Source organism: Diceros bicornis, chromosome 8 (assembly GCF_020826845.1).
Source record: "Diceros bicornis minor isolate mBicDic1 chromosome 8, mDicBic1.mat.cur, whole genome shotgun sequence".
Taxonomy (NCBI): Eukaryota; Metazoa; Chordata; class Mammalia; order Perissodactyla; family Rhinocerotidae; genus Diceros; species Diceros bicornis.
This window is the reverse complement of record NC_080747.1, coordinates 71,758,915-72,019,936: the sequence shown is the minus strand read 5'-3', so window position 1 is coordinate 72,019,936 and position 261,022 is coordinate 71,758,915. Positions and strand designations below refer to the sequence as shown.

Genomic DNA, 261,022 nt, shown 5'->3' with positions numbered 1-261,022 from the left:
CTAGTGTTATCAGATGTAGATATGATATTTATTATCTATATCTTTATTCAAGTTCAAAAGAATTTTGAATAATGTAGGACCAAGAATAGAGCACTTTGAAATAGTGTGAGGCTTTTTTCTTCACCAACTCAAATTTGTTCAGTAATAGCATTTGCATGTAGTTGGTCAAAAACTTTGAATCCAACTGTGCTTTCATTGGCCCAGATTTTCCAAAAGGATATCAGAATATTTTTCAAATGCCTTTTGATGCCAACGTGAATGAGGCTTACAGCATCCCCAGATCTATCAGACTTTATAGAATACCTGTTTTATGTCCATCTAGCACAATATTAGATATAATTAGGGTACAAAAGAAGTTGTCCTTTCCTGCCAGAAACTTGTAATTAGCTTGTGAACACAAGCTATACACAGATAAAGCAATTATTGCAATAAGCTCTGTATGGAGTTGTATGGAACTCATCTGGGAAAGGTTGTTTGTTGTTGTTGTTTTTTAAGAGTCTGAGGTCTAACTCCTAGGGATTCTGATTCATTGTGTCTTAGGTGGGTCCTAGGAGATGGAGAAAGACCAGGGTCTGATGACATCACCTGAGCCCCTGAGCCAGCACTAATTGAAGTTAGATCTACCCCTGGACTTCATTAGCCAAAGAATTTCTTTTTTGATTTATTTATTTTAGGTTAGGGTTTCTGTCCCTTGCAACTGAAATAGGACTAACTAATGGATTTGAGTAGAAGTGGATCATGCAGACTGGTAAGAGTTGTGTTAGTGATATGCGTAAGACGCTATGTGAACACATGATTGAGTCCCTTTGTTGAGGTAAGTAGGCTAAGTTGGACATATAGGGTGGCTGGCTCGGCCTCCCACTCTGCAAGGGTTAGGAGATTTGGAGACTTTGGGGATGCTGAATCCCACTTTCCTTTTTAATTTCATTAAATTACAACTTTGAAATCTTTGCTGTAAGTAATATTCTAAAGGGCCTTTTAAAAATGTCTTTTCATTGTCTTATTATTTTTTAATAGCTGAAGTTCATAGTTTTGATAAAGTCTGGTTTATGAATTTTTCCTTTTATGGATTGTGCTTTTAATATTATATATTTTTTTCTTTTTTGATGAGGAAGATTAGCCCTGAGCTAAGCTCCGTTGCCAATCCTCCTCTTCTTGCTGAGGAAGATTGGCCCTGGGCTAACATCCATGCCCATCTTCCTCTACTTTATCTATGGGACTCCTGCCACAGCATGGCTTGATAAGCAATGTGTAGGTCCGCACCCAGGATCCGAACCTGCATACCCTGGGCCACTGAAGCAGAATGTGCGAACTTAACCACTGCGCCACTGGGCTGGCCCCCTTAATAGCATATTTAAGAAATCTTTGCTTCACCCAAGGCCACAAACCCTTTCTCCTATATTTTCTTCTAGAAGTTTTATAATTTCAAGTTTTACTTTTAGGCATATAATCCATTTTGAGGTAATTTTTGTATATGGTGTGAGGTATGGATAGGGGCTTTTTTTTTTTTTTTTTCATATGGATATCCAATTGTTCCAGCACCATTTGTTGAAAAGACTATCCCTTCTCTATTAAATCATCTTTGCACCATTGTTGAAAATCAATTGACCACGTGTGTGTGAGTTTATTTCTGGATGCTCTGTTCTGTTCCTTTGATTTGTGTGTTTAACCTGTTACTAATACCATCCTATTTTGGTTATAGTTCCTCCCACTCTTGCTCACTGGCCACATAAGATATTTTACATTTGTAAATTTTAATGGTTTGGTTTTGTTTAATGACTCTTTCTGGTCACAGTCCTTACTTTGGTCTGACTCATAAAGGCCTCCCCATCAGTTTATCAGAGAGCATTGGTGAGCCATGTTGGATTTGTGTCTAAATGATATTTAGAAATCATTTACAAATGTAAATTTTAATATCAGCCATCAGTTTTTTAAATGAAGCAAGTTGTGATTTATCAATTTTTTCAGTAGTCTTTGACTCTTCTTCCGAAATATAAGGATATTAGCACATGTATACTCTCTACCAGTAAGCACTTTCTAAAATTAATAATAACTTTTACACTGCCAAAGTCTATAAACTTTCATTTTTTTCTAAAATAATAAATATAATATTTCATCTTATATATTTGAATATATTCCGTACTCATTACCAGTACTTTTAAAACATGGGTTCCCCTTCTCTTAGTTCTTTTTCTTGATTCAATCCTTTTGGGATAGATTTTTTTATTAAAGAAGTTTTTTTTTTTTTTTTAAAGGACTCATTAATGCCTCATTTTTCCCAGAATCTGAACAAAATTGAGAATGCCTTTCTGTTGCCATAAACATAAAACAAATGGGCTGGGCATAATATTCTTGGCTCAATCTTTTTTTCCTTGTTCTCAGGATTCTGGAAACATTCCTTCACCTTCCCTGTCATTAAGTGTTGCTATGGGGAAGGTCAGATTAACCCACCCTTTTTGTCTCAGCCCTAGCAGATGGCTTGATTTTTATGCCCAAAAGTTACCTGCTTAATGTTTTTTTTTATTATCCTGTTCCAGAATACAACTTTGTGTTGATCATTCTGCATAATTATTTTTCTGGGAAACATTGTGTAGGTTTAATCAGCAAATTCAATTTTTCATTTATTTGGGGAAAGTTTTCTTTTTTTATAATTTTGAAATATTCTGTTTATTATTTATTTATTTATTTATTTATTTATTTTTATGAGGAAGATCAGCCCTGAGCTAACATCCATGCTAATCCTCCTCTTTTTGCTGTGGAAGACCAGCTCTGAGCTAACATCTATTGCCAATCCTCCTCCTTTTTTTCTTCCCCAAAGCCCCAGTAGATAGTTGTATGTCATAGTTGCACATCCTTCTAGTTGCTGCATGTGGGACGCGGCCTCAGCATGGCTGGAGACGCGGTGCGTCGGTGCGCGCCTGGGATCCGAACCCAGGCCGCCAGTAGCGGCGCGCGCGCACTCAACCGCTAAGCCACCGGGCCAGCCCTTTATTTTGTTTTGTTCTCTTAATTCAGGAATACCAATTATGCATATGTGGGAGCTACTGTGTTTGATTTCTGTATTATCTTCTTCCTAATGATTTCTCTTTTTGTCATTTTTCTATTTTTTAATAGGATTTTTAAAAATCCTCCCTTCCGTGTTACTGTACCTTTCATGTTTTTGTAGTTTCAAATGTGGCTTTTATTTCTCTAATTATTTATTCTAAATTCTTTTTTTTTTTAAATACTATGTTCTTTTTTTTAATTTTATTTATTTATTTTTTCCCCCTAACCCCAGTAGATAGTTGTATGTCATAGATGCACATCCTTCTAGTTGCTGTACGTGGGACGCGGCCTCAGCATGGCCGGAGAAGCGGTGCGTCAGTGCGTGCCCGGATCCGAACCCGGGCCGCCAGCAGCGGAGCACGCGCACTTAACCACTAAGCCACAGGGCCGGCCCTATTCTAAATTCTTAATTCCTCTTGTGAATTCTACCAGCTCACTTTTCATTTCTCCATGGTCATGTGTTTTATTTGATCTTTTCCATTCTTTTTTTTAAGTTAAAATTATTTTTAAAGGATTTCTGTTTCTGGCCCTGATGGAGTAATAAGGACAGATTTGCCCAATTACCTTAAACAAATATAAAAGCCAGTCAAAGTTTACAAAGAGTGGTTTTCAAACTTTGGACAACAGGCAGTTACGAATAGTAATTATTGAAAGAAGACAAACGAGCGAAGTGAGCCTGATAGTTTCCCCAGCAATTCCCTGGAGAGGGCTCCCAGGCTGCAGCGCAGACCCTCTCGGTTGAGAAGACAGAGTAAGCCGAGAATCTGGGGAGGCCAAGGCCGATAGAATTCGCAGAGTACCAGAAAGGAGAGAGCTGCACAAAGACTCCAGACATCTCCAGAGTTGCCCTTGAGTCTTGGAGCATGCATTCGAGGAAGCTGCCTGAGGCAGAGGAAAGGAGCAGGTAGGAAGATTCCTGAGGCTCTCACAGAGACAGGAACTTTTCAAGTTCTCAACACCCATAGCAGAGAAGCCTTGTGATATGTGGGGCATTGAACAGAATACTCAGAAGGGTGATGCCTCAGTAGCGGGGCCAGATTAGCCTAGAATAAAAGCTGGTCTGTTCTGTATAACTCCTGGTCAAATTAGCCTGCTGACTATGCCTTCTATTTCTTATGTGATTCTAAGTGATTCTAAGTCATGTGTTAAAATTCTTCACTACTATTATGCCCCTCCCTGTTTTTAAAGATTTTATTTTTTAGAACAGTTTTAGGTTCACAACAAAATTGAGAAGAAGGAACAGAGAGTTCCCATATAACCCCTGCCCCCACACATGCATAGCTTCCCCTATTATCAACATCCTGATCAGAGTGCAACATTTGTTACAATTGATGAACCTACATTAACACAACATTATCACTCAAAATCTATAGTTTACATTAAGGGTCACTCGTGGTGTTGTGTGTTCTCTGGGTTTGGACAAATGTATAATGACGTATATTTATTATTATAGTATATAGAGAATAGTTTCTCTGCCCTAAAAATCCTCTGTGCTCTGCTTATTCATCCTCCCTTCCCCCAACCCTTAGCAACCATTGATCTTTTTTACTGTCTTCATAGTTTTGCCTTTTCTAAAATGTCATATAATTGGAATCACACAGTATGTAGCCTTTTCAGATTGGCTTCTTTCACTTAGTAATATGCATTTAAGTGTTCTCCATGTCTTTTTATGGCCTGATAGCTCATTTCTTTTTAGTGCTGAATAATATTCTGTTGTCTGGATGTACCACAGTTTGTTTATCCTCTCACCTATTGAAGGACATCTTGGTTGTTTCCAAGTTTTGGCAATTATGAATAAAGCTGCTATAAACATCTGTGTGCAGGTTTTTGTGTGGATGTTAGTTTTCAAATTCTTTGGGTAAATACCAAGGAGTGAGATTGTTGGGTCATACAGTAAAAGTATGTTTAGTTTTGTAAGAAATCATTGAACTATTTTCCAAAGTGACTGTACCATTTTGCATTCCCATCAGCAATGAATGACAGGTTCAGTTTCTCCACTTTCTTGCCAACATTTGGTGTTTTCAGTGTTCCAGATTTTGGCCATTCCAATAGGTGTGTAGTGATATTTCATCGTTGTTTTAGTTGGCATTTCCCTGATGACATATCATGTGGAATATCTTTTCATGTGCTTTTTTGTCACCTCCATATCTTCTTTGATAAAGTGTCAGTTAAGATGTTTGGCCCATGTTTAAATCAAGTTGTTTATTTTCTTACTGTTGGGTTTTAAGAGTTCCTTGTATATTTTGGATAACAGTCCTTTATTAGATGTCTTTTGAAAATATTTTCTCTTAGTCTATAGCTTGACTTCTTATTCTCTTGACATTGTCTTTTACAGAGCAAAAGTTTTTAATTTTAATGAAGCCCAGCTTACAAATTCTTTCTTTCATGGATCATACCTTCCCTTGGTGTTATATCTAAAAAGTCATCACCATACCCAAGGTCATCTAGGTTTTCCTACTATTGTGTTTTCATCAATTATTTATTGTGGTTATAATCGTTTTTGCTGTGTAATATTTTGTCATCCTGTTATCTGAAGCATGATGGTTCATAATAGTTATATCTTTATTGGTCCATTAGCAGTATAGAATAAACTCTTTTTTTCATTGCATGCTATTTGCTTTTTAATTCTACTTCTTTATTTGGCTGTAATATTGCAATTCTTCAAAAATAATTTAACCTGTTCATAAGGGAAATACATAAAACAAAGAGAAACAAAAGATGATGCAGGATTTATTATTATTTTTTACCACTATATGAATCTGTCTTTGAACAGAGGGGCTTCATCCATTTACATTCATTTTTTTCCCCAGCTTTATTGTGGTATGATTTACAAATAAAAATTGTATATAATTAGGTTGTATGATATGATTTTTTAAAAAGTTATACAATGCGATGTTTTAATATACACACATATACATTGAAATGATTACTACAATCAAGTTAATTAACACCCATCACCTCACATAGTTACCTTTTTTTAATTAATTAATTAATTTATTTATTTTAGTGTGTGTGTGTGAGGAAGATCAGCCCTGAGCTAACATCCATGCCAACCCTCCTCTTTTTGCTGAGAAGGACTGGCCCTGAGCTAACATCCATGCCCATCTTTCTCCACTTTATGTGGGACGCCACCACAGCATGGCCTGACAAGCGGTGCATCGGTGCACACCTGGGGTCCGAACCCGGGCCGCCAGCAGCAGAGCCTGCACACTTAACTGCTACGCCACGGGGCTGGCCCCATAGTTACCTTTTTTTGTGTGTAGTGAGAACACTTAAGATGTACTCTCTTAGCAAATTTCAAGTATACAATACAATATTATTAACTATAATCACCATGCTGTACATTAGGTTCCCCAGAACTTATTGATCTTATAACTGAAAGTTTGTACCCTTTGACCAGCCTCTCCCCATTTCTCCCATCTCCCAGACCTGGCAACCACTGTTCTACTTTCTGGTTCTAAGTTTAAAGTTTGTAGATTCCACATATAAGTGAGATCATATAGTATTTGTCTTTCTGTGTCTGGTTTATTTCACTTAGCATAATGCCCTCTAGTTTCATCCATCTTGTTGCAAACAGCAGGATTTTTTTCTTTTTTTATGGCTGAATAATATTCCTGTGTGTGTGTGTGTGTGTGTGTGTATACACACACGTATATATCACATTTTCTTTATCCTTTCATCTGTCCAAGGACTTAGGTTGTTTCCATATCTTAGCTATTGTGAATAATGCTGTAGTGAACAGGGGAGTGCAGATATCTTTTCGAGATACTGATTTCATTTCCTTTAGATATATACCCAGAGGTGAGATTTTTGGATCGTATGGCAGTTCTATTTTTAATTTTTTGAGGAACTTCCAAACTGTTTTCCATAAAGGCTGTGCCAGTTTACTTCCCACCAACATTGTATAATGCACTGTATGATGCATTTTGAGTTAATTTTTGTGTACGATCTAAGATAAAGGTCCAATTTCATTCTTTGCCATGTGGACATCCAATTTTCTCAACATCCTTTGTTGAAGAGACTATCTTTTCCCCATTGAGTATCCTTGGTGCCCTTATCAAAGATTAATTGACCATATATCTGTGAATTTATTTCTAGGCTCTCAATTCAGTTCCATTGATCTGTATGTCTGTTTTAAGGCAGTATCACACTGTTTTGATTACTATAGGGTTGTATTACAGTTTGAAAGCAGGAAGTGTGATGATTCTAGCTTTATTCTTCTTTCTCAAAATTTCTTTGGCAGGTATTTCTAGATGTACTCCTAAATATTTCATGGTACATCTCTTTTTTTGTTATTAAGGTAAAATTGGTATATAAAATTATATGTTTCAGGTGTACAAAATTTAAATTGACATCTGTGTACATTACAAAGTGATCATCACCAAAAGTCTAGTTAGCATCCATCACCATACAATTGATCCCCTTCACTCATTTTGCCCACCCCTCAAACTCCTTCCCCTCTGGTAACCATCAGTCTACTCTCTAAGATGAGTTTGTTTTTGTTTTGTTTTGTTTGCTTGTTTGTTCTGCTTTTTTAGATTCCACATATGAGTGAAGTTACATGGTATTTGTCTTTCTCAGTCTGATTTATTTTGCTTAGCATAATACCCTCAAGGTCCATCCATGCTGTTGTAAATAGCAGGATTTCATTTTTTTTTATGGCCGAGTAGTATTCCATTGTGTGTGTGTGTGTGTGTGTGTGTGTGTGTGTGTATACATATATACACATATACATATATACACACACACACATATAAGTTTCTTTATCCATTCATCCATTGATGGGCACTTCGGTAGTATCCATATCTTGGCTATTGTGAATAATGCTGCAATGAACATGGGAGTGCATTTATCTTTTTTTGTGTGTGTGAGGAAGATTAGCCCTGAGCTAACATTTGTTGGCGATCCTCCTCTTTTTGCTGAGGAAGATTGGCCCTGGGCTAACATCTGTGCCCATTTTCCTCTACTTTATGTGAGACACCACCACAGCATGGCTTGATAAGCAGAGCATTGGTCCGTGTCCAGGATTTGAACCCGTGAACCCCAGGCTGCCGAAACGAGTGTGAGAACTTAACCACTACACCTCTGGGCCTCCCCTGCATTTATTTTTTTGAATTAGTGTTTTTTTGTATTCTTTGAATAAATACCCAGAAGAGGAATAGCTGGATCATATGGTAGTTCTATTCTTAATTTTTTGAGGAATCTGCGTACTGTTTTCCATAGTGGCTGCACCAGTTTACATTCCCATCAACAGTATACAAGGGTTCCCTTTTCTCCACGTCTTATCCACCATTTGTTATTTCTTGTCTTCTTGATAATAGCCATTCTAACAGGTGTGAAGTGATATCTCATTGTGGTTTTGATTTGTATTTCCCCGATAATTAGTGATGTTGAACATCTTTTCATGTGCCTGTTGACCATCTGTATATCTTCTTTGGAGAAACGTCTACTCAGATCCTCTGAGCATTTTTTAATTGGGTTGTTTGTTTTTTTGTTGTTGAGTTGTATGAATTCTTTATATATTTTGGATATTAACCTCTTGTTGGATATATGATTTGCAAATATTTTCTTCCATCCAGTGGGTTTCCTTATCATTTTGATGATGATTTCCTTTGCTGTGTAGAAGCTTTTTAGTTTGATGTGGTCCCGTTTGTTTATTTTTGCTTTTGTTTCCCTTGCCTTTGGAGTCAGATCCACAAAGATATTTCTAAGACCAATGTCAAGGAGCTTACTACCTATGTTTTTTTTCTAGGAATTTTATGGTTTCAGGTCTTATCTTCAAGTCTTTGATCCATTTTGAGTTAATTTTTGTGTATGGTATAAGATAATGGTATACTTTCATTCTTTCACATGTGGTTGTTCAGTTTTTCCAACACTATTTATTGAAGAGACTTGAGAAAGGACAACATAAATTGTCCATATATGTGTGGGTTTAGTTCTGGCCCTCAATTCTGTTCCAATGATCTATGTGTCTGTTTTTATGCCAGTACCATACTGTTTTGATTACGGTAGCTTTGTAGTATATTTGAAATCAGGCAGCATGATACCTCCAGCTGTGTTCTTCTTTCTCAAGATTGCTTTATCTATTTGGGATCTTTTGTGGTCCCATACAAATTTTAGAATGATTTGTTCTTGTTGTGTGAAAAATGTCATTGGAAGTTTGAGGGGGATTACATTGAATCTGTAGATTGCTTTGGGGAGTATGGACATTTTAACAATATTAATTCTTCCAATCCATGAGCATGGAATATTTTTCCATTTGTTCGTGTCTTCTTCAATTTCTTTCATCAGTGTCTTATAGTTTTCAGTGCACAGGTCTTTCACCTCCTTGTTTAAATTTATTCCTAGGCATTTCATTCTTTTTGATGCAATTGTAAATGGGATTGTTTTCTTAATTTCTCTTTCTGATAGTTTGTTAGTACGTAGAAGCCCCACAGATTTCTACATATTGGTTTTGTATCCTGCTATTTTGCCGAATTCATTTATTAGTTCTAATAGTTTTTTGGTGGAGTCTTTAGAGTTTTTGATAAATAGTATCATGTCATCTGCAAATAGTGATAGTTTTACTTTGTCCTTTCCAGTTTAGATGACTTTCATTCCTTTTTCTTATCTGATTGCTTTAGCTAGAACCTCCAACACTACATTGAATAAGAGTGGCAAGAGTGGGCATCCTTGTCTTGTTTCTGATCTTAGAGGAAAAGCTTTCAGCTTTTCACCATTGAGTATAATGTTAGCTGTGGGGTTGTCATATATGGCCTTTATTATGTTGGGGCACCTTCCCTCTATACCCACTTTGTTGAGAGTTTTTCATTGTATACCTCTTAAGAATAAGGATGTTAACTTTCATAAACATAATGCAATGATCACGCCTAAGAAAATTAACAATAATTCCATAATATCATCTAATACACTGTGTAATTCAAATTACCATAATTGTCCCTAAAATGTGTTCTATAGTTTTCTCTCTTTTTAAATCCAGGAGCCAATCAAAGTTCATATTTTCCTTTTGGTTATGCCTGTTTAGGCTTTTAATCTAGAATAATATCTCCCCCATTCCCTTTTTCTTTCATTATATTGACTTTTTTTGTAGAGTTGACAGATTTAGAAAATAAAAATGCAGAATGCTCAGTTAATTTGAAGGTCAGATAAACAATGAATCATCTTTTACTATAATATGCCCCACACATATACTAAAAGATGATTTGCTGTTCATATGACATTCAAATTTAACTGAATGCCCTGTATTTTGTCTGGCAATTCTACTTTTTGGAAAGTTCAGGCCAGTTGTATCATAGAGTAGCTCAAATTCTAGCTTTGTTTGTCTTCTTATGATTCAATTCCGTTAAACATTTTTTATAAAAACATTTCATACTTGATGCTGCCTCCCTCTTATTGCATCACATTGAGAGTCACATATCTAGTAGTCCCATTAGTGAAGCTAAGTTTGATTACTGGATGAAGATGGTGACTACCAAATCTCTCTAGCTAAAAGCATCTTGTTTCTTTGGAACAAGGTGGGGTGATATTCTGAGACCAGAAGAATATCCTGTTCCAAATAACCTTTTGTGCAACGATTTTAACATTCATTACTGATAATTTCCTGAATCAATATTACACTGTGGGTTGCAAAATGGCTTTCTAATTTTATCATTCCTTCTACATTTATTGTTAGCTGGCATTAATCTGTCAAGAATACTTTTCTTTTATGCTCTCTCTTCTCTTATAGTATCAGTATATGCTAATGAAATTTAAAAAATTCAAAAAGAAATTATTCTTTTTATTCTCAAATTACTCCAGTTTTGGCGAATGGAAGTCCCCTTCAAGTCTGTCTTTGGTCCCTTGGATATGACCCCACTTTGTCTTTGAGTACTTCCTTGTATTCTACCATTAAAGAGATTTCCCAGGCTCATTTTTTCACTCGTTTTGTCCAAGAACAGGAATCAGCCTTTTTCCCAAAGAGCCCGGGACAGCTATCAGTTTACTGCTGTCCTGCTCGGAATCCATAGCCGTGCTTTGTGACACTGGAGTTGGATCATGTAAACATGCTTCCTTTGCCAGCTGGCACAACTGCAAGCTTTGTCAGTAGAGGGCACTGGAGGGACACTGCAGGAAACAGGCTTCTTGTGCTGGTGTCTGTCCTCTCTTCCGGCTCCTCCTATGGAGCAGCTGCCAGCGATGTGCATGCAGAACACCCAGTGGCCCTCACTGTCCAGCTAGATTTGCTGGAACCTTGGTGGGCAGTTTCCTGCTAAGCAGTCAGGCCCATGGTTTCCTGCTTGCCAGCCTCTGTCTAGTGGGAAGTGTCCTGTTCACCGACTTCAACTCACCAGCTATGGACCAGCTCCGGTCAAGATAACCAGCAGACTTCTCTGCCATACCCTGGGCTGCAGCTACACTCTATCTAATGAAGTCTGAGTCTGAGCTTTGGGGAGAGGGCTCCTCTTTCCAAATTGTTCTTTCTTTGGGTACTCTTAGCCGAACAATATTGTTAGGGATCTTTTATCTCCTCTGGTTAACCTCCTGTTTCTAGTTAATAATTCTTTATGTTAAATTTTCTCTATTCAAACTACTGGTATGTTTTCTGTTTTCTAACTGAACCCTGAATGATAAAGTACAGAGAACGGGCTTTGAATGGTATCACCATACAAAGACGCAATTTCTGAATTAATTTGGTCATGCCCTTGGATTTGAGCACAGTACTGAGCCGCTCACCGATAGGAAATGAGATGCTCGTGTTCTTTGGCATGCAGGGACAACACAATTAACAAAGCTATGACCTGTGGTTGATTGTGATGAAGTGCCAACTGAAGCAGCTACACTGGGAGCCCAAGGGGCTGCTGCACTTGACTAATGATGACCACAAGGACTGTGTGTCTTAGTCTGTTTGGGCTACTATAACAAGAATACCCAAAAGACTGGATGCCTTACAAACAACAAACATTTACTTCGCACAATTCTGGAGGCTGGGAGGTCCAAGATCAAGGCATCAGTAGATTCTGTGTCTGGTGAGGGCCCTCTTCCTGATTCATAGATGGCCATCTTCTTGTTGTGTCTCTACATGGTGGAAAGGGTCAGGGAGCTGTAGAGGGTCTCTTTCATAAGGGCACTAATCCCATTCATGAGGACTCTACCCTCATGACTTAGTCATCTACCATAGGCCCTACCTTCAAATACCCTCACATGGAGGATTAGGTTTCAACATATGAATTTGGGGGGAGGGCGGTGGGCACAAACATTTACTCTATGGCAGATGATATGAGATTGAGTCTCTTCATAGTTAGAAAAGCTTTCCCCACACCCAGATTATAAAGTAACTCCCTCATGTATTTGTGTAATATTTTTATAGTTTCCTTTTAAATTTACATCTCTGGTCTATTTGGAAATTATTTTGATGTATGGTGTGAGATATAGATCCAATTTTATCTTTTTCCAAATACATATCCAGTCACTCAAGATCATTTGTTTAAAAGTCCACCTTGGAACCGACCCGGTGGCGCAAGTGGTTAAGTGCGCGCACTCCGCTATCACAGCCTGGGCTTGGCCGGTTCGGATCCCGGGCACGCACCGATGCACCGCTTGGCAAGCCATGCTGTGGTGGCGTCCCATGTAGAGTGGAGGAAGATGGGCATGGATGTTAGCCCATGCCGGTCTTCCTCTGCGAAAAGAGGAGGATTGGCAGATATTGGCTCAGGGCCAATCTTCCTCACAATATAAATAAATAAATAAAAGTCCATCTTTTCCCAAGTGATCTTAGATGCCATATATTAATTCCCATATGTATTTGGGTCTATTTCTGGACTTACTGTTCTCTTCCAGTGTATCTATTCATTTGCCAGTACCACAGCGTTTTTATTAGAGGAGATTTGTAGTGTGTTTTAATATTTGTAGTCCTCCCTTACTACTTTTTATTTCAGGATTTCGTATTATTGCATGTTTATTTTTCCATATGAACTTCAGAATTAGCTTACATAGCTCTAGGAGAAAAAAGTTTATTTTTATTTTAATTGGAATCACATTACATTTATATATTACTTGGGGAGAATTGATGTCTTTATATTGTTGAATTCTCCTGTAGGAGAACCAATGATGTGTTTCCATTTGTTCAAGTCTTCGTTTTTGGCTTACAGGAGTGTTTCACAGTTTTTCTAATATGGTTTTAGCACATTTGCTGTAAAATATTTTATCTTTTATTTTTGTTTCTATGTTAAGTGACATTACATGTTCTAAATGGTTACTGTCTGTATTTTTTGTATATATGTTTTTAGGTAAATTTTATATCGTACTACCTTACAGAGCTTGTTAGTTGTTATTTTTAGTACTGATTTTGTTTTCTAGGTGTAGTGTTGTATAATCCACATAGAGATATAATTTAATTCTTTCTCTGTTCTTGTGCATCTAAATGCTTATGATTATTAGCTTTTATCTCTGATACTATGCTATATCGTAGTGGAGATAGAGGACATACCTGCTTCGTCCTTGATCTTAATGGGAATGATTCTAATGTTGCTCCATTAAGTATGATGCTGATTTTCAAGTTGAGGTATAAAATATTTCATCATGTCAAGGACGTATCCCTTTTTTATTTTTATGAAGTTAAGAATGAGTGTTGAAATTTGTGAAAGGTTGTGTTACCTTTTATTATTTGCCCACAGTTCTTTCTTTTTTCCGTTCTTCTATTGTGATTCAGTGTGGGGGGCGTGTACTTCACCAGCACATTGATGTTGGGTTTGACCATCTGACTTCCTTCGAACAATGGAATTTGATCAAAAGTGACAGTGTGTCAGTTCTGAGCCCAAAGCATTGTAAGTTTCTGCTCACCTCTCTGTGTTTCTACCTCTACCATCAGAAAGACGTGCCTTGGGTAGTTACTGGTCCCAGATAGAAAGACATATAGAGCAGACCTGAAACCATCTTGCAGCCTGAAGCACAACCATTCCTGCCAACCCACAGGCTAGTGAGGGAAAAAAGAAAAATATTTGATTGTGAGCCATTGAGATATTGAGGATGTTTGTTACTCATTATTTTCACAGTATAGCTAACTAATACAAAGTCCTTTTTATCATCCATAGATCTAATCATATGACATCTTTCTCCTTAGATCTAACTGTATGGTGGATTACAGGAATGAATTTACTAATATTGAAGCATCACTGTCCTGGAATAAACCCCCTTTGATTACGATACATTCTAAACTTGGTTTTAGATTCTGTTTGCTAGCATTTTATTTAGGAGTTTTTTCATTGCTAGTCATCAGTGAAATTGGTTTAGAGTTTTGTATGTGTGTGTTTGCACTCTTGACCAGGTTTGAGTTTCAAAGGTATACGTGTTTCATAGAGATCGTTTGGGCGTTTTCCTTCTCTGTTACAATTTAAATGGTATTGGGATCAACTTGTCTTTGAAGATTTGATAGAATTGCCCTGCAAAATCATTGGGGTCTAGTTTTTATAGTTAGTTCTTTGATAACTTTTTCTCTTTCCTCTGTAGAAATTTGTCTATTTATGCTTTCTTTGTATAGCAAGGTCAATTTTGGTAAATTATATTTTCCTAATGAATAATCTGATTTATCTTGTTTTTTGTTTGATTTGTATTGAGTTGTACAAAGTAATGTCTTTTGATTTTTAAAATTTCCTCAGTTTTCTTGATTATCTCCTTTTTTAAAATTATTTGTGTTTTCTACCTTTCTTCCTTTATTGGGTTAGCTAACAGTTTATCTATTTTGTTGATTTTTTTTTAACAAAGAACCAGCATTTTTATTTATTAGTTTCTACTGTTTATTTGTTCTCTAGCTCATTACTTTTGCTTTTAACTTTATTTCCTTCCTTATGCTTTCTTTTGCTTTACTTTATTGTTTTTTTCTAATTTTTAAGATGGAGGCTCAATTTGCTTATTTTCAAGTTTTTATTTTTTTGTTGCTGCAAGAATTCAAAGCTATGGGTGTTCTGTAAACACTGGTTTAACTATACTCTATTGATTTTGTGTTCTCATTACAATTCCTTTTTAGAAATTCTGCAATTTAAATTTTTTCCTCTTTTGTCCCAAGAGTTGTTTAATAGAGAATCTTTAAATTTCCAAATGAAATTTCTAGTTTTAGAAAGAGCAGATGAGCAAGACCTGGAAATAAAGACGTTTGCTCTACTTCAGGTTTCCAGTACTTTTAGTTTTGAATGAAATTTACAAGTTTGATTGTTACCTGAAACGGCTTTTAAAAATTTTCCAATACAAAGAGAATATTTATTTATTGTCTACAAGTGATCAGAATAGCTATGGGACCTACCAAGTTTTTATCCAAGGCAAGAAAGCAATAAATTTACTGAGCAAATTAATGAAGATGATGAGAAACAAACTGATTTGTGATTGCATCTAGCCTTTCATTAGCTTTTATATCAGCTTTGTGAAAATTACAAAAACGTGCTCCCCCTGGGTGATCCTGGCCTGTAGTGCCCTGCATGGCTGGAGGACTTCTGGCTGAATATCAGCCCCAACTTGGCTGCTATTTCCTTGACTAGGAACTTTAGCTCAGCCAGAAACTGTATGGTTGATCCACCAGGCCCTAGATGGCTCTCTACTAAGCCCAACATGTTCATTAAAATGGTTACATTTGTTAATTGCTGGGAAACTGTGGGACAACAGATAAGAAAAGCAATTGACACCACCAAACTCTCATTACATTTGAGATATAAGATTTATTCACACCAACAAAAATAATCACAACCAAATATACACTAATTAAAGAAATAAAAGATTATAGGGACATAAAATTTAATATTTTCTCTTTTAAGTGTGTAAAAGTATTTTGTTTACTCATACAAAAAGTATTTTGTTTGCTTCTACATAAGATTTCTATTCGTAAAAGAAGAGCAAACATTAAAATGCAGTGATAGTTTGCATTTCTTACATGGAAAGAACATAGACCAAACCCTGAAGCTTTTAGTTTACAAGAGTGTTACCATAAAGCCATACACTAAACTAATGATCAAAAACGTTATCTATTTCCAGATCCACATACTTATACATTCACCAGCTAAGCTGAGAAATAAGCATTTCATATTATCTCCCACCCCGCTAGGATTTTTCTAAAAGCAAAAGTAAGAAACTGTATTTTTCTCCTTTTAATTGACCTCAGAAGATGCACTATCTAATTCATGAGAAACGCGAAATTTCAGGTATTTATCTTCTTCCTCGCTCTTACGGTCTAGGACTAGCTTGTCTTCATGGCTATGAAATTCTTGGCTGTGGAGTTCATGGCTGAATTTGGAATTTTCATGACTATCAATCACATCGGAATGCTCGCTGGTCTCATCGTTTGCCTTCAGCTTATATTCTTTGGAGTGCTCAAGGCTGTGGGTTTCCACACTGTGGTCATCCAGCTGACTTGTTTCCAGACTGTCCTTCCCACGGCTGTCCCAATCAGAAGCCACACGCAGGCCCTGGGCAACAAGGATGGCCTTGTGTACACCATCTACCTCCTTGCTTTTCACATGTGATGTGAGGTCCTCTTCTGTAGCATCAGGATACTGAATCACAACACAAATGGAGAAAGAATTAAATGAACAGTCAGGGATGGGAACGCTGTAATTCTTTAAAAGTGCTCTAACTTTTAGGCCAATTTATACTGAAAATTGTCTAAATTTGGCTGAAGCAAAAAATAATACTAGCATGTTACTTTGTATTTTACCAAGCCCTATCACATGTCATCTCCTTTTGTTTATTTTTTATTTTATTTATTTATTTATTTATTTATTTATTTATTTATTTATTTATTTATTTATTTTGTGAGGAAGATCAGCCCTGAGCTAACATCCGTGCTAATCCTCCTCTTTTTGCTGAGGAAGACCGGCTCTGAGCTAACATCTATTGCCAATCCTCCTTCTTTTTTTTTGCCCCAAAGCCCCAGCAGATAGTTGTATGTTATAGTTGTACATCCTTCTAGTTGCTGTATGTGGGATGCGGCCTCAGCATGGCCGGAGAAGCGGTGGGTCGGTGCGCGCCGGGGATCCAAACCCGGGACACCAGTAGCGGAGCGTGCGTACTTAACCGCTAAGCCATGGGGCCGGCCCTCCTTTTGTTTAATAGGTACATCAGTCATGTATGTGATGAAATTTATGAGGTAAGTCTCATTATCTCTGTTTTACATAAAGAGAAAGTGAATTGAAAGTTAAAAATTGAAGTGGGGGCCAGCCCGGTGGCGTAGCAGTTGAGTTCGTGTGCTCCACTGCGGCGGCCCAGGCTTCGAAGGTTCAGATCCCTGGCGCAGACCGACACACCCCTTGTCAAGCCATGCTGTGGTGGCGTCCCATGTAAGGTAGAGGAAGATGGGCACCGAGGTTGGCCCAGGGCAGTCTTCCTCACCAAAAAGAGGAGGATTGGCAACGGATGATAGCTCAGGGCTAATCTTCCTCACCAAAAAAAAAAAAAAAATTGAAGTGAATAGTAAGTGGCAAGGCTACATGTCAAATCCAGATCCTTTGACTGTAGATTCAGTGTAATTTGCAACTCTACAATTCCTCTTAGGAATTTAACTTCAAAATATGACTATTATATTGTGAAAATAATTGCTGTTTTCCAAAGTCTTATCTTAATCTAAGAAAGTGAATAGAATAAATGCCCTATAGCCAGGATTTGGAAAAATAGCATTGTGATTGAGAGACAAAATTAAAGAGAAATTACATGAACTTAACCCTAAGAACCACCAGTGGAAAAAGGCTTTGTAGTCAATGGTCATAAAGTGATGATGCTTGCTGAATGAAAGAATGAATGAACAAGTGAATATGCAGATTCTGGTTTCCTAGAATGGGGCTCTAATCATAAGGATCTGACATGTCTGTTAAAGGACTTACCTGGACTTCAGATCTGCGGACCTTCTTAGATTTCGACCTCAGGCCATAGCCCACACTATCACCTCGGCCATCATATGTGTCACTTGTGGGGACAGCTGGTGTGAAAACTGGGGTTGCTGGAAGGTCAGTGGGAAAATCAGTGACCAGTTCATCAGATTCATCAGAATGGTGAGACTCATCAGACTGGTCAGGGTCATCAGTAGGATCAGTTTCATCTGAGTCATCTGAGTCAATGGAGTCCTGGCTATTCACATGATCGCCATCATCGTCGTCATCCACATCGTCTGTGTGGTCAGGGCTTTCATTGGACTTACTTGGCAGGGTCTAAGAATCAAGACAGCCAGAAAAATTAACGTAATGGGTTTTACTTTCCCTTAGCCTTTACAGTGCATTACTCCTTTACTAGCTTTCTTTTATTTAGTTTCAAAATCTTTGCGCCCACAACTATACATTCAATGGCTTTTAGGAGCTAAAGTGAGCATCTTCCAGTTTTTCTTTTAACACAAGGATAAATGGAATCATAGTCTGAGGTATTTTTCTTGCTTTCCCATAAAAAAAATCATTTTCCTAGGTATTTTCAAGCCAAATATGCAAGTATAACATTTATATCAATAACATTGTTTTTCCTTGTTCATATTAGATGTTATTTAATTTGCCAAATTCAATGATGCACTACATACAGACACATAATTTTAAGATTCCTTTTTCTATTTGAAAGGAGAATTCTCGGGAGATCAGAGCATCCATGTATTAATGCATGCACTAAAACCTGAAAGGGCCTCCCTATTCGCATGAATAATCAAGAGGTGACTTTGTTATGTATGTTTATGTATAAACTGCAGCTCAGATCCGTCAATCGAATTAACCAGTTAATGTCTATTAAACCTCTGCTTAGCAAATATACTGGGTCATTTATCTAACTTTCCTTATTAGAGATTCTTAGCATATTCAAACAGAATCTTAAGGAAAACAAATTTAACTTATCTCTGCTTAGCAAATATGTCAACAGTTCTAATAAAAAGAACTGTTATCAAATATACCATTATGTTAGGAACAGAAACATTCCTAGAGGTAAAATCTTGGCTTTGGTAGGTATTAATTAGATGCTTATCAGATATTAGATAAGACAGCTTACAAAATACCTTAAATATATTGTAAAAGGCTTAGTATTTCAAATAACAGACATTAGTAAACATTTCCTGCCACACCAAATTTATCTGAAGAAACCTGGTATTGGTGACACTTAGTAAATATCTGCTTTCTTTCTGAGCAAGTTTTAGACTGGCAATTTACTGGAAAATTTGCTAGTGGAATTTTGTCAGAATTGAGCCCAGACAACGTCATTGGGAGAAAGAGTGGCTTCTTTTGTATCTCCAAGACATAGTGGGCCTCTGATTCAGAGTGAGAACTCACCTCTTGTTTGAGGTCGTCAGTTTCTTCAGAGGACACGGTATTCTGAAGAAGGAAAGGCACATGTCAGTGTACATCATATGTGCTTAACTTTTTAATTCAAAAGTTAGCCTTTTCCATCCAAAGCAAGTCTCATTTTTCAGCCTCATGGGTGGATAGCTTCAAGTGGGAAGAAGCCAACATGGCAGATCAGTTGGTATCCCACGCTCACGTTTACCAACAGGCAGAAAGGATCCATTTAACCAGCCCAAATGGCCTGCGTGGTGGCTGTTTTTCTGTTGTTGTTCTTTAATTGTGAGAAATTTAATTTTTTAAATTAATTAAAATTAAAAATACCTGTGGTGCTAGGAGAGTCTGCTTCTGAGACGGATCAGGCTTGAGCCATGTGCCTACAGCATCTGGGGATTTGTTGTAAAGCTACAAAAAATGTTACATAGTTGTCATTATTAAAAAAAAGAAACATAGGGCTCTCTAATTGGTAAGCTGAAAAATATACTTCACCAATCTTAATGGATAAGCATAACATGCATGTGTATAGTCAACCAGACCTTTAGATACCCCTCTTATGATTTATTTTTTCTTGCAGATTCATTTAATAAACTCTTACATAGCACTTTCTGTGAGCCGGGCACCCTTTCAAAGTGATTTACATATAATTCAATCATTTTAATCCATTTAATCCTCTCAACGGCCAATGAGATAGGTTATCATTATTATTCCCATTTTACAGATGAGGAGAAACTCAGCCGCAGTGAAATTCAGTGGTAACTCCAGCAGACTGGCTCTTCACAGGTCTTCACCCTGTGTCTTCCTGCTCTATATTTGCTGGCTGAAATTTCCTCTTAGACAAAGCATGTCTAAAGCAGAGGCACCCTTAAGTAGCGCTGATCGTCACTGTTTCCTCTCTCCGTGGAACAAGGGGAAACTCTCCAAGGTCCTGCTGTCTAATATGGTATCCTCTAACTATATAACATGTGGCTATTTAAATTTGTTAATTAAAATTAAACTGAATTAATTTAAATAAAATAAAAAATTCAGTTCCTCAGATGCACTAGCTACATTTTGAGTGTTCAATAGCCACATATGGCTAGTGGCTATCTGAGTGGACAGTGCAGAAATAAAATATTAACATCATCCCACAAAAGTTCTATTTCTCTGAGCTGTCCAAGACATGAATGGAATGGTTTTTCCTTTAGCCAAGTCATTTATCTGGAAAGTGATTATAACATGCTAGTGCAGAGGAGTGGAAATTGCCCTCAATGTGTGTCATCTGATGGGCTGTGTCATCCAGGGCCCATCGCTTCATGTCCCCGTCCTTGGGAACAAGAGTCCGGGGGGCTCCCCAGAGTTGCTTCCACAGCCAGCCCCATGGGGGGGCTTCTCTGAAAGTTTTTTCTGAAAGAAGAGGTTCCTTGCCCAAAAAAGGTACAAAAACTACTGGTCCAGATGAGTTCAAAGTTTCTTTCTCTAAAATAAATATTTATATAAATATTATATATAAATATTACAATTTATATATATTTAATAAATATAGATATATATATTTCCTGATGATACACGTAATCTAGGCTCAGGGAGAATGTATTTACGACTTTCCCATAGTTCCTACTAGCTCTAAATTTCCAGGATTCTAGAAGGTTGAGCTCTTCACTTCTCTCCTAAATATCATTTGATAACTTATATTGCCATGGCTTCATGTGCCGTATTTTATTCTATGAAAAAGGCACTAACCCTTGCCTCAAAGAGTGTGACCTCTATCTTATCTGGAAATGCTAATTTTTCTGGCTTATTACTGTGATCCGATATTTGTGTTCTTAAATCGATTGGAAAACAGACACATCTAAACACACCAACTTGCACACCCAAACACACACAGCAACACCTCTCCGAACGTCTTCATTAAGTGCTCCGACTGCAGTGAGCTCGGGCAGCTCTCTGTTGGCTTTTGTTCTGTTCATTTGAAATTGAACTCTGTGTGCCTTTTTGTCCAAGCTCCTTGGGACAATGCCCGTTTGTTGTTTGGCTGGCACTATTTCACCTATTGTGGAGGGGCAGGTACATCTATGGTTCTGGTCAAATAATTATAATGAAGAATTTGATTTGGTCTTATGTTCGGTTAGAAAAATGTGATCTAAAGTCAGCTGACAAGCACAATAGATACAAACAGCATAAATAGACTTTCATTTTATAGTGGGCTTTTTAGCAAATATCTTAGGAGATATTGTGAATATGACAGTCGTACAAACTGTCCAATATGTGAGGTGAATCTTAAACTTAGCCTTCTGCTAAGGAAAACAAAAGATGGAATTTTCTGCTTCTAGAACAGCATATTGACTCATGGAAAGAAAAAGCCACACAACTTCACAGAACTCATTTTACATAAGTGATAATGGCCTGGAGCATTATTTTATTATATAAAAAAATCTAGCTCAGTCTTAAGAGTATATACTTATTAAACACTTTATTGTGCTCGGCACTGGCCTAGATTGAAAGCAGGCAGTCAATAAATACCTTTATAAATTAACAGCCTTGACCATGAAAATAAGTAAAATTGCAACAAATGTGTTTGCAGTGCTTCTTGCGGCAGATGTATAAATAACTTAACTAGATGATGAACCTAAAAGACGCTTACCAGCTTCTCCTCAGAGCTGCCAGAATTAGCCTGTTGAACCTTTGAAACAGAAACAATGAAAAGAGATTACAATGTGAATGCATTCCTAGCACATGGCAGCATACAACTCATTTATTTTGAGAATTTTTTAAAAAGATTCAGCTGTACTCACTGGAAGGGCATAGGCGATGCCTAAGAGGCATAAGCAAATCACAGCAATTCTCATGGTAGCAATTTTCCTGCAAAATATTTTGTAAAGAATATTCGATCTCGTCATAGGTTACAACAGTGATAACCTTTTAACGATACCATATTACAAAATAATCACAAATAAAATATATTTTCTGTAGAATATTTTCTCTTTTTTAGAGAAATCTTTCCTTTTTAATATTATGATCTTTTGAGTTAATATTTGCAATGCCACCTTTATTCTCCATCTCTCATTATTAGGCAAGGATGGGAGGAAATTTACAAGATTATATTTATTCAACTTTAAAATTTAGAGTTCCAGAGATTAACCCATTACTATCTGATATCTCTAGCTTTCTAAACCTAAAAATAGATCAACAGCAATTTAATTAAAATAATAAGCTAGTGTGGAAATATTTAGTTTTCAGAGAAGAAAAACACAGAGAGAGAGAAAATAAAGCTATGAAAGAAATTTGCTGTCTCCATTTTTCCAGCATGCATTTCAAATGTGATTTTTAACTTCAATTATTAAAAAGGTGCTAATTAAGTGAAATAAAGCTGTCTCTAAAGTTGGTGATTTAAGTAAGGTATTCTAGATATTTGAAATGAAAAAGAAAACATTGAAAACAGTCAACCGCTTTTCTGTTTGTGATAAGTCTACTGAGTGTCATACAGGTATTTTCGTGAAAATTTTAACAGGTAAATACAGATGTAAAATATTCAGAAAGGGTTTTTTTTCCTCCCTGAAAATAGGATACATCAAATCATTAAAAAATAGCATTATCATTGGCTTATATTAGCACTAAAGATCTTTGTCCTTTTAAGTACCTCCACAATCATCTATCCATTTAAAATGATATAGATATAATTATTCCAAAGAGACACCGAATTTAATTTTTTTCTGACTGGAAGAGGTACTTTCAGTTCTTTTGAGGACTCAGTGCAAATATTTTTAGGTTTTATGTTCAACGGGCTTTTAAAATAGCTGGTCACCTTTCCTCCAGGAGATCTGCAATGTATCTTGGCATGTTTATTCAAAAGACTAGAACAATTGTAGTCTGCTTAACAGCCTTCCAGTTAAACTCTTTTCCTTACAACTTGACCTTCCCCCTGATATGAAACTGAATGCTTAAGACAGCAACAAAGTAGCAGACTGCAGGCTTACCTTGGTCTGTGGCTGGCTGAGAAGAGCCAGTCCGAGATGATGCTGCACTGCTGGCCTCCTCTCCTCGCTGCTCACAGCCAGGCCCTCCCAGAATTTAAATGCTGCTCCAGACGGTCTCCACCAACACAGGGAGGAGGAGAGATGTGTCATGAGGTTTTTTGCCACTGCCCAGCCCACTTGCTCCCACACTTCCCCCTCTGGTTTTGTGGTTAAACAAACAAGCAAACACACACACAGACTACTCTACAGTTAAAATGTTACTTAGGTACAATATCATTAAACTAGCTTTTTCATTTATGAGATTGATCTTCAGCATCCTGGAAGGGCACCTAGGGGTCCCCAAAAAAAGGGAGGAAATTGACTAGTTCTTACAAAGACTTTATAATTTCTGAATTAGAAGAAAAAGCATTAATGTGTCAGTCCCAAATAAAATTAAATATAACGGATTTTTGTTTCTTTTGGTTTAAATAACAGATTAGGGTAATATATGCAACCAAATTTGCCTCATAGTTATACTTATTTAAGAGCTACACGGCTATCATTCAGGCGTACAAAGAGTTCAGAGACTGTCCCTCCGTCCTTTGCTATTCAAGCTGGGTTTCTGTGACGTCAAGCGTGCAGCGGCTTGTCATTTAGACCAACGGCATTAGTAACATTAAAATCCACGTTCATGCCCATTAAGTTGGATTTATAAGGGCCTTTCAAGGACGTAGATTTTTGTCGCATTGTTTGAGTTGTTTGCAGATGATGAATCTGATAACGTGCTATATAAAACAGAAGAATTGTGATTGACTGTAAAGGCTGCGGAAGTAAAGCAGTTTCTGAGAGCAGGGCTACTGCTTGAGAGTGCTGTGTGTGCTGGAGTGTGGCTTGGGATCCCACTTTGCCACTAACTAGCGGTGTGACCTTGGGCAAATCACTGAGCCCACCTGTACTTGTGTCTTCACCTGTCGCACGCACACACCATTACCTAGCTCCTGGTGTTTCTGAGAGGTTTAAATGAATTAGCATGGGTAAAACTAGCAATGAGTGGCACATATTATATGCATATTTTAAGCACTGTGTGTGTTAACTATTACTAAAATTTTTAGGAGGAGCAGGTAGTCCTGATTTGTAAAGTCTTTAAATGGAATAGTTTATTAGGATGAGACTAGACGTAAGATCTTTAAACTGTGTACATCAATAGTGTAATTTACACACTTCTAGAGGAATGGATTAGATTCTTTCTGAATCATCTTTTTCTAGTTTTTCTTCCAGGATATATAAAGTTGGTTACTTAGGAAGAAAATTTAAAAAAATTCTATATTTAAAAAACTTTACTGGATATTTAAAAGCTGTTTGAATGAAAGAAAGTTACAGATGAATTTGAATATTGGAACAGAAACTAGAGGTAGCATAGTTCTGACTCCATCCTAAATATTTAATATCGTCTTGAGATTACCTGACCTCTTCATCTACCTTTCTTAGTTGTGAAATGGAGATTGCACTACTCAATTACCTCAGAGCGCCGTTGTAAGAATCACGTGTGGAGTGAGATTAAAGGTAAATGGCCCCATTTATTATTAGTTCTATCGAAGGTGTCAGTTCCTATTGACCAAATACTGCTTTTAATATAAATATGGATTAAATAATTTCTTGCAGTGTTAGTAGTATAACCAATCCATAGGTTTTATGGACATTCGGTGGGGGAAAAATATGTCTCTTTTAAATTGGATGCATTCCAAATGAATTGATACAATTCATTTGCGGGTTCTAAGCACACATTTTAATAGTTCAGATGGCAGCTATCTGTAAAATATAAAGCACTCAGGTTATAAAGTTGCAAAACAGACTTATTTGCTTTTAAAAGCTGTGTTTTTTCGTCTTTAAACACATTACTCACTCACAGAAGTTTGTCATGTTGTCAGTTCAGTGGAGGGAAGTGCACAAATTCTAAAAACAACAAGATTTCCACAAGATTCACTATGGTTTACTCTGTGCCCACGGGAATGATTTAATATGAACTTAGAGAGTTATAGGAATAGATTTCGCTGGAGCCCAGCCATCTCGAGATGAACCAAATGACCCAGCCCAGGACTCTTCCGGTCATAGCTCCAAAGGGCCACACGATGGCAGTGTTTCTGAAAGGGATTTCAGACCACAATCTGGTTCTGTCAGTTTTCTTATTCTGGAAGGATAGAGCATTCACGTATTTAATGACAGAACTATAAAACAGCCATGGGGCCCTCCATTTCTTGGAATGCCAGGTGAGGAAATATTTCCCAACAATGACCTGCTGCACAATAACGGGGAACAGAGAGGCCAAGAGAACCAAAGCATTCTTGTTCTGCTCTGTCCTGGCCTTCAGCAATGCCAGGTGGATGCTATTGTCTCCATCCCCACTTCCCACACTCGCTCAAAAGGTTACTGATCCCGAGGTCTCACTCAGAGTGAAGACTTATGAATTCATGGTTAAAGAATGTGTCTGGGATGCTTCAGAGATGAGAAGATCAAGTGATTTGTAACGGAGGCAGTGCTGTAAAGTATAAAATGGATAGTGTGTCACTCTGAGTTTTGAAGAGGCTCATGCTTCTTGCTTTTTGTAATCAAACATGCTGCTGACATCATTTTCTGAGAAGGATTTTCCAACGGTCAGAATTAACATGTTAAATGATTAAATCAGAAGAGCTTGATCTGTAGCATTTCCACACTAGTTTCATTCTTGATTAGGCTAATGCTTGGTTGTTAGAATCAAAAGGTCGAAATGATCAAATTCCTTGTAATCTTGTATATCGAAAGGAAAAAGCTTAGTTATTAAACTAGAATGAAGAGTGGTTTGTGGTCATAAAATATAGACACTGTAGGGGGCCGGCCCGGTGGCGCAAGCGGTTAAGTGCACGCGCTCTGCTGCGGCGGCCCGGGGTTCGCTGGTTCAGATCCTGGGCACGCACCAACGCACTGCTTGGCAAGCCATGCTGTGGCGGCGTCCCATATAAAGTGGAGGAAGATGGGCACGGATGTTAGCCCAGGGCCGTCTTCCTTGGCAAAAAAAAGAGGAGGATTGGCGGATGTTAGCACAGGGCTGATCCCCTCACAAAAGAAAAAAAAAAATATATATATATAGACGCCGTAGGAGGACATATGGAAATATATAAAGAACATTTTATTTTTTTCTTGAATTACATGAAAATTCTCATATAATGGGAAAATTTACGTGTCCAGATGTCACTGTTTGGTGGACTTTATTATACTGACTTCTAGTTTATTTGGATATTTCTATTTATATTCTACTGAGTAAAGTATAATCAAATTTTTCAACCCTTTTAGCTCTGTCAATAATTATTTTTTCCCCTGAATTAAGGTTCAGATAAAAATCTGATGTCTTGACACCATCAGCAATCTGTCATAGAGAAGTTGGGAATTATAGCCAATCAGAAGCCCACTACAGTATTCATCATTTGAAGTCTAGGGCAGAAGGCATTATTTCTTAGAGGGAGGGAAACGAGGGTGGAAGATAACAGGGTGCTGTTTTTAAGTTCAGACATGAAATGAGAGCATTTCAGAAATACAAAGGAGAAACACTATCAAACTTTTTATCCCATTGCTCAATAACTTAGTCAACAAAATTCAGCTCCTGAAAAAGTGGTCTCGCTATTGGTAAACATTAGTTTCATTTAAAACAACAGAAAAAAGCTTCTTTTTTAGACCCATAGAATTGTTATAGAGTAAGTAAGTACTCGATAAATTGTTAATGATTAACCACTCAACTCTCCATCCATAACAACTAATTCTGAGCATATAGGTCTTGATTATCAATACAATGTGTGGGCACTATGCTTGAATCTGTATATCATATATTGATAGCTAATATTTACCAGGACTCAAGAATCTAGCAGTATTTCTTTTTCTTTTTTTTTGGGTTTTTGTGAGGAGGATCAGCCCTGAGCTAACATCCATGCCAATCCTCCTCTTTTTTGCTGAGGAAGACAGGCCCTGAGCTAACATCTATTGCCAATCCTCCTCTTTTTTTTTTTTCCCTTTTTCTCCCCAAAGCCCCAGTAGATAGCTGTATGTCATAGTTGCACATCCTTCTAGTTGCTGTATGTGGGATGCTGCCTCAGCATGGCCGGACAAGTGGTGCGTTGGTGCGCGCCCGGGATCTGAACCCGGGCCGCCAGTATCGGATGGAGCACGTGCACTTAACTGCTAAGCCCATCTAGCAGTATTTCTTTATCAAAGTATTATCACTAACTCTAAGAGCATTCTAACACTCTTTAAATGATAGATTCTTTAAAGTTGACTTAAATTATTACTTTTTTTTTCTTAAAATGGCACCATTCTTACCCTCATGGAGCCCATGGATTCATGAAAATCAACTAAGAAATTTGTAACTTGAGTAGCCCATGAGGTTAAGAGGGTGTGATTAAACAGTAAACTCATTGGGCTGCGGACAGAGAAGGCACAGGGTGGAGACCCTGTGTCTACACTGAAGTTGAGGGGATGGGTATTTTGGGATAGGCTCAAACAGGAATTGTCTCTGCCCATCCAACATCAATCCAGCAGCATAGAGCTCTATATCTGCAGCAACAAGGGTGACAGTACAGGAGCCTGTAATCAGAGAGGACCCGAAGAGGGGGAGGTAGAAGCAGCAGGGACGGACAAGGAGAAATTCTAGCAGCCACAGGCCCTTGTTAGTGCAGAAAAGACGTTTTGCCACACTAAGCAACCAGCGACAGGCATTTTGCGGAATGTATTTGAGGGGAGAAAAGCCTTCTCTGAAATCAGCTTATGAGAACTCTCATTTCAAATCTGATGTTTGAGTAATTTCAGTAGAGAATCCATTGTAAGGTTGATATGAAAAAGTCACCATTTCAGTGAAGAACAGAAGAAAATCAAAAGAAAGAGGACAAAAAACGGACAGCCAAAGAAGCAACTGGATCAGATATTTTTCTAGCCACAAATGGCTAAGGGTTTTTCTTTGTTTTACCAATTCCAGTTAAGGAATATCTCACATTAATGTCTCTATTCCATGGTATAACATTTATGGTTTTAGAAAATATTATTTAAAATAATTGGTAATTAAAGTTTGAGTGCTTCTTTAATGTTTGAATTCCTCAGTAGAATGTAAGTTCTAAGATATGCTCATTCCTTAGCAGTTTACGTGCCAACAGATATTTATGCAGTGAATGAAAAAATTTAACTCTATAATAAAATGTATATAATTCTTGGGGCCGGCCCGGTGGCGCAAGCAGTTAAGTGCGTGTGCTCCGCTGCAGCGGCCCGGGGTTGGCAGGTTCAGATCCCGGGCGCGCATTGACGCACTGCTTGTCAAGCCATGCTGTGGCGGCGTCCCATATAAAGTGGAGGAAGATGGGCCCAGGGCCAGTCTTCCTCAGCAAAAAAAGAAGAGGATTGGCAGATGTTCACAAAGGCTGATCTCACCAAAAAAAAAAAAAAAAAAAAAAAAGTATATAATTCTTATGTAAGTTGAGTCTTCCCTGATGATAATTTTTTGTTGCTTTCATAAAGCCTCAAGGTGAACTTCTCCTCTAGGTCCTATCAGAAGCTGCTCTCAGGCAGAGTGGATCACACCTGAGAACTTCAGGCACGCTCCCTGTGCCCACAGAGGGCTGGCCAGGTGGATGCTGTTTTTTACAGACCGTGAGGGCCTAATGAGGTCTGGCCTCCTGCTGTCTCCCAGCCTTGTCTTTCACCAGCTCTCCTCCTTGTACTCCATGAAACAAGCAAACACAGCCGCTCAGAGATCCCCGATGTGCCATGCAATTTCAAATCCACCCCTTCGCTCACATTGCACGACCCCTATATCTAGACTATTCCTCCAGTCCCATCCACATCTGCCTGTGAAATATTTTCGCATCTTTCCAAGCTTAGTTCACATCCAGCAGTATGGCATCCCCTATTAAGCCCTTTTTGACCTAAGTAGAAATAACCACTCCTACCTTTGGGTCCTTAATGCACCCTGTGCGGGATCCAGCGCAGCACCTAGGATGCTTGATTACCGTTACATGCTTGTCTCTTTGCACTGAGGAGGAAACTCCCTCCAGGTGGTGACCGGGTCTCATTCACCTTTGCATCCATAGTCTCCTGCTGGGCTCTCTCAGTAAGTGTTTGGGGAACAAGTGAAGGACGGAGCACGACTGTAATAACGCTTATTCCCACGGGTGCTGCATGTAATGTGGCATTTAGTATCAGCCCCAGGGAGCTGGAGCAACTGCCCGGTTCTCAGAACAATTATATATACGTTAAAAAAATGCCATTGCAGAATTTGAAGAGCTGGGATCTTCTCCCCTTATCTATGGGGTTCCGGCAAGCCCTTTAAAATAAAGCTGTCTGGGTCTCAGGTTTCTTGATAGAGTTAATCTGGATTATTTTTAAGCTCAGTTGCAGCTCTAAAATTCTGTGATTTTGTATTTTTTAAGTTTATGAGAAGTAAAATATTGACATTACAACGGGAAGAGCCAACAGATTGTAGAAAGGGAGATGGCATTGAGATTGCAAGAGAAATCCAGATTAAAAATCAGAAAGGGAAGATTTTGACACAAAGAATCTCTGATAGTCCAGCAGACAGGTGAAAGTTGAAGAGTCTTTAAGATGTTTTTAAGTAAAGTATCATGTGTTTTTTGGCTATATTTTAAATCAGATAAAAACTTAATGAACATTATTATAATAATGGCAGTAAAAATAAAACATTTTTCAAAAGGAGGGAAATCACTCCCAACGTATGACTCTCATAAGTCAAGCTTTGATGTTCTGTGAATTTTTTACCCTTACCTCTCCAAATATGGGTTTTTTTAGAGGCATTGTCTCAATATGGGTCACATGAATTTCTTTCAGATTCTGTTACACCAAGAGTGGGAGAATGAGGAGAAAGTGACTGAAGAGGTTGGCTTGTTTCTTTCCTGGAAAATGCTGCCTGTGGTTTTAGGAGACAATTTTGTTGCCAAACAGATCTATAGCATCAGGTGTCTCCGTAATCTGGAGATGTTTTTAGATTTTCCTTTCCCGCACTCACATCCTCTTCATTTCCAAGCATCTGTGTCTGTGATTGCTCTAGACAACACATTAATCTCACTTTTTATGTAGTGAAATTGTTCAAGAGTCATCCAGAAGCAAAGTTTGCGACTGAATTCTGTCTTCTTTTCACCTATTTCATGCTTAACAAATTTCTATTGCTTGTTTTTTTCCGCTAAGAAATACATTGTAATTATGATGCCGTCAGCATTTACTTTTTCTTTGAAAACAAAGAGTAAGCCCAGAACTTCTTCTTTTGCTTGTTAAAAGGAGAGATATTCAAAATAACAACAATAATGATAATTGCACGTTTTTATGGAACACCTATAATGTATGAGATTTAAAAATCTACATTATGTCTAATATTTCTAACAACTATATGAATTCAATTTTTCAGATAATTACAATAGAAGCCATTTACTGTGCCAGTCACTTCTACACACATAATTTCATTCATTCCTTGCAAAAATCTTGAATATATATTTACAGGGTCAGTAGAGGCCCAGAGGAGAGAGTGGCTAGTTCTACCTGTCTGGGTGGGAAAAGCTTCTGAGAGGACGCTGGGGTGAAATACAGAGGAGGAACTGATGATCAGAGACTAACTTCTAAGACGTGAATCAAAATTATAACCAAACTTGGTTGAAATAAAAAAACAAACACAAAACAAAAGCTATAAATTACAATTATATTGATGAGAAATCTTATAAAGAGAGTGCATAATCTTGTCTCTAATACACTCGAATCTAAGAAAAATGCAAAGCTTTATTTTTGCACACATGTCACCCAGCTAATGTCATGCTATAGTTATGAGCCATACAGTGTGAGAGAATGTTGACACATCTCCGCTAATCTCAAACTACTGTGAATCACCAATTCAAAATACATGATTACTAATTGTGGGTTAATATCATTACCTTCATATTTTGTGTATATATATATATACACACACAATGACCTTAAATATTAGTTGTCTTGATTCTCTAAACTTTGAGTGAATTGCTTATTATATTTTAACAGGTACTGTATACCTAAACAAAGGCACATTTCATGGTTAGCCTTCTGTCTTACTACATTTGAATTCCTTATAACACCTACCACAATAATTGTGGCAGGCACCACTGGCTGTACACCCAAGTTTCGTCTTCTTTAGGGTACTTGCTGAGAAGCAGCTGCCCAGTTGAGACTACATTTCCCAGCCTCACTTGCATTTGGGTGTGGCTATGTGACTAGTTCTTGCTAACGGAATGTGAACTAAAGTGATGTGTTTCCCTTCCAGGCTGAAGTGCCTAAAAACTAAGTGTGCCTCATCCATAACCTTCTTCCTCAACTTCGGCTGAATGGAGAGGACTCGGAAGCATTTTTGGAGGGCAGAAACCCATGAAGGAGAGAGCTTGAGCTGTCTGCAGACCAGGAACTCTGGCTTTAGATACTGTATGAACCAGAAAAGTGCTTGTTGCCTTAAGTTCCTGATATCTGTTACAATAGCAGGTGTTACCTTAATCAATGCAACCTCTTGTTATAATGCTCAATTTGTCGTCTTTGAATGTTAGCATCTGTGTTCCGGATGACGGGATCTGGGATGAGGAGACTGGATTTAAATTATCGTGCTATAACTTTATATATATAATGTCCCTATTATAATCTCTGTTTATATAATTTTCTATTCATTTTTGCTTCCACATTCCTGAAACCCTGAATTAGTCCATATGAAATTACTAATACGTTAAAATTGGAGTTGGTTATTTTCTACAATAGGTATGTGACTCATTTAATTCCAAAAGGAGATGGTGTATCATCTCATTTAAGTACTCATTTAATGCTCCAGAAGGAGTATCAGTAGATACTTTTAGTGATTAGGATAGCAGGTTTCTCTCAAGCCTCTGTTTTCGTTTCTCTCACTTTTACCAGAAGAGAAGCAGCTTTGGTGTGGGTTTTAGCTGATGGCGTCCAATGTTGAAAACCAGGGGACCTGACTTATTTTGACTATGCCACAAACTCCATTAAATATTATTAGTTTGCGTCTGAGAAGAGAGAAGCTACAGCTATCTCTCAATAAATAGTAAATCCATCTTGCAACTTCTGGTTGTTCACACAGCGTCATTTGCTTTTACTGCTTAATTAGGAGGCCTGTCTTTTGGGCCTATTCACCAAACGCAGACAGGGCAGTAAAGATGAAGTTAAAATCGACCTATCTAGTTACATTTGAGAACATAAAATTGAGTCCTCTGAAAGTTTTGGATGACTCCTGTTCCCTGGTAGGAAAGTGTTTACAGATTAATTTTATTCTTAGTTGCCTTTTACCAGATCAAATATTGTGTGGGTGGTAAATTCTAGGAAACCTGAAGAATTTTAAAACACTCCACCGTGGTTCCTAATATGGAGATGACCATAATTAGAGGAAACAGTAGGTTGTGCTAGAAACTGTTCACGGTTGGGAGCTGGAGTTTTGACATTTTCCTGTATATTTCACCGATATTCCCCAACCCGTGGTGGTCTTCTGGTCTGTGGATCATGGCTTGGCCGGGCGGTTAGCCAGAGTTTTTAGTGAAGCAGTGAAAGGGGTCATGTAGGCATATCTGCAGAGCTGGTACTCCCACTCGTCTGGGTTGAGGAGGAAGTGGAGGCTGGGGTCAGCCGCCTTCTGCTTTTAGGCAGTGCCAAGGCATCTCAGACTGGGGTTTCACTTTATTTTTGTTTATGTGGGGTTGGTTTAGACACAAGTAAAATTGTGACGTCTTAACTTCTAGTAAGATTTCAAGCATACATCTTGCTTCATCAAACTTGGTCTCTTAAGAATCCAGTTTGTGTCTTAGAGATGATGGTATTCTGAATTTAGAAGGATAATGGTGACACACTTTCATTTAAATCTCATAATCTTCGACTATTTGGGGATGCAAATTAATGAAAAACATTTCATTTTTTCTTTTTAAGAAAAAGGATAAGAATCCTATGCACAGGAAGTTTATTTTCCTGAAACATATTTTACTTTCATAGTATTTTTGTAAAATTGGGAAGCTGATTTTTTTCTTGTGGTCCTATCTTCTCTCCTGAATTTCAGCCATGTGGGCAGGAGGACTAGGACCAGGAAATAAAATCAGTTAAACTTTTATCCCACTGCACCAGGTGCATGTGAACACGTGGCTATCTGTGTGTACATCTTTCTCTCACACAAAGGGTTTGAGATTTTTTTTACAAAAATCCACGGCACATAAAATTATATAATAAATACTTGAGAGATATGCTAAGAAACCAATAAAATTTGTAAGAGTTAGGGTAAATTTAGCACAAAAATATAAAATGTCTGGTTCTATACATTGGATTATAAATATTAATTTAGTTGCTTTGAAACAATATAATTTAGTATCAAATGCTAAAAAACACTCATTTCAGTCAATATAATTAAAAAATATGAATTGTATGTATCTGTCTGGCTATTAAAGATAGCATTTCCCAATCTAGTACTATTGTTCTAGTCGTAGAATCCCCCAAGAAGCTGAAAGAGGGATAGTAAGAAGGCAGGGCGTTGAGAAAAGAAGGAGTAATTCTTGACTCGTGGCTCCATTTTAGCTCTAAGACAACTCAGGTTCTAGATGGGCAGAAAATAGCTAAGAATGGAGATCAGAGCAGAGGCTTTGGTTCAAATAGGGAAGGATGTCTTCAGTCATAGTCAAATCAGTGTGCTCAGAAAGCAGTGCTGGAATTGGCATTATGAGCTAGGGGATTTCTTCTTGGCATCAGAATCTTTTAATGGGGTGCCAAACTGAAAGACTTCAGCTACATCCATCCCTTGTTTTACTTTTCTAGATCAGGGATCAGCAAGCTCTTGGCCAAATCCACCCATAGTTTATGTTTGTAAATAAAGTCTTATTGCAACATGGCCACGCTCATTCATTTATGTTGTGTCTATGGCTGCTTTAGTGCTACGACAGTAGAGCTGAGTAGCTGGGACAGAGACCTATGGCCTGCAAAGCCTAAAATACTTACTATTTGGCCCTTTACAGAAAAGGGCTCACACCTGTTCCAGATGAAAGATCTTTCTTATTTTAGCCTATTCGTTAACTCAAACATATGAATCAGACCCTCACCCATTTCTAGCTATGTCAAGTCATTTTTGAGGTGTGATGAGCAGTATTCCATGTGTGCTGTCGGATGCATGGACCTGGCTTTGAACCATGCAATACTATGCTTTCTGTTTTGTTTTCACTCATTCTGATAATGCCCTGCCTTAGAGTCAGCATAGGACACTGAATCAACGATATTAAGGATAAATGTTTAAAGATTCTCAGGTCTCTTTCTGGTCATAAGCAACAGTTCATTAGATACAGTCTTGTAAAGGAACTTGAAATTTCTGCCAGGTGTAAATAACCCTTCTTGTATGTGCTCATCTGATACTTCTCTGTCACTTTTTCTGCCTTTTCATATATTTCCTTGTGAGATAATTCTGTAATTATCCCTGTTGTTCTCACCTTTCACAACCAAAGGCCTTAGTATCATTTGTAAATCTTAGAATTTTAGTATAAATAATCATATCAATACCTTTGATTTATTTATTGTCTTTTAAACATTTAAACTGCTTTCAGATTGATGATCTGAATTGATGCTTGTTTGCCTCTGGGAAAGGGATCTGGTTGGCTAGAAACAAGGATGGGAAGGAGACAAACTTTCACAGAAATAACCTTTATAGCCTTTAGATTTTATACCATGTGTGCATTAGTTATCTATTACTGTGTAGTGAAATTACCACAAACTTGGCAGTTTAAAGCAATACACGTTTCTTATCTCAGAGTTTCTGGGTCAGGAATCCAGGCATGGCTGAGCTGAGTCCTCAGCATCAGAGTTTTCACAAAGCTGTAAGTGAAGTGTTGGCCAAGGCTAGAGTCTCACCTGAAGATTTGATTGTGGAAGGATCTGCTTCCAAGATTACATGGTTGTTGGCAGGATTCAGTTCCCTGAGGGCTGTTGGATCGAGAGCTGCCTTTCCTGGCTGTTTGTTGGCTGGAGGCCTCCCCAGTTCCTCTTCAACATGAGAGCTTGCTTCATCAAAGCATGCAAGCTGAGAAGGCAATAGAAGGAGTCTGCCAGCAAAATGGAAGTCGAAATTTTATGTAACCTAATCACAGAAGTGACATCCCATCATTTTTGCCCTATTTTGTTAGAACAAGTCATTAGTCCATCCCACACTCAAGGGGAGGGAATTACACAAGGGCGTGAAAACCAGGAGTTGGGGATCATAGGGATACATTTTAGAGTCTGCTTGCCACAACGGTGTGTACTACCTATTTAGTAAAATTAAATAAATAAGAGTGTTTTTAGACATCCAAGACTTATTTATTTATTTATTTATTTATTTTTTTGTGAGGAGGATCAGCCCTGAGCTAACATCTGTGCTAATCTTCTTTTTTTTGAGGAAGACCGGCTCTGAGCTAACATCTCTTGCCAATCCTCCTCCTTTTTTTTTCCCCCAAAGCTCCAGTAGATAGTTGTATGACATAGTTGCACATCCTTCTAGTTGCTGTACGTGGGATGCGGCCTCAGCATGGCCAGAGAAGTGGTGCATCGGTGCGCGCCCGGGATCTGTACCCAGGCGGCCAGTAGCGGAGCACGCGCACTCAGCTGCTAAGCCATGGGGCCAGCCCCATCTAAGACTTATAAATGAAAATGAATGTCTCAGTGTCATATGAGAAATATGATTCTATTTTGTAAATAAAAAATACGATGTGCCTCTATACTTATACAAATATGTGTATAAATACATACAAAGTGATAGGAAATATACAGATCAAATGGTTAGTGTCTTTGTTCTTTGTTCAAGCTGCTATAACAGAATACTATAGACCGGATGGTTTAGAAACAACGAACATTTATTTCTCGCAGTTCTGGAGGCTGGGAAGTCAAGATCAATGCACTGGCAGATTTCGTGTCTGGTGAAAGCCCACTTCCTTGTTCATAAATGGCCATATTCTTGCTGTGACCTCATGTAACAGAAGGGGTAAGGGAGCTCTCTGGGGTCTCTTTTATAAGGGCATTAATCTCATTCATGAGGGCTACACCCTTATGACCTAATCACTTCCCAAATGCCCCATCTCCTAATACTCATTAGGGATTAGGTTTCCACATATGAATTTTGAGGGGACACAAACATTTAGATTGTAGCAGTTAGCAATGATTACTTCTATGGAAGGGAGTGAGAGAGGAATGAGTATAAAGGAACTTTCATGGTTTAATCTAGTGCTTTGTTTTCTTGTCAAGACCGTAAGAAAGCAGTTAGGATCACTTTATAAAATTGTAGGGGATAAATGGCTTTCCATAGCATTTGCTCACTTAATTGCAGGATCAGGACACAAAACACAGTTCTGAATGTCAAAGACTTTTTTTTCCTGTTTATTTATTGGATTATTTATTTATTTCTAAATAAATAAATTGAGTAAATTGTTTTATTCAGAAAAATTATTAAAAATTAAAAAAAACTATTTATAAGAATGATATTAGTTCCTCTGCTGATGCTTGACTAACTTCATTGCGTGGCCATCTCTACCCAATATGTCTGGTAATTAAGCCATTTTTTAAACCATGATAAAATAGACATTTGTGTTTAATTTTATGGTAGGGTTGCCAGACTTAGCAAATGAAAATGTAGGATGCCTAGTTAACTTTGAATTTCAGATACACAGTGAATAACACTTTAGTGTAAGGATGTCTCAAATATGCAAATATTTTATACGTACAATATTTGGGACATACTTATACTACAAAATTGTTCGTTGTTAATCTGAAACTCACATTTAACTGTATGTTGTGTATTGTATCTAGAACCTTATTCTACGGGCAATGAAAAAAGCAGTGTATGTTCTTGAGCAGAAGAATTACGTAGTAAAATGGAATTTTTTTTTTTTATAATTTTATGTATTTATTTTTTTCCCCCAAAGGCCCAGTAGATAGTTGCATGTCACAGCTGCACATCCTTCTAGTTGCTGTACGTGGGATGCGGCCTCAACATGGCCGGAGAAGCCGTGCGTCGGTGCGCGCCTGGGATCCGAAGCCCGGCCGCCAGCAGCAGAGCGCGTGCACTTAACCGACTAGCCACAGGGCCGGCCCCTAAAATGGAATTTTAAAAAGATCAGTCTCTGCTTCCTTAGAGTCTATGATACCCCCAAGATCCTCATTTTTCTCTTTCTGACCCAGGGACTAATCCATTTAACAAACATTTGTGAATGCTGCCAGGTGTGAGGCACTCCACCAGCTGCTGGGGCTGCAAACAAGGTTCCATCCTCGCTCTCAAGAACCTCAAAGCCTTTTTTGCCAGTATTTGTTATAGGATTTTTTTAGGTGATGACTAAAGGTTAGAATGTACCAAATCTGGCAAAAATAGATCAAATTGTTGTGAACGTCTCAGCTCTCAAACTTTAGTGTTTTTTGAGTGATTTTAACACACTTTAAGGTTTTTAAAATTATAAGCTATAATGGATATTTAAGACAAAAATATTTTTGAAAATGGAGAAATTAAAAAAAATAGTTTTAAGGAGTTTAACATTACATTATTTTCTTTGAGTCCTCATCGTCTTTTCTGTTCTTCTGAAATAGTCATTGAAATATCCCTGTGGAAGTATAAAGAGGTAATATAATTTTGCAGAATGTGATTTACCAGTAAAAGTTTGCCAAATTTGACTTTATGACTATATTCCAGGAAAACAGAAAAGTAAAACTCAATAAGGAAATAGTCTGCAACTAAATTTCAATAAATGTCCCAGAGACGGAGCTGTGTGTCAAGGTCCTTTGTACATTGATTTAGAGATTTTTCATTTGCAGTTTTAAACACATTATTCCTTGAGGATTCTCCTGATGATGTAACATAATTGGATGACTGATCAGTTACTGCGTGAGTTCTAGAGTTCCATATTTTTAGATTGAGTAACAGCTCTCTGGTGGGGAAAGGCTGACTATGTGTAGCCACAGAAAAGTGGAAAAGAGAAGGTGAGTGTGTCATCCAGGGCCTGATTGCTGTCAGATCCAGTCCTCCCATTGTCCTCGCTCTGCTCTGGATCAGAGAGAATGGCCCTGTAGGCTGCATTCCTAAGCCCCCATGTCATCTCGCCTTTGGCTAGTTTTAGTCGGTGGATGGCACTAAGGGAGATAGTCAGGCAGGAAGAAGTGGGAAGCCTGGGTATTTCTCCTTCTCTCTCTGTCTCTGCATCCAGCGGCATCTCTGACAGTGCCTTTGCCTTCCTCCTGGCCCCAGCTTCCGCCTGGTGATCCTGGACCCTGGGATCTAGTACCAACCTCTTTCCCTGCTCTGGTTTAGGGAGAGCAATGGCTACCTGATGTTGTTGCCTCATGGAGCCTATTTGTCTTCTCAGATCTTCCATATTCCATGGTATCAATTCCCTGTGTTAAATTCTTTCTGTTACGTGTACTTGAAATGGTTTCTAGTTTTCTGGATAGATTTTGCTCAATATAGGGAACATGGAAATTTTTAGGAGACTATCAGGAAATCAAGGATCCTTATTCCTCTCTCCTTGGCATCATCTTCAGGGAGTTTCAAATAAACAAATGAACACTTGTTTCTTTAGCACTAACACTTTCTCTGTTTCAAGGATTAGAGACCCCTCAGGGTCTTCTAGAGCAGATGATTCCAAGAATGTTTGGCTAGTACAGCATGAACCTGTACTTTGTCTCAAACCAAGTTTTCCTTTATTTTCTCAGTGAACACAGAAAATTTCCTTTTTTTAATGGAGGGAGGTATTATCATTTCTAGATCACTAATTCTTAAAATGAATATGTAAGGGAAAAGAGAATAAAGAAAGGCAGAATGAAATGGAGAAACAAGAAGTTTAGAGATAAGGGAAAGAAAACAGGCCTGCGAGTTTGGGTGCCAGTTATATTATCTGATTTCATGTCAACTTGGAATCCAAGTACCTGGTGGGCCACTTTTGGTCAGCAGAACTGGTGCTGCAGGATGAGTTGGATGAACTGGATTCCAACACGATGACACGGAATCGGATAATATAACTACCCTCTTTGAGAGAAGGGCAATAACTTTGATTAAAAGGGGATTAAGAATTCTATTTTCTCAGAAATGTTACTCATGACCCTGAAGTTTGTCAACACATTTCAGATATTTGCATGGAATTGGAAACCATAGTAAACATAGGAAATGATGTTTGCTATGTACACTGTAAATATTAATAATCACAACCTCTCAGTGAACTCTTTGCTTGCCAGCAAAGTAAAGGAAAATATTTCATAGCAAAAGCAGTGAACTTGACAAATGGGCCTTGATAGCACAGACCTGATGGAGGGGAGGCAGCAACCACATGACCTGGGTTTATGCAGGTGTAAAATGCCTTATTCCAGAATATTAACTCACATCCTTGTGAGCTAAGGGCCTCGTTAGCTGACCTATTAGGCAAAGTCAAACCTTGAATTAGGATTTGTGTAAGTCACAGATCTGCTCACTGCTTTCTGGCGTCAAGTAGAAAGAAGACAAGGCCTTTCTTAAATGTCCCAAGGCATTATTGCTATACAGTACACCATTGCCCTCTATAGCAAGAGCTTTACAGTCAGTCTGCCTCACTTCTACCGCCGCTCTGCTCGCTCCCTAACTGAGGCACCTCGAGCAAATTAGTTCTCCTCTCTGGGCCTCCTTTGTAGGGACAGAGACAGCACCTCCTTCAGAACGTCGTTGTGGGAATTAATCATGCTCATACATATAAAGCTTAGACCAGTACCCAGAACTCAGTGAATACTCGATAAAGGTTAAATATTATTATTGTTCAGAAATGTTAGCTGTGATTTAGAGCTTGTGTTAAATTCAAAGTATGGGAAATACACTTTAGATAAATGCATAAAGTGATATACCATATTAAACGTAAGAAATCATGTCGGTTTATAACTTGTTCTATCTTACAAGCAAAGGAGAAGAAAAAAAAAGTGAGAACAGGGAGATTTGACAAATGGGAAGCAATATAAAAGCATTTAAAACACTTAAAAATGAAATTCCTTTATTCAGGCACATTTTGCACATACATGTTGAAGAGAACTGTGACTGTATGTTATAGTAGCAAAGAAGGCAGTATAACAGACTGGGGAATCTGCAGCAAAATAAAGTCACTAAATTTCGATGGGCAATATATTGGGAAATAGATCCGAAACTGTGGTTAATGTTCAGCTTTTGTTTGCTCTGTTTCCTGAGAGTATTTAGCTTACTGAAGCCAAATGACATTTGTTTACAGATGGAAAATTACGAGCAGTTTAGGGAAATAAGCACATATCTTAATTGGGCAACATCACCTTTTCCATGAGATGTGTAAATGAGACTTTAAATAGTTTAGATAGAAAACAATTGATAGAAATTCTCACTCTCTGTGTCTCTCTCTGTTTCTCTCTCTCTCTCTTTCCTCTCTTCCTCCCTCCCTCCCTTCCTCTCTCTCTCTCTCTCCCTTCCTTCCGATGCATGGTGGTCCCAATCTTCATGTTAACAAATATCAACCCAGCAATAAAGGTTGTCAGCTGCATTTTTGAGTGGACATCCATTCTGTCACTATCATTGTTGGGACACTGATTTTGTAGCAGGCTCTGATGAAGTCTTGCTATAATGACTTTGATGGTTGTTAGGGTCCATGCAGGATTTCCCATATGACAGCTCTGGAAACAAAAGACTTAATTGGAAATAGCCAAATGGCACTATTTATAAATGCAGTCAGATTTAGGAAAGTGTAAATAACCATGCACATACGTTTAAGGAATTTACGATTATACTTTTCCCCTCCAAAACAAAGTTAACACTTGATGACTCAAATAAGTTGGTGTTCCCATCTCACCCAACTCATCTGGCTGGAACAAGTTCACATGCCAGTGTGGGGATGGCCGCATGACTCTTCCAGGAAAAGATAGGAAGTATATCAGTGTGATTTTGAGTTTATAAGTGTTGAGCAATGCTGCTGCTTCATAGCGAATCCGTTGATCTACCTGTGGCACTTTATGCCAAACACAGGCCATGTTTTGACATCAATCCCTCCTCCTTAGAACTTGGAAACACCTAAAACCTTTGACTAGTTTAATGCCCTCCCCTTCTCAAGTGTGCAGTGGTAGCACAGAACATTTATTAAAGATGACTATAGAGCAACATTTACAGAACTAGAAATAAGAGCAAGTGGTTGTAAGAGCGATGAGAGCGAATGGTCATTACGTGCCTGGGCCTGAGGCAGATGGGTGGGGGCTCCAAAGCCCAGCTTGCTGTCTTTCGCCTGGTTTTGTTTATAGTTTGGAATTGCTACCACATCACAGCTCCCGGGCTCCCTTCTGCTATGAGACTCTGTACCATTTTGCAAACACTCAGAAGGATGAAGGGCTCAGAGCAGCTCAGGTAAATGGGATTAATCACACCTTCTTTTTAATCACTGGTTTATGAGCAGAGGAGAGGAAAAATGAACATACTGAAAGCAGTGAGGTTTGACAAATGGGCAGCAATGGCACAAAGCTGATAGAGGAGAGGAAGCTGGACCCAAAAGGGACAACTGTTCCCTTTCTGGTGATGTTCACACCAGTTGCTGAGCTACCTGTACAAGGAGGAATGCCACCTCTTCCACTGTAGTGGAAGAAGAGCCTCTCTCCTGCCAAACTTTTCCGGGTCATCCCCAAAGAAGTGCTCTCTCTCATTGCTAAATTACCATAGAACTTTAAATATGCTCCTTTTCATGGTAATTAACATCTGCTCTCCCTCTCAGCTGGATGAGATGGAGAAAAGAAATAAATAACACAAAAATGAGTCTGAATAAACAGATTTGATAATTACAAATAAGTTATTTTGATAGTGTGGTCAAGGAAGGCCTCTCTGAGGAGGCTGAGACCTAAAGAATGAGCAGGAATTGGCTATAAAAGCAGTGAGAGAATGTTCCAGAGAGACAGAACAGTGTGTGCAAAGTACCCAAGAAAAGAAAGGACTGGGGATGTGTACTGAAAAACTGAATGTAGGCCAGTTTGCCTGGAACTCAGTGAATATGCCATAGCAGAAGAGAGCCTTAGGGAAGGCAAATCCACATCCAGAATAAGTGTCTATTCCAGTAAGGACAAAACATTGCCCCTTCCATGATGGAAGCGTTCCAGTGTAATAAACCTGCCACCAGGTACCTGGCTGATCACCACGGGGAGTGGTGCCATATGGGGGCTCCGTGTTGGTCTCTGCTGCTGGCAGATCAGGCCCTCACCAGTGGCCATAGCCAGGTCGGTCTTGGTGAGTGGAAGTCCATGTTGCTGAGTTCATGCACAACCTCCATCCCTGCCACTACGGTCATTTTGTTCATGACCCCATTGGGCAATGACAGGGGTGTCTGAGGAAAGAGGCTGACTGGTATCCACAGAACAGCTCATCCTATCCACTTGATTGTTAAAATCCTCCTCTGCTGGCAACACCCTTTGGTGAGCATTCACATGGGACACAAATATCTTTACGATTTTTTGGCCACTCAGGGAGGTTTATCCACATACCTCTTCCCCAAATTTCTTTGTCCCCAATTTTCCAGTTGTGTTCCTTCCAAGTCCCTCACCTTCCAGGCAAACCACTGGACACGCCGCCCCCCCTCCCCCCAAAAAAAGAAAAAAAGAAGAGAACCTGACTACCAGACTTAATTTCATTTGTCAAAATGGTTTAAAAAAATATTTTTTTTCTGGAGTATATTACTTGACCAGACACAGTAGATTTATTCATATCATTTAGCATATTCTGTCCAAGGCAGAAAATGGAGAAACTATCTCTTACTTAATTACTGGAAGCTTGAATCATAAAAGGTAATTATAAATTAAAGATGTTTCTGCTTAAACTTTGATTTTCTTTATAATACATATGAAAGTTTATGAATGCATTTCCATTTAAAAACATACTTAAAATCCAATACAAGATAATCACTTATTTTTGAAAAATGCATCCTTTTGTTATCCCATTACCTTGAGGGAAATATGATCTTACCAATCATCTTTATTACTATGCCTTCTATTTTTTGCCTTTGTACTTGAAAATCATGGGAAACCAAAACTAGAAAGAAAAGCAATAAGTAGGTAATGTACTACCAAAAGTAGTCACAACATATTTTTTGATTAATTCTGTTAAGGTTTACAAATATGAAGTGGCAGAAATATTTTATTTTGTATCCTAATATTATGGTGCAATTAATTTAATTATTTTCTAGAACAAAAGAAATATGATACATAAGCTTGGACTGGTAACTATGAGGAATTCTTTCATTCAGTTAACAAAACTACAGGGAACCAAACAAAGCCCTTGCCTTCAAGGAGTTTGAATTTTAATTGCAAGGCTAGGTTTTAAAAAGTTAACAAATAAATATATAATATAACATCATGTAATGATAAATATATTGAAACAGTGGATTGTATTCATAGTGCTAATTATCAAAATACTTAACATTCAAATTTGACTGTTACGAAACTTGTATTTTTGCCTTTTTAGAAAATCTTGGAAAGCATGCTTCTTTGTAAAAGACAATCAACATAGTTTGCTTCCTATTATAAGGTTTAATTTGAAAAGTATCTTGGAGCTAAACAGAAGGTATCAAGCAGTTATTTTTGGTTCTAGAGTATGCAATTTTTTTTTCAAATATGCGAAGTTAGGTTTGTGAAGAAAGCTCTCGTCTCTGTAACTTCCTGTTTGAGTAGTAAAACAGAAGTGTAGGAAGGGCCACTATGACCAAGCGATAATGACAGTTTATTCCTTGGAGAACCTTGTTTTTCCCCTGCCCATAAGCATAGGTTTAGCAAGATGAAACCCTCACCACAGCACATATGTACATTTCGCTGAATTGACGAAAATAATCCAAGTCCCGATCTTAGAAGTTGGGAATTACACTGGAAAACCTAACTGAAACTGACAAAGACTACAATTATAAAAACATCAGGATTTGAGCCCCCACTTAGGGGCAAAATTCAACAATATTTTAAAAATTTGTTCTTCAAAAACTGGTCACTAGATGGAAAATTCTATTCCTGTTATGTAGAAATCCTTCTTTAGATGGCAGGAAAAATAAAGTAAAATGTTAAAATAAGTAGTCTGTTCCATAGTGATTTGTTTTGCACGTTAGATAAGACAGTTACCTAAAGAGGTACTGAAATGTTTAGAATGAAAGAATCTTTTCAGTCCATTTTCAGTTTTTCCATTGTCTTTCACATTAATGTGCCAGGTATTTATACTTGATTATGTACCAAGGTATTTATTATTGATTATATGGCAAACTGTCAAGACAAAGATGAGTACTGAGACACTAGTCTAATCAGGGTTACTTGCTATTAAATTTAGGAGCACAGCTGCAACACATATCACCTAAGCTCCTGCTTTCTGGTAATGTTAAATTGGCACAATATTGACTATTGACTTCATTGGCCCTTTTCAGAAGGAATCTGAGCTCAGTCTCAGTGGGTCTACGGCATATTGCCTTTCATTAATGTGAGATTCAGTGTAAAGTAATACCCCAATTGATAACTATATGTTAAACATTTTCCTTTCTCCATATCTACTTAAGGTTCACTTTCCAGGCATTCCAAGATCCCTCTGGGCCCTGAGGGGCAGAAACCACCCTTCTCACAGGGCATTCGTTCAGTGCTGCCCAGTTACACCAGGGGACTAAGGAGACTTGAAGATATCCATACAGCTGCTCCTGAGCTGTATGGATATCTTCAAGTCTCCTTAGTCCCCAATTGCTCTGATATTTGACTCTGTTGAATTTTTAGTTTTAACCTCCCTCTTGATTTTTGCAACTGCAATCCTTTTTATAAATCACTTTGGTCCACTCTGAACACTGCCCCAATTCCTTCATTGACCAAAATACCAATAACACAAGGCATTTGTATTTAGCAGACTATACTGAAATTTTGGAGTTGTACAGTGGACTTACAATATTACTGACTACAAGCCCACAGTTAAAATTTAGTAATAGTCATCATGGTCCTATCGTGGCCTCCGTTGGCCATCCATCCGTTATTTCTTACTGGCTGTCTCTCCTTAGCCTTGCTGTCTTCACTTCTGGTCACTGCCTCGCCCTCCCTCTCCTGCTCTTCCCTTGTAATCTGATGTATTAATTTGCTTGGGCTGCCATAACAAAATACCAGACTGGGGAGCTTACACAACAGAAACTTAATTGTCTTCCAGTTCTGGAGGCTGGAACTCCAAGATCAAGGTGCTGGCAGATTTGAGTTCTCCTGAGGCCTCTCTCCCTGGCTTGCACATGGCTGTCTTTTTCCTGTGTCCGAACATAGCCTTTCCTCTGTGCAGACATCATATCCCTGGTGTCTGTCCTGTGTCTTAATCTCCTCTTCTTTTATGGGCACCGTTCAGAATAGACTAGGGCCCACCCTGACAGCTTCATTTTAACTTAATTACCTCTTTAAAGGCCCTATGTTGAAATGCATTCACATTCTGAGGTACTGGGGTTTAAGGCTTCAACATACAAATTTAGGGGGGACACAATTCAGTCCATAACATCACCCAAGTCCTTTCTCTTCTTCTGTCCCATTGCAAGCCTTCAATCCCCAGATTTCTGTTCCATTTTTAAAGCAGAGCAACTTTGTTTTCTGTTAAATATCTCTCTGTATGTTCAAAACAAAATGATATCTACTTTTGGATTTCACTTTTTAGCAATACACGGCTCAGGTGAAAGTTTTAAAATTAAAGTTTCTCCTATACTATAAATAAGTTCCATGGTAGGATTCCATAGCCTTTGTGCATAAGAGGGACAAATATCATGATTTATTCTCCTTGTCCTACAGTTCCCTCAGGGCCACTGGATGGGTAGGGCTTGGTTGAGAAGCTTGGATTTTCCTTGTTCAAACTCATGCATTTTCTCTTGAGTTACAATAGGAACTTGTAGAGATATTAATGCGAGAGAAAAAGAAGTATCTTGTCAGCTGGTAATATATCGGTCTCAGGACTTTTTTTAAACAAAATGTATCCAGTGCATAACTGTTACCCTACATTAATAAGCCAAAGGAATGTACCTGACTTTCCATACCTCTCCTTCCCCAGTCTCTCCCAGCCTGACAGCCCCTCTTTCAATTCCAACTTTTGGAGACTTTCAATTCAAGGGCACTCTCAACACACATCACTCCAGAAATCTTTATTGAGTAATTGATCTATACTGTCTTTAATCTTTGTTTTATTGTGGTAACATTGGTTTATAACATTATATAAATTTCAGGTGTACATCATTATATTCTGATTTCTGTGTAGACTACTTCATGTTCACCACTCAAAGACTAATTACCATTATATTGTCTTTAATCTTTACAACATTCCTGCAAGGTAGGCAGTATTAAACATATTATACAGATAAGAGGTTATAGGTCAAGGTCTCAGTCAAGGTCTTATGCTATTTAGCTACAGAATCTGAATTTGACCTATGTCTGCCAAGTCCTAATGTCTCTGTTCTTTTCACTGCACAAGAACAACAGATATAAGAGACTTATGCTCTTCAAACTCTCCCAGGAGTTTGGAATTCTCAAAATTCTTAGTCTTGTCTTCAAATATTTGGATAGGGTAAGGTCTATCCATCTTTATGTTCTTTCCCTCTTTTTTTTTTTTTTTTTGCTGAGGAAGATTTGCCCTGAGATAACATCTGTTGCCAGTCTTCCTCTTTTTGCTTGAGGAAGATTCCCCCTGAGCTAACATCTGCACCAATCTTCCTCTATTTTGTATGTGGGTTACCGCCACAGCATGGCCACAGACCAGTGGTGTAGCTCCATGCTTGGGAACTGAACCCAGGCTGCCAAAGCAGAGCACGCGGAACTTAATCATTAGGCCATAGGACTGGCCCCTCCCTCCCTCCCTTTTTTTAAAATTAAAGAATTGTTGAGGGGGAAATTATCCTTAATCTCACAATCCCCTAAGATTACTCTTATTAATTTTGCATTTTACCTTCTTTTTTTTTTTTTTTAATTTTATTTATTTATTTTTTTCCCCCAAAGCCCCAGTAGATGGTTGTATGTCATAGCTGCACATCCTTCTAGTTGCTGTATGTGGGACGTGGCCTCAGCATGGCCGGAGAAGCAGTGCGTAGGTGCGCACCCGGGATCTGATCCCGGGCGGCCAGCAGCGGAGCGCGAGCACTTAACCCCTAAGGTACCGTCTTATCCCGGTTGATGTCAGTTTACATATTGGCAATCTCCTTGGCTGGCCCTTCCTGGCTTAGGCAGGGAGAGAAGTGAGTCACGCCAGTCAGGGTCATTCACTGCTGGAGGAGGTGCCCAGCGGTTGGTGGGAGGCTCTGAAGGGAGGGAGTCCTGGGTCAATGCCAAAGGAGAGTAAATTATTGAGACACTGTTCCAGGAAGCGGCCAGCTAGCGAAAGTTTGGAAAAGAAAAGCAACATTCATGAACCAAGAAATAGTTCAAAAGGTGAATCAAGATAAAAAGCCCAGTAGGAGAGGCAAGAGAAGAAAACAAGTTGACCAGGGGCCAAAGGAAATAAACACAGACAGGTTGAAGGATGGTTCAGGAACAAAACGTTGATTGATGATCTTGTCCTTTATGCATTTATTAGCACATTATCATTAAGCCCTAGTTAAAATGTCACTAGGACTGGAATTTTTGGATCTACTTCTCTATAATAAGAAATAATTGTGTCATGGGTACCTAACTGAACTGCTTGATGAGTATTATTTTGTTCTTCTGAATTCCTTTTTTCCTAAGTCATCATGGTGGGGAAGAGAGACACAAACAAAATCAGTAGTAAATTTTTGTTGAATGCTAAATCCTCCTAACAACTCAAGAGAGAAGTGTATTATTATTCCCATTGTGCAGATGAGAAAATGGAGGCACGGAAATGCTAAGTAACTTTCCTGTGGTTGTACAATGCGTAAGTGGCATAGTGAGGATTTGAATCGAATATTATGCAATGTGTTAAGAGAGAAAATAATGATACAGTGTAAACAAAAGAAGATCCAATGAATTCTGCTTGGATGAGGATCAGGGGGAGCTCTGCTAATGAGGAGACATATTTCCTTTGGTCATCCCACAACACGGTACCCATGTAAATGTTACCTCTGATTGTCCTTTCACATAAATATCACCCTTGACACTGCTCTCATTACCCAGACACCGAACTTGATGCATGGATAAGGATTCATCCTGATTTTTCTTTTACCAAAGAGCCCTAAGTCTTAAGGACATTCCCCCTCCATAGGCTGGGGTGTTCGCTTCAAGCTAATGTTTGTTTTAGAAATTCTAGATATTAAATACTATAATAATTCATTGTTTGCACTGAAATTTTCATAAGAACTAGTAGAGTCAGATAACAGGTTAAAATCCACAAGATGATTTTTATACTTCAAGCAGTTTGGATAAGAGAAGAGAATACTTTCTGAACAAAATGTTTTCCTATGACTAGTTCTTCCTGTACATATTATCCTAAGGATAAGAGTAGACTGGGCTAGAAATATTACTTAAATTCCTTTTTCACTGGCATGGTTCTTTAACAGAGCTTTCCATAAGAAAAGTTCAATAGAACAGGGAAATGTGATGAACTCTTCTCCCAAAACATTTATCAGTTTGTGCGAAAGATCTAGTTTCGCTATATTTTCAACTTGTATTTATGTTGTATAATCTTGGAGTAAAAAATGTCTACAAGAATGTCTACTACAAATGCAGGTAAGGGAAAACCATGGCTAATTCCAGTGCTCAGGAAATGAGGGCTCCTGGCTGATGGAGGTTTTTGAAAAGCATTTTTGTCCTTCTGAATACTAATAATCATTACACTTGCCTGCAGATGTAGAAAATGAGGCCATCGGAGGGATTAATTATCAATACATCAGCTCATTTCTGAATTTTATTAAAATAAAACAGTAAAAATATAAAGTTATTTTCCTTATTATTTATATTTTTCTAATTATATAAAAGGAAATGTTCCTTTTTACCAATTGGATATTTTTTATTGTGTTTTGGTTTTTTAAAGTTTTATTATATTTCAATGATATTATTATTAGAGTTGGCAGAGGCTTTCTGCTACCAGTTACTTTCGTTTCTCTGAAACTTGGTTTCCTCCTTTGGAAAATGGAGAAAATGTAGTCTCTACCTCAAAGAAGTGTTGAGAAGATTAAATCAGGAAAGGCATGGAAAGCACTTAAGTGCTGGGAGCATGGTAATAGCTCAGCAGATATGAACCTTCCTGAAATAGAACAGAAATGGCATTAATGCCATGTCTGTGGGTAGCATACCCATGCTGTCCTTCTGTGTTGCAGATTGAATTTTCCAGAGAAAATTCTTGAATTCCTGACCCAGAGATTCCAGGTGTGTAAAAAAGTATTTTGATAGTAGTTATTTGTTTTGCAGTAACAGTAATGAAACATTTTGCTTTTACCATTGGACCCTTCCTAATGACAGAAAAGGGTTCTCTGTGAAGTATGAAATCATAGAGTAAACAACTTCATACCGAACAAATCTTAGGTTTCCTTTGCAGAAAAACACTAAAATGTGAAATGTCTTTGTTTTTGGAAGGGGGTAGGGCTCTCAAAAGCATGGGCCTTTCGCTGAACACCTGTATCACCCATACATCCAAGTATAATTACTCATGTTTTAATACTGTACCTCAGCTAACTTTTCTCCTCAAACGGGGATGATTATTTATTATATTTCTATCATGTTGGAGAAGTTTGAAGCCTATGTGCTAATTACTACTGAGCATTTCAAAATTTAAAATTAATAACTATTACACTAGAGGAGAATTTAAAATACAAGTCTGAGCATGTCACCACCCTGCTCAACATCCTTCTAAGACTTTCCACACAATTTACCACGTACATTTAGAGGTGGATGAGTGTTATGTGTCATCTTCTCCACAGCTCCACTCCTTAGAGGTTTGCTGGGAGTGTTCATGAGAATTCTGCCGCACGTATAAGCAATTATTAGCAAACCAGGTGTAAAAGCAGTTATTCAATCTCTTTCAATTCTTTGTCCTCTTGTCACTTCGCAAGGTTGACCCTAATGCAGCTGTGTCAATATTTCCGTGTAGGATGAGCCAACCTTCTTAGGATCAGGTGGCAGGGTCCTTTAGTGGTGTAAGTGTGTGTATGTCTGCGTGCACCCAGGACACTGAGGGATGGGGTGGGGCCGGGAGACACAGGACTTAATGGAACTCCAGGTCAAGAGCTCCGCCCTGTAGCTGCTGGACTGTTGGGCTTGCCAAATTTTTCAGTTTCCATGCGAGGACAATCGTGCTTATACAGACTTTCTAGCTAATTATATTTATTAAATACCACTAATTACTGTTTCATAAACTTTTTGGTAGAGATTTCTATAGTGATACTTGAAGCACTTGCTGAAAGCAACTCAGGAATGTGGACTCCTGATTACGGTCTTCCAAACGCTTAAAGCCCCTTAGTGTGAAGTATTGCTCAGAGTATTACAAATATGAACTAATTGGTCCGAGGGTGTTAACACACCCTCTCTTACACACACACACACACACACACACACTCTGCTTAGGTGAAGTATTTTAAACTGTATTCCTGACAATTTAATAGCATTGCATGCACAATATAATACCAAATCCTTTCCCTGACCTCTAAGTCGATATGTTATCTGCCCCACGTTGCTCTCGATATGTTATCTGCCCCACGTTGCTCTCTTGTGTCACTTACACTCTCCCCTGACTCACACTAGGGCATACTTATCTCTTGCCATTTCTCCAGCATGCTCTGCCTAATCTTGCACACACAGCACCTTTGCACTGGTAGTTTGTTCTGCCTGGAATATTCCCTCAGACATTCACATGGCTAGTATTTCACTAATATTCCCTCAGACGTTGACATGGCTAGCTCCTTCACTAATATTCCCTCAGATAGTCACATGGCTAGCTCCTTCACTTCACTCAAGGATCTTCAACAGATGTTACTTCCTCAAGAGGGCTTTCCTGATCACCCTAGCTCGCTCTTTATCCTCTTCCCCTTTTTCCTTTCACATAGAACTTACCCTTACTTGACATTTCGTTATACATTAATTAGTTAGTTTGTTGTCTGTCTCCCCACTAGAATGTAAGGTCTATGAGGGTAGGACATTTTCTCTTTGGTTCACTACTTTATCACTAGTGCCTGACACAATGCCTGGAAGATGGTAGGTGCTCAAAAAATTTTTGATGAATGAATGGATGAATCTGTATTCATTCAAACTGTAATATCTTTACTTATAGTCTGTTATGCTATAGCTTTCTTAATTCATTGAAACTCTGTGAGGTGATGCTTAAGTGATTCTTTTTTTCCTCCAGTTTTATTGACATATAATTGGCACACATCACTGTATGAGCTTCAAGTGTACAGCATTAAGATTTGACTTACATAAATTGTAAAATGATTACTGCAATAAGTTTAGTTAACGTCCCTTATCTCATACAGATACAATAAAAAGAAATAGAAAAAAAAATTTTCTCCTTGTGATGAGAACTCTTAGGACCTACTCTTTTAACAACTTTCCTATATATCATACAGCAGTGTTAGCTATAGTCATCATGTTGTACATTACATCCCTAGGACTTATTTATCTTATAACTGGAAGTTTGTACCTTTTGACCACTTTCCTCCAATTCCCCCTCCCTGTACCCACACCTCCACCCCTAGTAACCACATATCTTATCTCTTTTTCTGAGTTTGATTTTTTTTTTTAGATTCCACATGTAAGTGAGATCATACAGTATTAGTGCTTCTCTGTCTGACTTATTTCACTTAGCATAATGCCTTCAAGGTTCATCCATGTTGTTGCAAATGGCAACATTTCCTCGTTTTTTACGGCTGAATGATATTTCACTGTATATATACGTATACCTATATGTGTATATATACATACATATACATATATACATATATATACCATAACTTTTAAGTGATTTTTTGAAATGGAATCCGTGTCACAGAGTCAGCTGGTGGCAGTTGGTGCTGAAAGTGACCCAGGGCTGATACCTATGACATTCGTGTCTCCATTTTGTTTGTTTATACAACACATTTTTCTGGAGCGCTGTGTTTCAGGCGCTGTGGTAGGTCACTAGCAAGATAGAAGGAGTCTCTGTCTACATCAGGTGTCAAGTCTATCAGGGAAGACAGACAATTAAACAGGCAATTAAAATAGATCATGGTAGGTGCTATTATCAGATAGATTCAGGATACTATGGACAGTGGTGTGCTGGGGCTGGCTCCTACTGGTTCATGAGAGCTGATGGTGAAATTTCTAGGAATTTTGCAAGCTGTTTATTTATTTATTTATTTTTGAGGAAGATTGGCCCTGTCCTCACATCTCTTGCCCATCTTCCTCTTTTTTCTTTTTTCTCTCCACAGCCCCAGTACACAGTTGTATATCATAGTGGTAGAGCTGTAGCTCTTCTATATGGGACGCCGCCTCAGCATGGCTTGATGAGCTGTGAGTAGATCTGTGTCCAGGATCTGAACCGGCGACTCCAGGGCCACCAAAGAGGAACGCATGAATTTAACTGCTGCATCATCGGGCCAGCCCCACAAACTGGTTATTAAACCCAGCCATTATTAAAAATTAAACTGTGTAAACTTACAATTAAATAAATTATATTAAAAACAAAGGTAATAAATGCTTATAATTTATCATTTTCTAATCATCTGTGCACTTGGACTTGTTTACGTCTATTGTATCTGTATGGTGGAGTTGTTATATGACGGTGTGCTACTGTGCATCTTTCCCCAACTCTCCATTCAGTGACTCACATTGGTAGTTTGAAATCAACTGTGGTGTGAGTATTTATACCGTGGAAATTGCTACAAGTGATATTTTCCCCCTCAGAGAGCCTGTTGTAAATATTTATTAGCACACCATTGCTATGAAAGCGCATAGTAGGGGCACCTAACCTCACTGGGGGACACCAGGCAAGGGACCTGAAAGACGAAGCAGGAGTTAACCAAGGGAAAGTTGCATGGATGGTGGAGAGTATTCCTATCAACATCAAGGCCAAACAGGTGAGACAGCTCTTATCTTCAGTCACGTACAAGCTCTTATCATCAGTCACGTACACCATGATTCTGCCTCTCTGTCACTTCTTTACTGCAGGTTACTCTCTCTAGAATCTTAACCTCATTCTAACTCAAAAATAGGTCCACAGTGGTGATCATGGGAAGCATACTGTGTGGTTATGGGAAGAGGAATGTCTTTCGCACTCTTGCTCCCTTTCTCCCTCCCTGGACTCTCTACGTTTGTGTCTGTCTTTGTTATTGGAAGATCTTCTGAAATGGTTGCTTCCTTTAATGGGATCATAATCTGCCAAATGGTTAACATTGCCTAGTGTTTAATAAGAGCTAGTTTGCAGAAAGACCAAATGTAGATCAGCTAGGTGGTCTTGGGACAGTTAAGTAGGGGTTGAAGTGGACAGCTTAGACCATGGAAATCCTTGAAAAGCATTAATGTCATGCTTCTGGTTTGTTTTATCTCTGAAGGAAGTCTTTTCTCAGAAAGTTGATGCTGGGGATGAGAGAGGTGAGGAGGGGAGGAAAACATACTTTAGTTAAGGCATATGCTGTGAAAAAGGAGGAAAGCCAGGGAAGTTAGGGGGAGAATTGGATAAAGGCAGAGTGCTCCAAGCTTCCTGCATGCTGGGCTTAGTGTGGGAGGGGTGACCAGGAGCCTGGGGCTTAGGACCTGTGCAGTCAATCAGGACCCTGTGCCCAGAAGGCACCGCCACATTTGGTTTAATGCTCTGCTGTCTCTACCTTGAAATTCATACTCTTTGAACAAGGGACCTTGAATTTTCATTCTGTACTGGGCCCTGCAAATTATGTAGCCAGTCTTGCCTGGAGTTACATTTCAAATAGGAATGGCACATAGATTTCTAATAAAAATGAAATCCTCATGAACAACTTGATATGTCATGCATGGGTAAACTAACAAAACACGATTTCTTTAAAATCTTTGATGAATGTACAATTTAGTCATGGACTACAATAAAATTGATATAATAAAAGAACACTTGAAATAAACAAGGTTTGAAAAGTTTTAAATTGAAAATTTTATTTCATGAGACTAACAAGACTGTGCCTATTTCAATGTACTTCATGAATTTGCTACCATGCGAAATACAAAATTTTCTTCTGACAAGAAACATTTTGGTAATATTCATTTGATCAAAAAAAATCATCAAAAGAGAAATTACAAAGTTTTTTCAACCACAAAAATGCCCCAGGCTACAACTGCTAAACACGTAGATGAGGCAATGTCAGTATGTATCACCAAGATAAATGTTAAAGGAATGACGTGCGATGGTGCTATAACTGACCAGCAACATCTCGGCCTATTTTCAAACTTTTGCGTTAAATAAATTCTTACTCTTTTGGAATTGTATTATATGTTTTTCTTTGACTTCAAATTCTTGAAATAAATCCAGAACAACTACTAACATAACTGAAAATTGGTAACAATCTGAAAATTATTTTAATTGTGTTGCCATTAAGCACTTCCCTGGGAGAACTTCCGCTAATGTAGTAGACTGAGCAAAGGAGAAGAGCTCTCTGTGGAGAAACTAACCAGCCACAAAGAGGACAGCTAGAGACATAGACACGAAAGAGTATCCTAATGAAAGAAAGGCAGTTCAACCCACAGTCAGGCTCCAGTAATAACACCCATTAGAAAACAAGCCCCCCCCCAAAGATGGAGAATGTCCAATCGGAGAGGCAGTAGAGGTACCGGTTAAGAACTCAGACTCTAGAGACAACGATCTGGATTCAAATCCAGCTTCACTCACCCTCCTATTTCGCCTTGGGCATATACTTAACCTCTCTGTGCTTCTGTTTCTTCATGTGTAAAATGGGATGATAATGGTTTCTTCTTCGTGGTTATTGTTGTTGAGATCTGTATCAGTTTGCTAGGGCTGCCATAACAAAGTACCACACACTGGGTGGCTTAACCAACTGAAATTTATTGTCTCACAGTTCTGGAGGCTAGAAGTCCAAGATCAAGGTGTTGGCAGGTTTGATTTTCTCCAAGGCCTCCCTCCTTGTCTTGTAGATGGCCATCTTCTCTCTGTGTCGACACATGGTCTTCCCTCTGCGTGTGTCTGTGTCCTAATCTCCTCTTCTTATAAGGACACCAATCATATTGGATTAGGGCCCCCACCCGCCCCCCACCCGCCCCCATACACCCTCCTTTTAACTTCATTACCTTTTTAAAAACCCTATCTCCAAATATACTCACATTCTGAGGTACTGGGAGTTAGGACTTCAACATACAATTTTGAGGGGATACAATTCAGCCCATAACAAGATTAAATGTGTTAATTATGCAAAGAGCTTAGGACAGTGTCTGATACATATTAGGTGCACTATCTAATATCCTTTTGGTGCATCACTCTTAAATGGGAACTGATGGCCAAAAACCACCTGACAGTCTGGGTAAGGTCTCCAACTTGAAAGACTGGGGCCAGGACCAGGGCAGGGGAGAAGGCAATGAAGTCCCACAGCTTGCTATGCAGACTTCACCTAAACTCATTTTCAGACCCAAGTCTCTCCATACTCATTTGAGCCAGTGTTTCCAAACCTGGGGCCTTTCTGATTGCACGTTTCCAGGGAATATAACTTTAGTCTATGCAGTGGAGGTGGAAGTAGTGGGGACAATGTAGAATAGTTGCCCTGATCAACAAAGTAGAGGAAATTACCTGGTTTTTTCAATGCAGGCTTTCAACTCGTCTCTTGGTATCAGCCTCACCTCAATCCCACCATCAAAAATACCTAATACTTCACCTCCTGGGCCCTTCTAAGCTTCTGCAGGCATCTCACATGTTCTCCTCTGTACCCTGGGGTTGCCACTTACTATGTCAGCCATCTCAGTTACCATTCCTTCCACTTCCCATCCTCCAGTGTGTTGACATCTTTGGTCCACTATTGTCTCCTTTTCTATTTTCTCTCTTTGAATTTACAACCTTTGTTATTCTTCTGTGGCCATGTTAGTGAGTTTGGGAAGAGAAAGAAGAAAGAAGATAAGCCTTTAATCTGACATATTTCCCTAGATCTTCTCACCTGTTCCATGAAGTTCTTCAAGTACTGGTTTTTGGTTTCAATTGTACTTCCTTCTGCTGTTGGCTTGATTAGGTAGTGTTACCATGCCAGGTCCGTTTTTGCCTGCCGTCCAGAGAGCCAATCACTGAGATGACAAGATTGCAGAGAGAGACAGGGTTTATTCACAAGGCAGCCAAGTGAGGAAAACGGGAGAACAAGTCTCAAATCTGCCTCCCCGAAAATAGGGACTCAGGAGTATTTATGGGGAAGGAGGCAAGGTGGTCTGAAATGATTGGAGGTGAGGAGAGATGAGGTAATTGATGATCTATGCAAGCGTAGTCAGGCTTCAGGTCTCCTCGTAGGACACATGTTCACAGAATGGTGGCATTAGCATGCCCTGAGGGTGGAGTTCCAACCTCTTGCCATCAAAAGGGCCCAGTTGATGGGTGGGTGGTCTCAATTCTGCCTGAAGTGGACAAGGGGTTCAGTTCCTGAAAAAAAAATAGCTCTAACACCCATTACCATGGTAACCCAGGCTCCAGGGAGATGTCATCTATAGGAACCTAGTGGGAGTCAGAAGACATATTGCCCAAACAGCACAGTTAACAATGAGTAAGTTTATCATGCAGATTTAAGTCCCCGCCTTCCATTCTGATAAGTTTCTAGGTAAGGCCATCCCCCCCATTCTTCCTGGTACAGGGAAGAAGATACCTTTACAAATGTAAATGTATCCTTTAAAGGGTATCCAGAACTAAGAATGGGCTTAGCACGACCCACCCCCCTGGTACCCAGAGATGTCTATGGTAATGGCCTTTTCTGGGGGCAGGCCTCCCATCCCAAACTCCTTTGGTCAGTTAGTGGGGGTGGGGGTCAAAATGTCATTCAGGCAGAGACATATTTTGAGTTGGCAAATTCCAATCCCCCATAGTTACCAGCTGCTTAATCATCAATGGCTGTTTGCCGGTTTCAGTAGGTTATATTAGATGGGAAGCACACAGCAAGGGGACATCTTTTTGATTTAATTCAGACTTGGTTGGCCAATAGTGAACTAGGATGGATCATATGTGTCTGTTCTTAGAACCACACAGACATGATGCTGAAAAAGTAGCAGGGTACTTTCTCAAAGAAATCCTGTTCCGGCTCAAGTCAATTGCCTATACAGACTAGGCTTCCCCAACCCATACCATTATTTGATGTTGGAAAAATTTGTTATTTTTCTGTTAGTAAGTCTTTTCTAGTAAAACAAACAATCTGTGGGAGATCAGGATTTGGCCACACTGAAATATATCTTGTTACCTTGATTGTTTTCTCTGAGGGATATTTGACCTCCCCCACTAACTGCCTAAAGAATTTGACATGGTGGCTCCTTCCTGGAACAGATCTTCTATCATGATGGCTGTAATGATAATGTAAAATAGATGTTACAATGGGAGGGGCACCAAGCCCCTTTTATCAAAAAACTCTATCTTTCCCTGACCACATTATCTATAGATGACCCTGAAAAGAATTGTCCTCCTGCCCTCTGAAGTCCCAGGCCACTACCCACCCCCAACACGCTCCTCACCTTTAGCTGCAATACTTAAGCAAGCAGCTTAGACAGAGGGACGAGTTGCTCATTTCTGAGTTTCTCCCATGTATACATGTTATTAAACTTGATATTATTTTCTCCTGCTAACCTGTCTTGTTGATTATTTGGCCAGCCATAAGAACCTTAAGGAAAAGGGCAGAGGGAGATTCTCCCTCTTCCCCCTACAAATCCAACCAATCAACCAACAAACGGACACTTTTTGGGTTGATTACAGACTGGTAGGAAGAAGCATATCCCCCTCCTACCCTCCCTTCCCCCTAAGACAGACACACTGTTGAGTTTGATTACATTTCTTATTTATTTAACAACAAGAAGCAGAAACTTAATGAAAGTGATGTACTTAAAAGTGGAGAGTGAGAGCGAGCAAACCAGCATTTTTTGCTGCACTTACTGCTGACCTGTACAGTCTCTTTGGGGGGACGAGAGGTTGCAGGTGGTTGTTAGTGACACTGTGCAGGGTATTGGCTGTGCTGAAAATGAGAAACTGAAATTTTGCAGTCTGCAATTTTTTTTTAATCTCAGAGAACATATAAAATCCGTGTGCTTTCATTTAACTCATAAAATATTTGCTAACTTGGGGTTATTGTGGGTCTTACAGCAAACTTGAATAAACATTGTTATTCATGGGGAGAAAACAGAATACTCCCCTAAAAAAACTAATCAACCACTACTGATACCACTAAAGTCCTGTTCCTTTGCAAAGGAACTGTCGAAAACCCTGCAGCGTACTGCACTCGCTAACAAGAGTACTGCAGAGAACACAAATACTGAAAAGAAGGAGGTATCCTGTATCCATCTACAGATGGTACATTTTATATTGTTAGCACCAAAGTAAACTTTGAGGATCGTATTTCTTGGTCAACAAGCCAAGGGTAATGCATCTGGTGCTGATTCTAATACGTTTCACTAATTGAAGGTTCATTTAGGATAATATTTAACTAAAGCAACCACGGAAGAGCCCTCACAGGTCATATTTTACCTCTGTTCACTCAGTTCCCTTGTTGGTAATAGATTCAAAAGCTCTTCTGCCAGTGCTTTCCATTGTGCTGTTTCTAGTGGTACTTTTTCATTTGCTACATTAAGCACACATCAAGTCCTTCAAATTTTGGCTGAAGGAAAGAAAGAAAACTTTTAAGCATTGACTTTGGATGCTGGGAGAAATAACCTTCTATAGACCTGCTTATGTGCAGCTCTAATGCTTTGGTGCCCCAGAGGACAAACCTGGGTTATCGACTCCTTGCAAAAGCTGTAAACGTATTAAGAAACAAACTCTTCTTAGAGGTATCCAGGACTGGACCTCTAGCTTTTCTGGAAAACACCCTAGAGAACACTGTTTCTAGATGTCTTGAACATTTATGATCTACAGCAGTCACCAGAGTATAGTATTCTGATAGTTTAAATTTTTTTTTTAATTTTTGAAAATCATAGACCTGGAAGTGAGGAGTTTCTGCTGTATGGTGTATGAGCTCACATTGATGGAAAAACCTTCACCTGGTTTTGGTGAATGATATATCCAGATCTTGTTACATCATTATTAGGCCACAAGTGGAAAAGTGAAAACAAATGAGAGAAGATTATAGAAAGTGTGTTGGCTTTTTTGGCCTTTCCAGCCTCCCCTTTTTCCTTTAAACCTTCTCTGAACATCCCAGCAAAGTACCATGTAATGACATTGATGCCAGGTTTTCGTTTTTTTGTGGAAGGCCGTGGCTTTTAAATAGTTTGTGGTCATGACTGAAATGTTCTTATATTCCTATGAGTATCTTGCAGTACAATTAGAAAAAAACGCTTTTTATAGAATTATTTTTTGGACAATTCTGCATTTTTTAATATGCTTGTGCTAAGTATTCATTGGTCTGGAACAAGAAAAATTCTCTAGGGATTTGCATCATTTCAACTCTTAAGAAGAGAACGTGGACAGGCAAATTGATTTCAAGTATAACATCTATTGGGTTAAATAAGATGCCATTTGTTTTGCTAACTAGGGAAGAATCATTGACTTTGTCGAAAAGATGTAATGCTTGGGTATTTTTAAAATTCAATAAAACATAGCTTCCAACTTCAGGCTGAAGAAAATTCTCTTGACAGTTTTTTAGTGATTATGCGACGGGGAAGAGGCAAGCAGAGAATGCTTTCTTTGTGCTAGTCTAGAACAATGCAGAAAGCCACAGACCTTGGGCAAATTACTCTACTTCTCTGAGTGAGTTGAGAAGTCTGCATTTAATTAAGAATTGATGGAGTGAGCAGAACTATTTTCATAGCAAGAGTGATTTAAAAAAAATACTCCTCGTGAAAACATTACACAAAAAATTTTAGTTGTGATTCTTGTTAAAAGGAGATTTTGTTGACTTTCTGTCAGAGGGATGTGAGGAGCAGGGCAGCAACTTCTCCTTTGAATACAGTCTTCCAAGAGTAGTGCCTTTTAAACAATATTTAAAAGGTGATGTATTGACGTGACTGTTAAGACTATTATGAAAAAACTTGAGAGGAAGCAGCATGAAAGCAAGAATGACAGACTTTCAGAGAGGGAAATGAAGGGTATTGCCTTTGCTATAAGCTCTCTTCTGCATTGGCCTCCACAGGTTTGAACCTATTGTTCAAATATGGTTAGGCTTCTGCTTTCCGTATAATTCTTTTTTCTCTTTTTTTTCACTGAGGAAGTTTCACCCTGAGCTATCATCTGTTGCCAGTTTTCCTCTTTTTGCTTGAGCTCAGGCTTCGCCCTGAGCTAACACCTGTGCCAATCTTCCTCTATTTTGTATGTGCGTTGCAGCCACAGCATGGCTGCTGATGAGTGGTGTAAGTACACGCCCAGGAACTGAACCCGGGCTGCTGAAGTGGAGTGTGCCAAACTTAATCACTAGGCCACAGGGCCGGCCCCTCTGTATGCTTTTTTTTTTTTTTTTTTGGTGAGGAAGATTAGTCCTGAGCTAGCATCCATTGCCAATCCTCCTCTTTTTGCTGAGGAAGATTGGCCCTGGGCTAACATGCGTGCCCATCTTCCTCTACTTTTTATGTGTGGGATGCCTGCCACAGCATGGCTTGATGAGTGGTGCGTAGGTTCACGCCCAGGATCCTGACCTGTGAACCCCGGGCCACCAAAATGGAGTGCGTGAACTTAACCACTGTGCCACTGGGCCGGCACCCCCTCTGTGTACTTTTACATCAAGGCTTCAACGTGCTTTATAAATATACACACCAGAGCAAAAGTACCTTTAAGAATCTTACAGAATAAATATAATTTGTCTCAGCTGCAGGCTGCCTGGATATGGGACATCCAAATCCAGTAATTTTTCATGAACTTTTGTTTCTTCTCTCTTGGGATGACACAAGAACTAGCCTCTGGTTTGAGTCTATCCCAGTCACCACTGAAATGCTAATTGTCCAAGTTCTTACGAGCGTTCTCAGATGAGTAACTCCACTGGCTTGTCTGCGCCAAGCTTGGCGATCAGCACCTTCACTGCATGAGGTGAGAGCGCTTAGTAGCTTTATTCCGGATCCATGCTGCCACTCCATTCAGAGGTCTGGCAATTTCCAAGGGTGCTGGATAGGACACAGAACTCTGCTTCTTATGGAAATTGCCATCTATTCATCCTTTTAAACTCAAGAAATTCAACTCTTCCCTGGAGTGAGACCAGACCTCCCTTTGACCTCAAAGGCCAACATCCCCACCAACCACTAATAGGACAGTTTGCTTTATTCCTACTCTAGCCCCGAACTCCATAAACTATTAATATCTCCCTAGACAAGAGAAACCAGCGTTCAGAAAAGAGAGGCCAGGTATTATTTCTATTTGAGGCAATGACCTTTTCATTCTTTTGCTAATGAGTCCATTTAGCAGTGGGAGAAATTCATTAAGATTTGATTTGATTTTTTTTTTTTTTTTACTATTTATCAATGGCTGTAGATTATCATAGCCATAATAAGATGGTAATGCCAGTTGTAGTTGCAGATTTGGATATGGTATCTTCACTGAAGCAGCAAATAAACATAGCCCCTGGCCTGGTATACAACTATTGATCTGGTCAATGCTTTTTGACATCTCTATCAGCTAAATTAATAAGATGCAGTTTGCTTTCAAGTAGCAGGGATAGCAGAATACTGACTTGCCTGAGGGCTGTCTATGTCAACTCACTTCATCTCTGTTAGAATGTGCTTTGGGGGGAACTTGATCATCTTGATACTCTGCAGAATATTTTGCTAGTGCATTACTTTAATGAAATTATGCTAATTGGACTTAGTGAGCACCTACGTGCCTTTGTAAGACACACATTTGCCAGAGGGTGAGCAAAAAACCCTGCCAGTTTCCAGGATCTGTCACATAGGTGAAGTTTCTAGGTATCCAGTCATCTTGGATATATAGGGAATATCCCTTCTAAATTGAGATATAAGTTTCTGCATCTTGCGTGGCCTACTACAAAGAAGGAGGCACAACATTTTGTGAGCCTCTTTGGATCTGGGAGGCTGCACATACCACACATGCAGATGCCGGTCCTACCTTTTGTTGGAAACCTTGTAAGGCTGCCAAGTTTGAGCGGATCTTGGAGCAAGAAAAGCAACAAAGGCTCTTCAGCAAGTCTTTGCTCTCATGCTTATGACCTGTTAGACCCAATGGTGTCAAGCATCTGTTTCAGATGTTGTACAGAGCTTCTGGCAAGCTCACAGTGCAGGTCTTTAGGTGTTTGGAAAACTTGGCTTCTTCTGACAGCTATTCTCCACTTGAAAAATATCTTTTAGCTTGCTACTGGGCCTGGCAAAGACTGAACACCTGACCTTTGAATATAAATGAATATGTAACCTGAACTACTCACTACGAACTGAGTGTTACATAATCTCTTGCACGATAAATTTAGACATGTGCATACCATTCCAGTATAAAATGAAAATGGTACCTGTGAGATAGGGCCAAGAAAAGTCAGAAGGCACAAATAAATGGCATGAACGTGTAGCTTAGACTTCCATGGTGGCTGCTCTTACTGCTTTCTGACTTTCCCTCAGACAATACTATAGTTTTACAGGGAAATTCTCTATGACCAGCCGAAGGAGGAGGAAAAAGAACGGGGCTGGTTTATGAACAGACAGCCTGTGGACATCAAATGGAAATGGATAGCTGCTGCATTACAGTCTCAGCGAGGATGACACTGAAAGACAGTGATGAAAGAAAATTTTCTCAGTGGGCAGAACTGTGGGCAGTCATCTAGTTGTCCACTTAATGTGGAAGGACAGATTGCCTGAAGTATGAATTTATTGGATAGGCCAGCAGGTAAGGCTTTGGAAAGAGAAGAATAGGAAGGTTGGTGACAAGGTCTGAGGGAGAGGTATGTGGATGGGCCTCCCAGCCTGGGAGGGTGGGAGGATATGTGTGTTCCATGTAAATGCCCATTTGAGGGTATCCCAGTAGTGAATGAATACTTTCAATTATTAAATGGATAAGATTATTCCTCCTAGGGATGTCAGTCAGCCTCCTCTCCTAGCCATTTGTATGATGGATCAATGGAGGTATACAGTGTGGGCATGGTGGCAGGAAGGGAGGCTATGCATGGGCTCACCAACATGCACACACTCTCATCAAGGCTGATTTTTCTACACCATCACTGTGTGTCCAATGTACCTATAGCAGAGGCCATTGCTGAGCTCTCAACATGACACCATTCATGATGTTCAGGTCAGTCTCCTGGAACTGTGGAATGGCATCTGAAGGCTCACTTTTGGCACCATCAGGAGATAAATCCTGTGAGGTCAGGTTGCTATCTATAGGATGCAGTGTAGGCCTCAAATCAGTGGCCAGTATAAGGTACCATAAGGTACCTAGCGCTGGAAACCATGCAAGCAGGAGCCAAGGGCTGGAAGTGAGATGGACTTTCCAACTACTATACCAAATACGTATTTTGGGGAATTTTTTCTTTCCATTCACACAACCTTGGTCTCAGAGGGTTTATAGTACTGGAGGGAGGAATGCATCCATGAGGGAATTCAGTAATAGTTCCATTGAATGAGAAACAGAGACTGCCCATTGGCCATTTTAGGCTAATGAAGCAATAGACAGAGAAGAGGTTATTGTATTGGTTAGGTGATGATCCTGATTACCAAGGGGAAATTGAGTTAATGCTATATGGTGGGGGTGAGGAGGACTATTTCTGGAATCCTAGTGAGGCTTTTAGCTACTTAGGACTCTCTTACCCATGGCCCTTGGCAATAGAAAGCTGTGGCAACACAACCTAGAACCACCAAAGGACTCAGCTCCTATAGGACTAAAGGTTTGATGCAAGAAACCAGGTTAAGAAGGCATCCAACCCATGTGCTTTCAGAGAATAAGGAAAACATGGAATAAGGATTAGAACAATCACTACGGTTGACAACTTAGGCCTAGTGACTAGTTACGGAAGCAGAGATTGTAACAGCTTTGTCTTATGACAATTGCTTCTTTTCCTCATGTTTCCTCCCACTTCTTTCATGAAGAGCACTGGTGGTGGTTAACATTTTAGGTTGCAAGTGGTGACGTGATCTAATTGACCTTGATGGTATGGTAGCTGACTGGGGACACAAATTTTTCCTGTGAGCAAAGGACGAGAGTGAATCCTGAGAGACAAAAGGAGTGGAGTGTGCCGGATGCTTTCTGCTGCTCCTCCCGCTCCGTCCTCCACCCTTGCCTGTCATTCTCTGTGTGGATCTTCATCAGTGGACCTCTTTGCCTCTGGCTCCTGGTCGGGTTTGGCCAGCGGAGGCAGAGGAGAGTGGGGTTGTGGCTCCTCCCCTTCGTAGTGCTGCAGGTTGGCTATGTCCATTTTCTGAAGGCTATGGCTGTGTTCAGCTGGCATTCTCCACATAACTGTTACTGCTCAACATGGGGCTTCTGCTCGCTGCAAGACATGCCAATAGTCAAGAGGCAAGGTGGTAGCAGAAAAGGACTTTTTTATTACAGCTTGCTAGCAAGAGGGAAGATGGCTGACTACTGTCTGAAAAAAACCATCTTAAGGGGCACAAAGTCTTACAGCAGTTATATAGGCTGGTGGGTTACAGGGGCGGGGGTTAGGAATGTTGACCCTTGGGTGTTACAGATTGGTAGTCACCACACTAGATCTTTCAGTTTTCATTGGTGATGGCTATTAGCATAGATTCTCTGTTCAGGGGTCATCGTATTCCTAAGGAACTCAAAAGAACAAAGTTATCATCTTATCGCAGCTGGGAGGTACATGCACATACAGGGGTTGTAAGATCTACAGCGCAGTTACACCTTCTGGAGGGTGCATATCCAGCTGGGTTAGTTTGTCAGAGTTCAATCAAAGTTACAACAGAGTTTTCCTTTTCTACAATATGGTTTCCCTTATGTCAACCTTGTCTTGAGCCGGTATCATAAGTACTATCTCTGGGTTTGGACAGGCACTCACTTCAAGATTAGGGGGTAATGGATTCCCTCTATTAGCAGCCCATGGGTACTGAACTATTTCTGGTTTGTTCCCTAAAACCTACTCATGGCAAATAGTCTCTTAAAAATTCTCCTCAGAGTACCTGGTCTGAGTATGTCCTGCTGGCACTCTGACTGATTCATATACAATACTTCATTTGATCTTCACAACCACTCTAGGCCATAGATTGGGTAGATCCTGTCGCTTCCATGCTTGGAACGTTCCAATGGCTTTTCATTGTACTTGAAATAAAACTCAAATAGCATGATTTGCAGAGCCATACTTGAACTGGTTTCTGCCTCCTTCTCAAAGCTGATCTCTTCACTCTCCCTACCCCTTCACTGCACTCAGCCACTTTAAGAGCCCTCGCTGCTCTTTCTCCTGAGATTCTTGTTCCAAAGGTCTTTCTGACTGTAATTCAAATTTCAGTTTAAATGCCACCTGCTCAGAGAGTCTTTCCCTAGCCATTCAATCAAAGGTAGTCATCCAAACACTATCACATCATTCTCTTAACTCTTCCCATAGAACTTTTCTTGTCAATTTTTATATGTATAAAATCTCTCTCTTTCTCTTTCTCCTTCCTAGAATGTAAATTTCCTGAAACTGGCTTTTAATGTTTGTTGATATTGAATAAAACAGCAGGGATCAACTCCATTGTATAGATAAATTAACAAAAGCTCAGAGGTTATAAATTCCTCAAGATCTCACAATTCTTAGTGGCAGAATCAGCACCTGTGCCTTCTGATATCCACATACCAGGGTCCATTCTCTATCTGATTTCCTAAGTATAAAAATGCCGTGGGACATGGAATGCCATGAGGGAGGGAGTAGTGAGCACTCCTATGTCAGACCCAAAACTCCTTGAGCAGTAATGCCAGGTCTCGTATTTTCTTAACTCGTTTTGGGTTTTGAAATGAATTATTTCTGATATTAAATTGCCACTTCCCTCCAAAAATTCTGCTGAACAATTTAGTAAGATGTTAGAAGTGTTCCATGATTCGGTGGCCAAAATAACTTTGTGAAATACTGAGTTTGGTGTGTTTCTTTACTGTAGGAGTTCCCAGAGCCTTTAGTATGTGCATTGTGAATTTCCAAGAGGCAGATGTACTATGCACAGTTACCTAAACTGATTAGGGCAGAAAATACTTCTATGAGAATCCTATTAGCATCTCATAGACCATGCATTTCCTGGAACAGAGTGGGTAAACATTGAATTAAATCTTTAGTGATAGACATCATGTTGGCAGAACAATTTTATTACAAAGGTAAATTTATTAACGAATTCTTTTTTTTTTTTTTTTTGTGAGGAGATCAGCCCTGAGCTAACATCCGCCAATTCTCCTCTTTTTTTTTTTTTTTTGCTGAGGAAGACGGCCCTGGGCTAACATCTGTGCCTATCCTCCTCCACTTTATATGGGACGCCGCCACAGCATGGCTTACCAAGCAGTGCGTCGGTGCGCGCCCGGGATTCGAACCAGCGAACCCCGGGCCGCCGCAGCGGAGCGCGCGCACTTAACCGCTTGCGCCACCAGGCCGGCCCCTATTAACGAATTCTTTTGTGTGTAGAGAAGGAAGAGTAAGTATGTTTGTATTGGCATCTTCTGAATTTTGTTCTTCTGTGTGGCTTATTCAGTTTTGTGAAAATCTTATTCTTTTTTCCAAGTACATGTCTGCCAATTTTTTATTTCTCTGGTCAAACAACATATCTTTTCTGACAATCTGACTAATCTGGTAGAAGTGTTGAAACAAAATGTTTCTATTAGGGATGTCTTCTGTCCAGTTCCACACAATTCCTAAAGGAATCCGGTAGTCAGTTGTCTCATGATTTCCAATACAGTCTGCATGGCTGTGTTGTGCAGCCTGTTCTGCTAGAATATGAGTTGTGTTCCTAAGAAGTCTCACATATAAAAAATTGAGTAATACACACGGTCCAATGAGAAAAACGGATTAAGGACTAGAACGTTTAAGAGTAGCAAGAATAAAGTTATTTTGCCACAGGAATTTTATAATAGAGTGTTTTACAAGCTATAAGAAGACTTTATTATTACATGCTAAAGTCAGTTGGCTTATCAAAACGGACAGAAACAGACTTGGAAACATCTTCCTTACCTTTTCATTGAGACAATTAGCAGCCTCTCTGTTTCCTCTAGCTTTGCCTTGCTCTTATGATTGTGCTTGCAGCATAGTTTAAAATTACTGTGAACTTTAAACAAAAGAATAAAAAAATGCATGGATAGAGAACAGGTGAGAAACTGAACAGAGTGATGCCTGCATAGTTCTTTGTATTTGAACCCTGTTGCCATCCAGAGGTTCCTATTGCCTTCAATATTTAAGAAAGACTGCCCTGAGGGTGTCCAAAGGTCTCCTCAAGATTTCTGTGAATTCTCAGGGCCTCTTCCATCTCCTGGGCTCCTGTTTTCTCACGCTCTGCCCCATGACAACCTAGACGTGAAACTTAGTCCTTTTGCCAATTTACACTACCTTCCTCCATACACATCCCACGTCATTTACTACCAAAACGGAAGAGAGGGGAATCACATAATTTTCCAAATAACAAACAACCTAAACTTGCATGTTATGTATTTCTCTCTTTCTCTTTCTCTGTATATATATATATAGATCGATCTATCTATCTATGTATCTATCTAATCTCTATCTATCTATCTATCTATACAATCTGAGGGAATTCTATTTCTAGAAATGGCAGAATAATTAGTTTGGATCAATACATCCACTGAGAACAAGTAGATTATCTAGGAAAAATATTTAAAAAATAAAAACAGCAGTTTGTAGGCAATGGAGAGCTAAAATAGCATCTAAGGATTCTTCTTCTAGGGAGATCTGCTGATTCCTGGAGAGGCAATTGAGAAGCAAACATTCTGAGCAGAACTTTTGGCAGCATTACAAAACTAAGGGGACCAAAATTAAATCTGGGTCCTGCTAAAGGGGAGAAGGGGACATTGCTAAATCTCACATTTTTTGATATGACTCAATTAGAATATCCCTCAAAGATTTGTAATTAAGAAATTGACTTTGAAATTACTTATGGGTCAGAGAAAGAATCACAATTGAAATTGGAAACTATTTGACTGAATGACAATGGAAATACTACCTATTAAAATTTGTGGAATGGCTAAATGTAAGACCTAAAACTATAAAACTTCTAGGAGAAAACCTTCACGACTGGTCTTGGCAATAATCTCTTGGCTCTGAGACCAAAAGCACAGGCAATAAAAGCAAAGACAGACAAGCGGGACCACATCAAACTGGAAAGCTTCTGCACAGCAAAGGAAACCATCAACAGAATTAAAGGGAACCTACGGAAAGGGAGAAAGTATTTGCAAACCATTTATCAGATAAGTTATTAACCAGAATATATAAAGAACTCCTACATCTCAACAACAACAACAACAAGAACAAAATAACCTGATTAAAAAATGTGCAAAGGACTTGAATAGACATTTCTCCAAAGAAGACATACAAATGGCCAACAAGCATATGAAAAGATGCTCAACATCACTAATCATCAGGGAAATGCAAATCAAAACCACAAAGAGACATTATCTCAAACCTGTTAAGATGACCACTATCAGAAACCCAAAAATAACAAGTGCTGGTGAGGTTGAAGACAAATTAAAACCCTTGTGCACGGATGGTGGGAATGTAAAATGGTGCAACAGCTATGGAAAACAGGATGGAGGTTCCTCAGAAAATTAAAAATAGAACTACCATATAATCCAGCAATCCCACTTCTAGGTATATATCCAAAAGAATTGAAGAATAGGATCTCGAAGAGATATGTGCACACCCATGTTCATCACAGCATTATTCACAGTAACCAAGAGATAAAAGCAACTTAAATGTCCATCAGTAGATGAGTAAATAAAGAAAATGTGGTGTACATATATACATTGGAATATTATTCAGCCTTAAAAAAGAAGAAACTCCCATCATACACTACAATATGGATGGAACTTGAGGACATTATGCTAAGTGAAATAAACCAGTCACAAAAAGACAAATACTGCATGATTTCACTTACATGAGATAAAGGAATCAAATTTATAGAAACAGAAAGTTGGATGTGGTTGCCATGTGGTAATCTTTTTGCAAGATACACATATATCAAATCATTATGTTGTACACCTTAAACTTATACAGTGTTATATGTGAATTATATCTCAATAAAGCTGGGAAAAAATAAAATAAAATTTACTTAAAAAAAAATGTGGTTACCAGAGGCAAGGGGGGAGGGAAGGTGATTCCTTGTTCAATGGGTATAGAGTTTCAGTTTTGCAAGATGAGAAAGTTCTAGATACCTGTTGCACAACAATAAGCATATAGTTAACACTACTATACTGTTTAAAAATAGTTAAGATGGCACATTTTATGTTATGTGCTTTTTACCACAAAAAAAATTGTGTGATGCAGCTAAATCCATGTTTAAAGAGAAATTTATAGCATTAAATACAGCATATATTAAAAAAGAAGAAAGATTGAATCTCAAGAAATTAGAAAAAGGACAGTAAAAACAAAACAAAAACAGGAAAAAAAATAAAACTCCCCCCAAAATGAAAGAAAATAATGACAAGAGCAGAAATTAATGAAATTGTATAAAAACATAAAGAGGAGCTACAAAGGCAAACATTTTGGAAGACTAATAAAATTGATAAACCTTTAGACTGGTTAAGAAAAAAGAAATAACATAAATAACCAATATCAGGAATAAAAAATTGGACAATACTATAACCCTGCAGACACTGATAAGAGGGGGTTGTGAACAATTTTATGCAAATAGATTGGAAAATGTGGATAAAACAAACCCTTTCAAAAACATAATATAAAAACAAACACACACACAAATGCACAATTATTTCAAAATAAATATTTTAATTCAATTAAAAAAAACACAACAAGAGATAGAAAATATGAATAGTTATGTAACTATCCCAGTACTGAATCTATAAATAGGAATTGTTGGGAGGCAATTCTCAATGGGGTTTCTACAGCAAGGGTATCTTTACAAGGATATTTGCACAGCAAACAGCATTGGAACATAGGAATTTTGTCTCTTTCTTGGGTAGGGGGCAGATTTATTTCCTGATCACGAAAATAAAGATAATGCTCCCTGCAGAACAAAGGGTGTCAGGTTTGCTAGCAGCGCCTTTCAAAGACTGGTATTTCCCAGGCTCAATATTCCTCAGCAGCTGTCACACAAATCATTGTGTGCACAGTGGCCGCTTGGGCCAACCTCTGCATCACCCTCCTGGGACTTGGGGCAAGGGACCTGCTGCCTGCTGTGCTGTGATAATAAACTGTCTAAATCAATTTGGGCTTGTTATTTGCTTACCAAACAATGATTTGCTTACCAAACAACAGTGGCTCTGTAGAAATGTGGCCGACAGTCACTATTGCTTAGGGGCTGCTTGACATGGCAGAAACCGTCCCACAAAGTAAACACAGGTCCAGTTGCTTAGTGAATTCTTCCAAACATTTGAGAAAGAGTTAATGCCAGTATTAACCAATATTTTCCAAGGAATACACATAGAAGAAACATTCCCCATTTTGTTTAGTGAGGATGTTGTAACCTTGATATCAAAGCCTGAAAGGACCTTACAGAAAAGGAAAATTATGGGCCAATCACAATCTTGACCACAGATGCAAAAAACCAAACATTACAAACTAAATCCAGTAATATACACCAATGACAATATACCATAACCAATTTGAGTTTAATTCAGAAATGCAAATTTTTTAACACTTGAAGATCAATTAATAAAATTCACCAAAATAGGATCAAAAAGAAAACTGATATGATCATTTCACCAGATGTGGAAAAATCATCCGATTAACTTCAAAATCCATTTAAAATACAAATACTCAGCAAGCTAAGAAAGGAAGATAACTTCCTCAATCGGATAAAGTTGTTTTCAAAGAGCCTATAATAAACATCAAGCTATCTTTAAATGACATACTGTTTTAAACATAATCACGATAGCATTTTCACACCTAGAAAATGAACAATTTTTCCTTATATCTTCAAATATTCTATAAGTATTCAAATTTCTCAAATGCTTCATCAATTATTTTCCGTACAGGACCCAAATTAGGTCTGCCTATTTCAATGGATTGATGTTGCCAAAAAACTGTGAGGGGTCTGAGACGCTATCCTACTTGTAAGCTAACAAGGTAGCCAGCCACTGTTTGATGGATTCTGGCTGAAGATATGAGACAAGAGTCAGAGAGAAAAGACTTTATTACTCATAGCACAGTAAGCAGTATATACTTCATCTTAGCGTTGGTTTGTTTTGCTACCCAGTCCCACAAGGGCAGAGTGGAGTGGCCAGGTGGATGCTGCGTGTGGTGGGTCTGCGTCACAGAGGAAGAACCCCAAGCTTAGGAAATGCCAATCTTTTATAATAGGCTGCAAGCAAACCTGCCAGCCTTTGCCATGGAGGGAGACATTATCTTCATTACAATGGACAGAAAGCAAACTTGTGCTCTGCTCTGGAGGGACACACTATATCTATCTTCCAAATCTGTTCACTATAAAAACATTCTTGAAAAATAGTCTAGAACAAAAGGATAGTTAATGCCTCTGCTCACAAGACATGCAGAAAGGCAAGAGACCCACGGAGAATTGTCTCGCAATAGATATGTCTCAAGTATCTTTCGATATATAGATTCTCCTTATATCTCTTTTACACCCCTCACTCCAACTTATTTGTTGAAGAAACTGCTCCAGTAAAATGTTAACAACCTGGAATTTGCTAGTTGAATCCCTGTGGTATCTTTTAACAGTCTTCTGTCTCCTATATTGCCTGTAAATTTATAAAGTATTGATCAATTAAGGTTTGACCTTTCACAAGAATACCTCATGGGTGGTAGTGTGTAATTCTATCAGGAGACACACCATGCCTGGATATGTCCATTCTATGATGTTAGAAGCCATTGAAGATCACTAATTCTTTGGGGGTTACAAAATGGTGATATTCTAATTCTTTAAGACTTCTTTTATTTATTAGCTGCAACACTTCTATAAAACACTTTCATCAACCCTTTGGTGACTTTGAGATACTGTTCACATAGGAAAGGGAGGTTAAATGCTTGATTCTTTCCCTTTATTGAATAGCTTTCAAAATAATGGGCTGATGCCCTAGTGCTCTTTAATGATTACCAGTGAATATCATTATAAAATCATGGAATTAAACATAATTGACATTGCCATTATTAGCGACATTATTATTGTTTCCAAGAGAGTTTTTGATAAAATTGAAAAGATGACTCTAAGATGCATATGCGAATGCTAAGAGCACAGAATACACACTTATGAGAAAAAATAGGGAGAACAGACTTGCTTTACTAGATGGAAAAACTTATTGTAAAGTGACAAAATTAAGACCGTGTGTTATTGGTGCAAGAATTGACTAATAAACCAATGGGATGAAATAGAGTCCCCAAACAGACTCACATATATAGACATTTGATTTACAACAGAGGTGGCACTGTAGGGAAAGGACAATTTTTAACCAATAACTAATGCTACAATTGGATGTCCAGATAGAAAATAAAATGACACCTGACCCATACACCATATACAAGAATGTATTTCAGATGAATTGTAGATCTAAAGGTGAAAGGCAAAACAATAAAATTTCTACAAGATAGTTAAGAAGAATATCTTCATGACCTTGAGTAGGAAAAGATTATTTGGATAAGATACAAAAAGCACAAATGTTAAAGGAAAATATTGATAAACTGACCTATATTAAAATGAATAACGTTTATTGATCAGAAGATACTTTTAAGAGAGTTAAGAGACAAGCCTCAGAGTAGATTGTTGCCATATGTAAGATCTATAGAAGGCTCGATTTCAAAGGTATGTAAAGAGATTCTAGAAGTAAATAAGGATAAGAAAGAGACCCCAAATGAAAAATGTACAGTAGCCTTAAACAGGCATTTATAAAAGAGCCATTCAAATGGCAATAAACAAATGAAAAGATGTTTAACTCATTAGTGATCTAGAAATGCATATCAGAACTACAAACTTAGAAAACATCGAAAATACCAAGGGTGGATAGAAATGTGGAGCTACTGGAGCTCTCGTACGCTGCTGGTGGGAGTGTAAATTGGTATAACACTTTGGGAAACAGTTTGGCATCATCTGCTACTATTGAAGATATGCTCACTTATGACTAGGGTGACCAAATAATTTTTTCCCCAAACTAGAACATTTTTGAAAGAGAAAGCATAGAGCTAAAAGTTAATTTGAGATTTTTATTGACTGACAAATGGGTTTTATTGTATTAAAAGACCTATAAAATACTTCTATTCAAAATCATTTCCAAAAGTAGATTTTTTTCTAAAAGATAAAAATAGTTTTAATTAAAAAATTTTAAAAACTTCTTTTTATTGATGCTATCTCATTAACTGACAGTAAAATATATAGTTGTGGGTTTACTGCTTTTTATTTATAGTAAATTACAAAGCTCCTGAGGTACATGTCAGAATACTCTCTACAGCAGATGGCTCATCCTTTATGTCCACATGTTATTAGGATCTACCTAATAAAGTACATTTTCCCGTATTTCCCAAGAATGCTGCCTGCTGGTTTCAGGTATCTCACGGCTACTGTGCTGGCCACAGTACAACTGGCTCTGGGCAGCAGTTCAACTAATTCTCCCATCATCCCTGAGGCTGGAAGGAATTCGCTGTCCCTATCCACTAGTGTCTGAGCCCTTTGTTTCATCGTTGAGTGCTCAGTATGCTGTCCTTGAAAGTAGAATGTTAATTTTATTGTGTCTGAAAAGGGATGGAAAAAGAGAATTGGGCGATTGGTGGTTGTCTTTCAGATTTAATCACTGTCAAAGTGAGAACTCTGTTTACCGCACATGTGTCTCACACAGTCCTATATGAAACCATGGTAGAATGGTAGAAGCTGACAGTATAAATTGGAGGTCTACCAGACCCTCCCTCGGTTTATTTTAATGCAAACTATGATAATAATTCCTTATGGTAGAAAGAAAGAGAGAGAAAGAAGACAGAAAGGAAGGAAAGAAAGGAAGAAAAAAAAAAGAAAGAAAGGGAAGAAAGAAGAAGGAAAAAAGATAGATCTAGAACAAAAGCTACACCGGCTTATAATAGGCATGGAGAGGGACTGTTCTCGGGGAAACCAAGAAAGATGGTCACCCTACTTAGCTATTCTGCTCATTGTTATGTACCCAAAAGATATGTGTGCACAAGTGAAACAAGAGAAATGTACAAGAAGGTCTATAGCAGTATTATTTGTACTAGCCTAGAGAGGAAATTACCCAAATATGCATCAGTGGTAGAATGAATATATAAATCATCATATTCAGATAATGGGATGCCATGCAGCAGTGAGAATGAATAAACTATAGCTACATGCGACAACATGGATAAAGCTCAAAGTACAATATCAATCAAAAGAGGCATGCCTGAAAGAACACATTCTGTGTCTCCATTAGTATAAACTTCAAGAACGGGCAAAATTAAATTATAGCATTAGATACAATAGTCATCTTTGAGGAGGAAGGCAGAAAAGTATTGATTATTTTTATTATTTTATTATTATTATTTTATTATTTCTGTTTCAAGGGAGGCTTCTGTGGTGCTGTCAGTACTTTATTTCTTTTCTTTAATATGGTAAAAAACACAACAAAGTTTACTATCTTAACCATTTTTAAGTGTATAGTACAGTAGTGTTAACTGTATGCATATTGTTAGGCAACAGATCTCTAGAACTTATTCATCTCACAAGACTGAAACTCTATATACCCATTGAACAACAACTCCCTTATCCCCCCTTCCCTCAGCTGCTGGAAACCATCATTCTACTTTCTGTTTCTATGAATTTGACTATTTTAGATATTTCATATAAGTGGAATCATGCATTATTTGTCTTTTTGTGATTGGCTTATTTCACTTAGTATAATATCCTAAAGTTCATCCATGTTGTAGTGCCTGATAGGATTTCCTTCTTTTTTAAGATTGCATAATATTGCATTGTATACCACATTTTCTTTATCCATTCATTCACTGATGGACATTTAGATTGCCTCTTCCTCTTGTCTATTGTGAATAGTGCTGCAATAAACATGGTTGTGCAAGTACTTCTTTGAGATCCTGCTTCTATTCTTTCAGATATACACCTAGAAGTAGGATTCCTGGATCATATAGTCATTCTATTTTTAACTTTTTGAAGAACTTCCATATGGTTTTCCATAGTGGCTGCACCATTTTACATTCCTACCAACAAGGCATAAGGATTCTAATTTCTCCTCAACCTCGCCAGCACTTGTTATTTTCTGTTTTTTTTTTTTTTTTGATAGTGGCCATCTTAACAGTTGAGAGACTATGTCTAGTTGTGGCTTTGACTTACATTTCCCTGATGATTAGTGATGTTGAGCACTTTTTCATATGCTTGTTGGCAATTTGTAGATCTTCTTTGGAGAAATGTCTATTCAAGTCCTTTGTATATTTTTAAATCAGATGATTTGTTTTTCGTTGTTATTGTTGAAATATCCCTTATCAGATATACGGTTTGCAAATATTTTCTCCCATTCTGTACGTTGCCTTTTCACTCTGCTGATTGTTTCCCTTGCTGTGCTGAAGCTTTTTCGTTTGACATAGTGCCATTTGTCTATTTTTGCTTTTGTTGCCTGTACTTTTGGTGTCACAGCCAAGAAATCATTGCCAAGACCACTGTTGTGTAGCTTTTCTCCTGTGTTTTCTTCTAGGAGTTTTATAGTTTCATGTCTCTAATCCATTTTGAATTGATTTTTGTATATGGTATTATGTGAGGATCCAACTTCATTCTTTTGCATGTGCGTATCCAGTTTTTACAGCACCATTTATTGAAGAGATTATTCTTTTCTCATTTTGTAGTCTTGGAGTCTTTGTCAAATGTCATTTGAGCATCTATGTGAAGGTTCCTTTCTGGGCTCTCTGTTGTTCTTTTTTTCTAGTTTTATTGAGATGTAATTGACATACAGCACTGTATAAGTTTAAGGTGCACACCATAAAGACTTGACTTACATATACTGTGAAGTGATTACCACAATAAATTTAGTTAACATCTATCATTTCATATAAATACAAAAAAAAATGCTTTTTTTGCCTTGTGGTGAGAAGTCTTAGGATCTACTCTCTTAACAACTTTCAAACATACCAGACCTGGGCTCTCTATTCTGTTCCATTGGTCCATATGCCTGTCTTTATGCGGTACCATACTGTTTTGATCACTGAAACTTTGTAATATGTTTTGAAATCAGGAAATGTAAGGCCTCCAGCTTTGCTCTTCTTTCTCAGGATTATTGTGGCTATTTGGAGTCCTTTGAAATTCCATGTGAATTTTAGGATTTTTTTCTATTTCTGCAGAGTACCATTGGCATTTTGATAGGGGTCGCATTAAATTTGTAAATTGCTTGGGTAGTATGGACATTTTCACAGTATTAAGACTTCCAATCCATGAACATGGAATATCTTTCCATTTATTTGTGTCTACTTTAATTTCTTTCAGTAATGTTTCATAGTTTTTAGTGTAAATGTCTTTCACCTCCTTGGTAAAGTTTATTGCTAGGTAATTAATTTTTTTGATGTTATTGAAAATGGGGTTGTTTTACTAATTTCCTTTTCAGATTGTTCATTGTGAGTGTATAGAAACACAATTTATTTTTGTGTGCTGCTTTTGTATCCAACAGCTTTGCTGAATTCTTTTATTTGTTCTGGCAACTTTATTTTGTAGAATCTTTAGGGTTTTCTTACAAACAAGAGCATGTCATCTGTGAACAGAGATATTTTACTTTTTCCTTCCCAAGTTGTATGCCTTTTATATTTTTTTCTTGCCAAACTGCTTTGGCTAGGACTTTCAATAGTATGTTGAATAGAAGTAGTGAGAGTAGGCATCCTTGCCTTGTTCCTGATCTTAGAAGAAAAGCTTTCAGTTTGTCACCATTGAGTTTGATGTTAGTTGTGGGCTTTTCATATACGGCTATTATTATATTGAGGTAATTTCCTTCTATTCCTAGTTTGTTGAATATTTTTATCATGAAAGGATATTGAATTTTGTCATACTTTTTCTGCATCAATTGAGATAATCATGTGCTTTTTATCCTTCATTCTGTCAATGTGGTGTATTACATTGATTAATTTTTGTATGTTGAACCATCCTTGCATCCTAGAAATAACTCCCACTTAGTCATGGTGTATAATCCTTTTTATGTGCATTTGAATTAGGTTTGCTAGTATTTCTCGAGAATTTTTACATCTATATTCAGCAGAGATATTGGTCTGTAGTTTTCTTTTCTTGTAGTACCTTTGTCTGGCTTGGTATCAGGGTAATGCTGGATTCATAGAATGGGTTTGGAAGTGTTCCCTCTTCTCCAATTTTTTCTAAGTGTTTGAGAAGGATTGGTGTTAATTCTTCTTATTCTTTTTTTTTCTTTTTGGTGAGGAAGATTGGCCCTAGGCTAACATTTGTGGCCAATCTTCCTCTTTTTGTTTGAGGAAGATTGTCCCTGAACTAACATCCATGGCAATCTTCCTCCACTTTATATGTGGGACGTCGCCACAGCACGGCTTGATGAGCGGGGTGTAGGGATGCGCTCGGGATCGTGAACTCCAGGCCGCCAAAGTGGAGTGTGCAAACTTAACCACTATGCCACCAGGGCGGCCCCAATTCTTTTTAAATATTTGGTAGAATTCTTGAATGAAGCTATCTGGTTCTGGGCTTTTCCTTTTTTTGCAGTTTGTGATTACTGATTAAATCTCCTCACTGGTTTAGGTCTGTTCAGATTTTTTATATCTTCATGATTCTAGTAATTTATCCATTTCTTCTAGGTTATCCAATTTCTTCATAGAAAATGCTTTTAATCTTTTTTATTTCTGTAGTGTCCGCTCTTTCTTTCTGATTTTTGTTATTTGAGTCTTCTCTTTTTTAGTCTAATTAAAGATTTGTCAATTTTATTTATCTTTTCAAAAAACCAACTCTTAGTTTCATAATATTTTCATATTATATTTCTTGACTCAAGTGGTGTTTATATGGGAATTTATTTTGTGATAATTCATTGAGTTGTACATATGTGTTTCACACATGCTGTGTGTGTTTTGGAGACACAATAAAAAAAGTTTAAAAAACAAGTTTCCTTTGTCTATCCCATTGCCAGAGATTTCTTTCTTTTCCTCTTTCCATGCAATATTTATTTCTTGTATTATCCCAGATAAAAATCTCAATAAAATTGGTCTCTCTTTATTCTACAGAACAATTCGTCTCTCCCCAGCCCCTGCTACCAAACTTGAATAGCCAAACCCCTCTAATCAGGGTATTCAGGAGTCGAGAGTCCTCCACTTGACAAGTTCCACCTTTTTCGAAGACTGTTTTAACCCTACACATATTTCCTGTTATGTGAAAAGCAACTTCCTTTGTTTTGAGTGATGCTTACTTCTGATTACAGTTGTGTATAACCAAATGTACTTCCAAAAAATATGGACATATTGTAACAATTTGTCTGATAAAAAATCCTATCGTTCAAGAAATGCCTATACTTTATTTTTCTAGTTTAGCATAGACCATCAATCAAAATCAAGAAGAGAAACACAAGCAGAACTGTCAAACACATCCATGGAAAATCTCAGAGTACTAGACTGATTTTTGGTTGGCTAGTTAGTCTGTCTGTTCGCAGAGTAGTGTGATGGCATCTCAGTAATTTTTTGAGCCACTTTCTTAGTCGTTGTGATGTTATTGCATTTATCAGACTAAGAATTCACATCTGAAAAGTGGTTATAATAAAATTATAAGTACAAAATAAAATAGAGAACAACTTTATCAACCAACCTGGTACTTTATTCCTTACAAGAGTGAGGTTCCATTTCCTTTAAAAGCTGATTGACTGGAAACCCATCTCCCTCTTGTTAGTATCAGGGGTTGAGAACAGATGCCACAGATAGTTGCAAAAATGCTATAAAGTGTTTGCATTTCATGGTAACAAATTAATGACTGGCTTTAATACTATAGTGTGGGAGCAAAAAGGCAATTCTGGCCTCCCTCGAGTAAATATAGTTTAATATTAATTATTAGTTATTTTAGAGGAGAACAACAATTGGAAGAATATTCAAAGTTTGCTTCTCAGGATCATCTACTTAATAAGAATCACTTGGGCTGCATGTTAATCAGAATGTCAAGGGAGGGTCCAATGAATTTGTGTTTCAACAGGCATTCAGAGTGATTGTTTCCTTTGTAGAATTTCAATGAGTTCTGGAGAAATAGATGGACTGGAAAATTGATTCTTTCAGTTACTTGCCAGCAATCTCAGCAGCTCCTTAAGTGGCAGTGACCCGGAATAAATTCCCAACACAAGAATATCTTAATAGATTTTGAGAATCAGACAAAAATTATCGGACATATTCATTTTTGGATTCCATGTCCTAGCTACATTGGATTCTGTTAACTCAATTTATACCAATAATTCATGGTATTTTGAAGAGTTTTCTAAAATCTTTTCATACCATTCTTACTTCCTTGCTGGAATACATGGCCCAGAAGTTCAGGAATCTTTTCCTGTTTTGTTCATTTATGCATACTAACTGCCTAGAACAGTTCCCCACTCAGGGTAGGTGCTTGATAAATATTTGATGAATGAATGAATAAATGGGGGATATCTACAGATTAAAAGTCAGTTTCTCATTTTGTTGAAGCCCTAACTGTGTAAGCAAAATTCAGAAGTGATCCCTAGGGTTTGTGCAAGGGCAATAGCTTTTTGATTCAAGATGCTAAGAGGTGTACAGATGTTTCTACTTAAATTCTCTTGCACAAAACTGGTGCAGCCACTATGGAAAACAATATGGAGCTTCCTCAAAAAATTAAGAATAGAACTGCCATAAGATCCAGCTATTCCACAGTTGGGTATTTATTCAAAGAACATGAAAACACGAATGCATAAAGATATATGCACTCCATGTTCACTGCAGCATTATTCACAATGACCAAGACTTGGAAGCAACCTAGGTGCCCATGAAGGGACAAATGGATAAAGAAGATGTGTACAATATGTGGTATATATATGTGGGTGTTATGGGCTGAATAGTGTCCCCTCGATATTCATACATTGAAGTCCCAACCCTCAATACTTCAGAATGATCTTATTTGGAGATTGTGTCTACAGAGGTAATCAAGTTAAAATGAGGTCATTAGGGTAGGCTCTAATCCAATATGACTAGTGTATTTATAAGAAGGGGGAAATTTGAACACACAGACAGGCAGAGAAGGAAGACTATGTGAAAAGTCATAGGGAGAAGGCCATCTGCAAGCCAAGGAGAGAGGCCTGGGACAGCTCTTTGCCTCACAGATCTAGAAGGAGCCAGCTCTGCCCACATCTTGATTTTTGGACTTCTAGCTTCCAGAACTGTGAGACAATAAATTTCTGTTGTTTAAGGTACTTAGCCTGTGGTATTTTGTTTTGGCAGCCCTAGGAAACGAATACAGTGTGTATGTGAGTGCTCTATAGGAAATGCAAGGAGGGCATTAGTGTGCTTTCAGCCTCAAGCAAAGAGTCTAAGCCCAAATGTGGCTTAAAAATTAGAGCTGGAGAGGAGTAGTTCCAAGTCTGTTTCAGGTCATGATGATGTCTTTGACCACCCAGCCTCTTTTCTTGCTTTCTTTTTTGGTGAGGAAGAGTGGCCCTGAACTAACATCTGTTGCCAATCTTCCTCTTTTTGCTGATGAAGATTGTCGCTGAGCTAATATCTGTGCCCATCTTCCTCTATTTTGTATGTGAGACGCTGCCACAGCATGGCTTGATGAGAGGTGTGTAGGTCCGCACCTGGGATCTGAACTCACAAACCCTGGGCCACTGAAGAGGAGCATGTGAACTTAACCACTGTGCCACTGGGCTGACCCTGTTCCTTGCTTTTTTTTACCATCTTCAGTATGACAGCAATGTCTCTCTTCACGGTTATAAAATGGCAGAAATTACTCCAAGTGTTATATACTCATGTGACAAAGTGCAAAAGTAGGAAAGGAAGGTATGGGGTTCTTCTTGGGGCTATCTCAGTAGAGTGCCCCTGAGTTTCACTGGTCAGAACCAGGTCATGTGGCCGTTCTCAGCTGCAAAAAAGGCTGGGAGTATGAGTACAGTCTGTTCTGGATTTGTATTGCTGTAGCAAAAGAGCAGTATATAACAACATAGCAAGAGAGAATAACCTTCAGCAGGAAAGGCAGAAGCCATTAGTTGTACAGGCAGGAGCCCTTTTAACTTTTTAAAAGAAATTTAAAAATAAGTGCTGCATCCAAGGCTCCTTCTCCAGAGAGACATCCCCAACCTCCAGCTTTACACAGCTCTACGCTTGCGGCAGGTTCAACTTCTATGCCCATTTTATGAGCAGCCCCACTGTCTCAGAACTCCACAATATTTTCCATATTATTTTCTCTTTCTTTTTTTCTTTTTTCTTTTTTTTTCGGTGAGGAAGATTGGCCCTGAGCTAACATCTGTTGCCAATCTTCTTCTTTTTGCCTGAGGAAGATTGTACCTAAGCTAACATCCGTACCCATATTCCTCTATTTTTTGGAGGAAGATTAACCCTGAGCTAACATCCGATGCAAATTCTCCTCTTTTTGCTGAGGAAGACTGGCCCTGGGGCTAACATCCATGCCCATCTTCCTCTACTTTATATGTGACACTGCCACAGTATGGCTTGATAACTGGTGCATTGGTGTGTGCCCGGGATTCAAATCCACGAACCCTGGACCGCCGAAGCAGAGCGCGCACACTTAACCACTACACCACGAGGCCGGCCCCAATCTTCCTCTATTTTTATATATGGGAGGCCACCACAGCATGGCTTGATGAGCAGTGTGTAGGTCCATACCCAGGATCTGAACCTGCAAACCCCAGGCCGCCAAAGCAGAGCTTAACCACTATGCCTCTGGGCCGCTCCTCTCTTTCTTTTTTAAAGTAATTTTTAATTGAAGTATAACATATATAGAGAAAAATGCATGAACCATACGTGAGTATTTAGGGGGATCAGGAAGTTGTGAAGTGAATATTTTTTTGTAACCACTCACCTTTAGCTTTCAGGGAAAAGCTTTACTATATGACAAAAGTAAATTAAAATTATTACTCTTCTGTCAAACATATTTCTCGTATTTGAGAACAAGGTCTTTAATGGATGAAGAAAGTTCTTGAAGCTTTTTACTAGTAGTATTGGTGACATATTCTTGTTCTTTGTCTAATTCATCACTCAAGGATCATCTCCCTGCCCAGTCTTCTTCTTCTTTTTTTTTTTTTTTGTGAGGAAGGTCAGCCCTGAGCTAACATCCATGCTAATCCTCTTTTTTCTGAGGAAGACTGGCTCTGAGCTAACATCTATTGCCAATCCTCCTCCTTTTTTCTTCCCCAAAGCCCCAGTAGATAGTTGTATGTCATAGTTGCACATCCTTCTAGTTGCTGTATGTGGGACGCAGCCTCAGCATGGCCGGAGAAGCGGTGCCTCGGCTCGCGCCCGGGATCCGAACCCGGGCTGCCAGCAGCGGAGCGCGCGCGCTTAACCGCTAAGTCATGGGGCCGGCCCCAGTCTTCTTATTTTGAATAACCAGCTGCTTTACAACCAAACCTTGATACTTTACTAAAAGAGTATGCTGATCCTCTGGAATTTTACTGTTAAGAAAAGCAATGATCTGTGGGATACATCTTCCAGGTGCATGGAGCATGCTGTGGGTTGAGAGCTGAAACAACAGGGCCAAAGTGAGATCCATGTTGTTTATTTGTTTTTATTGAGATCATATTGGTTTATAACATTATATAAATTTCAAGTGTACATTACTATATTTCAACTTCTGTATAGACTGCGTTGTGTTCACCACCAAAATTCTAGTTGCCATCCATCACTGTACACATGTGCCTCTTTACCCCTTTTGCCTTCCCCCTATCTCCTTCCCCTCTGGTAACCACTAATCTGTTCTTTGTATCTATGTGTTTATCTTCCACATATAAGTGAAGTCATACAGTAGTTGTCTTTGTCCATTTGACTTATTTCACTTAGCATAATACCCTCAAGGTCTATCCATGTTGTAACAAATGGCAAGATTTCATCTTTTTTATGGCTGAGTAGCATCCCATTGTGTGTGTATGTATACCACATCTTCTTTATCCTTTCATTTGTTGATGGGCCCTTAGGTTGCTTCCAAGTCTTGGCTGTTGTGAATAATGCTGCAGTGAACATAGGAGTGCATATTCAAATTAGTGTTTTTGAGGTCTTTGGATAAATACCCCCAGAAGTGGAATAGCTGGATCATGTGGTATTTCTTTCTTAATTTTTTGAGGAATCTTCATAACATTTTCCATAGTAGCTGCATCAATTTATATTCCAATCAGCTGTGTACAAGGGTTCCTTTTTCTCCACATCCTCTCCAACACTTGTTATGTCTTGTCTTTTTAATAATAGCAATTCTCTTGGGAGTGAGGTGATACCTCATTGTAGTTTTGACTTGCATTTTCCTAATAATTAGTGATGTTGAGCATCTTTTCACGTGCCTATTGGCCATCTGTATGTCTTCTTTGGAAAAATGTCTGTTCAGATCCTCTGCCCATTTTTTGATTGGGTTGTTTTGTTGTTGTTGTTGAGTTGTATGAGTTCTTTATATATTTTGGAGATTAACCCCTTATTGGATATACGATTTGCAAATATCTTCTCCCAATTGTTAGGTTTTCTTGTCATTTTGTTGATGGTTTCCTTTGCTGTGCAGAAGCTTTTTAGTTTGATGTAGTCCCATTTGTTTATTTTTTCTTTTGTTTCTCTTGCCTGGGGAGACATGATATTCAAAAAGATACTGCCAAGACCAATGTCAAAGAGTGTACTTCCTACATTTTCTTCTAGGAGTTTTATGGTTTCAGGTCTTATATTCAAGTCTTTAATCCATTTTGAGTTAATTTTTGTGTATGCTGTAAGATAATGGTCTACTTTCATTCTTTCACATGTGGTTGTCCAGTTTTCCCAACACCATTTATTGAAGAGACTTTCCTTTCTCCACTGTATGGTCTTGGCTCCAAAAATTAGCTGTCCATAGATGTGTGGGTTTATTTTTGAGCTCTCAGTTCTGTTCCATTGATCTGTGTGTCTGCCAGTACTGTGGTATTTTTTTTCTTTTTCTTTTTGTTTTGTGAGGAAGATCAGCCCTGAGCTAACATCCATGCCAATCCTCTTCTTTTTGCTGAGGAAGACTGGCCCTGAGCTAACATCCATGCCAATCCTCCTCTTTTTTTTTCCCCTTTTTCTCCCCAAGGCCCCAGTAGATAGTTGTATGTCATAGTTGCACATCCTTCTGGTCGCTGTATGTGAGACGCCGCCTCAGCATGGCTGGAAAAGTGGTGCATCGGTCCATGCCCGAGATCCGAACTCAGGCCGCCAGTAGCAGATTGTGCACACTTAACCGCTAAGCCACGGGGCCGGCCCCCAGTACCGTGGTATTTTGATTACTGTTGCTTTCTAGTATATTTGAAATCAAAGAGTGTGATATTGCCAGCTTTCTTATTTTTTTCTCAAGATTGCTTTGGCTATTTAAGGTCTTTTGTTGTTCCATATGAATTTTAGCATTTTTTAGGAACTTTAGGATCTGCCAGTTTTTATCTTTCAATATTTTTAGTATATTTTCCACTCTTTTATTTTCTTCTCTCTGGCTACCCTTAATGTTCTCTTTGTCATTGACTTTTGACAGTTTTAATATAATGTGCCTTGAAGAAGGTCTTTTTGCATTGAGATATATAGGTGTTCTATTGGCTTCAAGTACTTGTATTTCCAGTTTCTTCCCCAGGATTGGGAAGTGATCAGCTATTATTTCTTTAAATGAGCTCTCTGCTCCGTTCTCCCTCTCTTCTCCTTCTTGGAAACCCATTATCCTTATATTGCTTTTCCTAATTGAATTGGATATTTCTTGTAGAATTTCTCAATTTTTAAAAAATCTTAGTTCTCTCTCATCTTCCACCTGAATCATTTCTAGATATCTATCTTTGAGCTTGCTAATTTATCTTCCATATAGTCTGATCTATTTCCAGTGCTTTCTACTTTATTCTTCATCTTATTTATTGTGTTTTTCAGCTCCAACATTTCTGTTTGGTTTGTTTCTCAGTTTCAATCTCTTTGGTGAAGCATTCTTTGGGTTCCTTAATTTTATTCCTGAGCTCATTGAACCGTCTTTCTGAGTTTTCTTGTAGTTCATTGAGTTTCTTCATGACAGCCATTTTGTCTTCTCTATTAGTTAGATCACAATCTTCTGTGATTTCAAGTTTGGTTTCTGGAGAATTGTCATTTTCTTTTTGTGATACCATGTTACTGTAGTTCTTCATGGTGCTTGATGAGTTGTTTCTCTGCAGCGCATTTATGGTAGCAAACACCTTTCTTATTTGGGTAAGGCTTTGGTTACTTTGATTCTGAGCTGCTTCTGATTGTATTTGAGAGCCTGCACTTTCCACCTTCCATTGCCTCTGCCAGAGGTGTCAGTCCTCTCATTGTGCTGCTTGTGCCTCCAAGGTTGCTGTTGCCTTGCTGCTTATGGTGTCCCCGCAGTTGTGGGTGTTGGCACTGGGGTCGCTGGGCTGGTGAGCACGTCAGTTGCTTCCAGGGTTGCCTGGGTCACGGGTTCTCCCACCGGGCCAGGGGAAGGGGGTGAGTGGGGCAGGAGCTGGGGTCATGGGCACCTCCGCCACATCTGGGCTTGTTGGGTCTGCAGGCGCCACTGCTGTGGGTGGGGGATGCTGAAGTTTCAGGAGCCCTTGCAGCTGGGAGGGACCAGGATCATGGGCTCCGCTGTCACTGTCACCTGGTGCTCGGTGGGCTTTCCACAGGCTTGGGTGTTGCTGCTGCGTGTCCCCCCGTGCTGCTGCTTCTGGATTTTCTGGGGGTGCTGGCAAGGCCACTGTTGGGGTGCTGGGTTTGCACGTGTCACCACCGTTGTTGGTTGGGCTGGGGTCATAGGAGACACTGTCACCACCATGGGGGAAGGGGTACCTGGGTCATGAGCACTGTGAGAGTTCCTGGAGCCTCTGGTCTCTGGCGCCTGTGCAGTTCCTAGAACCTTAGGCCACAGGTGCTGCTGCTGCTGCTGGGAGCATCAAGGGTTGGATGGAGCCCCCACTGCTGGAAGGGCCAGTGTTGGAGGCGCTGGCTGGGGGAGGGAAAGGGGCTGGGTCGCAGGCAACACTGTGGTTCCTGAAGCCTCGGGTCGAGGGCACCACCCGCCACGAGTCGGGTGGGGGTGGGACTGAGCCACAAGTGCTGCTGTGGTTCCTGCATCCTGTGGTCTCCAGTGCCAGCATGATTCCTGGAAACTCAGGTCACAGGCACCACCACCACTGCTCGCTGTATTGGGGTCTTGAATGTAGCCTCCACTGCTCAGGGAGCCAGAGTCAAAGGCACTGCTGATGGGGGAGGGGCAGGGGCCTGGGTCACAGGTATTGTCACAGTTCCCAGAGCCTTTGGTCAGGGGCCGCAGTGATTCCTGGAGCCTCTGCGAGGGCTGGCTGTCTGGATTCCCAGGGCCTCCATTTGTGGGCGTTACCTCAGTTTTTGGGGCCTCTGGTTGCAGGCATGGTGCGGTTCCTCTGGTCTCGGGACCGCTGTTCCCCTGGTTGCACTGTCTCTGGGAGGTCCAGTCCACCCACCTTTGGATGTATAGATGTACAGATCTCTCAGCTTTCTGGTGTGCTGTGCAGAGTCCTTTGTTGGTCAGGGGATGTCCTACTGGTTGTAACTTAGAGGGGAGAGACAAAGAGAACAACTGGCTCCACCATGCTGTTGTCACTCCTTCAAGTTGATTTAATGCATTTTTATTATATCGTGAGTAGCCCCAGTCATGCTGAGCTGTCTGCCTAGGGTTGTCCAAGTTATATTCTGAAATACCCATTATTATTTTTGTTAGTGCTCTCACTAAAAGTTGCACAGATTTTTAATCATCTACCTTTAACTCCGTTTTTCCTGTAAACTCTGTTATTTCTAGGGTGTAACCTTGCACAAAACAAGCATTTCCACTAACGATGTTATAGCAGAAACAACTGAATATGACATTTTCAGTCTCTGTCACAGGAGCAGGTCTCCGCCAGCTGGAAGAGGGTGAGGCAATGATTTTTGGGTAGGGGACAGCAATGTTTGTCTCATTGCACATGTGAACATAATTACCTTTGCAGCCACAGGTTCAATGTTTAACATCATGAGACCTGTTTAGAAAAAAGTGAAAATTGCTACAGCCAAATGTGGAGACTGACAATAAAAGTTAATGGGTAGTAGATCGTCTTTCAAGTGCAATTTGTGTTGTGACTAATAGATTTGTGTAACAGGCTTGTGGAGGCTTTGTGGTTCCGCCTTGGCACATGTGGGTGTGAGAGAGGGGAATGTGCGGCTGGGCAACCTGGTTAGCAAAGCATTTTTGTCTATAGACAGCAGACCTCTGAGCAGCCCCAGACTGCAGAGGCTGCTTGGAAATGTGGACATGCATATCCACTGGCCAATGGGTAGGCATTCCAGGGCCATTTTTGGAGTGGGGATAACTGCTAACACCCAGGCAGGCCATAATCTTCCAGAAGTATCTTTCCCTGCAGGAACCTAGATCATATTGACAAACTGGGCCACCCTGAGAAACATGAGTTACACAATCCCCTCCATCTGACCTGCTCCCGGGCACCAGAACCCCCACTGCTGGGCCACAGAGGAATAATTGTAGGTCCTTCATAGGGCACTTATCTTCATGGGGCCAACTGGGATTAGCCAGGAAAGATGATTCATCATCTTTTAAATAGCGAAATACCTTTCACCTCTCCCTCACTAATAGTCACCTAGATTCTTCTTAAAGATTACCAATGACAAGTAACTCACTCTCTATAGAATCTGTAGTATGTAGTTAAGAGAATGGATTTTTGGAGCCAGATTGCTAGGGTTCAAATCCCAGTTATTCTGCTCAGCCAACTATCTGACCTTGACCAAATTATTTAACATCCCGTGCCTCAGTCGCTTCATTTGTAAAATGGAGGTAACAGTAATATACAGCATAAGGTTGCTGAGAGGAATATATATATATATATATATATATAATATATATAGATATACAATATGCAATAACTTAAAGCAGCCTAGCACCATGGAAGTGCTAGGCTATTATTATTATTACTATTACAGTACTTGTTATTATTAGAATGACCAAAGATCATCCAAATCAGAACACATGGTCTGACCAGACAATTTTGTTCTCTTCTTGGTGTGACTAAGAAATTAAATTGGATATCAAAATATTTGTTGGAAACATCCATTGCTTTTGCACTCCCTTATCCTTTCATCCATTTACCCTTCTGGAAACTATCTAGAAACTTCTCTCTGGGGAACCATATCTTCTCTACTCTCAGAACAAGTACTTGGAATGCTTCCAATACAGTTAGCTTCACCTCCAGCTCCAGGGGAGGGCATGTGATTCAGTGTTGCCAATCGAAGCAGGGCATTCGCCTGACCACATGACCGGTTCAGAGTTGGGCATGAAACATTATCAGAGCCAGTGGGAGACAAATGTTTTGCCAGATCTGGGAAAAGCACAGGCATTTTCTTTGTAGGATGTGAACCTGGGGAGAGGTAATTCTGGAGCCCTGGCAGCCGTTTGGCAGCATGTAATGCCTAAGAAAAAAAGGTGTGGCATACACTTGTTATTCTTTTTGGCTACTCAGCATCTTTGAACAATTTTCCTATGTTGAAAAATTCCACAATTTAGGAGACCACCTTCCTCTTGTAAAAGCTGGATTTTTTTTTTTTAAATCATATGCATTATGTTAGTAGACTCCTCTTTTCTCCTTAAAATGTGAACATGACTACCTAACTTTTAAATTACAGTTTAAAAATTATAATGCTAATTTTAATACACCTTCTGACTTGGTTTAATTTTCCATTCTTAGATACATTTTACTAGATTGTGCCGTGACTTTAGGGTTTTACATATGGCAAGATACTATCAGGAATGTAGATACTTTCCTTCCTGGATTTTCTTTGCATCTAATTAAGATTACAACTAAACTGGCCATTAAAAAAATAGTCTCTTGCTCCTTTGCTTGCTTCTGAATTTCATGTGAGAGTAATTTATTTATTTGTTTTTTATTTAGGTCGTAATAGTTTATAACATTGTGAAATTTCACTTGTACATTATTATTTGTCAGTCACCATATAAATGCGTACCTTCATCCCTTATGCCCACCCGCCAACACGCTTCCCCCTGGTAACCATCAAACTATTCTCTCGGTCTGTGTGTTAGTTTATCTTCCATATATGAGTGAAATCATGTGGTGTGTGTGGCTTATTTCAAGTAAAAGCTGAATTCCTACCTTACTAGTCTTTCTTGCTCTAGGATATGTGTGTTTTAGGCTCTGCCAGTAGGACCACTCTTACCGGACTTTTGTCCCCAAGCCGTGAGGCAAGAGGAAGGACTCCATTCTGAGAAGGCAGTGGCAACTTTGTCATATTTCTAGAAGCACCAATAGCAATAGTTTTCTAGTAGGAGCATCAAGTGCCTGGGATTAGAACTGTTGAGTCCAGTTGTGCTGGCGGTGGTGTCTCCAGTGGGCTTGGGACTGAATGTAATTTGGAGTTGTGTTTCTGGCTACAAGGTCTCCAAATCTGGTTCTCAAGTCTTTCTGAAAATATGTGAGCTAGCTAAAATTCTTTAATAAATTTATGTTTCTGCTTAGCCATAGTTGGTGTCTGTTGTTTGCAACTGAGAAATCTGAGTAACAAAATTAAAAATGGAGAAGAGTAGATTCAGGAGATGGAGAGAGATCAGGTCTTGGTGGTATCATAGGAGTTCCTGGATCCGGCCACAACTTACGCCAGCACTCTGCTTGATTTTTCAGTTATGTGAACTAATGAACTCTCCTTTATCTTAAGCCAGTTTGGGTTGGGTTTTTAAAACTTGCAGCACAAATAACCCCAACTGTTACAATATTGTACTCTTCTTCTCTATTCTTTTTTTTTATTATATAAATTTCAGGTGTACATCATCATATTTCAATTTCTGTATAGACTACATAGTGTTCACCATCCGTCACTGTACACATGTGCCCTGATATCCTTTATGCCCTCCTCCCTCCCCACCTCCCCTCTGGAATCTGCCAATCTAATCTCTATATCTATGTGTTTGTTAGTTGTTGTTTTTATCTTCTACTTATGAGTGAAACCATATGGTGTTTGACTTTCTCTGTCTGAGTTATTTTGCTTAGCATAATACCCAGAAGGTCCAACCACGTTGTCACAAATGGGAAGATTTCATCTTTTTTTACTGCTGAGTAGTATTCCACTGTGTATATATACCACATCTTCTTGATCCATTTATACATTGATGGGCACTTAGGGTGTTTCCAAGTCTTGGCTATTATGAATAATGCTGCAATGAGCATAGGGGTGCAAATATCTTTATGCATTCGTATTTTTGTGTTCTTTGGATAAATACCTGGAAGTGGAATAGCTGGATCATAAGGTAGTTCTATTTTTAATTTTTTGAGGAATCTCCATACTGTTTTGCATAGTGGCTACACAAATTTACATTCCCACAAGCAGTGTATAAGTGTTCCCTTTTCTCTATCTCCTCTTCAACACTTGTTGTTTCTTGTCTTGTTAATTATAGCCATTCTGATGGGTGTGGGGTGATATCTCATTGTAGTTTTGATTTGCATTTCCCTAGCAATTAGTGAAGTTGAACATCTTTTCATGTGCTTGTTGGCCATCTGTATATCTTCTTTGGAGAAATGTCTGTTCAGATTCTTTGCTCATTTTTAAAATGGGTTGTTTGTTTTCTTGTTGTTGAGTTCTTTACATATTTTGGATATTAATCCCTTATCAGAAATATGGTTTGCAAATATCTTCTCCCAATTGTTAGGTTGTCTTTTCATTTTGTTGATGATTTCCTTTGCTGTGCAGAAGCTTTTTAGTTTGACGTAGTCCCATTTGTTTATTTTTGCTTTTGTTTCCGTTGCCTGAGGAGATATGATATTCAAAAAGATACTGCTAAGGCTGATGTCAAACAGCATACTGCCAATGTTTTCTTCTAGGAGTTTTATGATTTCAGGTATTATATTCAAGTCTTTAATCCATTTTGAGTTAATTTTTGTGTATGCTGTAAGATAATGGTCTATTTTCATTCTCTTGCACATCACTGTCCAGTTTTCCCAACACCATTTGTTGAAAAGATTTTCATTTCTCTATTGTGTGTTCTTGGTTTCCTTGTTGAAAATTAGCTGTCCATAGATGTATGGTTTCATTTCTGAGCTCTTGATTGTTTGCCATTGATCAGTGTGTCTGTTTTTGTGCCAGGACAATGCTGTTTTGATTACTATAACTTTGAGGTATATTTTTTGAAATCAGGGAGTATGATACCTCCAGCTTTGTTCTTTTTTTGCCAGGATTGCTTTGGCTATTCAAGGTCTTTTGTTTTTTTCTATAAATTTTAGGATTCTTTGTTCTATTTCCATGAAAAATGTCCTTGGGACTTTGATAGGATTGCATTGAATCTGTAGATTGCTTTAGGAAGTATGGACTTTTTAACTATGTTAATTCTTCCAATCCATGAGCATAGGATATCTTTCCATTCTTTGCATCTTCTTCTTCGTCTTTGCATCAATTCTTTGCATCTTCTTCAATTTCTTTCTTCAATGTTTTATAGTTTTCAGTGTACACATCTTTCACCTCCTTCATTAAATTTATTCCTAGGTATTTTATTCTTTTTGTTGTGATGGTAAATAGGATTGTATTCTTAATTTCTCTTTCTGCTATTTTGTTGTTAGTGTATAGAAATGCAACTGATTTTTGTATGCTGATTTTGTACCCTGAAACTTTTACTGTATTCGTTTATTATTTCTAATAGTTTTTTGGTGGATTCTTCAGAGTTTTCTATATATAAGATCATGTCATCTGCAAATAGTAAGAGTTTTGCTTCTTTCTTTCCAATTGGGTCCCTTTTATTTCTTTTTCTTGCCTGATTGCTCTGGCTAGGACTTCCAACACTGTGTTAATAAGAGTGGTAAAAGTGGGCATCCTTGTCTTGTTCATGTTTTTAGAAGGATAGCTTTCAGTTTTTCACCATTGAGTATGATGTTAGCTGTGGGTTTGTCATATGGTCTTTATTATGTTGAGGTACTTTCCTTCTATATGCATTTTTTTTCAGAATTTTTATCATAAATGAATGCTGTATCTTGTTGAATTCTTTCTCTGCATCTATTGAGATGATCATGTGATTTTTATTCTTCATTTTGTTAATGTGGTGTATCACATTGATTGATTTGTGGATGTTGAACTGTCCTTGCATACCTGGAATAAATCTCACTTGATTATGATGTATGATCCTTTTAATGTATTGTTGTATTTGATTTACTGGTATTTTGTTGAGGATTTTTGCATCAATGTTCATCAGGGATATTGACCTGTAATTTTCTCTTTTTGTGTTGTTGTTGTCTCATTTTGGTATCAGGGTATTATTGGCTTTGTAGAATGAGTTAGGAAGCATGCCATCCTCTTCAAATTTTTTGAAGAGGTTGAGAAGGATAGGTATTAAGTCTTCTTTGAATGTTTTGTAGAATTCACTGAGGAAGCTCTCTGATCCTGGATTTTGTTTTTGGGGGGTTTTTGATTACTGTTTCAATCTCCTTATTAGTGATCGGTCTATTCAGATTCTCTATTTCCTCTTGATTCAGTTTTGGAAGATTGTATGATTCTAAGAATTTATCCGTTTCTTCTATATTATCCAATTTGTTGGATCATAGCTTTACATAGTATTCTTTTATAATCTCTTGTATTTCTGTGGCATCTGTTGTCATTTCTCCTGCTTTGTTTCTGATTATATTATTTGAGCCTTCTCTCTTTTTCACTTGGTGGGTCTAGCTAAAGGTTTGTCAATTTTGTCTGTCTTCACAAAGAACCAGCTCTTAGTTTCATTGATTTTTTCTATTGTTTTTTTAGTCTTTATTTCATTTATTTTGGCTCTCATTTTTATTATTTCCTTCTTTCTACTGATTTTGGACTTTGTGTGTTCTTATTTTTCTAATTCCTTTAGGTGTAATGTTACATTTTGATTCGAGATTTTTCTTGTTTCTTGACGTAGGCCTGTTGCTTAAACTTCCCTGTTAGTACTGCTTTTGCTGCATCCCATAAATTTTGGTATGTTATTAGTAGCATTTTGTTTAAGCTCCACATATTTGTGGCTTTTTCCATTTTCTTCTTGTAGTTGATTTCTAGTTTCATACTGTTGTAGTTCTTCTCTATTCTTATGTCCTATATCTATCTTTTTATGATTCCGTGATAAAATTTAAAATGAATAATACTTAAAAAATACCAACCCGTATAATACTCATGGAGGCTGTTCATTACTGTGACCCAACATTCTATTAACAGTGCCAGACATTTGTTTGCTTTTTATTTTTTTGAGGAAGATTGGCCTTGAGTTAACATCTGTTGCCTATCTTCCTCTTTTTCTTTTTTCTCCCCAAAGCCACAGTACGTAGTTGTATGTCCTAGTTGTAGGTCCTTCTAGTTCTTCTATGTGGGATGCCACCTCAGCATGGCTTGATGAGTGGTGAGTAGGTCCGTATCCAGGATCCAAACTAGTGAACCATGGGCCGCCAAAGCGGAATGTGGGAACTTAACTGCTATGCCACTGGCCAGTTGCTGGCCAGAGCAAACTGGCCAGCCTGTTTGCTCTTTAATATCAGGTGAAGTCAGAACAGAATTTGACACTGTTAATTCCATTTTCCTCTCCTGTAAATTCTTCAGTTGTTTTAATTTTTCATTTTGTTTTTAAAACTAACTCATGGGAAATGAAATAAAATGCATGATTATATCTGATTTCTAAGTTCCATTAACTTAAAAACAAGTTTGATACCTATCATTCATATTTAAACATTAAAAACTCACACACTTGTATACACTTTTATAATAATCTACTTACACTGACTGAATTGTAAAAAACAGAAAGTACACATCCACTTAAATTGATGGTCTCCTCACAGTGGAAGTGTTTCTAGAATGCAGAGCGTAATTTGCTGAACTGTCTGGCATCAGGTTCCTTTTTATGTCATTATAATTTCTGGCACACGCATTTTACACAAATGTTGGTGAAGTGATGTTCCTCCCCCACTTCCCAAAGTTATTGCTTCTCAATATTTGTGAAATACAATTATATACTTTATTTTTAAATTTTTTTCAGAACAGAATTATGTGGTCCAATGAGTTTACCCACTGGCATGTGATTTGGATTTTCATCAAACCAGTCAACCAAGATGAAACCAAAATGAAAATGTCAACTTATTTGAATGGATACATCTATGTTGTTTAGCAAAAATTTAAGAGCATGTTGGCATAATGTACTGACACAAACATAATATTTGACTTATTTTTATTCTTTGGGTTTAAAAATGCAGCTGACTCTTATGATTACAAAAAACTGAATGCATGAACATTTTTTTTTAAAATTTTTTGTTTATTGCAGTAACATTGGCTTATAACATTGTATAAACTTCAGGTGTACATCATTATACTTCTATTTCTGCATAGATTACATCATGTTCACCACCCAAATACTAATTACAACCCATCACCACACACCTGTGCTGAATTATCCCTTATGGCTGAGTAGTATTCCATTGTGTATATACACCACATCTTCTTTATCCATTCGTCCCTTGATGGGCACTTAGGTTGCTTCCAAGTCTTGGCTATTGTGAATAACGCTGCAATGAACACAGGGCTGCATGTACCTTTACAAATTGGTGTTTTCAAGTTCTTTGGATAAATACCCAACAGTGGAATAGCTGGATCATATGGTAGTTCTATCCTTGATTTTTTGAGGAATCTCCATACTGTTTTCCATAGTGGCTGCACCAGTTTGCACTCCCACCAGCAGTGTATGAGAGTTCCCTTCTCTTCCTTCTCTCCCTCTCCAAAACATGTTGTTTCGTGTCTTGTTAATTATAGCCATTCTGATGGGCGTGAGTTGATATCTCATTGTAGTTTTGATTTGCATTTCCCTGATAGTTAATGATTTTGAACATCTTTTCATGTGCCTGTTGGCCATCTGTATATCTTCTTTGGAGAAATGTCTGTTCAGGTCTTTTGCCCATTTTTTAATTGGGTTATTAGTTTTTTTGTTGTTGAGATGCATGAGTTCTTTGTATATTTTGGAGATTAAGCCCTTATCAGATGTATGGTTTGCAAATATCTTCTCCCAATTGTTAGGTTGTCTTTTTGTTTTGCTGATGGTTTCCTTTGCTGTGCAGAAGCTTTTTAGTTTGATGTAGTCCCATTTGTTTATTTTTTTCTATTTTTTCTCTTGCCTGGTCAGACATGGTGCTTGAAAATATGTTGCTAAGACCGATGTTGAAGAGTGTACTGCCTATGTTTTCTTCTAGAAGTTTCATAGTTTCAGGTCTTACATTCAAGTCTTTTATCCATTTGGAGTTAATTTTTGCGTATGGTGTAAGGCAAGGGTCTACTTTCACTTTTTTGCATGTGGCTGTCCAGTTTTCCCAACACCATTTGTTGAAGAGACTTTCTTTTCTCCATTGTATGTTCTTGGCTCCTTTGTCAAAGATTAGCTGTCCATAGATGTGTGGGTTTATTTCTGGGAATGGAATTGAAATTGAAATCTATTCCATTGATCTGTGTGTCTGTTTTTGTGCCAGTACCATGCTGTTTTGGATACTATAGCTTTGTGGTATATTTTGAAATCAGGGAGTGTGATACCTCCAGCTTTGTTCTTTTTTCTCAGGATTCCTTTACTTATTTGGGGTCTTTTGTTGTTCCAAATAAATTTTAGGATTCTTTGTTCTATTTCTGTGAAAAATGTTGTTGGAACTTTGATAGGGATTGCATTGAATCTATAGATGGCTTTAGGAAGTATGGACATCTTAACTTTGGTAATTCTTCCAATCCAAGAGCACAGAATATCTTTCCATTTCTTTATGTCTTCTTCAATTTCTTTCAACAATGTTTTATAGTTTTCCATGTACAGCTCTTTCACCTCTTTGGTTAAGTTTATTCCTAGGTATTTTATTCCTTTTGTTGCAATTGTAAATGGGTTGGTAGTCTTAATTTCTCTTTCTGCTACTACGTTGTTAGTGTATAGAAATGCAACTGATTTTTGTATGTTGATTTTGTATCCTGCAACTTTACCATATACGTATATTACTTCTAAAAGTTTTCTGGTGGATTCTTTAGGGTTTTCTATATATAAAATCATGTCATCTGCAAAGAGTGACAGTTTCACTTCTTCCTTTCCAATTTGGATCCCTTTTATTTCTTTCTCTTGCCTGATTGCTCTGACTAGGACTTCCAGTACTATGTTAAATAGGAGTGGTGACAGTGGGCATCCTTGTCTGGTTCCTGTTCTTAGAGGGATAGCTTTCAGTTTTTCACCATTGAGGATGATATTAGCTGTGGATTTCTCATATATAATCTTTATTATGTTGAGGTACTTTCCTTCTATACCCATTTTAGTCAGAGTTTTTATCATAAATGGATGCTGTATCTTGTCAAATGCTTTCTCTGCATCTATTGAGATGATATGTGATTTTTATTCTTCATTTTATTAATGTAGTGTATCACGTTGATTGATTTGCGAATGTTAAACCATCCCTGCATACCTGGAATAAATCCCACTTGATCATGGTGTATAATCTTTTTAATGTATTGTTGTATGTGATTTGCTAGTATTTTGTTGAGAATTTTTGCATCGATGTTCATCAGTGATATTGGCCTATAGTTTTTTTTTGTGTGTTGTCCTTGTCTGGTTTTGGTATCAGGGTAATGTCGGCTTCATAGAATGAGTTAGGGAGCTTCCCCCCGTCCTCAATTTTTTGGAAGAGTTTGAGAAGGATAGGTATTAAGTCTTCTTTGAATGTTTGGTAGAATTCACCAGGGAAGCCGTCTGGTCCTGGACTTTTATTTTTGGGGAGGTATTTTATTACTGTTTCAATCTCCTTACTAGTGATTGGTCTACTCAAATTCTCTACTTCTTCTTGATCCAGTTTTGGAAGGTTGTATGATTCTAAGAATTTATCCATCTCTTCCAGATTGTCGAATTGGTTGGCATATAGCTTTTCATAGTATTCTCTTATAATCTTTTGTATTTCTGAGGTGTCTGTTGTAATTTCTCCTCTTTCATTTCTGATTTTACTTATTTGTGCCTTCTTTCTTTTTTCCTTGGTGAGTCTAGCGAAAAATTTGTCAATTTTGTTTACCTTTTGAAAGAATTAGCTCTTGGTTTTATTAATTTTTTCTATTATTCTTGGTCTCTATTTCATTTATTTCTGCTCTGATTTTTATTATTTCCTTTCTTCTACTGATTTTGGGCTTTGTTTGTTCTTCTTTTTCCAGTTCCTTTAGGTGTATTGTTAGATTGTTTATTTGAGATTTTTCTTGTTTGTTGAGATAGGCCTGTATTGCTATAAACTTCCCTCTTAGAACCGCTTTTGCTGTATCCCATAAATTCTGGCATGTCGTATTTTCATTTTCATTTGTCTCCAGGTATTTTTTGATTTCTTCGTTGACCCAGTCGTTGTTCAGTAGCATTTTGTTTAATCTCCACATATTTGTGGCTTTTCTGATTTTCTTCCTATAGCTGATTTCTAGTTTCATACCGTTGTGGTCAGAAAAGATGCTTGGTATTATTTCAATCTTCTTAAATTTATGGAGACTTGTTTTGTGGCCTAATATGTGATCAATCCTGGAGAATGTTCCATGTGCATTTGAAAAGAATGTGTATTCTTCGGTTTTTGGATGGAATGCTCTGTATCTATCTACTAGGTCCATCTGTTCTAGTGTATCATTTAAGGCCAATGCTTCCTTATTGATCTTCTGTTTGGATGATCTATCCGTTGGTGTAAGTGGAGTGTTAAAGTCCCCTACTATTATTGTGTTACTGTCTATTTCTCTTTTTATGTCTGTTAATAATTGATTTATATATTTAGGTGCACCTACATTGGGTGCGTAGATATTTACAAGTGTTATATCCTTTTTTGGATTGTTCCCTTGATCATTATGTAATTCCCTTCTTTGTCTCTTTTTACAGTTTTTGTTTTAAAGTCTATTTTGTCTGATATGAGTACTGCTACCCCAGCTTTCTTTTCATTGCCATTTGTATGGAGTATCTTTTTCCATCCCTTCACTTTTAGTTTGTGAGTGTCTTTAGGTCTGAAGTGTGTCTCTTGTATGCAGCATATATATGGGTCTTGTTTTTTTATCCATTCAGCCACCCTATACCTTTTAATTGGAGCATTTAGTCCATTGACGTTTAAAGTAGCTATTGATAAGTATGTACTTACTGCCATTTTTTAACTTTTTTTTTCTCAGTGTTTTAGTAGTCCTTCTCTGTTCCTTCATTCTTCTATACAGAATTGATGGTCTCTTTAGTTTGGCCTCTGTCTGAAAGCTCTACTCTTTAACTCCCCTCCTCTCTCCTTTTATGTTTTTGATATCTTATCTGACCTCTTTTTTGTGCGTTTGTATCCATTACGTTCTTATCATGGAAATAGATAATTTTTCCAATTTGTGGTCTTCTCTTTTCCCCTTAAATCAGTCCCTTTAACATTTCTTGTAGCACTGGTTTCTTGGTGACAAACTCCTTTAACTTTTGCTTGTCTGGGAAATTTTTGATCTCTCCTTCCATTTTGAATGATAACCTTGCTGGGTAGAGTATTTTTGGCTGTAAGTTTTTTCCTCTTAGCACTTTAAATATATCATGCCATTCTCTTCTAGCCTGTAAGGTTTCTGCTGAGAAGTCAGATAGCCTTATGGGGTTTCCTTTGTATGTAACTTCACATTCTCTTGTGGCTTTTAGGATTCTCTCTTTATCTTTAATTCTGGACATTCTGATTATGATGTGTCTTGGTGTGGGCCTCTTTGGGTTTATCTTGTTTGGGGCTCTCTGTGCTTCCTGTACCTGGATGTCTGTTTCCTTCCTTAGGTTAGGGAAGTTTTCATCTATTATTTGTTTTTTTTTTTTTTTTTAAAGATTTTATTTATTTTTTTCTCCCCAAAGCCCCAGTAGATAGTTGTATGTCATAGCTGCACATCCTTTTAGTTGCTGTATGTGGGACTCGGCCTCAGGATGGACGGAGAAGTGGTGCCTCGGTGCGCGCCCGGGATCCGAACCCGGGCCACCAGCATCGGAGCGCGCGCACTTAACCACCAAGCCACGGGGCCGGCCCTCATCTATTATTTCTTGAAATAGATTCTCTGCCCCTTTGTCTCACTCTTCTCCTTCCGGGACACCTATAACACGGATGTTAGTGCACTTGATGTTGTCCCAGAGGTCCCTTAGACTGTCCTCACTCTTTTTAATTCTTTTCTCTTTTACCTGTTCACCTTGGGTAATTTCTTCTAGTCTTTCGTCCAGCTCACAGATCCGTTCTTCTGTATCCTCTACTCTGCTTTTGAGTTCCTCTAGTGAATTTTTCATTTCCAGTATTGTATTCTTCATTTCTGATTGGTTCTTTTTTTATATCTTCCATTTCTTTGTTGACATTCTCAGTGAGTTCATCTATTCTTCTCCCCACATCAGTGAGCATCCTTAACATTCTTTGTTTGAACTCTCTGTCAGGTAGGTTGCTCATTTCTGTTTCACTTAGTTCCTTTTCTGGGGTTTTGTCCTGTTCCCTTACTTGGAATGTATTCCTTTGCCTCCTCATTTTGCCTCTTTCCCTGTGCTTGTGACTACATATTAGGTAGGTCAGCTACATCTCCTGCTCTTGGATAGGTGACCTTATGTAACTGATGGCTTAGGAGGCCTGCCGTGTGCTTCCCTCAGTTCTCAATGTTCCAGGGGTGGCCCCTATTGTGGACTATGTGTGTCCTTCTGTTGTGGCCTGTTTGCTCTCCCTGTAGGCGCCCAGGGAGGCCAAGTTATGCTCCTGGCCAGCTGTTGTAATGCTCAGCTGCTTGTAGTTGTTGTGGGCCCTTCAGTCTCTGTATCAGATGTGGGGAGCCCCAGCACAGTTGGCTGCAAGTTCTAATACCACATTTGTGTTGCAGTATTTCTTTTAAGTGAATAGGCCCCCAGCGTGGCATGTTGTTAGGCTCAGGGGCTTACAATTGCTATAAGCCTCCAGCCTTTAGGTCTCTTGTCAGCTCTCTGAGGATTGCAGCTGGCACGGGAGAACCCAATTGTTTCAGGCTTTGGAAGGTGCGGCAAACCCCCTATGTGGGTCTTTGAGAAGCACAAGTCTTCTGCAGCTGACAAGCCCTGCCGCCCACACGTCCACACACACAGTGAACACAGTCCTGCCCTGTGTGCGTGCCCCGACCTCCCGAAGTGGACCCAGTCTCTCCATGGTGGGAGCCCCACACACTCCACCACTGCCCCACACTCGCCACCCGCTCCTTGTGCACACCCTGCCCCACTGAAGTGGGCTCAGTTGCCAGGCTGCAGAGAATCCAGTCACCAATCTATGCAGGCCCACAAGTTGCCTGAGGGCTTGTTGTTGGGTGGGGCCCGTCTCTAGGGTGGACTGCCCGCCCTGGCTGAGTTGGATTAAATCGGTGCTCTAGTGGGTGGGGCAGACCCTGGGCTAGCAGGCCCCAGGGAGAACTCCAATGGCGTCTGTGTCAGCACACCCACACCAGGCCACAACAATGGCCACCGCCAATGTCCCAGTCCCTGGAGAGGTCTCACTTCTCACTGAGATGCACTCAGGGTCTATCAGGTGAGTCTCTTTTCACCAAAGCACTGTGCACCTTTTTTTCTGGTGATTTTAGGTTGCTTTCTGAAACGGGTGAGTTTGCGCATGGGCGCTTTAAGAGCCGGTTTTAATTTCTTTGTGAACCAGCTTTTCTGGGGGTGCTCCCCAATGTTTTAGTAGCAGGCAAAGTCAGATATTATGCCACTCGTCTCGATTGTGCTGGGTCCACAACATGCCCACAGCGGGGGCGCCCCCTGGCTCAGGGCCCCGTGCCTCCAGGGAGGGCTGCGTACCTGTGAGCTGCCCCCCGGGCGGCCGTGAGGCGCTGCGGCTTGTGAAGGCTGCGTTTTTTCTCTCCAGAAGGGGGTCTCTGCCTCTTCCACCTCAGTTAGGATTGTCCGTTGTTGCAGGAGTTCCTCTCATCCAGTTTTCAGTTCTCTCTCAGGGGCAATTTTTCCACGAGTAGTTGTAAATTGGCTGTGTCCCCGGGAGGAGGTGAGCCCAGAGTCTGCCTACGTCACCATCTTGACTTCTCCCTCTAAACATTGTTAAAAAGACTAAAAATTAGAAGAAAATTCAAAAGGAAAAAAACGTACATAATGTTGTTGTTTTCCTTAGTGCCATCGAGTTGATTCCAACTCCTAATGACTCTGTGTACAGCAGAGCGGAACCCTGCCTGGTCTTTTTGCACCATCCTCTCACTTTTTGGCAATATATCAGACAATGCTCTGCTGCTATTCACAGGATTTTCATGGCCAATTTTTTCAGAACTTGGTGGCCAGGTCCTTCTTCCTGCCCTGTCTTAGTCTGGACGCTCTGTTGAAATCTGTCCACCATGGGTGACCCTGCTGGTATTTGAAATCCCAGTGGCATAGCTTTTAGCATCACAACAACACTCAGCTGCCACAGTATGACAAGCAACAGATGGCAGGTGGTGTAGTTCCCTGACTGGGAAACGAACCCAGGTCCAGTGGTGAAAGAAAAGAATCTTAGCCACTAGACAATCAGGCTGGCATATATAATGTTACTGTCAGACGTAACTATTGTTATTTTGGAATAGTGTCTTTAAATCTTTTAACTGGGCATAGATATTTTTACATATTTTTTCTTTTTTGAGATAATTATGTCCATATAATTTTGCATAATGCTTTTAAATTAACCTCATTATAAAATAATTTTAAAGTGTTGATTTTGCATCATCTGCAATTTTAATAAAATTAGTTCATTACTTGACGTTGATGTTATTACTTTGCCTTGGAATATAGAAATCTATGAAACTATGGAACTATAATCCTAATTTATAATCACTACAGATCTAGAATAAAGTCTTAATTTTTTTTTTTGTGAGGAAGATTAGCCCTGTTGGAAGGTTAGCCCTGAGCTAACATCTGTTGCTAATCCTCCTCTTTTTTTTTTTGTAAGGAAGATCAGCCCTGAGCTAACATCCATGCTAATCCTCCTCTTTTTGCTGAGGAAGACCGGCTCTGAGCTAACGTCTATTGTCAATCCTCCTCCTTTTTTTTCCCCAAAGCCCCAGTAGATAGTTGTATTCATAGTTGCACATACTTCTAGTTGCTCTATGTGGGACGCGGCCTCAGCATGGCTGGAGAAGCAGTGCGTCGGTGGGTGGCCGGAATCCGAACCCGGGCTACCAGTAGTGGAGTGCGCGCACTTAACCGCTAAGCCACAGGGCCGGCCCATAATCCTCCTCTTTTTGCTTGAGGAAGATTGGCCCTGGGCGAACATCTGTGCCCATCTTCCTTCACTTTACATGTGGGACGCTGCCACAGCATGGCTTGATAAGTGGTGCATAGATCCACGCCCGGGATCTGAACCCACGAACCCCGGGCCGCCGAAGCAGAGCATGTGAACCCAACCACTATGCCACCGGGCCAGCCCCATAAAGTCTTGATTTTTATAGTCTTATTATATATTTGGTATTGTCAGGTTTAAAAAATATAAGTAATCTCATTTAATCCTCTAAATTACCCTGAATGGTATACTAAAAAAGTAGCATTAGCTTTATTTGGGGTGGGGTGGGGAGAAGTAAGGTAGAATACCCATACTATAGAAAGAGACCTGACCACCCAAAACTAATCAACTCTGTGACTGCGATGATTACTTTTCTGTGTCAACTTTGCTAGAGTATGATGCCCACTTGTTTGGTCAAATAGCAGTCTAAATGTTGCTGTAAAGTATTTTGTAGATGCAATTAACATTTATAAACAGATTTTAAGTAAAGTAGATTAGCTTCCATGATATGGATGGGCCTCATCCAATCAGTCGAAGAGCTGATTTAAGAGCAAAAACTGAGGTTTCCTGAAGAAGGAGGAATTCTGCCTCAAGACTGCAACATAAAAATTCTGCCTGAGTTTTTAACCGTTTGACTCAAGCCTGCTGGCCTACCCTACAGATTTTGTACTTGCCATTCCCTACGAGCCAATTTCTCAAAATAAATCTCTCTCTCTCTATATATGTATACCCTACCTATTCTGTTTCTCTGCAGAGCCCTAACTAATACAGTAATATTGGCCAAGTGACCCTGAGTTTTAATTTCTTCAACTGAAGTTTAGGAGATGGAATAAGATTGGTGATTCTTAAATTATAATCTGTGGATCAATGTTCATTTTGGTAAAGTTCTGCCCAGTCTGTGATAAAAAGAGAAAACAAGTTGGTAAGTTTTTTCAGATAAACAAATTTACTCTAATATATTTTTCTGTCTTTTTTTCCCTGAAGATTATAGTCTTCTACTTTCTTTTGGACTGAAAATACCCTTTCTTTTATGAAATGATGCTGATGGTTGTCATTAGGTGTTTGTCTGTCTTATTTTATAATATACTAGGCAAAATACAAAGTTGGCATCTTTAAGTCAGTTACCAAAATTTGGGAAATTTTTACTAGTTCACCTAATTGAAAAATCTTGGAGCCACTGCCTTAGATAATCGCTTCCAACTCTAAAATCTAAAGCTCTAAGATAAAATATTAGGGATTCAGAGAAGTAAAATACCCACCTAGTTAGAGAGTCAGAAACAAACAAACAAAAAAAGTGAAAAGAAAACACAAAACAATATGAAGACAAAGAAATAAATTATTTGTGGATTTTTAGTTATTTTGGATTATTAATGCCACTTGGTATTCTGTAAAGATGATGGAGGCCAGTTGACTACGAGTTCATATAATATAGCTTCCCTGTTCTGCTGGTGAACTTTCAGCTTCAATTTCTGGTAGAAATTAACATTAAACATGACCTTAGTTGAGCCTTCCAATTTCTTTCATGGTTAGAAGAGATTACGTAAACTAGCTTCACTAATCTCAATTTTTCAATTTTAATCTGATGGGGAAGGGTAACTGGAAAGGCAAACCCTATGGAAGGAGAGAGGGGACATTTCCTTTTCCTTGTCCTTTTGAGGAGCTTAATGTCCTCATATGTGGACAGCGAACAGCTATAGAAAGCTGGCTGTAAAAGTCAGCCTTACAGCTCAGTAGGTAGTAAAAACCAATCAGTAGTCCTTTGAGAGATGACTCTTCAGTGGGTGTAGGGGTGAAATCACAACTATCGTGACTTGCTTGCAGGCAAATAATGGGTAAGCTTAAGGAGTTGTGAAACCAGGATTCAAATCAGGGCTTCAGTGGCTGCATTTGGGTAGATCAGTCACTCACCTGTCATAAGTCCTTATGGATTATCCCCATTCAGGGAGAATTCAAATTAATTCACTTGGATATAATTTTCTTGAGGAGAATCATGAAAAGCTTTCCCCTCTTGTCATACATTACAGAGAAGATTTATAAACCGTAAGTTCAGCGTAAGATATTTTTCCAAATGAAAATGTCTACTTTTAACTACAGTGTTATATTTTTAGAGTTTCCGAATATTCCCCACTAATTGCATTTGTGCTGACTTCACTTTTGTTGATCTGATTCAATTCCATATAAAAGGTGTGGCTTATCATTATACATCTAGATATATATATTGGCAAAATATAGTTGATCTTTGTTTAAAAGTTCCAAGTTTCTTTTTCTCATTCAGCAGGACCATCTCATCTTCTTACACAGCTTCTCTTTTTGCATGCAATATAAATAGGTTTTGATTTTCTACTTTCCCTCTCTCTCTTTTTTAAAAATATGGGTAACAGAAGATTTGTATTTAATTCTTTCCTGTCCTCATTCCCTTACCCTGTCCAGGGTTTCCATTTATATTGTTGTTCACAAGCATTGAGCATACTTCACTGCAGGGCCTAAATGTATTCACTACTCAGCAATAGAAAAGACTTGTCTCCCCACCTGGACTGTAGAATCAATGGCTCTGGCTAAATGATGTCTTTGTCTGAATCTTGCTTTTTAGTGTGTATCTCTGTTACACTTCCAGGAACTCTGGCTAACTTGCAGAGCACCTTTGCCCAAGGACAAACAAAGTTGGCGGGAGGGAAACCAGGAGAAGTGATATCAAAGTGAGTCACGTCTGGTGCTCCAGTGGCTGTGGCATTCATGCTGTAGATTCCCAGAATGGGTCAGTTTTATCCGCATTTAAGAGAATAAAGAAACGTTGTAAGACTTCCAGAACCTGGCCAAAAATCTATTTCAATCTGCTTTGTTTATGGCAAAGGGGTATTCAAGAAACAGGCAAGACAAGAAAGTGGTGAAGCAATCAGCTATAAATAGTAGAGCCTGTGTTTGTTCCAAGACAGTGTGTTCTGCAAAACACTGTGAATATTTGGATTCTTGCAAAGAACTGTGTCTAGTTTAACTTAAATTTGCAAGTGCAGATGAGGAAAGAAAAAATGTATACCCAAGAGAACACAGCGCAATATACTGGTGTTTAGTGTTCTGTTCTGTTCTGTTTTGTTTTTGTTCTAGTCACAGGATGGAAATTTCCGTTTTGCCTAGATTGTCTGCTCTTGCAGGGCTGCTCCACAGACTCCGCTAACATCTATTACTTACGGAGCATCTGCCATGTGCCACACACTGAGGCATGAGCATCGTAAATACGAAAGAAGCATATTCCTGTCTGTAGCCTAGCAAAGGAGAAAAACAAGAGAACTGAGAATTATAAATTACAGTCCAGTGTGATGAGTCCTACATAGAGCGTGATTTGGGAAGAAAGATGAGGACTTAGGGTAACTGACTCACCCCGATTTGCCTGGCAGTTTTCTGGTTTTAGTACTGAAAGTCCTGTGTCCTGGGAACCCCCTTCAGTCCCTGCCAAACCCAGACAGTTGGTCACCTTAGCGAGGTACCCAGTTGAGGGTAATTGGGGGTAGTAGTAGGGGGCAATCGTATGTAAGGAAAATTCCCAGAGGAGAGAAAATGTTTAAGCTGTGTCTAGAAAGGCTGAGGTGGAAAAAAGTAAGTGTGATAGGCTGAGTAATGGCCCCAAAGATATCCAGGTCCTAAAAATTGGAACCTGCGAGTGTTACCTTATATGGCAGAAGGAGTTTTGCAGATGGGATTAAATTAAGACTCTTGAGATGGAGAGAGTATCCCAGATGATCTGGGTGGGCCCTAAGTGTAATCCAAAATGTCCTTATAAAAGGGAGGCAGAGGGAGATTTGGCAACAGAAGAGATGTGACAATGAAAGTAAGAGGTCTGAGTAATGTGCAAGGAAGGGGCCACCAGCCGAGGAACGCACAAGGTCTCCAGAAGCTGGAAAAGGAATGGAAATGGATTCTTCCCTAGAGCCTCCAGAAGGAACCAGCCCTGCTGACGCCTTCACTTTAGCCCAGTGAAACTGATTTCCAGTTTCTGGTCTCCAGATTGTAAGAGAAAAAATTAGTGCTATTTTAACCCATAGGAATAGGTAATCAATACGGTGGAAATGCAGAGAAGGGCATTCTAGTCAAGGGAATAGCATGACGAAGGCTGTGGAGAGCAAAGACTGCTCAGGATGCTGCAAGTTTGGCCCCTGTGCGGCAGTTTGGTGGTAAAGCTGTCTTGGGAACACAGTAGGAGAGGAAGCTCCAGGGGTAGGCAGGGGCTGGGTCCCCAACGACCTTTTAACTCCCATTAAGGAGTTTTTCCTCCATCTTGAAGACAATGAAAATACATTCAATGATTTAAACCAAGGCCATAATGAGATCATATTTGCATTTTAGATGTGTCTTTTTGATAGCAGGATGGCAAGGCGATTATTGATAGAAGGAAGAAGATCCAAAAAAGCAGGGAATCCATTTAGAATGATCATATTGTCCAGGCAACAAAAAGATCATATTGTCTTGATTGCCAAGGGGATGGAAAGCTGGGGGCAGTTTCTAGAGATTCTTAGAAGGTGGACTATACAGGACTTGGTGACCACCTAGTAAAGCAGAGGAAAGGCTGAAGTTTTCATCTGGGTCTGTGGAGGACCGGGCTGTCACGGCCGAGATGGGGAATACAAGAGTAGTGTGTGGACAGACTGTGGGTGGGAGTGATGGGTTAGATCTTAGACGCGCTGAAGTTGAGGAGCCAGTGATATACGCAAGAAAATTTTAAGGGGATGGTTCAATCAAGAATTTCAAAAAAAGGCTTTGAAAAAGGAAGTTTCTCTTTGGGGCATGAGGGCAGTTAGGGAAGTAGAAAGGGACCAAAGATGAGGTCGCTGGTAATGCAGACTTCTCCTCGTGCGTGGCTTTTCTTTCTCAGTATGTCCAGTTTACTTCTTGAGCATCACTGTCCAGTGCATGACTCGTTGTGGTTCAGATAAAAACCTCCATGGAGCTGTTCCATTTGGTCTCGTATCTCTCACCTTGCTACTCTCTAGTCTGTCCTCATGCACCATTCCTTAGCTCTGATCATGCTGCGCTTCTGCTCAGACTTCTCCTATAGCTTCTCCTTGTGACTTTCCCATTCAGGCTCCAACCTAACTTTCAGCCTGGTCACCCCTACACCACCCTCTATAGCAGCAGATAAAAATTATTAAAATAAATTATTGTTTAAAATGCTAACACCTGGGGCTGGCCCCGTGACGTATCAGTTAAATGCACTGGCTCCGCTGCTGGTGGCCCAGTTCGGATCCCAGGCGTGCACTGATGCACCGCTTGTCAGGTTATGCTGTGGCGGCGTCCCATATAAAGTGGAGGAAGATGGGCATGGATGTTAGCCCAGGGCCAGTCTTCCTCAGCAAAAAGAGGAGGATTGGCATGGATGTTAGCTCAGGGCTGATCATCCTCACACACACATACACAAAAATAAAAATAAAATGCTAACACCAAATAAAAATAAAGAAAATAATGATAAGATTTAAAAGTAGATATTTGATCTTCAAAAAATATTACTATCTTTAACAATACAGTCCATTAATTGTACTAATGTTGAGTTACGTGGGTAAAGCTCTTTTGACCTTACGCTAGTGGGGAAATGGTGAGGCTCTAGTTATATGCTAACTCCAAAGAGAAGTTAACTCTATTTCTTGTTTGATAACTTTAAAGACAGCTTTGTGAATAACCTTTGTGTGTATGAGTGTGTATGCCGGTGTGTTCTTGAAGGTGTTTCAATTGATAGCAGATCTAGTGTTCGTTTTAAAGAAAGCGTTCTGGTTTGTCTTTGTCTTCTATAGTTCCTTATGTAGAGATGGCAATTCTGATGCATAATTACTTACACAAATTTAAATACTACCACATTTACATTCTGGTTCTTGCAATAGAGTAAAATCATCTTGCAATAGAGGCTCCGCTTTGTCCGTTGTCATTTTCTTTGTGCTCTTGAGGGTTATGGAGAAATGGAAATGCTTTCAAAATGAGTGCATCTTAGTTCAATTCAAAATTTTAATACCATCTATAATCATTTGGGTATATCTCAAGAAAGGAAAGAGTAAGATTTAAATTAAAAAAATCTAAGATACAGTATGACATCACAAAAATACTACTATTTCAATACCTAAAAACAGCATGGAGTACATAAAACAGGTATTTTTTTTTTTTTGGTGGGGAAGATTGGCCCTGAGCTAACATGTATCTAGTCTTCCTCTATTTTGTACGTGGGACACCTCCACAGCATGGCTTAATGAGTGGTGTAGGTCCTCACCGAGGATCCAAATCTGCGAACCCGGGCCACCAAAGTGGAGCTTCCCGAATTTAACCACTATGCCACTGGGCTGGCCCCTAAAACAGGTATTTTAATCACCATTCTTTCTTTCTCTTTTTTTTTTGTGAGGAAGATTAGCCCTGAGCTAACATCTGTTGCCAATCTTCCTGTTTTTGTTGAGGAAGATTGGCCCTGGGCTAACATCTGTGCCCATCTTCCTCTACTTTATATGGGATGCCACCAAAGCATGGCTTGATAAGCGGTGCGTCAGTCCAAACCTGCAAACCTTGGGCCACTGAAGTGGAGCACGTGAACTTAACCACTACACCACGGGGCCAGCCCCTATTATTTCATTTTTGACTGTTGGAAATACATTTCTATTTCAAAGTTCTACTCCCTTTTTCTCCACTGGAATCAATCTTTGCCTCCTCTGTTTTTAAAAAGTATCTTGTGTTATGAGTATTTTAATATTTATCTTATTTCTTCTTTTAGGGAGATAAACTCCTTAAAGGCAAGACTACATCATATTCAACTTTGCATCCTCACATGCCTAGTACAGTAGCTACCCATGGCTGCACTTGATAAATATTTGTTGAACTCTACTATTTATTATTATTCTTCCTCATAGTAGAGTTGACTTCACATTTCTCAATGCCTTACTGTGTCTTTCTCATCATATCTAGATGTTGAAGCCACTTGGGTATAAAGGCATAAGGTCATGATAAGAATAAAAATCTAGTTCTGTGCCATACTGATGTTCCTTTATGAATTTTCTACTCTTGTTAGGTTCTTTTGGAAGTGATGGAAAGTTCCACAAACATTTTTTGAACTTTGACCTAAGAATTCATATTTAATCTCTTTAGGACTCTTCTTCATGAACAATGGAAAAAAAGTATAGTTGTAGAAAAGATAATGCATAGCCTCCCTTAATTTATAGATTGACTTTAAAAATTCCTTAAAACTTTCTGTAAAAAAAAAAGTGATTTACACATTTTGCTTGGGGGCTGTTGTTGATTGAATTGTTATATTGAAATCCTAACCTCCAGTGCCTCACAATGTGGCCTTATTTAGAGATAGGGTCTTTACAGAGGTAATCAAGTTAAAAGGAGGTCATTAGAGTGGACTCTAAACCAATATGGCTAATGTCCTTATAAAAACGGGAAATTTGGAGCCAGCCCTGATGGCCTAGTGGTTAAAGTTTTGTGCTCTCAACACTTTGGCAGCCCAGGTTCAGTTCCTGGTCATGGAACCACACCATTTGTCTGTCAGTAGCCATGCCATGGCGGTGGCTCACATAGAAGAACTAGAAGGACTTACAGCTAGAATATACAACTATGTACCGGGGCTTTGGGGAGGAAAAAAAAATAAAAAGGGGAAATTTGGATACAGAGACAAACCCACATAGAGGGAAGATGTTCATGTGAAGATGGAGGATGGGAACGATGCATCTCTAAGCCAAGGAACACCAAAGATTGCCAACAAACCATCAGAATCTAGGAAGAGGCAGAGAAGGATCCTTTTCTACAGACTTCAGAGGGAAGAAAGCCCTGACAATACCTTCATTTTGGACTTCTTGTTTCCAAAACTGTGAGACAATAAATTTCTGTTTTTCTGAGTCACCCAGTTTGTGGTTCTTTGTTATGGCAGCCCTAGGAAACCAATACAGAGGCTTATAGAATGTGTACCTCATTCTACCAAATCTTTTTTGACTTGAAATATTTCAGAATAAAGGTATATGTTAACAGTTCCACATTTAAAGAAAGAAAGATTTAAATGTTTCTAGTTTGGACAGAAAAAGGGTCAGTTTGACTCTTAAAAGAACAAAGATTCAAAAATAGTGAAAACTTCTACTAAACAAAACTAGCAGTCATGCTAGCAGAACCTATCATTATTGGATTCTACCTATGAGAAAATTTCTAGATGTGCTTGGCAGCTGTTAGATGGCACCTCAGAAAAAGAAATGGGATATTTTCTACATAAGGTACAGAGATTAACAATCTTAATAATCACTTAAACCAAGAGTACCTATGGTTATTTGTGTGAAAAATAGATTTCTCTGTGCTTCTGCCTCAATATATGCTTCAAACTTGCAACTAGTTATTTAATATGTCTTTCCTGCAACATGGAAGGTGCCAAGAGGCCAAGGGTCATATCTGACTTGTTGCCGGCTGAATCGCAGAGCCAATGAATGTACTAGGCATCCAGTGATTGTGGGAGGAAGGGATAGAGGCAAGGAGCAAGCTGCGAGAGAGAGGAGAGAAGAATCAAATGACAATTTCCTTGTCATTCTGCCACAATATATGGGCAGCATTTTAATTTTAATTCCTTTTAAAAATAATATTGAGTCACATTTAAATGTTCTTTTACTTTTGGGAAATGAAGATTTTTTATTTTGTCAGCATGGGGTTGTAAGCCTGTGATGTGATTTCTTCATTAGAGTATTAGTTATTCATGATATTTGTCTTTTTATTTCTTCTTTTTTTTTTTTTTTTTTTTGCTGAGGAAGATTCTCCCTGAGCTAACATCCACGCCAATCTTCCTCTATTTTTAAGTATGTGGGCCACCGGCACAACATGGCTGCTAAAAGAGTGGTGTAGGTCTGCGCCCAGGAACTGAACCTGGGCTGCCAAAGCAGAGTGCGCTGAACTTAACCCCTAGGCCACCAGAGCTGGCCCTTTATTTCATTTTCTGAATGTTGTGTCCCTATCCTTATTCTCTCTCCTGGCCAGCTATCTTGTAATGTCACCACAAAAGAGATATGATGGAAAAATAATTGTAAACAAAAATAATTGCAGACAAATCCTTTGTGGGTTAGTAGGCTTTTTGTCATATTTAAGGAACATGTCACAGCAATATATTTCAATTGTGGAATCAGGAAATTTATTTGCCTTCTGCTACTGACATGCTTTGACAATGAATAAAGCTCTTCTGCAGTTTTTTCTTTGGAATCAAAACTTCCCTATAACAATTTTGCACTGATTACTTGATAATTATTCTTAAATGTAATGGACATCTGGGAATAAAAGTTTCTGTCTGATTGTGAAGTGCTATATATTGCTTACAATTTCTGTATAAACACTTATTCATAAGGTTGTTTCTTCTTGTCATTAAAAAAATAAGCAGGTTTCAACATTCTCCACTGGAGACTATGACTTTAAGATAACAAAGGACCACATATTTTATGATTACATTTATGTGAAATGTCCAGATAGTGCAAGTTCGTAGAGACAGAGAGCAGATTAGTTGTTGCCGGGGCCTGAAGGGAAGGGAAATGGGGAATGATTGTTAATGGGTTCAGAGTTTCTTTTTGGGGTGATGAAAATGTTGTAAAATTAGATAGTGGTGATGGTTGTACAACTCTGTGAATATGCTAGAAACTACTGAATTTTACACTTTTAGGGAATTTTATGGTATATGAATTATATCTCAATGAAAATGTATTTTAAAAAGCCCCCCATATAGATTTTTAAAATTAGTATTTTTCTCCTTTAGAATGAGTCTTCATTGGAGATGATTCATTCATTTAAATTAGGCTAACAGTGCTTAAAATAGGATTAAACTCCCCCTTCTCAATTGCACTCAGAGCTGTTTTTCACTCTTTGAACTTGTTATTTGATGGCAAATTTTCATACATCTGGGGATGAATTTAATATTAAAAGCAACTAAAAGTCAGTGCAACCAAATAGAATTAATGAAGTATAACTATAAAATGACACTTTCTTTTGTGCTTATAAAATAGCTCTGAATGTTACTTCCAAAAGTTATTTCAGAAATGGTTGGAACAAGGTCAGCATTTTTGGATTAAATATAAAGTCACCCACGGTGACCTTCTGGAAACAAAACATTTACTTTCACTTACATCTTGATGTATTAATGAAAAAATAATCATATTACTTTATAGTTCTACCTCTTGTTCATGATAAATGATGTGACAGCCAAGGAACATAATTAGACAAATGTGTCCCAGTGAAAAGAGTAAAGGTGCCCTTCACCTCTGGGCCTACCGGGTGCAACAAATTCCCTTCATTTCTCCTAGGAGCAGAAGCAGTGGTTTGGGATAAGGATGATCAGAGTCTTAGAAAAGCAGGCATATGTGTGCATGTGGTTTCCCCCGTTGAAGTTGAGTGAGCTCACCAAGAAGAAAAGGAGGTGACTCAGTGCCCTTGACACTGTAGTCTCTAGCCCCAGGTCCTGCCCTGGGGGCTTCCAGAGACTTCAAAGAACCCGAGGCACCTGTGCCGACTCATCCTCAGCAGTTTGCTCTCATAGACTGGGTAAGGGACAGAGTGCCCACTGCCACACCAGAACACCACTTGAATTCCTGCCCTGTGCGAAAGCAGATCTGAGTACGGATGGTCCTCGACTTGCTATGGTTTGACTTATGATGATGTGACCTACGATTTTTTGACTTTACTATGGTGTGAAAGCAATATGCATTCAGTAGAACCAATACTTTGAATTTTGAATGTTGATCTTTCCTGGCCTAGCAATATGTGGTGTGAACCTCTCTCGTGATGCTGGGCGGCAGCAGCCGTGCATATCTCCCAGTCAGCCCAGCGATCACGAGGGTAAACAGCCGATACGCTTGCAACCATTCTCTACCCAGACGACCACGCTATTTTTCTCTTTCAGCACGGTATTCAATAAATTACATGAGATATTCAACACTTTTTTATAAAATAGGCTTTGTCTTAGATGATTTTTCCCCACTGTAGACTAATGTAAGTGTTCTGAGCACGTTTAAAGTAGGCTAGACTAAGCTATGATGTTCAGTAGGTTAGGTGTATTAAATGCATTTTCGACTTATGATGTTTTCAACTTACAATGGCTTTATTGGGATGTAACCCCATCATAAGTCAAGGAAGATCTGTACCTCACAGCTCATAGGCCTAGTGCAATGTAAAGTAGTTGGATCTGTTTATGTAACCTTATTGAAGCTGTCACATGTGGTCCAGTGTCAGTGGTGTTCTGTTCAAGGAACACAGTTCTGACCCAAACGTTTTTAAAAGGTATTCAGTTTATATCTTGAAAAGCATTAAAGTGCATACATTTATGGCCCTTTCAGAATATTTTGTGGAACCCTATTCTTTCACATCTCATACTCTTTGACACTGTAGATTCTCATTTGCCAACTTCAATTCCCCCTCTTGCTAGGTCTTTCCCTTTCTCTTGCCTCATGGATTCTGTAGTATTCTGTTAGTATTGTAGTATTTTCCAATTCTGCATTCCAAAAGACTAGAAAAGAGTTTGGCAGAGACAGACTGACTTCAGAGGAAGTGGATAGAAATTGGCCTGATAAATTAGGAGTCAACTGGCATGGCGAGGAGAGGAGAATCTGAATATTCCCTTATCAATATTTTTTATCATGTTTAGTTTATAATTCTAATATCTCCCACCACAGATTCTAGTGTCTGTGCTGCTTTCCCTGTGTTGTTTGATATGTTCTATACATTTCCCACAGTATCCTAGCCACTTAACCATCGCCAAAGTATTTTTTGGTTGTGGTTGTTGTTTAGATCACACCTTTTTACTTCTCTCATGTCTCTGACTCCTCTCTATTTCGCTGCATTATCTTCATCTTGCATCATAATTTAGTGTATCTCCTCAGATTCAAGCCATGTATCCTTTGCCCCCATCCTGCATTTACTAAATGCTTGGACAGGGACTAATAGGTAAGACAAGGACAGAGCAGAGGCAGGGATACAATAAGGGAGAACGCACCAGTTCAGGCAGGAAGGGTCAGCATGCAAGGCAGGACAGATGTAGATGCAGAGAGCAGGAGGCAGAGATGGAGGGTTTGCCTCTGGGGAAGATCATTTAAAGTCTGTGCCAGTCTCCCAGAACAATTCACAGAGAAGGGCTCTAAAAAGGACTTGAAGAAGGGAAGCATCAGTGGAATAGTCCCACAGCCTTTCAAGAGGACTGCTTTGAAAGTGGCAAAACCATCTGAAGTTTTGCATTATGCTGTGTTTAGGAGAGAATCACTTCCAAGTCTTCATAGCCATGTCTCCTATGTCCTGTGCCATTGTCCTTCAGATCTGAAATAAAGGTTGACATTCATCACTAGTTATACAGATGTGGCCATCTTTCTTTTCCTTCCTTCCTTCTTTTTTTTTTTTTTAAACATAGGGCACCTGAAAGACTAGACAAGGGACTAAGGCACTAATACATTTCCAGAATGTACGTTGGTTGGTAACTATCTAGGAAACTTAAATGCTCTGCCATTTTACTTTCTCATGTAGGCCACTGAGAGCTGTTCCTAGCCCTAGTAAAAAAAATATGGGGATCCTCTAGCAAGAATCAAGGGGCCAAAGTATGCAACAGAAGAGCTTTCAGAGATGATGTTCTCAGGAACCTGAACAAGCCAGCCCTCATCTCTCCGCCCAGCATTTCACTGCTTCTCTGACATGACAAGCCCATTTCTTGCTCTTTGCTTTCCCATCTGAAGCAAATGTATTTCAACCTTCCTTCACCCACCCAAATCCTTGCATTCTTTAAGGTCCAGATCAAGTCCACACTCTCCCAAGACTCTCTTGGCCCTAGCTCATATTAATATTTACGTTCTTTGAACTCCAATTGAAGATTTTGGTTTTTGCATCATTTGGAACTTACTTGTCCTGTAATCATGCCATGTGTGTTAGTTTTATCTCTGCAAACATACAACAAAGCTTTCTGAAGACTGAAATTATGCATTTCTTTGTATTTTCTATCCATTTAAATGTACACAATGCATAAGGAATTTTCAGTAAATATTAACGAAGTATAGTTAATCAACAAGTAAATACCCAAAAACTCAGGATAAAATATTGTTCTTTGGTAATAAAGAGTTGATAAAGGCCAAAGTCTTGGGAGAGCTCTTCAAGATCTGGACTGGAGAAAGTTAAATATTTCCTGGAATTCATGCAATGTATACCTAGGTCAGGAAATATCAATTACAGTTATTTTTTAGAAAGATTTTTTCCACACAAGCTACATGCTGAAAGATTGTTATACCAAATTATTGGTTAATCTATGTTTCAACAAGGAAACAAATTTAATACCTGCAGAAAATTGACATGGTTGACTTTCCATAATTTGACTGAATTTTTCTTACATTAGTGACAACTTCTGCCTAGATCTTAGATCCAACCATAGTTAGAGTTTCTTAAGCTAAGACATTACATTTACTCATAAGAATGATCAAATGGAACATTAATCAACTTAATGGGTGCTGTGTGAAATAAAATACAAAACAAGCCAAGATCTAGAATACAACAGTAACCACAACAGGGCAAGGAGGCAACAAACCTAAAGGTTGAGTTAATTCCAAAATTAAATACATATATAAAGACTGCATAGTTTGAATAAATGAAAGGTTGAAAATGGTTTCTTAATCATTGGTTAAAAACATATCTGCGTGGCCGAGCAGGCAAAAAGGTTTGCTCTGTTTTCTCTTTCTTTAGATGTTAAAGCCCAGGGCTGAGAGGGGAACCTCTGCAGCACCGTGTTCATTTTTGTTTCGGTAGGTGGAGTTCACTAACCAAAATGACAACAGACACACGGAAATGGGGACTTACTCTATGGCATCTGTTCAAACCTCTTAAAACCAGGGATGTTTTCCTGTCTGATGTATAAGCCACCCAAGCACAAATTAAAAGCAGATGCTCCATGGTTCTCTGAGGATATTTATAGCTCAGAGTCTATACTTCCCGATCATCTCTACAGCAAAACATTCTGAAGAGGTACTGAACATTTTGCAATAATGAATGCCCCCTTCTAGCAGATTTCAACTTCTCTGTTTTGAAATTAGACTACACATTTTCTTTCCTCAGTGGAAAAAATATCTTTGCAAAAGGAACTTGAGGTATTTTCCGTACTAAATATGTCCTAATTACACACTCACAGGAATGGACATGTTAACCAAAAACAAGAAGGACGATTTTAGGTTTATGTACTGAACTCCCTCCATTGGTAAATTCGTGCATTTCAGTGTAGTCTGTTCTTCAGAACAATAGGTTGAGATATGAAGCACAGCAACATTCATGAAAAAGAATGCAAAACATTAGGGGTTCAATTGAAGGACATAAATATGCCATTTGGATTTATAAATTTATTCTACCAATATTTGTTATGTACAATGTACACAGAGCAGGTATTATGGGGATTCAACAAAGAAGCAGAATTGTTGCTCTTTGGCTTCATTGAACTTGACGTAGCTGGGGAGAGAGTGCTTCAGCACATGAAAATGGAAGTTGACAATACACAATAATACAACAGGTGTTACCTATATGTATACAGAAAATGGTAACTCGGGAGAGAGATTTAAATTTAGCTTGAAATAGTCATTCTTTAAAATTAAACACATTAAGGGTAGTCTCAACAAGTCTCAATATTCCAATGAATTATGGAATATTGGACAACGGGAATGGATTAATTTACATAGAATATGTCCGTATCCTAGAAGGGATAGAGCCTTGGACTAGGAGTAGTGAATGCAGGAAGAATGAGATCCCACAGAGAGGTGATGTGCCCACAGAAAATGTGTACAACTCCTTTGTTTTCTGAAGCAATCTTAGAGTTCTCTTTCTACATAATAATAATTGTCTTCTATCTTCTTGAAACTGTTATTCTAAGTGACACTTTATTCCCTGAATGGATTTCTTCTAACTGTTCCTTTCCTTCCTTAAACTCCACCTCCCTCCATGAAGCACTTCCTACCAGACAAAGGAGAGGTGGTGATGAGGCCGTCTCCACCCACAAGTGACTGATTGAAATAAGCATGTCCTTTCACCACCACACAGAATGCTCTTACTACGTTTCTTGAACACAATGCAGTTTTGAGGGTGTTTAGTCTGTGTAGTGTTTGTGTTTAGTTGTCTTTCCCTTTTTTCTGTCTGTGCTAGCGTTTCTGTCCAAGACTATCATGAGCTCTAAACGATATTTAACGCGGAACGATATTTAACGCGGGTCCATTCAGCAGATTAATGCCTCAGGCTGTGACTGAGGTTATGAATAAATATGATGTGTTAGACATTTAAAAAGGAAATTTCCTTTTAACATTTGCAAGTCATTTAACATCAATAAGCAGGGCTTATTGAGAAAGTTTCCAACCCTAAAGTATAATACTGGTGTCATCTTTTTAAAAAATGAGACATTTCAATTTTTTTCTCTTTACCAACTCAAACAACTCAGAATTTTTGAGTGTGTTACCAAAAGTGATGCAGTAGAAGTGAAAATTTTGGTAAAGTAGGGGATGCAGGGGGAGTGATGGAACCTAGAATATTCTAAGGATGCAGATGCAGCAGTAGGACCCTGAAACTTCCTACAAATGACCTAGAGACTTCAGGGACCCCCAGCACTTCCATTCCTCAACACTGAGATGTCTGTTTTGTTTCTTTTCATCAGAAAATTAAGTTTCCGTGGAAGGTAGGCCAGAAGTTGCTTCTGTACCCCCTCCTCCACTCTCCATTTCTCTTTGGCCAGCAATCTATACCCCCAAGAGTTCTACAGAAAGGATAACCCCTGAAGTCGCTGCCCCTTTTTATTTCACTGACTCTAAAACTGAGGAATCTCTTACCTGAACTTATTTTGCCACCGGGTTCAGTCTACTGAAAGTCACTAGTAAGGAACCCCCATCAACCGAGTAATTAAAAAGTTAGCTCTTCGTGTTGGAATTGCATAGGCTCTGGATTCAAGTTTGTGGATTTATATCCTGTCTTCGTCTCTTCTGAGCTATTTGGTTACAGGTAACTTCACTTGCTCTTCCTTCAGTTTACTTATCAGTGAAGTGGGAATAAAACAATAAATTAAGGAATCATTATACTCACCATAGACACTGAACTCTAGCCTTTGTCTCTTATTAACTTGTTACTTGTCTTCAGAAAGTATGGATTACTCTGGAACAGCTTAAAGCTAGTGTTAGGGAGCCCTGTTTTCCTGAGACAACCAAGCTCTAAAGATGAAGTTGATAATGGGTCTCAAGACACACAGATGGCATCAGTGTGAATTACTAGGCATCACCTTCTGCCCGTTGCACAATGAGCATCTCTACAAGTCAGTGAGAATCAAGGACCCTCAAAGATGCTCATTTCCAAGTATGAACTCACCTTGGACACTGGTAACTCTGTCGTGTGGGTCCTCTGATGCTGTTGGCATATTTCATTGGCCATACTCCACTCAAACCATTGGTACCTCTGCGTCCATTATTCTGCCTCTACAGAATTTTCTCTCTCATTTGGAAGGATACTTCTCAAAAAACACTTCTAGGTTAATCTCCTTTAGTCTGTTTCTTATCTCTCAAGACTTCAAATCCACAAGAATGATAGTGTTCTGTTACTGAGGTTAGTAATAGTAGTTGTTGACACATAATAACAGCAGTACTACAAGTGGCTGAGACTAATGTAACACTTATTGTCTGCCAGAGACAGTGCTTTATGTATATTAATTCTTTGAATCCTTCCAATACCGCTCTGAAGAAGGTACTATTCTAATCACCTTTTTATAGACAAGGACACTGTGGCACAGCTTGTTAGCAGTGGGCCCCTGTCTTACAGCTAGTGAGTGGCAGGTCTGGGACTTGAACCCAGGCAATCTGGTTCCCAAGTTCTTACTCTTAGCCTCTGTGATATACTTCTTTATTAATAATGATAAACACTATTTATTTTGTGCTTCCTTTGGGCCTGTCTATTTTTAAGTAGTATGTATGCAATATTTCACTTATTCTTTACAACAACCCTGTGGGTAACGTTTTTGCTTCTATTTTTCAGATGAGAAAACTAAGGCTTAGAAAAGTTCAATATCTTATCTAAGGTCACATAGCCAGAAAGTGGCAGAACCAGTATTCCCCAAAGTCCCTAACCTTAACCTGTGTGCAAAATTGTCCCAGGTGTATGCTCCTAGCTTCCTCCAAATGGAATGGAAAATTCCATTTAAGTTATTTGTTACTTTTTATAACCTCTCCGTAACGTCATATCAGGAAGATGACTTTCAAATAATCTAAGGCAAATAATTTTTTAAAATTCAAATATTTATTCTTAATTTGGAATTGGTGAGAAAATACTTTCTGGATAGGGAAGGATTGGTATGTTCATAAATAAAAGTTTGGGGCATGTGTGGAGAACAGTGAGTTATGTGTTTTGGCTGGAGACTGTGTGAGGGTAATAAATCTTGAAATTAGACAGGAAATAAGCCTGGAGAGGTAGGCTGCGGCCATATCATGGAGGACCTAGAAGGCCTGGTTTGGAGTTGTAGCAAACTCTATAGACAGTGAGGGATCCACTGGGAGCTCTATGGGGAGCCAGGGTCCTAGCTGACTTAGGGAGATTCCTGGGATGGTAGCAACTGAGCTATAGAAGCAGAAGTAGGAAGATTAGGCAAAAGGCTATTACATAGTTTTTGCATATCTACCAAAAGATGTGCAAGAATATTTACAGCACTTCATTCATAATAGCTGCTTTATTCATGAAATCAGTAGAGCGGAATAATAAATAGCAATAAAAAAGAATAAACTGTAGCTTACACAACAATATGAATGAATCTCACAGACAAAAGGCTGAGTGAAACAAGCCAGACACGAAAGAGTATCTATTAGATTCCAATGGCATGAAGTTCAAGACCAGGGAAAACAAATTTGTGGTGAAAGAAGTCAGAATAGTTACTTACTCCTGTGGGAGCAGATGGTGTTTATTGACTGGGGCATGAGTCTTCTGCAGTGTTCAAAATGTTTTATCTTTTGATCTGGGTGGGATTACATGATTTTTACACACATGCACATACATATGTACCTATGTATATATGTAAAAATTCATTGAGTTGCATGATTTGTGCACTTTATAGTACATATATTATACCTCAAGAAGATTTTTAAAAAGAGTATTGTATAGTTCAATCAACTCTATTAATAATTGTAGAAATTTGCCAATGGAGTGTTCCTTTTATATTTTTCTCTAATTAAAAAAAGAAAGCATAATTCTTCTTTTCCTGCTTCAGATTAGATTCTCTTCCTGGTTGGCTGGATGATCTCTCTGTGATTCACTGAGTCAGTGGCAAGGGTGGTGGTGGGGTTCAGCGAGAGATAGAGAGAGGAGAGGCTTCTGAGGTGATGGAAGAAAGGGGAGGAAATGAATCAACCTCTCTGGACGTGATACAGTGCAGGCTGCACCACTTGGAGGGGACAGCTTCTCTTCCTTTTACAGTGATTTCAACATAGCTTCCGTGTTTCTATTTCCCTCCACCAACGCCACTGTCTCATGTGAATGAAAAGGAGACAGATCACTGTGATTAACCCATTTTCACATGAAATAAACAGAGAGTGTTTTTTTAACTGGAAGCTAGTTGGTAATTTGTATGTAGAGCAAACAAAGGGTTTGTAGTAATTAGACCATATGAATGCCTACGAATGTGTAAATGGAAAGCAAGCTGATTTTCTTGCAGGATTATCTTTATGGAAATTTATGATTCTGAGATGACCACATGGTTTTGTAGACAAGCTGATACAAACCAGTCTCAGATACATTTATGTTTTTTACAACCAGTGAATTTGAAATTCTTTCTGATACAACAAATATTTGATGAGCAGGTTCTATCTGAAAGACAAGGCACTGTTGCAGTGGGAAAACCAAGATAAAGGAGGTTTTGCTCCTGTCCCGAAGGAGGATACAGTCTAGCAGGGAAGATCAGACTCATGTCAAATAGCTGGCTAGCAGGAAAGTACAGGATAACTACCAAGAGAAAAATACAGAGCCCTTGGAAGTTCAGAGACAGATGGGTGGGATTTCAACAGAAAAAGATAGATGAGGATCTTTGGGGAGAAAAGGGAGGGATGGTATCAGTAGCTACTATTTCTATGCTACATTGTACAAGACGCTATCACATACCTTTTCTGGGTTCTTAGAAAAACTCTGTAAAGTAGTTATTGTTCGCCTCATGTTCCTGATGAGTAAATTGAAGCATGGAGAGGTAGTGACTTTCCCAAATCAGAAGACCCAGGACCTACACCCAGGTCTCTCTGACTCCACGGCCCTTCTTTATAAAAGCACACAATATGCTCTAATGTTAAGAATGTGGACATTTGAGCTAGACTAACTGAACTTGAATCCCAATCCCCTTGCTTCCTGGTTTGGGGACTTCTTGCAATTTATTTCATTTTTGTGTATATTTATTTCTTCATCTGTGAACTAAGGTTAAAAATAAAAATGTACTTCTGTAAGATTAAACGAGTTTACCTACATGAAACCTTTAGAACAGCTCCTGTACATATTAGCAGTGTGCAAGTGCTGGCTACTGTTATTTTTTGAAAAAAAATTTATTATAAAAATAATATACACTCTATGGAAAACTGGCAAAAGATCTAACAAAAGAGTTTGGCACACTTGCTAGAGGCAAGACCGACACATAAAAATCAATAATGTTCTTCTACCCAACAGTGATCTCTTTGAAAAGGTACTAGAAAAAAAGACACAATTCAAGATAGCAACAAAAGCTATAAAGTGTTAAGGAATAAAGCTAATAAAAATGTGCAAAAATGTTTATGGAGAACATTTGGAAAATATAGAACAAGGTCAAAAGGAATGCCTTTCCATTGGGCTGGGGAAGGAAGACTTGGTAGAGACAGGGAATACCATGAGTAAAGACAGCCAGTGGGCGTTTTTAGGGAATAGTTTGGTACAGAGTGGGATACACATAACAGGGAGTGAGATCAAGGCAGAAACATTCATTTTGAGTAAGGTCATGGATGGCTTTGAATATCAGATCAAAGATTTTACAATTAATCTACAAGTGGCAGGGAACCGTCTCAGGCTTATGAACAGGGAATAGGACTGACCTCGGAACAGGAAGATGCTCAGGAGAAAAGAATTTAAACAATAGCCTGGGAATTTCCTGGGGGCCAGGGAAAGATGAAAATGTATTGATTTTAGAATGGTTAAAAAAGAAAATGAGCCCTTTAAAAATAATTCTAAATAATAAATCAGTCTTCTTGACTATATATTCTTATCTGTGAATTACTTACTGTTTTTTAGAAGCATGTTGAATCTGAGTAAATTGCTACTTGGTTTACCATCTGAATATCTATTATGATAATAAGGAAATGGTAAACTTCAGGGTTTGCATTTATCTTGGTGTGTTTTGGGAATATGGAAACGCAGTAGATACATATTGACATGATCTAGATGAGAATACGAATAATTCTATTCAAAAAAATTCCTTGGCAAAAGTTGGAGCTTTTTGGAGGTAGTACTACTAAGGAATAATGTTAACACTTTTTTATTTAATGGGATGGAATGTGACAGACAGGGGTTACACAAAGGCAGAAAGGGAAGGACAATGAAAATGTATTGAATGACTACTATATGCTCCATGTTGTGGGATTAGCTAATTTAATCCTGACAACAATACTGGAGGGTGGGAATTATTATCCCTATTTCTCAGATGAGGAGTTAAACAGACTTGGTGTCAAATTTCTCCTTCGTTATTTATTAACGATAGATCCTGGATAAAATTACTTAACCTTTTTAAACCTCAGTTTTCTCATTGATTAAAATGGGGGAATAATAATGCCCAAATCCCAGGGTTATTGTCTGGATTAAATACAATAACACACATTAAGTCCTTGGCTCGCCTGGCTCATAAACAGCTAACACATATGGACTTACCATGCACCAGGCACTGGGCTAGGAAATTGAAATCCATCAACCCATTAAATCTTCATGCAAACTTTATTCCAGGCACTCAATTGTTATTGTTGTTCTTCTAAGTAATAATAAGTTTTATTATTATTTTATGTAGCTCAGAGAGATTGTTACATGTCCAAGATTAAGAAATTAATAAGAAATTAACAAGGAAAAACTGATATTCAAATTTAGCTGTGTCTGAGGGCAAAATCCAGAGATTTTAAAGAATACTCTACATCAGAAAAGATAAGAATACTAATAAGTTGCCTGAATTCTGTTTTTTTCCTCTATAGAGCTTCTGATTTGGACTCTGATGAGAGAATAAGACATTGGCTAGGAATAGGATCAAGTTTTTGTATTTAAAAATGGACTAAAATGAAAATGTGGTAAAGATTGGAAGAATGTGTATGTGAAAACAATCAATATTGTTGTCGGAGGAGGGACTGTAATAGCAATAGCTCTTGAGCATCTGCGATGGTGGTCCTCATTCAGTGCGGGATTAGCACAGAACAGTGAGTGTATGGGGCCCAGCAGGAAGGATCCAGGTGACATTAAACAGGAGATCAAGTGAGGCCAGTGAGAAAATACAATCAGTGTGCTAGTTTTAAATTCCACATTTAAGTTATAAACCAGATCTCCTCAACCACGTGCATGTGACACAATTGTAAATATATAGGCAGCATCTAAGTTACTTTTTTAGGTGTTTTTTAGGTGTTCCACTATTTTTGAGTGAAGACTGATAATCTGTGTAGGGCGGAGGGAGGGGAAGAGATCTCTGAGAGCATGATGAAAGAGCAACAGATGCTTGCTCGGTTACCACTGGGTTCATTTTAGGATTTAGGATTTCCTTTTTCTGATTAGGTTTGCAAGTTTAGGGACAGATCTGAACTGCGAGAGGAGATTTTGAAGACTGTCTGGGAGAAGGATTGAGATGAAGGAAACACCTAAACTTGGCATGTGACAAGAAATGTACAGAAAAATAGAAATGTTTAGTGGGGATTTTTACTCTGCTTTTTGCTGTGTGGTATATGATATCAACTTTTGACTATCTCCCATGAAATCTTCAGTACAATTTGTATTTTGAGGGCTGTTGCTTAAAAGAATGTTATTTGTTTGCTTTTGTTTTAATTTGGTGGGAGGATAAAGAGTTGGGTCCTACTTTAAGATGAGGAGAACATACTTGCCAACACTATGATTTTTTTTTTAGCCTATAAAAATGATGGCCTTGAACTTTCATTTACCCCTAGCATTCTCAGTTCATATTTCTTTTCCTTAAAGAATTATTTCCATTTATACAGCATCTTGCTATCTCTGAGAATAGGATACAAATTCCTGGGCTAGTTGGGGCAGATTGGGCAAAGTGCTGGGTCAGAACATCAAGTGATTGACACAAGGAAATGTGGCACTATATGACCTTAAATAGACCCTGATTGGATCTGGGGTATGTGGCCTCTTAGAGTGAATTCTGTCTTCGTTTGGTACACAGACCAAGAGGTTGGGGGAGCCTTGTACCACCCAAACTCCTTTAACTGAGAATCTCTGTCCCGGGAACTAGGAGCAGCTTCTTTTAGGAGATCCATTGACTTGCCAGATGGTCAGACATCCCAAAGCCTACACTGACACATGTAAACGCCCTAGATTGGCAAGAGTGGGTTCCTTTTGGGCATTGCTCCCACGTAATATCAATTACACTTGGCTATAGGACTAACTTGCCTAGTTAAAGCAAGGAGAGAATCCCTTCCCTCTATGTTCCTTGTAGTGTCTGCTGGGGCCTCAGAGTGGATGCTGAATGTCCTGTTGTCCTCTGCTGATAAAATCTGCAGCTGGTGAATTTGTGATCTATTCTCTCCACTGGATTGGGACCCAGTGGTCCTCCTTGGCCTTATCTCTTGCTGACATCCTTTGAATCTCTGTCAAATCATCTGTGCAGTCCTCAATCTAGGATATGTATATAATCTCTTATTCACCATGGCTGTCCTTTGGCAAGATTTCCAGCCCTCTGATCAACTATCTCTTCTGTTGCCTTGGGGCACGTTGGAGTTTCTGGATTCCTCTCACATACTTGAGAGCCAGCGGAGGAGCGTAAGTGCTAATTGGGCTGCCTGTGTGCCCAATCACAGCATGCCACCCCATTTCTGTCACTTCCTAAGGAGCACCTTTTTGGATGCTGTGTTTCACTGTGAGTCTTCATGTTTTCCTCCGTGGCTGTTCCCTGGAAAGCCAGGCAATTGTTGCTTCTACTCTGGAAACTCTTCACCCTATCATGAAACTTCTGAGGGTCTTCTAGCTCTTTGCCTCCTGGGCTGAAGTTCAGGAGAGACTGGACCATACATCTCTGACCTCCAGTGTGCTTGTTCGTCTTGCCAGAGTCTTCCTCCTTGCCTCCTTCCTCTGCCTGTCATATTCAACAGTACATTTGTCTTCTCACTTCATCTTTCCTACTCCAACCCTATTCTTGGCTTTAAAAGTACATGGTATATGGGGGAGAGTGGAGGAAACCTAGCTTACTAAGAAAAGAACATACCTTAGAAAAAATTTAAAATATATTTTACCTGTTTTATGTACAAAGCCCACGAGGGAGCTAACGGATAAGAAAAGACAAGTTTGTCATTCTCACAGACTGTACTACAGCCTGGTAAGGAAGATGCCCCCAGCTAACACTCAGAAAGATGAATGAAAGTAAATAATATAATAGAAATATAAAATGTTTTAGGAGAATTGGAGAGGAAGATGTCCATTGTGATTGAAGGAGAGTGGGAGTGGGGAATTTCTGGGGGAAGGAAGGAGAGGACATAGAGAGCAGGTGGGATGAAGGAGGAGGGCCAGGCAGAAAAAAAGACATAGTGACAGTAAAGTAGGACAGAATGACAGAGCTGGCGGTCCGTGGTGTGCGATAATGTGGGGCAGGAGACAAGTCTGAGAGCCCGATTGGATCCCAGGCTGTGGGGGCTCCACACTGCATTCTCACCAGAAGAGGAAAAGTTGGCAAATCTTTACCAACCTGAGTATACTTTCTCTGCTAATCTTTTATCTCTTTCAAGTAAAAACTGTTTGTCTAATTAATACTTTCCGCCCCAAACTTGCGTAGTTGGATAGTTGAAACTTTTCTCTTCTGACTCATGAGGGAGTGAAATTCATAATTTAGTTGACTTTTGTAGAGCTATTTGTGGGACTGTCTGGTTGGACTGGAATAATGGCTCTTTTCTTTCTTTGTTTCTCACCAGCCAGTGTGGTTTGTGATTTAATAACCAGGCAGAGCACTGAAACTAATACCGGTAATATTTTAAGCTTGAATGAGGAAAAGGGAGGTCAGAATTTTAAATTGTTAGTTTTTCGTGTGGGCAGTTTTCTGTCTCCTTTGGCAGGAGTTCAGGCCAGGCCAGTTCTCACCATCAGTTTACAAAAATGAGCTCGAAAAAGGAAATACTCCTGTTCCTACTTCGTTTTTTCTTTTCACTTCAATTCATGTCCTGGATGAGAAGATTGTTTTTGCTACTCTGTATCCTTTAATTCTCTAGAGTCAGAACACCTGGCTTCAAATCTTGGTTCCTTCACTTGCAAGCTGTGCGACTTTAGGCAAGCGACCCAGCTTCTCTAAGCCTCTGTTTCCCTGTCTGTAAAATGGGGTTGCTAATGGCACCGACCTCATAGGGTATTGTGAGAATTAAATGAGGTAATCGATGCAAAGAACCTGGTAAAATGCCTGGCATAGAGTAAGCTCTCAAACGTTAGCTCCTTCTCTGTTCATTTTCTTCATTTTATCTTTTTTATGTTATTATTCTTATTATCTGACTTTTACTACTGTGAATAGCACCAATATCCTGAAAGGATTGCCTCCTCCAGGATACAGAGAGTCATCTACCAGTGGGCAGGGCTGAGAGACACTTGCAGGTCAAGAAGTCAAGTAAAAGATATCTAGTTAAAATTCTCGGAAAAGTATTCTGCTTCAACCAAAAATGACAGTTTAGGTTACAGAAAAATTCTTGTGGAAGGTGCTAGGGGAACTCTTCTAAATGTTCACACAAATAGTCAAGGATGTGGCTTATTGCCTCACCTGAAGAGTGGATCTCCCTGCCCTCCTGGGCCCCAGTCAATTCTGAGTCACAGCTGTGTCATCCCCTCTTCCCTGCTCAATGCCAGCTTCCTGAGGCTGGTGAGAATTTTCTCCAACAATTCCTAGGGCTGTAAGGACCTTGTTATTTTATAGAGACACCAGAGGGAGTGTGATGTTGTGAAACATAGCTCCAGCCCAGGAAATCGGGAATTTGGCTTCTGGCCCAGACTTCAGCCCTGACTTGTCAGTTGACCTTGGGCAAGTCATTCCTCTTTGCCACTTCCGTTCCATTAAGTGTAAAGTAGAGAGAATAGTATCTACATTTCCGAGGATCATTTTGAAGTTTCCATAACTCAACATATGCAGAAGCCATTTGAAAAATTTAAATACCTTTGCACGTTTGAAATATTACTATTTGCCTGTGTAATATGGTTTAGTGAGGTGAAGAACGCAGGGGCTAGGAGATAGGAAGAACTGAGATCTAATTTCAGCTCTGATACCTGCTAAATTTGTGACCTTAGGTCAATCCCTTACTTTCTTCGAGTCTCATTTTCCTCATTGATAAAATAATGATTATCTCATAGGGTGGTTGTGAATATTAAATGAAATGAAACTGCTGCAAAATATTAGTTTTTCTTTTTCTTTAATGAATATATCCAAGTTTTTTAATAAGTTTTCTTCCCTTAATATTTGATTTACTAAAATATGTATAGGTGTGATCTGGAGTATTTCCTATCCTTTTTCCAGAACTACATGTACATATTTATATTTATACATATGCTCATACATGTCAAATATATTTATAAAACTACTTCATGCTTCCTGGGATTTCTCAAGTATATATATTTACTTATTAATACATAAGTATATTATTATTTAAATGTATATGTTATGTGATGTGTTTTGTACATATCTACATCCATATCTATCTACTGATCAATCCATAGATACAACACATCTCTCTCTCACACACACACGCACTGTATATATATATAATGCCAGAACTCATAAAACAGTTTTATAAATATGTTCTTAGAAAATGATGCATTTAATGATTCATGGGTTGCCTCTAGATCCTACCACAATGAGTGACACACAGCAACTTTTTAGAAAATCTGTGCTGAAGTAATAAACTAGCATTGTATGATGATCTAATTTGTTTATATTTAAAATGCAAATATGCTATTCATAATTCTCTGTCTTAAATTCCTACCCCAAATTGCCCACTCTAACCTAGTCAGCCTCCTGTATTTACTTTAAGAAATATCCTACTAATGTAAACGTTCACTTTTGGGTTCTTGAACATACTTTTAGTAATAGAAGTTAATATTAGGAACTTATTATTTAATGGATTAAATTGATTGTTATGGGGCCTGCCCCGTGGCTTAGCGGTTAAGTGCGCGCGCTCTGCTGCTGGCGGCCCGGGTTCGGATCCCCGGCGAGCACCAACGCACCGCTTCTCCGGCCATGCTGGGGCTGCATCCCACATACAGCAACTAGAAGGATGTGCAGCTATGACATACAACTATCTACTGGAGCTTTGGGGGGAAAAAAATAAATAAAATTAAAAAAAAAGTTGTTATGTTTTAATTCTTTCCCAAAGAATATGGAAAAAATTGGTCTTATAAAATTGCTATATTTTATATTCCATTTGATAGGGATGCAAATTCCTTGAATAAAAATTCATGTATTTTTTTTCTTAGTTAATATTTACATAGAATGAATTTAGGTTTCTGATTACTAAGTCTCAAAATTATCTTTAAATGTAGCTTCTTATAGCTTTTTTAAAAAAATTAAACTTTTAATTTTGAGATAATTGTAGATTACATGCAGTTATAAGAAATAATACAGAGAAGGCTCTCATACTCTTTACTCAGTTTTGTCCAATGATAACGCTTTGCAAAACTATAGTACAATATCACAACCAGGATATCGACATTGACATGGTCCAGATGCAGAACCTTTCCATCACTATAAAGATCCCTCATGTTGCCCTTTTATAGCCACATCCCCTACCTGCCTGACTGTACCCTCTCCCTAACAACTGCATGTAATCCACTACTCTGTTCTCCATTTCTATAGTTCTGTCTTTTCAAAAACATTATATAAATGAAATAATACAGTATGTAAATTTTTGGGATTGGCTTTTTTCACTCAGCAGGATTCCCTAGAGATTGCTGCATGTATCAATAGTTTGTTCTTTTTTGTTGCCAAGTAGTATTCTATGGCATTGATGTACCATAGTTTGGTTAACCATTCGCCTGTTGAAAGACATCTGAGTTGTTTCCATTTTTTGGTTCTTATGAATAAGGCTGCAATCAATATTTGTTCAGATTTTTGTGTGAGCATAAATGAACATAAATGCCCATGAGTGCAATTGCTAAGTCATATAGTAGCTGTATATTTAGCTAGCTGTAAAATAAGTCTTTATGATTTTTCAAAATTGTTTAGCTCATCTAGTTTGTTTGCCTTTCCATATAAATTTTAGAATGATTTTGTCTATATCTACAAAATATCTTGCTGGGATTTTGATAGGAAGTATACCTGTATATCAGTTTAGGGAGATTAGACCTCTACTATGTTTAGTCTTCTGATCCATGAACACAGTATGTCTCTCCATTTGTTTAGATACTCTTTTACTTCTTTCATCAGCATTGTGTAGTTTCAGCATACAACTCCTATACATTTTGTTAGATTTACATCTACGAATTTCATTCTTTTTGGGCATTGAAAATAACATTGTATTTACAATTTCGGTGTCTATGTGTTCATTGCTAGTATATAGAAATACAATTGATTTTTGTATGTTGATCTTGTATCTTGTTACCTTGGTGAGTTAACGTATTAATTCTAGAAATGTTTTTGCAGAATCTTTGGAATTTTCTACATAGACAATTATGTCATCTGTGAATTAAGCCAGCTTTACTTCTTCTTTTCTGAAATTTATGTCTTTTATTTCATGTCTTATTTTATTTTCCTTGCCTTATTCTCATGACTAGAATTTCTAACACTATGTTGAATGAGAGTGATAACAGCAGATCCTTGCCTTCTTCCTCATCTTAAGGAGAAAGCATTCTATCTTTCACCATTAAATATAATATAAACTCTAAGTTTTTTGTAGATACTCCTTATCAAGTCGAGGAAGTTCTCCTCTCTTCCTATTTTCTGAGAGTTTTTATCATGAATGGGCATTGAATTTTGTTAATTGCTTTTTCTGCATCAATTGATATGATCATGTGATTTTTCTTCTTCAGCCTATGAATATGGTGGATTGAAATGATGATTTTCAAATATTGAACCAGACTTGTATCCTTGGAATAAACCCATTTTTTCATGTTGTTTATTTTTTTAATATAAATTGCTGAATTCTATTTTCTAATATTTTGTTAAAGATTTTTGGGTGAGACATGTGGGCCCACAGCAGCCTTGTGAGGCTGGCCATCGCAAACAGCTACACAGGGGATCTGCCCTGCCTTCCAATGCCTGAAACAATTGTGGCCCGTTGTGCCTGGGGCCAGCCCCACCCATCTGTGCTTGCTGCAGGGCAGCATAGCCAGATTTTGCCAGAGGCCTGCTCTGCCCAAAGGAGAGCCAACAACAGCAGTGCACTGCAGGGGGCCACACTGGAGGCCTGCAGCAATTGTGCGACCCTGAGCCTAGCAACCAGCCACACTGAGGGCCTGACTCGCTTATCAGCAAAACAGTAGTAATTTTATGCTATTAGACCTCATAGCCAGCTGTGCTGGGTGCTTGCCCCACCCAACAAAGTGACCATAGCAGCCTCATGTGGCCGAGGCTTACAGTCAGCCAGGCCAGGGGCCAGCCTAGCCTACCCATGCACTCACAGCAATAGCAACCCTACCACAACACAAGCCATATGAAGCCCACACAGGGAACACTCTTGGAGCATTTGATATGGGTGACAAGAAGGAAGTATGTTACCGGGCCCCATAAGGCATCTCTTACATAAGGCCACATTTCCAAGATCAGATGTAGCTGATCTACCTAATATATAGCAATAAGCACAGAGAAATAGGCAAAATGAGGAGAAAAAGGAATATTTTCCAAATAAGGGAACAAGACAAATCTTCAGAAAAAGAACTAAATGAAACAGATAAATAATCTACCTGATAAAGAGTACAAATTAATAGTCATAAGAATGCTCACTGACCTGGGGAAGAGAATAGATGAACATGTGAGAACTTCAACAGAAAACTGGAAAATATAAAAAAGAACCAGTCAGAGCTAAAGAACACAATAATGGGAATGAAAAATTCACTAGAGGGAATCAATAGCAGAGTAGATGACACAGAAGAATGGATCAGTGAGCTGGATGAAAGACTAGAGGAAATCACCTAAGCTGAACAGAAAAAAGAAAAAACAATTTAAAAAAATGAGGACAGTCTAGGGGACCTCAGGGACAACATCAAGTGTATTAACATCTGCAGTATAGGTGTCCCAGAAGGAGAGGAGAGAGACAAAGGGGCAGAGAACTTATTTGAAGAAATAATAGCTGGAAACTTCCCTAATCTGGGGAAGGAAACAGAGTTCCAGGCATAGGAAGCACAGAGAGCACCAAACAAGATGAACTCAAAGAGGCCCACATCAAGACACATTATAATTAAAATGTCAAGAATTAAAGATAAAGAGAGAATACTAAAAGATGCAAGAGGAAAACAACAAGTTACATACCAAGAAAACCCCATAAGTCTATCAGCTGACTTCTCAGGAGAAACCTTACAGGCTAGAGGGGAGTGGCACAATATCTTCAAAGTGTTGAAATGAAAAAACCTACAGCTAAGAATACTCTACCTGGCAAGGTTATCATTCAGATTGGAAGGAGAGATAAAGAGTTTTCCAGACTAGCAAAAACAAAAAGAGTTCATCACCACTGAACTAGCCGTAAAAGAAATGTTAAAGGGACTTCAGTGGAAAAGAATAGGCCACAAATAGGAATAAGAAAATTATCACTGGTAAAGGCAAGTATACAGTAAAGGTAGTGGGTCAACCACCTGTAAAGCTAGTATGAAGGTCAAAAGACAAAAATACTAAAATTATCTGTATCTATGACAAGAAGTTAAGGGATACACAAAAATAAAAGAGGTAAAATATGATATCAAAAACATAAAATGCTTGGGGAGGGGGTAAAAGTGTAGGGCTTTTAGTAAGAGGTCAAACTTAAGAGACCATCAACTTAACTTGCTATTTACATACGCTATTATATATGAACCTCATGGTAATCACAAACCAGAAACCTGTAATAAATACAGAAAAAATAAAGAGAAAGGAACCCAAATTTAATAACTAAAGAAAGCCATCAAATCCTAAGAGAAGAGAGCAAGAGAAGAAGGAAAGAACAGAGAAGAACTACAAAAACATCTAGAAAAAAGTATAAAATGGCAATATATACATACTTATCAATAGTTACTTTAAATGTAAATGGACTAAATGCTCCAACCAAAAGACATAGGGTGGCTAAGTGGATTAAAAAAACAAGACCTGTATATATGCTGCAAACAAGAGACACACCTCAGACCTAAAGACACTCACAAACTGAAAGTGAAAGGATGGAAAAAAATATTCCATGCAAGTGGAAATGAAAAGAAAGCTGGGATAGCAATACTTACATCAGACAAAATAGACTTAAGATAAAAACTATAACAAGAGACAAAGAAAAGCATTACATAATGATAAAGGGAACAATCCAACCAACAAGAGGACATAATGCCTGTAAATATCTATGTGCCCAACAGAGGAGCACCTAAATACATAAAGCAAATATTAACAGACATAAAAGGAGAAATTGACATTAACACAATAATAATAAGAAATTATAATAGTAGGGGACTTTAACACTCCACTTACATCAATGCATAGATCATCCATACAGAAGAACAATAAGGAAATGTTGCCCTTAAATGATACACTAGACTAGATGGACTTAGTAGATACATAAAGAACATTTCATCTAAAAACTGAAGAATACACATTCTTTTCAAATGCACATGGAACATTCTCCAGGATAGATCACATATTAGGCCACAAAATAAGTCTCAATAAATTTAAGAAGGCTGACATACTATGCATCTTTTCTGACCACAACGATGTGAAACTAGAAATCAACCAAAAAAAGAAAACTGGAAAATCCACAAATACGTGGAGATTAAACAAAATGTTACTGAACAACTATTGGGTCAACCAAGAAATCAAAGGAGAAATAAAAAAATACCTGGAGACAAATGAAAATGAAAATGCGGCATACCAAAGTTTATGGGATACAGCAAAAGTGATACTAAGAAAGAAGTTTATAGCAATACAACCTACATTAAGAAATAAGAAAATTTCAAATAAGCAAGCTAACAGTACACCTAAAGGAATTAGAAAGAAGAACTAGAAGAACAAACAAAGCCCAAAATCAGTAGAAGGAAAGAAATAATAAAAATCAGAGCAGAAATAAATGAAATAGAGACAAAAAGACAATAAAAAAGATCAATGAAATTAAGAGCTGGTTCTTTGAAAAGGTAAACAAAATTGACAAACTTTTAGATAGACTCACCAAGAAAAAAAGAGAGACGGCTCAAATAAATGAAATCAGATATGAAAGAGGAGAAATTACAGTGGACACCACAGGAATACAGAGGAATATAAGAGAATGCTACAAAAAATATACACCAACAAATTGAATAATATAGAAGAAATTATAAATTCTTAGAACCATACAACCTTCCAAAACTGAATCAAGAAGAAATACAGATTCTAAATAGACTGGTCACTAGTAAGGATATTGAACTAGTAATCAAAGCCTCCTAAAAGACAAAAATCCAAGACCAGACTTCCTCCCCAGTGAATTCTACCAAACATTCAAAGAAGAATTAATACCTACCCTTCTCAAACTCTTCCAAAAATTGAAGAGGGTGGGATACTTCCTAACTCATTTTATGTGGCCAACATCACCCTGATAGCAAAACTAGACAAGGACAACACAAAAAAATAAAATTGCAGGCTAATATCACTGTTGAACATAGATGCAAAAATCCTCAACAAAATATTAGCAAATCTAATATAACAATATATTAAAAGGATCATACACCGCAATCAAGTGGGATTTATTCCAGGGATGCACAATGGTTCAACATCTGCAAATCAATCAATGTGATACACCACATTAAAAAGATGAAGAATAAAAATCACATGTTCATCTCAATAGATGCAGAGAGAGCATTCAACAAGATACAGCTTCTATTTATGATAAAATCTCTGAATAAAATGAGTATAGAAGGAAAGTATCTCAACATAATAAAGGCCATATATGACAAACCAACAGTTAACATCATACTCAATGGTGAAAAACTGAAAGCTATCCGTCTAAGAACAAGAACAAGACAAGGATGTCCACTTTTACTGCTCTTATTTAACACAGTGTTGGAAGTCCTAGCCAGAGCAATTAGGCAAGAAAAAGAAATAAAAGGGATCCAGTTGAAAGGAAGAGATAAAACTGTCACTATTTGTAGATGACACGATCTTATATGTAGCCAACTCTAAAAAATCCACCAAAAAAGTACTAGAAATAATAAGTGAATATGGTAAAGTTGCAGGGTACAAAATCAAGATACAAAAATCAGTTGCATTTCTATACACTAATAACAAACTAGCAGAAAGAGAAGTCAAGAATACAATCCTATTTACAATCCCAACAAAAAGAATAAAATATCTAGGAATAAATTTAACCAAGGAGGTAAAAGACCTATACACTGAAAACTATAAGACGTTATTGAAAGAAATCGAAGAAGAAATAAAGAAATGGAAAGATCTTCCATGCTCATGGATTGGAAGAATAAACATAGTTAAAATGTCCATATTACCTAAAGCAATCTACAGATTCAATGCAATCCCAATCAGAATCTCAATGACATTCTTCACAGAAACAGAAAAAAGAATCCTAAAATTTTATGGAACAACAAAAGACCCTGGATAGCTGAAGCAATCCCGAGAAAAAAGAACAAAGCTGGAGGTATCACAATCCCTGACTTCAAAATACATTAAGAAGCTATACTAATCAAAACAGCATCATACTGGCAGAAAAACAGACACACAGATCAGTGGAACAGAATTGAAAGCCCAGAAATAATGCCACACATCTATGGACAGCTAATCTTCAACTGAGGAGCCAAGAACATACAATGGAGAAAGAAAAGTCTCCTCAATAAATGGTGTTGGGAAAACTGGACAGCCACATGAAAAGAATGAAAGTAAACCATTATTTCACACCATACACAAAAAATTAACTCAAAATGGATTAAAGACTTGAATGTAAGACCTGAAACCATAAAACTCCTAGAAGAAAATGTAGGCAGTACGCTCTTTGAAGTCTGTCTTAGCAGTATCTTTTCGAATACCTTGTCTCCTCAGGCAAAGAAAACAAAAGAAAAAATAAAAAAATGGGACTACATCAAACTAAAAGCCTTCTGCACAGTGAAGGAAACCATCAACAAAATCAAAATAAAACTTAACAATTGAGAGAAGATATTTGCAAATCATATTTCTGATAAGGGATTAATATCCAAAATATACAAAGAGCTCATGTAACTGAACACCAAAAACCAAACAACCTGATCAAAAAAAAGGGTGGAGGATATGAACAGACATTTTTCCAAAGAAGATATACAGATGGGCAGCAGGCACATGAAAAAATGTTCAACATAACTAATTATTATGGAAATGCAAATCAAAACTACAATGAGCTATCACCTCACACCTGTCAGAATGGCTATAATTAACAAGACAAGAAATAACAAGTGTTGGAGAGGATGTGGAGAAAAGGGAACCCTCACACACTGCTAGTGGGAATGTAAATTGATGCAGCTACTACAGAAAACAGTATGGAGATTCCTCAGAAAATTAAGAATAGAACTATTATATGATCCAGCTATTCCATTTGTGGGTATCTATCCAAAGAGCATGAAAACAGGAATACATAAAGATAGTTCCACTCCTATGTCCATTGCAGCATTATTCACAATATCCAAGACTTGGAAACAAGCTAAGTGCCCATCAATGGATAAATGGATAAAGAAGACATGTTACACACCCAAGGGAATACTACTCAGCCATAAAAAAGATGAAATCTTGCCACTTGTGACAACATGTATGGACCTTGAGGGCATTACGCTAATCGAAATAAGTCAGACAGAGAAAGCCAAATACCATATGATTTCACTCGTATGTGGAAGATAAAACAACCACCACCACCACAACAAACAAACACATAGATACATAAAATAGATTGGTGGTTACCAGAGGGGAAGGGAGGAGGGCGGAGGGCAAAAGGAATAAAAGGGTACACATGTACAGGGATGGATGGTAATTAGACTTTGGGTGGTGAACATGATGTAGTCTACACAGAAATTGAAATATAATGATGTACACCTGAGGGGCCAGGCCTGTGGCCTAGTGGTTAAGTTTGGTGCAATCCACTTCGGCGGCCTGAGTTAGATTCCCAGGCACAGACCTATACCACTTGTCAGCAGCCAACCTATGGTGGCATCCCACATACAAAATAGAGGAGACTGGCACAGGTGTTAGCCCAGGGCCAATCTTCCTCAAGCAAAAAGAGGACGATTGGCAACAGATGTTAGCTGAGGGTGAATCTTCCTCCACAAAAAAAAAAAAAAAAGATGTACACCTGAAATTTATGTGATTTTGTAAACCAGTGTGACCTCAATTGAAAAAAGAAGATTTTTGCATCTATATTCATGAGGTATTATGGTCTGTAGTTTTCTTTTTTGGCACTATCTTTGTCTGGTTTTGGCATCAGGGTAATACCAGCTTTATACAACAAATTAGGAAATGTTCTCTCCTCTTGTTTTCTGGAAGAGATTGTGTAGAATTGGTGTTAATTCTTTTTTAAATGTTGGGTAGAATTCTTCAGTGAAGCCGTAATTTCTGCTTCAGTCATCAATCATCACTTAGAAATTATGAGGGGAGCAAAAGTCTATTATATTTACTCATACTTTTGCTTACTATATTCTTTCTTTCTTCCTGATATTCCAAGACTCCTTCTTCTTCTTTTTTTTTGGTGAGGAAGATTGGCACTGAGCTAACATCTGTGCCCATCTTCCTCTATTTTATGTGGGATGCTGCCACAGCATGGCTTGATGAATGGTGTATAGGTCTGCACCTGGCATCTGAACCTGTGAACCCTGGGCTGCTGAAGTAGAGCACGTGAACTTAACCACTAAGCCACCGGGCTGGCCCCTAAGATTCCTTTTATTGTTCCCTTTCTGTTTAGAGAACTTCCTTTAGTCATTATTTTAGGGTATGTCTTCTAGCCACAAATTCTCTAGTTTTCCTTCATCTGAGAATATCTTGATTCCCTTTTTACTCCTGAAGTATCTTTTAACTGGATATAGGAATCTAGGTTAACAGTTATTTTCTTTTAACACTTAAAAAAATGTACTACTTTCTTCTGGGCCCATGATTTCTGATGAGAAATAGTCTGCCATTAGAGTTATTTTCCCCATATATAAAGAAAAGGTGTCTTTTCTCTCTGGCTGCTTTTAAGATTTTTCTCTTTGTCTTCAGTTTCCAGAAGTTTAATTGTGATATGGCTTAGTCTGGATTTCTTTGAGTTTATCTTGTGTAGAACTCATTCAGCCTTTTGAATCTGTAGGTTTATGTCTTTTGCCAAATTTAGAAATTTTTCAGCCATTATTTCTTCAAGTACTTTTTAAGCTTGGTCTCCCTCTCCTGGGACTCTGATGACACAAATGTTACATCTTTTGGTATAGTTCCACTATTTTCTGAGGCTCTATTTATTCATTTTTTTCTATTTTCTCTCTGTTATTCAGAATGAGTAATTTATATTGTTCTATCTTCCAGTTCACTGAGTCTTTTCTCTGTCTTCTCCATTCTATTTTTGAGTCCATTCACTGAGGTTTTCAGCTAGGTTATTGTATTTTTCAGTTCTAAAATCTCATTTGGTTCTTTTTTTATTTCTTACTGACGCTTTCTATTTTTTCACTTGTTTCACCTGTGTTGGCAGTTGCTCACTGAAGCATTTTTATTATGGCTTCTGTAAAATCTTCATCAGATAATTCTAATATCTCTGTCATCTTGGTGTTAGTATCTATTGATTGTCATTTTACATTCAGTTTGAGATCTTCCTGTTTCTTGGTATAATGAGTGATTTTTTAATCGAGAACTGGAAATTTTTATATTATGATATGACTCTGGGTCTTTTTTAAACCTCTTGTTTTAATTGGCTTTTTTGATGGTTACCTGGCTTTTTTTTTGTTTTTTTTTTCAGCAGAGGAAACTTCTGCCCATTACTGCCAGGTGGAGGCAGAAGCCCAGATTCCACATATGGCTCCCACTGGACATTTTATGTATATACACACGGTCTCCAGTGATGCAATGGGTGGGTGGCATCATTACTGCTGGGCAGTGGTGGAAGTCTTGACTCTCCACTAGGCTTCCTCTGGTGTCCTCCTAGCAGGGCAAGGGAGGAGTGCCTCGTCACTGCTGGTGAGGGTAGAAGTCCAGACTCTCCACAGAGTCCCCATTGACACCACGGGAAGGGTGCATAGGGGCTCTTTACAGGCCAATGGGCTGAAAGTCCTGGCTCCCAACTTGGCCTTCTCTGACACCACCCTGGTGGGGGGATAAGTGTGCCTTGTTACAGCTTCTCAAAAGGGAAAGTCCAGGCTTCCCACTTTGCTGGTGTGGGTAGGAGTGGGGTGTCAGTTTTTCTCTGGTGTTTGGTGGGAGTAGGGCAGTTATTGTCTAAAAGTTTTCTGTTTTGCTAGACTGCCCCTTTCTTCATCCTTTGGTTAGAAAGAGGGCTTTTGTTGGGACTTATTAGTCTGTTCTTACTGGCCTTTCCAGGTAGCTGGCTTCTTCAGCTCCAAGTCTGGTATATATGAGACAAAAAGAAAACCCAAGGAACTTACCATTGTGTTGTTTCTCAAGTCCCAAGGTCCCTAGCCAGTCTGCTTAATTCTCTCCAGCTTTCGGTCTTATGTTTGTTTTACATATAATGCCCAAAGTTTTTAGTTGTCCTCAGTGGGAAGAAAAGGGAAAAATACGGCTATTCCATCTTCACAGAGGAGAACATCCCATGTATTCTTTTCTAAAATAAAAGTCTCATGAAAATGTTCAAAGATACAACTTACTCATCTATGTTATCCCTTTCAATTAGTTTTCCCTTAAACCAAAGTGTTCCTAAAGTGATTGAGACAGAGATTCACAAGTCCAAAATATGTTCTTAGGATGTTAATAAATCTCACAGGTAAAAGGGCAAACAAGTTTAGGAAAGGCTGTGCGAAAGAGTTTCTTTTACTGCTGATTATCTGAGGGCTTTTAATGTCTTAGCGAATACTCCAACTTTCCCAGGTAATGGATTCTTGAACAAGGTTTATTATTTTAGAGGAGCAGGCAGGTAGTGGTATACAGAGTAATATAGATAACCAAGTAAATTATACTTTAAAAAATTTTTCACATTAAGATTGAAGTAATTTTTCACCCCACTCACCAATAAGCAAAAGTATATATTAAAATGCATGAAAGAAAGTAGCGACTTTAAATCACTTTACGGGAAGATTCTTTCATTAGACCAGCAGGTACAACTCATGGTTACATTCCCTGACCCCATCCCTATCTTTTACTATCTTGTTAATTTTCTCAGATTTATTTATTTATTTATTTTTTATTTATTTATTTTTTTAACAAGCAAAAAAAAAAAAATGTATTATACTATGAATGAAAGACTTTGAAGACAAGTGCTTAGGTACAACCCACAAAATAAAATCGTTATTTGTGCAGTATTGCCATGAATCTACATACATTTTAGATGTATTCAAATAGTTTGTATTTCACAATAAAGACGTTAATTTTGTTACTCATTTTTCATGTTTCATTGTCATTTTTTTTTTAAATTTTTTGTTTATTGCAGTAACATTGGTTTATAACATTGTAAAAATTTCAGGTGTACATCATTGTACTTCTATTTCTGCATGGACTACATCATGTTCACCACCAAAATACTAATTACAACCCATCACCACACACATGTGCCGAATTATCCCTTTCACCCTCCTCCCTCCCCCCTTCCCCTCTGGTAACCACCAATCCACTCTCTGTCCCTATGTGTTTGTTTATTGTTGTTATTATCTACTACTTAATGAAGGAAATCATACGGTATTTGACCTTCTCCCTCTGACTTATTTCACTTTGCATTATACCCTCAATGTCCATCCATGTTGTCACAAATGCCTGGATTTCATCGTTTCTTATGGCTGAGTAGTATTCCATTGTGTATATATACCACAGCTTCTTTATCCGTTCGTCCCTTGATGGGCACTTAGGTTGCTTCCAAGTCTTGGCTATTGTGAATAACACTACAATGAACACAGGGGTGCATGTACCTTTGCAAATTGGTGTTTTCAAGTTCTTTGGATAAATACCCAGCAGTGGAATAGCTGGATCATATGGTAGTTCTATCTTTGATTTTTTGAGGAATCTCCATACTGTTTTCCATAGTGGCTGCACCAGTTTGCACTCCCACCAGCAGTGTATGAGAGTTCCCTTCTCTCCACATTCTCTCCAACACATATTGTTTCCTGTCTTGTTAATTATAGCCATTCTGACAGGCGTGAGGCGATATCTCATTGTAGTTTTGATTTGCATTTCCCTGATAGTTAGTGATTTTGAACATCTTTTCATGTGTCTGTTGGCCGTCTGTATATCTTCTTTGGAGAAATGTCTGTTCAGGTCTTTTGCCCATTTTTAAATTGGGTTGGTAGTTTTTTTGTTGTTGAGATGCATGAGTTCTTTATATATTTTGGAGATTAAGCCCTTATCAGATGTATGGTTTGCAAATATCTTCTCCCAATTGTTAGGTTGTCTTTTCATTTTGTTGATGGTTTCCTTTGCTGTGCAGAAGCTTTTTAGTTTGATGTAGTCCCATTTGTTTATTTTTTCTATTGTTTCTCTTGCCCGGTCAGATGTGGTGTTTGAAAAGATGTTGCTAAGACCGATGTGGTCTTAATTTTCTCAGATTTATAATACACTTTCTGGGCTCTAACTCCAAGACTTCTTAATGAACTCTGCATATACCTAATGAAATGGAGAAGTTGAAGGAGTAATATGATGACTGAATGGAAATTAAAGGCACATTTGAAGGTCACTCTATGTTGGGTTTCAATTAAAAAACAAAGAAAGAAAGAAACAGTGGAATGCTCTAGTAGCTTTGGAGAGGCACTATTTTTAGCCTTCTGATAAACTAGTCAGTCTGGGCTTTGATTGCAGTAAAGACTTGATCAATAAATAAGACTGTCAGAAGTAACACAATGTATTTTGTATTTAAAAAGTAATTTCTTGCATTGACATGTTTGAATAGCTGGTTAAAGAAAATAATATGTTTTCTTTCCTTTGGGACAAGTTGGAGGGGGGTGGAGAATGCATAAAGTGGAACAGGAAAAAGAGGACCCCCTAAGGGAAGGATGTGGTGAGATGGTGCAACCGAAGAAATTCCATGCAAAGAAGATGACAAATTCTACATTGTCATTGTCCACAAGAGCATCCATTTGTCTGGGCCAAAGATTACACGTTTGTGTTGGAGTGCTATACATGCCCCTTTCTGAGTTCAAAAATATTTTGAAAGCTAAAGAGAACTGTTGACTCCTTCTCTTAAATTATAGCTTTCATTTGGCTTATGAATCCACTTGTAAGTATGTTTTCCATACCATTTGGCTTCTGTTCTTGCCCTTGCCCAAAATCACAGGCAGAAGACTTGGAAGCAAGCCTCCAGGCAGTTAGTGAGTTTGTGGCTATCATGTAGGAGCATTCAAATTTCCTAAAGCCGTCCTATTTAAATGGATCGTAGTAGTTAGGAAGGAATATTCTAAAACATCTTAATGCAAGCTTTTTTGATTTTTAAATATTTGATTTTGAAAAATTTCAAACATATAGAAAATACAGAGGGTAGTACAATGAACTTCCATGTATTTCTCGACCAGCTTCAATAATGAACAACTTTTAGCCAATATTGTTTCTTCTATACCTCAGTCTACTTCTGTTCCCACTTGGGGTATTTTGAAACATATCCCAGGCATCATATCATTTCATTTATAAATATTTCACTATGTATTTCTAAAAGATAAAGACTTTTTAAAAATAACTACAATACCATTATCATACCTGAAAATAACAATAATTTATTAATTTCATGAATTACCCAGTCAATGTTAAATTTTCCAATTGTCTTATATTTTATTTTTACAATTTGTTTGGATTAGGATCCAAATACCTCCATAGATCTCTTTTAATCTATAGGTTCTCTTTCTTTCTCTCTTCTTTCCCTCTATGCAGTTTGTTTAAAAAATGGCTCATTTGTCTGATTTTGCTGATTGCATCTCTGTGGTATTGTCTAATATATTTCTGTGTATTCTGTGAATTGGTAGTTAGATCTGACTCTAAATCTTGGTCAGATTCAGATTTGACTCTTTGGTCAAGACTACTTCATCGGTGATTTTGTGTACCTTCATCAAGAGGTAGACGCTCCCTGGCTGTCTCTCTTTTGTGAGGTTAACGGGGATTGATGACCATTATCTAGATCTATGAATTCATTAGGGTTGCTGAGTGGTGATATTATATTTATTTCATTGATTTTTAACCACCTTTTGTCAATAGAATGACTTAACGTCCTGCTCTTCCTTCTCCTAACAAGGATCAAGGCCCTATTCACATTTCTTTAGCCACTAAGGAATTCTCAGGTTTTTATAAATCTTCAAATACAACTTCGAATTAATGTTCATAGATTTTTACCAACAAATTCCTTGACACTTCTACATGGGTTTAAAATTAATATCATATGTTCCTGGAATATAAGAACCGAAGTAATATATTTCTTCATAATAATGTGGTGGATTAATATTTTTAAGTCATAAGAAAAGTTCATGAATTAATCAATTCAACTAGTAAGCACCAAAATAACTTATGGGCTGATATTTTTTTTTAAAGTATGATTTGGCAAGATTTCTCAAAATTAAAAATGCAGAAAATCCTATGAACTAGAAATTCCACTTCCAGGAAATTTGTCCCATAGATAATTTCCAAAGGTGTATGAACAAATTGTTCATTAAAGAACTATTTATAATAAAAAATTGGGGGAAAACAACCCTTGATTTCCTTTAACAGAAGACTGATTAAATAATTTTATATTCATATGATGAACTACCATGCAATTTTTACAAAGTATTAAGTAAATCTCTACATACTGACATAGAGAAGTCACAGTCTGTGAACTCAGCTTTTGTGGCCAGGAAGGAAATGAAATTCTATTACTATGAACTATATACAATTCTACAATTAAATTAGAATATATTGTTTTTTAAATAAAAATAAAATCTAATAATCTACAGCTTTAGACAAGCTGGGGAAAAAGAATTTGATGTGAGTACAAGATTTCTGAAAGGACGTTTAATTCGCATGCAAGATCTTATGGTTGGCAATTGTTAAATGATAAAGGATAGTCTCACTTTTATTTTTCATTTTTTTTGTGAGAAAGACCAGCCCTGAGCTAACATCTGATGCCAATCCTCCTCTTTTTTGCTGAGGGAGACTGGCCCTGGACTAACATCCATGCCCATCTTCCTCCACTTTATATGGGACACCGCCACAGCATGGCCTAACAAGTGGTGCATTGGTGCGCGCCCAGGATCCGAACCTGCGAAACCCCGGGCCGCTGCAGCAGAGTGCGCACACTTAACCGCTTGCACCATTGGGCTGGCCCCAGGATAGTCTCACTTTTAATCGTGAACATAATTAATCAATGACAATGGGCAGCAATTAGGAACTTTGGTTCCTTGGATCAATGATCCATGTCAGTTGGAAGGAGCTCAGAGCACTGGGTTAGGGCACAATATTATGCAAATGATAGAGGGACCAATGAGGTCTAGCTGGAGAATGATCAGAGATGAAATGGGGAGATTTGAGCCAGACTTGGGTACACAGGGAGAGATGGGACAAGTGAGATCGGCATTCCAGACAAAGGCGACAAAGATGTGAAGATGTGAAGATGTGCTTGGGCGAAGATGTGCAGATGACTTTGGTTGGCATTGAGGGTTCATGTAGGGGAGAAATCCGGGTTTGGTTAGAATGACATATCTGGACCTTGAAGCCTGGTTTGGGGGGTGTGGACTTTATTCTGCAGGCAACAAGAAGTCACCGAAAACTTACAGTTGATCAATGGAGGAGAGACTCACTGAACTGCACAGTCAGGGAAGAGCCATCACTAATCATATTTTGTAAGGCTACAGGTGTGGAATCATCCTTGAGGCCAGATTTGAGCAAGAGAAGACGATCCCCTCTTGTACTCTCAACTGCAGCTTTTAACACCTGCCTGCCAAGGGAAAACAGTGAGAAGAAGGCTGTCACCTTCTGCCTTTTGCTTATTGCACTAACTGGCTATTTTAGTGAAACTCCATTCTGTCTCTCAGCACCTCTAGTCATTGTAAATTTTTCCACTGGAACAAGGAGAGATAGCAGCTGACCTCTTTATTCATCAGAGTGACAGTGTTAGCTTTCCACCTTCCTAATGAAATTCTCCAGTCAGCTGTGAAAATAGCAGGAAGCCAGCTATATTTAGCAAAGGAAAGCGAGTCTAAGCAGTGTGCAGAGAAGGGGAAAAATAGAAGCACCAAGTCTTATGATTAGTGTAACCAACAGTACTGCTCACAATTTTCCATATTTTGTAATTGGCAAAAGCAGAGTGTTTTGTTTTGTTTTAAAAACCAAAGCAAAACCTACAGCTTCCTTCACTATTATGTCTAAATAAAATATTTTCTTTATTCAAAGAGCAGGGTATTTTTAGATTTCAAAAGAATGACAGAATAATGTACTTTTTGAAATAAACCAGCCAGTAAATATAATCTTGCTCATATTCAGTACTTTCTTTTTGATTAAAACATTTCAAATCTAGGAACTGGTGTAATAAGTATTTTCAGTTAATTTCCTATAAGACTTCTACTCTTCCATAATCCTATATTAAATTTTCTCCATTTCTTTGAGTTCCAGCAACTTCACTTGAGTTAACAGTTTTAGATTGTGTTCTCAAGACTTAATGAGACTTGGATATAAAATTTTTTATGCTTAGAATTTCGGATCCCTAGCACCTCTAATGTAACTTTCCATCACCACTGGTATTTCCTGAGAGGCATGCATTCTTTGCTTAAACCTATAGAGATAGATGTGGAAGAATTTTCTAATTTATGAAATCAGTTCTACTCTGATTGAAATGTTCTTCCTTCTATTTAGCTGAAATCTTTCTTCTAATTTCCACTTCTAAGGGCTGTCCTCTACATAAAAACAGACAATGTCTATTCATAATGTCTGATGCCTCTACATAAAAACAGACAATGTCTATTCATAATGTCTGATGTCTATTCTATATTAACCCTTCAAATTTTTGAAGTCACTGCTGCTATTCCTGTGGTCTTCTCTTTTACAAAGAAAGCAACTTCATTGCTTTCATTCTTCCTCATGCAATTGGCTCTCCAGCTCATGAAGGAACAGGTATAATCTGACCAGAGTATACGTTTAATGGGCTAAGATAATTCCTAGCCTTTTGACATGTCTCACCTTTGGTTCATATGGAGTTTATGGTCAATTCATCTTCCTAGATTTTAAATTAAAGGCACAATTGTGGTATACTTATGTGTTCAGTTAAAGGAAGGTCTTTCTGTTATCTTTCTAGGACATTTGCTTTGTGAATACAAGATCTGCTGCCGAGGGCACCTGGTCGATTCTTTCAGTGTGGACTCTCATTAGGCACAAACAGCGAGTGTTTGCTTAAAACTTCAAAGGGTTGATGTTTCTTCATCTGTGGTTTTACTCTGAGTCTCCAAAGTAAATAACTAAATTAAAAAAGAAAATTGAAAGGCTCTGTGTTTACTCCAAAGTCAACAAATTTTTAGTTGATTCCTTGATTAGTTTGTCTAGCTAGTAATATTTTTAAGGATGTGTCAGAGTAATTTTAGATACATACATACTATATTTAACTGTGAATTATCCTCCCTAGCTTTGGGTTTGCTATTTTTCTAAATCATTTCCTCTTTGGTGGGCTGCTACAGTTGTCAATTTCAGGAAGTACCCTGAAAGCTTGATCAAAGGAAGATAAATTGAAAAATCAATATAACAATGCTTAATCTCTATTCTGATTGTCATCATAACTCTTGTCAAGCCTCCAGATGTCACTAGGGGACAATTATTAATAGAAAATCATCTTCTTGGATAATATAAAACACAAATCTTTCTTTAAGACATTTCCACTCAAAAAATTCTAGCACGAAATGAGAGCAAAATTTGGCAAAAACGGTTGGAATAAATCTTGAACTTTTTCTTAGAATAGTTTTAAATTATATTTGCGTACCCTTGGTAATGCTAGTGTTCATTTTAATATGTAAACCTCTCACTTCCTTTGTAACATTTTTTCCATGTTTACAAAATTATAACTGGGTGTTCTGAGCTATCCATCAGGGAAGACTTGTGTCATATTTTAACATGTGTCTAACCCCAAATCCTAAGTACACAACTACTATATTTAAAAAGGGAGGGAATTGTGTGGATCCCAAATGGATGCCACAGTGGCATCCACAGAGTATAAAATATATAATTTTTCTCCAATTTGTAAACAATGGAAGTCATCAGCATCTTCAAACATTTCATTGCCCTAGCTCTAGCCAATGCCAAGGATTGAGTTCATAGTGAATCCAACATACTCAGTAACCCTTTAACTAACTCCTCCTAGTGGGAGTTTACCCTGGCTTAGACAGATTGTGCTGGTCCTTTTCCACAAGTGTAGCTGTGGAGAGTAGTTGGTGTCAAGCTTAAATTTCATTCTAGAAAGCCCTCCCTCATCATCTTCACCCTCATCAGTCTTTACCTCTCTTGAACAGGTAGTCATGCATTGTTCAATTTTCCATACATTCTTCTGTGCTCTCTCTCGTGTTGTCGTAACATGTTATTTAACTCATTTTACTAATGAAGCTTACATGTATTTGTCTTGGTTGCCCAAGCAGACGTTAACTTCTTGAGCACCTTAACTTAATAATTATTGATTTTACTCTTTCTGGCATTACTTAGACCAGCTTCATTTTATCATCTGTTTTATAATTATTATTTATATAAAGTGCTGTCAGAAAAATGCATTTTTGGTATAATACAGTATCATATTCTTCCCTTAGGGGGTAATCTTGTTAGACTTCTGAGTATAGCAATATAGGGTTTTGTAATCTTAAGAAACTGTTTTTCTACATCAGTTTGGAATACCGCTTCCTGATTTATGAGGGCAAAGCAAATAAAGAGTACTTGTTTTCATAAGACATTTTCACTCTAAGTGGCACTTCTCAAAAACACCATGATTCTATGATTTGAGGTTCTCATATTTATTTTAAGTTACTGCTTGGGAAAAGTTCCATATTATAGTAATAAAAACTAGTCTTCTTTTAAGATAAATTTTGACCATTGTTGGAGATATTATTGCAAAGTTGCAAACAATTTCTACTTCCTCTACTCCTCAATCTATTTTACATTATTCTTTTCCTTTACATGTTATAAAAAATCATTTGCAAAAAAGTAGCTGGATGAGAACATTAATTGTACTTGAACCTCAGCTCTGGGCTAGCTGCTACACGTAGTAGAAGAAAAACTTCACAGCAGCACCAACTAACACAGCTAAGAAGACAAGATTTAGAGGCATATAAAAATTATTGAATGAAATAAGGTCATAAAATTATAGAATTAAGTGCAAAGAGTAAAATATAAGTATTATATTTTACATTCACATAACTTCTTTCTCCAAGTTTCTCGAAGGAATTCAAAGTGAATGATAAGAGCTAACAATTATTCACACATGCCATGTGCTATTGAGCATGGGGCTTTAGATGCATTATTTATTGAATCCCCACAACAATCTCTCTAGGTAAGTACTATTATTCTTAAAACAACAGGTCACAGCCCACTACTGGGTCATGAGAACAATTTAGTGGACCGCAACTATGATTTTAAGAAATAAAATAAAACACAAATAAACAGGGTACATCCCATATTAATATTGTTTTGTGAAACTCCTGTGTGTGTGCCTGTGTTTATAAGTGGACTGGGTCATGATGTGAAACATAATGCTTATTATGTGTTGGAGGCAAAAGAGTTTGAAAAGTACAGCCACACTGTGCTGCCTCTCATAGAAGTCTTAATCAGGCTTATGGAGATGACAGAGATTTATTTTTTAAGTTGATGTATGAAGATGTTGAGGACCAGAGGTAAGGCAGGACTGTGTCTTAAAATGAGAAATATATGGAACTGGGAATTCAGTTTGGCTTCATTTAGTGATAGCAATATACAATGTACCATACTAGATGCTATGGTGAGTATAAAGATATTGAAGATGCTCTCCTTTCACCCCAAGCTTCCAGTCTGGAAGGGTAGGTAATGTTAGCGGGGAGAGAGATGGTGGGTAAGAGAGGTATCTCAAGTATTATGAAGAGGCAGAGTAGGTGTCACTGAGTGACTTATTGTTTTATGATTTTAGCAATATTTAGAGAATCCTTTTACTCCAGATCACCTCCATGCCTGCTTTCTAGGGTGCCTGAACTACTAGCAAAACTTAATTCCTGTGGGGGACATAGTCTCCTTTTTGAGGGAGGTGCTCTCTTAAAATGCAAATGATTTTCAGAGGAGTGATACCTCAACTTTGTAGGATTAGTCTTTAATATGAAAGAATTTTCCCAGATTAATGGATTTTCTTTGACAGCTAGGGGGTGAGATCCCAAGTGCCTAGGAGTTTACTGGGTGCAGGAGTAAGAATGATTTTTGAATGAAGTGTTGCAGGATACTAGTTATCCAGGGAAAATAAGAGGAGAAGACAGAAGCTAAGAAGGGAGGCCAGATTCTACAGTTTTACTTAAGACTGGTACCGGCTAGAGTGGAGCACCCAAGTGGCTAAAAAGGCAGAAAGGGAATAGAATTCGAACTCTCACCAAGGAACTTGCAGTGGGCTGGCACAGCCTGCCCATCAGTTCCTGCTCCCCTCTGCTGTCCCACCTGTGTTTTAGACCATGCATTCTCAGCTGAGATGATATTGCCCCAAAGGGAGGATTGGTTCTTGAGGGGTGAAAAAATCAGACTCTTTTTATGTATGAAGTGTAGATATATATATATATGTAATCTGTAAGCCAGTATATGGTATATACGTGGATTTAAAATTTCATGGGAGGGTAGGAGGGAGTTAGGGAAAAATATGTCTAAAAAGTCTCTTTGGGGGAGGCAATAATAAAAAGAAGGTTGAGAAACACTGAGGTAGACTGGGGTAATTGGGAAGACAACAACCTGAGAAGAATGTGTGGGTGGGGCGAGGTTGTGAACTAAAAGGTCAGATTTACTCTGTAGAGAAAAAAATGAGAAGAAATGGAAAGAGAGGAGCTAGAAGTCAGTGGGCTTCAGGGAAAACATTCAGGGAAGAGTAGCATGAAAGACCTTGGGGAGCTGTGGGGAGAGAAGAAATGAATACAAGAAAAATGGAGAAAGAGATTTAAAAAGTATTAGTGTGGATTGTGAATAGAATTCCCTTTGACGCTGGTCTAAAGAAGCAAGTAAGGATTAGAACTATACTTAGTTTTGACTTTTGAACATCAGTGATGGCATCGAGAAAGTCAATTATTTGAGATGAATAATCACCTTTTCTATCTTATGTAAAATGTGCTTTTTCAATCTTACGTAAAATGCTGTAAAAATGCCGCTATCATAGCTTCTCTAGCACCTCTTCAATAATGTAACTCCTTAAGCCCATACTATTTAGAAGCTGCAACAATTGATTGTGTTTTTTGAAAGCAGCACCTGAAGAGACTGGGCGTCACGAACCCTGGACTTTATTTGGGTTATGGAGTTTATTTAATTATCCCAGAAGCTGTTTAGGCTGAATGGTCTATAGGGAGTGTGTTTCAGTTCTTTAGACGGGCCTCAAAGGCATTAAATTGTATTTTGTACAGCTTCGAACACCTATCTACGTGAATGCCACCAGTCCAGGGAAGTCCCAAGGATCTAGTGTCAGAGTACCTACAAAGGAACCAGGCATCCTAAGTATTTTCTCGGTATTAGGAAGGAGCTATGTGTTCTAATGGTGTAGAGAAATGATTCTTCGGAGATCTTGCTGCAAATCAATGTCATTCTTGGGAAACGGGTTAAAGTCTACCTTATTCCATTCAATAGCTTAAAATAATAGCATTCTCCCTCAAATGAACAGTAATATGGTCCATTTCCCGCTGTCAGGGAGGTATCAAAATCATTCATTGTGAGTAAGCTCTTTTGGTCATCAGGGAAGGTTCACTGCACTGTAGTAAAGTGTGAGGATGTTTCTTAAATGGATTACAATACAAACACCAAGTTAGACTTCTCAAAAATAATGCCAGACCCCAAAGGTCAGAAAGATGTTGGGGCTTTTGCATTAAATTAGGAGCACAGATGTTCCAGTTCATTTAATAAGGCATGCCTTACCAATGATAAATACCTAGATCAATTATATAAGTTAAAAAAGCAAAATATGGCTAGAATTAAATGCACTGTGCTTCCTCACTACCTGTTTAAAAAAAATTGTAGTAGGAACATCAAACATGAGACCTACCCTTTTAACAAATTTTGAAGTGTACAATACGGTGTTGATAACTATATAGGCATCACGTTGTACAGCTGATCTCTAGAACTTACTCTGCATAACTGAAACTTCATACCCATCAAAGAGCAACTCCCCATTCCCCCCTCCCCCCAGCCCCTGGCAACTACCATTCTAGTCTAATTCTCTGAGCTTTTTCAGGCTATTTTAGATAAGTGGAGTCCTTACTACCCTTAAGTTGGCATATGAGTGTTGGTGAAGGAGTGAGGGTGATAAGAGAGAAAAAGGAGCATATAACGGTCAAAGGCAGGCAGGGGGCTTTCCAGACGTAGTTTGGAAATATTCCAAATTGTGTAGGTAAAAATAAATAACATTTTTTGTAAATTTCTTTTTCCCAGTTGTGAGTTGAGGTGTCTGATGTGATCATGACCTTGTCAGCAAATTCTATTTTCAGTGTGACTGGAAAATCTTTTACCTCATACTCACTTTGGGGAAATTTTAGTCCTTACTGTTCTAATTTCTTCCTTTGCTAATTTGCCTTCTTCTCCTCTGGCTGAGAAGCTTCATGGAAAGTTCAATTCATTTGTCTAAGAGTTTCTTCCTCAGGTCATTTTAAAATTTCATTGTATTATATATATTTCACTTTAGTGATTGCTAGTTCCCTCATAATAAATATTGTTCTCTTTGCTTAAACCTAAGTTGTGAGGTAATATAGCTGGCATGACCTCAATTCAGATGGTATCAATGTGATTAGAGTGTGACAGAGGAATTCTGTGGTAGTGGAAAGAATACTTGATATTTTAAAAATGGATTTTATGATATCTTCTCTTTCTCCTAATGCTAAATGGTTAATATCGATTAAAATAAAGTTTGTTTTGTTTTGAAACTCTTTCAAGAATGTCAGAAAGTATCTCAAAATTATTTAAGAAAATCTGTGATGTACCATGAATAGGCCTGGAAGTGAATGGATCAGAAATAAAGTAACCTCGCTCTAATACTCTCACCTTTAATATACACCAGATGCGAGCAACACTATAAAACATCCTATATTCTAGTAGTTAGGAAAGTGCATCAAGGTTCAGATTTACACTTAAAATTGGCTCATTTTGGGGGGAGAAGGAGACATTTATATTTGGACTCTACAGATTCTTCTGCAGTTATGATATATGGTTAACCTCTATTCAATACGTAATTATTCCCAGGCTTAGTGCTATAATAAAGAATATAGGAAATACAGAAGAACTAAGTGGTTCTCTGCCAGGCATAAAATTGTCATTGAAAAGACAAGGCAGTACTCACAGGGAACTGTTTCAGGGAATCAAAGAAATTTAGTTTCAGAGCTAATATACTCCTTTAAATCACCCATGCATATTTTAGCAAAAACCTAGAATATGATGATAATATAAATTAACCTCGAGCTGTTTAACAGCTGGTATTTTTGTGACTGTCTGTTGAATTTGACAGGGCAGCCACAGGAAGCACAGGAAATGAGGCGGGACAGAGTGGGTCGAGGTGATGCCAGTTTTGTTCCACTGTGTTTCCGTGAAGTTTCGTATAAAGTGGCCTTTAGGATATTTGCTGAAACCCACCTACAGGGGAAATGTGGTTGTTCTGTTTGAATTTGAGGTAGAAAGAGCTGCCATGTCCTGGACTCCATGGCCCACCTCAGTAAGCCAGTCAAGAAGGTGACATCTCCAGGGCTGCCCTGCCTCTCACCCTACTGCAGAGGTCTGGCTTCTGTTACCCTAACTAGTGTACCTATTCTTGGTATCCTGAATCATCTTCTTATTCTTTTACCTACAAGGAAACAAATAGTAAAAATACAAGAAGTTTTTATAGCAACAAGAAGAGGTCAATACAAAGTCTGTAACTTACATGCATCAGTGGGAACTGGTATTATCTGAACAGCAGTGATCTCTGCAGGGCTGGTTCCACAGGTGGGTGGCCTGTGCTGTCACACAGACCCCATGCTCAGAAGGGACCTCCACTTGGTTTAATGCTCTGCTGTTGCCATCTTGAAGTTCTTAACAATTATCTTTGAACTTGTGTTTTGTAAGTGACGTCTGATGGGACAATGGAGCATGTACTTGAGCAGGTGAGATATGCAAAAGAAAGGAGCTTTATAATTTAGCACCTTTGCCAGCACTGTCTCCCTGCTTTCTGAACAAGAGGCCCTGCATCTTCATTTGTACTGGGCTTCACAAATTATGTTGCTGGTCTTATCTCTTTGTGGATCTCTACAGTTTTTTCATCTACTAATAATAGCACACCTTTTGAGTTTTCTCTAAGTGGTCATGTTCATCCATTAAACTTGTATCATAACGTTTTGTTGCAAACATTCTTGAAACTACTCTGTAGGAGTCAGTTTATGAGAATGATTGTCTTAGTCTGTTCGGGCTGATATAACAAAAGTACCATAGACTGGGTGGCTTGAACAGCAAAGATTTTTTTATCACAGTTCTGGAGGATGGGAAGTCTAAGATCAAGGCACCAGCAGATTCAGTGTCTGGTGAGGGCTTGCTTTCTGGTTCATACTCAGCAGTCCTCCTGTAACTTCACATGGATGAAGGGACAAGAGAGCTCCTGGGGTCTCATTTATAAGGGCACTAAATCCCATTCATGAGGGCTCTGCCCTCATGACTTAATCACCTCCCAAAGGCCCCACTCCAGATACCCTCACATTGGGGATTAGATTTCATCATATGAATCTGGAAGCACACATTCAGTTTATGGCAATCATGAAATGGTGTTAACTATTATTAGTATCAGTATTGATAATTGTAAAATCAAAACTACTTAAAAGAATAAAGATGTGCCCGTCAAATATAGCTGCCATGGATACTGAAGGTATTTCTAAAAGATTTTCAGATACATCACATATAGCTTCCCAAGATGACTCTTTCAAAGAGATTTCACTCAGATGCATATTGATAATAAAGAAAACCGGTCTCATTAGCATAATTATTAGCCATAATTGCAAAAAAAATTATCTGTAGAACTGAAGTGAAGCTGAAATCTTGCTATCTGATCTGATTTTACATCTTAAAAAGAATCAGTTTTTCTGTAGACCAGTTTTGGGTTAATGACCTAGCTCAAGAATAATGAAACTCCTAGCAACCAACATTATCAATTCAGGATAACCAACTCCGGAAAAGAAGATCCATCTTCAGCTAATTCGACATTGTACGTATGTCACCTCTCACTACAAGGGCACAATTTGCTTAGGCAGCAGGATGAGCTTTTGAGAAGTCAGTTATAATTAAAGTGCCCAACTATAATGTTGGGCACTTTTTTTCTGTTGTGAACTTATCAAGAAAGAACAAAAGCTTGTCTGTGCCATGCTATCTACACCACCAACCTCCCAAGAAAGAACAAAAGCTTGTCTGTGCCATGCTATCTACACCACCAACCTCCCCCACCGCCACCAAAAGGGAGAAGATAGGAATTTCTAAGGGCCAATATTTCTTGAGCCTTATTATGCTTAAGAAATATCTGAAAAGCCTTCAAACATGCAAACTTCCTGTGTGAACCGACAGAGATCCTGGTTGTTTTGACCTCGGACCCAGGAATCAATACTTTTAATTCCTGGAAACACTTTCTTCATTTGCCTGAGTTCCTCCAACCTCCCTGCTTGCTGCCTCTTGACATTTTTGCTGGTTCCTCCTCACTTCTCTTACCTTAAAACTTCAGTGTGACCAAGAGTTCCCACCTATTCTGAGATTGCTTTTCTTTTCTGTTTTCACTCATCCCCTTGATGATCTCATCCACTCTCATGACTCTCAAACTGTTCATATACTGATCACTCCCAAATTTATTTTCCTAGCATGATTTTCCCACAAATCTCAGAGACTGAGTGTTCATCTGCTCCCATGACTTTGCCTTTTAGGTCTTGTCTTAGTTTCAGTTGCACCAGAAACAGACTCTGAGAGAGGATTCAAGTACTAGTAGATTATTTTTTTGTTATATTTTTGTCGTTATGTTTTATTTTGGATGACGAAGATGAAGGTAAGGAAATGGGGAAGTGAGACAAAGAAATGTAGCAATACAATAAAGGGTTCATTATCAAACCAGCTATCCGGAGGGCAAATGGAGTGTGACCCTGCTGGAGGAATTCTGGGGACCAGTGCAAAACACAAGCCTCAGAGTTATTCTAGCCAAGGGGTGAGGGAACTGGGGTATTTATACCCCAAATCCTGTCAGTTACTGGTTGACAGCTGCTCCTGGGGGTCATTAATTCCCTGGCACTTCCAGCCAATTTTGATGATAAAGCAGACTCCTACGGCAAAAGAGAGTCCTCAGGCAAAGATGTGAAATTTTGGAATTGGAAGTTGGGCAGGTGTGCACTGGAGTGGACAAGAGGACAGATGTGGGACATCAACCACTTCTGCCACAGGTGTTTCAAACTTAACATGTCTTCTGATATTCACTATTTCCAAACCTGCTCCTCCCACAGGCTTCCTGTCTCAGAGGTGCAGCTCCATCCTTCTGTTCCGCTCAGGCTGAAAACCTTGGAGTCAATGTTGAGTCTTTTCTGTCTTTCACACCCCAGATCCCATCCACCAGCAAATTCTGTCTGCTCTACTTTCAAAATACATGCTGAATCCAAATACTTCTCTCCACTCCACTGCTACTCCAAGCTCCCATCACCTTTTGTCTAGATTGTCAACCTGCCTCACTGCTTCTGCCTTTGTCCCAGCCTCCAGCCAACAGCCAAGTGATCCTTCTAAAATGTAGGTCAGATGATGGCACTTCTCTGCTCAAAACACTCTGACGGCTTTCCATTCCACTCAGGATTCAAGCCAAAGTATTTCCTATGACTTATATAATCTTATATTTTAGCATTGCCCTGCCCCAACTTCATTACATCTCTGAGCTCATCTCTTACTACTCTTACTGTTTTCTTTTCACCAGCCATTCAAGTCATATTTGATGTTCCCCAAACATGCTAGGCATGCTCCTGCCTCAGGGCCTTTGCATTTACTGTTCCCTCTGCCAGGAGTGTTCTTTCCCCTGATATCCTTTTGGCTTGCTTCCCTACTTCCTTCAGCTTTTTAGTTAAAAGTCACTTTTTCATTGAGAATTTTCCTTACCACCCTACATAAAATGTTAGCCCTTCCCACACATTTCTAGCCTTCTTCCCCAACTTAGTTTTTTTTCTTAGCATTTGTCACTATATAGCATGCTATATATTTTATTTTATTTAACTTGTTTTTTGCCTGTAGCCACCCCAGAACTTAAGCTCCTAAAAGTAGAAATTTTTGCTTGTCCTCAATGCCTTGTATCTTGTTGGCTCTCAATAGATATTTCTTGAACAAAAGAATGAAATTCATACTATTACACTTTTTGGAGCTCATTCAAATCTGAATCATAAAGCATTTCAAAATTAATTTATATGCAGTATCAGACTAAAGTTTAACAGAAGGCCATTTCTCCATGGCAAGAAAATTATTCAGTAAAATTTCATTCTTTTATTCAAGAAATATCTTTTGAGAGCCAACAAGATACAAGGCACTGAGGACAAGCAAAAAATTCTACCTATAGGAGCTTAAGTTCTGGGGTGATTACAGTCAATAAACAAGTTAAATTAAATAAAATATATAGTATGCTATATGGTGACAAATGCTAATAAAAAAACTAAGTTGGGGAAGAAGGCTAGAAATGTGTGGGAAGGGCTAACATTTTACATAGGGTGGCAAGGAAAATTCTCAATTAGACAGAAATTGACATAAATTGGTATAATAAGCATGGTGGCACAAGTAGGTACACTCTTTCAAAGGTGATGAAAAAATGGCTCAATGTTTCCCCACCTCTAAGCACAACTCTTAGCTCTTTAGTTGGTACTTAGGTAGTTGTGTGTCTCAGAGCTTGACTTGATGATTTGCTTTTGCCAATAGGACATTATCAACTATGAGGTAAGCGGGGCATTGGAAAGGGCTTACACGTAAGACTGTCAGAGAATGAGCTGAACCAACCTACTGGAGGATGAAGGAAGGGAAATGAGGCAACAGCCTGCCAAACACCAGACATGTGAGTGAGGCTATACTAGATCATCCAGCCCTCAGTGAACCAGCCAGCTGACCACAGTGACATGAGAGAGTCCAGGAGAGACCAGCTGAGCAGTCCAGTCTGGAAGAACCACCTAGCCAAGCCAAAGGCCTATGAGCTAAATAAGATAGCTATCATTATAAGTTTGAAATATTTGTAAATATATTTCCTTGATAACTCAAATCTACATTGGTTTTTGCATTTTTCAGTTGTCCTTTGGTTCCTATCATTTATTTTGTCTATTTCAAGTCCCTAGAAGGAACTCTACTTAAGTGCATATGCCCACTACCCTAATTCCTATCCAGATATTTAAGAATTAAGTCCTACTCTTAGTATTTGATGTATATATCCTATCCTTCCCCGTCTAAACCACATAATTTGACCTTCCTTATTTAAGCATTTGCTGACAGCAATATCTTATCATTAAATAGAGAAGATTGGCTTAATACATTCCAAGTATATAACCTATAAAGAATAGCCTAATTATTTAAGCTGCTTGTTATAATAAGAATGCTTGGTACCAGGTTGTTGTGAAAGACCAAGTCAATTCATCTAATCACAGTTTTCAAGTTCTTCTAAGTATTCATAGCCTCCAATAATTAGGAGTGGCTGGGGGCTGCAGGACTCCTTCTCCACAACCTTGCTACCATGGTAGTATACTACAGTGGAAACAATCTCAGACAGAACTCTGCCACATATCTAAGCATTTATTAGCAAACAGACAAAAACAACCAAGGCACAAGAAGACCCCACTCTCTATCTCTTTAGGCTGCCCAACAAGCACCTTGCATGAAACATTCATTCTTCTGCAAATGCAATAACATTCTGATGACAGGTTCAGCTAACCTTCTAGTTGAGATAGGGAACAGAATCCTCCATTAATTAAAAGGTTTAGATGACCTTGCCGTAGAAGAATTAGGCTACTGGGTGGATCAGATTCTCTCACTCTGTTCATTCAGCAAAGAGGTACTTGTACAATCTTTCTAGCTTGCTGTATGTTTCTACGGGTTTATCTTCTCTGGGGTTCACTCAGCTTTTTTAAGCTGTAGGTTTTGTTTTTTGCCAAATCTGGAAAGTTTTCAGCTGTTATTTCTTCAAGTACTTTTCCAGTCACGCTCTTTTTCTTCTCCTTCTTGGACTTCTATGACACTAATGTTAGATCTTTTATTACAGTCCCACTGGTCGCTGAGGCTCTGTTCATTTTTTTTTTTTTCAGTTTATTTTCTCTCTGCATTTAGATTGAGTAATTTCTATGGTTGTATCTTCCAGTTCACTGATTCTTACCTCTGTCCCCTCCATTCTTCTATTGAGCTCATCTATTGAATTTTTTACTTGTTGTTATATTTTTCAGTTCTAAAATTTCCATTTGGTTTTCTATATCTTCCATTTCTTTTCTGAAACTTTCTGTTTTTCATTTATTTGAAGTATGTTCATAAATTGCTCATTGAAGCATTTTATGATGGCTGGTTTAAAATTATTCATTAGATAATTCTAACATCTCTGTGATCTCAGTGTTGGCATCTATTGATTGTCTTTTTTCATTCCATTCAAGATATTCCTGTTTCTTTGTATTACGAGTATTTTTCAGTTGAGTTCTGGATACTTTTATAGTATATTATGAGACTCTGGATCTCATTTAACTCCCGTTTTAGTTGACTTTCTATGACTCCACTCCAGCAGGGCAGGGGTGTGCCCTGCCTCATCAGGGCCAGGTGGAGGTAGAAGCCCAAGTTTCCTACTTGAGCTCTGTTGACATGGAGTATTTGTGTGTCTGTGGGTCCTCATTACGCCAGGCAGGTGTGAGATTTCTGTGTCCCCATGTGGTCTCCACCGGCACCATGGGTGGGTGGCATCATTACTGCTAGGTAGTAGTGAAAGTCCTAACTTTCCTCTAGACCTCCTCTGACATCACCTTAGCAGGGAGGTGCTGGGTGGGAGTGGATCCAGGCTCCCCACGTGGTCTCCATTGATACCACAAGGCCAGCTCCTTATATGTTGGCTGAGACGAAAGTCTCAGCTCCCTTCTTAGTCTTCTCTGACACCACCCTGGTGGCAGGGGTGAGGGATGGGGTACCTTGCTGTAGCCTCTCAAGTGTGGCAGTCTAGGATCCACACTCAGCCTTGGCTTGCATGCATGGGAGTGGGGCCAGAGATTTTTCTGTGATGTTTGACAGAAGTAGAGTCATTGTTGTCTAAAATTTTCTCTCTTGCTAGGCTGCCCCATTCTTGTTCCTTTGATTAGAGAGTGCAGGCTTTTGTTGGGGCTTTTTTTGTCTACTGCAGTTGGCATTTCTGGGTTATCAATATCTTCTGCTCCAAGTCTGAGATAGATGAGGCAAAAAGAAAACCAGGGAATTTAACACCTTGGGTCTTGTGGTCCCTGGCCTGTATGCCTAATTCCCTCCACCTTTCAGAGTTTTCTTTGGTTTGTTTTATATACAGTCACCTGCCACATAATGATGTTTCTCTCAATGACAAACCACATATAGGGCAGTGGTCTCACAAGATTAGTACCATATAGCCTAGATGTGTAGTAGGCTATACCATCTGGGTTTGTGTAAGTACACTCTATGCTGTTCGCACAATGACGAAATTGTCTAACAACACATATTTCAGAGCATGTCCCCATCATTAAGTGAAGCATGACTATATCTGTTTAGGGATTTTAGTTGTGCTTAGCAGGAGGAATAGGGAAAAGTACCCCTACTCCACCTGCCCAGAAGTGAAAGTCATCTATTATTATTATTTTTTAAAACATTTTTTTAAGAGCAGTTTTAGGTTCACAACAAAATTGAGAGGTAGACACAGAGATTTCCCACATACTCCCTGGCCCCGCACATGCATAGCCTCCTTCATTATCAACATCATTCACCAGAATGGTACATTTGTTACCAAGGATAAAACTACATTGGCACATCATTGTTGCTCAAAGTTCATAGTTTACTTTAGGGTTCATCCTTGGTGTTGTACCTTCTATAGGTTTGGACAAATGTATGACATATATCCATAATTATAACATCATAGAGAGTATTTTTACTGCCCTAAAAATCCTCTTTGCTCTGCCTATTCATTCACCACTCCGCCCACCACTGATCTTTTTATTGTTTCCATAGTTTTCCCTTTTCTAGAGTGTTGTATAGTTGGGATCATACAGTATAAAGCCTTTCCAGATTGGCTTCTTTCACTTAGTAATATGAACTTAAGTCTCCTCTATATCTTTTCATGGCTTGATAACTCATTTCTTTTTAGTGCTGAATAATATTCCATTGTCTGGATGTACCACCATTTATTTGTCCATTCACCTACTGAAGGACATGGTAATTGCTTCCAGATTTTGGCAATTATGAATAAAGCTGCTGTAAACATCCCTTTGCAGGTTTTTGTGTGGACATGTTTTCAACTCCTTTGGGTAAATACCAAGGAGAGTGATTGCTGGATCATGTAATAAAAGTTATGTTTAGTTTCGTAAGATATTGTCAAACTGTCTTCCAAAGTGACTGTAACACTTTGCATTCCCACCAGCAACATAGGAGAGTCTCTGTTGCTCCACAGCCTGGCCAGCTTTTGTTGTTGTCGGTGTTCTGGATTTTGGCCATTCTAGTAGATGTGCAGTGGTTCATTGTTTTAATTTGCATTTCCTGATGACATATGGTGTGGAGCATCTTTTCATCTGCTTATTTGCCATCTGTATATCTTCTTTGGTGAGGTGTCTGTTAAGGTCTTTGGCCCGTTTTTTAATTAGGTCATTTGTTTTCTTATGTTGAATTTTAAGAGTTATTTGTATACTTTGGATAATAGTTCTTTATCAGATATGTCTTTTGCAAATATTTTCTCCCAGCACAGCTTGTCTTCTAAGTCCCTTAACATTGTCTTTCACGGAGCGGAAGTTTTTAATTTAATGAAGTCCAGGTTATCAATTATTTCTCTTATGGATTGTGTCTTTGGTGCTGTATCTAAAAAGTCATCACTATACCCAAGGTCATCTAGGTTTTCTCCTGTGTTATTTTCTAGGAGTTTTATAGTTTTGCATTTTACATTTAGGTCTATGATCCATTTTATATTAATTTTTATAAAGGGTGTGAGGTCTGTATCTAGATTCAATTTTTTCCATGTGGGTGTCCAATTGTTCTAGCACCACTTGTTGAAGAGACTATCTTTGCTCCATTGTATTGTCTTTGTCCCTTTCTCAAACATCAGTTGACTATAATTATGTGGGTCTATTTCTGGGCTCTCTATGTTCCAGTGATCTATTTGTCTATGGCCACTACCACACTATCTTGACTACTCTAGTTATAATAGTAAGTCCTGAAGTTGGGTAGTTTCAGTCTTCCAACTTTGTTCTCCTACAATATTGTGTTGGCTATTCTGGGTCTTTTGCCTCTCTACGTAAACTTTAGGATCAGTTTGTTGATATCCACAAAATAACTTGCTGGGATTTTAATTGAAATTGCATTGAATCCATAGGTCAAGTTGTGAAGAACTGACATCTTGACGATATTGAGTCTCCCTATCCGTGAACATGGAATATCCCTCCATTTATTTAGTTCTTCTTTAATTTTTTTCATCAGAGTTTTGTAGTTTTCCTCATAAAGATCTTGTACATATTTTGTTAGATTTCTCCCTAAGTATTTAATTTTGGGCAGTACTAACGTAAATGGTATTGTGTTTTTAATTTCAAATTCCACTTGTTCATTGTTGGTATATAGGAAAGCAATTGAATTTTGTATATTAACTTGTGTCCTGCATACTTGCTATCATCACTTATTAGTTCCAGGAGTTTTTTTGTTGATTCTTTTGGGTTTTCTATATAGATGATCATGTCTTCTGTGAATAAAAACAGTTTTATGTCTCCTTTCCCAATATGTATACCTTTTTTTTTCCTCTTTCTTGCCTTATGGCATTAGTAAGGACTTCTAGTACAATGCTGAAAAGCAGTGAGAGGTGATATTATTTTTTTAATCTACATGATCATAACTTTTTGTATAGTTATTTTTGTATTTGTCACTATTCTGATTTCACTCTTCTGATTTTAATAGTGTTACTGGTCTTGTAGATTTAGAAAATGCTAAAGAGTGCAGGGGAGCCAACATCAGCATGCAACAGGGCACTGTGCTAGCCTCTGCCCTGTTCAAAATTCTTACAAATAGCTGAGATGAATGCCAAAAGTAATAATATATTTGCATCTCAAAAAACTGAGAGTGATAGTTAATACATAGGATCATAAAATCAAGATTCAAAAAACTTTGATGAAATAGCATTATCAAATATTACATTATGCATTCAGATTCAGAAAATAAATTATATAGTATGGTAAAAAAGGCAGTGCTGGTCTAACATTGGTTCTTATGGAGCAAGCAACACGCAAAGAAAAAACAGAAGGAGGGTAGTACTTATATAATTAGAAATGAAATAAGAAGCAAAGGGAACTAATACTAATTCAGCCTGTATTTTGGGCCAACCACTGGCACAGGCATATTGCAGATGCCAAGGAATCTGACACGACCCTAGACTATACTAACAGGAGCAAGTGGCCGGAATAAGGGAGGTGACTGTCACGCTGTGTGCTGTGATGTGTGGATGATGTGTGGACGTTGTGCCCAACTAATTGGAGGTGACAAGCGTGGTGATAGGTCACATGAAAGGTTTTTGAAAAATGTTTAATTTGATGAGGAGAAGGTTAGAGAACATGAAAGATGTCACGTGGAAGAAGAATGAATCATTCTGTCTAGAATCAGAAGTACAAGGTAGTGAGCTCCCTGTTAGTGTAAGTATTTAAGCAGTGGCAAAATGACTAGCTGGTAGGGATAAAAGAAAGTGATCCTGCTTTAGACGAGCACATGGCTAGATGGCCTGTAAGTTTCATTCCAAGAATCTACGCACCTCTGTGGGCCGAGTTAGAAAATGAACAGAAAAGTGTTAATGTCGGGGGTTTAGCCTCACAAGGCTGAGCACCACTGGTCTTCAGCTTTAATGAGATCCAGACATTAGTAAGAAAGAAAAGAGATATGTTTAGTTAAGATAAATTCCAGCTATTATCTTAGGAAACAGGAAATTCAGAGTTTTATAGGAGAGATGTGTACAAACAAAAGCTGGATTTAAAGTTTCCAGGGGGACTATTATTCAAACAAAAGAGCCCTTGTTTTTGGTGATGGAGTTCAGAAGAAATGGGATATGGACATTATAAGAGAGAGGCACCTGCTTGTGTATTTAAAAAAAAAGAACTTCCTATAGGGAGATATCTCCTGCAAATGGAATCGTGAATGAGAAGAAGACAGATTCTCTCAAGTGCTCTGCTTAATTTTATTTCAAAATTCTAAAAAGAAAAGTGAGCGAGCTTGCCATCTAGCGACTGTTTTCTGGTTTTCAACGTTAGAGGCTCTTGAACATGAGTCCCCACGGCGGTGATTCTCAAACCTGGCTGTGCATTAGCATCACCTGGAGGTTTCCCAAACCATTGATTCCTGGGACCCACCTGAGGCTGGAATGAGACTCTTGGGAGATGGAGATCTCCAGGGGCTCTACTTTATTTTAAAGCTCTTCAGATGACTCTGCTGGGCCTAGTCTACCACGAGTGCTTGGAATTAACTGCCCTGGGCACATATTGAGTGTGTGATAAAGTGTCACAGAGGCAAGTTTATGTAAAGTGCATACTTGCTCTAAGAACCTGGTTTCAGGTATACGCAACTTGATGTTGCATCTTCATATCTCTGGTACTTAAAATAGGCTTAGTACTTCTAGAATTTACCCTACTGCTATGCCAAAGACACACAATCAAAGATATTTATTGTAACACTGGTTTTAATAAAGATTAACTAAAAATGACTTCAATATTCATCAATAGAATTTGGCTAATAAGATGACAGTAAATCCAAGCAGTGAAATTCTATGCAACCCTGTAAAAAGAGGGAGGTAGTTCTACATAGGCTGATACTCTAGATGTATTAGGTGAAGAAAGCAAGCTGTATTTTTAGCAAAGGGGTAATTCTGGTGCAGGTGGTCTGGAGTTGATCTCAGAAACACTGCATTAGTGAGTAGATCGAGTCATATTTGTGATATAAGGCCGTGAACGGGGCCCAGGGATTTTCATTTTTAACAGCTTCCTCAAGTGATTGCAATACGAACCAAATTTTGAAATCACTGGCCTGGGGTTCTTCCCAGTGACCCTCAAATCAGTCTCCTAGGTCTCCTCTGGGTCTAGGCCAGTCCAGGCCTCCCTCTGTATTAACCTGACACTGTGGGAATGCTTTCAGTCTGTGATGAGGAGATAACGTGTTCTTGCTGGTTATCTCTATCAACAAATAATGAAAATATGATTTAAAGTGAACTTACAAGACACCCTTCAAACATGAACCTTTAGACAGGCTCTTGCGAAAGAGAACTTGCTCCCAGTGAGTAGGCGTGGCTGCCCGGGTTCGCCGCCATGTGGAAAGTCATCTGGCGCCTGTAGAGTCGTGGTGAGCCGTCAGGGCACGTACAAATCAGTCATTCTGACAGGATATAACTGCAACGTATGTCTCTGTAAAAGACAGAACAGAAAGTATGACAAGGAAACAAAGAAGGAACTGAAGGAGCAACAGTTGAAAGTGCAAAAGGAGCGAAAGGTTGCAATGGGCTGATCTGAGATGTGTTTGCTGCCCTATGTTTCACAAAGGTTTGGGTTCTGGGAGACTGTCCCCTGTCAAGAGAATTTTCAGTTGGTAGAATTTGTGAGCAATAATCCACGCGTCTGTAGTGCTCTCCTACAAGGTCGGCCGTTGTGACCTGTTCCGGGTTGGAGTTCTCTCTGCACGGAGACCCCGACTGTTGAAGGGAATGAGCCCCTCCCAGGGAAGGGCCCTCAATTGGGCCAACGTGTTTTCCAAGGGGCGGGAGACTGGAGGGACCAATGGAGATGGAGAACACGGGTGTGAAAGCCCGCTCAGACCTCCCCAAGCCGCCCTGCACCCTCGGAAAGGAGTCCCCACTCGGACTCTCCAACACACAGCCTCACAGGGATTACGCAGTTTTGAGTAAATGAGGAGGCTTCATTGTTTCAGTTTGCTGCTGTTGATTCATCTATCACTTACTCAAAGCATGTGAGTAAGCCTTGAATCAGTTTGCATGTATTTCTTTTTCAAAATAATGTTTATAGTTTTTCTGATCAGAAAAGAAAATTCAGTGTAGAAATTTACAAAGAATATAGGAAAATATGAAGGAAAAAATCACTTATGGATGCATCACGTTTTCCTTTCCACTCTTTTTTCTATGTATATATTTAAATACATTTTAAGAAAACTGGTATCATACTTTATGTTCTGTTTGGTAACCTGTTCTGTTAACTTAATGTTTCATTTTACCACATTACCAAATATTTTGAAATCATTAAAAAATTTCATTATATAACTCGACCACAATTTGTTCAATCTACTCTTGAAGGATAGTTAATGTTTTCTCCATTATACCTCCATTTAAAGTTTTTCTCCATTATAAACTCCTGTTTGTTTTTTAAAAATTAAATCTGAATGCCATTGGTATTTCACCATTGTTCATAATATGAGCTGTTTTTAAGGTATACATTCTTTATCATATTTAGGAGTATGCCACTTCCTGGTATTCCTTGTTTAATAATAATTTGAAAATCGGAAATAGGTGTTGAGTATTTGAGAATGACATTTTGTGTCCCTCCAGTTTCTCAGTCCAAAAATTTAGTCATGTATACCCCCTTTTCTTTCTCTTAAAACCTCATATCCAAATCATTGGCGAACCTTGTGGGCTCATGCTTCATCACACACTCAGGATCTGACCCCTTCTTGCCGTCCCCCTCATCTAGATGATTACAACAGCCTCCAGACCTTACCCTGCTTCCACCTTTACCGGACTACATTCTGTTCTCCAACACAGTAGCCAGGGTTATCGTTTTAAGATAAGTCGGGTCATCCACTTTTTGCTTACAATCTTCTATTGGATTTCCATCTCACTCTGTAGTCTACAAGGCTTTGTCTTCTATACTTCCTTTGCTCGGACTTGATCTCCTACCATTTCCCCCTTGCACATCCACTCCAACCATGTTGGTTTCCCTGCTGTCCTCAGTACGCCAGGCAGGATGCTGCCTCAGGGCCTTTACACGTGCTGTTAATTCTGCCTGGAACACTTCTCTCCTTCATATCCAAATAGTTAGCTCCCTCATCTTCCTCAGAATTCTGCTCAAACATCATCTCAGTGCAGCCTTCTCTGATCATCCTATTTAAAATCGCAATTTCTATCAACCTTCCATGCTTTATTTTTTCCACAGCATTTATCACCATCTAACATACTCTGTCTTTTCTTTTTATTATACTGCCTGTCTTCAGTATACTGCCTGCATTTCTTCCATTAGAATGTAAGATCCATGAGGGCACCCTCAGCACCTAAGACAGTATCTGGCACATAGTAGACATTCAACTGAACTGACCCAAACTCAACTCAACTCAAATATTTGTTGAATGAATGACATTGTTGTTGTTTGATGGGAATTGAGCTACTGATGTGATGTATTATAAGACTAGATTTCATAATAGTGAACTGCTTTTGTACTTCTGGGATAACCTCTTTTTGCTCATACTGAATGACTTTTTTTTTATTGAGGCAAAATTGATATATAACATTATACAAGTTTCAGGTATACAACGTTATAGTTCAACATCTGTATACATTACAAAGCGATCACCACCAAAAGTCTGGTTTCCATCCATCACCATACAATTGACCCCTTTCACCTATTTTGCCCACCCCTCGACCCCCTTCCCCTCTGGTAACCACCAATCTGTTCTCTAACTATGAGTTTGTTTTTGTTTTGTTTGGTTTGTATGTTTGTTTTTTTAGTTTCCACATATGAGTGAAATCGTACAATACTTGTCTTTCTCTGTCTGACTTATTTCACTTAGCATAACACCCTCAAGTTCTACTCATGTTGTCATAAATAGCAACATTTCTTAATTTTTGTGACTGAATAGTATTGCATTGTGTGTGTGTGTGTGTGTTTGTATCTTACATCTTCTTTGTTCACTATCCATCAATGGACACAATTTGTTTCCATATCTTGGTTATTGTGAATAATGCTGCAATGAACATAGGGGTGCATATATCTTTTTGAATTCATGTTTTTGTACTCTTTGGATAAATACCCAGAAGTCGAATAGCTGGATCATATGGTAGTTCTATTCTTAATTTTTTTAGGAATCTAGTCTCCATACTATTTTCCACAATGGCTGCACCAATTTACATTCCCACCGAGAGTGTACAAAGGTTCCCTTTTCTCAACATCTTTTCCAACACTTGTTATTTCTTGTCTTATTGATAATAGCCATTCTAACAGGTGTGAGGTGGTATCTTACTGTGGTTTTGATTTGCATTTCCCTGACAATCAGTGATGCTGACCGTCTTTTCATGTGCCTCTTAGCCACCTGCACGTCTTCCTTGGAAAAATGTCTATTTAGTTCCTCTGTCCATTTTTCAACTGGGTTTTTTCTGTTGTTCTGAACGATTCTTTAAAATTACTTTTGCAATTAAATTTCCTGGGATTTTTCCAATCTATGTTCATAAGTTGTGCTGTCTTATGGTTTTCTTATTTTGTTCTATTCTTTTAAGGATTCGACATCAAGGTCATCTTAGCCCCATAAAATGAAGTGGGCAGCTTTCCTTCTTTGCCACTATTTCCAAAATGGTACCTAGTGCGTGATTCATACCAATTATCTATTTGCTGAATGTATGAAAGAACACACTAGTAAACCCACTTGGCTCTGAGGACTTTTTGAGAGGCAATTCATTGATAATGTTTGCCAGTTTCTTTCACGGTTAATGGTATATTCAGCTTTTAAGATTTTTCAGGATTTATATGTTTCCAGAAAAGACTGCTTCGTAGAAACATTCTAATTTATAATCATAAAATTGTTTTTGTTACTATCTTGTATTTTCAATGTCTCTGTATCTGATGTTATATTCTTATTTTCATTAGCAGTTTTCTTTAATTTTTTATCCTTTCTTTGTCTCTGTGAGATCTTTCAGAGGCTTCTCTATCTTATTGTTTGAAGTAAAATATGTTAAATCCAAATTGTTTAAATTCTATTACTAATCTATAACAATAGTATCAATCTACTTAAAATTCAAATATAGCAGTAACCATGTTTCTAAATAGGGGGCATATATGCTATTCTAAACTGTCCCCATGAATTTCTAGAGCATCGTTCATTTAATAAAATGGAATCCACTTGAAGCTCTTCTTGTTCTTATTATCTAAAGTCTAAACCATGTATGTTCATGTGGATTTTCTTTTGGATATTGTGGGAATCCACTCATCCTTTTTGCTTTTTTCTCATCTGGGTTTCTGGCTTTGAGAGGGCATTGGAGTTTTGTTCGCCTTTCTTTCCAGATTTCCTCTTTAAGTTTTTTCTAAGCCTTTATTGCCCCCTCTTCCCCTTCTGCTTCCAATTCCCCTTTCATGACTTTCCTCCATTTCCATCTATCTCTTTTCCCCTTTCTCTGGGCCGTCTAATACTACATCTTAACACCTTTGGTTCTAGGTATCAATATCTCATTACCTTATTAGAAGTTGTTTTTGAAACGTGGGCTCCTATGAAAGCATCATGGTGTCTGTGAAACTAATGCCACCCTGAGTGTCTGCTTAGTTCAAAGCAGATGCTGAAGACAGTGAGGGGACAGCGGTGCGCTTCCTCTGGATTATACCACCAGCCCTTTGGGTGTCCTTACCACTAGTCTTCTGCCTTCCAAACCCTCCCACCCATCTCACCACCACTACGGCCCCGTCCCATGGCTGGCCTGATTTCTCCTCAGCTCTTAGACATATTGTATCCTCTAAGGTCATTGACAGTCAAGCCCTCGTTTGCCTGTTGGAACCCACTGTCTGCAGCCCCTCTGAATGGGTAATACCTCAAGGAAAATGGACTTTACTGTATCTTTGCCCTTTCATTCAGCTAGAGTTCATCTCTTTCCTCAGAACTCCTAGAATCACTTTATTTATATTTCTGTTATTGAACTTACCACAGTCTGCCTTGTATCTTTTGTATGCCTTTCTCCTTGACTAAAGTATAGTCTTGATAAGGGCCAGGAGCATCTCTTCTCTTCTTCTTTTGATCCCCATGGGATTTTGTAAAATATGGACATTCAGTATATGTTTTTCAACTCAGCTGAATATTATACCAAACAGAATCAAGATATCTTGCCCTGACTGGCTGAAGTTGCCAAGAACAGATCAATTAGGGCTGCAAAATCAAACTAGGTTTTACAAGCAGAGCAATCTAGAAGAGTGAGGTCGGAGGGAGTAGTGGGTGTGGAAATAAATGCCAGAGCCTGGAGTGATCTTTTCTTTTTGGGCACAAGGTGGCAGACCATTACCATTTCAATCATGACATGTAAGGCAGCTTTGTGAAGCTGAAATTTTCTGCCCTATTTCAGAAAACTATGTTTATAAAAAAAAAAAAAAAAGCGAAGCTAGTGCAGCTTGTTGGCTGAAGCCCGGGTTTGGATGAAGCACAGACCCACTGCCTGACTGCAGGCGGTGCCTCCGGATCTCTGGTCTTTCCATTTTAGACTCACCCCTCCATGGCCGCATCCCACAGCAATGCATCGTGGATGTGGAAACATTTTGAGCTGCCCTTAAATAGATGAAGAAAATCTGAACGCTGTCACTGTTTGAATAAATATGCATGAACACTCAAGCTTGGAGAGAGGAAACAAAAACTGACCAGAGAATTGAAACGTAACAGTTTCTCCGCTAGATAGCAGACTAAGATAGACGACCTTTGGAAGGTCCCTCCTGTATTACTCAAAGAAAACATTGGTTTTTCTCTATCAGCTCATTGTTTTTCTTTTACGACACCAAGTGTTTTCCATGTGATCAGACAATTCACATGTAAAAGTATGATATAATCTGGGATGTAAGTAGCAGATTGATTTCAATTCATTTATCTGCAATTTAAATTCTGGTATAGTTTTCTTCACTTCATTAATTGCCTCCAGTTTTGTGTGTGCATGTGCCAAAATTGTCTTTTAAAAAAAAAAAGCAAAGCACTAATAATCGTTTATCCTGGAATCATGATGGTGACTGATTTATTAGGTGATATGTTAAGTCTTTCCATTGACACTGATTTCTGTTATACCTGGAAGATGGAGAATAAGTGATGGAAAAAAGATATTCCTTGTTGTCAGATTATATTTAGCATTTCTTTCAGCTTCTCTCTCTTGCAATACATGTATATACACAGGCACATACACATATTCATATAGTACGTGCGTGAGTATATACACACTCTCCATGTATGTGTCTATATATACACACATTCATATATATCATGTATATTATGTATATCTATCTATGTGATATATGGCAGTACAGTGAGTGTTTAAGAGCAAAGACTCTGGAGTCTGACTGCCTGGTTACAAATCCTAGCTTACTAGTTGGAACACTTACTAACAGTTCTGTGCCTTAGTTTCCTCATCTGTAAAATGGGGATAATAATGGTACATATATAATAGGATGGCTGTGCATGTTAAAGGATTTAACAGAGTGTGGCACGTGTTAACCACTGTTATTTGTGTGTATGTGGAGAATCTGATTTGCTCCATAGCTCATACTGCAACTTTCATTTAGTAAAAAAAGCACCTTCTATCCACCCAATGTGGGGGTTTAGATTTTTTGAAGGCACCATAATGTTGACATTGACTTGTATTCACTTGTGTTACATGGATTATTCAACTTGGTCATCTAGGTGCGGTACAGAACATACCAGTCATGATTTCTGCTGTTTGGGAGCTCACGTCATAAAGAGACAAGAGAAATAATATGCACCCTACTTTCTCTATCCTCTGCCTCTCTCTTTCTTCTTCCCTTGGTCCTTCTCATGCAGAAGAAAGTCAGGAGTGGAGAGATAGACCAACTAGTAACTCAATTCAGCTGTCAATAACCAAAAAAGAGCAGTCGCTTAACAAATAGAGAAGCGTTTTCCTCACAGAACAAGCACTCTGGAGGCAGGAGGCTGTTGGGGTTCCTCTAGTGGCATCTCTATGATTATTTTGTCCTTTTGTGGTAGAAAACCTACACTTCCGTGTTTCTCCTTTACGCTCACACTACTACCACACTCACAACACTTCTGACACCAGACATATGGGTTTTTTCCCACACCAAGCACTTCTGTGACACCAGCTGGGTGTCAACTAAGTTGAGTTAGATTTAACTCAGGTTAAGGGCTCAGTCCCACTAGACTGCCGCCCCAACCCCATTCAGAGGCCAATCGCAAGTCCAGGCTGTCACCTGTGCTTCTGACCTATTGGCTATAAATCGGAGGTTCCCACAACCCCCTCCTTGGGTTCGATTAATTTGCTAGAGCAGGTCACAGAACTCAAGAAAACATTTTACTACTGTTTACCAATTTATTGTAAAAGGATATGGTCAAGCATACAGATGAAGATGCAGATGGAGGAGATGCACAGGGCAAGGAATGTAGGAAGGGGCGTGGATCTTCCATGCCTCTCCAGAAGGGCCACTCTCCCATCGACTCCACGTGTTCACCAACCTGGAGACACTCTTAACCTCATACTTTTGGGATTTTTATGGAGGCTTCATCACACAGGCATAATCGATTATTAATTGTTTTCAGCCCTTCTCCTCTCTCTGGAGACTTGGAGGTAGGGCTGAAAATTTCAAGCTTCTAATCATGGCTTGGTCTTTCTGGTAACTAGCCCCCAACCAGGAGCCATCCAGGAGCCCACCCAGAGTCACCTCATGAGAACAAAAGACACTGCTGTAACTCAAGAAATTCCAAGGTATTTAGGGGTTCTGTGTCAGGAACTGGGGTCAAAGATCAGATATTAGAACAAAAGATGCTCCTAGTGCTCTTATCACCTATGAAATTACAAGGTTTTAGGAGTTCTGTGCCAGGAACCAGGGACAGAGACCAGTATATATATTTGCTATTATCTCACACCTTTCCTTCATGGTCACAAAATGGCTGCTGCGCCTCCAGGCATCATGTTAATGTTAAGCAAAGAAGAATAGGGTAAGAAAGGAGAAAAGGAGGTACTAGTTATATAAGCTCCTCTTATCAGGAAGAGCAAAAGCCTTCCAGAACTCTGCTCCTATCCCTCACCAGGAGGCTCAGGTCTAATTTCCAGAATGGTGTCACAAGGCCATTAGCTGGAAAATCATCTATACTAAAGGTTAGAAAAAGAAACGACTGGAAATGATTTGGGATCAGCCAATGAATAATATCTGCCAAAGTAAGTTTTTGCCTTGGCTTTGCATTTGTGCTTCTTCTCAAATTCTCCCTGTTGCCCTCCCTCTACCCCATTCCCCTCTTTGTCTGGAAAGAGGTAGAATTGAGAAAAGTGATAATAGGGAGATTTGTTTCAGGAAACAAAATTTGCCTTATAAGAAGTTATGAATGTGCAACAGAGGAAAGAGCATAGAAGGATATGAAATAGGGTATCTTTATTAGAGCACAGGAGGTCAGAGGAAAAAGGAAACGCTAGTTTAAGCAGAGTGGGATGAGGGTAGGTGTTCAAGCTGTATCCAGCGGGTTAATTTCACAGCACTGCCTCTGCCAGACGCAGAACTAATCTTGTTGCCTCTGAAATGAAGCACCACAGACAACAGACCTTCTTATAGATCATTTAATTATAGATTATCATGTGAGAGATATTGTTTATTTTCATGTCTACAGAGCAAACAACAAAGGAAGGCTTTTGTGACATTCACAAACTATTTTTAAACGACACCTATTCAAATATTACCTATTCCATAAATCCTTAATGAATTTTTCTTTTTGCTTAAAAAAAGCATCCTAGCTTTGAATAGAGTTACATCTATGGCTATTAAAATAGTAACAATTCTCCCCAGGAGGCCAATGCCCCCCATCTGTCCTTCTTCGTCCGGTCTGCTACCGGGTGGCTCTCCTTTACCGTCAAGTCACAGTCACAGGTGTTCGCAACTTCATCCTGCTGGGATGCCTAGTGGACTAGTCGCCATCACTCTCACTGGAACTGTCACTGTCAGATGACTCACTACTGTCACGCTTTCTAGGGGGACTAAACCTCCTATTGGAGTGGGGTTTTCTGTAACCCCAAGACCCTTTCCTTTGGGGCATACCCTTATTCCATGAAGAGTTGTTTTGTCTGTGGGGTACATAATGATTTTTTCTGCTGTGTGTTATAGTCCCCTCATTATTGGGGCCATTATGGGAACCAATTTCATTTTTAATTTCATGATCAAGACCACGAGAAGGAATGAGCTGGCCCTGACTTTTGCCCTTACTAGGAAATCTTTGTTTTTCATTTGAGGTTGCTTGATTCCCATTAGAATGTTCTGGACCTTTTCTACTACTACCTTTGCCATTTTTCGGAATTTCATTATGATTAGTACTTTCGGCTACATCACTGCTGCCTTCTTTTCTTTTCTCTTTTGAGGGTATGTGAGGGTAATGAAACTCGACTTCCCCTTGGTGAGCATTTTGGCTGCTGGCATCCACTCTGTTTCCTTCTTTTCCAGGGAGTTTCTTAAAGTCAGTGCTACCTATGATGTTGTTGCTGCCCTCCACTAGCCTCACATCAGCACCATTTGCCTCTTTTGCTGTTCCATCCCTGGTTCCAATGGTATTTCTGCCATTTTCTTCTTTCTCTGGGATCTCATTATAACCTGGCCCTTTCGCATCGGGATGACTAGTCTCAGCTTCACCTGGGCTGGAAAACTCTGTTTGAATATCTGCACCTCCTAGGTCAGGACCAATAGCTTCTCCTTTACCAGATATGTCCTTAAAAGGTTGGCCATCTCCACTGAAAGGAGAAATATCATTGTCCCCCCTCTCTTGAAGATCTGGGTCACCACTGCCTTCAACATCGCTGAGGATTTTTTTGACTTTCGGGAGCCGTTTTAGATAGTCAGTGTTGTGCTGGATACGGTGGGTGCTTTTGCTTTTTACGAGAATATTCTGGGCTTGGGGATCTCTTTGATGATACTTTTTATCTTTTAAGGGGGCTTTAGCATAGTTCGCACCTGCTGGAATTCTGCTTAGAACTTTCCTGGGTTCGTTCTCTTTGTTTTCTTCCCCCAAGAGTTCAATCACAGTCCCTGGCTCCATTATGTGTTGCATATTCTTTCTGATGAGAGCTGCTCCATATTCTTCTTGGTCATGGAGTTTGCTGATAGCATCGTCTCCCTCCTTGGCCCCATTATTCTCAGTGGATTCAGGGTACGTGGACATCTTTAGGTCATTGTGTGCATTTTCTTTTTTGTTAATACTATAGTCTTCATTCATTTTCTGTCTATTTTCAAAAAGAATGTGGGATTCACTACTTTGGTTATTTTCATTGGCTCCAAGAGGGGACAAGTTATTCGCTCTTTCCTGGGCGATGTTTTCTTTAGGTGCTGGCTCTCGATTTCTTCTCTTGCCAGAAAGGGGAAGAGCAGTATTGTCTTTGTTTTTTTCTTCCTGTTAAAGTGTAATTTCCAACATAAACTGATTATTTTCTGTTAAATTTTAAAAATCCAGTAATTCTTAGGCAATACAAAAAAAAAAAACCAACAACCATCAAATACTTGATAAAAAGAGTCCATTAACTCAATAGAGGTTTGTTGGTAGAGATAATTCTGGAATGGCCAAAGCAGGTTTCATAGAGAAAGAAGAATGAGCAAGGCTTGAAGGATGGGTAAGATTCAGATACATGGAGGGAAGTGGTGAGAATATTTTAAGAATATGTGGCATATTCAAATGTTTGGAAAGAGGAAACATCTGAAAAATAATATGATAAAACTATAAGTTTGGAGTAGAAAAATCCTAAATAAGAGAATAAGAAATAAATTTGGAAATGTAGATTGGGGCCTGATTTTGAAGAAGGATCTGAATTTAAGGACAGAGTGTGGTCCTCATCTTGTGACTAGTGAGTCATTGCAAACGCAAAGGAGTTCATAGCTTTAAAATAATTATTCTCTCTCTCATTCTCTCTCTCTCTCTTTACTTTTGCCCTGGTCTTCAGAGGTGCTCATCTACCTAGAAGATTTTTTCTTTTTCTTTTCCTTTTTTCTTTTACAGAAAATATACAAATGGAAGAATCTAGGTAATACTGAGTTTCTAACATTCAAACAAAGGGTTTTGCAGCAAGCACTGAAATCCCAGCTATTGCCTGAAAAGGGATTCATTAATTTTATTTTCTTCCCCTTTTGTCATATAATAAACCAAACTTGGTAGTTTAGATCAATAGTTCTCAAATTTAGCATTTATCAGAACTATTTGGAAGGCTTGCTAAAACGAAGATTTTGGACCCAAATGGCCAGAGTTTCTGATTCAGTAGGAGTGAGATGGGGCTCTAGAATTTGCGTTTATCACAAGTTCCCAGCTGATGTTGATGCTGCTGGTCTGTAGACCACATTTTGAGAACTACTATTCTAGATCACAAGTGTAAGTAATGGAGGTCCAGACAAGAAAAGTCCTTAGGAGAATACTGGGATGAAAAAGAGAAAGTGGAAGAGGAGAGTAAAGTGTTTATGCATGCATCTTAATTCACCTTTCTTGGGGGTGGAGGGTGGTCTGTAAAGATGCTGCTTCATAGGCTGCACTTTACCAACCTAGCGTGCAACCAAGTTGCAATATGCTTGGAAGAACAATGTGGTCAAGAAGAAAGAGGGGCTGAGACTGACTTTGCCCATGCTACCCACTGTTTCCATGTGACACAGGCTAGATATGGAAGTGTCTGACACTCTGGTCAGGAACTTTCCAGAAGGTGTCATAGTGGAGGGAATGAAGTGGTTCTAAAAGGAGCAATGTCCACAGAGCATGTACACTAGGGACGAATGTGAGTCATATTCAAACAAAGAGGGGTCCAAATTGTCCATGAGAGCCAGGAGGGGCTGAATCACCACTGGGCCTCAAGACTGTACTGTTTGGATCCTATGCTATGGTAGCCAGCGACTTCATCTTAGGATCCAGCAGGGCAAGCAGCACACGAGTGGTCCAGCAACATTGTTCCATGTGTGTCTGAGGATTCCATGTCTTCTTTTCCACTATGGCATAAGCCATGTTTGTACCTATGGTGTATGGTATGTAGTGGATGGTGTAAGCCACACCCTTCTCCCTCATATACCTGCATACCGTCTTAGAGAGAGAAGGAAGGAGAATGAGGATCTGAGCATTTTTGTGTGTGTGTGTGTGTGTGTGTGTGTGTGTGAGGAAGACTAGCCCTGAGCTAACATCTGTTGCCAATCTTCCTCTTTTTGTTGAGGAAGATTGGCCCTGGACTAACATCTGTGCCCATCTTCTTCTATTTTATGTGGGACACCTACCACAGCATGGCTTGGTGAGCTGTAGGTAGGTCCACCCCTGGGATCGGAACCTGTGAACCCCGGGCTGCCGAAGCAGAGCGCGCAAACTTAAACACTGTGCCACTGGGCGGGCCCCAGGATCTGAGCATTTTTATCTAAAAGACACTGAAGGATTTACTTTAAAAACTATTTCAATTATTAAATAACCTTAACTTTAAACAGGTTGAATTTATTAATTTCTGCACTTATCCTCCCCTTCCATTAACCTCTGGGTAGGAACTCTTGAGCAACACAACAGTATTGACATAATAAATACCATTTCTCTCCATCTTAAAATTGTAGGGTGAGCTAAAATTTACACCACCACTACGTAGGCCTTTGAACTGGTGAGTAATACGAAATCAAAATAAGAGCTATTTACTGAGAGACTGAGCCATGTTAGAAATGTGGCTAGGTGTGACATGGTCCAAGCAATGCCTGATGACTTACTGAATGGCAGAGGCAACAGTCCTTCAGGGTATGGGGGGGGTGGTGCGGGGCGGTGGGACAGAGACCTCACATCCAGTTGGAGTTGGCACAGACATACAGAGTAGTACCTGGGACTTCAGGGATAAGAATTTGGTTTTATTTTGTGGGGGATGAAGAGCTAGTAAGGTTTATGAGCAAGAGATTAACAAAATAAAAATCAGGGCTTTAGGAGGAATAGTGGTAAGAAGGAACAGTTAGGAGGATGCTGCAGTGTCCAGGAGTAAGACATAATCCCTTGGATTAAGATTATGCCAAAGAAAAAATCACAAAGAAAACCTTCTATTGGTGCCCAAATAGACAAAGTGTTAACAACTAAAATGAACTGGAATGTTGACATGCAAAAATGAAGATAAAAGATAATAACTTTATGTGAGACATATTGATGTAGAGAGGATCTAGAACCTGAGCTCAAAAAGCAATACCCCTTAGAGACAGAGTTGAGTGTCACAGCCTCCCAGGACAAGTCCTTCCCAGTTTCCATGACCTGTGGTCGCTCTTTCCTCCTTGGACACTTTATGGGCTAATTGCTTGTTACGTTTCATGTCAGATCTTTTCATTTATGGATATTCTATTTTTTTCAAGTTATTATTTTTCTTAACCTGCAACCAGTAACTAGTATCCCTTTTTTCCCGATGCAACAATTATTAAGGAAATTTCCTCTTTCATATGCAACCCTTCCAATATTTGGAAAAGTTAAGATTTCCTCCAAACTCCCCGGATGCTTTCTCTTCTCCAGGCTGACACTGGCTGTTCTCTCTTCTTAGGTCGCTATGCTCACACTATACTCAGACCCATCACCTGACTGTGGATCTCCTTTAGCTAGTGGGGTCCCCAACCAGCCCCAGACTCTGGTGTGGCCTGATCAGCCCAGAGCACATGGCATCTAGCAGCTTCCTTGTCCTGGCCACAGCCCTGTTTTTACTAATACAGCTTAATTTTGTCCCGTCTTTTTCGGCCACCGCTTCAATCTCTTGGCCCTTGTTGAGCATGTGGACATCTTCTTGGATGTATTAATTAAATATGTGAAAATATATGAGAGCTCCCAGATGGAGAAAAAAAAAGTGCAGTCCATGCAGGGCAAGTGTATAGGGAAGATAGCAAAGGAGATAGAAAGCCCACACTCAGGGAAGCCAGGATCATGGGGAATTGTAGCTAGTGAAATAGCAGGCAGGAGATGCCAAATGGTCTGTCTTGATCCCTCCATCAAGGGCTCACTGAAAGTGGGTGTGTCTATGGAAAGAACATGGGTATTAGAATCAGTTGCTCAACTCTGCTGTTTATGAGCTGTGTGATCTTGGAAGCCTTACTTAACTTCTCTGAGGCTCAGCTTTCTTAGTTTCTCTGTAAAACAAGAAAAATGATACCTACTTTTCAGGATTGTTGGGAGAATTAAATGATCCAACTAAATGCACAGATAGCTTCTAGCCCAATGTCTATGGTGAAACAAGTTCTATGTAAATGATGGTAACTATCATTTCTCCCAGAACTGTATATAGCCCTTTATCAAATGGTAGTTTGCTTTCCTGCATACTGTTAATGATAGTCATTTGATTATTAAATTAAGCTTTATTAGGAAAAACAGGGCTATGGTCAGGGCAAGGAAGCTGCTAGATGCTGTTCTCCCAGTCTCTGCACTTGTTTAACACTGGTTGTAGTGGCAGACGGAGATGGACTAATTCTGGACCCCTCTGTCCCTGTACTACCTGAATGCCACTCTCTGGCTGTGGGCTCTGTAAGCTTGTGGGCCCTGATACCATCTTATCTAAAACGGATTTTGATTGGACTTTCTCTCTCTCTCTCTCTCGGACCCCAAATAGGAGTGCTGTTCTACTTGGAGGACTGCCTGCTTTTATACATGTATCTTATTAATGTTGGAAGCAGTGGGGAAATTGTCGAGTCAGCTTGCACTTGAATCTCAAGATAAAAATGGTTAATAGAAGAGCCCTCTATTCTTACAAAGCTGGCTAATATGCAGTATACAAAAGTCCCACCTTGTAGTATTTTTAAGATATAATTTGAAATAATTTATTTGTAGGAGTTATGACATCGTTATCACCAATCTTTTATATTGGCAGGTCTATTCGGAAAATAGGTAGGATTTTGCTATGAGGAAAAAAATAATAGGAAAAAACTTTATAGTGAGTTATTTCTAAATAAAAAATATTTTAAATATTTGACTTATTTTAAGACACTAAATCTTGGAAAGTTGTATATGGACATTTATATTTTCCTCTGCAATCAAGTTTGTTTGTTCATTGCTAATATATCCTTTTGCATTAAACAAGTGCATTTGAAAAATCAGTAGATTATAATAATCCTTTCTTAATTTTTTTCCCACCGTACGCTGAAGTGGGAGGTTTTGTTTTATGTTTGGTGCTTTTACTGCTTTTAAAACAGTAGCATGTACACTAATGAATTATGTGCATTTCATTAAAGACCGAATAGAGTTCTTTTGTAAATGAAAACATGAAACAATTTTTAAATCGTGGTATGTGATGGTGATGGTCAATCAGTTTTGCATTTGCTTATGTTACATGATTTCTGATTGCATTGTTGACTGTATGATGGTCTGCGTATTAGCTGACTGGTCTGCTTTCCTGTGCTATCCTTTTTTCTCTCCATGCCTTGGCTCATATTATTATTTTCATGGAGAATGGCCTCTCCCACCCACTTGTTTGCTCAAATCCTACTCATCCTCCAATGCCCAGTTCAATTATTTCCAATATGTAGCTTTCCCTGAAACTCAGACTAGGAACTAATCTTTTTCTACTCCAAGCCCTAAAGCATGATTTTTTGGGTACCACTCACAAAGCACTTTGCACATACTGTCTTGCGTTATAATGATTTTCGTAAGTGCCTTCTGTTTCTTTTCTAAGATCCTGGAGAGAAAGAATTAAGTTTTTGCAATCATTTTATCTCATATAGTATCTTGCACAACAGTAAGAGCTCAACATATATTTGTTACAACAAATATGCTTAACAGGCTGTTAGTCTTAGAGAAGCTAAGTCCTAGAGATGCATCTAAAGAATATTGAGCAGAACAAAATAACATTCTGAAGGGAAACTACTGCTTTCATGGGAAATGAAGCCAGATTTGGAAAAAGTAAATAGTCCTTTTGCTGATGGCATTTTGAGCTGTTTCCAGCTCTTTGGCCAATGAATCTGCAAGAAGGGACTGAATGAAAAGAATTACTGTTCCATTTCAGTGACCAGGCCCTTGTTCTTTCTCTTCTGAGCATCGTGACACAGATGGAGTCATCTGTGAATGAATTTAAGGGACACTAAAATGTGTCACTCTTTAGGCCAACACGACTTCTCCTAATCCCCACTCTTAGAGCATTTGGTAGAATACGTCCAGAAAACCTCCTTATAAAAGACCAAACGTTACTCAGAAGAAATAACAAGAAAAACTCATGGGCATCCGGGCCCCACTGGCACCACACCTGCTGCGGCAGGGCCTGAAGCAGGGCGGGATTTGGGCCAGGGCATGGGGTGGCCCGTCTGTGTCAGGAAGCCTCTGGAACACAGAATTCCATAGCAGAGACACTGCAGGAGACTGGGACCGTGGGAATAGGACAAAGGCGCCAGCCACAGACAGAAACCCCAGAGCAGGCGAAAGCAACCTTTGTCTCCCCTATGGTCTCCTCTAGCGTTAGGCCAGAGTTTGCTCATGAGAAGGATCATGACTCAGATTCAGCTTACCTTTATGTCAGTTTGATTTTTCCTCCCAGGTGATGTGTAAACATACTTAAAAATATAATACCCATGTTTCTCATGGTGGCCCTTGTACGTTATCTACAAAAACACAACATTGTATTAAGATGGGTTTATCTCTCACTGATAAGTTTTCTGGTTCTCCTTTTGATAGTACAAGTTATCTTTTTATATTGGGTGAAGTCTAATTCTGCGTCTGACAAATGGTAGTACTTCTTATAACCACAGGAGGGCGTGTGTCAGCCAGCTCCTGAAGACAGCAACGCATTCCTTTTTCTGCACATCTCTAAACCTGTTTTCCCTGAGGGTGACTGTCAACTGCTCTCTCTCCCAGGGCCTATCAATTTTATTACCAAATCTCAATGGAAATGGAGCACCTGGAAATATTTTCAAGTTGGGGGGGAGGCGGGAGCATTAGGAGAAAGGCAGATTTTACAGTATTCATGTCTGACGTCAAATTGGCAAAACACAGCAGGAACGTTCAGCCCTTAAGTTGGCAGTTTTTGCCTGTGTAATTTTCAGCTGAGATAGAGAACAGAAGATTGTTGGTTCTTAGAACAGAACTTTCTGAGACTGCCAGGAGAAACTGTGGTGGGCAGAAGTAAGCTGCAATGTGGTGACATGAAGGCTGAGGGTGCTTGAACTTGCTGGATACGTCTGGAAAACCAACACCATGTAAACAGAATCCCCATTAGGACTTGTCAACTCCTTTCTCTTTGTTTTCTCCCTCATTTATTGCTTTGTTCCCAAGTACACGGGTGGGAACACATTGTTTGCTAACGACAATATCCCGGAATTTTCCCTCACTTATCCCTCTGAAGGGAGAAATCATATTGAAGAGAAACAAATCTCCATCCAGAATGCTCTTCTCTTTTCTATCACACATTGTGTGTTCAAGTGCCAAAATTAGGTTGTACAATTTTGCATTTTCATTTTAAGTACATAAGAATATTTTGATCGTTAAAATTTTCCTCTCATTGACTTTTTTCTTTACAGAGTTGAAATGCGTTTATTTGAGAAGAATAAGCCTGTTTACCCTCTGTTCTTCCACACAGTCTTGCTTAGTTTTCTCAGCCTGTGGTTGCGATGCCTGTAAGGAAACAAGAAATAAAGCTTCACCCAGCATTCATCCTTTTATTCACTTCTTCAAACGATAAATGTTTCATTTATTTTTCTCTCACTGGGTTGTATTATTCAATGTGGAAAATCATTCTGACCAAAAGAAGATGGACACACTCATCTCATTAATATGTGTCAGTGTTACAAGAGGGCGCCAGCGTTCCTCCGCCAGAGGGAGACAGCGCCATCTTCATTAAGAACTGCAAGCAACTTCGGGAAAACCGCCAAGACGGGGAGGGTTGCTACTCCAGGTGAAAAAGCTTGGATGTCATTGGTATCCACTGAAAAAGAAGTTTCCACCGGCACACTGGGAGTTGTTTTGTATCAGTGAATCCAAATCAGATTTCAGTGACGTGCATTGTATGTGCATTGATTGCATACGTACTTGCTGTGTGAGTTCAGATATGATGCTGCTGATAGTCCAGCAAGAGTAAAACCATAGCCCTGCACATAAGGGGAAGGACCAACCTAAGGATGGGCCTTTATGTTTGCCAGTCACCTGGGCAGATATTTCTTTCCAGGAAAGGAAAATCGGGTGGCCTGCTGATTGGGACAAATGCTTTCTTTTGATCGGACGAGGAAGTGTCAAAATATCTTGAGGGTGCCTGGGGATGAGAGGTAGTATTGAAGCAAAGAAAGGCCAGAAACTAAAAGAGAATAGACCCAGGCAGCTTGTTCCAGGCTTTCGGGCTAAACTTTAGGTGTCACAGGAGAGCATGAAGAAGAGGATGTGAGAATCCTGGAGCAAGCTTACCAGAGAAGGAACAGACATAACGATTCTTCTATTCTCAGTATTTTAATTTCCTTATTTGTTTTTGAAACTCCTAGCTTATCGCAGATGTGGCAAGAGGGCTCGTGGGTGGGACTGGTGCGTGTCTGAATGAGTGTGCTGAAGTGGAAGCAGGCATCATGGTGGTATCAGTCATATAAGAGAGAAACCCTCAAGGGAAAGATTAGATAAAAAGGCCCTATCCATCTAGAGAGCAGTCTGCCTGAATAAACTTTAAAGTTCTGTATTTCCTTGCAATAAGATTTGGGTATTACCCTGCTTGCTTTCAGATACTGTGCTTCTCCTGCACCCTCTGGATGACCCCTGCAAACTACATTTCCCGAGCTCCTTTGCCATCTGGCTTCAGTCTGGGTTTGGCTGATGGGAGGCCTGGCCTGAGACTGGAGGGTAGAAGGAGAGGAAAGCCAAGGTATGCCCTTCTCTGCTCTCTCGGTTTGGGGCTGCATCTCTAGATTGGATGCATCTCCTTTATGGTCCTACTTCCTGCTGCCACCCCTCCTCTGGCCACTACCCCCCACCCCAGGGCACTGGGAACACCACCTGCTTCCTTGTCCACCAGCCCAAGAGTAGTAGTAACTTCCATCTTTTGGTTGCCTCATCACTCTTGATTTGCCCTTTCTGTTCGTTCTATGCTTTATAACTATTCTCCAAATAAAATCCTTCCACTGAACTCCCTGTCATGGATTTTGTTGTCCTGACTGGACTCTGACTGATAAAATCATCTTAGAAATAAACTCGAAACTTTGGTAAAAGTACCCTGTTGGCTGGGCTCCAAGGCAGATCTGCCTAACATTCCATTCCATTCTAGAAAAAGAAATAGTTTCACAATAACACCTTATATTTCTATAGCACTTTACAGTTTGTAAACTGCTTCCACATGCATAATCTCATCAGATTCCCATAATAACCCCCTAGAAGAAGGCAGTAGAAGAAATGGAATTGCCTACACTCACACAGCTGCTAGTAGTAGTAGAAGTAAAGGAGATATTTTAACCTAAATTCTCTGTCTCAAAGTCCCAAGGGTAAAATAATAAAATTTTAAATGGCCTGATATATTAAAAAAACATATTTACTAATAAGAAGAAATGTTGCTGAAGTTTATATTAAGTACCTTCAAGGCATATTTTATAATTTTATCCTTTACTGTATTTCTTTTTTATGTCAGTTCCTATGTGATCTTTCATATACCAATTTAGACCATTGCATCAGTCTTCAAAAATATCAAAACAGTAAAAATAGTTCTGGAAATCGGGCTATAGGAAAAAGAACACATGAAAATGAGTTGGATGGATATTAAGCAAAAGAAAGAAATGACAGTTTGGGGTATTCAATATCTTACGGAATACACAAGATGCATGTATTAAAACCATACTCGATAGTACAGAGTACTTTAGCATAGTCTGTGATAATAAATCATGAGCTTATAACAAAATAACTTATAACAAAGCCTTTATAGTTTAACTCCATATTGATGAATAGTAATTGAATTGCATGGCCCAATAATCATCTTTTATTTTCTTCCATTTTTAAATTTTGTTTTTGAGGGAAACTAGAATGTCATGCCAAAACGTGCCTCTTTGACATACAAATTATTTTGAACTGAAGGCAATTAAAAAGTAGGAAAAGCAGAAAAAGCTCCCCCTTTTCTGCCTAAAAGCTGGAAATAAATTCTCCTTTTTCTAGAGACAGAGTCTTAGCAGCTCAGAGACGCACCAGAGGAATCTGCAGACAAACCTTGTTAAACTAACCCTTACCTTCCTGGTTGAGGAAGACGAGGACTACCTAGCCCTAGTTGGACTACACCTGGCCCAAACCCCTGTCTTGCCAATTCTTCACAAATGTATTGTTTCTTTGTCTAAAAGGTATACAAGCTTCCCGTTCTGTTCACTTCTTCGAGTCTTCATTCTCTTGTGAAGGCTCCTACATGCATGTAAAATTTTAATAAAATTTGTATGCTTTTCTCCTATTAATTTCTCTTTGTTGGTTCAATTTTCAGACCCAGCCTGGCACCCAAAGAGGGTTGAGGGAAACTTTTATATTCCCTAGTCAGTATATGCTAATTTCTGATACCACCAACTTATTATTCAGTAATTTAGATAAGTGCTCAAATGGAATCTATATCTGGGAGAAAACATCACATTTAACCATTCATAATTCCAAATGTTGTCCCCCTGTCCTTGCCGAGCCTCTTGCATTTGCAGTCTGCACCCTCCCTTCTCCTCCACACCCACTTGGCGGTCCTCGGCGCTTGGATGTGGCCCTGTAATGGAGACGGCATTGTCTCCCCCTGGGGAGGAGTGCTGGCACCCGCCTTGGACCAGTGGTCACCGGATTGATGTTGACAAAGCACATTTACTGGAAGACGGTCGGAGAGTGCCACTCCAGCTGTTCCTTGGAATGTGTTGCTCAAAATAGACTCATCCTCAGTTGGTGGGATTGAGCTGGTTCAGCAAGACCTACGCGACCCCCCTCTTGCCTAAGCACATCCCTCTGTGGCCCTGACGGAGCTAAGGCGTGTGGCTTGGGCCTGGCAGATGTCTAGTTCAAGCAGCCCCGCCCCCCAGGTCTGTTGGATGTGTGCTGAGAGGGCCCTGCCCTTAGCTTCTGCCGTCCTCACCCAACGCATGGCTCACGCTCGTCAGTGGGTTACTCAACTGGTCACCCACTCGCTCAGGGCCTATATTTAAGTACTTCTGGCAACAGAATGACTGCTTGTTTCCCCGGTTCTCCAACTGAAAAGGTTGGAGAGTACTGAGAAGTTAGGATACTTCAGACATTATCTAATTAGCACTGTGTCTGCCTTGCAGAAAATATCTGTGACACTCAGCACTCTCACAAGATAATTTGGTCACATCCTGAGTACTCATCTCGGTGAATCAGAGGGAAGACAAGACACAAAAGGAAATTGGAGCTCAATTTAGGTTAAGCTTAGAGGGACTTTCCCATCTTTAGCCTCGCTGATGCAGAAAAAACTATTAGCAGGATCCTACAGTGTTGGGATGTTATAAAAATTACAGAAAAGTTCTTGTCCCTTTCTGTTGCCATCTATTTATAAAATTTAGTTGGTTAGCCTTAAAACATTCAAGTCAAATTCTTTTGGTTTTTAGTGAAATACTGAAAAGCTCTTTGACGTGTTATAATTTGAGTCTCTGAGCACTCACTCATTAGCGTTAGCTGATTTGGAACACTGTGGCTGCCTGCTGGTTTTCTCAAAATACTCTTTTTGGTGTTTCTTAAAAGGCAACGTGGTGACATCCTGTAATTGAGCACATGTTTATGGAGGGCCTCCTGGTGACAGGCGTTTGTGTCAAGGGCTGGATGCTTTCTTTTTGCTTGTACTTTATTGTAACTGAACTCGGTTAGTGCCACTAATTTAAAAAGACATTGCTTAAAAGAAAAGTAGACAGAGAGCAAGAGATTATATGATGCATAACTGAATTCGCAAATGCTTACTGGTGCTGCCCAGGTCACACTGAAAAGGAGCAGTCCCAAACAGACAATTTGCATCTTTGAGAATCTCTGTAAAAAGATGACAATATTTTACCCTAAAGCATTGCCAACTATAGACTGCAGCCACAAGAATAAATAAAACACAAAAGCATATACAAACATTCTTCCCCCTAGCACTCTATTTCCTTTTGTTTTTTTAAAAAAAACTTTGTATAATTTATATCCAAGTGCAGACATGTTAGTCTAAGAGCTTTCAGATGTCTAATTATTCCAATGTGAAATGAAAATTGTCCAATATTATTAAAACAATGAAGTCAGTTGATGGAAATGAATTTTATAGACATGTTTATCTGCTCTGTTGTCAGCTCAAACTTTTCCCGTTTGTCTTTAGAGAGAGATCATTTCATTTATTTATTTATATAATTCGTAATAACATTAGGTTAGTATAGCAACTCCTATCAGACTCTTGAGATGAGTCTGCCAGGGTAGCAGGCCCACTGTGAGAATGAAATCTTGTCGGCTCCCAGGCTGGTGCCCCAATACGTGTCCTTATTTTCATTAGCAGTGTATCTGAGCTAGCAGCCTCAGTGGGTTGGAGAGTAAAACAATTTATGGAATACTCATATTAATAGCTAACATTTATTGAATACTAAAACGAGCCAAGCACTGCTCTAAAAATTTTATACGTGTTCAAGTAATTGAGCCTCCCACAACCCTGTGAGTTAGGTGGTCTTACTATTCCTGTTTCAGAGATTAGGAAATAAGCTCAGAAAGTCAAATAACTTGCCCCAGAATTCCCAGGTATTCAGGGGCAGAACTGGGGTTAGTATCCAGGCAATGAGCTATAGAGGCAGTGTCCCTAATCAGGACTCTATGCCACCTTGAATGTTTCTATTCTTTTATCTTATTACAGAAAAATCTACGTGTAATTGATTTAAAGGCAAATCATATTTTACATCAGGCTCAACAAAATTATGTTTAAAACATTAACATTTAGCTACGGATAAAGGTCCATGTTTATACTTTGGTAAATATACTAAGATGATCCAGTGAACTCATTTAAGTCAAGTTGCCATTAGAGTGAAAGAAAATGTCAACATGACTTTGAGCTACTAATCTGTTGGTTTTGATGAACATTAGGTATTTTACTAACTACCATACAGACATGTAGCAACCAATATGAGAATAAAAAATTTCCACCTCTTTTTGAGATTACTTGGGGAAAAGCACTTTTAATGGGAAAAATAATCTGAATACTGTTGCAATCTTTAAACATTTCAAGGTAAAATCTTTCATTTCAATAAGCAAATATAACATTAAATATATTCTAAAATTCTAGGCTATTCTCTTCTAAAATAATACAATTTTAAGGACCTTAATTCTAAGTATAATTTAGCCATCCAAGCATTTTAGAGATCAAGACAATACAAGTCATTTATCAAATGAATTAATGCTATCAGTAGAAATATCTGCACAGATGGTTTGAAAGTATAAATATGATCACATTATCCTTATTCTGGTTTGTAAGTGAAGGTGTAGAGTAAAATTAGTCTTTGAATTGTTGTGGATCTTAATAATATTAATAGTTAAATCAAAGAGAAAGTTGCTACCAAGCCATCAATTATAGTTGATAATTTCTAGAGCTTGGTAACACATTTTCTATTTTATAAAACAAAGCATAAAATATTACACAGTTGTGCTCACAGAGGATACTTTAAATGTGCTTTTATTTTCAAAAGCAATCTCCCTACCTGCATGGCATGCATCTTGAAAATGTAAACAACTACGTTGTAAAGCTATTTGCTATCGAGAACATCAAGAGAGTCAAGTTACCTGGTGTCTTTTACCTTCAGAATACCTGGCTTCTTCTGCAGGATTAACAGTCTCTGGGCATTTTGCTGAAATTTAAAGTTTGTCAGAGTTCCCAATGGCCAATCAGCATTGGCTCACTTAGCAACAGCAAACAATTTGTTACCAGTGCCCACAGATAACCATAGGGGGCAAAGTAATTTTAATCTAAAAATGTTTTTGTGGTGGAAAGCTGCTATCAAATGTTCCAGAAAGTGGGATAAACAGAAAATATAAATACCTCAGTTTGGTGTATCATGTTGTCAGATAATTAAAATTGATTTCAGAACTATTAATTAGGACAGACTGAATAACTAACAAGTTTATAAGTGGAAAATATCTTAGCTATCCTTTTATGTAGAAAGTTTAAAACTTCAATGTTATCTGAATTAAATTCAGCAACTGTAACAAAAATGTATTGAGTGCCTATTATGTGGCAGGCATTGGGGACACAGCAATGAACAAAACAGACAGAAAAAAATCCCTGTCTTCCTGGAATTTATAACCTGGTGCAGAGACAGACAATCAACTAGCTAAATAAGTAACATATATTGTGTTAGGTAGTGACACAGACTAAGTCTAAGAAGAAAATGTATTGCAGGGATGGGGGATAGCAAGATTGGGGGTGGGGATACTGGGTTGACATTTTAGGTAGGGAGTCCTGGGAGGGCCTCACTGAGAAGGTGACTTTTGAGTAAAGACCTGTAGACATGTGACAACTAAGAGGAGAACATTCTAGGCAGAAGGAAGAGGAAGAGGAGAGCCCCAGAGAAAAGAGCCTGCTGGCTGTTCCAGAAACAGAGAAGAGGTCAGTTTGGCTGGAGGGACTGAATGAGGAAATGACGTCAGAAGGGTAGTAGATGGCAGATCATGTAGGGCCTGTGGGTTATCAAAAGGTCTTGACTTTCCCCTGAGTGAGACGGAAGCCCACGCAGGTTTTGGGCAGAGGAGGAACTGAGGGACTGACTGAAGTAGGAAAAGGCAGAGACTGGCTAGGAAGCTCTTGTGATAATCCAAGGAAGAGATGATTAGAACTTGAACCAGGGTGGTGGCAGGAGGGATGGGGAAAAGTGGTCATGTTCTGAATATATTTTGAAAGTAAAGCCAATAGGATCCGCTGATGTACCAGATGTGGATTGTGAGAGAAAATCAAGAATCAAGGATGACACTAGGTTTTCGCTTTGAGCAACTGGAAGGATGAAGCTGCCTTTTATTGATATAGGGGAAGCCGCAGAAGAAGTGGTTTTGGCGGAAATATTGAGGGTTTGGGTTTGGATATGAATGTCATAAAATGGTCAGTTCAGGACACTGACGTTTTCAGTGAAACAAGTAGCGCACCCGTATGAGAATAAACCTTTCTAGGGGGATGCCTGCTCTCCTGTTTTACCAAATCTGGCCACCAAAATCATGACTGCAATAGTTCAGGAGGTTTCATTCAGTCTAAAAATATTATAATACCTGGAAGGGTAATTCACCTTAGAACTGTATGTGAAACATCAATGAAAGATAATGTAAGAATTTTTTAACCCATACCAAGTGATAAGAACCACCTATAGTTAAATACAATTTTAACAGACTGTAAATAATATATAATGAGATTTAAGTGTAAACTCACAATTTCTCCTAACTTCCAAAGCAGACAAAAACCAAAATAAACAAACAAAAGAGCCCTTGGACAGCTTCAGCTGAGAGAACGATGTCTTTTCTAGTTCAGGCTGAATCCCTATTTTCGCTTTATCCAAATTCTGCAGATCCTCTTCTGAGTGTCTGGAGCTTTTTAAAACACTTGCCAGGACTGAAATTTGAGCTGCTGAGCTTAGGCCACTGTTGATTCACAACCATTCAACCATGTATTTTAGAATATTTGAGCATTGTCATTGACATGGAGACATTTAACTCTAGTGGCTTTGGAGTCGAACAGACCTGAGTTCAAATACTGACTCTACCACTTGTTTGCCGTGGTCAGTTGCTTAAGCAACTAAATCGAACTTCTGTGAGCCTCAGTTTCTCCATCTGAAAATGGAGAGCATAGTAAGAAGCTAAATTTTCATTGAGTGATTACCATAATCCAAGCATTATTCTAAGTGTGGTGCATTCACTCATTTAATGTTTACAACAACTCTACGATGTAGGCACTGGAACTATCATCCTGATTTTAGTGATGGAATGTAAAGCAGTTAAGTGTCTTGTTTAGGGTCACATATATAGCAAGTATAAAAGCTAGAATTCGTGGGGCCGGCCCGGTGGTGCAAGTGGTTAAGTGCGCGCGCTCTGCTGGGGCAGCCCCGAGTTCGCCAGTTCGGATCCCAGGCGCGCACCGATGCACGGCTTGTTGCGCCATGCTGTGGCGGCATCCCATATAAAGTGGAGGAAGATGGGCATGGATGTTAGCCCAGGGCCAGTCTTCCTCAGCAAAAAGAGGAGGATTGGCAGATGTTAGCTCAGGGCAGATCTTCCTCAAAAAAAAAAAAAGCCAGAATTTGTAGTTAGGCAATCTGACTCCAAAGTGAGGTTTGAAAACCACTGCACTATACTGTCTCATAAAATCAACGTAAGCATTAAATTAACAAATGTCTACAAGGCACTTAGCCCAGTACCTAATTCTAAATTAAGTGATAAATAAGTAACACCTACCCGTTCCACCCATTCTTCCCATTACTAAACAATAATCTGGTATTCAGATGCCATGCTTCTGTACCTCCTTTGTGTCCTCTGTTTATTTTCCTACCATGTCTTCTTCTGTGACTTATTTGATGAGGGGAAAAAAAGCAATGAAATGGTGAAAGAAATAATACAACTGAAGTTTAAGAGCAAATGGTGGGCTATTTCTCTAGACATGGTGAATATTAATGACCAGAATTCAGCAAAGTGCAGAGGATGGGGGTGATACAGAAAGAGAATAACAAGGAAATGGAAGGAAAGGAGACGACAGGCGAGAGTGCTCAGTCAAGCATAAGACTGAAGAGAAATATAAAGCCATATAAACAGCGGACAGATGTGAATACCACAAACTTGCTCATTTTAATATTCCATTAAGGCAAGGAATAATTCAGGAATTTCTATAACAATTAGAAACTTTGCAGTATTTTAAGGTTGTACACTGTTCTATACTATTAACTTTATACTTTTGAATGATCCAAGTGAAACAGTAGGCACCTGATATTTGCCTTGTTTATGGTGCAGCCTTAGAAAATGTTTGTTGTTTTTTTATCGATATTATTTCATAGTTTCAGATATTTCTCAAATGTGCTTTTTCTTTGTTTTTCCTTCTTTCCATACAATTTTAGTGTGTAAGAGATTTCCCTTTCATTTAAATGATGAGAAAGTGTTTAATTCTATCTAGACAAACTTGTGTTCTGTGAAAGAAAATTCACAGAATTTTAAGAGAAAAAATTGACTTAGCTATTAGTCTTACCAAGGAGTAAACTGGCAGTAGCTAAATATATATGTTCCCAAAGCTAAAATGAATTCAACGCTCAAAAAAAAAAAAAAAATTCAACTTGAGCCTTAAATTTAGAACCTACAATTGACAAAAGCAAAAAAGGAAAAAAAAAAAAAAAAAAAGAGTGTATTCTGACTGGAGGGTTGCAGAGAAGAAACTCCGGGGAAAAAACTGAGAATGATCATTTGCTGAAGTTCTGTGAGGTCAAGGTATTATTTCTACCCTCTTGAAACTTTCCCCCGGTTGAGCTTGAACCTCAAAAACTCAACATAATTTTCCTAAATGTTTTTGTGTAATAAACAGTTTTGCCGTAACATTTCTTAGGAACCTATAACCAAAGATGAAGACCAGGGTTCTGTAAAAAAGGTTATTTATCCTCACACAATCTCTATTTAACTGGAGAACAAAACAAAATTAAACAAAACTAGGAAGCAATAGAGAAGGGCAAGAAATGGACACTTGAACTTCTGGTTCTTGGTTCACGGCTCAAGAATGGCCACCTCCCCGAGGATGCAGCTAGCCTAGCTTTCCTGGGCCAGGCTGACATGTAGAGTTGCTCCTCATAGAGATTTTTAGATGAAAGTAGTCCATGGAATGTGTTTCATCATGTGGTGGTTTTTTCATTTCTTACCCTTCAGTTGAGTGAGGACAAGCGTATAAAATGTTAGCAAACTAGGAACCTACACTATCAGTTCCGGCTATTGGACCCTCATCCATGAGTAAGAGTTTGTTTTGTTTTGTTTTCCCATTTATTTCTGGAACCTTCCACACATCTTCTCTGTACTCATGCTCTAGGCCCAATTGCTTTGATGTATATTTTCAAAATGTAGGAAATCTTATCCTCTGGGATCTTGGTCCTCAAATTATTCTTTTTTTTGTTGCTGTTGTTGTTGATCCAAATTATTCTTAAGACTAGTATGCAACACATTCTCTGCATCGTCTTAGACAGAGGCAAACACATCCTGTACATATTTCCATATGTTCTGACCAACTGAAATAACTCTATTTTCTAATTTATATACACAACAAATATACCGTAGTTCCTCTCCTCAATCAGTGGAGGCATCTTTACAGTGTTGTGAGTAGAGAAGAGAGGTCCTTGTTGAGCAATCTCCTCTTTACCATACAGACCCTTAGAGCTTTGTCAAGGCTTCAGGCATTTCATAAGTGTTTGTTCCTCACTGATCTCCAGAAGAGAGTCCATAATGAATGTACTGGGAGTCTTGCCCTGTTTTTAGCAGAAGAAAATGTTTCTGTTCTAAATATGTTCATTCATGAGTATCAATATTCATCCTAAGTTTAAAAAAGGTCAGTTTTTCTAAACCATCACTTACAACCAAGTAAGTTGTTTCATCTACCCCAAAATTATTTTTATTATTTTTTTCTCTCGGTGTTTGGGAATTTCAGCAGAAGTACATAAAAATTTCAGCCAGATATGGAACCACAAAGGGTCACGGAACAGTGTGAAGCTAGCTGTGTTCACTTCTCTAGGCTGCTTGTTTACTCATTCAGCTATTACAGCAGAGAGAAGACACATCAATATAATTTGCTTTTATTTTTATATTAGAAAGCTGTCTTATTACACCTTAAAATGTAACTCAGAGGATGTAGTTAAAATATAATTATAATGATACCAGTCCTTCCCTTCAGGACTTGGAGACATTGCTGGAACTAGCTGCAAAACTTTGTTGTGTGACCTCAAGGGGAAATATTTCTCATTCTCAAAATAGCCTTTTTCAGAGGTTGCCGTTTTGTTTTCTCAGGACCAAGAATCTTCTCTTTTGGAGACAGAAAATGATGACATTTACCAGCTATTCATTCATTGTATTGGACATGTACTAATTTTTTTTTTTTAACAAATTGGGGCATATCTAGCCGTCTCAGTTTTTACTTTTTAACTTTGTGTTTATCTGCATTGTGTTATTATTTTATTTTGGCTCTTCTCTCATGACTTTCTTAATTCTCATGGACCCAGATTTTCTCTCTGCTTGTCAGTTCCTGTTCCAGTTATCTATTGCTGTGTAGCAAACTACCTCAAAATTTAGTGGTTTAAAACACAAATTTATTGTTTTCTCTCAAGGTTCTATGGATTGACTTGACTCAGCTGGGAGGCCCTCACTTGGGATCTCTCATTTGGGACATTAAGAGAAGGGCAGGTGCAGGAGTTCTGAAGACTTGACTGGGCTGCACATCCAAGATGGTGCCTTGGTGCTTCTCCGCCATGACTTCTCTTTCCGACAGAATAGGTTGGACTTCTTATATGGTGGCTCAAGACTTAAAATATTCAGTGGGTTAAAAACTCATTACCTGGATTTGTTGATCTAAGAATAAAAGTTCCCACTGCAAATTACATTCTGTTATATTCTGTTCTTTCTCAGGAAGCCTCTCCAATCTTGAGACCCTGCAGGGCCTCCAGAGCAGAAAGCAGAAATTGGTAGGCCAGTTTTGTGAGCTAAACTTAGAATTTTTATGGAGTCATTGTCACTATATTGATCAAAGCATCAGATTCAAAGGAGTCCAGAAATAGGTTTCATGCCTTGATGGAGAAGTGGCAACGTTACGTTGCAGAAGAGCTTGTGGAATGGGAGATAGTATTGGAGCCATCTCTGGAGAATAAATGTAGCTCAGTCAGTCCCTGATAGCAATGCAGGTATTGATCATTCACTGAAAATTACTCTCAAACGTTTGGTGTACTTGTGTTAGTAAGAGTTCTCCAGAGAAACAGAACCAGTAATATATATATATGAAGAGATTTATATGAGAAATTGGTTCACATGATTATGGAGGCTAAGTCCCACAGTCTGCCATCTGCAAGCTGGAGACCCAGGAAAGCTGGTGGTATAAATCCAGTCTGAGTCCGAAGGCCTGACAACCAGTGGAGCAGATGATGTAAATCCCAGTTCAAGGGCAGGAGAAGACAGATGTCTCGGTTCAAACAGGCAGGCAGGAAGTAAAAGGAGCGAATTCCTCCTCCCTTTGCCTTTTGTTCTATTCAAACCCTCAATGGATTGGGTAATGCCCACCCACATTGAGGAGGGCAATTTACTTTACTGAGTCCACCTATTCAAATGCTAATCTCATCCAGAAACGTGATCACGGACACATCCAGAAATAATGTTTAATTTGGGCGCTGCTTGAACCAGTCTAGTTGACTCATAGAATTAACCATCACAGTACTGGATTCGATAACACATTCTACACAGCGTAAATAATGGTTTATGTTGTGCTGTTGATTTTATATTACTGTCTTATAGCTAGAATCCAGATCAAGCTTTCCCTCAGCTGGCTAAAGGGTGAGACTTACCTGAAAATCTCTGTCACAAAATTTCAAAAGATAATTAGTACAGTGAAAAAATTATCTTTAAATATTATTTATCTAAGGTAATACTCCTTGATGTGTTTAGGTCCAGGGACTGTCAGAAGCATTTTATTAAGCACCTGCAGAAAGGAGACAATTCACACATTGCTATATCAAACACTAGAAATTTTCCTGAATTTTTTAAAGAGTTTGAAAAAAAAGGCCAAGCTTCAAGTTGGAAAAGAAAAGAAAAAGATAGTGAGTTCGCTGATAGTTTGTTTATATTCTAAGTAATTAACAATAGCTAAATTTTTTAATTAATCAGTTCCTTCATGGTTGTGACTTGATACAATCCTCTAAAACAGGAGTCAGCAAACTATGGCCTGCTGGGCAAATCTGGCCAATCACGTGTTTTTGCAAATAAAGTTTTATTGGAACACAGCCATGCTCATTTGTTTACATACTGCCTATGGCTGCTTTTGCTACAATGACAGATTTGAGTGAGTAGTTGTGACAGAAACCATATGGCCTGCAAAGACAAAAATATTTACTAGCTAGTGCTTTACAGAGAAAGTTTGCTGACTTCTGCTTTACAGAGAGTTTGCTGCCCCCTGACTGAAATAATGAAGGATGAATTGGTATTTTGAAAAGAGATAAGACAAGTTTTGCACACATTGATGGAGGTCTTATCTTCTTGGACTCTGGAAGTCATGAAATACAAGGGGGGAAGCCCCCTGAGAAAGAATGAAATACAACAGAATGTAAGTTGCATGGGAACTTTTATTCTTAGACCAACAAATCGAGTTAATGAGTTTTTAACCCACTGAGTATTGTAAAGATCTAAGGGCAGAAAATATTTACAAATAGTTGCACTTGGATAAACAAATGTCCAAGTGATTGCTTCATGGTTTCCTTTTAATTGATATTGATCCTTTTTGTAAAGTGAGACTTGCATTTCTTGACGTTAGATTCTCCTTTTCAAAAGAGTGTATTTGCATTTTTCTGCTTTTCTTCCTCTTTCATTATTTCTTCTCTTTGTCATTCAGAGGCATTCACTTTGCCTGGAGACGGATTGGGATTTGGTTTTGCTTTTTTTTTAATGAGAGGAATCCAAATGGAAAGAAAGTCAACGTATGGTTTTTCAGTTCTGAACTACGCTCTTGAAGCTCTCAGCAGAAACTATCATTTTGAAAGCCAAAGCTTTAGTTTTGCAAGGCGAAAATTTTGTTAAGAGAGGAAAGAATGGTAGAAAATGAACAGGGTCAGCAATAAAAGAAGCAGGGTGTAGAGTATATGCCACAAATAAATTGAAAAGCGGGGCCTCCCCACAGATTAAATATGGGTCACTGGGATGCCAGCTGGGGAGGATCTTAATTGAGGCATCATGTTGAAGGAGGTAAGAGGGACTTGAAATGAGGGAATGGGACCTAGGGTGACCACAGAGAGAGGGGCAGAGTCATCTCTGAGAAGCAGCTGCCCTGTGGCCATGCTAATAACCACACACCATGCCCCCCACACTGTGGCCTGTGATAGGAAGCCTTTTAGCATACCATTGCCTGGTGAGGGCCCGCGTGTCTGCCATGGATCATCTCTCAGACGTAATCCTCTTCTGCCCTAAGACCTTTCTTAGCCCATCCTAACTCCCCTGTGGGGCTAGCCATCGCTAGAAGGTCCTGGACACTCATAAGCCTCCCAAACCTTGGTATCTGGAAGAGATGTGTAGGGGAGCAGCACTCTGACAACCTTGCAAGTCTCTGTATAGACCACATGGACCAGAATTGACTACAGTCTGACCTGAGTATTGGCAAAGTGCCCTGTGCCTGGAACAAGGAGGGATAAGCAGCCTGGTGAAGAGATGCCACAGACAGTTGCCTATGCACCTCCTTACCTTATGGGAGATGGTGACAAGGCCATTTCTCATCCATCTTCCCGGTTTCAGTTGAGCAGAGGACTTTCAACCTCATCCCCCTTTGGGTACAACTGCAGATTTCTGTGTAAGTCTGTCTGCTTGGCTATAGGTGAGAGCTTGCTCCTCAACAGCAGAATGACCTACCACCTGTGCCATCTATCATCTGGCCCTTCAGGTTCAGTGTCATCTTGTGGGACCAGGGATGCAAGGAGCTGACACCATGCTGATCCTGCTTTTGTTCTCTGTGTAAGTAATAAACTGCTTGTCTCCATTTGAGCTCATTGCCTCCCTACTGGCCAAACCAATGGAATTGTGGGGAGCCAACCTCACAGCTGCAGTCAAGGTCCTCATGGCCTTATCATGAATCACACTGCTGCTTAGGGAATGCCCGACTGCTTGACAAGGGACAAGGTGTTGTCCTATTTTGGCAACAGCACGAAAGGGTATTTCCATGTGTACTAGCAGTCTCTGTTGTCAAAGAGCTCTTCCTTTGATCACCTGAGCCTGATGTAAAACCTGTAAAATTACATCTTCTTATTAACTCTAAAGAACCAAACAGTAAAGCATCATTAGGGTTGTTATATGTGCTCTTATCCAAAATTTCCTCTTCCAATTCCCAGTTAAATCCACTTACTTTAACAGACTGACTTTTCTGTATAAAGAAAGAAGCTCTGAGAGGTATATAGGGTGTGGACTCCAGAAGAGGTCTCCTTTCCTCCATTTATCAGCTGCAGTATCTCAGAAAGTGGCTAAACATCTCTGTAACTCACTTTCCTTACCTGTAAAATGGAGTTAACTCACAGTAAGTGTGAGAATTAAATGAAGTAGTGTATGTAAGAGGCTTAGAATAGAACTGGCACACAGTAAGCATATAATAAGCTTTAGCTGTTATACTAATGAAAATAGTGGTTCTCAAACTTTAAGGTGTATTGGAATCCCCTGTCCACCCCCAGAGTTTCAGTAGGTCTTGGGTCTTGGGTGGGCCTCTAGATTTGAATTTCTAACAAGTTCTCAGATGATGCTGATGATGCTGATCTGATGACTACACTTTGGGAACTACTGAGTTAGGATTACTTTGCCTGTAAACAATAGAGACTCATAATCATAGTGCCTTAAAGAAAATAGAAGTTTTATTTCTAGAGGTTGGGTATCCAGCACTGGTGTGATGCTCCTTGGAGCGAGACTTTTTCTATCTCGTCATGTTGCCATCCATAGATTGTTGCTTCATGCACACTGTCATAGATGGCTCAGCACCATGGTTGAGTTCCAGCCAGTAGGAGAGAGAAATTGGAGAAAGGGAAACTGAATAATACTCTCTTTAGGGAGACAACAAAGAAATTGTACACATCAAATGTATACCTGGCCAGAACTCAAATAGAATGGCCACATGTAGTTCCAAGGGAAGTGGAAGAAATTAGAGTTTATTCTGTAGCCACAGGCCTAGCTAAAAAAACCAGAGTTCTACGACTCAGAGAGAGAGAAGGGAGAACAGATATTAACAGGCATCGAGGAGCTCTGCCGTGGCTACAGACTGGTTTTGACGTGTGAACAATGACGAAAGAATTTTCTATGGGCAGGAGAATATAAATATCTAACTTTATTTTTCCTCCAAATATGATCATAGCTTATTTCACTTTTTATCTTTTCTCTATTCAAAGGAGTCATTTGATCCATTCTTAGGGGAAAGATTATCTTTCCCTGGGAAGAATAAAAATGTTCCTCTTTCTTTTCTAATAATTTGGGAAATGGGAGCAAGAGGCCAGGGAGGCTAGCTAGCTAGGATGGCAGAAGGAGGCTGGAACTTTAATGTGTGGTTCTAAGTAGGAAAAATATTCCAAGAGTGGGGCAGAATGTATTCCATGGTATGGCTGAGAGAACTGCTGTAAGGGGCATCACTGGGGTACCTAGGAGCTGGGTTAAATCATAGCCCTCACCAGCCCACCACTTGGTCTTCATCCAAGAACTTCGTGTTGCTTCCATCTAGGTCCTGGGCAGTGGTTGTCTACAGGCCTCACCATCTGACTGCCCACTCGTGCTGGTGTCCGTGTTGTGCTGGGCTGTGAATCTCTCCTCTGCGGCCATTGCCTACCCAAGTGAACACCTTACCATAGTCCTCCTAAAAAACCCCACTAGTCTAAAGGAAACTCCTAGATGTTCGGAGCAATGGCGGGGAACACTTATCATTCTGCACTCGGGGATCTAAGTGAGCTAGCTCGAATCCGTAAGGTAGGATAGTGGGGAGCAGCACCCACATTACATGAGTCAAAAGCAAAGGAAGAAACCATAAAGGAAAAGATTTAGCCATTTTGCTATAGAAAAATGAATAAAAATTAATAAATAAACATTACAGATTGCAAAGATCCTTTCCAAATTTAACATTTGATGATTCTTTTATATATTGAGATAGTTTGTGACAATAAGTCACAAATAAATAGTAAACATTACTTACATTGACTAATAAACAGTAATGATTACACTTTTCCCAAGGCCTCAATCTCATCAAAAGCTTTTGTTTACAAAGATGCATTAGGACAAAAAAAAATATTCTATGAGTTCCTAAAAAACAATTTTTATGGCCAGATAGTTCTATTACTATCAGATGCACCTAAGTGTTAAGATGGGGAGCAGAGGGGCAGTGGAGAGGAGCGATGTGATGATCCTGAGTACCTCAAAACAGCATCAGACGGAACAGCAACACACTGAGTATGCTCCTCACGTAGGAGATGAAGTAATAAAGACTAGAGAAGCAAATTAATTTACTCTCAATAACACCATTATTCAAACTTGTCTAACTCTAGAGCTCATGCACTTTGCACAATACAAGCTGCCTATATAGAAAGATATATCAGAAATATGAGAAGATCCTTGCTTTGAAAGTATTCTTAGGGCTGAAGACATAAAACATGCTGGTTCTAAGAATATTGTGATATACGACAAGACTCATTTTTCAGCAATGTTCTCATCATTAGCTGTTTCCTGCCCTTTCATCAGTATAGTGTATATACAGATGAATACACACGAATGAATACAGCATCCTGGGGAAGAGCACAGATTCTAAAGCCAGGCTGTCTTCATTTTAACTCCAGCTTTGCTGCTTGTGACCTTGTACAAACTGCATATCCTCTTTGTGCTTTAGCCCCTTCATCAGTAAAATGGAAGATAGCAATATTACCTGCCTGGTAGAGTTTTGTGAGGATTAAATGAGTTAGCAGTAGACGACATCATTGGAATAATTGGGAAAATTTGAATATGGGCAGTATATTAGAAAATGCTATCATATCTATGTTAAATTTCTTGTGAATGAGAATAATAATGGTAATGTGGCTATGTAGGAGAATTCCTTGTTCTTATACTAAATGCTGAAGTGTTTAGGGGTGGAGCCTCATGATATCATGATGTCTGCAATAACTCTTCAATGGTTTGGCAAAGCAGTATAGATATGAAGAGAGGCACACAGAAATAGAGGAAAGAGAGGACAGAAACATGGCAAATGTTGGCTATTGTCGAGTCCAGGCGAAAGGTATAGTGAGAGTGCTCGTGTTCTAGTCTTCAACTTTTCTGAAGGCTTGATATTTTTCAAAATGAAAAGTTAGGGGACAATGAATGCCTTACATCTGTTAGGAATCAGACTAAACTCACTCTGAGGACAGGGTTTTTCATCTTCATTAGCCCAAGGTCTAAACATTGTCTGGCTCCATAGTAGATGCTCCATATATCTTATAAATGAATAGATAAAGAGATGAATGAATTTTTGTCTTCTTACTCCTTCCTGCTATCTACTTTCCATCACTACGCCCATTTAAAATTTGCTTTCAGGTTTATATGAAAGTGTAAGTTCTAGTTAAGGCTTTGCATATCAGCCCTCTTTGGTGTATGTGTGCGCATGTGTATGCATGCATGTGTGTGTGTGTGTGTGTGTGTAAGAGTTTTCTACCCATCCCACTCCCTGCTCCACCTAAAACCAAATCAAATAGGGATAGGGTTACCAGATATAACACACGACATTCAATTAAACTTGAATTTCAGATAATGAATCATTTATTTACTATAAATGTGTTCCAAATATTTCACAGAGGCAATTATTGCATGGAGAATTCTTGTACTAAAAAATTATTCATTATTTATCTGAAATTCAAGTTTAACTCAGCCTCCTTTATTTTTATTTGTTAAATCTGGCAACTCTAATAAAAGCCATTTATTCTCCTGATATCTATATGGCGACTGCCCACAAGCTTGTCAAAATCTTAGTTATATTGATTTATCCATGAGAAAATGTTTATAGTTTTTCTGAGATTTAAACCATAGTGGAAATAAGCTTTTATCCTTTAGCTGAATTGTTCCCCCACCGGTCTCACCTTTTTTTCATTTTCAATCTCTCATTTTTCCTCTTAATTATAACACATTTGAAGAATTGCATTTTTATTTGTGATAAAACCCATAGATAGACTATACATACAGGTTACATAAAAACACATGAGGATGATAATTAAAGCTAATATACAGTGTTGGATAGGCAGTGTGATTAAGGAACTACATATTTATTGTATACAGTGTCATTAATGTCAATAACTCTTTTCTTAGAAGCACCTCTTGCACGAAGAGTATGTTTTAGCAGTTAGTAATAGTACAAACATGTTAAAAATACTATTTATAGAACTACAACCTCAAAACATTCAGTCAAATTTGATCTCATGGATTGGTTTACCACTTGATAAATGGCCCTGACTTACAATGACCTTTCAATAACACACCAAGGAGAAGCAACAAGAAGCCCATTACTTGCAGAAGCAATTACAGAAAATCACTTTGGAACAGTAGCACCGTTCCACATTATAATATGCACATTTGTTGTATTGCACCTTCCTGAGTTGAACTTTGAAAACAATAGCCATACAAAACACCAGAATGAATGAATTCATCCTAGGCTGGGCCTTCACTGGTGGTAGTAGTAATCTTGGCCGTCATAGCCATCATAGCCACGCCCCTTATAGTAGCTGTACTCATCCTCATAGGTTCGGTAATTGTCCCCACGAGGTTCCCCATTCTCATTTTCATAGACTTCATAGCCATTGTCGTATTCATTGGTGCCTGTTTGTTCGTACTCCCCCTCATATCCAGTGGTGGTGGTTCCCCCAAATGGAGGGGTGCTGGTCCTGTAGACCTTCTGTGGTGGAGTTGTAGGTGCAAACCCTCCATTTGGAGAGGTTGTTGTCTTAGAGCCACCCTTGTCCTGCTCTCCAGCCACCGTGGTTCCTTCTGCATTGACTTCTTCTTCCCCTTCTTCTCCGTTGTCTCCGCCACTGCTGCCATGGCCGTTTTCTGCCTCTGTGCTGTTGGAGCTGGTGCCGTTGATGCCTTGCCCATTTTCATCCACTTCTGCTTCATTTTCTTCGTTTTCATTTTCTTCCTCTTCTTCTTCTTCTTCTTCTTCATCACTTTCCTCTTCTTTTGTAGCCTTGCCTTTTATATCCCCAGCCTGTACAGAAAAGTTTGGAAGAATCCAAATCTAGGCATGAAAAATGTAAAACTTAAGGCCATCATTTCAGCTAACACAGGCTGTACTGACAGCTTTGTTCTGGATGTAATTTTGAATTGAAGCCAATTTAACTTACAAAAAAATTGGTGGGGGTTTTAAAAATTCAGAATTAGTACCTTCATCATTGGGTTTTGATGGGGGAAAATGTACCCGATAAATAAGCCTTCTCTGTGGGAGATGCTTCCTATAGCTTTGCCCCTCACTCTCTCTGTGTTGGAATCCTCTTCCCTGAAATGCAATGGCATCTCTCAGGACCTTTTATCCATTGCTAAGATGCTTGTCCTTAGTATTCTGTTATAATGTAGAAAGTCAGTGTAATAACATGGGAAAAGAACTTGCCTGGGAAAAGATCTTTCCTTATTTGTAAACAGGGAAATTGTATCTGTTCTCACTTTTTCGATGAGCTAATGAAGATAATATAAAATACGCTGTGCCGTAGTGTTGGGACAACCTTAGACTTCAGTAAAGAAATGAAATCAGATTGAAAATTTTGGGGGAATTATTACCTTCTTGGGAAGTCGGATTGCAGCTAGACCTATACTCCCTGTTCCAGGGGTGGGCTCCTCTCCATAGCCAAGTGTTGTAGTAGAAAGGGTTGTGTTCTCAGCCTCGGATTCTTCATCTTCATTTCCATCAGAGTCTTCATTCTCTCCATTGTTTTCTTCTTCATTTGAAGTCCCCTGGTAAAAAAAGCCAGAGCAAGAAAAGTTACCTTAACTGGAAGGTAACTCAAGATTTGTTGGAGTCATGAACCATCACTGGGGAAACATTTGTATCCCTCAGCCAGCTCATCACCCAACGTTGGCAATTCTGCTTTCTCTTATGCCATTTGCACTTCTCACTTCTAAGAACTCAACTCAAAGTTATCTCACCCTATTGACCTCACTATACTGTGTTTTAGATATTTCTGCATTCTATTTAATCAACTCAAAAATATTTGTGTAATAATTTCCACATATCTGAGTATATGGTATCATACCATACATGGCTTAGGCTCTCAAAGTCTTATTAATAACTACTACAACATGGCAGTAAATTAATTATTGTGTTTGCTAACAAATAAGCTGAGAACTTTATACTTACTTTTTAAATTTCTTATAGCAGCCGTGTAAGTTAGGATTATTGCTCTCACTCTTCAGAAAAGGAAAGTGAGCTCAGAAAAGCTAAATAACCTGTTTAAGGTCTTATAGTAAGTGATGAAGCTGTATCTTTCTAACTCAAAAAGCTGAGCCCTTTCTAATGTACCACGATGGTTTTGACAATGACAGGGATTTATATGAATTGTACACACCTACACCTAGGATTTTTTTTTCCAGAAAGGAATTTTCTATAGAAACATTTCAAACAAATTGACTGCATATTTTATTTACTACCAAAAAATAAGTGAATATATTTCATGTGCTTTGAGGTTTAAAGAAAAAAGGGTATATTTAATTCAAAATCCATCTGCCAGTATGTAAGTCAGTACTGTTCCATATGCAGTATTCAAAAGATTTCAGGCATTTGACATGAAATCAATATTCCTGTATGATGAAGAAACTAAACACTCCAAGAAATCCTTAGGTGTATATTATGTTATTGCATGAAAATGTTTTTAAAAAAAATCACTTGTCAAATTATGTTTATTGTAATCTTTAACATTTTATTATTTTGCCTTTATTCCTTTTTGTTAGGCAATTGCTTGTTAACTGAGTTAATTTCCCAATGTAATTCATAGCTAGTATTAAATTCAGGATTTCATACATATAGAATTTTTTTACTTTAAATGAGTACTGGAAAATTGAATTCATTTCAATGTATTTTTAAAAAGATTGTGATGTTAGGATAACTTTAACCAGGCATCCTATATTTTGACTTCAAAACAAATTAAAAAAACTCAGATTTAGCTTGCCTTATTACTAAAACAAAGTGACTAAAGAAGAATATATTTGTTTCATCAAATTTGTAAATTCCACTATTTCAATGAACTCTTGAGACTACTAGAGTCCACCCAAAACAGTCTCCAAGCTAATTATGTCAAATATCCCACAATTACCATACTGTTTATTTTTTTCATGTTTATGCTTTAGTCCAACAGACTAAACCTTTCAAAGGTAGAAGGAAGAAATATCCTTGGAGTAGAAGAATATACAACGTGGGTCCTGTTCCCTCATTTCACAGATGAAAAGTCTGAGGTCCAATGGGATAAATGACTTGTATGAGGTCAAAGAGATGGCAGTTCATTAGTGGCAGGGTCATGACTAAAGGCCCAGACTCTCAACTCACAGACTTCTACGTTTTCTCCTAAAACACTCTTTCTTTTCCTAGGTACTTTCTTTAAGGATGTCCTGCTGCAATAAGTTAAAAATGAAAATAGGTCAGTCTGTTGATGGGTATTAGGCCTCAAATATCTTATTGAATAGAAAAATTAGCAATAATTTGTGCTTAAAAATGTATTATTAACCTCCTAGAATCTAGGCTAAAATGACTGAAAGAAATGAGTATTGGTGAGAATGTGGAGCAGTGGAACTCTCATATCCTGGTAGTGGAAGTTTACATCAGTACATCTGCTTTGGAAAGTCATTTGGTTGCATCTACTCAAGTTGAACATATGCATACCTTTTGACATAGAAATTTCACTTCTAGCCAAGAACATACAATGGAGAAAGGAAAATCTCTTCAACAAATGGTTTTGGGAAAACTGGACAGCCACATGCAAAAAAATGAAAGTAGACCATTACCTTACACCATACACAAAAATTAACTCAAAATGGATTAAAGACTTGAATGTAAGACCTGAAACCATGAAACTTCTAGAAGAAAATATAGGCAGTATGCTCTTCGACATCAGTCTTAGCAATATATTTTCAAGCACCGTATCTGACCGGGCAAGAGAAACAATAGAAAAAATAAACAAATGGGACTACATCAAACTAAAAAGCTTCTGTAAGGCAAAGGAAACCAGGAACAAAATGAAAAGACAACCTAACAATTGGGAGAAGATATTTTCAAACCATACATCTGATAAGGGGTTAATCTCCAAAATATATAAAGAACTCATGCATCTCAACAACAAAAAAAACTAACAACCCAATTAAAAAATTGGCAAAAGATGTAAACAGATATTTCTCCAAAGAAGATATACAGATGGCCAACAGGCACATGAAAAGATGTTCAACATTATTAACTATCAGGGAAATGCAAATCAAAACTACCATGAGATATCACCTCATGCCCGTCAGAATGGCTATAATTAAGAAGACAGAAAACAACAAGTGTTGGAGAGGATGTGGAGAGAAGGAAACTCGCATACACTGCTAGTGGGAGTGCGAACTGGTGCAGTCACTATGGAAAACAGTATGGAGATTCCTCAAAAAATTAAGGATAGAACTACCATACAATCCAACTATTCCACTGCTGGGTATTTATCCAAAGAAGGTGAAAACACCAATGCGTAAGGAAACACGCACCTCTGTGTTCATTGCAGCGTTATTCACAATAGCCAAGACTTGGAAGCAACCTAAGTGCCCATCAAGGGACAAATGGATAAAGAAGATGTGGTATATATACACAATGGAATACTACTCAGCTATAAGAAACAATGAAATCCAGTCATTTGTGACAATATGGATGGACATTGAGGGTATTATGCAAAGAGAAATAAGTCAGAGAGAGAAGGTCAAATATCGTATGATCTCACTAATTAAGTAGCAGATGATAACAACAACAAACAAACACATAGAGACAGAGATTGGATTGGTGGTTACCAGAGGGGAAGTGGGGAGGGAGGAGGGCAAAAAGGATAATTAGGCACATGTGTGTGGTGATGGATTGTAATTAGTATTTGGGTGGTGAACATGAGAACATGATGTAATCCATGCAGAAATAGAAGTATAATAATGTACACCTGAAATTTATACAATGTTATAAACCAATGTTACTGCAATAAACAAAAAATTAAAAAAAAAAAAAGAAATTTCCCTTCTAGATAAGATGGCCTCCAGAGAAGAATGCATATATTCACCAGAAGCTGTACTAGAATGTTTATAGCAGCACATTTTGTAATAGCCCAAACTCGGAAACTATGTGAATGAGAATGAACAATCTACAACTAGAGAACAATATGGATCAATCTCTGAAGTTGAGAGTGGAAGAGACCACATGCGGAAGTGTATATGCTGTATGATTCCATATACATAATACACGAAAAGAGGCAAAAGTGATCTATCTGTTAGGAGACAAAAAGAGTGGTTGCCCTTGGTGGGGCTTGGTTAATCAATGGAATGGAGCACAAAGTGTGTGCTGCTTTTTCATGTGGCTGCTGATTACACTTGCGTGTTCAATTACTGACATTTCAATGATCTATATATTTATGATAAATGTGTTATACATGTATGTTATATTTCAATAAAATTTTTTTCAAAGTGAGGGCAAACAGTTTAGGAGTGGAAAAAAAATATCTGATCATCAAATAGAATATGCCTAAGTACCTTCTCATGTGAACACAATTCCTGGGCACTCTGTATTTAACCTGAATTGCCAATGAAATTTTAGGGAAGAACTGGGGAAAAAAAGAGATTCTAAATTTTCTTCAGGATGGAAGGCTCCCAGTTTTATTTATCTACTTTTCCAATAGCATTTTTTTTTTTTTTTTTTGCTGAGGAAGATTTGCCCTGAGCTAACATTTGCTACCAACCTTCCTCTTTTTGTGTGAGCCACTGCCACAGCATGGCCACTGACAGAAAAGTGGTGTAGGTCTGGGCCTGGGAACTGAACCCGGGCCACCAAAGCAGAGCACGCTGAACATCACCACTAGGCCACTGGGGCTGGTCCTCCAATATCACTTTTAATGAATAATCTTTGGAGCATTTATTCCTCTGAAGTTTCAAAATGAAACCACTAAATATTTTCTAGGCACCGTATATGTGTAAGACTCTGTGCTAGGCAGTGTGAGGACATACAAAAGAGGGTATAGCACAGGTCTTTCCCAAAGCCGGGATTGCAGCCTGTGGGCCCTACTCCCCTAGGTTGTGTGCAGTTGGAAGATAAGTTTTGGGAGGACCATAAATGTTCAGAGATTGTTGACAAAATTTGGGCATGTATTATTTCATCAGAGTCCTAAAAGAGTCCTAATTTTTCTCCATCCCCAACCATCATCACGACAAATGAAGACCCATTGCCGAAAGGTACACAGTCTAATTGGGAAATCTAGCTGGCAAGGCAATTTACAACCACTGTACAGCAAACAGCTGTAATGAAATGGATTACCCTAGCTTAGTTCTTTTTTTGTGTGTGTGTGTGGAAGATCAGCCCTGAGCTAACATCCATGCTAATCCTCCTCTTTTTGCTGAGGAAGACTGGCTCTGAGCTAACATCTATTGCCAATCCTCCTCCTTTTTTTCCCCAAAGCCCCAGTAGATAGTTATATGTCATAGCTGCACATCCTTCTAGTTGCTGTATGTGGGACGCCGCCTCAGCATGGCTGGAGAAGCGGTGCATCGGTGCGCGCCTGGGATCCAAACCCCGGCCGCCAGTAGTGGAGTGCGCGCACTTAACCGCTAAGCCACGGGGCCGGCCCCCTAGCTTAGTTCTTATGTAAAACTTCTGTGTGGAGCTTCTGGCAAAATTTTGTGGGATTCGGTAGGTGGCATTTTTTCTGGTACTGGATTGACATTCCTGTAAAGCCTTCCTTTAAACTATCAGGGTAAATTATGGTACTGGAAATGGTACTTTTATGGTTAAAAAAAATCAAACTAATGATTTGTCACTTTTAAGTTCCCACTCCATTTTGTTTTCAAGATAGCAGACATTTATCCATGATCCATTTTTGACTGTCATTGTCCATTCATAAATAGCACCTAAGAATACCTGAATTTAGAATGTTCCCAAACCAGTGGATAGCTATAATTGACTATCCAGGAAAATATACCTAATTAGTATGTTTCCTTGGGCAAGGGTTTCAGTTATAAACAAGTTAGCACAATTTCAAAGATATAGAGATGGATTTTAGCCATGAACTACACTAATTTGCAGTACTATAAGGGAAGATATTTATACATCTTGAGTATTTGCATTTCTGTAAGAACATAAATTTTATTGTTAGACAAAAAGTCATATGAAATTCCTATTAAAAAGAACAACCCTGGGGCTGGGCCGGTGGCGTAGTGGTTAAGTTCATGCAGTCCACTTCAGAGGCCCAGGGTTCTCAGGTTCAGATCCCGGGTGCCAACCTACGCACTGCTTATCAAGCCACGCTGTAGCAGGAGTCCCACATATAAAGTAGAGGAAGGTGGGCATAGATGTTAGCTCAGGGACAATCTTCCTCAGCAAAAAGAGGAGGATTGGCAACAGACGTTAGCTCAGGGGTAATCTTCCTCACCAAAAAACAAAACAAAACAAAACAAAACCCTCCTTTGTGGGTCAAGAAGAGCAAATGAATCACAATAACACCGTACAGGATAGAAGATTAACTTTCATATACTACCCACTTAGTAAATTGAGTTTTTTAACTTCAGTCCTTAAAACAAGTATTACATTGAATTTAGGATTATTATGTACTGCTCTTTTACCGTCACGTTCTATCCACCTAAATATAAACAATACTTTCGTTTTTATCAGAATTTACACTTCTTTCACTTAAAATGGAGACAATTCTGTTTTTGTGTACCACTTATAGGTAACTTTATCCCCAAACTGTAATAGTGTTTTAAACAGGTCATTTTAGTTGATTCTAGTTTAAATAACATTTTACTTTCCAAAATAGAAGACTGTGGGCAGTTGGTAAGCTGGCAATGGCTATTTGCTGAGTCCAGACTACAGTAGACTAGTTTCCTATTTGTTTTTTGTGCTGCCTGGTTTGTTATGAAGAAACTGCAGAAATTTCTTACCTCTTCTTCCTCCTCCTCTTCTGAGCTATCACCATCTCCATTTTCTTCAGATGAGTCACTACTGCTCTAAAAATATATGTATATTAATTTATATACATATGAATATATAAACATATACACACATGTACACATATTAACACACATGTATATGTGTATACGCTTATGTATGTGTACACGTGTATGTTCATAGACATGTATGTGTGTATATGCACGTGCATATATACACACATATATATACACATATATTCAACATCAAAGAAAATTTCCTGCTGACTAAAATAAGATAAAATACACACAAATATTTACTCAAACTAATTAGTTACTGTCTTGATTGATTTATTTACCTAGAACAGTTCCCATGCAAATGTGAAAGAGGTGTGGAGATTGGGCGTATATAAAATGAGGTTAGAGAGAAGGAGGTATTTTACAATGATTTAGATATGAATTGAGATATTCCATTTTCAACCACAAAATCATAGGCGATATGTTGAAACATTTTGTATGTAAAAACTAGAGCAATGAATTACAGAATTGCTTAGCTCTGAGACAACAAGAAGATTATCTGGTCCAATTTATTTTACAGAGAAAGAATCTGAAGCCCAGAACAGTTGTGACTTCTCCAACCCGTTCAAGGCAAATCTGGGGCTAAGACTTAGATCACATTGTTTTATTTTCATTATAAAATATAAGTGTAATGATGATTAGGCTTACTATAAAATATAAGTTGTTACTGGATGAGTCTCTTAAATAATGAGCTCTCCTGGTGAATTTAAACTAGAATTTGACTTGAAATTAAATTTACATATAATTTTTAGTATCTTTCAATCTAATTAAAGCTAATGGCTAAAATAAGGTTATATATATATATGTGAGGTTATATATATATGAGGTAAAAGTTATATAAGAGAAAAATAATTCATTTACTCATTTAGGAGATTTATAGAGTACCATTCCTCTAAAGAGCTCCATTTTAAATGAGAATAAATTAAACCAAGGGGTCTGTATATAAAAATATAAGTTAATAAGCTTTGTTACTTTTTAAAAGGAGATGTAAATCTGAACATCTGTTATCAGAGCCTTTAAGACAGTAGAAGAGATCTTCATCTTTCTCCCAATGATAACCCAAATTAAATTCTCCTTCTTTTTTTGGAACCACCCCAATGGCACTAGGTATACAAATGGATACCCAACTTAAGATTCTGTCATTTTCTGCCCTGCAAATTTTAGCTTTGATTCTGATGACCCAGTTAAGTATCCTGGGTCTTAGACAATACAGCTGCAGGAGACCTCAGGGTTAGAGATCAGATACGAGGAAACCCTCATGCCCTGGTCCTGCTCAGAGCTGTCCCTGTTGGGCTCATTCTTCAGGTGGCCACACTATCCACCCAAGAAAAAGGAATGCTTGTCCCCTTGAGCCAAGAATAACCTTGGGTGGAAAAGAGAATAGTTAGACCTGTTCTTCCACTGCCATGACCTTCATGGTTGAGCCTTCCCTATTCAGCCCAGAGAGTGAATAACGCATAATATTGTATTTGAACCATTTCTATTTGTTAGTTAAATTATATATAGAGGACAGCATATTTATGCAGCACATTTTGTCTCAGTGGGAGTGTTTTAGTCATTTTACAAGCTTCCTCACCTCTAGCCTTCTTCCTACCCCAACCACATTACTCTTCAATTAGTATCTGCAGTGAGAACAATTTTAAAACTGCATGAAATGCCTTGAAGCCTTGGCATTTTCTTATTTTCCTTTCTTTCATTTATGCCTTATTACCAATTTGTCACTAAGTCCTATTGATTCTTATGGAAGTCTTTCAAATACATAATTTTATTTTTACCTTCCTCTCCCATCACTCCCTTTATTCAATCCTAAATCATATATTCCAGGCATTGTACTGAGAATGAGGGTCATAGCAAGAGATGAAGTCGGAAATGTGGGCAGCTTTCCTGTGTCAAGCATTGTGATAGCTGAGATGAATCCAATAAAAGAAATATGAGATAAAGTTTTTGCCCTCTAAGAGTTTACACACTAATCAAATATCATTTGAATTATAAAAAACAATTTCCTCAATTAAAAATGCTTAAGGTATAAGCTTATTTATTCTTCCATTTCTATAGCCAAGCAGATAGATAAGCTATAGGAAACTGTAAATAGCTTTGCAATCAATATAACATGTTTCATGCAAGTTGATTATATATAAACATAGATGTGCTTGAATAAAATATAAATTTCAAAGCTAATACAGTTTAATGCATTTTTGGGTGACAATTTGGGCACTAGATGCTTAATAGACTTAAGAGAATAAATAAAGAACTATGGAAAATATAAAAATAGACATGTAAGAGGAAAAATCTTGGAAATCAAACTTTGTAAAGTAGGAGGATGGATCATAAATACTAGGTCAGACTGTTGGATGGGGAGATATATTTTGTTGGATTCTATTTTAAAACAACTCTCTTACTTACAAATTCTACATCGGTTGAGATGGACTTACCTGCATATAATTTGTGGAAATTTTATGTATTAAAGATCTGTGAACTTTGAGTCTATCAATAATGAAAAATATAACTCCTCTTAATCTTTTCACTATGGACATTTTTAATTGGACCACACATATATATCTATAAAAATTTCTAGGTGGGAAAATCTTTATGTACTTTATATTTTAGAAAAGTTGAGGAGGAGCTATTCAGAAACTTAAATTTATTGTCATTTCCGTTTAGTTTAAGAAAGAAAACAAAGTGAAGTTTCAAATGAGCACTGTTTATTTATGGGCCTGAGGTGAACCAAAGAATGGAAGATAATTCTGAAAAGCCACAACTCTTGTATCACTTGTGCTCATATTTCTGTGGCTGCACACATTCCCTATAATTATTATGGTGCTAGAAATACTTTAAGATGATCGTTTCCAATCATTGTATGAGTTACAGATGGGTTAGCCCAACATATGGTAGGATGCTATGCCAAGCCACTGTGCTGAGGCATCGTTTTCAGCATCTTGACTGTTTTTAGTGTCTCAGGAGTCCTGGGTCAAATGGTGCATAATTGGTGCCCTGAACCCAAACTGTATGGTAATAAAAATAGCACAATTCTGGTTTGTTGTATATTTAAAATCAACACCACACCCTCCAGTTTTCAAAGGCCCTCTTCACAGGTAACCCAGTAAAAACAGAAACTTATTTTTAGTGTTTAGTTATTTTCTTTTTTGTTTACAAATTTTAAGGATGTTTTGTTTTTCCCACAAGCTTTTTAGTTCACTTCATGAAATTCTCTCTTTCCTCTGCAGGTCTTGAGCCACACTTCCATTACAATTGTGCTCCAACGTATGACACACTGCTCTAGCGACCCACACAGGTCAAAGTTCAGAAGATGTTCAGCAACTACCATTGATTATCCAGAATTTTCTTAATGATCTTTACTGTTTATGAAGTCAATTTTTTCCCCTACCAATTAAAGGACTCTAAATTATTGGATGTAAAGCAGCTGTATGACAGTATTGAATCAACAATAACATGACTATTAGTGCCCTTATCACTGACTTAATTGTCAACAATTGATGAAATTGTCCACTTTTGTCAGTGAATTAGTCAAAATACCTGAAATCAATGTGCCAACGTGTTTGCTTTTCTTGTATCATTCTAGACTGGGTCCAAATGAATTTACTGCGTGTGTGTGTATCTCTGCTTTAAAAGGTAACTTAGGAATAAATTTTATTTTATTATAGTAAAAACAAACTTTTTGTAGTAAGTAGTCTTTCTGGCTGAATTTCAGTGACAGCTGAATTGAGGTATTTTGTAGTTAAATTTGATTCCCTTTAAATTGTAGTGCGTGAGAAGGAAAATTAACTTTTATACTTACCTGAACTGGAAATCGTTTTAGAGGAGGATAAAAGTAGGCATGCTTGTAAAGAGAATATCGTGGTCTATACTTAAAGACCTGCACAAAGAAAATAAATGATATATTCACGTTTAATGCGCAGTAAATCTAGAGTAAGTATAGTCAGGCCAAGGAAGTATGCTAAAATTAATTACCCCATTTTGTTCAGAATCCTCTAATTTGGTTCTCCGATGCAAATTTTTCATCTGTTTAAAAGAACATTTAGTTATTGTATATTCTTTCTTTTACATAAAAAGACAGAAATGGAAATAACTACAGCTTTTTAATAAAGAACTTACTGAGAGAGCACAGGCCATTCCCAAAATGCTGAGCAAAATGAAAGCAGTCTTCATTTTGGTGATTGCTTCTGGAATTAATGAAGTGGTAAAGTTAATAAATATTAAAACTGAGTGTAATTTTTTTCCTTATACTAGAGATTAAGTATTTGATTTGCTTTTATCTATGTCCAGTTATAGTTTTGACTAATTAAGACCAAATTTCTACTTTTGTTTTAAATTTCTTCCTTCTATTTAAATGCTAGAAGACTGATTTTACCTATTTGAATAATCTTGAGTTCCATATTTGGTTTTAACCTATTTGCTATGATCTGTCATTGGAAGGCCATTTCATGGCCCCTGCAAGGGGCTTGCATGCTTAGCCTACTTCATACTGGGGCAAGGAGGCCTCCTAATATTATTGACAGGAATATCAGCTAAGTGAGCTGAATTGTTACCATAGTTATGTGACCTATTTTCTTGTTTATAATTAAAAACTAAGCAAAAATTGAATACATTTAAATAATTGCTTTTACATCAATGATCCTACAGGCAGTTTCCAGCTTCTATATAGATTTTGAACTAAAAGTTCATTTGCAAAATGGAGACTAGGAGCCATTTTCCTATGCATATCTTAGAACACTTGGTATTTTTGTTATGCATGTGAAATGATCCATATTATGTGAAATACTATTTTCTTAGCATGTAGCACTGAACAGCCATGTCTAAGGATGATTCTATGAGAAGAGTTCATCCGAGTTTCACCTTGGGATATCAGGAGCAAATTTCCTCAAATTAGGTTGTTCTCCAGCTCCACTTAAGCTTTCCCTCACTAGTGTGGAAGACTATCATGGGATGGATCAAGGGATCCCAGGGTCAGGGCAATGGGCATGATGAAGACTCCAATTCTGTGGAAGAATTGAAGATGCAACTCTCAGAGTGGAAATAGTTCCCGGACAGTCCTGGGGTTTGCAGCCATGCGAAGATCTCAGTTCCACTTAGGTTCCTCATAAGTAAAAGGAGAGAGATTGACATCCTATCCTATTTAAATTTTATTCTATTTGATAAAATTCCATTTTAATGGAGGTTAAACAAACTTAGCTGAACACTTAACAACCCCCCACTTGCACTGACATACACATTTAACTGAGTGCTTTCTCAAGCAGAGTGACAGCACTGGCAACATTTTAGAAGCAATAAGTAACAGTGATGGTAATTTCCCCATACACAGATGGAAAAGTAATGTATAAAATGTATAAAACCCATGTCATATACTGTACCCTGAAGGTTGATTTTGCATTTTGTCACCATTAGCCAAGATTTATTGCATTCTGATTGAGTATCTGACACTAAAATAAATATTACATTGAGTAAGTCTTGAGGCCTGGAGAAGGTATTTGGGTCCTAAGTCACACTATCTGTGGCAGAGTGGGTCTTTTGATTTTGATGCCTACACACTTCCTCAAAGTCTCTCTATTTTAGTAAAAGTTATTTTCTTTTCTTTTCTTGAGGTTCTTTGGTTTATAACATTGTGTAATTTCAGGTGTACATCATTATATATCAGTTTTTGTACAGACTGTATCGTATTCACCACCAATAGTCTAATTTTTATCTGTCACCATACATATGTGCCCCTTTACCCCTTTCACCCACCCCCTTCTTCCCCTTTGGTAACTACCAATCTGTTCTCTTTATCCATGTGTTTATCTTCCACATATGAGTGAAATCACACAGTGTTTGTGTGATGGCCACATGGGGACAAAACGGCTTTGCCCCTGAAGGGGGCTCATCTGTTTAAGAAGTTTCATTGCTATCAGGGTACTTGGAATAATACTTTGAACTTTGCTGCCCATGGTTGAGCTCACCAGCCTGGAAAATTATTGCTTTGCAGCCTTATGAAAAGAGTTGGCGTATTTAAAATATTTATAATATCTTAAAGAGCTAAAAACTTAAATACAGAGAACTGTAGAAAGAGTTTTGATTACATAAATTTCTCATAACAAACCATAAAAACAACTAGATGAAAACATAACAGGAAAAATATAAAAAGAACCAAGTGATTCAGGTAGGCAGCAATTGGCTGCCTACATAAATCTCATTTTATTTACTTTGTGACTCATCAAAAGCAAAGACCTCGATAGTGGCCCCAACTAACCCAGACAACAATTCAAACATTCTTAAAGGATAGTTTTGAGAATCTAATTACAAGTTTTTTTTAAGGAAGAGTATGATAAACTGTCAACATTATTTATTTCTCTAGTACTGTGTATTTTTCCAAACTGATTTTAGAGCTATAGGATATTAACACTTTGAAATTGAATGTATAACATATTAAAAAGATATTGTATCTGATTGAAATACAGGTTAGGCATAACTTACGGAGAAATCTGCAGAAATCAAGGCAGATTTGCAAATGCAAAATAGTATTTCAGTCAGGTTATCTTGAATGCACCAGAATGAGGAAACAAATAGTTATTTGTGAAAGAATCTAAAATCTGAGGTACTAGTTTAATGGTAAACAAGTGTTAAATTACATAGCCATTCTATACAGGGCAATATTAGCAATATTTAAATAAAAAATTCAAAGCCATATTCAGAGATATAAAACATGGAATGTTTGATTTTAAGATAGTGAAGCTGGTGTATTAAATCTTACCCGTTCGCAGTCCTGGAGTGAGGAGGCAGGCTCACAGGAGTGAGTGACACAGATTGAATATTTCCTCTGCTCTCTCACTCACTCATTCACTTGCTCTTGCTGGCTATAAACTCTTCTTTGCCTTCCAACAGCCAATCACTGTCATGGCCAAGGTGATGTCAGAACGTGGATTCTCACCAGAAAAACCCCATACTTCAACACTTTTTCAAGACACAGGCTCAGTTGAATAAACATGAAATGTGGTTCTAGCGCCAAGAGGTTTGCATTGTGGAATTTAATTGAAGGTTTAGATGAAGATGAATAGCTTGAGTTCTGGATATATATAATAATATACTGAATTTGAATTAAAATAAACAGCAAAAGATTTAACCATTTAAAAATTTCATAATTATCCAAGCTTTCACTATGTTGAAAGAAAGGAAAATTTACTGTCATCAGAAACAAACCTACATTATTAGTTTAGTAAAAAAAAATAAATTAAATAATGAAGGAAGCTGATGAACAATTAATATTTTGATATGAATTATTTTGTATTTTTTCCTGAAATATGCTTCAATGACTCATAAATTAAAATTGATATAATTAAATGTCAGGATTTATAAGACACATCTGCTAAAATATATTGCTGAGTATAAAAGTTAGAACTTTTGAGGATCATGCTGCTGAAAGGCAGGTTTCACTTTTTGATTTGTAAAATAAACATTTTTAGATTATCTATTAAATGTTCCCTTTCTGTTGTGCAAGTGATGTCACCTCATTTTATTTTCTTGGGCTTCTGTATACATCTTTTCTGTTCATTTTCATATTTAATTTTTTCTATATGGTATAGGAAAAAAATGATTAGAGCTGGCAAGGATGACCTGTTGTTATTGAAATGATTCATGAAAACCAAACCCTCAAGGAACTGATTGACAAACTAAAATACTAAGTTTTTAATTTGCAAGGGAGAATTAGCTTAATAGCCAGCATATTCTCCTTGTCTTGTGTGAAGTCTACCTGAGAAACCAAACATTAATAAATATCATTTTTAAGTGTGTGTGCCAGTCATCCTGTTAGATGTTTTGGATAAATCAGCTTTTATTTCAGAAAAGTTGCTTAGAAAATATAGACTCATAAAAAGAGAAATTGGATAGCCTACTTGAATTCAATTCAACCACATCGATTTAGTTCAATTTACCAAACCTTAAATTATTGAGTTTTCCACTGAACCAGGACAATTGAGAGCCAATGTTCCAAGGCACAGAGAGCCAAATATAAGAAAGATCTGGTGTCTGTCTTTAATAATTTCACAGTTGTGTAGAGAAACAGACATATATCCCTAGGCACAGAAATCAAAATATCTACAAGGTTTAGAGATGCTGTGGAAGTAGGGAGGTTTAATTCTAAATGACAAGAGAGCAGTGGAGCTGGACCCTTACATCAGAATAGGAATCTGCTACGTTATCAATAAGGAACGGTTGATCAAGAAGGAAGAGGAAAGCATTCTCGGGAACGGGTTTAAAGGATACAGAAATGTATGAATAACACAACAACACCATCTAGTATTTGCTGAGCGTTCTCATGCTAGTTCTTCACTTGAGCTATTTCATTCATCCTTCATACACACAGAAAATAATTCTATGAGATTATTCCCATTCTACAGGTGAGGTGAGAGAAGCACAGTGATGGCAAGTATGCCCTGAGCTACATGGCTAGTAAATGGGGGAATCTAGGGATCAAAGTGAAGTCTAATTCTACAGTCTGCTTTTAATCGCTATATATCCTTGCTGGCACATTCGGAAGACTTCAGTGAGTGAGTAGATTGGAATATATTGAGTAGAATTAGTGACAGATGAGAGTGGTCAGATAGGCAAAGACCAGGAGATGGAGGGGGCTGTAGGTTGCACTGAGTATGGACTCCATCATGGAAATGAGAGAACATTCAAGGGTTAAAGCAGAAAAATAAGATATTTATATTTGCAGTTTGGAAAAATCTTTTATTGACAAGGCACAGCTGGGATGAAGAAGGCAAGATTGTTATGGAGAAGGAGAGCTTCAAAAAGCTATTTTAGTGGTCCAGGAAAGCAATGATAAAGGTCTGAACTAAAGCAGTAGCAGTGGCGATGGGAAAGATGGAAGAAGTGAGAGAGATGATAAATAGATAAAAAGAATAGGACTTAATAGAAGCAAGAGAAGTGGAGAAGTCTAGGATGACTTCCGGATTTATGGCTTGGGTAATTTTGTGAGTGGTGGGACCATATCTCCTGAGATCTCTAGCTAATCCAGTCAAGGTCTACCTATAAACTGACTAGATGGGTTCACGCACGCTCATTGGAACATTCTTTCTAAGGAGTAATGCTAGAGAAAAAAAAATAAGGGATCCTTACTAATGCTGCTTTTTCTATAATCAGGGCTATTCCAACATTTTTTTATTGCAATCGCATTATCATAATAGTCTTTATTTAAATATTTGTTATAAATCGATTCTCTTAGATGACATATGACCACACTTTCTTCTCATTGGCATACCACAACCAAATTGCACTGTGTAATGAGTCATTTTTGAGAAAAACTCACACTCATTGTGATGTATCCCTCTTTCTCACCTGCCCCACATACTCAGTTGTCAAATCCTATTAACACTACCTCCACAGTTTCTTTGGGATCCAATCTTCTCCCTCCTTTCTTGTTGCCTCTGCCTTTGTTCACGTCCTCATTACTTCTTGCCAGGTTATGGTAGTAATATTCTAATAGTGGGTGTGTTGCCTATTTCCCTTTCCAAATAATTCTGTGGCCACAGGATTTAGAATCGAAGATTGAGTTGAAGTTCTGGTGTGGTCTCTTGCTAGCTTTTGACTTTGGGTAAAACTCTCTCAACCTAAAAAATCTGACCCCAACTTTCCTTTCCAATATCATTTATTACTTCTTGCCTGCTAGAATACATTTCAAGATGCTCTATATAAGACTGATGAATAGCTAAGTCTAAAAAGTACATAAATACTTTTAAAACATTTTCATGTGAAGTCTCTTTGCAGCTTTTAATTGAAAGCTTAATAACCTAGAATTTTCTGGAATAAATGACAAAATTTCCTCCCTTCATCAGAAAAATGCTAAAATCTTGGTTATGCCAATATATATTACTAAACTCTTCTACTATTTCTTCCATATCTTCCACATCTACTTTTTCTCTCTGAAACCAAAAGGTAGTATCTAATTTGGGCACTAACCCTCATCTCCAAAGTCTTCTCCTTATCCTGAGCTGTCTCACCAGTAGCCTGGTGGCTCTTTGGTACTCCATCACTGGAAACTTTTCTAGCCAGACTAAGGCTTTATACCCTTTAACCCTCTGAGTTCCAGTATGCATTCTGCCTTCCCTCCAGGCTTACCTGTTCAGCCTTTGCCTAGTTTTTGCATCAATAAGTCTCTGGATATAGGACTTTATATAATCAGTCAATTGCTATCATCTTTTAAGCTCTTGTAAGCCTGGGTGGTGAGGAATACAAGAGACAGGTTTTTTTCCTCCGAGTATAATCCAGTCAAGTTCTCCCTTCTTTCTTCCCTCCCAGGCCTCCCCTGTTTGTGCGAAAGTCAAGTAATACTTTTCCTAACCCCCCCCCCCCAATTTCCCAGCAAAACTTTTCATGTATCCCATAGCTAGAAATAACAAATACCGAACTTGTATCTAATATAAATTCTTATTTAAGAACCATCACGTTCTCTTACTGTAATATGTGTCCTGGTGTGGTAGGCGTGGTGGTGGACGTGTGTGTCCATGTCATCTGTTTTTTATTGTGAGTTTCTGGAGGGCAAGGACTGTATCTATTTAAATTACTGTATACGGTGTCAGGGAAACCACATCTATGGATATTTACACAAGACTGGAAGTTCTCATAGAATCTGACATCAGGTAAACTTTAGTGAGATGTATCAATTAATTCCTTCCGCTTTCTGAAAGAGAAAGCAAAGGTTAACACACAATGCTGTTAGCAGATACTAGATCTAAGGGCAGGGTACTTCTAGACTGTTGTCTGTAATGTGGTTCCTGTCTCCAAGGGAAAGGTCCTGAATTTGTTTCTCTCCTTCCAAATCTTCTTTATTCAAGATTTGGGAGGAGAGAATGAAAGTTCAATCTGGTGGATCTCTCTGTAGCCTTCCCAGGTACTTTCTCTACTGTATCATCTACTTCTCCCTGTTGGCTCTCTTTTGTTGGTATTTTCAAGTCTTTTTCATAAAACAGAGAAAATAAAACCCGCCTTCATCCATACACATTCCCACTCAGCTATTCATATATTTCTGTCTTCCTCTTCACAGCCATGTTTCTTGAGAGCTGTCAACGTTTAATGACCCAATTTCTTCACTTTCTACTCATTTTTCAACCCACTGCGTGGGTTGTTTATGAAACTTGTCTCATAAAGGTTGCCAATGACTTCATTCTGTTTAACCAATGAGTTCTTGCTTGTTAACTGGAGTGAACACTTCGCAGTCACTTTCCTAGGTGGTGTTGATAACAGTTGATGCCACTGACTGTTTCCTCCTCTTTCAAACGCCCTACCTACTTACCTACCACATGCGTGGTACTGCATTCCCTGGTTTTCTCTTCCCTCCCTGCCTGCTATTTCTCAACTCTTCCTATGCGCCATTCTTTCTCTAGCTGTCTTTTAGACGTTTATGTTTCCAGGGTTCTGTGCTTGTCTATCTCCTCTTCTCATTCTCCGGCATCTCTCTAGATGATCTCTTTCATTCCCGACACTTCACTTACCCATCTGTTTTTTTTTAATATGGATTTTCCTCCTGTGCTTCAAGGTCATATATCAAACTTATAATGGAAATATCCACCTGGAAGTTCCAAAATTACCTCAAATTCCCAGCTGCCCTTCCTCCTGTTTTTTGACCAGTTGCTCAAGCTAGAAATCTGAATGTCATCCTTATCACCTATCTGTTTCTTACCCCTCCCACATGAATGTAGTCCTGTCAATTCCCGTTAATTCTACACCCCTCAAATCTTACTTCCACCCATCCCCACTACCACTGTAGTCTTATTTGAGGCCACTTGTCTCACCTAGGTTATTTATAAGAACTTCTTTACTATCTTTCTCTCCAATCCGTTTTTCACAGTGTGGCCAAAATAAACTTTCTAAAACACCAATAATATATTTTCAATCTCCGCTTAAAATCCTCCATGGCTCTAATACCTTCCGGATAAAATTTAAACTTCTCAGAGTTGCATAGAAGGCCCTTCAGGATCTGGGTCTTACATATGACTCCAGCCCCACCTCTACACTATCCTGCCTCACACTAAACTCAAGTCATACTAAAATATCTCATTTTCTTTCCTGTACCCCAGAGCCTTTGTGTGTACTATCTTTGTCTGTCTAGCTCTGATCTGTCACTCAGGACTCAGTTCTGAAGTTATATCCTTCAGGAAGTGTGTCCTGATTCCTATCTTCACCTTGGCTAGGTTGGGTCCCTCTTCTATGTTCCAAAACATTCCTGTGACAGGACTGATCCTTCTCTATTGTGGATGCTTGCTTATCCTCTGGACATATTAGGAGTTGTTGAGCATAGGAGCAGGGTCATATTTACCATTATATTTCCAACCTCTCATCACACTGCCTGAAGTAGGGCATTTATTCAAAAAATATTCTCAAAATAATGGCTGACTGACTAAGAAGGAATGAATGAAAGACAATCTATCTCTGTTTCTCAACCTTTTTTTTTCATTATTGCCCACTAAGGAGAAAAACTGAATTTAATTTAATGTCTCCACTAAGGAGAGAAATTAAATACTAAGGAATAAGATTTTGTTGGACAGAGTTGAGCTTCGAAGGGCCACAATCCATTGTGATATCTAAGAATGAGGAAGGAAATCTATAATGATTTCTAGAAGGCTATTCTGTCTATATCTTTACCAGCCACAGTTAAGGAAAGAACAAGCAAACAAAGACTCTTTTCTACATATGGACAGACTGAGGAATAATTTTGACCTTAAACTTTATTTAATAATTTCCTTTAACTCTTTTTGTGTTTTCAGCTAGAAACAAATTTTTACTTACCAGAGTAACAGAGAACCTTCTGTTTCATGCTGTTACCTAATTATTCAGTTACTTTGTGAATAACCTGAATGTTTCATTCATTTTGTGATGTTAAAATGCCTAATATTTTTATCAAACCAGCACATTCTTTAGTGAAGAACTGAGAAATCTGTTCTCAGAAATCATCATTTTGGGGATTCCACAATTGACAAATATAGTCTTTTAGTTACTAGCTGAGGTTGTATTTTTGGTGTTCCTTAGGTTTTCCACTGCCTCGGACCTTCTGCAATGATCTGCGGTAATAACAGTTTGTGATTCCACAAAAAACACATCACTCCTAGTCTGTAGTTGTGGTCTGTTGTACTTTTGTATGATATGGCTCACTCCATTGCATCAACTGTAAAGGTTACAACACCCGTTGGACATCTGAGTCCAGCTGGTCACTTAGTGGACATTTATTGTTATTTGCTTTGGTATTTTTTGCTTGAATGTGTCCGATGTGGATTCTTAGGGAGACCTCTGGCCTAATGCATTCCAAATAAGTTTCTCTCTTTTAGAAGAATGATCTTTATATGCAAGTCTCATTTTCTTGAAGCTGATTTTTTCCCTACTTGGGCTTTCATCTCAATCCTCCAACCTAAAAATTTCTAGTTTTAGATTTTTTCTTTTTCATTTGGTATTTTCTAGTTAATTCATTGCTTTTTTCTATTCCCAAATAACTCTCTGTATTGCTGTCATGTTACTGTACATTTAGAAAGAATTATTAAATATTGGGTGACTGACTGACTGGTTTTCTTGTATGTGACTCTTGTTACTGAGGATGAAGTCTTCCTACTGTACCAGAATTTGAGCTAGGGATGTAAGTTCCTGCCTCCTCCTAATCCTACCCACCACCTCAAAGAATAAAATATCAATTATTTCGATTCAAAGTTTTAAATGCCTAAGAAATGCATTTCTTAGAGGAATTTTTAAACTCGAGATGGTTATCTATATCTTCGTATTCTTCAGGCACAGCCATGCTCAGAGGCAAAAGAGGAGATGACCAGTTTCTCCTCAATTTTTAAAATCTAAAGGAAAACATGATCTTTTGTCACTATCATCACTATCACCATCAAAAATGTGGAAATGCCTCTTTTCACCTGATGCCTGGCAAAGTCTCTCTTTTGGAAAAATAATCTCTATATGTAAAATATGATGCGGATTTTTTTTGCACTTTTAGCTAGAAATATCTAAGAACCTAGAAATAGTCATTCCTTGATAGAAATATAAAATAAAATAACTGCCAAAATAGGCCAGATTCAGTATTCCCATAGTATAAGGAAAATAGTAAGTACAATTATGAGGTGGTGGACTGGAGAGCCCATTAAAATTCAAGTTTTGTGATCTAGTTCCACAAAGTTAGAAAATCTTTCAGAGCACATGGAACTCCTTATTTTACTTTCAATCTGGTGAGCTGGCATTGGGAGAGGATGGCCTCCCTTAGTCCTGTGGCTTTATGTCTAGGGTGGGGGTCAAGAGATTTGCCTACAATTTCAGGCTGATTCACAAGCAGAGCCAAGTCCTCCTTGTAATTATGTTTTCCTGCAATAGCTCAAAAGCTCCTGCTCCATATTCAAGTTCATACTTTATTAAAGTAAACGGGCAGAGTCTTTGCTTCTGTTGGTGTTACGGTGTCAAACAGTGAGAAGCTGCCACCCATGAGAGACCAAAATTGGTTTTTGTGGTGGAAGAAGTGTTGGCCACCATGAGAGACAGAAGTTCCCTATGGATTTGGATGTTTTAAATTTGGTAGTAGATTCTACACAGGACTAGAGAGGGCCTCACAAAAGAACTGGTTATTTGAGAACAACCAAAACAAAAGGACTGCGAAGAAGGCAGCAGAGTGTATCAAATGAGGTATTGTCCAACTCACAGGCCCATGGAGAAGTTACAAGCATAATGCTGACAATAGCTGGGGTAGCAGGGGTGAGGGTGGAAGGTGGGAGCAAAGATGGTGGCAGAAAAAGATGGCTCTAATGGAGAACTAAACACTTTACTGTGCCTAATCTACAAAAGGCACAAAACACTCAGAGCTTGACAAAGCTCTTCCATGACACTAGTGGGAGAAATTTTTTTTCCTTGTTTCCTAAAATAAAATGTATATTTCAAGAGAGACTTTGCCTAACACAATCTAGCCATTTGTCTCAAAATTTGAAGAAACATTATAATTTTATAAAACACATTTATGCTAAGCAATAATATTTCATACACCAATAGACTGTAGACTCACTTGTCTGCATAATGGCTGCAAAGGCATCCATTGAAGTAAGAGATTTGTAGCCTCTTAATTTCAGTTTTTTCATAAGGTCCAAATTGATGTTTCTATGAGTCAGTATTATTAGAAGCCATTTCTTCTCTTTGTAAGTCTGTGATGTTGCAGGCAATAGACTCTCCAAAGTTTCTTATTCATCCATCCATCCATTGTTTTCAACACCTAGTATGGACCAGGCACAGTGCCAAATGAATGCTGAGGGTACAAAGGTAATTAAAACAAGAACTTTTTCCATAATTTCTTTGTGAACAGACTAAGGTAAGCTTACTAGTGGCATTTTGATATCTATCTTCTAAGATGCCTAAACAAACCATCAAACAATGCCTTTTACACTATTTCTTCACTTGACATTTTTCGCTTTCTCAAAGAACAGAGAGCAAACTGATCAAAAGTAAATAAAATAAATGCATTCTCAGGAAACTTCTTTAAGATTTCAGTTGTGGGTGTTAAGTGTGAATTTAGTTGACATGAGAGATATTTTTTCATTGTCTTAAACCTATGAAAAATACTTTCACCAACTCCAAAATTCATGAATTTATTTCATTTCCAGAGCATTGGAAATCAATTTTTCTGCCTCTTACTACAAGTTTTCTTCTGTTATCCTATCATCATGTTCACATTCACATTATTCTTTAGAACCATACCAAAGTTCTAGGCTCTACAAATAGAATCACATTTTTTAACATGCACAGCAAGGAAAAAACTTGTGGTACCACTCAAGATTTCAGACACTCTTAAGTATATTGAGAGCAGGGGTTACTGTTAGCAACCAACCTGCCAGATAACACTGTATGTACAACTATGGGGCTATTTTAAATTTAACTCTGTAGACCATCTGACTCAAAAGAGGACTTTTTCTTTTTGTTTTCCCTCAGAATTATACTACATTTTGGCCAATGGCTCTGTGGTTGTGTCTGTGTAAGGCAAAGTTGATGCAGTATCTGAAACCTAGTTGGTGAGATTCACTTAGCATGATTTCAAAGCTGTTAGTGCCTAAAGTGGCATTAGAATATAGATCAACCTTAAGGTCTATAGCAAACGTTTTTTTTTCTTTTACTTTTTTTTTTTTTGGCTGAGGAAGATTTGCCCTGAGCTAACATCTGTTGCCAATCTTCCTTTATTTTGTATGTGGGTCGCTGCCACACCATGGCTGCCGACAAGTGGTGTAGGTCCGCGCCTGGGAACTGAACCCAGGCCGCCGAAGCGGAACACACCAAACTTAACCACTAGGCCACTGGGCCAGCCCCAGCAAACTTATTTTTTAAATTAAGGCATAAATACATATAGTAAAATACATAGATCTTAAGTGCACAGTTCAATAAGTTTTGATAAATGTTTATACCCCAATTTCCCTTACCCTAGAAAGTTCCCTCATATCCTTCTCTGGTCTATACCCCTTTGTCCGTCAGAGACAACTACTATTCTGATTTTTATCCCATAGGTTAGTTTTGCCTTCTCTTGAACTTTATAGAAATGGAATTGTAAGTTTTCTTTGGTGTCTGACTTCTTTCACTGAGCATAGTACTTTTTATACCCATCCATTTTGATGCATGTATCAGCAGCTCATTGTTTTTATTGATAAGTAGTATTTCATTATATGAATATACTCCAATTTGGGTATTCATACTACTGTTGATGGACATTTGTTTTATTTCTAATTTTTTTTTCTATCATGAAAAAAGCTGCAGTGAACATCTTTTTATGGACATATGATGTGTTTAATTTTAAATTTAAGCTGTAATGAAGTTAGAACACTGATAGTTAAACTATAATCAAGTGGCTACCTTGAGTAGAATCATAGCTTAAAAGAGATGGACAAGGGCAAGTGCAACCAGCATCCGAAGACAACCAGGGAACACAGTGCAGGTAATATATGGGACAGCAGCTTCTGAGCCCAAGGAGAGCCAGTGGAGGAACACAAGACCCAGGTGACCAGAACCAAAGTAACCAAAGCTGTACCCAAATAAGAAAAAGTGATTACTACCACAAATGTGCTGGCAGAAGATCAATTCATCAAACACCACGAAGAAATATAGTAATGCTGCAGAACAGAAGGCAAATGACAACTCTCCAGAAACCAAAGCTGAAGTCACAGAAGATTACAATCTAAATGACAGAGAATTCAATGAGAATAACAGAGAAACTCAATGAGTTACAAGAAAATTCAGAAAGACAGTTCAATGAGCTGAAGAATGAAATTAATGAACAGAAGGAATACTTTACCAAAGCGATTGAAGCTCTAAAAAAAAAAAAAACCCAAACAGAAATTCTGGATGTGAAGAACACAATTAATGTGATAAAAAATAATGTAGAGACATAAAATATAGAGTAGACCTTATGGAGGAGAGAAGTAGTGACATGAAAGATAGAAACCTAGAAATGCTTCAGGTGGAGGAGGAGATAGAACTAAGATTTTAAAAAAATGAAGAAGTTCTTTGAGAAATATCTAACTCAATTAGGAAAAGTAACATGAGGATTATAGGTATCCCAGAGGGGGAAGGGAGGGAGAAAGGAGCAGAGAACTTGTTCAAAGAAATAATAGCTGAGAACTTCTCAGACCTGAGGAAAGAACTGGACATACAGGTATATGAAGCCAACAGAACTCTTAATTACAACAATGGAAAAAGACCTTCTCCAAGGCATATAATAGTAAAATTGTCAAAAGTCAATGACAAAGAAAAAATATTAAGGGCAGCAAGAGAAAAGAAAATGACCTACAAAGGAACCCCCATTAGACTTTCAGCATATTTCTCTGCAGAAAGCTTACAGCCTAGGATAGAAAGGAATGATATATTCAAGATACTGAAAGACAGTAACTATCAGCCAAGAATGCTCTATCCAGCAAAATTATCCTTCAGATATGACAGAGAAATAAAAGCTTCCCCAGATAAACTACAGCTAAGAGAGTTCATGGCCACTAGACCTGCTTTACAAGAAATGATGCAGGGAGCCCTCCTACCTGAAACAAAAAGGCAAAGGTTTACAAAGCTTAGAGCAAGGAGATAAATAGGCAAACAAAATAAGAAAATTGCAGCTCTCTATCAGAATAGGTTAGCAAGTACTTAATTATAACATAAAAGATAAAGGGAAGGAAAGCATCAAAAATAACCATAAATACTTAAATTTAGTCACAAACTCATGACACAAAAAAGAATAATTTGTTACAACAAAAACATAGAAGGGGAAGAGAAAAGGGCTGGAACCTTCTTAGGTTAATGGAGATAAGAGGCTATTAGAAAATGGACTATCTCATCTATGAGATCTTTTATACAAACCTCATGGTAACCACAAAACAAAAATTAGAGCAGAGTCACAAATCATAAAGAAAGAGAAAACCATCACAGAAAACCACCAAACTGAAATGGCAGTCAGAAATACAAGGGAGGGGCCGGGTCCATGGCTTAGCAGTTAAGTGCGCGTGCTCTGCTACTGGCAGCCTGGGTCCGGATCCTGGGCACGCACCAACTCACTGCTTCTCCAGCCATGCTGAGGTGGCATCCCACATACAGCAACTAGAAGGATGTGCAACTATGACATACAACTATCTACTGGACTTTGGGGAGAAAAAAGGAGGAGGATTGGCAATAGATGTTAGTTCAGAGCTGGTCTTCCTCAGCAAAAAGAGGAGGATTAACATAGATGTTAGCTCAGGGATGATCTTCCTCACAAAAAAAAAAAAAAAAAAGGAAAAGAAATACAAGAGAAAAGAAACAATGGAGATATAGAACAACCAGAAAACAAGAGTTAAAACAGCAGTATTAAGCCCTCACATAACAATAATCACTCTAAATGTAAACGGATTGAATTCACCAACAAAAGACACATAGTGGCTGGATGGATTAAAAAACAAGACCCAACAACATGCTAACCCCAGGAAACACATCTCGGCTCTAAAGACAAACATAGTGTCAGAGTGAAGGGATGGAAGATGATACTCCAAGCAAATGACAAGCAAAATAAAGCAGGTGTAGCCACACTTATATCAGACAAAGCAGACTTCAAGATAAAAAGACAATGAGAGACAAAGATGGGCATTATATAATGATAAAAGGGACATTCCACCAAGAAGACATAACACTTATGAATATACGTCCCTAACACAGGAACACAAAATATATAAAGCAACAATTAACAAACCTAAAGGGAGAAATTGACAGCAACACAATAATAACAGGGAACCTAAACACCCCCCTTACATCAACGGATAGATCATCCAGACAGAAAGTCAACAAGGAAACAGTAGCCTTAAATAAAACGCTAGACCAGGTGGACTTAATAAATATAGAGAGAACATTCCATCCAAAAATAGCAGAACACACATTCTTCTCAAATGCACATGGAACATTCTCAAAGATAGACAATATGTTAGGAAACAAGGCAAGCCTCAATAAATTTAAGAAGATTGAAATCATATCAAGCATCTTTTCCAACTACAATGCTATGAAACTAGAAATCAAGAAAACTACAAGAAAAAATCTGGGAAAGTCACAAATATGTGGAGACTAAAGAACATGCTACTGAACAACTATTGGATCAATGAAGAAATCAAAAACTACCTGGAGACAAACATACCAACATCTATGGGATGCAGCAAAAGTGGTACTAAGAGGGAAATTTATAGCAAAACAAGCCTACCTTAACAAATAAGAAAAATCTCAAATAAGTAATCTGAAACTACACCTAAAAGAACTAGAAAAAGAAGAACAAACAAAGCTCCAAGTCAGTAAAAGGTGGGAAATAATAAAAATCAAAGCAGACATAAATGAAATAGAGACTAAAATAAACAATAGAAAGGATCAATGAAACTAAGAGATGGTTCTTTGAGAAGATAAACAAAATTGAGAAACTCTTAGCAAGACTCACCAAGAAAAAAAGACAGAAGACTCATATAAGTAAAATCAGAAATGAAAGAGGAGAAATTATAATTGATATGACAAAAATACAGAGGATTATAAGAGAATATTATGAAAAGCTATATACCAACAAATTGTATAACCTAGAAGAAATGGATAAATTCTTAGAATGATACAACTCCCAAAACTGAATCAAGAAGAATTAGAGAATCTGAATAGACCAATCACAAGTAAAGAGATTGAAACAGTAATCAAAAACCTTCCCAAAAACAAAAGTCCAGGGCCAGATGGCTTCTCTGGAGAATTCTGCCAAACATTCAAAGAAGATTTAATACCTGTCCTTCTCAAACTATTCTGAAAAATTGAAGAGGAAAGGATGCTTCCTAACTCATTCTACAAGGCCAACATTACCCTGATACCAAAACCAGACAAGGACAACACAAAAAAGGAAAATTACAGGCCAATATCTCTGATGAACATAGGTGCAAAAATCCTCAATGAAACATTTGCAAATCCAATACAACAACACATTAAAAGGATCATACACGATGATCAAGTGGGATTTATTCCAAGGATGTAGGGATGGTTCAACATCTGCAAATCAATCAATGTGATACACCACAGTAACAAAATGAGGAATAAAAATTACATGATCATCTCAACAGATGCAGAGAAAGCATTTGATAAGATTCAACATCCATTTATGACAAAAACTCTCAATAAAATGGGTATAGAAGGAAAGCACCTCAACTTATAATAAAGGCCAGATATGACAAACCCACAGCCAACATCATATGTAGTGAAAAACTGAAAGCTATCCCTCTGAGAACAAACAAGACAAGGGTGCCCACTCTTACCATTCTTATTCAATATAGTACTGGAAGTTTTGGCCAGAGCAATTAGGCAAGAAAAGAAATAAAAGGGATCCAAACTGGAAAGGAAGAAGTAAAACTCTCACTGTTCACCGTTGACATGATTCTATATTTACAAAACCCTAAAGAATCCATCAGAGAGGAGAAGTCAAGATGGTGGCATAGGCAGACTCTGAACTCACCTCCTCCCGCAGACACAGCCAATTTACAACTACTCTTGGAAAAATTACCCCTGACACAGAACTGAAAACTGGATAAGAGGAACTCCTGCAACAAAGGACAATCCTAACTGAGATGGAAGAGGCAGAAACTCCCTTCTGGAGAGAAAAAACACCGCCTTCACAAGCTGCCAGCTTCATGGCCACCCGGGAGCAGCCCAAAGATCTGCAGCCCTCCCTGGAGGAGCGGGGCCCTGAGCCGGGGGGTGCCCCCACTGTGGGCATTTTGTGGACCCAGCACAATCGAGGCAAGTGGCATAATATCTGACTTTGCCTGCTATTAAAACATTAGGGAGTAACCCCAGAAAACTGGTTCACAAAGACATTAAAACCGGCTCTTATAGGGCCCGCGTGCAAACTCACCCATTTCAGAAAGCATCCTAAAATCACCAGAAAGAAAGGTGCACAGTGCTTTGTTGAAAAGAGACTCACCTGATAGGCCCTGACTGCATCTCAGTGAGAGGTGAGACCTCTCCAGGGACTGGGACATTGGCGGCAGCCATTGTCGTGGCCTGGTGTGGGTGTGCTGACACAGATGCCATTGGAGTTCTCCCAGGGGCCTGCTAGCCCAGGTCTGCCCCACCCGCTAGAGCACCGATTTAATCCAGCTCAGCCAGGGCGGGCAGCCCACCCTAGAGAACGGCCCCACCCAACAACAAGCCCTCAGGCAATTTGTGGGCCTGCATAGATTGGTGACTGGATTCTCTGCAGCCTGGCAGCTGAGCCCACTTCAGTGGGGCAGGGCGTGCACAAGGTGCGGGTGGAGAGTGTGGGGCAGCGGTGGAGTGTGTGGGGCTCCCCCCGTGGAGAGACTGAGTCCACATCAGGAGGTCGGGGCACACACACGGGGCAGGACTGTGTTGACTGTGTGTGTGGGCCTGTGGGCGGCAGGGCTTGTCAGCTGCAGAAGACTTGTGCTTCTCAAAGACCCACATAGGGGGTTTGTCCCACCTTCCAAAGTCTGAAACAACCGGGTGCTCCTGTGCCTGAGGCCAGCCCCACCCAGCTGCAATCCTCAGAGAGCTGACAAGAGACCTAAAGGCTGGAGGCTTATAGCAATTGTAAGCCCGTGAGCCTAACAACCTGCCACGCTGGGGGCCTACTCACTTAAAAGAAATACTGCAACACAAATGTGGTCTTAGAACTTGCAACCAACTGTGCTGGGGCTCCCCACACCTGATAAAGAGACTGAAGGGCCCACAACAACTACAAACAGCTGAGCATTACAACAGCTGACCAGGAGCGTAACTTGGCCAACCTGGGCGCCTACAGGGAGAGCAAACAGGCCACAACAGAAGGACACATGAAACCCACATAGGGGTCACCCCTGGAACATTGAGAACTGAGGGAAGCACACTGCAGGACTCCTAAGGCACCACTTGTATAAGGTCACCTATCCAAGAGCAGGAGACGTAGCTGACCTACCTAATACATAGACACAAGCACAGGGAAAGAGGCAAAATGAGAAGGCAAAGGAATACATTCCAAGTAAGGGAACAGGACAAAACCCCAGAAAAGGAACTAAGTGAAACAGAAATGAGCAGCCTACCCGACAGAGAGTTCAAACAAAGAGTGTTAAGGATGCTCACTGATCTGGGGAGAAGAATAGATGAACTCAGTGAGAATGTCAACAAAGAAATGGAAGATATAAAAAAAGAACTAATCAGAAATGAAGAATACAATACTGGAAATGAAAAATTCACTAGAGGGACTCAAAAGCAGAGTAGAGGATACAGAAGAACGGATCTGTGAGCTGGACGAAAGACTAGAAGAAATTACCCAACTGAACAGGTAAAAGAGAAAAGACTTAAAAAGAGTGAGGACACTCTAAGGGACCTCTGGGACAACATCAAGCACACTAACATCTGTGTTATAGGTGTCCCGGAAGGAGAAGAGTGAGACAAAGGGGCAGAGAATCTATTTCAAGAAATAATAGATGAAAACATCCCCAACCTAAGGAAGGAAGCAGACATCCAGGTACAGGAAGCACAGAGAGCCCCAAACTAGATAAACCCAAAGAGGCCCACACCAAGACACACCACAATCAAAATGTCTAGAATTAAAGATAAAGAGAGAATCCTAAAAGCTGCCAGAGAAGACAAGTTACATACAAAGGAAACCCCATAAGGCTATCAGCTGACTTTTCAGCAGAAACCTTACAGGCTAGAAGAGAATGGCACGATATATTTAAAGTGCTAAAAGGAAAAAACTTACAGCCAAGAATACTCTACCAAGCAAGGTTATCATTCAAAATGGAAGGAGAGATCAAAAATTTCCCAGACAAGCAAAAATTAAAGGAGTTTGTCACTAAGAAACCAGTGCTACAAGAAATGTTAAAGGGACTGATTTAAGGGGAAAAGAGAAGACCACAAATAGGAAAAATTATCTATTTCCATGATAAGAACGTAATGGATACAAATGTACAAAAAAGAGGTTAGATATGATATCAAAAACATAAAATGAGGGAGGAGGGGAGTTAAAGAGTAGAGCTTTCAGACAGAGGTCAAACTAAAGAGACCATCAATTCTGTATAGAAGGAGAAAGGAACAGAGAAGGACTACTAAAACACTGAGAAAAAAAGTTAAAAAATGACAGTAAGTACATACTTATCAATAGCTACTTTAAACGTCAATGGACTAAATGCTCCAATTAAAAGGCATAGGGTGGCTGACTGGATAAAACACCAAGACCCATATATATGCTGCATACAAGAGACACACTGCAGACCTAAAGACACTCACAAACTGAAAGTGAAGGGATGGAAAAAGATACTCCATGCAAATGGCAATGAAAAGAAAGCTGGGGTAGCAGTACTCATATCAGACAAAATAGACTTTAAAACAAAAACTGTAAAAAGAGACAAAGAAGGGCATTACATAATGATCAAGGGAACAATCCAACAAGAGGATATAACACTTGTAAATATCTATGCACCCAATGTAGGTGCACCTAAATATATAAAGCAATTATTAACAGACATAAAAACAGAAATAGACAGTAACACAATAATAGTAGGGGACTTTAACACTCCACTTACACCAACGGATAGATCATCCAAACAGAAGATCAATAAGGAAACATTGGCCTTAAATGACACACTAGAACAGATGGACCTAATAGATATATACAGAGCATTCCATCCAAAAACCGAAGAATACACGTTCTTTTCAAATGCACATGGAACATTCTCCAGGATTGATCACATATTAGGCCACAAAACAAGTCTCCATAAATTTAAGAAGATTGAAATAATACCAAGCATCTTTTCTGACCACAATGGTATGAAACTGGAAATCAACTATAGGAAGAAAATCAGAAAAGCCACAAATACGTGGAGATTAAACAAAATGCTACTGAACAACGACTGGGTCAACGAAGAAATCAAAGAAGAAATCAAAATATACCTGGAGACAAATGAAAATGAAAATACGACATGCCAGAATTTATGGGATACAGCAAAAGCGGTTCTAAGAGGGAAGTTTATAGCAATACAGGCCTATCTCAACAAACAAGAAAAATCTCAAATAAACAATCTAACAATGCACCTAAAGGAACTGGAAAAAGAAGAACAAACAAAGCCCAAAATCAGCAGAAGAAGGGAAATAATAAAAATCAGAGCAGAAATAAATGAAATAGAGACCAAAAAAAAAAAAAAAATAGAAAAAATGAATAAAACCAAGAGCTGGTTCTTTGAAAAGATTGACAAAATTGACAAACCTTTAGCTAGACTCACCAAGAAAAAAAGAGAAAAGGCACAAATAAGTAAAATCAGAAATGAAAGAGGAGAAATTACAACAGACACCTCAGAAATACAAAAGATTATAAGAGAATACTATGAAAAGCTATATGCCAACCAATTCGACAATCTGGAAGAAATGGATAAATTCTTAGAATCATACAACCTTCCAAAACTGGATCAAGAAGAAGTAGAGAATTTAAATAGACCAACCACCAGTAAGGAGATCGAAATAGTAATCACAAACCTCCCCAAAAATAAAAGTCCAGGACCAGATGGCTTCCCTGGTGAATTCTACCACACATTCAAAGAAGACTTAATACTTATCCTTCTCAAACTCTTCCAAAAAATTGAGGAAGGGGGAAGCTCCCTAACTCATTCTACGAGGCTGACATTACCCTGATACCAAAACAAGACAAGGACAACACAAAAAAAAGAAAATTACAGGCCAATATCACTGATGAACATCGATGCAAAAATCCTCAACAAAATACTAGCAAATCGCATACAACAATACGTTAAAAAGATTATACACCATGATCAAGTGGGATTTATTCCAGGGATGCAGGGATGGTTTAACATTCGCAAATCAATCAACGTAATACACCATATTAATAAAAATCACATGATCATCTCAATAGATGCAGAGAAAGCACTTGACAAGATACAGCATCTATTTATGATAAAAACTCTGAATAAAATTGGTATAGAAGGAAAGTACCTCAACATAATAAAGACCATATATGAGAAACCCACAGCTAATATCATCCTCAATGGTGAAAAACTGAAAGCTGTCCCTCTAAGAACAGGAACCAAACATGGATGCCCACTGTCACCGCTCCTGTTTAACATAGTACTGGAAGTCCTAGCCAGAGCGATCAGGCAAGAGAAAGAAATAAAAGGGATCCAAATTGGAAAGGAAGAAGTAAAACTGTCACTATTTGCAGATGACATGATTATATATATAGAAAAACCCTAAAGAATCCACCAGAAAACTTTTAGAAGTAATAAATGAATATGGTAAAGTTGCAGGATACAAAATCAACATACAAAAATCAGTTGCATTTCTGTACACTAACAACGAAGTAGCAGAAAGATAAATTAAGAATACCATCCCATTTACAATTGCAACAAAAAGAATAAAATATCTAGGAATAAATTTAACCAAAGAGGTGAAAGATCTGTACACTGAAAGCTATAAAACATTTCTGAAAGAAATTGAAGAAGACACAAAGAAATGGAAAGATATTCCATGCTCTTGGATTGGAAGAATTAACATAGTTAAGATGTCCATACTTCCTAAAGCCATCTATAGATTCAATGCAATCCCTATCAAAGTTCCAACAACATTTTTCACAGAAATAGAACAAAGAATCCTAAAATTTATATGGAACAACAAAAGACCCCGAATAGCCAAAAGAATCCTGAGAAAAAAGAACAAAGCTGGAGGTATCACACTCCCTGATTTCAAAATATACTACAAAGCTGTAGTAACCAAAACAGCATGGTACTGGCACAAAAACAGACACACAGATCAATGGAATAGAATCGAAAGCCCAGAAATAAACCCACACATCTATGCACAGCTAATCTTTGACAAAGGAGCCAAGAACATATAATGGGGAAAAGAAAGTCTCTTCAACAAGTGGTGTTGGGAAAACTGGATAGCCATATGCAAAAAAATGAAAGTAGACCCTTAGCTTACACCATACACAAAAATTAACTCCAAATGGATTAAAGACTTGAATGTAAGACCCGAAACTATGAAACTTCTAGAAGAAAACATAGGTAGCACGCTCTTCGACATCGGTCTTAGCAGCATCTTTTCAAACACCATGTGTGACCAGGCAAGAGAAACAATAGAAAAAATAAACAAATGGGACTACATCAAACTAAAAAGCTTCTGCACAGCAAAGGAAACCATCAACAAAACGAAAAGACAACCTAACAATTGGGAGAAGATATTTGCAAACCATACTTCTGATAAGGGCTTAATCTCCAAAATATATAAAGAACTCATGCATCTCAACAACAAAAAAACTACCAACCCAATTAAAAAATGGGCAAAATACCTGAACAGACATTTCTCCAAAGAAGATATACAGATGGCCAACAGACACATGAAAAGATGTTCAAAATCACTAACTATCAGGGAAATGCAAATCAAAACTACAATGAGATATCACCTCACGCCCGTCAGAATGGCTATAATTAACAAGACAGGAAACAACATGTGTTGGAGAAGATGTGGAGAGAAGGGAACTCTCATACACTGCTGGTGGGAGTGCAAACTGGTGCAGCCACTATGGAAAACAGTATGGAGATTCCTCAAAAAATCAAAGCTAGAACTACCATATGATCCAGGTATTCCACTGTTGGGTATTTATCCAAAGAACTTGAAAACACCACTTTGTAAAGGTACATGCACCCCTGTGTTCATTGCAGCATTATTCACAATAGCCAAGACTTGGAAGCAACCTAAGTGCCCATCAAGGGACGAATGGATAAAGAAGATGTGGTATATATACACAGTGGAACACTACTCAGCCATAAGAAACGATGAAATCCAGCCATTTGTGACAACATGGATGGACATTGAGGGTATAATGCAAAGTGAAATAAGTCAGAGGGAGAAGGTCAAATACCGTATGATTTCCTTCATTAAGTAGTAGATAATAACAACAGCAAACAAACACATAGGGACAGAGATTGGATTGGTGGTTACCAGAGGGGAAGGAGGGAGGGAGGAGGGTGAAAGGGATAATTCGGTACATGTGTGTGGTGATGGGTTGTAATTAGTATTTTGGTGGTGAACATGATGTAATCTATGCAGAAATAGAAGTACAATGATGTACACCTGAAATTTTTACAATGTTATAAACCAATGTTACTGCAATAAACAAAAAAATTAAAAAAAAAAAAAGAAGTGGATTCTCCATTTCCACACAAATTTGAAGCAGATACATTTTCCAAGCTCAAATTATAGTTCCAGCAGCATTTTTCAGACCTCAATGAAAGTATAAATAATTTTCATATTTGAAAATTCATTTAACAACAAAAAATTCATTTAACTGATGCAATTGAGGAGCTTCTATCTAATTGAAGGTGATTAATCTGTGATGTAATGACAGGATAAAAAGCAAATATGAAGAGACAAATCTAATAGAATTCTATAAATGCTTCCAAGTGATGAGTATGCTGAATTAAAGCCATATGTTTATGGATTGGTACCAGTATTTGGCAGGACCTATCTGTGTGAAAGGACATTTTCAAAGATGAAGTACGTAAAACCTCATTTCATTAACAGATGTCCCTTTGCAATCAATTTCAATGATAGAGAACACTGATGTACATTTTACAACAGCTAAGTGAAAGATGTGTAATTTTTATTTCAGGGGGAAAAAAAGAAAAACCCAAAGACGTAATTGACATTGATTTGGAGATTAAAAGATAATTTCTTATCCAATCTGAAATCTTTGTTCTTTTATTAAAGCTTTTAGTCCATTAATAAATAATGAATTACTGATGTGTTAGGTTTGTAACTGTCCTGTTACCATTTTCTATTTGTCCTGTTTGTTCTATCTTCCTTTCTATCTCTTTTCTTGCCCTCTTTTGGATCAATCAAGTATTTTTTTATGATTTTATTTTTCTCATCTATAAGTTTATTAGTTATATATCTTTTAATATTTTCTAAGTGGTGACCCAATTAAAATGTGTCTCCTTGAATTATTAAAATTTAAAACTTTTACTCCTTCCCAGCCAACAGCAGGACCTTAGAATGCTTTAAATTAGTTTATTCCTTGTCCGTCTTTTGTATCATGTCTTCATGCATTTTTATTTTATATACACTTTGAACTACATAAGACCCTGTTATTATTATTGTTGTTATTATTATTTATAGTTGATATTAACTTAGATTTATTCACATCTTTACTCTTTCCACTGCTCTTGATTACTTCCTGTATTTCCGTGTTTCCTTCTGGCTTTATTGTCCTTCTTCCTGCAGGACTGAAGTACCCAGTCACTCAGCTGTCAGGAGTGTTGCTTGCTGATAACTCACAGCTGTGTCCCTCTGCAAGAACTGCCCTCAACCCAAGGAAACTGCCTCAGGCAAAATTATACTCACTACTAGGGGCAGCCCACATCCAAAGAGTGGTCAACAAAGAGAGGGGAGTGCGAAGACTTGGCTCTCTTGCCTTAATTCTGGGCAACCCTGAGAGGTCATCACTGCTTCAAAGCTCTCCATGGAATGGGCTGAGATCTCTGTTGGCTACTGAGTCACAGCTCAACTTCTCCATCTGCCCGATTCTGCTTCCCTGCTCCACTTACAAGTATCACCGCAGCAAGCACTCCTGTCCTACTTGTAAATCTCCACGTTGCAGGGGGCATCCAGGTGGTCCTGAAAGACTTGAATTTACTGCCGTTATTGTTCCGTTGACCACACTTGCTCTTCACCTGTCTTGATTTTGAATTCAGAGCTTCTTCGGGACTTCCTTCAAAAGAAACGTTGACTCTTGTTTTCTTTTTTGCTTGTTTGTTTGTTTTCTGTTCAAATTGATCCTATCTGATTTCAATTGTCTGAGTTCTTTAGAATTTTTGATTGACTGATGGTGTCTTTTTTATAGCACTGTTATTATTCAGTCTCTTTTTCAGAAAAACTGCTTACATTTCAGTGGAACTTTGGAAAGAAATAAGGAAGACAAATATCTTCATTCCATCATCAGAGGTAAATGTAGTCATGCCACTATCTCCAGCTAGAACCTCCTTTCTCTGTAAATTTTTTTCCTCCAAACGTTGAGATTTTGTAGCAACACCAAGAGGCCTTATGGAGTTTCAGATGAGTGTCTCCTTATAGGTTTTTTTGTGTGTTTCTTTGTGAGGAAGACTAGCCCTGAGCCATCCGATACCAATCCTCTTTTTTTGCTGAGGAAGATTGGCCCTGGGCTAACATCCATGCCCATCTTACTCTACTTTATACAGGATGCCACCACAGCATGGCTTGACAATTCGTGCGTTTGCGCGCACCCGGGATCCGAACCTGTGAACCCTGGGGCACCGAAGCAGAGCGCGCCATCCACCGCTGCGCCGCCTGGCCGGCCCCATTATATGTTTTAAGGTATTGATTTTCTCATTTCATTTGACTAATGTTTTGGACTATGTTATTTAGAAAATTAAAAATGAAAAATCATCCTGTTCATATACCTATTTGTACTGTCTTCTTTTGCAATGTCAAAATAAATAGAATTCAATAATTTCCACAAAAAATAAGTATTAACAACTTTGATGAGAAACTATTCTCTATATATTTATGTTTTCCACTAAAATATATCTGATTTTAAATATAGGATTTTAGGCCCTGTATACAAAATGACCATTTATTATATAATTATTCAAAAGTGGAGGGCCTTAAAATGAGAGGCCTTTTATCAGACAATAAACTCTGATAATATTTAATGCTGTTAGGGGTTCAGTTATCAGCATAGCCATATGATATTTTGTAAGTATTTACATTGGTTCACATTTTCTGGGAAGTAATTTGATTATTAAATTTGAGAATTTAAAAATACTTGTAACTTTTGATATAGTAATTCTATTTCTGGGAATCCTTACTGAGAAAATGGGCAGAAATTTTGTTAAAGATGTTAATGTAAAAAGACTTTCAAGTCATTAAATATAACAATGAAATTTTTAAAATAACCTAAACATCCAACATAGGAATAAAGAATTATGACACATAAGTATGGAAGAATATTATGCAGCCACAAAATATTGGGCTTTAAAATAATTTTTAATAATGTAGAGAAGCACTAGAGATATATCCAAATATTATATGGTTATGTAGTGAGGGGGAAACAGGATTCATAAAGGTACAGAGTGTATTTCAAATACATCTATAACTAAAAGACTAGAAGTTTGTCTGCCCTTACAAAATGTTTGGCTTTTGTCATTGCTAACGTTGGTGGTGTTGGTGGTTCCCCCTAAACGCTATAATCAATGCTGGATTTACCCCAACCCATATGTTTACACTAGCTGAATGAAGACACCAAAACCGTTTTTCAAAATGATGTGATATTTCAAAATTTTTAAAAATGCATAGAAATAAACATCATGGAAAAATCAATTTGTTGAACTACCTTATAATTATTTTACAGTTTCAAAAATATTTTAATTTCATATGAGAGGCACCTTAATCTTTTCAGGATTTCTACAGATTTCTTTGCTTAGCTAAATTCTCTTAATCTGGGTTATAAGCAAGGTGAGAGTTATCCATTTATGCTTACACTTTCCTGTACCATATCAAAAGTTTGACTGATGCATTTTCAGAGTGTATCCTGGATTTCATATGTGTTGAGATTGCAATTCAGAGCCTGGAGCAGTGGACTCTATATGGAATACAGGAGACAGTTCTTGAGAAAAAGGGCTATGGGAATCATATGAGTGGCTATGGAGGAAAGGAGAAGGCCACTAATATTTATTTAATGCCTGCTATGTGCCAGTCATTGCCAGCTGATCACCAAACCTGTTTCTTCTTCTTCCTATGCTTACTGCTACACCACAATTCCCAGCTTCCTTTGCAGTCTGGTGTTGCCTAATGACTGAATTATAGCCAATGGAAAGAGAATGGAAATAATGTACACTACTTCTAGTTCTAGTCTCCCCCAAAATAAAATCTCCCACAATATGATCCTCTCTCTTTCTCCCATCTGCTAGTTGGATGCTGATGGCCAGTGTGACTCAGAAGCTCACATATTGAAGATGTCGGAGCCTCCATCTGCCTGGGCCTATAGGATGGTATAGAGTAGAGCCCCCAATCCTATCACTAGCCAGAAAAAACAAGATTGGGATTTTATTTACTAGGCCACCTAATAGCAGGAGGTTTATCCATCAAAAAGTATGTTTAATTTATTGCATCAATTTGCCTTAATGTAAGCTCAGCCACAGAATCACCCACTTAGGACAAAACAAAATTTTTTAAAATATAAATCATCCCACTATCTACAGGATATGTTCTAATACTTAAATTATAGCCTCAATATATTTTGTCTAATTATGATATATAAACGGTGCTATCTCTGATTACATTTAATACAAATTAAATTTGCTATGACCTTAACTAGTACATCCCATTTAATTCTTTTACCTATCAAGGTGGGAGTGGGAATTATTATTTTTTTTGAATTTAGTATTATTTTATTTCTTTATGTTCTGATTTTTCTAATGTAAACTTATTTTTTATTGAGGTCATATTGGCTTATAACATTGTGTAAATTTCAAGTGTACATTATTACATATCAGTTTCTGTATAGACTGTGTCGTGTCCACTACCAATACTGTAGTTTTTATCCATCACCATACATATGTGCTCCCTTACCTCTTTCACCCTCCCCCAGTCCACTTCTACTCTGGTAACCACTAATCTGTTCTCCTTATCCGTGTGTTTATTTATCTTCCACATGTGATGGAATCATACGGTATTTGTCTTTCTCTGTCTGGCTTATTTCACTCAGCATAACACCCTCAAGGTCCATCTGTATTGTCACAAATGGCACAATTTTGTCTTTTTTTATGGCTGAGTAGTATTCTATTGTATATATATACACATCTTCTTTTATTCATTCATTGATGGGCACTTGGGTTCCTTCCACGTCTTGGTTATTGTAAATAATGCTGCGATGAACAGTGTTGTTGATTTCCCGTTCTTTGGATAAATACCCAGTAGTGGGATAGCTGGATCATATGGTATCTCTATTTCTAATTTTTTTGAGAAATCTACATACTGTTTTCCACAGTGGCTGCACCAGTTTGCATTTCCACCAGCAGTGTATGAGGGTTCCCTTTTCTCCACATCCTCTCCAACACTTGTTATTTCTTGTCTTGTTAATTAGAGACATTCTGATGGGTCTGAGGTGATATCTCACTGTAGTTTTGATTTGCATTTTCCTAATAATTAGTGATGTTGAACATCTTTTCATGTGCCTGTTGGCCATCTCTATATCTTCTTTGGAAAAATGTTCATATTCTAGGGGCCGGCCTGGTGGTGCAAGTGGTTAAGTGTGCACACTTCGCTACGGCGGCCCGGGGTTCGCTGGTTCGGATCCCGGGCATGCACCGATGCCCTGCTTGGCAAGCCATGCTGTGGCGGCGTCCCATATAAAGTGGAGGAAGATGGGCACAGATGTTAGCCCAGGGCCAGTCTTCCTCAGCAAAAAAAGAGAAGGATTGGCAGATGTTAGCATAGGGCTGATCTCCTCTCAAAAATAAATAAATAAATAAATAAGTTCATATCATATGTGCATTTTTTTTTTTAAGATTGGCCCTGAGCTAACATCTGTTGCCAATCTTCTTGCTTTTTTCCTTTTTTCTCCCCAAAGCCCCAGTAGATAGTTGTATGTCATAGCTGTACATCCTTCTAGTTGCTCTATGTGGAATGCCGCCTGAGTGTGACTTGGTGAACGGTGCGTAGGTCTGCACCCAGGATACGAACATGCGAACCCCAGGCCGCCGAAGCGGAGCACACAAACTTAACCACTATACCACCGGGCTGGCCCCCCATGCCCATTTTTTGATGTGGTTGTTTGGTTTTTAGTTGTTGAGTTGCATGAGTTCTTTATATATTTTGGAAATTAACCCCTTGTCGGATATATGATTTGCAAATTTTCTCTCCACTTGGTGGGTTGTCTTTTCATTTTGTTTATGGTTTCCTTTGCCTTGCAGAAGCTTTTTAGTCTGATGTAGTCCCATTTTTTATTTTTTCTTCTTTCACTTGCCTGAGTAGACATGGTATTCGAAAAGATACTGCTAAGACTGATGTCAAAGAGTGTAATGGCTATATTTTCTTTTAGGAGTTTTATGGTTTCAGGTCTTACATTCAAGTCTTTAATCCATTTTGAATTAATTTTTGTGTCTGGTGTAAGATAATGGTCTACTTTCATTTTTTTGCTTGTGGCTGTCCAGTTTTCCCAACACCGTTTATTGAAGAGACTTTCCTTTCTCCATTGTATGTTCTTGGCTCCTTTGTCAAAAACTAGCTGACCATAGATGTGTGGGCTTATTTCTGGGCTTTCAATTTTGTTCCATTGATCTGTGTGTCTGTTTTTCTGCCAGTACCATGCCGTTTTGATTACTATAGATTTGTAGTATATTTTGAAGTCAGGGACTGTGATACCTCCAGCTTTGTCCTATTTCCTTAGGATTGCTTTGGCTATTTGGAGTCTTTTGTTTTTTCATATAAGTTTTAGGATTCTTTGTTCTAGTTCTGTGAAAAATGTCATTGGGATTCTTATTGGGATTGCATTGAATCTGTAGATTGCTTTAAGTAATGTGGACATTTTAACTATGTTTATTCTTCCAATTCGTGAGCATGAATATTTTTCCATTTCTTTAGGTCTTCTTCAATATCTTTCCATAATGTCTTACAGTTTTCATTGTATTTCACTTCCTTGGTTAAATTTATTCCTAGATATTTTATTCTTTTTGTTGCAATTATAAATGAGATCGTATTTTTGACTTTTCTTTCTGCTAATTCATTATTAGTGTATAGAAATGCAACTGATTTTTTTTTTTTTTTTTTTTTTTGGTGAGGAAGATCAGCCCTGAGCTAACATCCAATGGCAATCCTCCTTTTTGCTGAGGAAGATTGACCCTGGGCTAACACCTGCGCCCATCTTCCTCCACTTTATATGTGATGCTGCCACAGCATGGCTTGACAAGTGCCTCATCAGCGCACCCGGGATCCAAACTTGCGAACCCCAGGCTGCTGAAGCAGAGTGCATGCACCCAACCACTATGCCACCAGGCTGGCACCAACAACTGATTTTTGTATGTTGATTTTTAACCCTGCAACTTTGCTATAGTTGTTGATTATTTCTGGTAGTTTTCTGATGGATTCTTTTTTTTTTTTAATTTTTTGTTTATTGCAGTAGCATTGGTTTATAACAATGTATAAATTTCAGGTGTACATCATTATACTTCTATTTCTGCATGGATTACATCATGTTCACCACCCAAATACTAATGACAACCCATCACCACACACATGTGCCGAATTATCGCTTTTGCCCTCCTCCCTCCCCACATCCCCTCTGGTAGCCACCAATCCAATCTCTGTCTCTATGTGTTTGTTTATTGTTGTTATTATCTACTACTTAATGAAGGAAATCATACGGTATTTGACCTTCTCCCTCTGACTAATTTCACTTTGCATAATGCCCTCAATGTCCATCCATGTTGTCACAAATGGCTGGATTTCATCGTTTCTTATGGCTGAGTAGTATTCCATTGTGTATATATACCACATCTTCTTTATCCATTCGTCCCTTGATGGGTACTTAGGTTGCATCCAAGTCTTGGCTATTGTGAATAACACTGCAATGAACACAGGGGTGCATGTATCTTTACGCATTGGTGTTTTCAAGTTCTTTGGATAAATACCCAGCAGTAGAATAGCTGGGTTTCCTGTCTTGTTAATTATAGCCATTCTGACGGGTGTGAGGTGATATCTCAATGTAGTTTTGATTTGCATTTTCCTGATAGTGATTTTGAACATCTTTTCATGTGTCTGTTGGCCATCTGTATATCTTCTTTGGAGAAATATCTGTTCAGGTCTTTTGCCCATTTTTTAATTGGGTTGTTAGTTTTTTTTGTTGTTGAGATGCATGAGTTCTTTATATATTTTGGAGATTAACCCCTTATCAGATGTATGGTTTGCAAATATCTTCTCCCAATTGTTAGGTTGTCTTTTCGTTTTGTTGATGGTTTCCTTTGCTATGCAGAAGCTTTTTAGTTTGATGTAGTCCCATTTGTTTATTTTTTCTATTGTTTCTCTTGCCTGGTCACACATGGTGCTTGAAAATATGTTGCTAAGACCGATGTCGAAGAGCGTGCTGCCTATGTTTTCTTCTAGAAGTTTCATAGTTTCAGGTCTTACATTCAAGTCTTTAATCCATTTGGAGTTAATTTTTGTGTATGGTGTAAGGTAAGAGTCTGCTTTCATTTTATTGCATGTGGCTGTCCAGTTTTCCCAACACATTTGTTGAAGAGACTTTCTTTTCCCCATTGTATGTTCTTGGCTCCTTTGTCAAAGATTAGCTGTCCATAGATGTGTGGGTTTATTTCTGGGCTTTCGATTCTATTCCATTGATCTGTGTGTCTGTTTTTGTGCCAGTACCATGCTGTTTGGGTTACTATAGCTTTGTAGTATATTTTGAAATCAGGGAGTGTGACGCCTCCAGCTTTGTTCTTTTTTCTCAGGATTCCGTTGCCTATTTGGGGTCTTTTGTTGTTCCAAATAAATTTTAGGAGTCTTTGTTCTGTTTCTGTGAAAAATGTTGTTGGAACTTTGATAGGGATTGCATTGAATCTATAGATGGCTTTAGGAAGTATGGACATCTTAACTATGTTAATTCTTCCAATCCAAGAGCATGGAATATCTTTCCATTTCTTTGTGTCTTCTTCAATTTCTTTCAGCAATGTTTTATAATTTACAGTGTACAGATCTTTCACCTCTTTGGTTAAGTTTATTCCTAGGTATTTTATTCTTTTTGTTGCAATTGTAAATGGGATGGTATTCTTAATTTCTCTTTCTGCTACTTCGTTGTTAGTGTATAGAAATGCAACTGATTTTTGTACGTTGATTTTATATCCTGCAACTTTACCGTATTCGTTTATTACTTCTAAAAGTTTTCTGGTGGATTCTTTAGGGTTTTCTATATATAAAATCATGTCATCTGTAAATAGTGACAGTTTCACTTCTTCCTTTCCAATTTGGATCCCTTTTATCTCTTTCTCTTGCCTGATTGCTCTGGCTAGGACTTCCAGTACTATGTTAAAAAGGAGTGGTGAGAGTGGGCATCCTTGTCTGGTTCCTGTTCTTAGAGGGATAGCTTTCATTTTTTCACCATTGAGGATGATATTAGCTGTGGGTTAATCATATAGGGTCTTTATTATGTGAGGTACTTTCCTTCTATACCCATTTTATTCAGAGTTTTTATCATAATTGGATGCCGTATCTTGTCAAATGCTTTCTCTGCATCTATTGAGATAATCAGGTGATTTTTATTCTTCATTTTATTAATGTGGTGTATCACGTTGATTGATTTGTGAACGTTGAACCATCCCTACATACTTGGAATAAATCCCACTTGATCATGGTGTATAATCTTTTTAAAGTATTGTTGTATGCGATATGCTAGTATTTTGTTGAAGATTTTTGCATCAATGTTCATCAGTGATATTGGCCTGTAATTTTCTTTTTTTTGTGTTGTCCTTGTCTGGTTTTGGTATCAGGGTAATGTCGGCTTCATAGAATGAGTTAGGGAGCTTACCCCCCTCCTCAATTTTTTGGAAGGGTTTGAGAAGGATAGGTATTAAGTCTTCTTTGAATGTGTGGTAGAATTCACCAGGGAAGCCGTCTGGTCCTGGACTTTTATTTTTGGGGAGGTTTTTGATTACTGTTTCAATCTCCTTACTGGTGATTGGTCTATTCAAATTCTCTACTTCTTCTTGATCCAGTTTTGGAAGGTTGTATGATTCTAAGAATTTATCCATTTCTTTCAGATTGTCTAATTGGTTGGCATATAGCTTTTCATAGTATTCTCATAATCTTTGGTATTTCTGAGGTGTCTGTTGTAATTTCTCATCTTTCATTTCTAATATTACTTATTTGTGCCTTTTCTCTTTTTTTCTTGGTGAGTCTAGCTAAAGGTTTGTCAATTTTGTCAATCTTTTCAAAGAACCAGCTCTTGGTTTTATTCATTTTTTCTATTTTTTTTTTTTTTTTGGTCTCTATTTCATTTATTTCTGCTCTGATTTTTATTATTTCCCTTCTTCTGCTGATTTTGGGCTTTGTTTGTTCTTCTTTTTCCAGTTCCTTTAGGTGCATTGTTAGATTGTTTATTTGAGATTTTTCTTGTTTGTTGAGATAGGCCTGTATTGCTATAAACTTCCCTCTTAGAACCGCTTTTGCTGTATCCCATAAATTCTGGCATGTCGTATTTTCATTTTCATTTGTCTCCAGGTATATTTTGATTTCTTCTTTGATTTCTTCGTTGACCCAGTCGTTGTTCAGTAGCATTTTGTTTAATCTCCACGTATTTGTGGCTTTTCTGATTTTCTTCCTATAGTTGATTTCCAGTTTCATACCATTGTGGTCAGAAAAGATGCTTGGTATTATTTCAATCTTCTTAAATTTATGGAGACTTGTTTTGTGGCCTAATATGTGATCAATCCTGGAGAATGTTCCATGTGCATTTGAAAAGAACGTGTATTCTTCGGTTTTTGGATGGAATGCTCTGTATATATCTATTAGGTCCATCTGTTCTAGTGTGTCATTTAAGGCCAATGTTTCCTTATTGATCTTCTGTTTGGATGATCTATCCGTTGGTGTAAGTGGAGTGTTAAAGTCCCCTACTATTATTGTGTTACTGTCTATTTCTGTTTTTATGTCTGTTAATAATTGCTTTATATATTTAGGTGCACCTACATTGGGTGCATAGATATTTACAAGTGTTATATCCTCTTGTTGGATTGTTCCCTTGATCATTATGTAATGCCCTTCTTTGTCTCTTTTTACAGTTTTTGTTTTAAAGTCTATTTTGTCTGATATGAGTACTGCTACCCCAGCTTTCTTTTCATTGCCATTTGCATGGAGTATCTTTTTCCATCCCTTCACTTTCAGTTTGTGAGTGTCTTTAGGTCTGCAGTGTGTCTCTTGTATGCAGCATATATATGGGTCTTGGTGTTTTATCCAGTCAGCCACCCTATGCCTTTTAATTGGAGCATTTAGTCCATTGACGTTTAAAGTAGCTATTGATAAGTATGTACTTACTGTCATTTTTTAACTTTTTTTCTCAGTGTTTTAGTAGTCCTTCTCTGTTCCTTTCTCCTTCTATACAGAATTGATGGTCTCTTTAGTTTGACCTCTGTCTGAAAGCTCTACTCTTTAACTCCCCTCCTCCCTATGTTTTTGATATCATATCTAACCTCTTTTTTTGTGCATTTGTATCCATTACGTTCTAATCATGGAAATAGATAATTTTTCCTATTTGTGATCTTCTCTTTTCCCCTTAAATCAGTCCCTTTAACATTTCTTGTAGCACTGGTTTCTTAGTGACAAACTCCTTTAATTTTTGCTTATCTGGGAAAATTTTGATCTCTCCTTCCATTTTGAATGATAACCTTGCTAGGTAGAGTATTCCTGGCTGTAAGTTGTTTCCTTTTAGCACTTTAAATATATCGTGCCATTCTCTTCTAGCCTGTAAGGTTTCTGCTGAGAAGTCAGCTGATAGCCTTATGGGGTTTCCTTTGTATGTAACTTGACATTCTCTGGCAGCTTTTAGGATTCTCTCTTTATCTTTAATTCTGGACATTTTGATTATGATGTGTCTTGGTGTGGGCCTCTTTGGGTTTATCTTGTTTGAGGCTCTCTGTGCTTCCTGTACCTGGATGTCTGTTTCCTTCCTTAGGTTAGGGAAGTTTTCATCTATTATCTCTTGAAATAGATTCTCTGCCCCCTTGTCTCGCTCTGCTCCTTCCGGGACACCTATAACACAGATGTTAGTGCGCTTGATGTTGTCCCAGAGGTCCCTTAGACTGTCCTCACTCTTTTTAATTCTTTTCTCTTTTACCTGTTCACCTGGGGTAATTTCTTCTAGTCTTTTGTCCAGCTCACAGATCCATTCTTCTGTATCCTCTACTCTGCTTTTGAGTTCCTCTAATGAATTTTTCATTTCCAGTATTGTATTCTTCATTTCGGATTGGTTCTTTTTTATATCTTCCATTTCTTTGTTGACATTTTCACTGAATTCATCTATTCTTCTCCCCAGATCAGTGAGCATCCTTAACACTCTTAGTTTGAACTCTCTGTTGGGTAGGTTGCTCATTTCTGTTTCACTTAGTTCCTTTTCTGGGGTTTTGTCCTGTTCCCTTACTTGGAATATATTCTTTTGCCTCCTCATTTTGCCTCTTCCCCTGTGCTTGTGTCTATGTATTAGGTAGGTCAGCTACGTCTCCTGCTCTTGGATAGGTGACCTTATGTAACTGATGGCTTAGGAGGCTTCCAGTGTGCTTCCCTCAGTTCTCAATGTTCCAGGGGTGACCCCTATGTGGGCTACGTGTGTCCTTCTGTTGTGGCCTGTTTGCTCTCCCTATAGGCGCCCAGGGAGGCTGAGTTATGCTCCTGGCCAGCTGGTGTAATGCTCAGCTGCTTGTAGTTGTTGTGGGCCCTTCAGTCTCTTTATCAGGTGTGGGGAGCCCCAGCACAGTTGGTTGCAAGTTCTAATACCACATTTCTGTTGCAGTATTTCTTTTAAGTGAGTAGGCCCCCAGCGTGGCAGGTTGTTAGGCTCAGGGCCTTACAATTGCTGTAAGCCTCTAGCCTACTAGGTCTCTTGTCAGCTCTCTGAGGATTGCAGCTGGGTGGGGCTGGCCTCAGGCACAGGAGCACCCAATTGTTTCAGGCTTTGAAAGGTGGGGCAAACCTCCTATGTGGGTCTTTGAGAAGCACAAGTCTTCTGCAGCTGACAAGCCCTGCCACCCACAGGTCCACACACACAGTCAACACAGTCCTGCCCCGTGTGCACGCCCCGACCTCCCTAAGCGGACCCAGTCTCTCCACGGCGGGAGCCCCACACACTCCGCCACTGCCCCACACTCTCCACCCGCTCCTTGTGCACACCCTGCCCTGCTCAAGTCGGCTCAGTTGCCAGGCTGCAGAGAATCCAGGCACCAATCTATGCAGGCCCACAAGTCGCCTGAGGGCTTGTTGTTGGGTGGGGCCAGTCTCTAGGGTGGGCTGCCTGCCCTGGCTGAGCTGGATTAAATCGGTGCTCTAGCGGGTGGGGCAGACCCTGGGCTAGCAGACCCCAGGGAGAACTCCAATGGCATCTGTGTCAGCATGCCCACACCAGGCCACAACAATGGCTGCCGCCAATGTCCCAGTCCCTGGAGAGGTCTCACCCCTCACCCGAGATGCACTCAGGGCCTATTAGGTGAGTCTCTTGTCACCAAAGCACTGTGCACCTTTCTTTGTGGTCATTTTAGGATGCTTTCTGAAACGGGTGAGTTTGCACACGGGCCCTTTAAGAGCCAGTTTTATTTTCTTTGTGAACCGGGTTTTCTGGGGGTCTCCCCAGTGCTTTAGTGCAGGCAAAGTCAGATATTATGCCACTGGTCTCGATTGTGCTGGGTCCACAAAATGTCCACAGCAGGGGCGCTCCCCGGCTCAGGGCCCCTCGCCTCCAGGGAGGGCTGGGTACCTGCGGGCTGCTCCTGGCGGCCGTGAAGCTGGCGGCTTGTGAAGGCGGCGTTTTTCCTCTCCAGAAGGGAGTCTCTGCCTCTTCCACCTCAGTTAGGATTGTCGTTGTTGCAGGAGTTCCTCTCATCCAGTTTTCAGTTCTGTCTCAGGGGTAATTTTTCCACTAGTAGTTGTAAATTGACTGTGTCCACGGGAGGAGGTGAGTTCCGAGTCTGCTTACGCTGCCATCTTGACTCCGCCCCCCCGAGAATTCACTTCTTATTTGAACTTTTGACAGTGTAGGAAATGTATAGAGCTTTGCAGGTGTAACCAAGAATTATTGATCCCGAATAACTTACATTTTCACTTATTTATGTGGCCAATTCTTATTGATAGCACCTACTAAGTGGAATCTTATATTAAATATAGTAAAACACAATGCTATTCTCAATTTAAATTAAGTTAACGTTTGTATTGAATTATTTTTATCTACAACACAATTTACGGAATGACTGTATGACAATTTTTCTCATATATTTGTCATAGTTAATTTTCCTAATTCTATATCCCCATGGAAAACATTACCTTTTCCATTGTTCTCCTGGTTCCAGGACATTTCTTTTCAGCCTCCATTAGCTTCTGGTTTGGGAATTTCTATTAAGGATTTTGGAAACCAAAATGGACTAGAGAGCACTAGTCTTGTCATTCAAAATATTGTGTCACTAATTTTCCTATATTGTCACCTTTAAATAATGTTTAAGAGCAAATAGCAAATTTAGAAATTGTTGGCATAACTATTCATACATCTTTCATTAGAATTAAAACTCATTTTAGCTTCTCTTAGCCTCAGTTTTCAGATTTTTAATATGAGGATCATAATACCTATTTCAAAGTCCTTATGAGAAATAAGATCCAGCACACAGAGTGCTATTGTGAGCCTTCAATATATTTCACTTTTTGGATCTTAAATTACTTAAATGTAACATTAAACATTCCTTTCATAGTTTTTGCATACATATATTCCTTTTATCGTGGAACATCTCAAAGAATTTGTTGTTTATATGTCAGATCACTTTCATCATACCCTAGGGAAACATGACAGTACAGTTTTCTTAATCACATGTGTGTGGATTTAAAGAATCCTTTAAATATATAGGTGTGTGTATATCTAAATATAACATGTTATGCATATATTTAAAATGCATATATTTTACTCTACTGCTTTATTATATCTATAAATATGTTGCCTTTTCAGTAATTAAACATTTTAGTGAGAAAATTAGGGAGGAAAATGAAAAAAGTATCAGCCACCATTCCGTGAGGCATATCATTCACAGACCATAGAAGAAGAACAAAACAGTTTGTGGAACACTGCAGGCTGAAACCAACCATTAGCAAACCAATGCCTTTCAAACCCAAAGGGTCACTTTGAGGGGGGGGGGCACTTCATTCTGACGCTTCCAAGGCTTTCAAGAGCAACACCCCATGCAGCAATATTTTCTTTGGTGGCATCTTGTTAACTCATGAACCACAAAGTCTTGTGCTTAAAATGTGGTCGAAAATTTAAGCAGAAACTTGTAAATGAGTAGCTTAGTGTCTTAAAACCATATGTTTAGCCAAATGAAGGTGCGGTGTCATGATGTTTCTCTTTAGATGCCCAAACTTTGAAAAGCAGAGTGTTGGATCATTTTTACGCATTTCTTGCAGCATGTAGAAGCTTCTTTCCTCTTATTTTCTCCCCCAAATATTATTTTCTTAGCTTGGTGAAATAGGGGTCACCTTTTATATTTGCCATGCTTGAATGTGAAGACTGTGGTGGTTGTTTCAATAACTCAGAAGTATTCACTTGTTGCCACACTGGAGCTATTCTAAAGAGAAACCACAGTTCCAGAAATAAGCAAAGCAAACAAAACAAAATTAACTAATGTGATGTCTTTTAGATTGAGGGTAGTAAGGTTACTGGTAAAACAATGTTCAGCTCTGCAAATGTATTTTCCCCTAGTCTTTAAAATGTAAATATAATCATATATTTCTGCTCGATTTTATTTTGGTAACCTCCGAATGTCAATGGCAGGGCAGAAGGGGAGACTGAAGGAGACCTGGAGTGCTGGAAGACCACACTTGCTTGCCTTGTGTTTTGGCCTCAGGAGGAGCTCGTTCTGTTGGCCCATTCTCCTGGTCCTCCTTTGAATGCTGGTGGAAACACCAATAGTATTTCCTCCATTTGGGCTTCCCCCTCTCTCATTTCTTATCCTTTCTGAATGCCCAAAGACTCTGGAGCTCCATGCAATTATCATGTTCTGAAGACTGATAAAGAATGAGTCATTTATTCATTTGTTTATTCATTCAACAAGTATCTAGAGATCATCTACTATGAATATGGTCACAGAGTTCTAGGCTAGACATTTAAGGACATAAAAAGAAATGAAGGATACCGTCTGGAACTTGCAATCTAGAGAGAGAATACTAAATAGACACATTTTAAAAGTTACATCGCAATGCAAATGCATGAGTTAGTTGAGAAAGTGATGGCCAGTGGAAACCATGTTGTTCAGCAGGGTGAACTTGGGCATGGCCAGTCTGGCAGGTACAGAAACCAAAGTGTCTGGAGGGGTAGGTCCATATTTTGTGAGGCATCATTTGTTTTCAAGGAACAAAAATTTTCTCAAATTACCTCAAAAAAAGGGAGGTGATGAGCAACACAGAGAAACTGGAATGTCAGAGGCAGCCTCCTTGTCTTTCTGACTCAATCTGCATCTCTCTTTCCATGTGACCTCCCCTCTCTTGGCTGTTCTATTCTCCTCTCTGCAAACTAGCTTCCTCCGCATGACTCTTGGTTTCTGCTCTTCCTTAGCCTCAGCTTGAATGTACCTCGCTTGCCAAGAACCCAACTCCAACTCCAACACTGAACACGTGCCTAACATAGATTCATGATTTGTAACAACACCAATCTATGCTTTTGTGTTACTTTTTCCGGAAGCATTCAAAACCCAGATATAAGAATGGAAAAGCCAGATAGTAAAATTGGATCTAGGATTGGCAGGATGTAGAATGAATGTGGTGAAAGCAAATGGAAGCAAGGGCTTAAAAATATGAAAAGAAAGAGTTTTAGCTAAGGGAATCAAAACTCTATAAGGAAGCTGAAAGGGACAAAAACATCAGGAAAAAGAGAAAAGTTCAGGGACAGGAATTGGAGATCTTGGGTCAATAAATGGTTTTTAGTTTTCACACTAGATTTCCACTTATAATTAGCTCACACAAACTACTTTTTCTTGATGAAAAAGTTACTGTAGTAAGCTGATGTGTAACAAAGAATTTCTCAGGGAAATCATCTGTGTTTGAGACAATAGGGTAGAGTAGGAGCCAGGAAGTATCACAATGGCAATTGTAGTGCTTGTGTAGGAGTAGATGAATTTATTTTAAGTTAATGCAGTGGTAGAGGGAAGAATATCCAGTTGGCTGGGAGATGAGTAGCGCTGAAGATACTGTTCTGAGAGGCAATTGTCCTTTTTGTCCGGCTATTGGTTTAAGAATGGTGAGCTAAGGACATTGAATTTTAATCTAGTGGGTAGAAAGTGTTTGTAAAGAAAGATATGGACTCTGGTCTGACATAAGACGGCTAAGGAGTTTATATAGATGGAAGATGTCAGTTCTGAGCACAAATTTCTACAGCTGCTGTGTGGAGTTTCATTCCCCAGTATAGTAGGAACAAGGTCATTTTGAGCAACCATCAGTGGCCATGAGTATGAGCTCTTTCTCTTTCCCTCTTTCTTTCTTCCTCTCTCACACATACACACACACACACACACACCTCTGAAGTCTGTCCTTATTCCCATAGGTCTTTCTGGCTACATGACCACCAGGAGTGCCAGGATAAGTCTTGAACTAGAAGACCCAAGGGCCAGGGCAGCTACTTCTGGGTTTAGGGCAATTGTGCTATGGTGTGACTTTTCAGAAGATGATGAGTGAGGAGTTTATAACCCAGAAGGACACAGTATCCTGGAATATTGAGGACCTACCAGGTGAATATATAAACTCTGCAGAGATGATTACGTAAGTTTTAGTCACTAGCCTACAATTTGTGCCAATGAAGGTGAGCTATATCTTCAGAAGATTCAAGAACTAGATTTCAAAGGTAAACTAGGAATGTAATTAAAGTAGATATCTTACACATGTCTACATATGTTTAGCACAAGCTTCCAAGTGGCTATGACTCTTGAGCAAAGTTCAGAAATGGCACCCCAGAACATATTTGTCCATAACATTCTTCATGCCTTTTTTTATTGAAGTAAATTTAATTTTACGTAAAACTAACCATTTTAAATTGTACAATTTAATTGCATTTAGTGCATTCACAATATTGTGCAGCCGTCTTCTCTATGTAGTTCCAAAACATTGTCATCACCCCAAAAGGAAACGTCATACCATTAAGCACTTCTAGTCTTTTTTGCATTCATATTATTTCTACCTTCCTGGAGGTGCTCCAATCTCTTATGCACGTGTGGAAATTCAAACCAGCTTATGTCGGAACTAAAAACTCATAAAAGGGAAATAAGACAGAAATGAGGCTGAGGCTGGGACCGGGAGCTAGGATTGTTCCCAGGTGGACTTAATGCCATGTTCTGCCTTCTGCTGGAATTTCTCTTGGAAGAACTGCATGTGGGCAGTAGGCTCTGGTCTTCTATTTTTTTTTTATTTTATTTTATTTGGTATAGATGGGAATAATTTTACATTAATGCATAACAGATTGTATTATAAAGGCTGGTTATTTTAAGTACAGTCTTTTTTTTTTCTTTGCATTTTTGGTTCTCCTTCTCCCCTTCCCTCACACTTATAACCTGCTTCCCCCTCTCCCGCATATTTTATTTTCTCATTCATAGCAACTTAATATGTATTTTTCCACTTCTTCACCATGCTCATAGAGTCATAGGCAGACATTTATCTACTAGATAATATATTTAAATTTTTATCATTTTTATTTTACAAAAATTATTATAAAACAACTACCTGTATAACCCCCCATCTTATACATTTTACTTAACAATGAATACCCTGTGGATATCACTTCAAGTCAATTGTTTAGCTCTGATTTATTCTTTTTAATAAATATAGCATGGTGTGAATGTGGTATAATTTATACCACAATCGATGTCATTTGCTATGTTTCCATTTATTTATTTTTCCTCTGCCCACTATCAATGAAGCTACAATAGATTTCCTTATACACATGTCATTAGGTGCTCCTGGCTTGATTTATGAGATAGATTCCCAGGAGTGGTGTTAAAACAAAAAATACATATTATTTTTTAAATTTCAACAGATGTGTCCAGATTGCTTTTCAGAAAAGCAGTAGCAATGCACATTTCCATCTTTGTAGGTGTGCGATAATATTCATTATTACTTTCATCTGTATTTCACTAACGGCTAGTAAATTTGAGCATCTTTTCATATTTGTGGGATACCTGGGTTTACTATTGGTTAATATACATATTTCTTGCCCATTTTTCTATTACATGTCTTTTACTAGTCCATTTTTATTATAGCTACCAACACTTTGCCTTAATCTGTGCTATAATTATTCTCTCCAAATCCATTGTTTGTTCATTTTTTTTTTAAATGTGGGGTTTTTTTCTTTTTCAGTTTCTAGTACATAAACACTCCATGATCTGTAGACTAATATTAAGTCTCCTGGATTTCCTGTGAGATTTGTGTTATTCTTTTTTTCCATTTCATTCTTTATCTCAATTTTTGGTGGGAGCCTGTTTTATTATTTAACATATCATAGATAATTACGTGTCATAAAAGAAAACTCTGAGTAATGTCATTGAGTGTCCTCTTGCCTAGTTTTTGCATATTCTACTGTCTCTTAATTATTTCAAACAGATTTGCTGTTGAGTCATGGATGCTGGCTGTCTCAGGAGACTCTCGCCTGCCTTCTTCTCACACTAGGAGTAGCACAGGCATTGCCCTGTGCACTTGCCCCACACCAAGCTGGAACTGGACCTCAACCCTGTACCAAGGGGACCACTCCCAGTGATGAGAAGGAGCTTCTGCTTCATGGCAATTTCATTCTTGGCTTTTCTTCTGAGAAGACACAAGTGAAGGACACAATTAGTGTCAACAATGATGGGGTGTGTTTACTTTTTCATGGTGTGGACACCCAACTTCTGGGACTAGTTCTGAGGTCAGTGCTCGAGTGGCCACCCCACGGTTTCATTCTTTTTAGTCTTCACTGTCTTCCCTCCTGGAGGAGTAAGAACTAAAAAAATAAGGGTCATGACGTGCTGGAAATATGGCATGTTACAAAGAGAATAAAATACAGTTGTGTGATACAGCGATTGTGCACAAAACATTCCAATTCCTCACAATGAACGAATTACTAGTAGCAGTATGCTGTGAATAGATTCAGACACAGCCTTGAGATTTGCAGAATCTAGTCAGATGCTCTAATATTATTGAATTGTGCCCCCCAACAAGTCAGGAAAAAAAAAGGAAACAATTAAGAATTCTGTTAATGATTTTTAGCCAGTGGATAGGAAGACTTTTACATGGCTTAACGAAATACAAACTTCAATTAAACGTGTAGCTGCTGACTGAGGGTTACAGACTAACTTGACTTAAAAGTTGAGAACAAAATAACTTAAATCTGAGGGAATAGGTATCTACCCAATTTTTCCTTTATGTTTAGAGTCATTGATATAGCAACTATAAAAGAGTTCACCATGTCCCATCAGTGTCTCAAACAAGGATCTAGTGGCATCCTGACTATCGCTGGTACTTAAAAACCAAACAGACAATAAATCAGCATGCTGAGAAGGAAACCTAACCGTATTTTCATAGGAAAAAACACTCAACATTATTTGGAGTGGCAAAATTGTTTTCTTAGTGAGTATGCATATGTTAAACTTGGGAAAATTTAATATTAAGTATTGAAATTGTAAAGATAATTAAACCTGTATTATTCGCGTTTTGAATTAAGGGATCAGCATATGTGGCATTCTAGGTATTTATCAAGTTTGAGGCTCTTCTAAAGCAATGTCAGCCTTATAATTTAATATAAATAACAAACTTTTGGTTGTTGATGATTTGTATCTTATGTTTGCTTTCTATTTCATTGATTTCCATTCTTATCTTTATTATTTTCTTCCTTCTACTTCCTTTAGATTCAATTTTATGTCTATTTTCCAGATGCTTGAGATGGATGATTAGATCATCAATTTTCAACCTTTCTTGTTTTCTTTCGTGTGTATTTAAGGCTACAATTTTCTCTCTAAGCACAGCTCTAGCTGTATCTCATAAGTTCTGACAAATAGTATCTTCATTATTTTGCAGTTTTGCAATTTTTTGTGATTTTTCTTATGATTTTTTTCTTTGATTGACAGATTATTTAGAAGTATATTGCTTAATTTTCAAACATATGGATATTTTTAGGTTTTCTTTTTGTTTTTCTCTCTAGCTAATTTCCACCATGATCAGAAATTGTACTCTGATTTCAGTCCTTTGAAATTTGTTGAGAATTGCTTTATTTCCACATTTGGTTAATTTTGATAAATGATCCATGTGCACTTGATAATCATCTTTTTCAGAGTTATTGGGTGCAATGTTTTATATATATGTCAATTAGGCCAAGTTTGTTAAGCATGCATTTCAAATATTCTAAATCCTTATTGTTTTGTCCATTTATTCTATTAGTTACCAAGAGAATTGTGTTAAAATCTCCTACTAAGAATATGAGGTCATTTATTTCTAAGTTCTGTCATGTTAAAATTTGTATTATTTCAGGTTAAGTTACTAGGTCCATACAAATTTAGAATTGTTGCATCTTCCTGATAAGCTGGTCTTTTCATTATTATAAAATGTCCCTCTTTCTCTCTAGTGATAGATTTCAGCTTAAAGTTTCCTTTGTCTCATATTAGTACTACTTTACCAGCTTTCTTTCTGGATTAGGTTGGCATTGTATTTATTTTTAAACCTTTACTTCCAACATTTTGGTATTCCATATGTTTTAGGTATGCCTCTTATAAGTCTTAAATTTTTTTCTCATTATTTGGGGGGTTTTTTGATGCTGATTGTTCTATATTCCATTTTATTTCCTCTGATCCATTTGCTTTCTATATGCCAAATTTTTGTTGATGTTTCATGTACTATCATTTGTCCTGTTTGATTTGCCTTTCCCTTCTTAACAAGGCTTGAAGGAAAAATGTCCAAAAAAAGATTTGTCCTCTGTCCCACCTCAGACACTCCCATGGTTGTTACACGGACCTTGTTATTCATTCTCAATACCTGCAGTTCCTCCATAAGCCCTATTTCATGCATCCCACTCTTTCACCATCACCCCTTAGATTTCCAGCTCATTTTCTCCAATACCCCAATCCCAACAATCCTTTAAATCTACCTTTGCACTGTTCCTCCTCACACAGCTTAAATCCCACAGCCCATCATTTTAATCCACATATTGTATATACTTGCCCCCTCTCACCTGGTTGAACTTGCTATATGAAACCCCAACTCTGATTAAATCCACCTTTCTGCCCACTCTGCCCCTGGATCTGTTCAACTAAACATGGCCAGAGAAAAACCACACCGATCGCTCTTGCTTTAATCATCATGACTGTGGATATCAAGGGGCCTGCTAATGCTGTCTCCCGATCATACTACGTTTCTAGTCCATTCATTCTCTCTCTCTACTAGCTACTGCTTCTTGTCTTCCTCTCCTGATCCACATTCTCAGCTGATGACCTGCTTTGCTAATTCACCAAGAAAAAAAAGAAGCACTTAGAAGAAAACTGGCACAGACTTCCATCACCCCCCAGCCCACATACCAGCATGTGTGCCCATGTACTCTTGTTTTTTTTTAACTTTTTTTTTTTTTGTGAGGAAGATCAGCCCTGAGCTAACATCCATGCTAATCCTCCTCTTTTTTTTTGCTGAGGAAGACTGGCTCTGAGCTAACATCTATTGCCAATCCTCCCCCCTTTTTTTTTCCCCAAAGCCCCAGTAGATAGCTGTATGTCATAGTTGCACATCCTTCTAGTTGCTGTATGTGGGACGTGGCCTCAGCATGGCCGGGGAAGCGGTGCTTCGGTGCACGCCTGGGATCCGAACCCGGACTGCCAGTAGCAGAGCACGCACACTTAACCGCTAAGCCACGGGGCCGGCCCCCATGTACTCTTTTGTTACACACGTCACTCCTGTCTAATGTGCACTAAGATCCACCTGCTCTTACCTGCTCAAGGCACCACACCAGCAATCCTCACCTGTCTCCTAATTAAAAAATTTCCAGCTCTACTGGATCATTCCCAATAGTACATAAGCCTGTGGTTTTTCCCATACTATCTCAAAAAACCTCTCTTTGACCCCTATTGATGACATATAAATCAAATGCTTATGCATGGGGGAAAATACACTAAGTGAATTGAAAAATATGGGACAAATTGTGAGAAATATTTGCCACTCATATCACAAAGTGCTGATATCTCCATTATAAAAAGCTTCTATAAATTAATAAGAAAAAGAGTCACATCACAACATTGGTAAGTGAAATGAATGAGAAGCTTAGAGAAAAGTGAATTATAATTTGACTCTTAACCATACAAACAGATGCTATCCTCCACTCATAAAAGAAATAAAAAAACAAACAGGAACTATTTTCACCTTTCATCTTGGCAAAAGCGTAAAATTCGATTAAAGAGTCTCTATGGAGTACTGGCTGGGAGCCTGTGTCTGGAGCCAGACGACATGGGTCTGAGTTCTACTAGTAGAGAGACTTTGAACATGTTTCTTGAAGTCTCTGTCCCTCAATTTCCTCAGTTATTAAATGGAAATCATAATTATACCTACCTCATAAGGGGGTTATTTTAAGGATTAAAATGTGTAAATTTGTGTAACATGCTTACAAGCAGCTCCTGGCACAGAGTAAAAGCTGTTACCATTAAAACAGCATTTTGGGGTAGGGCAGGCTGTGAGAGCATAGTCAACCCTGTTGGTGGAAGTCTAAATTATTTCAACTTTTATGAAAGGCAGTTTGGCAGACCTAGCAAAATCACAAATGAACATGCCCTCTGACTAAGCAATCTCACTTCTGTGAGTTTATCTTACAGATATCCTTGCACACATTTGGAATGATGTGCGTACAGGTCTAGTCATTGCAGCACTGTTTGCAAATGCCCATTAATAGGATACTAGTTGAATAATTTAGATCCACCCATTCCTTTAGAATTCACCTCTAACTTTCTGTGGGCTGATAGGGAGATTTTCAAGATATATATGTAACAAGACGTTTTTTTTTTTTTTCAGTAAAAAAACCATGGGACAGAATAGTCTTGCATAGGATGCTAACATTTGTGTGAAAAAGAAGGATAAAAATAACAATGAAGTTTTGTATATATTCGCAGATGCATACAGAAGCTCTGGCACAATTCACAAGAAACTATTAACAGTGGTTTCTTGCAGGAGTAGGCAGAAGGGGTTTAGGGGTAGGAAGAAAACTTCTCACTGAAGCCTTTTTCTACTTCATGATAGATAGAGTTACACTCTATGAGAGAGAGATTGAAAAAAAATGCCCAAACATGTCGGCGCTCTGCCTAAAACCCTCCAAATGGCTTCTCACTCTTCTTAGAGAGCAATGTAGTCATTACAATGACCTACAGTGCCCTAACTAACTTGGCTCTGGACTTCTCTCCAACCTCCTCCATCACTATCTGCGTGCTCACTCTCAGTCACATTGCCTTCCCACCTTTCCTTGAAAAGGTCAGACATGCTCCTGCTTTGGACTCTGCTACTGTTCTCTTGCTTTCAGTGCATTTCCTTCAATATGCTTGAGACTTGCGCCATCATTTCCTTCAGCTGTCTGTTC

At 38.5% G+C, this 261,022-nt stretch overlaps 3 protein-coding genes and 1 long non-coding RNA gene across 9 annotated transcripts; 1 reads left to right on the top strand and 3 right to left on the bottom strand.

Moving 5' to 3' along the window:
• Positions 1-15,708: 15,708 nt before the first annotated feature.
• SPP1 (secreted phosphoprotein 1) lies at positions 15,709-23,337 on the bottom strand. The gene is made up of 7 exons (XM_058546461.1): positions 23,258-23,337; positions 22,076-22,142; positions 21,925-21,963; positions 19,629-19,709; positions 19,296-19,337; positions 17,883-18,206; positions 15,709-16,559 (listed from the first exon to the last, which is right to left on the bottom strand). Exons 2-7 carry the CDS (start codon positions 22,127-22,129, stop codon positions 16,155-16,157), a joined length of 945 nt encoding a protein of 314 aa, XP_058402444.1. The 5' UTR covers positions 22,130-22,142; positions 23,258-23,337; the 3' UTR covers positions 15,709-16,154.
• Positions 23,338-100,795: 77,458 nt separating this feature from the next.
• On the top strand, positions 100,796-213,554 carry LOC131409773 (uncharacterized). Of its 3 annotated transcripts, none has more exons than XR_009221005.1 (4): positions 100,796-100,964; positions 103,447-103,614; positions 183,048-183,187; positions 212,415-213,554. It is a non-coding gene; the product is annotated as an uncharacterized LOC131409773 (long non-coding RNA). The 3 variants fall into 3 exon arrangements; XR_009221007.1 differs by lacking the exon at positions 212,415-213,554 and adding an exon at positions 193,599-193,850; XR_009221006.1 differs by lacking the exon at positions 212,415-213,554 and adding an exon at positions 184,462-184,738.
• MEPE (matrix extracellular phosphoglycoprotein) lies at positions 173,332-186,297 on the bottom strand. Of its 2 annotated transcripts, none has more exons than XM_058547467.1 (5): positions 186,232-186,297; positions 181,906-181,959; positions 180,858-180,950; positions 178,940-178,942; positions 173,332-174,801 (listed from the first exon to the last, which is right to left on the bottom strand). In XM_058547467.1, the coding sequence occupies exons 1-5, from the start codon at positions 186,283-186,285 to the stop codon at positions 173,332-173,334; spliced, it is 1,674 nt and encodes a 557-aa protein (XP_058403450.1). In that variant the 5' UTR covers positions 186,286-186,297. The 2 variants fall into 2 exon arrangements, with proteins under 2 accessions (XP_058403450.1, XP_058403449.1); XM_058547466.1 differs by lacking the exon at positions 178,940-178,942 and adding an exon at positions 180,599-180,601 and having other exon boundaries at positions 186,232-186,285.
• On the bottom strand, positions 201,136-224,421 carry IBSP (integrin binding sialoprotein). 3 transcript variants are annotated; one of them, XM_058547470.1, is made up of 8 exons: positions 224,216-224,421; positions 215,936-216,073; positions 213,304-213,371; positions 213,160-213,210; positions 212,987-213,064; positions 209,128-209,193; positions 202,768-202,941; positions 201,136-202,201 (listed from the first exon to the last, which is right to left on the bottom strand). In XM_058547470.1, exons 3-8 carry the CDS (start codon positions 213,355-213,357, stop codon positions 201,659-201,661), a joined length of 966 nt encoding a protein of 321 aa, XP_058403453.1. In that variant the 5' UTR covers positions 213,358-213,371; positions 215,936-216,073; positions 224,216-224,421; the 3' UTR covers positions 201,136-201,658. The 3 variants fall into 3 exon arrangements, with proteins under 3 accessions (XP_058403453.1, XP_058403451.1, XP_058403452.1); XM_058547468.1 differs by lacking the exon at positions 215,936-216,073; XM_058547469.1 differs by lacking the exon at positions 224,216-224,421 and having other exon boundaries at positions 215,936-216,244.
• Between the last annotated feature and the right edge of the window lie 36,601 nt (positions 224,422-261,022).

Coding starts and splice junctions, on each gene's coding strand:
- SPP1 (XM_058546461.1), bottom strand. CDS start 22,129: ATGAGAATTGCTGTGATTTGCTTATGCCTCTTAGGCATCGCCTATGCC. Junction 21,964..22,075: donor GCATCGCCTATGCCCTTCCA/GTGAGTACAGCT, acceptor TCTGTTTCAAAG/GTTCAACAGGCTAATTCTGG. Junction 19,710..21,924: donor GCAGCTCTGAGGAGAAGCTG/GTAAGCGTCTTT, acceptor CATTTTTTGTAG/CTTTACAACAAATCCCCAGA.
- MEPE (XM_058547467.1), bottom strand. CDS start 186,285: ATGCAAATTGTCTGTTTGGGACTGCTCCTTTTCAGTGTGACCTGGGCA. Junction 181,960..186,231: donor GTGTGACCTGGGCAGCACCA/GTAAGCATTTGC, acceptor GTTTCCTTACAG/GCATCGCAACCACAGGCTGA. Junction 180,951..181,905: donor ACTGTGTGGAAGAACAGAGG/GTAAACAGGCTT, acceptor GTGTTTTTGTAG/ATAACGTACAAGGGCCACCA.
- IBSP (XM_058547468.1), bottom strand. CDS start 224,288: ATGAAAAAACTGAAATTAAGAGGCTACAAATCTCTTACTTCAATGGAT. Junction 213,372..224,215: donor TGCAGCCATTATGCAGACAA/GTGAGTCTACAG, acceptor CATTAATTCCAG/AAGCAATCACCAAAATGAAG. Junction 202,202..202,767: donor CAATCCGACTTCCCAAGAAG/GTAATAATTCCC, acceptor TTTTCTGTACAG/GCTGGGGATATAAAAGGCAA.